At 40.1% G+C, this 277,553-nt stretch overlaps 6 protein-coding genes and 1 long non-coding RNA gene across 17 annotated transcripts; 4 read left to right on the top strand and 3 right to left on the bottom strand.

Moving 5' to 3' along the window:
• The first annotated feature begins 231 nt into the window (after window positions 1–231).
• On the top strand, window positions 232–38,289 carry RNF182 (ring finger protein 182). Of its 3 annotated transcripts, XM_039549842.1 has the most exons (5): window positions 232–407; window positions 16,659–17,473; window positions 21,052–21,217; window positions 23,252–23,332; window positions 28,798–38,289. In XM_039549842.1, exon 5 carries the CDS (start codon window positions 29,011–29,013, stop codon window positions 29,746–29,748), a length of 738 nt encoding a protein of 245 aa, XP_039405776.1. In that variant the 5' UTR covers window positions 232–407; window positions 16,659–17,473; window positions 21,052–21,217; window positions 23,252–23,332; window positions 28,798–29,010; the 3' UTR covers window positions 29,749–38,289. The 3 variants fall into 3 exon arrangements, with proteins under 3 accessions (XP_039405776.1, XP_039405777.1, XP_039405775.1); XM_039549843.1 differs by lacking the exon at window positions 16,659–17,473; XM_039549841.1 differs by lacking the exons at window positions 16,659–17,473; window positions 21,052–21,217.
• Window positions 38,290–63,618: 25,329 nt separating this feature from the next.
• MCUR1 (mitochondrial calcium uniporter regulator 1) lies at window positions 63,619–80,025 on the top strand. 2 transcript variants are annotated; one of them, XM_039549362.1, is made up of 9 exons: window positions 63,619–63,979; window positions 65,044–65,157; window positions 66,611–66,714; window positions 68,821–68,922; window positions 70,602–70,643; window positions 72,355–72,426; window positions 75,915–75,968; window positions 77,145–77,259; window positions 78,566–80,025. In XM_039549362.1, exons 1-9 carry the CDS (start codon window positions 63,736–63,738, stop codon window positions 78,619–78,621), a joined length of 903 nt encoding a protein of 300 aa, XP_039405296.1. In that variant the 5' UTR covers window positions 63,619–63,735; the 3' UTR covers window positions 78,622–80,025. The 2 variants fall into 2 exon arrangements, with proteins under 2 accessions (XP_039405296.1, XP_039405297.1); XM_039549363.1 differs by lacking the exon at window positions 75,915–75,968.
• Window positions 80,026–82,168: 2,143 nt separating this feature from the next.
• On the top strand, window positions 82,169–97,264 carry LOC109145059. The gene is made up of 4 exons (XR_002046205.3): window positions 82,169–82,224; window positions 87,524–87,686; window positions 88,500–88,611; window positions 94,025–97,264. It is a non-coding gene; the product is annotated as an uncharacterized LOC109145059 (long non-coding RNA).
• A 19,816-nt stretch (window positions 97,265–117,080) lies between these two features.
• RANBP9 (RAN binding protein 9) lies at window positions 117,081–155,952 on the top strand. The gene is made up of 14 exons (XM_039569444.1): window positions 117,081–117,543; window positions 125,867–125,978; window positions 136,734–136,786; window positions 138,564–138,731; window positions 141,805–141,827; window positions 143,758–143,942; window positions 144,737–144,849; window positions 146,179–146,287; window positions 147,693–147,883; window positions 149,618–149,765; window positions 151,478–151,599; window positions 153,676–153,827; window positions 154,498–154,609; window positions 154,971–155,952. The coding sequence occupies exons 1-14, from the start codon at window positions 117,081–117,083 to the stop codon at window positions 155,099–155,101; spliced, it is 2,082 nt and encodes a 693-aa protein (XP_039425378.1). The 3' UTR covers window positions 155,102–155,952.
• A 383-nt stretch (window positions 155,953–156,335) lies between these two features.
• On the bottom strand, window positions 156,336–160,556 carry NOL7 (nucleolar protein 7). Its single transcript, XM_039550271.1, has 8 exons — window positions 160,333–160,556; window positions 159,770–159,830; window positions 159,624–159,679; window positions 159,412–159,443; window positions 158,377–158,491; window positions 157,620–157,741; window positions 157,462–157,539; window positions 156,336–156,704 (listed from the first exon to the last, which is right to left on the bottom strand). Exons 1-8 carry the CDS (start codon window positions 160,512–160,514, stop codon window positions 156,631–156,633), a joined length of 720 nt encoding a protein of 239 aa, XP_039406205.1. The 5' UTR covers window positions 160,515–160,556; the 3' UTR covers window positions 156,336–156,630.
• A 112-nt stretch (window positions 160,557–160,668) lies between these two features.
• Window positions 160,669–170,196, bottom strand: SIRT5 (sirtuin 5). Of its 4 annotated transcripts, none has more exons than XM_039550058.1 (9): window positions 170,114–170,196; window positions 169,442–169,580; window positions 167,200–167,333; window positions 165,506–165,731; window positions 164,055–164,142; window positions 163,613–163,666; window positions 162,597–162,720; window positions 161,231–161,346; window positions 160,669–160,856 (listed from the first exon to the last, which is right to left on the bottom strand). In XM_039550058.1, exons 2-9 carry the CDS (start codon window positions 169,554–169,556, stop codon window positions 160,781–160,783), a joined length of 933 nt encoding a protein of 310 aa, XP_039405992.1. In that variant the 5' UTR covers window positions 169,557–169,580; window positions 170,114–170,196; the 3' UTR covers window positions 160,669–160,780. The 4 variants fall into 4 exon arrangements, with proteins under 4 accessions (XP_039405992.1, XP_039405993.1, XP_039405991.1 ...); XM_039550059.1 differs by lacking the exon at window positions 170,114–170,196 and adding an exon at window positions 169,823–169,979 and having other exon boundaries at window positions 160,670–160,856; XM_039550057.1 differs by lacking the exons at window positions 160,669–160,856; window positions 161,231–161,346; window positions 170,114–170,196 and adding exons at window positions 162,199–162,323; window positions 169,823–169,907.
• Window positions 170,197–172,050: 1,854 nt separating this feature from the next.
• KIF13A (kinesin family member 13A) lies at window positions 172,051–276,838 on the bottom strand. 5 transcript variants are annotated; one of them, XM_039550051.1, is made up of 40 exons: window positions 276,548–276,838; window positions 276,231–276,321; window positions 236,730–236,742; window positions 230,616–230,676; window positions 223,181–223,273; window positions 222,513–222,693; window positions 221,421–221,508; window positions 219,984–220,118; window positions 219,359–219,471; window positions 214,265–214,376; window positions 213,643–213,855; window positions 211,795–211,905; window positions 210,627–210,761; window positions 209,339–209,469; window positions 207,494–207,580; window positions 207,235–207,401; window positions 201,875–202,085; window positions 197,162–197,324; window positions 196,393–196,533; window positions 194,591–194,740; window positions 194,275–194,439; window positions 193,544–193,717; window positions 192,875–193,026; window positions 192,628–192,760; window positions 192,391–192,537; window positions 191,387–191,425; window positions 189,994–190,093; window positions 189,779–189,905; window positions 188,690–188,745; window positions 187,463–187,587; window positions 186,253–186,429; window positions 185,778–185,870; window positions 184,796–184,948; window positions 184,304–184,381; window positions 183,727–183,774; window positions 183,149–183,260; window positions 182,057–182,208; window positions 181,429–181,512; window positions 174,960–176,067; window positions 172,051–174,101 (listed from the first exon to the last, which is right to left on the bottom strand). In XM_039550051.1, the coding sequence occupies exons 1-40, from the start codon at window positions 276,600–276,602 to the stop codon at window positions 173,815–173,817; spliced, it is 5,961 nt and encodes a 1,986-aa protein (XP_039405985.1). In that variant the 5' UTR covers window positions 276,603–276,838; the 3' UTR covers window positions 172,051–173,814. The 5 variants fall into 5 exon arrangements, with proteins under 5 accessions (XP_039405985.1, XP_039405988.1, XP_039405987.1 ...); XM_039550054.1 differs by having other exon boundaries at window positions 175,068–176,067; XM_039550053.1 differs by lacking the exon at window positions 181,429–181,512.
• Between the last annotated feature and the right edge of the window lie 715 nt (window positions 276,839–277,553).

Raw genomic sequence — 277,553 nt, 5'->3', positions numbered from 1 at the left:
CTCTGTGTGTGTTTTGGGGACAAGTCTCCCTGAGGAGGCGGCCAGTCTGGGACGGGGATGCTCCGAGCCGAGGGACCACATCCTGGCTCGACGATGCAGTCGAGGTGAGGGCGGCGAGGCGCTCTCCCAACCTCCGGCCGGGCTGGGCGGTGCCGGGGGCTGGCTGCAGGCGGAGGAGGAGGAAAAGGCCAGGATATTCCTGAATGAACGGCTCGCTCCTCACCCCACACCTCCGCCCGGCTCCCGCCTCCCTCCCGCCACTCGCCGGTGTCTCTTCGAGGCGCAGCCAGTTTCTATAGCGACGGCGCTGAGCCGCGGCTCTTCCGAGTAGTAACAAAGCCGGCCGCCCGCTGCCGCGCCGGGGCTGCGGGGGGACGCGGCTGCCTCTCCCGAGGACACCGCGACAGGTACGGAGTGAGGAGATGCGCGGCGGCCGCCGCCCGCCCCCGGCCAGGGGGTGCTGCCGCCGGGGGACGGCTGCGGGAGGGACAGGAGCTCCCCGCGGGCCGGGCGGCGGCCGCGGGGAAAGGGGAGCCGTCCGTCCGTCCGTCCGCTGCCTGTGGCAGCCGATAGGCAGCGGGGAGGGGTGCAGGAGGGGTGCCGCAGGTGCGCCCTGGGCGGCCCCTTCGCGACTTCGCCCCGGCGCCGCGGCCGCGGGCACCGGGACGGGGCGGCTGCCCCCGCGTACCCCCCGCCTGCCGGGGCGGCGGCGGCGGGAGGGGACGGCACGGGCGGGCTCCGCGCCCCGGGTGGCCAACCGGTGGGCTTGGCTCGCCCCTCTCCGCCGGGGACAGCGCTGCTCCTCGTCCCTTAAGGTTACCCCTTGATAACAATATTTCGTTGTTGTTGTTGTTATAAAATATATGACCCCCTGGAAATTTTGGGGTTACAAAGTTTCGTTTCTTCAGCTTTATAAAGTACTGATAAATGGGGTGATAGCCGTAAAATGCGCTACTTAGTTTAAAAAAAAAAATCTAAAGGATTGGTGTTGTAGAGTAAACAAGACAATTACTGGTTGTTTTTAGGAGTAAGTGTACCGAAAGGTTTTAGGTAAAATGAGTCTGTAGCTGTCAGTCAGAAAGCTAAGATGGTAGAGAGGTGATAAACGTTTGCTTATCTCGGGCAGCCAAGGTTAGGCAAGAATAAGCCGTCTTCACCTACTGAGATACTGTCAGAGAGTGGATGGGAAGGTCATTAGCAGGTCATTAGCCTGAACAATGCTTTGTGGTGACTGTAATCGATAACATCCGAATGGTGGTGGCTGTGTGAATAGACATGGATTTCTGCAGAAGTTTAAAATTCAAAGCAACTTCCCGATGATAACAGAAGGCTGACCCCGCATGATGAGGTCCTAGGGAGCAGTCATTGTAGTTCATTGCTGAATGATTTCGGAAATAAACGAGATCCTGGGCCAAAGCAAAATTGTGCTGTGGCGTGTATGCAGCCAGCACGTTCAAGATGGGAATCTTCCCAGCTGTGAACAAGAGGAAAAAGGGAAATAGTACGTGAGAAGAGGACACTGTGATTGAGGACATTGTTATTGAGTAGCTGGACAAGAACTGACATTTTAAGTAATACGTAATCTAAATATCAGATTATTTGAGGTTTAAAAAGCTATACATAAGGTAATATCAGGGTATCAGAACTCAAAGGCTAAGCATTGACTGGAAGAAGTTTGAGAAGTACATATGAAGAACATATATATGAAATGTTAAGTTAAAAGTGGAGCTACCAATACCATTAAGCAAATGATGTGAAAACAGTGGAAAGGGAAGATACAGCTCTTCAGCAATTATGAATACAAGTAGGAAAGAAAATGGAGACAGGCTTCTCTTGCAAGAGACATGTAAATAAAACGAAGTTTTAAGTGAGTGTTGATCAAGTTTAACTAATTTAACATTTAAATTAGTAATATAACAATATGTGGAGTGGAATTCAGATCTAGTTTTTTTTAAAAACAGCAGTCACCAAAAAAAAAGTGGAATTTCTTAGATATGTTGATTGCAGTGTTTTTCCCAGTATTTACCAGTGCTTGTCCTTCTCTTCTTTCAAAAGTGTCAAAACAGTTTTGTTGAGTTACAACCTTCTGAATGACCTCTGTTTTTCATGCAACACTGGAAAGCAAACTCTTGGGTTCATAAAATGTGTAAAATGTAGACCTCAGATTAGTTTAGCATGATGGAAAATAGCATTTCAAGACCACACTGTGGGCTATCTGAAATTGAATGCACTAGCAGGAAATAGAAGGTCAGCTGTTCCTAGTAAAGGACACTTCTATCCCCTTAACTGCATGGCAGAGAATAAGAAGCATCAGAACTCACTGTCTTGCCTTAAAAATGAAGGGGATAAGCAAAATATTTATGGTTATGCTGCCTTGTGACATTTCATTCTTGAAATTGTTCCTTGTGGAACAATTGCAACTCCACTGGATGAAGTTTATCAGAGGAAAAAATGTAGTAGTTAAGGCAGTACCAGGAAAGACTGCAATAGTTCAGCAGAGATAATACACCCCATAACATAGCCTGCCATGTATAAGGGCTTCTAGTGGTCATCAGTTCTAGCAATTAGACCACAGTCCCTCAGACTGTCATTTCAGACCTTCGTGGTGCTCCTCAGTCCAGACTAGGTTTATAGGGAGCCTGTTGTCAAATTTTCTTGAAAGCATCATCTAAAGCTGTGCTTTGATATAAGACCACTGCAGGAGCCTGCTTGCCACTAATCCTCTTGCTGTGTTCAGTCCTAACATTTTTTATTTATTTCCTAGTTAGATGACTTGCTGTTAAGTGTTTTTTTCTGGAGATGTACATGTGCTTGCTGTAGCCAGCAACTCTTTCAAGTATGCAGGGACACTTATCACTTGCTGCCTGGAGGCTGTGATTCAGTCCTTCCAGCAAGGTTGCTAAGGAGTACTAGGGATCGTTGGAGAGAAAAGCTCAGGAAATTCTCCTGTGGCCTTTGCACACATTGTGTGCTGAAGCACTCCCTGTCCAATATGAACTACTGTTCTGACAGTAATATAGTATGGCCAGGTGTGCACCTCAGGTTTCACACTGTAACATAAGATAATTGTGACCTTTTAGTAAAAACAAAACGTGCAAGTGTGAAAGTGCTGTGATACGCTGCAAAGAGCTCAGGACTCTTCAAAATGTGCCTTAAGTTTGAAATTCATTTGCAAAGACAAATAAAGAAGTACAAGATGTGCAGCTTTTAACCTACTACAGCGCTACAATTTTTAAAACCAAATCCTGCATATTTCATTCAGATGATTTTTTCCTGCAGAGATGATGCAGCACAGCATTTTAGGCATAATAAATGTCGTAATTCAACATACCTCTCCTTTTCCTATATTATCTTTTTCACCATCAATGAGCGGACACAAACATTCAGTAGAAGTTGAAATAACGCAGCAGGAATTTAAGTTTAGTTTAGATAGCATGAAAACCTGAGGTGTTCCAGCATCACTAAAGCATTGAGCAGAGACTTCAAATCCATTTAGGTTCTGATATCTCTTGCCATTTCCAAGAAATTTAGCCTAAGTGTTACAAAGCTGTAGTTCTCTGAAAGACTCAGGGTCACAAGTGTTTTGTAGATATATATTGCATTTTGAAAGTAGCATCTATAAAGATTAATACCATTGGTGGTAGTTCAGAAATTGGATAAAGGAATGGGGGCAGACTGTCTTATCTCTCAGCTTTCCTACTTCAAGTAGGAATTGCCCAACTTATCTGTGGAAAGGCAGCCTCATAGAAAGAAAGGGGTGTGACAATCTGGATTTGAGAATAACTGTAAGGAAACCTGAAGGTGTATGGGGCTGTAGTGAGGAAGAAGGTGGGGCTGATGTGCAGCCCATGATGCAGACACAGCCCTGGAGTCAACGGGCATGGTGGGAGAGTTACCTGGGACTGGTGTGAGGAGTCAGGTTGAGATGGGACTCGGACAGGCTGGTGGACACCCAGCCCAGAAAATCTGATATTAGACAGTGTGCATCAGTTCCCCCCAGTGGATGGCCCAGCTGAGGGCTGAAGTCTTCTTTTAGACTCCCTTTTGTAAGCCTTCAAGGCTTTGTTGGTAATATCCATGGCTGAAGGTTTGGTCAGGAAACCCAAACCTTCCCATAATAGTTTCAGGGCAGGTGTTGTTCCAGGCAGGGGAACTCGTCTTGGCAGGCAGTACATGGCAAAGAAAGAAAACTCCCATTTCAGATGGATAGCCAGTCTGTAGTCAGGCAGGAGATGTTCTCCTGTGAACAGAAAGAAAATATTCCCCCCTTGGTGACTCACAAGCAGTGACCTGATCAGAGTTTGCCTGAAAAAGCATCTGACCTTGAAGCTTCTGCTGTGGAATAGCTTTATGTGAAAGTATGGCTTGACCGCTGAGGAGCTACACTGCAGGTGTTTACCAAGGACCTGTAGGTGCGATTTGCCTCCCAATACATGATGGGGGACCTGGAGTATTTCCACAGGAGTATTCTCTGTTGAAAACAAACATGCTCAAATCTCAAGATGATACTGGCTTTCCACTCTCAACAATTCCTACAACTCTCAAAAAAGCTTTAAAAGGCTTACCAGTGCTTCTACCACTATTGAAAATATTCAGTTTATTTAGCTAGAATTTTATAAACACTTTAAGCAGAAATTTTGAGTAGTGTTTGAATCACCAGGTGGAATGTTGTATAATGTGTGTGTAATGAGGGCTTTTATCTTCCTGTATCTTTTTCAGTTCACTGAATTACACTTCTATGCTGTTAAAGTGACGGCTAAATGAAAGTCAAAAAAATAAACAGTGCTGTGTTTGGTGCTAGGTTCAAATGGTACAATGAGTGAATTGCAGGGCCACAAATTAGACAATGAGAATAAAACAAAGAATTCACTAAATAACTGCTGACTATACTGCGAATTCAGTGAAGCTTCCTGTGGAAGAAAATGATGAGTTTTTGTATGACTAAAACTGTATTGTAATACATATATTCAGTGGAATGCTGTAGTACTTGGATTTGCTTTCAGTATATTACAGACATTTTACTGTGTCCACTGAATCAAAGAGCACTTTTGTACCTGATGCTTATTCCTATAATCAAGTTGCCTCTCATTCTCTGACAAACCAAACAGATTGAGCTCTTTAAAACCTTTCTCTAAAGGAGATTTATTCAGCTCATGAATATTTTTTTTGGTGACTATCTCACTGTTCCTGTGAGAAACTGTCCAGTTGTTCAAAATTCTGTATAGATTGTGAACATTGTGACTGTGCAAAATACCTTAGTTTGACTCTCACCACAGCCTAAAAGGTAATGGTATCTCAGCCGTGTTTCCCTCCTCACCTATCCCACTTTGCTAAATTCATGTTGCAAATATCTCACACTCAGATCATTTTCTCTGTGACTTCTCTATGTCTCTGCTCATTACAGGAGGGTTTGACTAGATGACCTTTAAAGGTACATTCCAACCAAAACTGTTCCAGTCTATGATTCTGTATTCATAATTAGGTATCCAGCTTACCCGAATAGTCATAGCTTTTTCTACAGTAATCTGATACACTAACAATGAAGCTAGCAAGTACATAAATGTTAAAGAGAAGAGCTTTTTTTTTGTGTTAATTCCTCATTTTATTTGTATCACTTGGGCAAAGTTGTTAGGTGGAAGTGCTCTCTGTGCTTTTAAAGATTCTAGTGTATTTCTCCTTTCTTCTCTGCCATCACCATGGCAGACCAAAAGTTGTGTTTTCCTTCTAATAGGTCTCTGAGATAAGTCCTTGATGTTTGTGCTATTATATTCAAGGTCAACACCTTGAATAACACTTGTTAAGTGAATGGAAATTAAATATTATCTTACTAGTCAGATCAGTCTAAAAAGACCAAAAGGGAGAGCATCTTCTGACAGTATTTATGCTCAAGATGATAGGCATGGGTACCTGCTCATTTAAAGATCAACTAACAATGAAAAATTTCATTTCTGGCCCTCTCTTGTCTTCCAAAAATTAGGAAAAAGTATCTATCCAGCAATATAAAAACTGCCCTCTTTATATTCTAAGTTTTTCTTAGCCTGAAATATCAACCTTAATCTTAAAATGCCATGTCTTCCATAGGACAAAGAGAACAAAAAGCATACCAACGATGAATCATCTGTTTTTGTTATCAGTCATTCAGACCCTTTGGTGATGGATGGGTGAATAGATTGAGCCTAGAGCTGTAAGCCAGCTTGGCAGCTGGCAGGTAAGTCCCTGGAAGCTCACCAAAATGCTTTCTCAAGCATCACACTTCTGTTTTGCTTGTTGTATTTAGCCAAATCATATCCTAGAATATAAAGTATCCTCTTAAGGACAATAGGATCACACTTAAACATAAATCTACTTTCAGTGGAACTTAAACATGTGTGCTCTGGTAGTCATCTGAAGAAGGATGCTTTCTTGGATGGGGAACTAGAGAAACAGCGCTTACAAGACTTGGAAAGAGCAAGTAGGAACTGAAAATGACTGGTGTGCAGGTGATGTAAAAGTGAAGTAATAATATTGCATATTGATAAATCCCACAAAAATCCAAGTGAAGTAAGTTTCCAGTAAATTTAGTTTCATTTGTTTCTTGAGGATTTGTACTAGTTTGAAAACAAACCAGTGGGAGGCACCAAGTCAGAATAACAATTTAATAGGGAAATTAAAATAAAGGCAGAAAACACTGGTTCAAACTGACAGAGTCAGGATACAACCTGACACCCCGTTAGTCAGGGTGGTGGTAGCAGTCCGGTTGAATGGTGGCTGCAGTCCTCCTGAAGCGGTGGATGAGGTTCTGTTGAAGCGGTGATGCTGTAGAAAGGGGCTGCTCTTCATCTGAAAGGCCAGTGGTGGCTATGCAGCTCTTGTCCTCTGGGAATCCTGTGGAAAAGGTGTCTGTGGTGTTCAGAATCTCAGATTCTATCCAGGATGGAATGCTTGGTTCCTCCTTCTGGGTGGAGCATCTCACCATGGGATGATGAGTCATGAGGCAAGGTGTATGGGCTCATTAACAGAAGATAGTCCGGAGGGAGGAGGCAAGGAAACACTGCCCCACCTGGTTTCAACAGCTCATGAGGATGGTAATGGAATACACTGCAACCCAGGACAGGATTAATGAAACATTCTTACATGATGGCTTTGCCCAACTGTCATCTGACAGGCAAGTTAAAAGCATTTTATAACCCTGGAATGGAGAAGCACTGAGTGCAGTGGGATCTCCCTTCCTTCCCCTGGTATACCTCCAAAGACAGCTTGTTCCAAAGTAATGTGCTGTGCTTATGGCAGCATTTGCATTAAGAAAATTCTTTTTATGAATTTATTGTAGCATGGCCAAAACACCTGCTTCATGCTGAAGTGTGGTTTTCAGGGTCTAAGGATAGTTCTCTGTGTGTTCATCAGTGTAAATGTAAGGCTTCAATAATGCATATTGACACAGATTTATTAAAATATGACTTCTCATTGACTTTGGGACAGGGAGGAGGGAGAAATGGCACAAAAACACATAGAAACTTTCTGGGGTGGCTCCTTTAAATGCAGTTTTGATATTCCATTTTGATGGCTATGAATAGATTAAACAGCCTTCTGAACTTTATGCCCTGTTAAAAATTAAGTGGCCTGCCTATGTTCTGTTTCAGTAAAGTAAAATTATTCATGAAGAGAAATGTCAGTTGTGCCAGTCTTATAATTAATTTTCGGTTTTAATAACATTAACAGGATGCTTCACTCACTGTTTGTCATTTATACAGATAGCTCATATAGTGTATGTGTGTGTATTTGAAATTCTGTAGGTATCTTGAGAGGGTAACAGCTTTTCTCTTGTTCTGGAACACACACACCTGCGTGCACACACACGTTTGTACATGCTACCTTCTCAAGAGAGCTAGAGTATTTTAAATTATGCAGATATATGGACATGTATATTTATATTTGCCAGACAGACCAAGGGTATAAACTGACATCTCAGATACATGTGTGGAAATTTTCTGCATTCAGTGATGCAGGTTACTTTACAAACAAGTTCATCCCTGTAACCTTTTGTTTGCCTTTTGCTCAAGGAAGAGAAACAATTTCACACAGTGTGAAAAACGCGGTTCACTCTCCTGTTAGAATTTAAAGAGTTTAATATAAAGACAGTAAGAGACACATAAAATAAAGCAAAGGGATAACGGCCGGGTGCCTTGGCGCTCTGCCAAGAGCACACCTGATGCCCGAGGTGAGTCCTTTTTATACCATTTTTACTGCCTGTTCTCTATTCATATTAAAACTTTTCCTGGAGCTGTTCTGCATGGCCACTCCTTGGTTCCGCCTTTTTAGAGCATGCGTAGTCTTCTGCCTTGTGGTTTTATTTCTTTTAATTCTTGGGGTTGGGCCCGCTAGGTAAGAGTCGATGGTAGGGTGGATCTCTTAATTCTCCAGACAGTCAGGGCTGATTGCAGCTTTGGCCTCTTTGCCCCCCGGGCAGAGCGGTGATAAGGGCTCTCGGACCCTCCTGGCCGCCCGTTCTCCAGCGGAGCAGCCTTTGGGCCCTTTTGTTCCCCGGACAAAGTGTTGATTAGCAGCTCCTTGGGCCTCATCCTCTGCTCGCTTGGAGGTTATCTTACTTGCTCACACTTGCTAACATTCTTGCTAAAACGAGAGAAAACTACCTCCACACAGCAAAAAGCATTTCTAACATTATATAATATCTACCTTAATACTTTGCGAGAAGCCAATACTATAATATATGTTTATAACAGACAGTATGATCAGTAAAGTGCAGCTGTGGACATAATTCTATGCAGGTGTCCAAAACAGAAATATCTATCTACTGACTGTAAAATAGTAACTTGTAATAAACAATCCTGCTGCATATTTGATGCCTGTTCCTTTTTACTGTATCATGCTGCACTTCTTTCATTAGCAGTGTTACATCTTTATGGTTTTTTCCTTTCTTTATTTCACTTCCAGTCTTGTTTGTCTGCTTGCAAGAAAGCCAGTCTCATTGGAACAGAGATTTTTTTTGTTTGTTTCAAAGAGTTGCCCTATATGTTTTATTTTGCTGCTCACACATTAGCAATGTCAACCAAAGCACAGATAAAGAGCAAAAAGAGGCATGAAATAATGCTATGAGAAATAGTAAACCCTGGGAAATAAAAAATATACAGTGATCAGCACATGGCTCTCTGTATTGAAAAGTAAGGAGGAGATAATATTATTTGGCATCAGTTTTGAGTCACAATGGATTGGAGTGGTTTGCTGTGTTTTGCGTGGGTTTTTGTTTGTTTTGGCTTGTGCTTTTTTATGGTGGGGAGGATGGACGATAAGGGTCTTTCAGGAAGAAATATTAATCATGAATGGGATTTCTGCACTGGCATGTGGATGAGAACACATTTCTGACCTGGCAGTATGCCTGCTAAAATACCTAATTTTGCATTACCAGACACACTGCAATGCTTATATCAAAATTTCTAGAGAATACACTGAAGGAGTGCGGAGTGCTCAGGCAATGGGCAAAGCCTGAAAGACTTGTAGAAAAGAAAATCAAACTGAGCCCATATATTGCAAGATCATATTGTTCTGAGAGAAGAAACAAATCTTGGGAAAGCTATTTCATCAGCATTCATAGCACTAAGCAGTGGCCCAGTTCCTGGGCTGCCTGCTCCAGAACTGACGTCATCTGTCCACCATGACATACTGGACCACTCAGACTGGCACACAAATACTGAGCAGCTGCCTCACACAAATCCAGTTGCATATCTCTAGCAAAAGAAAGACTCTAGTCAGAGATATGAATGGTTATTCACCCATCTGCAAAAAGAAATGCAGTGTGCTGGGCAGCAAACAGCAAGCATCATACATTCACTGATGAGCAAAGTGATAATGGGGAAACCACAGGGAATTGTGTTGATAGGAAATGGGTAAATATTGGGGGTCTGTTCAGCTCAACCCACTGGTTCCAGGGAGGACACTTGACAAAGCTCACGGCGTGCATACAGCCCCAGATGCCCATGAAACTTGGGTGGGTTTTTTTTCCCCTGATTTTTCTGTCTTCTGGAGGTCTGAGAGAGAGGAAACTGAAGTCCTTGATCTCTACTCTGCCTATTCAGACTGCCATCTGCCCTGGAAAGACTGAAGTTAAGAGTTGTGGCTTTTGTGTTCCTGCTGCTGGCTTTTAGGCTCTGGGATATGACAGGCAAGATATGCACAGGTCACACGAATTTTAGGGTTTCTTTCAGTTACACGGGGAACCAAAAAGGGCTGCTGTTAAGGAATAGACAGTATAGAAACATCTTTGATCCCCTGCCTAGACTGAGTGAATTAGCTAAATGGTGAATATCTCACATTGCGCAATCATTATTGTTCATCATTGTGACAGGCCGGAAAGAGCAAACATAATAATTAATACTCGGCATTGTGATAATGCCATTATGTCCCAGCTTCCAATTGTTTAAACGAAGCTTCTCTTTTATTTAAGTAGCTCCCTGATAATTCTGTTAAATCTTTCTTCTCTTCAGTCTTGAATCAGTTTTTCAATAGAGACATCTTGTATCCTCTGGTGAGGTGGGCTTACAGGCGGGGAATGTCTGTGTTTGTGTGTGTGTGTGACTCCCTTTCAAGTACTCATTGTAGAACACAGCTATGACTGAATTATTTTCTTCAAATGTCAGATAAAATTATCCAGCTAAACATTATTGTACACATACATATTGTATATATGCTACCTGTAGATTAAAACCTGTAGATTAATCTATTAACGTGTCTCGGTTTTGAAAGACAGGTGTCTGCTAAGGAAGGCAGAGGCCCCCCTTGAAGTGGCAGATATAACCCCTTTTCCCTCCAAGTTATTATATTTTGAAATCAAGAGCCTTTAGGCGAAGATGTGGGAAATAGGAATAACAGTTCTTTACTATATATATATATATGTATATAACCAGTCAAACAAAAACAACAACAACTCTGGCAGTAACAGCAATCACAGACCCAGTGCCAGCCTTCTCGGCTGTCGGGCCCTTTCCCCTCGGGTGCAGTTCCGCTCGCAGCCGGCAGGGGCGCTGGCGGCTCCCGGTGAGCAGGGCAGGTGCGATGGTTCCCCCGCGGCTGCAGGGGGCGCTCCGGAGCGAGCTCGGGGAGCACGCGGCACCGGTGCCCTGGGATCCCGGGAAGGGATGGAACAAAGGCTTCACAAACCCCTGGGCAGCTGATCCCGGGCTCTCAGGAACAGCAGGCTGAAACGGCAGGCTGGAACGGCAGGGACGGACGCAAATCCCGGGTGGCAGGCGAGATGTATCCAGATGGGAGAACCCCACGGAGGCCCAGGCAGGCAGGGCGAGCAGGGCTACAGCGTAGCGAAAGCTCGAAGCAGCAGCGGGGCAGGGCAGCCACAGCCCGGTCTCCAGCAGGGCAGGGAAAGCGGCTTTTGGGGTCCCGGTGTTGTTTCCAGCAGGAAGAAAGAACGGCCAAAAAGAAAGAAGCAGCAGCTCCTTTCTCTGCAGCTTCTCTCTCCGGACGCTCAGAGCGAACTGCCCCCACACCCAGGTGTAGACAAAGGAGTAGCCAGGCCCGCCCCACTCCCCTTTTTGTCTTTCTTAAGTACAGCTATTTGTCCCCTAGCAACATGCATATGGGAGAAAATTCCTTTAACAGGAAAAAAAACTAAGACTAAACTAAAACCCCAACATAACGTAATGTTTAAAGTAATATATTGAGCTACTTTTCATAGAATCATAGAATGCTTTGGTTTGGAGGGGACGTCAGAGATCATCTAGTTCTAACCCTCCTGCCAAGGTCAGGGACATTGTCCACTAGAACAGGTTGTTCAAAGCCCCATCGAACCTGGCCCTAAATTTGCACTTCTTTTTTTCTGCATTTTCAGAAATGCTGTCTTTTATTCCAGTTGAACAACAGTCACTAGCAACAATATTCTAGCTGATGTGGTTTCTTTTATGAAGAGATACTAGTGCTCATTTTCAATGTGAAAATTGCAATTAAAGCTTTTATCTATGCATTTTCCCAAATATATAATAATGGATTTATAAGTATGGAAGCATAGTGTGTGAGAGAACACACTCCCTCCTTTTTAACACTTACTGGAAAATGCACTGTGTGTTAGACCTGCTTTTGAAAATCAGAATAATCAAAGAAGTAATATATTATAAAGAAAAATACCTGAAAATGTGAATGTTCCTGTTAAAATATATACATGTAAGCTTTATCTTTATTTGATAGTGCAGTTCATGGATGGTTGAAATAAAAGTAATCAACTGTCAATTTTGTATGTTTCTTTTATTGTTAATTTACAATGCCAAGAATGTGTGATGACTAGAAGTCCACAGATGAAGACAGGCATATGGAAATTGTATTAAGTGCCCCTGCTAAAACTGAGGATTCTCACTTAAAGGCCAGCCTCGTGTCAGAGGTGGAGAGGAGGCTGCCACCCTCAGGGGTGACTAGACCCCAAGCTATGGCAGTTCCACATAGGTAGGGGGTAAAATGTCATCTGCCGAACAGACTCTGGGAGAATTTAGCAAATCTTATAGCAGTAGCCAACATTTCCAAGTAGGTATTTTTTTAGTTAGGGGTATTCAGCTGGCTTTGTTTCTCCAGAGCAGCCCTGTGATCTGTACTGACCATAGAGGAGGTAGATGTCAATGCCTGTCAGACCTCTCAATACTGTCCCTTATGTGACTATGAGAATCTTTCTCCTGGTCATGTGTTTGCTTTGTACATGGGTAGCAATGTGCTTGGTATGAGAGGTTGTCCTGGGTCTGCATCCAGAATAGGTGAAAGGGCCAAGGGGCACTAGAGTGCATTCTTCACTGTGAGTCACTGCACAAGGGGTTTGGGAGTCCTCCAGTAATGAGGAGGGTTCATAATACTCAGATGGACAAGGCCCTTCAGACCTGTCTCTACTTTTGTTGAGAATTGTAGTGGGCACCTTGACTGGTGAGAGTGGGATTGAATGGGTGTAGAAGCACCAAAGTAACCATGTGAGGTGAGAATGGCGAGGTCATCAGGATAACAGCACACATTTACATGACCTTCCAAGGACACCCAGTTCAGGAGACAGGTCAGTGAGTAAATCCTGGTGACTCACAGAAGTGGGTGGGAAGAATAGATTGATTGTTGTTGCCTAAAGGACAGCAGAAACGCACGTCCAGCAGCAGCACGTGTTTGCCAACCTAAAAAGAAATGAGAATTTAGGATAAGGCATTTCCTGTTCACCATGTCATTGCAAGGATTGTATCTCCATTATGAATGCTGAACAGACTTTTGGTTACCTATGTCTCGGTGCTTGTGAGTGCAGGGATTGGAGTGAGATCAACACCCTCCTATTCTGTAAGATGTCACATTGAGCTCTTCGAAATTCTTGGTACAGAGTGCTGCAATATCATCTTCTAGGCTTTTCAGGATGTGAGGTTTGAACCAGATGATTTCCAGAGGTTCCTTCCAATGTAAATTGTTCTGTAATTCTGTCACTTGAATGCAGGTGAAAGAGCCAAGGGCCACAAGAGTGCATTCCTCACTGTGAGTCACTGCTGGGGGGGCGGCAGTTTGGGAGCCCTCCAGCAACAAGGAGGGTTCATAATACTCAAATGGACAAGGCTCTTCAGAGTTGTCTCTACTTTTGTTGACAATTGTAGTGGGAGTATATTCCATGAACTTCACTGCACAGGTGATAAGATTAGTATAGTATAGTTGTATGCTCATTTCTTAAATCTTACACTTAATTTTGTTTGTTCTATCTACCCATGTTTTCTTTTTAAGAATGGGTTTGAGTCACCTAGGTACAAAAATAAAAAGTAAAAAAAAAAAAGAAAAGGCATTTCTGAGCATAAAAGTTAGTTTTAAATAATCTTGCACTTGAAAAAATTCCATTCAGTGTATCTTTCTGACTGAAGGCTGTAAACCTCTGAACTTCAGGGACCTGGGATTGAAATGTCATCTCAGTTGCTGGCTGAGACAGGATCAATCACAAACAATGAGGATTATGTATCCACCTAAAAAAAAATACAGTGCCCAGACTGAACTGTCCAATTTGCAGACCTCATCTTGTCACGCTCTTTATGGAGCTAAGCTGATTGTATGAGGCTGGAGCCACAAGTAATCTCTCTGATTCAGCTCTGCTGCAATGTTGCTGGACATACAGAATGAAGATATGTTACTCAAAATCATGCACATTGTCAGCTCTAGCATAGCCCAAGAGTTGTGCTTTTGGTTTGCTACTTGTCTGGCAAAATACAGTTTCCTTAAGAACACTGAAGGATCTGCTGTGAACCCCACCAGCCTTTACCCTTAGTAGAATTCTCTGTTAAATGAACTGAGCCATTTGTTATTGGTGGTCTGACAAATCAAGGATTAAATGTACAACTAAATAAAACAGCTTTCTCCTGAACTTTGCTATTTCACTGCAGCTATTTTACTGGTATTTTCAGTATCAAAATGAGTGCTACATTTTGACCCCAAATACTTCTGTGTTCTATCATTCTATTACTATTTATCCCAGTCATTCTCATGTGTGTGGTGGGCAACAGCAGGTATGTTTCATTTTTCCATTTCTTTTCATATTCAGATTACTACCAAGTTTTCATATCATCTATTCTTGTATAGATGATATGAACACAACATTTTCCTCACCTCCCACCTCTGTCTGTGCCTTAATACTTTCTTAATTTGATTCCTGTCACTTGCAACGTACGCCTTGTAACCTACACAAGCTGACTTGACACTTCCATTGCTTCCCTTCCCCTTACCTAACCCCCCTGTACCTTTTTTGGCCATCTTCCTAAAGTGTATAATTCTGCATCCTTGAAATCCCCCACAAATTCACCTCATGTATCAAACTTGGTTTTATTCCACTCAGTCCTTCTCCCCCTGTACATGCTTTCTGCTGTGTTTCCTTAGCATGCCATTTTAGAAGGCTTTTTCCTAAATTTTGTTCACTTGCACTTAGCCCTGTCTGTCCACTCCATACATGAAAGTCTTCCAGATTCATCATACTGCTGTTCTCTTTTCTCTGATTCACTCTCCTCTGTAAGGATCCCAAAACTCTCAGGTAACAATCTTTTAAATTGTGTTCTGTGATCTGTTGCGCTCAGGCAACAGCAGTAACACAATGGAATTGAGCCCAGTGGCTTCGCACAAGTATCAGCAAGAGTAAGACTTACTTTGGAGTGCTTAAAAAAGATAGTGAGCATTTACTTTGAAGGTCCTTTTTTGCTCCATTTAGATCTTGTGCTTAATGACGTGGTTATTAAGGTGTTGCTGTAAGATGCCTTATAGTCTTTAACGACAATTATAGTGTGTAGTGCTTTAGTTTGTTTCTCTTGAGTAGCTAAGCTAAAATCTTACTATGTGAAATGGTTAAGGATTGCTATGGACTGTGAGTGGGATCTCAAGTTCTTTCTTAACCACTGGTGTAATAAGCCAGTGGTTCCACCTGGTATGTTCACAGAAGATGAGACACATCTGAGGCTGCAGTGTCTCATTTGGATGTGATGCTGAGTGTGTGTGAGTGTATCAAATACTTCATTCACATAATGTTCGATCAGTAAGTCCTTCAGACTTGATATCCTGCCAATGGGGCTGCCACAATTCATGTATTCATAAACAGTGTCCTTGAGATCTTGTCTGCTCCTTTCTGCACAACCCAGTGTATTAAAAGAACTTTATCTTTTTGGGGAAGGGAACAGTATCCTGTGGTTTTTATGAATGACTAGATGCCATCATAGTTGTTTACTCATGATGTTCCCTGGTTGGAGTTATATATTATGAAGTACAGTTGTTTCCAAGATTTAATAATGTGACAATTAAATTTATTTTCTTTTTCAGTAGCAGAGCCAAGGAGAAATTAATCATTGTTTGTGTCAGTTTTCTAGTCAATTCAGTATGACTTTTGCCTTAGATGGGATTACAGATTTAGGAATTGAATAAATGAGGCAGTAACAAATGTTAGAAATGTCAAAAAGGTATCTATTCTATGAAACAGCAATCAAGAAAAGCATACAGTAGTAGCTTAATTCTACCAGCTTTCTCCCTGTTACCCAAATAAATAATTTTGCCTGAGAAAGGCCTGCATGTGCATCCTAAGAAAATGTTTGCATCCAAGATTTAATTCCTGCTGTCATTTTACAAGCTAAACTCAGTGACAAGTTTTGACAAACAAATCCCTCAAGTAAAATTTTTATTAACACATCTTTAGAGCTACAGGCTACCAAAAGGAAAGCAACAGGAAGACAACGTTTTTTTCTCAAAGGGATTTTTAAGACAAGCCAATGTGATTTGTTGACATATTTGTAAGCGTTGCCTCTTGTTTGATTGAATCACTCTTGATTTACACAAGAGGATCTTTGTCTAATGAATTATCAATATGCCGTGTTGCCATTTTTCTTATCAAAAGACTTGTGACCACTCTGACCAAAAAGGAGACAATGCTTTTATTGCTCTACTGTACCAAAAAATGCATCTCTGAAAATGCTGTGCAGAGCTTTTGATTGTATGCAATTCAGTGGGAAAGCTAGTGATTTGGGCACAGACAGCATGATACACTATCACCTTTTGCTGTGGACAAGGAATGCTTCACTAATAAGGCAAAGTGGGCACTAGGGCTGTCTAGTGAATCTACTTAACATAAAATTCACCACTGAAGCCGTTGCTTCTCCCTCAATCTGCATCTGTCTTGTGATCTGTTCATATAGCAGTGTTCTGTGGAGCCCGCTCAGAAACAGGAGTGTCTCGGGAGGAAAATCATGAAAATTCAAGTTTCTCAAGCCTTCTACTACAAGTCTTGTCACTTCAAACACACAAGGTGTTTATGGGTATGAAGAATCTTTGGAAGGCATCTGTATGGAGGAACACTGACAGACATTGTGTGAATAGCAACATTTGCATAAAGTTTTTAGTAAGCAGAGTTGAAAGTCTCCATTTTCCATGGTTACTGATCTTCAGATACGCAGTTCAAACAGACATATCTGAGAATGAAAGGTACAACTTTTGCTGTCTTTTAGGGTATCTCCAATCACATTTTGAAATGCAGTCTTCTGTAACTTAACACTCTACAGTGATGACTTAGAGATAGGCAAGATATATTGGCACAGGTTGTAGACAAAGCTCAGCATATTAGCACAGGATGATAGAGTGGGAAATAGTACATAAGGCTGGCTGATTCTCCTACAAGCCAGATTAACTTAGCTCATCTAGAACTACATGTTATTATAGCTAGGTTGGTTCCAGTACAAATCCAGCTCAGTTATATCAACACTGCACTGCAGTTTAAAGTGTAGATGTACTCACTCTTGCAAAATGTATCCACCACAATTACTGAGAAATGCCCCTCGGGGTGCACTTTCTCTGGGCGCACTTTCTGAAAGAATCCTCCAGAAGCAGAGAAGGACAAATATGAGCTCAGAAGCTCTCAAGTAATATTGCAATCATTTGACTCTGGAGCAGAATTGGATTTTAATCAATTTCACGGAACATTCTTTCTGTCAAGAAACCAAGCCCAAGGAAAAAGGTATGTTTTAACTTGCTGCAAATTGTGTGGTTGGTGTTTACAGAGATGTGAAAAAGTCAGATTCACAGTGGATGCTCTCTTTTGCACCGATAATTAGTGCAATAGTTGTTAACTTTCATAAACTTTGGTTTAGTAGGCTAACAAACAGCAGTATGCTATCCTGGTGCTTCAAACGTTGCTTTCCATGAAAAGGTAATAGCATAAATAAAGGCTAATACTTCTTAGCTTTCAAATAGAAAGTAAATCTATATAGGGTTTTTTTCTTAGATCTTCAGTCTTTGCAGATATATGAATTCAGCACACTGGAAGTGAAGAATAGTGAAATATGTGTTATCTCCTAATGTCTAGTTGATCAGTTCACTTCCTAGCTCATCTTTCTATTATAACTTTTTGGAAAAGAGACTTACGCAGTGGAACATTCAGGAGCCTTATATTCTCTTGCTTAAGTGAAAGCAGAGCAGAGGAGATTCATTATTTAAAATAGTATAAAGAAAACTGTCATTTAAAACATCTGGTATTTTGAAGTGTTCCTGGTTATGTTTCTGTTCTAGCAAAAAAATCTTTTCTTAGTTAGTGGAAGACAAGAAATTGTTTTTGATTTCCTACTTTAGTCCATAAGCCTTAGCCAGACTGCTCATTTGTGATATTGTATAGAAAACCTGATATCCTTGGGAATACTCACTGAAGAGCTGCTGTGCTGATGTTGGGATTTTTATTACACTAAATGAAATTCAGGACCTGTTAGTGTTCTATTTTCTAGTTTTTCTAGTCTTGTAGTACATGTTGCAAAACACTTGAACTAAAATCCCCATTGATTATTACCAGTTAACAAAATACCAGTACCTGGTCTCTGTTATTAATTTATACTAAACTAAATTTACAGGTTAATAGGGAGGTGTAATAGCTCTCTATGGACTGTGTTGCTTTTTAAACCTTTAGAATTCCATTTCATGTACTTACTTTCTCTCTGTTTCATGTGTTGGTTGGGGTATTTTTCTTTTTAATTAGTTTAATATACAAGCTGTGTTTCTGAATATGCCTTGATTACTTCCAAAATTTCTGAAGCAATGCTTTCCTCTCATGCATTTTGTATTTTGAATATGCCCAACTAGCAGACTTCAAACATGTTCATTTCATTTAACCTTTCAACCATTGTAGTTGCAAATGACATCAAAATGCTGTAGCTCTGCTCAAAGAAAAGACAGTTTCATACCCTTCATTGAGTTTGTGAGACTTAACCAGTGTAACTCTTTTGAATAATGGAAAATTTTGTAAAGTCCAGGTTGCCCTTGTCCCAGAATAGAATTATGTAGTTCTTTCTGAAACACATTTCCTAAGTGCAGATTTTCTGATTTTTTGCAGGTTCATATTGATCCGATTTAGACCTGATTGGATTATCTGCCACTGTGGCAATATATTTCTATCAGAAACACATGGGAGGGAGATACACTGCATTCTTAACTGGATTCTGATACATCCTATGAATAAATTGCAGCTTCATCTGCTCCTCTTATCCAGTCTGAAGGGCACTGTATATAGTCTCAGCCCATAAGGATTCTGCCCTTTGCTTGAAATATTACATCTAGTAGCACTTCAGCTCTTTCACTGACAGTTCAGAATGGGTAAAAAAATACCACATTTCACTGCTAAATAACATGTTAAAGCTGAGAAATTTCTATCAGTCCCCCCGAAGTTTAAGTGCTTTATAAGCATTAATCTGTGTTAAGCAAGTCCCACCAGCAGAACACTGCAGTGATTCTGACATTGGTGGTGTAGCAATTTATGGAGCTCTCACAGTCCCAGATCATCCCCAGTAGCTACAAAGATACTTCCAGACTAATATTTAAAGCTGCTCTTGTTTCACATGATTCCTGTATTCCTTAAAGGAATGGAATAAAAGCTCTGCATATCATTTGACACAAATTAATTTCACTCCTTCCATCCACTTTTTCAATGCCTGCAATTTTATTTCGCGTACCTGCATCTAAAATGATGGGTGTGCGTGCAGTAACTGTTCTTTCCATGTTGTGTATAAATCAGGCCAAATGGAATTTTTCTACAAATCTTTTTGTAAGAGGACAGTACATGTTGCTGTCAAAGTTAATATCTCCTCATTGACACTGGTCTGTTAGGATTCTTCATTTCCCATGAATGCAGTTGAAGACATACAACTTTACTGCATGTCAACCAGATCTACTAATATTTTATTTTTTATAGCATCTGAGGGATTTGTGTTTGCTCTTTTTAAAATACATCAATAAGATTTTTTAAAAAATTTTCTTAGTTACATTCACATTCTGGTGATGATAATGATGTTATAATAATAAATATAATAATGTTGATTGAGGAGGGATTATATGCCAGTTTTGCTGTATTGCTAAAATAAAAATAATCTTTATCCCAGAAGTAACTAGTTTTAGATGCGTGCTTTAGGGGAACTAAATGAAATATTAAAATTACACTTTACTGAATCCAGGTTAGAGTGTTATTTCCTCAGACCCCTCACTTTCCAAGCTATTGGGACTATATGCAGCATCAGCTAGATCAGACTTTAGTTGCCAGTGTTTCAAAAAGGAGATGATGATGGAAGACTAGGTCTGAAAAAGTTTTTTGTAAGTGGAAATCTGTATTGGATTTGGATTATTTTGATGTAGATTTTTCAAACATTCTGTGACTGAAGCAGCTGCAATTGTTTTTTACCATTTCTTTTCTGTACAGGATAAGATACAAATTCTGAGCAGTAGTTAAAGCAGAAAAACTTGTTACCAAATTCATGTAAAGAATACATAAAACCCAGCATCAGTACTGCCCTGTATAATGCCCACCCTTTTTATTTCCTGTTTGCACTATCAACATAAAATAGGCAGTATAGTAGAATCTTTATATATAGTCATATCCTCAAAAATGTCTGAAACAGAATGTACTAAGTTAAGCATACTAGTATTAGGTGGATTTTCCTTAATAACAGTAGAAAAAGCAAGAAGTACAGCTTAATTTCTAGCCTATTATGGGATTGTTTTCAGCTCCATTAGGACAAAGCTAATGCCACACTTACTTTCTATTAAATCTTATTTTGAAGTTTAATTGGAACTTATTATAATGCATTAAAATGTCTCCCCTGTGTGAAGAGGAATTTCTCTCTGAATGATGTAATCAAGATAAATTTTCTGTAATTTTGTCTCACCTGGTCCCTCCCGAATTATATCATATAGAAAATATGCCCAAAGAGAGAGAATTCTGTTATATTTTGGGGATGTTACATTTTGAGTATGTCACTATATATCTCATATTATGAGTAATTTTTATTTTAAAAGAAGAAGTTATTTTCTTGTATTTCTGGACTTATTTTAATTACTTACATTCAAGCATATAGTAGCAAGCAGAGCAAAGATGTAAAATTCTGTGGTGCTGTCATCATGTGTTCTGAAACCTAATACAAAATCATGTTGGTTTTTAATAGTGTCTAATATAAAGATAAATGCTAGACATATCTGTAGGCCATATGATTAAATATTTATGCCTATATCAAGAAATAGTGGGAAGCTTTTTATTTATTGATAATTTTGTGTCTTTTCAAGTCATATTCTAGAATCAATGTCCTACAGTCTGTTCAACTCTCAGAAGAGCTCCTAAGGAGCACGAGCACTGAAGCAGAGAAGCAGAACTCCATCTTATTTGATAAAGCTGCCGAAAACCACCCCTACTACCAAAGAGGAGAATGTCTAACCTTTCCCTGACATAGTAGTAAGGTCATGAGTTCTATTGTGAAATATATATTAACTGGAGTAGATCGCTTACTGGTTTCAGAGTCATAAAGGAAAAGCCATTGGCAGTAAGAAAACAGTGCAAGAGAAAATGCCTGAACAGCCCAAGTAAGCAGGTTGTGAAAAAATTAAAAATAATTTTAAATGAATTAATTCTGTTTAACTAGCATATTTCCAAAATTAAATGTTACCATTTTAGATACAAATTTCAAGACATCTCTTTTTACTTATCAATTTAATCTAATTAAGCCAGTTTAAATCGAGACAGCTAATAAAAGCTCAGATCCTTTGTCCTTTATTAGTTTTATTCTTAAACATCTACAAAGCAACCCACAACCGTATGTCACATTGAGTAATCACTTGGCATATTACTATATAAATAGCTCATCAATTCTATATGAGGGAAAATTTCTTCTTAAGAAATATTGGAAGAGGTTTTGGTTTTGCCTACAAGCCTAAATAATAAAACATTTTTTTCTACACCACAGTTGCAGGATTCATATCAATACAGTCGTGGCCTGTAGCCAGAAAGTAAGTAATTGAGAATAGTAGGGTTTCAAGAAGGGATTCACTGTTTATTCATACCATTTTCCACTACTACCTGACACATAATGTGAGTTATTGGAATAACAAAAAAGTATTGTAAATGATATTGTTAATAGGAAATTGATGATATTGAATATGCACATGCAAATGATGTAGAAAGTACCCTAAGAGCCAGTGCCACAACACTGAATTGAGTGAACCCTGTGTTCGATGAAAATCTCCTTGCTTACTTAACAGGATGGGGAGGAGGAATAACAAAAATAATAAAAAAAAAATTAATTGGTTTTTTTTTTTTCTTTGGTATGAAATGGCACACTAATGTTACATGACTTCTCATACTAAATAATTAGGGACCCATGAATTCCACTTCAAATATGAAAAACTGTAATTTTCTGTATTTTGCATTTTTGTGACATTATTGTAGAGGATTGAGAGAGATCAAGCAAGGACTCTAAATATCGTAATGATAACTTCCGATAAAATGCTCTTTTATATTAGTCTCAGCAGTCAATAACACACAACTGTTTGCTGTACATGCTGGGGGCGGGGTTCTCTTTCACACATAGTTATTGGAGGAATATAACCTCTTTACCTAATGCTATTGAAAACTAAGTTTTTGTGAAAAGAATGGCAGCATTTTTCATAGCAGTTTACACAGCTGACCATAAACCAAGCATGGATCAGTACATCACATTCTGTAATTCCTGTGCAAAGCCTCGCATTGATTGGAGTTGACAGGGAAATGCCCATTGTTAAAACCCATCCACTGTTTGCAGAAATGTGGCATGAAACAGGTTGAACATGTGATAGCTGCTGGCACTTTGAACGTAGTCTATTCAAATGTCAGATTAGTAAAGCAGTTTGGGGTGGGTTTTTTTTTGCATTGTGCTTAGCACAAGCTGGAAAAATCTAGTGCGATGGTCATTTCCTGCTGAGTCAGAAGGCAGCAAAGCTGCTCCAGCATGAATGCAGTGGCCCACAGGAGATGGTTGCTTTCTGGTCTGTGCTGGAGAAGAGACTGCAGTGTGTTTGGAAAAGTAGAACTGATCAAAGAGCTTCTATGACATTTGTGAAGGAAAGTATTTCAGTATGTTTTTACAACTCTTCTTTCAGAGCATGGTTTATCTCTTTGGATGCTCTGCCTTGAGGTTGAGTTTTTTAGTGAATTACTAACATTCGTGAATATGTGGTTGCTAGAAGAGATAGCACTTCAGAGTGTTTAGCACATAATATTGAAAGAGGCTTAAAATCAACAACAGATCTGTAAAGATAACTGGATTATATTACAGAAATAATTTTAGTAAATGAGATTTACCCAATATATTTCTCTAAACAGAAGTCTCGACATATGGCTATTTCTATCCAAACTGGAGAAGTTGGACTCCTTCCTCTCTTTCAGAGAAAATAGACTGAAAATCTCCCAGCTGTATTCCTGCTCTACTAATTTTTTTTCCCTCCTTTCCACCAGTTTTTGCCCATGTGGAGAAGAATAGGCATTTCTTGTGTTCCCTGCAAGTGAACCTTTGCAAGAAGTTCTTTTTTGTGGAAAGTAAGTTTCTCTGTATTTATTTGTCTATCTATATATTTTTTCCCTTCTCTTATTTCCTAAATATGCTCAGCTTCTATTTAAAGGAAACTTTTTAAACCTTTGAAAATATCACATGTTGGGTAGGTCCGTGGATGATATCTTATGGAAGTTGCTGAGCTCATATATTCATTTTAGGTTATGTCTGAAACGTTGGCAAATTCCCTTCACAGAACAAAAAAAGTGTGGGAGATGAATGATAAAAGATTGGTTTGATGAACTGGGAAAAGATGATCTTCCATTAGGGAAGAGAGGCACAAATTTCCCATCTACTTTGCCCTGTCAGCATGACTGAGCTCCAATACTGAGAGTTTCATCTACAAGTAATTGCTTCTGGCCTCTCATAAGAACACTTCATCTACACAGTATTTGATAGATGAGTGCAAAGAAGGACCATAACATGTTGCACCACCCATTCACCTTTCTTTCCATGCCTGGGAAGAAAGCCTGCAGTTGCAGAACAGTGATTAATTCAAAACTGATCATTGGCCACTGGCCTGTTTGGGCTGATGATCCACTGCACTCTGTCTGGCCATATGTGGGGTCATACATAAGAGCTTGCAACTCATTCTGGTCCTGTGGGTCACCTCCTCTCGCCCTCAAGGGAGGGTATTCCCCCTGATTCTGGGACTGCCCTCCAGCAGTCACATGGAGAGCTGTAGTGACTGCTTGTGCTCTTCTGCCATCCGGAAGATTCCTCTCTGTCTTCAGCTTTTCTTTCTTTTTTAGTAAAAGTTTCAAGTAGAGGAGTTTGTAAGGTACAGGACAGGTGGCACCAGGACAGAAAGAGAAGGAGTCAGAGCTCAAGCAGCAACAGGAATGATGGATTCATTCCTGCAGCACTTAGTCAGGACTCTTACAAAAGACAAGTGCTTGTCGTAGGATAACAGATGTGCTTGTTCTTGAATAAACTGCAGTGGATACTGTAATCATTGGACGTGTCTTGTAGTTTATATTTTGTTCAGAAAGCTGCTGTGTGCTACGTAATAGTCACAGGAATGAAACATTCTGCAATTGCATTGTGTTGATCCCCAGATCACAGATAGATTCTGTGGAAGACAGGATAGCAGAAGGACTCTAGGTTTTGTAAAAATGAATTTGTTTGTTAAATGAAAGAATTATTATCTAGGAGAGTTGTTTAGCTACGTGAACAATTGTCAGCCTGATTCTTTATTCAGTAAGAGATAAAGCTTTTCAAACAGGTCACATAGAGTGAGTTCAGGATACCAAAACATTGAATCATAGAATAATTCGTTTTAGAAAGAATCTCCAGGAAAATCCAGTTCCATTTGCTCAAAGCAGGGCTCAAGTCCAAGGCAGAGTGGCAGGGTTGTATCCAGTCAAGGATATCTGTAAGGTTGCAGATTTCACTTACATCTGTCTTGACATGTATTCAGTGTTTGAATACCTTGTGTACTATTTTTTTTTCTAATCTGTAATTGAAATTTCCGTAGTTACAACTTGTGTCTCTTGATATCAAACAAGCAGGTGAGACAAGTCTAAGTTCAGGTGAAAAACTGGACATGAGAGGCAGCTTAAAGTCATGACAAATATCAGAATTAATAAAAATACACACATAAATAAATAAAATAAAATAGACATGGGACTTCACTTTGATCTCCAGTCACTACAAATTTTTTACTTGAAGTGAAAGAGGTTAGACTCATCATGACTGCCCCTGGATTTCAAGGTCAAAAAGAACATGCAGGTTGCAGCTCAATATTTAAAATAGCCCAAATATTAATGGAGTATTGGAGCACATAATAGGGTTATACCTTCTTGTGGCATCATAAAAAAAAAGTGTCTCAAAGAGGAGGATACAACATGAACACATAGACACAATCTCTTTTTTTTTCCTACATAAAATTGTTTTTAACACTCAACAAGAAGAAGTATGTGAATTGTCACCTTTTCGGTGAGGGAGCAGGATTCAGAGGGGCAGTAGTTAACCTCTTCCTTTGTTTAATTCCTTATCCTGCTGGCTGCCAGTAAATACTCACCTGGGAAGCATGCAAAAGACCAGCTAGGAAGTCTTTGATATAGAGAAGAATTTGCTTGAAGAAGTAGCTGGCCGTATTTCTTGAGAAATGCTTCATTTCTCAAGAAATAGGAATAATTTGAAGCCAAATTTCTTTAAAAGCCTCAGTTTCCATATATTTTTAATAAGTCTCTGATCGGAGAACTTTTTCGTGTATGTGATGTATATAATAGCAGGGCAGCATTAATTATTAATGCAATTAAACCCAAAAATGTGCCAGTTCCCAGGAGAGGAAAAAAATAAGCAGTAAAGTAGATATTGAAAAGGAAAAATTTCCATAAGAAATCAGGAAAGCAAAAAAGACAGAAGAAGCATCGAAAACCACCACAGAGCTGAGAGGGTAAAAAATGCTTGAAAAGCCTTAATAGGAACTAGTGATTAAATTTTAATTTTCAAAGGAAAAGATGTATAAATAACGAATAGGAATAAGCAGTATTCACACTAAAACACGTAAGGAGAAATCCAACATCTAAAGTTAGCCAAAGAAAAAATAATCAATGATGTTTTATTACAGATGGATTTTTTTTTTTGAAAGTCTGTGAAGTGAGAAAGACAATGAAAGTCACTCTTTCTTGTCCAGTACATTATATTAAAAAAAAAGTTTGAAAAAAATATTGTAGAATAGCTCATGACACAAACTACAATAGGAGGATCACTGTGCTCTGGAAATGGAGCTAATGATCTGCATTTAGCAACTGGAACATTGATAGTCCCAGAGACTTGTTATTCCTTGTATTAATGTCAAATTTTGGCACTTAAAGCGGTCAAATCAGGAAAACACATGCAGTTTGAAAACTGATTCAGGGAGAGGTTCTCCATGTCTGAAGAGAATTGGTTGGAAAGTGAGTTGGGTTTTGGGAAAACCTGGAAATACTAATTAGAAAGATAAACACTAAAATATCAAGATTTTTCTAGTTGGAAGTTTTCAGAGAAAGGTCACAATTTTCTATGAGAAACAGACACATATTTTGGGAGATTTTTGGTTATTCAGGAATCTAGTTTTATGTTGTAGGACAATGTTTACCAGCAGTACCTTATTAGTAATCCTAATTCACCTCGGGTACAGAAGATAAATGATACTCAAGATGTAAAAGTCCAAAACCATAACTTTTTTGTTTGGCATCTTAATTTTTCAGCAGTTCTTCACCTTCCCATAGGCTGGCATTTTACTTTTTTTGGTCCATTTTGTTGTTTATTTATCCTTTGGAAAGTTAGCAGCTCATGTCATTTATATCTACCTAAAAGTCATCTAGAAGATTATATTTGGGATGAAATAAAAAGAGTAGCAGAAATTAATAAGGAAGCACACAGTGTAACAAAGGATAAAGGATAAATTTTAAGTTCTGTAAAAGATGTCCTTTTTGTGTCTTAGAAGATGTCCAGCTTGTACACTTTGAAAATTGTGGCTGGTCTTATGTTTGCCTTGCCCGATGCAACATGCCACAAATATATCCACAGTACAAATAACAAAAACAACAGTAAGGCAGAGAACTTTTAGAGCACTAAAGACATAAATTGGAAGTGGCAGGAAAGGAATTACTGAAGTAATTGAATGGAAAGGGGGCCATGTCTGTAACAATTCTTAGAGAAATATGTGGGGTTTTTTCACTATGCTGTCATGTTATTTTCATTACTGCATTGTCTAATGGTTGCATCTTTGTTTTAAAATCCAGGAGGTGAGTTTTACAAATTATGTTGCTTATAGAAGTAATATATCCACCTGTCTCATATCTCTCCATCTTCTGATGGATATGCAGAAATAGAAAATACTTAAAGCACAGTAAGAACAAGAGGCCCATGAAAGTGACTTTACTGTACCTGATGGTTGGCAGATAAAATGTATTGACAGAAGGAGTACATTGCTTAAAAGAGTTGCTTCCTGCCTTGGCCTCAAAAAAAAGAACAAAAACCTGAATGCTAGGAGTGAGTAGAAACTTCCTAATGGAAATGGAAAGAAATCAAATATTTACTAAAACAAATAGTCAAAAAATAAGTTTCTTGAAATAGGCCACTTTTTCATATTCAGTGTGCCTGATACTTACTGATAATGCAAGAGGCAGCTGGACACAAGTGCTGTCTTTGCCCATCATTTGACTGTGGCAAATTCCTTGCTACTCTAGCAGTAAAGGGATGAGTCTGAAAGCCTGCAAAATGCAGTGCTGCCCTCATTTCTGTGAGCAAGCATGTGCCTGAATCTGGAAGAAGTTTTTATCTTCTGGCAGATAAGAGCTGGTTTTGTAAATGCTGGTGATTATTGATCCCCAGAGCACATACTCCTGGTTAATGTTTTGTTTATAATACATGGACTGTTTCTGAAGTCATGTTACAAAATATGACAAGACATTTGTTTAAGTGAGGCAGATGGGTCTAGTGGCAAAACCGCTGCGCAGAGTGGGAGTGCAGCAGTGCATGCATGCCACAGACCTCTCCTTAGCTGAGGTGTGAAACAGCTGTCACAGCCATGACACCCTTGAAAACCAGGGCATCTGGTGAATGCCTTTGAGAGACACATTAGCCTTCATCCCAGCAGCCACATATCGAAGGAGGCATTTGTTCCAAGCTAAAGAACACTCATTTTTGTAATTGTATGTCCAGAAGCTGGGTGGAGAAAAAGAAATTAACTGCTCCACAAACAGAAAAATTAACAAAGCCTAATCCAAATTTGACCTAGGTCCCCACATAACTCTTTGCAACAACCCTAGATCTCTTTCATACCTACTCTACTCCCCCAAACTCTTTATTTCCCCAGAGTATCACTAGCTTCCCTCAGGTTGCCTTCCTCTCTGGCTGAGCTACAGGCAGTATGCTGCCCCTTCAGAGCAGAGGTTGGGGTGTGCCATTGCCCTCCAGGATAAATGGTACTTATTTATTATAAATATCTCTCCTCTACCCAATAGCCAGTGTTCATTTCTTTTAAGAAACTTAGTTCAGTACTGCGACCCTTCTGCTGATCTGTTTGAAATTGGACAGCAGGTTCACAAGTTACCAGGAAAGACCAAAAGCTCCAGGTGTCAGGTCTCATTTCCTTGGGAAACCAGAGTTTAAACAAATGGTCACAGCTCAGTGATTAGATTGCAGCTTCTGCTGAGACATTCATGGGCTGAGCCAGTCAGGGCTTCAACTCCAAGATAAATCTGTGCAGCATGATGCTAAGTTTTATCAGCATGACTGCTATATAGGCCTCATATGCCACAGGAAAAAGCTACCTTAGAGGTAGTTTTAGCAAAGGAAGCTGAGCTTATAAAAAGTAGAACTTGTGTATTTCATTTGCTAAAGCTTTCCCTCTTCCTCTCCATTTTCCTCTCTCCCTTTCCATTTTCTTTTCCCCTTCCCCTCTCCTTTCCTGTTTTTGCCTTTGCCTTCAACAGAAATTCCACTTTGGTTTTTTCAGATGGATGCCTGGCTCAGAGTAAAGGACATGCAGTGCACAATCCCTAGTAGAAGATGAAAATGTCTACTGATGATGTCTACTGATGCTTTTCAATTATGTCATCTCCTCTTTTCCTGTTTGAGATGGGTGATAGGAAAATGTTCTAAAATAAGCCTGAGTGACCTCTTCATCCCTTGACTTCTCTTTCCACAAGTCTAAAAACCATCTGAAGAAATGACCACTCAACTACCAGAGGAGTCCGTGGAGACCCAGAGCTCAGATGAGCTTGAGTGCAAGATCTGTTACAACCGCTATAACCTGCGACAGAGAAAACCAAAAGTGCTGGAGTGTTGTCACAGAGTGTGCGCCAAATGCCTTTGCAAGATCATAGACTTCGGTGATTCCCCGCAAGGAGTCATAGTGTGCCCGTTTTGCAGGTTTGAAACATGCCTGCCAGACGATGAGGTTAGTAGTCTTCCTGATGACAACAACATCCTTCTGAATTTAGCTTGTGGGGGAAAGGGGAAGAAGTGCCTACCAGACAATCCAACAGAACTGTTGCTGACTCCCAAAAGGCTGGCGTCTCTGGTTAGCCCTTCTCACACCTCTTCTAATTGCCTGGTTATAACAATCATGGAAGTACAAAGAGAAAGTCCCCAGACTCTGAACTCAACCCCTGTGGTGGAATTTTACAGGCCTACAAGTTTTGACTCTGTTGCAACTGTGTCCCACAACTGGACAGTGTGGAACTGCACATCTTTGCTCTTCCAGACCTCGATTCGGGTGCTAGTGTGGTTGCTAGGGCTGCTGTACTTTAGCTCCTTGCCTTTAGGGATTTATTTACTGGTATCCAAGAAAGTCACCCTTGGGGTTGTCTTTGTAAGCCTTGTTCCTTCGAGCCTTGTTATCCTCATGATTTATGGCTTTTGCCAGTGTGTTTGCCATGAAGTTCTAGACTGCATGTCATCTTGATAACAAATACAGTAAAATAAGATGTATTACCAGATGTGTAGCATAGTTGATTTATCCCGTTTTTGTATTCTTTGTATTCTTATTTATTCTTATTGTCCATCCCTCTAAATGGAAGCAGTGGCCGTAGCTACATGGTCCCTTTTGTTCCAACTGAATTTGACCCCACTCACCCCAAGCTTTTTTAGATCTAAGAATTGGAAATAAAAATTACCTGTTGATTTTGAAGGGCTGAGTTTTAGAAAGGGATAAAGCAAAACCTCCAAACTTGGTGCCTGCTGCTGCTGCTGCTGCTGCTGCTGCTGCTGCTGCTGCTGCTCCTGCTACCACTGTTCAGATGAGTAGCACTTTGCTTTGTATTGACTTGATCAAGTCAGTTCAGGCTGTAGGATTCACCCAAGAAGAAATTACTATCGCAGACACCTTCTAGATCTAAGTACTGCATCTCTTCACCCAAAGCATCTCATGCTCTGGAATATCTGTTATTTATCATCCATCATCATTTACAGCTAATTAAATCACTCTATTAGTTAATATTTTAAGAAGAATAAAACAAATTACCAAGTTTTTTTAGTTCTTGTTATAGCAAAATACTTGTGGCAGGCAAACTTTTTTTTTGAATGTTAAAAATTTGTCTCCAGAACACTTTCCCCAATGAGAAGCCCATTTTTTCTTGCCATACACTTGCAGCTCGCTGTGAAATATTCCTGCTAATGAGTACTTCTGGGGACCCAGCTACATGTTTGCTGTTCTCCAGATGCACTTATTTCAGTGTACACACCTTAGGCATCTCTTTGAGGGTTCAGAGCTGCAGATTTCTCTAGCTATGTTCTGTTATGCTTACCCTCCCTCCCAGCATTTCTACCACCACTAATGACATTTCCATGCCACCAGCCCTCCTAACAGATTACCAACATCATGCACATGTACTCTGTGGTAGCTGTGCTGGAGAATTTGGCTTATATGACTTTAGCTCTTAAGATAGACTTTTATTCCCAACCATTAGGAAACAGATCTTCAATCACTAATACAAATTTGAGAAAAAAATCTGAAATGGTTAACTGGGGTTTTGTTTGGTTGGTTTTTTTTGGATTTGGGGTTTCATTTGTTTGTTTGTTTGTTTGTGTTCTGAGTTCACAGAGTGAGCACTGTAAGGAGATACTATGACTTTGGAAAGGTTTCTGTTTAAGGCATAGTACTTCAAAATGTTCAGTACTCTGAACTCCCCCTGTCACCACTGTGAGTTGATGGCAATCTAGATGTGGCAATTAGCATGTCTCAATTAGTGGAGCTCAGAGGAATTACTGATACTTTACCATTCCACAAATAGAACCAGGCCCTGTAAGGCTTGCTTGTTTGTTGCATGGTTTAGGCTGCTTTTGAACTACTGGGAGAGCACAAAAATAAGTAATATTTAATGTTTATATGTATAATTAGGTCTAGCAACACCACAGCTGCAAACTGGTTTTCTTGTGCACTGCAGGGTGGACTTGAGCAGTGCAAGCCTGGTTTTTGGGTCTGGCACAAGATTTAGTCATGTCAGGACAGTGTAAAAGGGAGAGGGGTTTGTTGCATGCAAATTGAATGTATGGCCTAACAATATACTCTTAGAGCAAACAGACTTTGGTAAGAATGAAAAATGACAGTGGGAAAAGCAGAGCCTGTCAAGAGGATTTGAAGTCAAGCTGGTTTAATTTTTGTAGATGGCACAGGTGGTATCTGCAGTTTTATTCCTATTGCAAGCAGAGAAAACATAGAAATGTAAAGGTCCTGCTTTTCTTGACACTTATTTTATAATAGTGCGTATATATGTGTGTGTATGTACATATAGACACATATGTAAGAAGAAAACTTACAGTGAAATTATAGTTTTCAAGTGTATGGAGTTATGGAGCTATGTATTGAATGATTAAAGGAAATGTTTCCGAGTTTTCTGTAATGACAATAATTATATCTAAAATATTTTCAGAATTCCTAGAAATTACTATTCCAAAGTAATTGTTTTTAATGTTTGTGGTAAAGCACATGTAGTTAGAAGAGGAATCATCTCCAGTCAAGGTTTGACTCATCTATGAACTCATAAATTTTAAGTAGCAATCATGTCAACAACAATCATGTCAAAAAGAAAGAAAGATAGAAACCTATGTGGTTTTGTAGAACTTCATAACTTTGGGAAAAGATGTATTTGTAGTGTTAGGGGTTTATATGTTTTAGGATTTGTTCAGTTTGTCTGGATATAGTGTCTCTAATAAAGGGCTGACTAACAGAGGAAATAGGTTTTGCAAATGTGTGATATATATGAATTACCTCTGCACAACATGCTCTACAGTGCTACCTGTTGTCTTTTCCTTTTGATTTTCAGCTGATTATCTTAGCTCCAGCACCAGGTATTTTGTACTCTGTGTTAAAACAGAGCCTAATTGTAGCAAAATTACAGTGATATTGGTTACACATCACAGCACAAATTAATACACCTGTTGTTGTACTTCTCTACTTTTCGGACTGCCAGCCCATTAAATTTATGCTGTTATTTCAGACTGTGCTGCAATACAAACCCACTCAAAGATGAAAGCATGCAAAAGCATATTGATTGTACAGCTATCCTGCCACTCAGCCAGAGCATGCTATTGCAGCTTTGGTGTCATAAAATACCTGTATGACTTACAATATGGCCACTGAGAATTGCTGGGAGATAAATCTCAATTATTTGTGGAGAAGAATTTTTGCTGTGTGACTGAGACTAGAAGAACTTCAGATATTACTCTTTCCTTATTTTTATTCTCTACCGTCCTTTAGACTTTGAACAGAAAATTCTTGTGTCCTCTGCAGTAGAATAGCTCTGCTGAAATCAATGTACATGGGGCTAAAATCAAGACTTGCACACTTCTCTGCCTGCTTTTCCTTCCTTTTCTCTGACTTTTTTTCTCTCCTTGGAAAGTAATGGCTCCTGGGGCTGTAAAATATTGCCTGCGCACCAAGACAATTTCCTTTCAGTGGGATTTATTCCTGCTATGCCCAGACATGACTCAACCAAGTAAAAAGTACTAGAAATTCATTTCTACAGGATTAATTTAGTCCAAATGAGATTTTTTTTGTTTTGTTTTTAATTCCTGCTTATCCTATGGATGCAGAGTGTATCCTCACCAGCTGCTCATTTATGGTATGATATCATGGTATCCCCTGAGGGCTGGGGCAGGATAATGCAGAAGCAGCTGCTGGGCACAGCATAGGAAGGATGTGCTGAGCTGGACCATCCTGTGAGCAGGACTCAGTGAGGGATGAAGCTCTGCAGGTGCCTGAGGCCAGAGCCAAAAGGGCAATTGACAAAGAGTGGGTTAACAGAGTCTGTGGGTTCTTACATAGGACGTGGGGCTGGGGTTGGGCTGGCTGAGAGGCTGAGCAAAGCAGAGAGGGGTTTTTGTCTATGCCTGGGACAAAGGAGCTGTGTTTTGAATAAATATTTTGGGGTAGAGCTGCTGCAAACAGTTTAATGTTTTTCATACTGACCCTTCTGGGGTTTAAAATTAATTTGGTAATTAAATTAATTGGCTTCTGTTTTTACAGTTGAGTACATTTACTTTCCAAATGGCAAAGTATTGAACTTCATTCTAATTTAAACAGATCCTTAGATTTGGGCATACTGCCACTGTTACGTTAACTATTTAAAGCTACAGGACTGGCCAAAGTAAGGGCTGTCTTTGATTTAGCTTCATTGTGAGCTTTGGTAGCTCCTACTATATCGACTAAAACTGTATATGCTAGTATAAAACATTCAAAATAGGCAAACTCTTGTCCTGATAACATTATTGGCAAACTTTGCTGTTGCCAGCATTTTACAATGTATCCAAGAATAGACTTTTCCAAACAGACTTGATTACCTGAAGATACAGATAAGTTGGTCAGGGCATGATGCTGATAACACCAAGGTCACAGGTTCGATCCCTGTGTGGACGATTCACTTAAAAGTCGGATTCAATGATCCTTGTGGGTCCCTTCCAACTCAGACAATTCTCTGATTCTGTGGAGTCCAGCAGCCCACAGCCAGATAGACAAGCACAGAACAGGAAAACACAGCTTTCCGCCTAAGTGGCTACACTTCAACCTGAGGAGGTTCACAGGAAGGTGGATGATGTTTCTGAGGGAGTTCCTTGTCACTGAGGTACAGGACCATTGTTTTTCTTAATTTTAGCCAGTTCTAGTGGTAGATTCAACTCACTATTCCCTTACTTTTCTGCCACCTCTGCTGAGACAAGTCTACATGGAGCTGTGGATAAACAGTATATTGAAATGAAGCAATCTTTTCTACTACACTGAGTTTGCAGCCCAGTCCAGCAGAGCAAGACTAATACTGGAAATATGGCAAATTGCAGTCAGGATGCAAGAGTGAACAGGGTGCAGAGGGGAAACAGCAGCATGTTGTTAAAACAGTTTGGATGTCAAAGCAAGGAAAACATGTGGCTATATCCTGCCTTGTCTTGGCTGGTTCAAAATTACCAAGAGTCTGTCCCAAGCCTGAGGGCCACCATGGCTCAACACCCACCCCTGCATTACCTCTGGGACAGTTCACTTCAGCTGAGCACCCTGATTTCTTGTACAGGAATTCTGCATCATGATTTCATCTTCTTGCATGGATGATGGGTGGAGTGAGAGGTCCACAGTGTTACACTCTTAAACGTTTTGACTATCCTAAGGTTTCTCAGGGTTGGAGTTTTTTCGATTTCTTCATATTTCTACAAAGCAAGACAGTGCACTTTATTTTAAATAAAGCAGTGCCTTCATGGATTAAAAAAAAAAAAAATTAAAAATGTGGGGAAGAAGAAGAACAGAGAATTTTAATTTAATTTTAAGATATTCAAAGTGATAGAGACTGTTCTGAGAGTCTATTTTTACTTTCATACTAGCAGACTAGATGTTATCCTTTGAGTGACATCAGTAAATATTTAGTGTTGGAAATTCCCAAGGGAGTTGATAAGTCTGCCAGACCTTAGGCACAAACCCCATACTCCACTGCTTTTCTGTAAAGCACCATTCTTCCTTTTGCATCAGCCACCTTTGTCAAAAGTTGAACCATCACAGTTCACAAAGAGTTCTGGCAGAAAGAATAAATCCCCAGTCTGGGGACAGTAAATCATCTTTTTAGAGACAAGTGTGACAGTAACAAAGCTTTCAGTGCTAGACCTTAAACAAAGAGAAGTCATCTTGCAGTCTGAATTGCTAGCATAAATTTAATTTTAAATCAAGTTCCATTGTGCTGGGCAACACTACAACTAGAAAACGTTTCTTTGTTTTTCTGCCTTTTGCTTGTGCTATACAAATGTGGTTTGCATTTTAAAAAATTTATTAAATCATAGAAATCAGAGATGGGTAGAAAGAAGCCTAATAAGTAATTTTATCCATTTCCTCTGCCCCTGTAGAGATGAATGCTTTGTCTAGTCTGGTTTTAAATATCTGAAGTGATGAGGCCTCCACCTCTTCCCACAAGGGACTTTTCAACCATTTAATAGGCTTCTTCGTTAGGAAATACTTGCCTCATACTGATCCCATTTTTTTCTTCTGCATAATGTAATCCCTTTCTTCTGTGCCCACTATTTTAACTTTTATGAAATCTGGGAAATGTATATTTATCCATTTCATACTGTAGCTGAATAATTCATAATCTGAGTTGTTCAAGTAACAAAAGAGATAAGCAACCAGTAGCTGAACAGCTAATACTTCAGTGAGATGGTGTACCATGTTCCAGTAGATGTATTTCCTGGCAAGTCCTGCCTGACACTGCTTTCTACACTAGGGAGTGAAAAATGTCAAGTGAAATTGAAGGAATGCATCTTCCCAAGTGCATGCATGGCAATATTACTGAAATTTCAAGAGGTGCTGAGGCAAACAGCCTACTTCTTTGGATAGAGCTTTTCTTTCTAAAAGCAGATGATTTTATTAAAAGTACGCTTTCAAAAAGCATTTGAATTTTTCTTTTCATAAGCAAACCTCTAGATGAGAGCCACGCTATGTCAAAACTCTTTAACTTGTTGAGAGACAAGGCTGGATTGATTGCCACTCACTGCTAAGCAGTTTTTGCTGACAGCTTAGCTTGGAAGAAAAAATTAATCCAACGTTATAGAGTTTCAAAAGATGCCTTTGCAACTGTGTCACTGGAATCAGATCTGCGCATGAAAAAATGACTCATGTCTTGACAACAGTAACTGCATTTCTGATTTAATTGCAACCTATTAGATAATCCTCTGTCTCACTCAAAGGACAAGAAGGAGCAGTGTGACTAAGGAAATCCTAGGTGAACAGCTAGATTTTATGTGGTTTTGCATTCAAAAGATACTTACTTTAAAAAAGCGGTGCTATGCTTTGTGCTGACCCTGGGCCAGTGGGAGGTCTGCTGGGTCTCTCTGACCTCAGAGCAGTAGTGGATGCATGTAAAAAACGTATATGAGCAGCCCACATGGATGGTGAGCTCCTCATATACCTCCTAATTTATGGCAATCCGCAGTTTGGAGATCTCTTGAGATGGAGGTTGTGTTTGTATCTGCGGGTTTGATCCTTGCCTATGGATTTCTGTGGATTCCTTTAAACGTTGTGTTTAACCCACTTATAGTCTTATAAACTCCCACAGCATAGAGTCCCACAATTTAATTCTATACTTTGTGGAAAAGGTCTGCTTTGTCTTAAAAACTCCTGGGATACTTGTTACATGTGCCCTACTTGTTCAAATAAGGAAAGGAGTTCTGAGGTATGGTGGCACATTGTTTCCTCTACACCCCTCAGAACTTCATCTATCCTTAGAAACGTTAACATCATGATTTTATCCCTCATACTTCTCCTCAGCTGCCTCTTGTCCAGGCTGAACATCCTAGTCTATTTGATCTCTCCTTAAACAACAGGCTTTCCATGCTCACCACCAGCCACTGCACTTAGCTGAAACTTTTCTACTGCTGCTTCTTTTTTACATTGAGGTGGGATGAAGCACTCAGAAAGAGATTCTAATTAGTGCCATTTGTTAATAAGCCATGTGACCACATAAGACACCTGTACTCCTATGGCCATGGAAATCACTTTGTCATTGATATTGGTCCTGACAGCACATCTGAGGTTACAGTTGATTACTGTTAGTTTATCTATCATGCACTATATGGATGTGCATTGATAAACTTGCTAATATGTATTTATCCTGTGTGTTCTAATATCCCTGTTTAAATTGTCCAGTTCAGTACTGCAGGAGACAGTAGATTCTGGAGAATATTTAATTTATTCTGGGCATAGACTGTACAGATTTTAGCTCTGTTAAGCACATGGCCTGACATTGCTGGACTGAGCAACCAATCATCTCTCTCTGCCATAGTGGTGCACCTACCTCACCCATTGCTGCAGCTATCCCAAACTGCAGCCTAGAGCTTTTTATTGCAAGAATACATTTTTTTTAAAAACACCTTTTACTGAATCTTTTATTTCCTCAAGACCTGTGGCCTTTTTCATGTCCTTCTTCCTTCATTCCAAGAAGAGGACGTGCTCTCAGATAAAATTAATAATAATGATGCTGTTTAGACAGTAAGCCCATTACATTGGGTCCTTCATATTTCCAAGTAGGGCAAAAGTTTGGGTTCTCTGCCTTCAGATGTCCTAGCAGATATAAGCAGAGACCTCAGCATCTTGCTGTTCTGGGCCTCACAGAAGGCTCCTTGCAGCCCCTGGAGGTCTTCATGCTGATGCTCTTTATATCAGTGTCCCAACTTCCAGTTAGAAGAACTGAGTGACTCTAAGGAAACATTATTATTGTATTACGACAGATAGGGCTTATTTCCTCTTAGCAAAGAATGAAATTCTGAGGCTGAAACTTTTTGTGGCACTTCCAGGGTCAGCTGCAAATCTCTAATGACTTTTTTGTTTGTTTTAGTAATTAAATGCAATAATAAAACCAGGTCAGTGAGGCTGCATGAATCATGCAGGTAGTTAATGAAATTTCACAAGTAGGTACTGAAAAAGGGGGGGGTTAAGAAAATGGAGAAGAAGGCTTGATCATACAATAGGGCTTGGGTGGAGAAGGCAAATAGCTGTAGATCTTCTACAAGAGATTGTAGAAATAATGCACAAAGACAGGTAGAATGTGAAGAATGTGTGTGTACGCTCCCATGAATTATGGACACATTTTAGAGTGAAAGTCTCAATCCAACAAACTCAAAATATATGGAAGTTTTAATCATATATTGCTTTACTTTTTACTTTGTCACCAGAAATCCATGGGTTTTAAATTCCAGATGAAGTTGAGGCTTACCAAATATAATATGAGTTTTATGAGAGGAGTTTGGCTGCTGTAACTTTGCCTTCTCTAACTGTCTTTTTTAGAGTTATGAGGAAAAGTCAGTGTGGGAACTTCTTTTTGTTTGTGTTTATTGCATGAGTGGACAAAATCTACCATAATCTTGCAGACAAGAAAACTACGACATGGTAGCAAATGGCAAAAATATAAACATTCCTATCTGAAATAATGAAGTACTAATGTAAAAATTGTTTCACTCAATAAAAATTTAATTTTTCAGCAAAGATTTGTCATGATAAGCATATTTCTTAATGCCTGGGTTTGAAGGTCTTTCAGATTTCATTCCTGTTATTCACTGGAATAGTTTAAAAAATAGACTGAAGGTGAGTATGTGACAGTATTTCACAGTGTTTTAAACAAATAAGACAAAATATTTCTTTTTACTGCACAAGTATGTAAAGTATTCTGTGCAAAGGAAGATTGCAAAAATCCTAAATGAAAGCTAGACCAATTTCTAGATGATCACTCAACCATGTATTTTTAAAATAAAATGACAGCATGTATGAGGGAGCATTCCAGGTAGCAGCCAGAAAGTAGTTTGCAGCATGTATTTTGCATTGGAGTCCTACATCTTCTGGCCTTGCCAACTGACTGTTATTAAAAACACAGGGCTGATTCCTGGTTTAGAGAAGGATGTTCTTGCTTGGAAACCCGTAGTCCAGGCATCTCTAAAGCCTGAGTCCACCAGTGTTTGCTGCTGTTGGAGGCTGTGAGCTGCAGGTTGTCCCTCGCGTAGTCAGAGAGGTGTCGGTGGAGCCTGGTCACAGGGGACATGGATGTGATTTGCACACACGTGCACAGGGAAATAGAGCTGCTGAGCAAACACACACTCCCCTGGCATGAATTATTCCTTCTTTTAGCAGGACTGCAAGGAGTAGGTGTGTTGTGTAACTCTGCTGGCTTCACGTGCAGCTGGACCACAAAGGAGTGCAACTCACAGGGGTGCGGTATGTGATCTTGTAGAATTGGGTAGAATAGGAAGATTTATTCACATTAGCAGTATGTGGCCACTGGTGTAATTTGCATTTTGAATGGTTGAGACTTTGGTTTAGTGATGGCTAGATATAAAACTCGTGCAGTGCTTCTTTATTTTTTAAATTGCAAAACCTTGCCTGCCACACTTTGCTTCCTTTTTCTCTGTTAAGCTGAGGGATGGCCCAGAACTGATAAGCTTTCTGATATCCAAATCTCATGAACCTCTAGAATTGCAGCTATTTGAACCCTGGATTGTGGGCTAAACCCACTCTTAGCTGAAAGTAACCCATTCTTGGAAAAAGGTGGAGATGTACTATCTATCCTTCTTTCTAGTGTAGAAATAAAAGCTCAAATTAAAATGTAGGCATTTGTTTTGTTCCATGGTAAATTAAAACATGAAGCTTCTTTTCGACTTCATTTTTACCACCTCAGAATTTCATATATTTCCCCTGTTTTTTCCTGACAAAACTTGATGCATAGGTTTAGGAAATCAAGTGCAGTACATAAACAAATGAGAGAGAATGTGATCTTCACTTGCAAGTTGTTTCTTTATTGAACAGAACTCATAAAAGCGCCATAAAAAGAAAAAAGGGAAAGTAGGCAGCATTGTTAGATATCCAAACTGCTGAACTTTTATCACTTAGCCAGCATTGCTGGAACCTCCAAAGAGCGAAACAAATGAAGTTTAGACCAATAGTCTTGATATTTTAAGGCTAAAAGTCAGCTCTCTCCCTCCTCAAACACAGAAAATATCAGTAGCTGCTTATGCATCACAAAAGGATGCAAACCTGTTCCTCTTGCCACTGGCACATTATTTGAAAGGTGAATTATTTGATAGTTAGTTTTGCTGGAGGCATTGGTGTTTTGACTAAGCCTCTGGCAGGAGCAGGGGAGTGCACCTCAACGTCACCTGGTTGTACGTCCCTCTGGCACCAAGGGGTGGGGAGCACTGGGAAGACTGTGACTCCCAGACCTTGAACAATGACGACATTTAGAGATGCTTCTTGAAGGATGTTACCTGCCAGCTGCGCCTGCTTGTCTGGAATGTGAATCACAGCCGTCTCCTTGACCAAGGAGATACAGCTGAACATGTGATGTCAGACAGCTCTGGGAAATCCTACAGAGCAAACTGAGTTGGCTTCCAAGGGAGAATTGGGAGGAAGAGCCCTGTGAGTATCACAGCGCTTTTTACACAGCAGCAAGGGAAGCAGCCCTGCATTCTGGTTAACAAGAAGAGAAATGGTGCATTTCACTCCCAGCACTGCGAGTGATTATCTGGTACACATGGCTCATGTTGCATGAAGCATTCTGCCCCTCTGCCGTGCTCTGCACTGGTGCTGTAGCACTGACTCGCATTGCCTGCACAGCTTTATCCTGTGCCGCACTGCACAACCATTAAAGCTGTAGGGCAGTTGCACTTGGGCGTTGGCAAAGCCAGCACCTCCTCCCATCCTGTTCCCATGGTCAGCACACACCTGGCACTGAGCACACACAGCTCCTCCTTTTCCAGATGCCAGCACCATAACTCTCCTTGCCTGTCCTCTCCCAGCTCCCTCTGCCGCCCCTGCCTGCCTTGTTGATGGATGTCTTTAAGGTCGTATAGGATTGGAGCAAATTTATCTGAAATGAGAATGATTATTCTTAGAGGAAAAAAAAAAATCTTTGCAGTTTTGACACATATGGAGGCTTCAGGTCTCTGGACATCATAAAGTGAGAAGAGTTAGGTACATGTCCCATGTCACCCCTGCAGGTGGCTGTCCCAGCAGTCTGTGCCACATATGCTGCTCTTCCTTGTGAGCACACCCTCAGACTACACGAAAAACTCCCTCAAACCTTCTTGCACACTGGTCAGTGGTGGTTTCCAAACTCGGACAGAATAAACAGGGTAACATGGATACCGTTGCTCCAGCACTTCGCTACTTGGAAAGTGTAGGGCAGCATCCATGGGGAAGCACAGGAAAGTGCGGGAGCAGGAGTGGGGCCCCCAGAGGGGACAGTGATGTGCAGTGAATAGGGAAGGCTGTGTGGTGGGGAGGCGAAACCAGGAGGTGGAGGCTAATGAAAACTAAAGAACTGAAAAGAAGACTATGCATCAGTCTTCCTTAAGGAAAATTTGTCTGTGAGCAAATGGCTCGTAAAATTAATACCAGTGACAGGTAAAATTGGGCAGGAAAAAGTGAGACTGTCACTGGTTAGCTTGGAGGCTTTCCAGTCAGGCATGTCAGATGAGTTTTTCCTAGGCTAAAGATCCTGCTAAAGCTGTCTCAGACCTATCAGTGGTCCTCTTCAAAAATTCAGGAAGGATAGAAGAAATACCAGGGAGAAGGGAAAAGACAGGTATGTATGCTTCTGTTTTTCAAAGACAAGTGGGTAAGAGCAGGGAATTAGTGACTGGTCAGCCCTCTGCAGCTCTCTTGTACTTGAAGCCACTCATACTTGAAGGTAGATGCAGGGCTACCCAGTGCTCCCACCATGATTGTGTCTCTGAATGATTGAAAAATTCCATATTTGTTATGGTAAAGGAAAAATCCAAGGTGAAGGTAAAAGCATAAATGGAAAAAATCTACTATAAAAAATACACTGCAGGAGTTGCATGCCTCTGAATCACCTAGGATTCATTTAATAACCAATTGTTTCAGTAAAACTGTAGTAAAAGAAATTTCCTATTGACATGGGTTTTCTTCAACAGCTGCCAAGCACAAATCAAGGAGTGTTTACTTTGGTGCCTTTGTCTGACAGAGAAGGATTGTTTCTGGAAAACACTTTATATTGTATTAAGATATCGGTCAAAACAAACAAGAATGTGAAAATTGCATTTCAAAAGTAATCTAAAGCCACCATGCAGAGTCTCAAACATTAAAGGACACAGTGAGGGTAGGTGTGTGGGTATACTTGTAAGAATGACAATATATTTGCCTCTTTTAAGTTCCTGATGTGAGTGAAACTCTTCTTGATCCTTGGATCTATTCTTTTTGCGCAGAGAATACTCTCAGACTTTACAATGGCAATAAGTGTTTCTCCCTGCACCCGGATATCCCAAGCACCAATATGTTGGTGCAAAAAATTTTGATAGATAATTTGGCTGCAGGCAAGTCACAAGTAATTCCTGTATTTCCACCATCAAATACCAGACAGAAGGGTTAGAGAAAAGGAAAAACAGCAGATCAGAGCAGTGTCATTAATATATTTAAAATCCTTTCCAATTAACAATTTATCTATTGCATATAGCAAAGAGTAAGTTAAAAATACTTCAGGTATGTAATTTCTTCTTTCAGCTTTACATAGTTTTCTTAACACATGACTATTGAAAGAGATTTTCATGAGTGGTTTTTTTCTAGTTGCTTTGCTGTGTGACTTCACCTTTGAATTCTTCAAGCTGACAAATGCTCTGGTAGCTCAGTGGACTAGAAGCTCCTGCTGTTAGTCCCACTACAGCATCTTAATTGCACGTCAGAGATGATAGCTCCTGTTCAGAGAGCACAGACAGAGGTAGGACCAGTGATCTATCTGAGCTCTGTTACAGTGTGAAGTCTTTCTGGGAATGCTGCAGGCTAACATAGAAAGAACAAAAATTAAAAATGGTGTATCAAGAGTTCTCCCCAAACCAAGGGAGGCGTGTGCAGCTTCCTCAGGTGTGAAGAGCTGTACACTCCATCTGTCCTTAGGCATAGCAGCACACCAAGATGTGCCTTCCAGTAGTATGTGAAGTGCCTGATGTTACTGAAGTCACTGATGGGTTTTCTCCTTTCTTTTCTGTGGGTGGGGGAATGAGTGTATAGGATGCCTCCTACATCTAGTGGATTACAATGAAAACCTACCAGCATGCTTTAAAAACATAAACATATAAGATTATCGTTATATTAAAGGTGACGCAATCAAAGAAATGCACCTTGCAGCTGCAGCAGCAAGGGGTGAAGAATGAAGATGGTGGGTGGGAAAGTGTGTTCCCAGAGCAGCTTGTTAGATCCCAGAAGGAGGTGCAAGGGAAGCTCTGCCTGCCACACAGGTGAGCCCTGCTCCTACCTGAAACTTCCATGGTGCTGCAGAAGGAGCCTCAACAAACTGGTCCTGGGTAAACTTCCAGTTACCATAAACCATGAGGTGCATGAATGGTAAACCTAGAATCTAACACCTTAGAGAAGGCAGCAGAGAGGTAATTTAGATTTGCTGAGGGGACCTGCTGTTGTAGCCTGATGACCTAAGGAGGTTTCCCAAGCCTGGAAACCTCTGATGTCTGCCTGCCCACCCGTATCAGGCAGCTACAGCTCAATGGACACAGGTATGATTGGCTGAAGCCACATCATAGCCCGCCAGAATGGGGCAACCTCTGAGCCAGAAGTGGTGGAAAACAGCAAGCACAAAAGCTGCAGCATGATGCAGCAACACACACGTACAAATGCTGCAATGCAAAGTGATCCAGTTTAGGATCAGACACTTGTACTGTACAAGCTGAGGCAGTAAATCAGTGAGGGCAGCTCTATAACAGCATGTTTCTCTCTGAAAGCTTCCCACTGCAGTCTCATGGGATCCATCTGACACAGGTATTCCTCTTTCCTGACCCAATCCCACATATAAGAGCTGGACCTTACTGATAATGGTGATCCTTGAGCCTATGCTGTCCAACCAGCCCACCTTGAAACTGCAAAGAGAAATGGAAAGGAGGTGGAGACAGATTTGGATCTTCATGGAAACAAATTTGAGTCCTGTGAGTCTTCACGGGTGAGTTGTCCTGCAGCAAGGATGGTCTCTGTAAAGCACTGAGGTTTTTTATCTTTCTAAGTTACTTTGCTAAATAGGTCCACAAGCCCTGCCACTTCTCTAAGGCAAATGGTGCCATGCATTGGTCAGCAGTATTGAAGGTCCACAGCAGAATCTAGAAAGGTGACAGGGTTGCTATTTCCCTGTGGAGTATTTGTTTGAATTTGGGGTTTACACAGTCTACCACATTAGGTAATCCTGCCATTGGCCTCCAGCTGTCTTTACTTTGATGAGCTCCTCTTATGCTTCTAATTTGTTGTTCAGCTTATATAATCAGTAACTTCCTGTTAAGACTGGTATCCATTGCCATCTTTCTAAAATACAATTAGAAGGTCCATAAAAGGCAGAGAATTCACAATTTTATAAAACCAGATCAGCCCTGAATCTTCACAGTAGTCTTTCCACAGGGCCTGACTACATGTGAATAAAACTGTCCTCCTTTTATTAGGTCTGTTTTGGAGAGAAGTATGGTTTACATTATAAGATTCCTGTTAGTGAAGTGACTCTGAATTCTTATTTGCCTTGCTCGGAAGGGGTTTAAAATGAGGATTGTATCCTTGTGGCTCTAAGGAAAATATTCATGCGTGTGCTGCTGTAAGAAATGGGGTCTTAGCACATGCTACTGTCAAGCACATGTTTAGGAAATTTATTTTTAAACAGAGGTGAATTTTAACAGCATGTTAAAACCTGTCTTGAACTGGGACATGGTAAATAGCATTAACCTGGCTAGATTCCCCTACCAGCATTAAGTTTACCTAAGCCATTTGAACCATTAGCAGAAGGGAAAAAAATATATGGTATCAAAACTTTGCTAGCAAGGGTGTTTGTGTATACTGTAAATGTGTCATCAGTTGCCTTTTGATAGTGTTTGTAACACTGAACTGTTAATTACAGTCTTGTGTAATCTTGAATTAGTAATTACAGTTTGGTGTAGTCTAACTCTTTGAAATTATTTTTTTATTTGTATTTTTATTTTACTAAATTCGCTGGTGTTGCATAAACTTTTCATTAGTACTGGTCGCAGTTGACATGAAAATAAGTGAGTAAATTTAGCACAATACACTAATGTGCAAATAGAATCCTTCTTAATGAGTCTTTGGGGGATTTTTTAGATGATCCCTTTTTTCCCCCCTTAAGACTACAGCAGCAGTACAAAGCATCTTTACCTTCCACAGGTGCTGACTGCCTTTGTGCATTCTTGCAGCCTTCTGCTGTGTTTCCACAGCAGCAACAATCTTCACAGTTCACACAATGAAATGATTAAGTAAACTGTCATAATATTATGATAAGATAAATCTATCTACCTGGCCACTGTTCATTTGCATTTTACAAATCATCAGCAAGAACATGTGAAAACAAAATGCTTTTGACAAGAGATGGAGGTGATCTTGGAGTCCTTTTTAGTGTGGATGATGGTAACAGAAGAGGTGTAAATCACTGATATACTCCTGCTCATTATGGAGATTTTTAAAGATAGTAATAGACACATTTGTAGCACTTAACGTTATCTAAATCAGCTCAAATAGAAATCAACCCATAGATTTCTGTGACATTCTGTCTTAGGTGTTTAGAATGAAAATGATAGAGAATGAGGAGCTGAACAAAAGGTGGTTACCTAACCTCTCTGAATCCTGAAAGCCTGTAGATTGCAGGTTATTACAGTCCCTAAATGATAGGAATATTTTTGATTAAAACTTTCTTCTACCTCGCTGAAAAGCCACAGATCAAAAAGCAATGCTGGAGCATAGGGGATCAAAGCCAATTTAGGCTGGCTGCTTTGCTTATTTTTATGTCTTTGCATTTTCAAAATGGGTTCTAATTGTTTCTTGAAATGCTCCCGCCTTTAGCATTTCAATATACCTCTGAATTCAGTTTATTTTAAGAATTTGGTCTGGTTCATTTACCAGCAAACTCCCAGATAAAAACAATGCAGGATGCAACAGTAGCTCTTTATATCTAGAACACGTAATCAATACAATTCTTAGAGAAAGGAGAAGAATGTATTTTTCTAATAAAGATGAGAGAATTCTAAACAGGAAAAACACACCAAGCTAAAAGTGAGTAAATTTGGGCTGGGTGTTATTTTGTGTTTGCAGCTCCCTCAGGAGTGAAGAGGAAGAGATTCATGTTACAAAACAGCAGATTCTGGTCCCATTTTAACACAAACTGCTATTTATCATGGTTATCACAAATGTCTACAAGGACTGGTCTTGTCCAGTTCAGTTCAGGGTTCAGTGATAAAATACAGGATTCGAAGGTACAGGATCTACTGAAATAAATCACAGCTTCTTTGAACTACATTTCACATACCATTTTAAATTACTGACTGCAAGATTCCAGTCACTGGCAAGTTTCTGTGCTCTGTGGCATCTTTGGAGTTCCAGTAGTGTAACTGAGGTGAGCTTACAGTTTCTTTTCAGCACTAGGCAGAAAGCCATTGCTATCGCTAACTTCATGTTATTGCATCAGCTTCCATTTTTTTGTGTCACCAATATTCCTGACTCCCTGACCAAATTCTCAGAAGCTGGTCTGATCCTGCCTGCTAGCAGAACACACACATGGGCCTTCAGAACCATCAATTATTCAGTGTGGACTGCCTGATGGAAAAACTTCATCTTGTATTTCAGATTCCCAGCTCTACCTTTATTTTTTGTTTAAATTACTGGTTTTTAAATTCTTACTGAAAAAAATCATATTACAGAGAACCCAAAGTCAACAGCAACTTCTGCAGAAACAGAGATGGGACTTGCAGGAGCACCTACACTGCAGGGAGAGGCAGTATGTGATGAAAGAGCTGGAACAGAAACTGGGGTTGTTACCTTGCATTCCTCTGTAAGAAGATGGAATCAAACTCACATAAACACCTGATGGAAAAACAACAACAAACTGAAAGAAGATGCTAATGATAGGCATGAATTTGAACCATGGTTATCTGCAAAGCTAACAAAAGCCTCATTTCTTAAATGGAAAAGAGGAAATACTTCATATAAAGATCACTGAAAAATCTGTGCAATTAGCTTCTCAGCACAGATGTTACTCAATTGAATTCAAATTAGGGAGTAACGACTCCTAAGCTTGCTAAGATTCATCTGAATTTGAAGTATAAGATTCAAATGTAGATGATCAAACAACAGCATGATTATCTGTTAGATGTATCAAAAGAACTGAGCCTGTTTGAATGCACACATGGCTTTAAGCCACCGTGCAACATGGTATTTCTGCTCTCTGATCATTTCTTCATCTTTCATTTTCATTTTACAAGATTTCTTTTTGTGTCATGAGCAAAGTACACTGCTCATTCATAAGGGGATTGCTCAAATCTCAAGTTCTTCTTTATTTCTGATTTCATTGTGTGAATGTTTTACTCAACTCCTTCCCATTCTGGACTCCAGAATGAGCCAAAGAGGAGCCATGTAGAGACTCCTGCTGTCTACTCCAGCTGGTCCTGGATCAGCCATGATCCAAGCCTTAAACTCTCCCCTCCTGCTCTGCTCTCAACTTGCCAGTCTCAGAAATGGCCAAGCATCTTCCACAAGGATGTGAACCACTTTGATTCCTACCAAACTGACAACACAGCTTCTTCTCCCAAGATTTTGCCTTGACATAATTCTGTGTATAGAGGGCATTAGGAATGCATTATTGTTGCAAAGTGTTCTTCCTGAGACATCTGTGGAAAGTACTTTATAAACGTATAAGGCTGTATTTCTCAATTGTAGAAAAGAAGTATGTTTTCCCCTAAATATTTGATTATCTGTGTAAAATGCTACAGAAGAGAAGCAGCATTTCTTAAGGGACAAATACCTTTCCTCATGATAATTATTTATTATAAACAGAACTTCCCAGAGCATTAGAGAAGATGAGAAAACAAACTTAGACCAGATGTTAGTCACACTATTTAATGCATTATTGGAAGGTACTCAGATCTTGTGGTGATGGCTGTTGTATAAAAAGCTCTGCAGAATAGAAACTAGCAAGCGAGAAGCTTTGGAGCCGAAAGGAAAATAGAATTAAATTGTCCAACTGTGCAGCTCTGGTATTCTATTTTCTTGTATGTAGTCTGATAGGCTTCGCTCTATTCTCCAGAATGCTTCATTGGCCAAATTCATTTGTGTGTAACTCCGTTGACTTTAATACACTCATAGAAGAGTTCAGTTTGTTCTGTTGGATGCTGGATGTTTTATGCATGCAGCATCATTCCTAGGAGAAGACTACTTAAAGATAAAAATGTTACCTACATTTCAAGACTTGGTCCATCTTCCATTTGAGATGCAAGAGAGAAAAATAAAAATATCAACAAATTAAAAGTTGGAAATTGTCCAGGAAAATAAGTTTAAATGCTTTTAAAATTATTTTTCCATAGTTCCTTGATGTTCCACAGTTTCTATGATGTTGGAGAGAAAGCTGTTTTGTGAGAGGGTTTTGTTTATCCTATATTTAATTCATTTCTATCTTCATGATTTAAAACCTTAAGTCAGCTACAGAGACTAATTAGGCAATGCTATAACAAGGATGACTGAACTGTAATTATTATTTATTCAAATGAGTGGAAGAATTACCAGGGCTTATGTTAAAGACAATAGAAGCTAATGGAGGAAGAATCAAAGGAGGCCAGTAGTGATTTTAACTGCATATTGTTATAATTTAACTGCATATTGTCAAGTACCCAGCAGTGCAAAAGTAGCCATCTAATTGACACCCTGAAATAGGGGCCTGCTGATATTGGCTCGTCAGTTATTCATTTCAACCCTAATTTTTAAACATGACCTCTTTTTAAAGAAAAATCATTGGTAAAAAATTCTATATAGGGTATGAACACTAGTATTACTAGCTGGTTGATGAAATAAAGTGCCAGGAAAAAGCTGCAGAGATATATTTGCCTGATATTTTCACTGTATTTAAAATGTGTGGTTTTTTGCTCATTCTGTGAAAGACTCCAGACTGCTTAATTGCTGCAAGTGCCCACGGCTTTTCATCTGCAGTTTTAACCCACCAGTTACTTCCCAGCTGCACTTCTAGCAAAGCCAATTCCTGCTGCATTTTAATTTCACTGAAAAGTTTCAATGCTCCCCAAACAGAATGGTGCCCAGCTGAACTGCCCAAGGGCCCCTTTCCCCTCATTCCCTTGCCTCCGAGTATGTTCCAGCTGATGAATTTGTCAGGGCTGGTGTAGTCTACAGGCACATTATGGTATAGTACCAGGGTTTAATCTAGGCAAAGATCTTGAACTAGAGATAAACTGGCTGATGCAGAACATCAGTATTAGCATGTCAGATATGTTCTCTGATCTAGCATGAAATGCTCTGATTCAGTTGAACAAAAGCATTCTCATTCTGGTCAATCCAAAAATATTTCTACTTTACCCAATCAGGTAAAAATGGAGATTTTGTGTAAACTGTCTTGCATTTAGTTGTACTTTCTGGAAATGGGGCCCAATTCCACTTAGGACTCTAGATGCTAGTAATGAAAAGAGAAGAGGTAGCCATTTAAAGCTGCAATTCCCTTTCTAGTTCTTCCCTACTCTCAAGTTTCCCAGATGCCAGATTCATTTCTCTGCCTGTCTGGTAATGTTACTCCCCTAAAGTCAAAGGAGATGAAGAAAGCAGGACATGTGTGTGTAATTTCAACAATGCATGCTTCTTGCCAAGGGAAAATCAATATGTAAAATCACCTTATAGAGATTATTTTTCAGATTAATAAAGAAGAGATGTGCTTGCTTTCCTCCCATGCAGCCTCAGGTTGTGCATTTCTCTAACTTCATGTGCATACACAAGGAAGGGCACATGGCAGGTGTGCTAGTTTGAAAACAAACCAGTGGGAGGCACCAAGTCAGAATAACAATTTAATGGAAATCAAAGAAAAGGGGAAAAAAAAGGTAAAAGAAAACACTGTCAAACTGACAGAGTCAAGGTACAACCTGACACCCTGTTAGGCAGGGTGGTGGTAGCAGTCTGGTAGAATGGTGGCTGCAGTCCTCTGAAGCGGTGATCCTGTAGTAAAACAGTCTGCTCTTCCTCAGGAAGTCCAGTGGTGGCTGTGTAGCTCCTGTCCTCTGGAAATCCAGTGGGAAGCCGGTGTCTCTGGTGTTCAGCCTCAGATTATATCCACGATGGGATGCTTGGATCCTCCCTCTGGGTGGAGCATCTCACAATGGGGTAATGAGTCATGAGGCAAAGTGTTGATTAGGCTCATTAACAGAAGATAGTCCGGAGGGAGTTATCTCTGAGTCAGGCGGCAGGACAATGATGGGCAATTAACAGAAAGATAGTCTGGGGGGAGGAGGCAAGGAAACACTGCCCCACCTGGTTTCAACAGCTGATGGGGATGGTAATAGAATACACTGCAACCCAGGACAGCAGGGCACAATCACAGCCTGGAAGGGTATCACAAAAGACTTGAGATGCAGACATGGCCAGGGCATGACTGCAAGAAGAAAAGTTCAGCATGTAGGACCCTGAAGTCTCCTGCACCCCTGCAAATTTGGGGACTGTCACTTGCCACAGGGATCCAAGAGCTAAAATCCTTTTCTCTCAATGAAAGCACAGCTGTCACTTTCAGGCTAGTGAGACCTTGGGGCTCCAGCAATGTATCACCACAACTATGAGATTTGAGAGATTAGTCCATTTATCCACAAATATATGTCCTCACTGTCCATTTATTGGAACTGTGCAGTGTCTTCAGTACTAGCCTAATAATTCATAATTATTTCCTTGCTCCTAGTAGTGTGATGCCCTCAGTTCAAACCTGAAGATCCAGGTGATAAAAGTTAATGTCCAGATGGATTATATATATTGAAAACACAATTTTGTATTGTTAGTTTCATATAATGTGTCTGATTTTTTGTGTCTGAGCTCCAAAATGCTGCAACAAAGATGTGGTTTTGCCACATAATCTTCTTATTTGTTTTTTAAATCTTTCATTCAGATTTATGCAGATGTTCAGTCTGCAGCTATGCAAAATTTCAGATGGTTGTAGACATAGAAAACAAGATCACAAGTGTGTACATAAGCAAAATCCCGCAGCAATGCTGACTTGAAAACCTGAGCTGACTGTCCCCACTTCATCTCTGCATAGCTGGCTGATTAGCATTTGGTTTTTTAACCTACCTCTTCAAAGTACAGCAAGTGTACAGCTTGGTTCTTCTGAAGCATTTATGAGTTTGTTCACAGCATCTGAAATGGAACTCCAGATATCATCACACCTACCTACCCCATCTGTCCTTGAGCTGGCATAAAAAGAAACTGCTGATACACACTTCCACCGTCAGAAAAACGTTCCTGGGTCTTACTGACAGACATTGCTCTGTTTCGACCACTGCTGTTATAAAAGCCCCTTGGAACAAAGACCTCCTTTTTATTTTTGTGTGGCATTTAGCATCGTAATGTCCCAGTCTGTGACTAGGGCTCTGAGATGCAATGGGAATAGAAATAATGTTGTAATACAGGCGCTTGGAAAATTCTGCTCAGCTGGCTTTCTCTTGCTAGAATTTGGCTTTGCTCTTGATGAGGTCATGTGAAAGGAGCATTTATTTATTTATTCATTATTTTTGCATATGTACAAAAGGGTTCTGGAAGTGCACCCTCAGCACCTTTTACACAGCTACAAATTATCTTTATAAAAATAACACTAAAGCAAAGTGCAGAGCAGCCACTCAAAAATAAATAGTTAAAAATACACTTGGCAAATGAAAAGCTGGAATCACATTTCTATATCAGTGAGATTCTTCCCCCATCACGGTCCTGTTCAGGGAAAAATGAGGGTCTTTATGCTGAACCCATAGAGCCAACAGATAGGAAGTCTTTCAGAGTTTGAGAACTCACTGAGTTCCAGAGCCTGAAGGACAGATGTAAACTCCATGGAAGGCCTTCAGATTTCAAGTGACTTTCTTGACACAGTAAAGATGGGTGTTATCAGTGTGTTGCAGATTCCCCTGATTTTCTGTGTTCCTATGAATCAATAAATTACATCTATTCTTCCATCTATTCATGTCTTCAATATTATATCAAAATAAGAAGAACAAGACTCGCAGTGGATATAAAATATTGAGATAATTTTCCCATCAACAGCTGTGGGAAAGTAAAGATACAACAAAAAATGCTGGGTCCTTACTAGGTTAGGGTCTCTCCTAAGACAGAAATGATGGCTATCAGCTTCTGTTGCATTTCAAAGTATTTCTTTGGATTAGAGTTATATAAAAAATCTAAATACTTCCTGGAACTAGTTGTGCTGAAAGTTTTAATGTGATGTTCTTTGTGAACAGCACTGTAGTCCAAAAAGTTATAATGATTTAGTTATTTGGGCTGACTAGTTTTGTCAGGCACTGCCAATTGAGTCATCTTCCTTAGGTGGAGTATTTAGGATATCTTTGTTTTAAATATAAATTCTTTTGTTTTAAATATAAAGTAACTTTTTACCTCGTTTTGTTTAAAAAATGCACATACATCATTTGCCATTCCTTCAAGAGAAAAGCATACAAAGCAAAAAATTTCAAGTTTCTTCAGACATTCACAGTAACCTTAACAAAGGTGAGATAACTCAAATGTATAATGAGTTTCTGTTTGTCCTACTGAATTGTAGGGGCTTTTCCTTGTTGATGGAAATATATGCACAAAAGTCACCAACTATAATTTAGGGGCTTTACATCTGCAATGAATGATAATACAGGAATGATAATAATATTGCCATTTCTCACAGCAGTGCCAAAAAGGGTATTCATTAATGTTTAGCAGGTAGAGTATATATCTACATAATACTCTCAATTAAAAGATGTAAAATTAAAATCTTCAGTGCGTATAAACTCATACAAAGCTCTTCCAAAAGCCAGAGTACCTTGCTTCATCAGATGGTCAAGTCATAACTGAAGTAATTTTTTTTTTTTAATCTATTTTTTCATTTTGGCACTCCAGCAGCATTTCACATCAATTAGGTACTCATTTCAGCAGCTGTACCTTACCTAAATGTTTTTCAGTGAACGCAAAGACTACTTTTGTCAGATTTTTACAAAATCAACCAGCTTGAACCTTACAGCAACAACATGGATATTCTGTAGGGTTTCTGCCAGTTCTGGAAAAGGTATTTTCTGCTGACAAGCAATTAGCTTTCTGCTATTATTAAAAATTATTCAATGGCATTTTTGCCATCTGTTACGGTGTGTACTCTTTTTTACTGCAATGAAATTTGACACTTAAGTGCAGGGGAAAAAAATTCTACACAAGCAGGACCTATCTCAAAAAGCCGGGCACCCAGAACTCTTTTCACATATTGCCAAAAATGCAACGTTTCACACACAATTATATCCCCAAATGATCTTACTGATGCAAAATCTTTTATTGGACTGCTTTCTTCTATCTGGAAATGCTACGAAATGTTATAACCTAGACTATTGGTCAGTAACAAAAGGAAACATGTTACTTCTCCCAGCCACAGTATTAACTCATCCTACCTTGAAGTTTGGGGCTGAAGTTGTGTTTTCCGAGTGATTTGCATTTTATTCAAAAAGGAATTGTGGTCTAGTGGAATCCTAAAGAAGTGGAGGCTAACTCTTCGTTGGCAATTTCCTTTCTCTTTCTAAATAGTTAAGCAGTTACCTATCACAATTTAAAGATGTTTTCTTCCAAGTCTTTTGGCCTCACAATATTTATTTTTGGAAAGCTCTAGGTGATGTTGACATTTTAATGTTTTTCCAAATATATGGGCATTTATTTTATGTAATTTCTATGGTTATAAAGGAAATTGTACCTCAGTCCTCTTGTGAGTCACTCCAAGTGCACCCCAGCGGAGATCACTCTTTATGCCAGCTGTAGAGGGGAACATTCCCTATTTTCAGATGAGTCTACAGTGCTTTGTAGAGCAACCCGTCTCAGCCCAGACACACAGTCAGTTTCTGGCATTTATGTCACCTCCCCAGGGAGTCTATGACCAGGTCTCATATTTAAGTGATGATTAGAAGAAACAAAGCATTAGATAACATCTAGGGTGTTTTAAGTAACTTACGCTTACATCTGTCTGGCCTATGCACCATTCCTTGGATGGACTGTCTTCTCTGAGCCCTCACTAAGTCTGTGTGACTTCTACACAGGCAAATGACATTTCAGAAAGTACATCATGGACCTCATCCATGTTTCTCAGAGTTTGTGGAGTCATTGGTCATTCCTAAACAAATAATGCTTTCAGACTCAGAAGGAGCTTGACTCCATGTCCTCAAGGCCACTGGGTTGGCCATCTCTTTATGGGTCTTCAGTGTCAGTTAATAGGCATCTGCCTAGCAGCTAAAGTTCTCTGAATTTAAACATTGCAGTTGTCCAGGAAATATTTCCATAACCAGCTCAGTCTATCTACAGTTCCTATGGAATATTACACAAAAGAGAAACTCTTCATCTCTGGACTGCAGAGTTTGCATTTTTCCATGGAGGCAAAAAGAATCATTTGGATCCAACAAGAGGGTACATTTAACAGTATCCTGCAATATATTAATAATTATCAACCACAGAGCCTTGGGTCCAGAGCCAGCCTGTAGTCTAGATGTACTAAAGACGTCTGCAAATACTGGAGGCTGCTAGGAGGCAGGTCAAAGTTAACATAAGGGAAGCAATTTCCTAAACTGTGACTACAGTCAAAGGTATTGCTTGTTGCCAAGGGGTAAAAAAACCCACTCAGGAGTTACAGGAAAGGAAACAAAGCTGTTTATTCCCCTTTGTCTATGTTTTGGTAAACAAGATTGTGAGTTTTTCTTCTGATTCGTGCTGGCAAATTTCCCTCCCTCTATCCACAGCTTTAAAACTCTTCGAGCACTGATCAGTGTTGCCAAAGAACAACAGTGTTACCTACAGTGTCAGTCATCTCTATAACTCAGACCTTGATGGCAGACATTTAGGGCTTTTGCATCCTTGTCTTGAGGTGTATACATAATTTTTAGTTTTAAGCATACGATAAGAAACTAAGAAGGTTTAACACTAACAGCATTAAACCAATAACATGAGATTAAATTCAGCCAAACAAACTCCATAGCTCTAATGGAAGATAATTCTAGAAGGGAGATGTCTGGAAAGAAAGCAGCAGTGAAAGAAACAAACTAATGGTGTTGAAAGCCTGTTTTGAAAGCAAACACCCAGTTTGAGCCATTTCACACAGAGCATGCCACAGGTTTGCCCTACTGACTAAAACTGAGTTTCTAGCTGACATGAAAATGTGAAAAAGTCTGCAGGAACCTTTAAAAAAACCTAGAGGCCTGATGAAAATGATATATGTAGGTGCAAACACTAACAAAAAGTGTCTGCGTGAATAACTGATTAATACTGATTCCAGTTCTCATACCTTAAAGGAAAAAAAAAGAGGAAATGTTTAGTTGTAACTGGCAGCTTTGCCCCAGCAAAATCCTCCAAAATAAAGAAACAGAAAGCTGCAGAATAATGCAGCTGAAATTGCATCTCTTGCCTTTATAATTTCTGCATATTTTCCACACAGAAATGTGCATTTTCTATTTATGTGTACACTGTACCTGCATAATGCCCAGTTGCATGGCTGGGTGCTTACAAAAGTGCTGCTAACTTCAGCAGCCCTGACCCTCAGAATAAAGCTCTTGCCACATTGCCTCAGAGATAATCCTGTGCAATTAATACCGACTGCATGTGCCAGATCTGATTCTGATGTGCTGTACCAAAATGGTGACAGAAAGCCACAAATAGGAGCAAATACCAAGAGCTGAAGCTAACATTCTCTATTTCAGATGAGAATAGGAGCTTACAGCATTTTTAACATGGCTGAACAGAAATAGGGTGGCATTGTATCCAACCACATCAGTATGCTTCTGCTCCAGCAGATCCCATTTTCCTTTACACTTACTTTCATGTCACATTTTTCTATTTCACGTATTTCTATACTATACTTTTTAACAATATTGGCTAATGTATTAAGAAGTTTCTGTTACTAGTTTCACAACACTTTTGCTAAAAACATAGGAATAGGTCTTACTATGTTTGTATTATTATCATCAGAACATGCCATATAACTTTATCTCTCTAACCAACAAATATGACATTAAACCTTGTTGGAAGAAACAATAACTGGAAAAAATAATAACTGCTGCGCTTGAACCTATATCTTGACTTGTTTGTGTGAAAAACATGTTTTAGACCTGAATATTCTGTGCTTACATTGCAGAATCGGCTTAAGGGGAGGCTATAGGTTTGGTTACAGTTAAGACAGACCCACTATTGCTCTTCTGAGCCGTAGTGAGAAATAGCAACGTTAACCCTGGTGGGGCAGGAAAATGGGAGCAGCAAGAGTGACTTTTTGCCAGCCATCTTAAGAATCCAACTAGATTTGGAACAGATAACAGATGGAAGAATCTAGTTCAGCATTTCTTCTCAGTTGGATCCAGCAGTCAAGCCAATTTATCACAGGATTGGATGGAAGTGTTGTCTAGGTAAAGGGTTTGGGTGTTTAACTGGTAAAACATGTTGTTTTCTCAAAGATGTTACAGACTTCCTTCTCTCTTGCAGGGTTTTTGGGGTTTAGGTTATTTTTTCCTTGAAAGAAAAAATGATACAGCATATTGTGTCCCCTGTATAAATCAGTATATTTCATTGATACCACAGGAATGAAGACTTGGAAATTTGTTTTCCACCACCTTGGGGTCTGTCTTGCATTTTTATCTGCTTAAAGTAAAACAGTTGTCTCTTGAAGCAGAATCCTTGTATTTGATACCATCAGAGAGTGTAGTATCCAAAAGGTCAGTTGTTTCTCATCCAGCTGTAACAGTAGAGATGGCTGACAAAATGGAAACATTTCTCTGCTGAGGGTTGACACCTATTTATTAGAGGTGGAAACCAATGCAAGGCAGAGGAGAACCCAGCTTTCAGTCTCTTTGGTAGAAAGTACATGAAGTTTGACCGTGAGTAATCCAGGGGCCATGAAGAACCCTGAGCCTCCCTGTGCTTCTTAGATGACTCCAGGGACCATGGGCTCCTTCTACATCCCACCTGTCAGAGCCACAAAGTCATCTCTGAACTTCCTATATCTCATGTCCATGTTCCCAGTGAAGAAAGGCTTGGTCAAGAAACAGGCTTTCTCTGCTCTGTTTCTGCAATGGCTTCAGCATCTATTGCAACACAGGTTAGTCTAGCCCAAAGAGACGGATGAGAGGATGTCACAAAGGGTCTGCCAACTGGTGCAGGACTTGTGTCTTCATTAGTTTTGCACCTGTTTTTATGGTTCTGTTTTGAATTTTTTTTCTGTGCATAAAGCTGCCTCAGACATGCCCATTATCACAAAGGAATATTCTGCATAATTAATTCTCAGCATTGGTCCCACTTGATAATTAATTTATTCATTCTCTTGCTGTATAACTGTTTCTCTACTTAACTGACTGACTTTGGTAATAGTTCTCTGCATAATTGATTCATATTGCTGTTGATTCTCCCCATTTTTATTTAATATCAGAAATGATCCGCTGTATAACTGCTTCATTGCTTAACTCATTATCTACACAATTGCTTGGTATCATAATTGATTCACTGCTTAACTGTCTCACAGGATAATGAACAGCTAGTAATCGCCGTCCACTTTTCACCTCCATTTCCCTTCCCTACATCTGCCTCTTCCTTTCTTTACATGACAACCCAAATCTTGCCTGACATCCATTTTACCCCCTCAGCCCAGTACAAAATGTCACTGCAACCACCATCCCCTGGCCCATACTCAGATTCCTCCAGCCCCCTTTAGTGTCTTTCCCCATTGCCCTCCCAGCTACATCACACAGAGTCAGCACAGCTTCAGCTCTGGGTCTGTTGTACATTCACAACATATTCTCAGCCTGTTTTTGAAACCTTTACGCTCTATCTCTTCTGTCCTCCTTTCACTACTTTAAGTTCATGTCCGTTCCCTCTATGGACATTTTTACCTACTACTAACTCTTGTAATCTTTCTTTTGCACATTTACACCTGGAAGACACCTCTGGACTACTCCACAAAACTTCTGTTCTGCCTCCTCCTTAAAATCTTCCCTCAAACCCACACTTTCTGCACTGCAAACAATGCCTGCTACACCAGAGACCACTACAGTATTACTGTCCTCATATGACAGTGGTAAAACTTTAAAACTGCTGGCAACACACCCGGATTGCTCATGCATCCTTGCACACACCACCACACTGCTCCTGATCCTAAGTCGCTTCGCAGCATATCATGTCCTTCTTAAAGAGCACACATAGGCTGCTGACTTTGTCTTGTATGTTTGCACTGCCCTGAGATACCTGGGAAAAACTGTAAATAATAGATGCATTTCCAGAAAGTTAAAAAACCAATGCACCATAATCCTCAGGAAGGAAAGGTTCCACCAATAGAGATGAACCCCACATTCCAATCTACTCCTCCCCTTTTCACTTGCCTGGAATTTTTTTTTTTTTCTCCGAATCTTCTGTCAGTATGAACCAGATCCCTGAGGAGCTATTAAAATGCAGCACAGAAAGTCCTGCCTGGCAATCCCCCTGCAGGACTCCTTTATGGAAGAAGTAAGACCAGGGCTGTGGAGACATGAAATTCTTATTTCCAACTTTTATGATTCCCTGCATGTAAAGATAAAAAATAAGTCCTACTGTCTTCCTGCATACAGCAGTCAGAAGCAGCTGCTGCTGCCCCTCCATGTCATGACAACAATTCCTCCTGCCTTTATTCAGTCAAAGGTGGTGAATACATAAATATTTTGTATACAAGGTAATTCTTGGGTTAGCAGGAAGGGATATTGGTCCAAATTGTCCTCCATTGTAAAGGCACTCAGTCTTGACAGCTTTAAACACAGATGGTATTTATCTGTTCATTCTACAGGAAAAAACACATCCAATGAGAACATAGCAGGATTTAATATTCTAATATAAATACCATTTCTTACTGCTGTCAACCGTAGCACTTTAATAAATATTATACCTCCTTCCTTCAAGGAATCACAGCAGGGTTATTTCTGGCAATTGAACTAGCTTCCAGGGAGATGCACTCTACTGGTGGTTTCTGCAAGGAGTTCGGTGCACGACCCCATTTTAAGATCTCTGGAATGGCTGTTCAGCGACTCAGAGGATCAAGTCAATTGGTTAAAACCCTGTCTGTGTCCCAAGGCTGAATTGGAGCGGCACTGACAAGCAGCATCAGCAGCAGTTACTGCTGCCACCTATGGGTAGGATCATTTTGGCTTTATTCCTCAGCGATCCTTTCTTCCTTCCAAGCCATGAATACCTGTTCGCGTGCGTAAACAAATAGAATGGAAGGAATCACATACTCATCACTGATTTGTCCCCTAAAAAGAAGACAAAATAACAGCGGAAGGACTTCGCCTATGCATCCCCCTGAAAAGAATCGGAGAATATTTTGAGTACTTAAAACTATTATCTGCTGTAGATAAGGAAAACAATTATATCTTTTCGTTTTCTGCCTTCAGTGTTTAGGGTGCTGCCTTCACTTTAAAACCACTGGGGCACGCTCATCCCTGACATAACAGCACTGAAATTACTCGAAATGCACCTTATCATTTGCATATTTATTCGAAAGCTGTTATAGCCCTTTTCTTCCATTCCACGTGGGAAAGCATTCATGCTCTGGTGACTCTCATTCTTTTCCATCCTGGGAGGTTTTTAGCTTTTCCCACTTAGAATTAAGAACAGTTTAGAGCATTCATCACCCCTGACAGCTGTTAATCCCCCTGAACTCTATACAATTACTGGGTTAAAATATTTGAAGTACCAGTACTAGTCAATGCTATTTTGGATTGTACTTGTGGTACTTTTAGCTCATTAGTCTTTCTCTGACAGTGGCTAGTCCCAGATGCTTGAGGTGGAAAGCAAAGAACCTCAATAGCAGAGAATTAATGCAAGGGCACAGGAACCAGGCTCTTGGTATTATAGGGAACTGCATTGTAAAAACCCTTTCACAAGTGAACCACGCTCATCTGAGAACTGATTTCGGTTTTTGATCCCTCCTGACTCCTGTGGAGAAGCTTTTCACAAGCTGTACTGTTGAGCAAAAACCTTTTAATTTCCAATCTACATTTATTTACAGCCACTTTACAACAAATGTTCTTCTACCAGTAATGTTCTTTCACATAAACAGTAGTTCTTTTTTCTTTTCTTTTCTTTTTTCTATTTTTACTCTTCCATTTTGCTTACAGACGGAAACAAGAACCCCTCTCAAGTTTTGTTTTGCTTAGTTAAACAAGCCAGTTTCTTTTTAATCACCTGTGATTGAAAGGATGCTTCGCTCCCCTTTATTATCCTGTTTACACAAGGGTCTCAGTTTGAATATGGATTCATCTTTACTGTACTGAAGTGACCAGAATGGTATTTCATACTTGAAATTACATTATACTCAAGGGTCAATGAAACTTGCCAGGTGAACCACTGAAAATACCCTACTTGATACACCTTGGGGTTACATTTGCTTTCCTTGCAGCCATAGCACATTAGTGGGTCAACTAATATGTCCCAGAGCTCACTTTACCCTCCTTCAGTTTTCACTTAAAAGTACAGAAGATGTTGTAATTAGTCCTTATTTTGCACTTTGCATTACTTTGCCATTTCTGTTACCCTAGTTTTTAAGGTCATTCACCACTTCTTCTTTCTCTGCAGATCTCACTTTTACAACCAAGGGGGTTGTAACTTCATAGATCAGTGAATGCTGTGTGCCTGCAGGGATGAAGTTTTCAGGACACGAAGCATTTGCTTCATTTATAGTCTCTAAGCAGGGTCTATCAACTTTCAAGGGGTAATGGATAGATTAAAGCCAAGCATTAAGCAACTTAGAATCATGAAATAGCAGAAAGTTTTTGTCCTGTCCTCTCCTGGCTTGCAACTGCACTGTTGATGCCTTTTCATGCAGAAACTAGTCCCCAGTGCCCAGTTACTGAAGCTACTGTACCCTACTGAAGATGCCTCCAGAACTCAGTGAATCTAACTGCTGGTTAGTACACAACAATCTTCAACATGGAGAAAACGATCAAAAATGGGATATGGAAGATCATAGAATCATGGAATGGCTTAGGTTGGAATGTCTTGGGGTGACCTTATGATGTGTATCCCATATCGCTGCCCTATGCCCAGAAATTAATTTCTGTGCCTTTCTATGCCTCTAAACTGAGCCTGAGAGGGGGAAGGAAAAAACTGAGCAAAACTTTTTCAAAGCAGTTTGCAGCTTGTTCAAGGTCACACAGATAGCAATTTGTTTCCCAGCTGCGGCAGGGGAGGGAGGAAGCACCCGGCTTGCTGCTCCTGGGACAGTTTTTTTTGGCCAGTGGTTCAGCTGCTTTGTTCTCTGGAGAGAGACTGAGAGCTGAATTTTTCCTTCTCTGGAATTTCGGATTTCCCCCCTTTTCTACTGGACTGCTTGATTGCTTTAACATCAGAGCACATCGGGAGGACTTTCCACCAGGCACAGAGGGCCTGGCCCTGGGCCAAGCCCCAGCTCTGAGAAGACCAAAGGGAGGACTCTAACATTTTCCCAGGTTTTTCCTCCACAGCAAGAGATTTTATTATTTAGCATTATTTTCCTTTTCGTGTGTGTCTGTTAAATAAATAGTTTTATCTCATTCACTTTCCTTCGAGGAAAATTTATTTTTCCCGAACCTGGTGGGCGAGGGATGGTTGTGCCTTCTCTCAGAGGATATATTTCTAAATTTGGCCAAACTAGAACAGGACCTTAAAGAGCATCTAGTTTCAGCTCCCCTGCCATGGGCAGGGACACCTTCCATTAGACCAGGTTGCCCAAAGCTCCATCCAACATGGCCTTGAGTACTTCCAGGGATGGGGCATCCACAGCCTCTCTAAACAACCTGTCCCAGTGCTTCACTACCCTCTCAGTAAAGAATTTCTTACTAATATCTAATCTAAACCAACTGTCTTTCAAGTTTAAAGCCAGTCCCCCCTGTCCTGCCACTACACGCCCTTGTAATTAGAGTCTCCCCATCTTTCTTGTAGGCCCCCTTTAGGTACTGGAAGCTATTACAAGCTCTCCCTGGAGCCCTCTCTTCTTCAGGGTGAACAGTCCCAATTCTTTCAGCCTGTTCTCCTGTAGAAGAGGTTCTCCAGCCCTTTGATTATGTTCGTGACTCTACTCTGGACTCACTCCAGCAGGTGCATGTCCTTCATCTGTTGGGGACCGCTTAGCTGGACACACCACTCCAGGTGGGGTTCCACAAGACCTGACCAGAGGGAGAGAATCACCTCCCTCAACCTGGCAACATGACACTGGAAAGGGAAAAAAAATGAAAATGTTGATCTCTGACACAAAGATAGAAAGTCTTTTGCCCTAGGAGATGTCTGTAGCTCGTGGTAGTGACTTTGTTTTCATTAGAGAAGATGAAAAGGGCCACTGTGTGATAGCCAGCATGTGTGGGTGCATTTGACCCTGAATGGGCTGGCTCGGGTTGCAGTCGGAGCCTCCATCTGTACAGCACTTCTTACACACATTATCTGCCTCATGTCCAGGCACAAAAAACCAACTGCAAAATGCAAACTGGCAGATGATATAAAAGAAGATACTTCAGTAGTCAAAGTTTTTGCCTTTCAATTGCCATAGCAAGTGCAGGGCTTTGAAAGGGATCATTGAAGAAAGTATCAAAGAAAATACACTGCACCCGTTTCTGAATCATCCATAGAATGAAAAGACAACTGCCTGCAGACTCACAAATCTCAGCAATTAGTGCCGTGCTACTGCCAGGCAGTGTGCATGGAACAACCAAGCAGATGCAGTGAACATTAGGCATATTTCTACTTTTACTTACAATGAAAACAAACACGGCTGTGCGAGTCAGCCCACTGATGTCCCTGACCATCAACAGTGCCAGTAGTTTGAGAAATGGCTGTTCATGCAGTCTGCAAGTATAATAATATCTCTCTGGTACACTGAAGTAATATTTATAATTTATTCTGTAAAAGCATCAATGGCTTCCACTGTTCTGCTTTATCACCACAGCAGCTGGAGGCAGGTGCTGCTAAAGACTTGCTGGCCTTGTGCACATGCAGTCTCAGCTGCAGTGACACTGCCATGTGCCACGGTGGGTCACCTACCTTTGCGTTTATATAGATACACCTAAATGATGCCATCTTCATACTGATTTGCTGTAATTCTTGAGTCTAGCAGGAAGAAGAAAACATGCTGCATGCTTTTTTCTGTGAGCTTGTATCTAACAGAAAAAGTATCAACTTGCTCTGAAATAAGTGCTGCCTGGAGAAAATGGCAGCGGGATGTACCGACCTCTTCTCCTATTAATTTCCTACAAATATTGTGTCTTAACAACAGCACCTAAGGAAAAAACCTTGTTTTCCTGTATTTCCCAGAAACCTCCATTTTTGGCAGAACGAAACACACAGCACAGTTGACCCACTCTAGTGCTTAGGGCACCTGTTCAATGGTTAAGGCCCCAGACCCAGCCAGTTGCCCACCCCTGCGCATTACTCGGTTAATAACTTCAAGCCCCGAAATCTCAGTTCCACTGCACAGCGACAAGTTTTGTCTGAAATTGTTTGTCTGGTTTGGTAGTTATGGGGTTACAGTGGCCGTGCTGCACTGACGGTAGAACTAGATGATCTCAAAGGTCTCCTGCAGCCTTGACGATGCTATGACCCCACGATTTTCCGATTCCATGACCGGGGGACTGCCCGTCTCCACCGGATCGAGCCCGCACCGCCCTCGCAAGCACCGCCCCGCAGAAACCCGGGCCCGCCCGCGCCGCTCTTCTCGCCGCGGCTGCCGCGTGAGCCGTAGAATCAATCGCCGTCGCTGGCGGCGTCACGTGCCGTGTTCGGCTGCGTCCCGGAGGCGGAAGCGGGACGGCGCCTGTGGCGGAAGTGAGACGCCGGGGCGGCGTGTGCTCAGCGATGGCATCCCAGTAGTGGCGACGGCGGCAGCGGTTTCCGTCCTTCCCCTCCCCTTTTCCGCCGTCGGGACCGGGTGGCGTAGCCATGTCCGGGGCCCAGGCGGCCGCGAGCGGCGGGGGGCGGGCGCTGCTGCTGCTGCTGTTGCGGCCGCGGCCGCGCGGCTCGGACGGCGCCTCACGTGACGGCCGCGCGCCCGCGTCCCCCGCGCGCCGCTGCCTCGGCGACTGGCGGTGCCCGCCCGCAGCGCAGCCGGGCCCCGGCGGCGGCGCCGTGTGGGGAAGGGGCGGTGGGAGCGGCGGGGGGAGCCGGCGGCGCCGCGGGGAGCGGGGTGAGCCTCTGGGAGTGAAGTGTCCTGAGAGCACAGAGAGCTCGGGCAGTGGGCATGGAGAAGGGTCTGAAGCGCAGGTCCCATGCGGAGCAGCTGAAGGAGTTGGGGCTGTTTAGTCTGGAGGAAAGGAGGCTCAGGGGGGACCTTATCGCTCTCTACAGCTACTCGAAAGGAGAGGGTTGCAAAGGGCAGGTCGGCCTCTTCGAGACAACCAGCGACAGGGTAAAAGAGGACGTAGCCTCAAGCTGCGCCAGGGGAGGTTTAGGTTGGACATTAGGAAGAGTATCTTCACAGAAAAGGTGACTGGACTCTGGAATGGGCTGCCCAGGGAGGTGGTGGAGTCACCGTCCCCAGAGGTGTTTAAGGAAAGACTGGACGTGGCACTCAGTGCCATGGTCTGGTTGACAAGGTGGTGCTCGCTCGTAGGTTGGACTCGATGATCGCAAAGGTATTTTCCAAGCTAATTGATTCTCAGATTCTGCCTCTTGGCGACTCACCTCATGCCCCACCTCACGTTAATTCTGTCAGGGTGCTTTATACACTACATATTCCTGTGGAAACAACGCACTGTCTTAGATCGGCATTCAATGTTGAAAGTTTTTTCTGCAAAAACAATAAATGGCAAATTGTGAGCCATTACTTTTTTTTTCTAAATGGCAAGTGATGAAGGTTCACTTCTTTAACAAAGAAGGGACAGAGTGTGTGGATTTAGCCCTCACAGCTTTGAAGTGCTCACAAGTCCCATCTGCTGAGGTGATTCCAGTAAAGGAACCAGATGCAGGACCCTGTCACTTGGTGGGATTTTTCCCAGAACATTGTATTCATGGAGAGCATCTTGTAAGGACAGCAGTAGTGTAGTGTCCTGTTTTCTAGCTCTTGCACATAGAATTTATTGGTCAAATGTCTTTTGACTTCCAAGCAGGCTGTGTGGTAATCTCAACACAGAGTATTTTGTCATTAAGTGAAAAACATTCTGGGTAGTAGGGAAACTCCTGGAAAGCAAACATGTTGATAAAATAGTCTTAAGAAATAACTTTGATTTTGTTTTGGTTTTTTTTTTCCAGATGTAAGCATCTCTGTGTCGTCATCTCTACAAAGCAAAGAGAATATTTCCTTACTGGGAAATAGGAGGCTTTATTTTGACACTCATGCGCTGGTATGCCTCTTGGAAGCAAATGGTAATTTGTTTGAACAAAGTAACTACTTTTAGTGTCTTTCATGAGTGTTTTTTTAGTTTACAAAGTTTGTTACTTTTCCTTGACATGTGGTGTTATATCTTGTTTCTGATGGATCTTTTGGGGCTTATCTATATACTAGGTAAGGACATACAGGGTTTTCTTTCAAAAAGGAAACAGTGAGCCTATATAACTTTGTTTGGAATTATTTATTACCATATTGGTAGTTACAAATGCTAAGAAAAAAATGAAATTTTAAGAACTGAGAGCAAAAAACTCCAGAGTTTTCAAGATAGTGGTTTAAAATGTATTAATTGGATTCCTTCATATGTAGTATATTGCACCTTGAATATGCATCAGTGTGTTACAATCAGATGGAATACAGGCTACTTTGTACAGTGCAGCTTTTAGGATAGAGCATAGGATTCTCTATAAAACAGTATTATGCTAAAATATAGATAGGGGAATAGATTATTTTGGATTCAATGCTGAGGTGGGAGAGGTACCCTAAAGTGAAGCTCAGTATACTGAAGAGTCTTGTAATAGCTCTCCATTCCTAAAACAGAGAGGTCCTAGTCCCCTTCCCCCTGCCAGGTGGTTTCTTCTTTTTCCATGTGCCAGGAACTTCTTAGGAAACTCTCCAACCCTTTTGCTTGGTTGATATTCTGAGACACTAATTTAATGAGCTGCTGGCTCAATTGAGTGAGCACAGGTCGGAGTGTCAAAAGGAAGGATAAGTGGAGAGGGAGCCTTTTGGTGGTAGTAAACTTTTATATCAGCTCAGCTGTTGAAAGTGACTTGCTCTCAGCTGTGCTCGCTGATGCTGAACTGCTGGTTAGTTTGAAATAATCATGCTTTTGAAAGTGTTTCTTTTCATAATGATTAACTCTTGTTCGTGATATTTTTACTCCTACATTATGAGGGTGGAAAAGATGAAGGTATATTTTAGGGACAGTGTTTTACTATAGTTTCCAGTACATTAAGTTTAAAAATTTTCTGATAAGCACTCAGAAGCTGGCAGACCTAAAATCAGGGCAGTTGGCTTTGTTTTTAGTTGTTGAGTTTTGTACATCTTCAGTGGTACTGAAGTTTTATAGTATAATGAAGTAAGTATCTGCTTTTCAGAGTCAGAATTCTTGCTTGCTCGTGGAGATAACCACATGTGAGAGGTGACATTCCACAGTAACTCTAGAAAACTCCCTGTTTATCCTTCTGATAGTATAACAGTGCTGCACTACAGAAGCAGTCATCCTATGTCACAGACTTAGTTTTGGTGTGGGGAAACTTGGAGGTACTGACTGTGTTCTTTTGTTAGTGCTGGATCAAGAGGTCTGTGTTTTATTATCTTTCATAACTGACATTTGTTGTAATTTGGTGCTGAGTATCAGCAAGTGGTGTTTCTGTAAACTGTCCAGATTTGGATCTCTGTCTGAATGTCGCATTTTGTTTCGCTTAGGGTTCACTACTCAGCAGTCGGAGGTCATTGTATCTGCATTAGTGAAAATCATGAACACCAACCTGGATATGATTTACAAGGACATGGTCACCAAAGTACAGCAGGTTAGATCAGAGGCAGTGGTGGAGTTAAAGTAAATTAAAGCCTTGTATGCCTGCTACTGAAATATGTGTTGCTATTTGTTACCGTTAGACACTGCATTTTAAAAGTTTGAAGGTGAAGAGAAAACATTCCTCTGCATCTATTGACTGGTTCATTTTGTCTTGAGTTTATCAGATAGTTACCAAAGTGTTGTGACGGACCTTGAGATTTTAGTACTGTGGGTTGGTATGCGAACCACAAGTAGTTTTTTAGTTTCAACCTTACAGTATGACACAGAGTTACTGAGAAGGCTTAGGCAGGCATAAGAGGTATTCAATGCATGGATTTTAATTTCTACATGTATTCTTTTGTAGACTTGTAACAAGGAAGTACAGATCCACTCAGTTATTTACCACCCTGTTATGTGGGACTTTTTTATTTATCTCTATGTCTCACAGTGACATTTTGTTGTATTAGAATCGAGCTGAAGTACAACCGCTGGGGCTGCTCTGTGAGCCTGGGGTTTCCAGTCCCAGGTCACCTTCTGAACTCAAGTAGTAACTTGTTTCATAGTAACAAGGCTGCTGTTTTGAGACATGAGAAAACAGCAGCTGCTGTGCCTGTAGTATAATAGTCTTGGCAGAAGGGTATCTCATTAAAAAGTGGAATACTGCAAAGGTGGATTTTGTGCCACTTTCCATCCAGGGAGGTTTCAGGCCATCCTTACTAGCATTTAGATTGTAGGCAGACCAGATGTGGGAGTCCTTCATCCTCTTGTGCTGAATTTGTTCCACAGTCACTCAGAGAATGCCATGTCAAAGGGTCCTTTTCTCCCATGGTTAGCTGTATTTTACAATAAACAGTCTCAGCCTCCTTCTGTGCCTAGCTTTTTTTAATGAATGTTGTTTTGTGTTGAGTTTAATGTTGCTACTGATAGTGGAAGTTTTCTGAGACTGTTAGATTTGACCCTCAGGTGACTTTCTGCCATTAAGATGCAATGTGTAGGTTTGTATGGCAGCTCGGGAAGTGTGTGTGCCATCAACACTGGGCCACATGATAAATCTGTACTTCCTATAGTCTTTGCACAAGGGCTTCTGCAGAAAGAGAACAGAGAATTGGAAGAAAGATACGGAATGTTGTGGATGAGCTATTATCAAAGTATTACCTTGGTTAGATAAAACCTTAGGGTAAAACAGATATGCATGTGTGTGTATGTATAGACATGAAGAGGAGAAAGAATATGGAAGATTCTGGTCTCTGTTTGCTGAGTCCACTGAGGAGAAGAGAGAACAAGAGCAATCTGGAGACACTGAGGAGTAAGAAAAGAGGTGTCCATGCAATACTCTTTCTGTAGACTTTTTGTAATGTGTCCAGACCACTGACCCATTTTTTTTAGTCTTGTGGTCAGGTAGCCTGGAGAGGCAACTTTAGATGCTACTTCAAAATAAAATGCTGCAAGGTAGAATAGCATTTTGTGACAAAACTGAAGCTAGAGTGCTGTGTCAGGTTTGTAGGGTCTTAGTCCAGAACCAAAAGCAAGGGACTACTTACTGGAGGAAGATCTTTAGTAGAGCAGGCAGTTGCTATTTGCACGTGTGGGTAGTGTAGGACCTAGAACAATGTCTACAGACTTTTCCATTCTTGAAAGTTGCAGAGAATTCTTGTTTGTCTTCTGTCAGTTCAGTGTAATGGACCTAGAAGAGCAATTCAAAGCATCAGTGCGTGATTCTGAGTAGTGAGGCAGAGTGACTTCCTTGCCGGGAGAGGCAAAAAAGGAGGTAATTACAGAAGAGTATAGTTGTGCTAAGGAATTTTGGATTGAAGGCCAGCTTTCCTCATTTGGCTCAGAGACAGCTGAGCCAAAAGCAAATGTTTCCTAGGTTAATAATTGAATTATTCTGGTCTGTGTTAGCACTGCCAGTTTTGTCAGACATTACCAACGTTTGAGCCTAACTTGCTTATTTTGTCACTGTCACTCTATCTTGCTTTCTGAAACTTGGATAATCAATCTGAAATTGCTGAATTAAAAATTTCAGGGTACCAAAATAGTCTTTCATATTTGTAGGCACAGATGAGAAAAAGCATGATAGTTGTGATATGTTCTGAGATTCTTCTTCCATCTTTTAAAGGAAATTGCACTTCAGCAAGTAATGTCCCATATTGGTGGTGTGAAAAAGGACATGATTATTTTGGAAAAAAGTGAATTTTCAGCACTTCGCTCAGAAAACGAGGTAAAAGTCACTGTCTTGGAAAGTGCTACTCTAGAACTTGCCTTTGTTTTTTTTTTTCCTAATGATGTAGAAAAGCATCTTGTACCTAAGGAGATGACTGGGGCTGGGATGGTTTGGTGGCCATTCACTAGTGGGGTCCCTCAGGGGTCTGTGCTGGGGCCAGTTCTGTTCAATATTTTTATTGGTTACACGGATGAGGGTACTGAGTCTTTCATTAGTTAATTTGCGGATGACACTAAGCTGGGAGCATGTGTCAATCTGCTGGAAGGTAGGAGAGCTCTGCAGAGGGACCTGGAATGGTTGGATGGGTGGGCAGAGTCCAATAGGATGAAGTTTAGTAAGTCCAAGTGCCGAGTCCTGTGTTTTGGCCACAGTAACCCCCTGCAACATTACAGGCTGGAGGCGGTGTGGCTGGACAGTGCCCAGGTGGAAAGGGACCTGGGGGTATTGGTCAACAGCCGATTAAACATGAGCCAGCAGTGTGCCCTGGTGGCCAAGAAGGCCAAGGGCATTCTGGACTGTGTCAAAAACAGGGTGGCCAGCAGGACCAGGAAAATCATTCTTCCCCTGTACTCGGCACTAGTGAGGCCGCACCTTGAGTGCTGTGTCCAGTTCTGGACCCCTGAGTTCAGGAAGGATGTTGAGATGCTTGAACGCGTCCAGAGGAGGGCAACAAGGCTGGTGAGGGGCTTGGAACACAAGCCCTATGAGGAACGACTGAGGGAGCCGGGGTTGTTTAGCCTGGAGAAAAGGAGACTCAGGGGTGACCTTATCACTCTCTACAACTTCCTGAAAGGTGGTTGTAGTCAGGTGGGGGGTGGTCTCTTTCTCCAGGCAGCAGCTGATAGAACGAGAGGACACAGTCTTAAGCTGTGCCAAGGGAAATAGAGGTTGGATATTAGGAAAAAGTTTTTCATGGAAAGAGTGGTGAAGTACTGGAATTGTCTGCCCGGGGAGGTGGTGGAATCACCATCCCTGGATGTGTTTAAAAAAGATGGGATGTGGCACTCAGTGCCATGGTTTAGTTGAGGTGTTAGGGCATGGGTTGGACTCGATGATCTCAGAGGTCTCTTCCATCCTGGTGATTCTGTGATTTAATGACCTTGTTGACAGTGCAGAGCAGAGGGCACCTTCAGCAAGTCTGCAGATGATCCAAAGCTGGGAGTAGCAGCTGATACATTAGGCAGTTGTGGTGCCATTCATGGGAATATCAACAAGCTAGGAAAATGGAATGACAGCAATCAAATGAAGTTGAATGAATGGAAATGCCGAGTCCTGTCTCTGGGAATACCCTCAGCCACCAGGACAGGCTGGGGGTAACCAAAGGGAAAGCAGCTTGGCAGGAAGGGCCTGGGTGGACAGCAAGTTGACCATGAGCCAGTGATGAGTCCTTGTGGCAAAAGCAGCCAATGGCCTCCTGGGCTATATTAGGAGGGCTGCCAGTGGGACACTGCTAATTTCTGCCTTGTGCTGTTGTTTGGAAGGGCACAGTACTGAGTAAACAGGCATGTGTATTCATCTATATGCATACTGAGGACATAGAATAGTGCTTGGTTTGCCTGCCTTTTCATATTATGGATTATAGTCACTGTTACTGATCATGCAAATTCAGTAGATTTCTAGATTGTGTGGTTTTATATACAGTAATAAAGTCTACAATTTTTTTTGTACTCTCACAGAAAATAAAACTTGAACTCCAACAGATGAAGAAGCAAGTCATGGTAAGATACCGTACCAATACAATTAAGAATTAACACCTGTCTAATTAGCTGGAAAAAATACAAAGTGTTCCTTTCAGAATTTTATTTTCTAAGCTGTGCTTAATTGTTATGATACATGTGATACTGAAATTGCTGTTGACAGTACAGTGTGGGCTGCAGCAAAGGCACTTTCATGCATACTTCATTTATGGGGACAGGAAACTGTGACTAGTACAAGAGGTGAACCAAAATATAACTGATGATATTTTTACTTATATGTCCTTAATTTAGATTCAGAAAGTAGCTGCTGTGTCACAGTTAAGGCTGAGTGAAGTTCTGCATTTAGGGCTGCCTGTACATTAAAGATGCAGCATACATTTAAAATTATAGTACTTACTAATTGTGGGAGTTTGATTGCTCAGTTTGGTGATTTTTTGTTTCTTTTTTCTCTGAAGGCTTACCTGTTACCTGTCCAGAATTTAAAACAGTCAACAAATGTAACAATTTAAAATGGGTTTTTAAGGCCACCAAGTTTGGGACCATTATGTTTGGTCCTGTTTGTTTGGGAGCAAATGACCATTGCACGAAAACAGGCTCTGTGTAGAAAACTTATTTTAAAATACATTTGGCATCTAATTTTTGAATTGTAACTTATTTTATGCCTTCAGTTGCATGTAAATGCGTTAGTGTAATCCACTGGTAGAGAGCATCAAGGATCTGAGTCATCTTTTCTCAAAAGCTAGATGTCTTCATAGTTTACTTTTAACTGTAAATTTAATTCTCACAAGGGCAGGTTGTTCTATGCTTGCTCAAAAAGACACAATGTAAATTTTCAAGGAAAAATAATTCTATTTTTTTCTTTATTAAACTGTAATGTATTCTGTTACAATGACAACTAATGATAAACCAATTAAAAGTTCAAAATTCAAGCATAGAAATTGAGTCTAATTATTGTTAATGCTAACCTAATGAGTTGGCATTGGCCTACTTGAGAAATGCTTACTTGGTTCTAGCAGTAGAATCTCCCAGAGCATCAGCAGTCTTTTGCTTCTCCCACATATTCATCTGATCAGCAGTTTGCTGCATGACAAACTGTCAGCTGGCTGAAATTCCTGCCAGGAGGTTGCATTAAAATGGCAGCTGTCACCGGGAAAAGCAGGAGTAGCTCACAGCTATTGATAAAGTCAAATGCAAGTGTATAACTTAATGGTAGTTTTAAGAAGTTAGGTGTATAAAAATGTAAATAAAAGTTTCCTGACTTTTAAAATGTCTGTAGCTTTTTCTGAAAACCCTAGATGTAGTCTTTGGAAACAGATTTTCTTTTACATTGGAAGGTGAGAAACTGCTTTGAAAGTTATTTTGTGCATCAAGATTGCTTTGTGGAAGAAATCCAACTTACCGGTGTAGCCAGGCATGTGTTTCTAGATATCAGAGAGAGTTACAGGGTATATGAAACATGCTCTGCATTTATAGAAGGATGTGCTCTCAGTTAAGTGCTGTTCTCAGGGTTAAAAGTAATTTCTAGTTTTTGATTTTGAGATCCAATTCATACTATAGAACATCATATTTCCCAGGCGAAGAATAGAAATACTTCTGAAAATTATATACATTAATTGGAGAGAAGCTCAATTCATGAGATACATACATAAAGATACAATATATTTGTCTAATTCTTTCTGCTTATGACTAAACAGAAAACCTTACCTGCTGCTTTATCAATTTTTTCCATTAGGATGAAATTACCAAAGTTCGTGCAGATAACAAGTTAAACCTAAACCTAGAGAAGAGCAGAGTAAAAGAACTGGTAAGTTTTGGTTACTTTCTTTTAGAAACATCTCAATACTGAGTAATCTCCAAATTTGGGTAAAAGCATCTTACCCAAAGAGCATTTTCATACTAACCTATTGCATCACTCAGCTTCAAGATGGTATTGATCCAAGTTAGTCATCCTTATGCTGGTATATGCAAGGTGCCATGTTTGGGTATGTATGTTTTCCTTATTTTAATCTTGTTCTAATATCAGGATTAACATATTACACTTAAATATATTAGATATTTAATCTAATATGCTGACTAGCTGCCTAGAGGGTTTTCTATTTTATTAGTATATCTCTTTCTCTATTTTCACACTTAATAAACATTTTAACTTAATTCAACATTTTGTTGAATCATCATTGAAAATATTTCATTTGCCTGTATCTAGTTTGTCAGGAAATACCTATTGTGGAACTAGTTGTAGTTTTAATTGTAAGTTATCCTCGTTCATACTGGTTTTGAGCTTTGAAATACCTGGCAGATCTGAATTGATGTAATCTTAAATTAGGATAATGTAGATGTAAAATTAGAAGATTAACAAGTTTTTGCATTATACACAGCACTCTAAACAGAGTTCTGTTCTCATAGATGTTTTTTCCAGTAGCTTTTATGATCTCAGTGAAATGGCATCTTCTAAATTGAAGGATCTTTTAATGACTTTTTCTGTATTATTATTATTTCTTACTCAGTCCTTTTTCCCAGGTGCATCATAAAGATGTAATATTTATCTTCAATCCAGGTAGTAAGAACTGTTCATGTAGATATCATTTATCTTCTGTGTGTGCCCCTAGAAGTTTTTCACAGTGATTAGTTTAGGTAACAGCTGTGTTGGTGATTCAGTATAATGACTAACAGTCTGTTAGCCTGTGGTAGATGCTTGAATAAAGTACAATTTGAGCAGGTACACTTCTTGTTTAAAGGTTAATACTTCATGCTAATGTTTTAAAAAAACATCATATGAAATGTAGTCATTGTGTATTTCATAAGATTTGCAATACTTTGGGTTTACAAAACCTATATGAAACCACTGCAGCAGTGATAAATTAGGCAGCAGTGTTTTCTTGTATATTCATGTAGGAATCTGGACTTTTGTCTATTGTGCAGAACACAACTTTATTTTGCCTCCCAGGAAAGGCAAACTGTGCACGTCAACTTTCTCTTTAAAAAGTTGACCAACTTTGTGGTCTGTTGTGCAACTATAATTTCATAGTTTCTATGGAGACTGCTCTTCTTTTTTTTCCTCCCCCCACCCCACCATTTAATTGCCAGCTCTGCAGTGTGTGAACAGAAAAGGAAAAAGGCAGCTGAATGGGGAGCAGGTTGTAGCACATATGCTGAGTTGGGGGAAAGACATAATCCAGTATTTTCTATAGTAGGCACAGCATCATTGTTATATTTACTTCAATTGTAATGTGACTATGGACTGAATACCCAGCTTTCTAAGAATAAAACTCAGGATAATTGAGGGTTACTGTGCATTCTTACTAAGTTACTTTTCAGAAGAGAAATGTCCAAAGTTTTAATTGTTTTAACTTGAAGCAATAAGTAAAATGTTCTTATCCTTCATTTTTACATGGAAAAAGTGCTGAAAGAGAATTTCACTTATGTTGGCAGTCTCATGTTTCAAACTCCAAATGCTTTATCTTTTATTTTTTGTAGTTTATTATCTTACAGCTTTATTTCTCAGAGAATCCTACATTGCTTAGTGCACATCTTTTTATGCTGCGACTTATATCTTCAGTGTACAGATGTGATTTAAAAATGTGAAGTACAGTACAAAAATTTATATATATTCATGTGTTCATGCATCACAGTGCCTCTAAATTTGCTGTTAAAAAACTCAAGATGTATCTGACAAAACTGAATTTTTTCTGCACTGTGAAAAAGCAGACTTCAGGCGAAATCTCCCTGTTGAATTGCAGAGGGGGAGATTTAGCCTTGTCCTTCCTTCTTTTGTTTCTATGCACTGTTTATGTTGTTGTTACAGACATGGTGATGGCTTGCAGTAAAATGTCAATTTCACTGTCTTAAACCTAAGATTAAAATCCTTGGGTCTGACCTAGAGAGTCCTAGACACAAAACAAAACTTTAAGAAACATCCAGAAAGAAGCTCGTAGAATATAAATAATTCAGAAGATGTGTATTTGGCTAACTGCACGTATTTAAATAAAACAGACAAACTATTTCAGTCCATAAAATTATTTTAATTCTCATGGTTCTTTTGGTACTGATCAATTCATTAATGTGAGGTCCAATTCTTGCATTTCTACCCAAACATAATTTTGATTAGATTATTTTATAAATACTCTGGCATCTTGACACTTTCAAAAATGGAGATTTATATAAAATATCTGAATTTCTTTTTTTATCCTTCTCTTCATTTTGCAGAATCTAGTGACTCTTTCATTAATTGTAGACATGCTGTTATTTGTTTTTATGTAGTTTTCTACATTTGTAGCAGCCTGCTGTCTTTTAACTTCAACTTGAGATCAGTCAAAAGTCCAAACAGAGCTCTAGATCTTTAAGGAGTGTTTTTCAGTGCTGAGGCATTTCTGTAGATTAATCTGATTTTAATGTTAAAATGAAATAAGCTTCCAGAGTGACAGAAAAATAAGGTGACTTTCCACATGGGAATGTGAATAGGTAAGGTTATTGCTGTTTAACTCAGGATTCTGAGATGGTTGCCTGATGACCTTAGTACTCTTCACTGGAGACTGGTGCTTTATCCATTGTCTATGAATAATTTAATTGCTCCAGTAGTGGGGCAGGAACCATTATAGGTGTCAAGGTAAATCAAGCCTGTTCATGAGTCAGAAAGGTAACCTGCTTTAAAGGCATGCTTCCTTATTTTGGATTTAACTTTTCCTTGAACCCAAATAGCCATAACTTAAAAATAAGCCACAACTTCTGATGATCCCTAAACAAAAGGCTTCATGTGTGATACAAATGTTCTGTTTTTGACAAATACACCATGAAATGGCAGAGGTCAGAACAATTCGAATTTTGAGTGCATACAGTGCTGGCTAAACATTTCGTTAATAACTGAGTTTGATGTGATTTAAAAGTGTTCTCCCCTTCCTGAAGGCAGCAGATGGTTGTGTCTTGGTTGTGCTTGTATGCTCAATGGATTAGTCAACTGTTCCAGAGTTACTGCTCAGAGTCATAGGTCCTTGTTTTTCAGAAATGCAAATCTGCCAGCCTTTCTTCCAGCTGCTTACTAATATATACAGTCTTTGTGAAAGGTGGGTGTCTGAAGAACTTGTTGCACTTCACATTTCTGAAGTGTGCTTTTCAAAAGGACAGCAGGTACCCTACAATGCTGTCTGCCAAGTGCTGCCAGGCAATAATCTTGTCCAGATTATGTGTTCTACGTAATTTGGAAACAGAGAAACATGTTTTTAAGTGGGGAAAAAAAAAAAAAAAGGAAAAAAAGTTTAAGGACAGTATCATGTTTAACTTTTTTTTCCCCTCTTCTAGTATTCACTTAATGAAAGAAAACTACTTGAAATGAGGACAGAAATAGTGGAATTGGTAAGAACTTAGTAGCTGATTATAACACAGCAAATCTTTTTGTACTTGTGTTCTAGACCTGGTATCCTTTATGGACTTGGTGATGTCCTTATGCACTTTAACTTAAGTGTCTACAGAATAAAAATTCATGTATATTATTAGACCCTCTGCATGTATATATAAGCTGTTCAGTAGTCACTTTATTTTGAAACCACATGCATGTAGTATTTTCTGTAAATGAAATTCCACTCATAGCGTGAAATTAATTCTTTCCGCCACGTTCAGAGAGAAACTCATTGCTAGACCGATTTGCCTTCATTTTAGAGGAGGTTTTTACCAAGCACTGCTACTTCTCTTTGTTTCCTTTCTGTAGTTTAGGGAATTATCCTTATGAAGTCATCTAGCAGTAAATCATTAACTGATTCACAATGTTTCAGTAGTGCTGATCTGAAACTATCAGCAACTCAGCAGCTGTTCTCAGTTTACAAGTTGGATTTTTCAGTCTCTTCTGTAGTAATTCTATCCCATATTTTTTAGCAGAAGTCCTGTCTTCTATCATAATCAAATTCTGAATTTGTAGCTGGTTTTGTGGTAAAACTCATTGCAAGACAAAGACGTGCTTTCCTACAACAGAAGACCAATTCTCAGTTTTTAAATGATCCATAAATCTCTCTGCTCCAGTATGATTTTGTCACGAGAGGCTCTTAGGCTTCTCAATAGCTCTTACAATTGAGCAGTGACTTTAGTCAGTGGGCTGAATGACAGATTGAAGTTAATGTTTATGCTGTTAGATTGAGATAAGAAGGCATCCAGTTCTGCCAGTTTCTGGATTACTTGTTAAGGAACATGTAATCACATACATTTCCTGAGTTCACCAAATTACTCAATTCCTTGGATATAAGCAGCTAAGAAGGAACTTCTTCTCTTTGAATAAGGTCTGTATTATCTCAATTGGTTAGAGCATGATGCTAATGACACCAAGGTTGTGGACTCCATCCCTGTACAGGCCATTCACTTCAGAGCTGGACTTATCTTTGTGGATCCCTTCCAACTCAGAATATTCTGTAACTTCTGTGAGAATCCAAATTAACATGCATTTAAGGAGGAAGCAAAAATACAACTTGAAGGGATGGGTTAAATTTCTAAATAAACTAGGAAGTGTTCAAATTGCATAATTTTGTGGCTTTTGCTTTTTAGCATGCACAACAAGACCGAGCTCTGACCCAAACAGACAGAAAAATAGATACAGAAGTTGCAGATCTGAAAACAATGCTCGAATCACACAAACTTGATAATATTAAATACTTAGCAGGTAAGGAATCTGGGGTTTGTCTCTGATGGTGAAACTGCCAAACACTGTTAAATATTTGGCAAACTCTCAATTGACTCTATTCATAAAGGCCCTGATTAAAAAAAACCCAAACAAACAAAATTGAAATAGTCTTAGGCAAGATTAGCAGCCTTATTTCTGTACTTAACACACAGTTTTCTGTGATACACAACTTTATTTTGCATGGGCTTATTTCAGGTTTTTGCCCTTCTTTATACTGTTAATAATAATATGTGTGAGAAATTTAAATGACTGCCTGTTAACAAGGACCAAAAAGTTCTTCTGTGCCTGACTTAATTTATGTAAGCAGCCTGCTTTGTGCCTTACTTCTTCATCCATCTGATGGAGATCTATGTGCAGAAAGGAACATTTCAGCTTTTCTGACTGTTCAAGGCCACATATTCTTTAAACTTGCATATTTACAGAAGTGCTTGGAGAAAATATTATGTATGTGTGCCTACTATTGCCCTAGGTAACTTTAATATTTTGACATTTTAGTACTGAGCGTGCAGTACTATTAAATGAGGTTTGCGGTAGAAAATTATTATTCTTCTGATTTAGATTTTCTGATTATTTTTTCACGGTGGGTTTTATCAAAAGTACAATCACATAAGCCTATTCATAGTACTATATTTCAGACAAATCTTTTAAAGAGAACCAGTAAAATGGAAAATAAAAGGTGCTTTATTAAAATGAGAGGAAATTCTTTTCCCTGCCATTCCTACTCAAAACCAAGTTGAACTCTAAATGGAAGAAAAAATAATTAAAAATCATTTGCATTGTGTTTGAAGTACTGCTGTTGCAAATAAAGGCAAAATATTTTGTGTGTATATCTTGAAAGAAAAATGTGATTTCATTTAAGTAGAAATTTTAAAATTGGAAAAGCCTTGTTAAAAATGGCTTCCGTTTATTTGTTTGCTAAGTACTTGTCTGTGATTTATTAATCCTGTTACTTATTTCCTCATTTTACATCTGTAACTTTCTATATTGATCTTTTTGGAATGGTAAGCAAGTAAGGGTTTCTTTCAGCCTTTTGATAGTTTTCCAGCATTTTCTTTTGTTTTTTTCTCTCCTTATTTGTCATTTTTATACTCTTCCTACCTGGAAATGGTTTGTTCTAAATGAAAAAACTTGATTTCTCACATGGGGGTGGGGTGGTTGTTGAACATTTAATATTGTAGTAAGAGGTGTACCTAGCTTTCTGAAGAGATGTTTGAGAGTTATTGATTTAATGTTATTTAATGTCAATATTAATGCCATTTTCCTCCCCATCTTTATTTTCTTTCAGGTTCAGTATTTACATGCCTTACTGTAGCACTGGGATTTTACCGTTTATGGATATAACAAAACGTGAATTTAAAGGGACTTCTTCGTCTGAGTTTCTGAAAAAAAGAAGTTTTTAATCATTGCCTGGATTTTAGCCAAATCGTGGCTGTTTTATTTATTATTTTATAAAGCAGACTGTGTTGAGAATGTAACCAAAGACGTGCCTAGAAACAAACTGTGCACATACCTTGCATAGGTTGAACCTTACCTCTGACAGAAGCATTCTGCCTTTTCCCTCTGTTCTGAGCTGCAGGGCACCTGCTGCTGCCAAGTGTCCTGTAGAGGCAAAGACTGGCATTCATGCCAGTCGAGTGGGCCTGCGTGCTGTAGAGAAAACCAATGGAATTATGTTCCTTTGCCTGCTCAGACACGCTGGCCAGACTCAGTTGCATGTATTGGAAGTATTGATGATTAGTGTAAAACTGAAGCTATGCATTCTGTGGCTTGGAGGCACTCTTGTATAAGTGGAGTTCATGCTAATTGAATCATGCTTACTTCTCTCGCTCTAACACTTGTTCATACAGTTACTATGATCAAATATTTGTTTGGCTATTTCTGTAACACAGCTATCAGCTTGTTTTCCAGATGGCTGCCCAATCAGTTGTGTTCATGAACAAGTTCTGTGTAAAGATAGCAGTGTTCACTGCTAGTTTTGTTTGTAAGGTATTTGTAGAGATTTTTGTGACTAACTTGCCTTTGGTACACGTAAGTATCTGATACTCATTCCATATGCTAATTGCTAGACTTACCACTGTAACTGGAAGTTTGAAACACAGTAACATACACTAGTTAATCCAGAGTTAGTTGATACAAACTGTCTCAGGTGCTGCCTTCTTGATGCTTCTAGAAAGGAACGAGATTTTCAATGATGGTTATGAATCAGGCTCTCAGGCAAGAGAACTGCAACAGTCTTCTGGGGGTTTATTGTTTCATTTTTTAAAAAATCATGTTGATTCTTCAAATGTGGAACTCCGATAGTGATTATAATAACTGAAGCAGTAGTGGACACGTGTAAAGATGTTTAATCCAGTTCTGAACAAACTCACGTGAATCAGTGCCACTGAAAGCAGTGAAGAAAGATGTCCAGTGTATCCAGGTATCTGTCATTCTTCCACTGATGAAATGACTGCTTTAGCAGCAGAGCTGCCATCTGTGTTCCTTCAGTTAAGGGAAATTTCCCTTTCCTGCTTGCTCTTAGGAGGGGCGATCAGTTTATGCACTGGTAATAAATGCTGTTAGAGCACAATAATGGCTTTGCTTAATGAGTAAAGCTTTTTGGCTACTTTGTGCCTGTACTGTAATAACTATTTAACATTTTTGTGGTTGGAAGTGCCAACTTTGATCATGTGCAAGTGCAGAGGAAGAAATGGATGCTTGTAACAATACTGGTCTGAAATAAAGAATTTTGAATATTTCATAGAATATGATGAGTTTTCATTTTAAAAGCAACTTTTTGATTTGAAAATGGTCTCTTTGGTTGAAGGTAAGTCACTGCCCATAGCAAGTCTTTTAAGCTAAGAATTCACAAAGTCAACAGCCCTTCTAAGATGCTGAAGAGGAGTAACATAAGGAAAATTATTATTGTAGACTAACTTAACAGCCCCTCTAAATTAATTAATTTATACTCAAGAATTCCACTCTTTTGTTTAAAAATTATTTTCTATACTAAGTTACAGGTTTTGACACCTCAAATTAGATAAGCAATAATTCAGTTTTTAGAATGACTTTGCTATTGGTCTTATCTTCCCAAGGCAGATGGTTCTATATATGTCCATGCAATCAGTACACGTTGGCCTGCAGGCTTGTGCATCTGACAAATAGTTGCTAAAATAACTATTTAAGACTAATTTTAAATATAGGATCTATCCTGCTAAAAACAGATACTGTACAAATAAATTTCTATTTAGGGCAGGTGGAAGGAGGAAGTGAAAGATTATAGAGCACCAGCATCTTGGAATTACTGAGGTGTCAGCAAACCAGTACTTCTTGGTGAGTGTTTAAGCCAGGAATAAAGTAAATGTGTCGTTCAGGAAAAATACACTATAAATAGAACATAATTATTATCTCCTAGCCCATGAAGTCTTCAAGTGTTGTGTAAAAGCTTTTTACTCCGAGTCTGTGTGCACAGACGCAAAATCTCTCATTTCCTCTGTCTTTCTAACACTGTCTCATCATACATACCATGAGTATTTATTGGCATTCCAAAAATAAAGAAAATCCCTCCATATATTTCCAAACACAAATTTGACAGAGATTTAAACTCAAGGAATGAGCATTTTGGTACAGGTGAGAATATGTTATAGAATCACAGAATGGTTTGGGTTGGAAGGGACCATAAAAATCATCTAGTTCCAACCCCCCGCTGTGGACAGGGACGCCTCTCACTAGACCAGGTTACTCCATGCCCCATCCAACCTGGCCTTGAACACTGCCAGGGATGGGGCATCCACAGCTTCTCTGGGCAACCTGTTCTGGTGCCTCACCACCCTCACAGTAAAGAACTTCTTACTAATACCAACTCTAAACTGACCCTTTTTGAGTTTAAAGCCATCACCCTTTGTCCTGTCGCTATGTGCCTTTGTGAAAAGTCCCTCTCCAGCTTTCATTACAGAATATTTGCAGTTGCAAGGGACCCACAAGGATCGTCAAGTCCAACTCTTAGGTGAATGGTCTGGATGGGGATCAAACCCAAAACCTTGGCAGTATTAGCACCATGCTCTGACCAACTGACCTAATCCCATGTATCTGCCCATTTCTTGCCTGGCATAAAAAGAAATAAAAAAGGAATAAAAGAAAAAAAATCCAGAAATGTTAGATCTCTCAGGCTCTCTCCTTAAGTCAATTTGCAAGCTGAAGCTGAGCTCCAGCCCTAACTTGCTTTCAAGAAAAGTCCATTTTTATTGTGAGCATGTAAGAATAAGAGTCTGTCTATACTAGCACTAGTTGTGGGTTTTTCCTGAGAATTTCCCCATTTACATAGCAAAGACGGGATATTCTTTAAGAATTTTTTTTCCAGAGAAGGAAATTGAGAATCATTCCATTTGCTGGAAAACCTAAGTTGCACCAAAACTTCTTTGTGTTTTGCAGAACAAATTGAGATCCAGAGTTCTTACAAAATTGTATTTACTTGTGATACGTTAGTGGGAGTATCCTGAGTTTGTCTATTTTGCTTTCCTTCTTGTTTTCAAGTAAAAATCTGTAAGGGAGCAGTCTCCCTTTCACTGGTATGTATTAGACAAATTGTTTGCTTCAAATATTTTATTACTATTAAATCCCATGCAGTCTAGTCCCTTCTCTATTGGAAGTGTTGCTTGCATCATTCATTTCCCAGAATGTTGTAGAGTTGTACTTAAAACCACAAGCTGACAAATGGAAACATATTTTTAATGTAGATACGAAATCTGCTTCAATTTTACTAACCACAAATGTTTTCGTTTACTAGAATAACACTTCTCCTAGTTGTGAATGTTCACTTAAATGACCTTTCCAAAAATGGTGAAATCCTAGCTCCGAGCAGCTATTAAAAGTACCTTCAAGATGTTTTGAGTCATACTGCTTTAGTGGACTTTTCTCGTCTTACTCTTGCTACCATCTGCAGGCCTTTCCTGCGCAGGAAAGCTGGTGAGGTTTTTCACGTGGTTTGGGTTTTTTGGGTTTTTTCAATCAGCAAAGTTAGGTAAATTCCTGTAACTAGTTCTCTTGAACTACTGCAAGATGCGAACAAGACTTAGTTTTGCATCTCCTCATTGAGTTTTCAGGAATTAGGTAAACTACCTTTATTATGATTTCTAAAAATTATCAAAACTCTGCAGGACAATTTACTATTTAACAAAACTGCTATTTAAATTCTCTTTTCAAGGAGTAAGTACAAATAAAATTACTTTTTAATGGTTTAATATATTTTAAAATTATTTATTAGTTTGACGATGTTTTCTTTTTAATGGTTTTTCCTTTATTTATATGGACATAGAATTTAAAGGGTTTTTTGTTGTTGAGGTTTTTGTTGTTGGGTGTTGTTTATTTTTTTAATTTTAGAATAAAGATTTCTGTATAAACAATACATTTCCTTTAGTCTCTAAACAGAAAGTTCATTTACAATCAAATATGTGCCTGGAGTTTCGGGGTTCGCTTTAATAAGAAACAAATGCATACACCCGTGGAGATAGATGGCCTGCTGTGACTTTGTTAGGAAAGCTTCCTTTGGCTTAGAACATATTTTTTACCCCATTGCCAAACATTTTAAAGCAGTAGTGTTGATTCTTTATTTTACACTTAAGTTCTCTGTCAGAGCAGTTGTCCCTTATCCTCAGCATGCAGTGTTGTAACTACATAAAGATCATAGAGGAAAACAGACAGTGTTTGCATAATGTTCCTTTGAAATCTGCCTGTTCCAAGGAAGAAGATTTTGGTTTCCTTGGGAGGGTGCCCAGCTGGTATCGAAAACAAAATACTGGAAATGAGTAACAAAATATTGCAGCAAATATCAACCTTGGGCCAATGTTTATCCCCGTAGTGAGGCATGTCAGTGTGGTGTAATATTTCAAATACCCCACATCCGATACGCACCCTGTCAAACTCTTAGAAGTTCATTAGGCTCCCCATTGTATTCTGAAGTTATATCAGCTTGATTCGAGTCATGAGTAATACTACTCGTGAACAGTCTCTTCTTGTTGCATGAGTAAAAATGTAGTGAGGGAAAAAAAGAAGGGTGGTATGTTGTTTTGATTGTGGTTTGTTTTTTTTCCCTGCGGGGAAGTGGCACATGTTCTGTGAGAACTTTAAACAGAGCTGTGTGGTACATGAATATAACAGTGGCATATTTATAGCAAGCAACTGAATTTGGTCAAATCAAGCTTGTATACAGGGCTCCAGGGTTTGCATCAGAACCGACAGAGACAGTAATAGTTGTCTTGGCAGGGGTGGGGAAGGGGAGCGGGGCAGGTTTCTCAGCATGAAGGGAAAACTCAGCATTTATACTGCTTACACTTTAATCTCCAGCATACTTTGGTCTTTCTCCGTTGTTAGAAATCCTGTAGTCCCCTTATGCAGGACTGTTGGCAATGCATGTTATTTCATGAATAGGCAGCTATTAAATGTGTCACTTTTGACTGTGATTTTGTGCAGAGTAATTTGTGTCACTCCAAGTCATTCTCTTCTCTTTATCCAGGATCAGTTTTCTTGTGGCAAAGGTATACTATGCTGTATACACTTACAAAGTTCTCCCAGTGATGCAAGAAATGAATAAATACAAAGGCACTTCTGAAGCTCTTTTTAAAGGCTACTTACCACAACCAGGTAGTGGCAGGAGATTTTAGAAATCTTTTATATGGTGGCTTTCAAAGAAGTCAATTCCATTGCCTCATGATTTACATGCAGAGTTGCCTTGTGTTCCTCAACTCTAGCTAAGCCAAGGACCTAACCACCTCTTGTCTGAGCTACCAAGCTCTTCACTGAGCATTTGAGACCAAATAAAGTGACAGGAGTGAGCCTATTCAAAGAGAATGACCTCTGCTGGTTTTCCGAAGAGACTGAGCATGCCTAGTGTGGATCTTGCATGTTTTACGTTTTTGTTCAGTGGGGCTTTTTTAAGTAGTTGGTTACCTTGTTTCGTGTGTTACATTGCGCCACCACTCAGAAGGACTGAGCTCTGGGAAGCTTTTTAAGAACAAGCTCAAATTGTGTGCAAGTTGAGAGGGGGAAGTGCAAAATACAGCTCACACTTCCAAAAGTCCATAGGAAAATTATTGCAGAGATGTTAGGTTTTTTTATACCCTCTAAAAATGAACCATGTTTAAAAATAAACCAAGATGATTTATTTCTTTAATCCTTCTAGCCACCTTCCAGTCTCTGCATTGCAGCATGCTCCTCTATGTGAATTGTTTCATTTTTAATAATCTGGTTGGTCATACCCAAACTACAGGTCTCAAAAAAAACTATGCTAAGATATTACTCTCTTTTTACTACAGTAAGGATGCATTCAAGACTTCAGCACATTTAACAATGTATTGTCTGGTGAGCTGCTTAAGCAGTTAACATGTCTTGTTTGCAACAGGGTCCCAGTTTGCCCTGAGGTATCAGACCACGCCTGACAAGTTATAAATTTGGTGATTCATAAGGTGCAGCTAACTGGGGGGTTGGGAATGTCTAAGGAAGGTAATCCTGTTTGATAAACAGTGGTAGTCATCAGCTAACAAAGCAAAAATATGCTCACTGTGAAACGTAAATGTTTAATAGAAACCTCATCTCCATTTACTTAAAGGCCAGATTTTTTAAAAGTATTTTCTTTCGCTGCTGTTGCCTAGCAGGAAAAAAGAAAAAAAATCCATGGCTCTGTACTTGGGCACTCTTACCTCATTTTCCTTTGCAGTTTCTATCTTCAAATTTTCAATATGTCATTTAATAAATTATTTTGGATTTTTTATATATGCCATTTGTAGTTTCAACACTGTTCTCAAGCTTTCTTGTTCCTGCCAGGTTGTATAGAGATTTGGAGGAGGCAGGGGGTGTTTTTCAGTGTGTTCTTAATGAGGGATTTAATGTATTTCTTAGTAAAACAGTGTTCAATGCATTGAAATATGACCAAAGGCTCCCTTGCAAGCCTTTACTTGTTGACTGAAGTTAAAGGCTTATTTATATGGAGGTTTCATATCAGCCTTCTGATTGATGCTTGTTTAAGTTTTTGTACAAATTGTATTTCAAGTAGCAATTTAAATATTTTTGTACACTGTTAGTACATCACTACATGCAGCAAAACCACAAGACCCTGAGGTACTCAAATATCTTTGAATAAAACAAGCCACTGGATCACATATAAACAGATCCAAATGTGGGGTGGGGGTAAATTGCAAGGTGCTAGAAGTCTGTGTACTGTATAAATATCTAAGATACCAAATAGATAAGACAGTAGCAACAGCGAAAGAAAACATAAGCAAAGCCAGTCTTTTCAGCCCATAAATGAAGATTAAGGCATGCAGCTCCTCTTTGCTCTTGGACAAAACCCAGCAATGGAGACAGGCAGTGGTTTAACAGCTGCCTTTGCAGCAAGTGTAGCTGCCTGTTCCTGTAACTGCTGGTAGCACTGTGTTAACCCAGAAATTTCTTTACTGTGAGGATGGTGAGGCACTGGAACAGGTTGCCCAGAAAAGCTGTGGATGCCCCATCCCTGGAAGTGCTCAAGGCCAGGTGGATGGGGCTCTGAGTAACCTGGTCTACTGAAAGGCGTCCCCATCCATGGCAGGTGTGTTGGCAACAGATGATCTTTAAGGTACCTTCCAACCCAACCACTCTGTGATTCTATTAAAATGGAGGATTATTTTGTGTACTTTCCTGCTGTCCTGGGATGAAGCACTTTATTACAAATAAGCGAAGGTTTATATAAACTGCATTAGACTTGGTGTGAAAATCGTAACTTTAACATGTGCTGGAGGTTGGCTGGTTTTTAGATCTTTTACCTATGTTGCTTTAGCATACTGTGTTTGGGTCCTGATTGCTAATGTCCAAAGGATGATTGTTCCTTGTTAGTTACCCCTTACTGAAGTAACAGCTGGGCTAAGGGATGTGGTGATTGTCTAAGTCAGAATGAGCTATAGCCGTGCTGGTGAGATTTCTGTAGAAAGATTAGAGATAGCCTATAAAAGGCCAAAACTAAGAAAAGTGAGTTGCTTCTTGAAGCACTGCCTCAGGGGGAGGAATACTTGAAATATATACAGAAAATGGAAGGGAAAAGCTCAAGAAATGGTAACATTAAAGAAGGCCTAGGACCAATAGCAGGAGCAAGTTAGTTGCTAAGTTACGAGGCCATTTTGGACAGCAGCTAAGGAGGCAAGGATTGTTTAACAGGTCTGTGGCGAATTTCCCATGTTCAGAGGTTATATGGAAGCATTAGCTCAGCATCAAATCATCACACACAGAGTACAGCAATTCTGTTACTGGGAAAGATACCTGCACTGCCAGGGAAAAGACTGCCTTGCTTTCCACGCCACATAGGGCTGGGAGAGCTGGGCAGCACCAGCCTTTATGCCTCACTCAGTCCCACACTCAGATGAGTCCCTCAAATTCCAGCTCCTCCTGGGATAATTATACAGGAAAATCCAGCTTTTGGGAGCAGGGAGGTAGTTCCTGACTGCTTTTCATAGCACTTCCTACCAGGTCTGCGTACACTTCAAACTTCTGCCTTCTCAGAAGAGATCCCAGCCTGCCTGAGGACAAGAAACAATGGCCCTTGGCATAATCTTTTCTGCAGTGGGGATGAAATAGAGCCATTAAATGATAAAAAGAGACTCTACTCTTTTGCTGGGATCCCAAGGGCTGAAGGGCTTTTCTCCCAGAATGGATTCTAGCATTTCCAAATACAAAGGATGGTGAATTCAGTAATGAGTCCCTACCTAGCCAGCATAATAGATTCACTCTATTTAAACCTTGTCCCAAGAGACCTGTATGTGGGTTGCTTTTTTTTTTTTTTTTTATTTGTGGTCTCTGCTACCACAGAGCTCAGATTGATGGAAGTAATCATCAAATATGTAACTGGCACTTGTGATGGAGATTGATAAATATGACTAAGTATAGCTCTGTATTACAGAGACTTTGTTCCTTGCAGTGATGCTGTGGACTGACACAGGCTGTTGCCAGAATCTTGATTTCATTCTTTTTGGTATGTGATAAATGTTAGTCAGCTAGACAGACTTATGAAGCCCCATTTGATCTGTATGACAATTATGATTCTTTGAGTTCTTTCCCTAGTACATCCAATTTAATTTACTGTGGATTGCTACCTCCACGCATTCAGGGAGCTGCTCAAATAATACAAAGGAAAGAATACTTGGAAATGTAAAAGGAAAATTGCACGAAAAGTATAGCTTTATCACGAGTAGATTGTGCCAGACTAATGTGGCAGCTTTCTTTGGTAATAACTGTATAACAGACTTTCTAGGCAAAAGAAACACAATGGATCTAATAGAGCTTGACTACAGACCCCACATAATCTAACTTGAAGAAGGCACAAAGATAATGCTGTTAAGAAGTTACCTCGTGATGGCAAGACAAGAGTTCTGTTCACTGCTGTTCAAGAAAGACCAATTCAAACTGTAAGTGTTCTGAAGAAGGGCTACTGGGCTGTTCAGAAATATGATTCATTTACCCTAACAAATGAAAACTGAAGTCAAGATGACACTGGGAATGCTCTCACAGGTGCTATGTTAATTGTAAACAAAAGAAAAAGGAAAGAATTATTTAAGGTGAAGGGCACAGACTTGCCAGAAGTACACTTAGCGTGGAAATTATATATTCCTGAACATCAGAGAATTCAGGATTTGGAGTCCAGTAGAAGCAGCAAGAAGAGATGTGGTTGGAAAACTTATGTGAACCAACAGTCACATTATACTGTGTCGTTCTTATGTTAGCAAAGACAGGACTCCATAGGGAACTTATCTCTGTTGTAGGTTTATATAAACACTGGAGGGAAAAGCTTTTTATTTTTTCGCTATCTGGAAACTTTTACCAGAGCTGTAATACAACATTATATCCACTGGCTCAAATGTCAGGACTATGTCAGCATTCTTTTACAGTAACTTCAGTAGATCAAAAAACACGTCATGCCCTAGTGTTCAATGAGTACGAAAAATGTGATTTTTAAAGGCTTGGGGTTTTTTTTAGTCTTCTGATCTTCTACCAATGCATCTGAGATAATTTACTATAAAACTCAAGACATCTCTAGTGGGCTATTCCCCTCAGTATAACATGAGTTTGAAAGGGCATATATCTAGATTCTGAATTGTGCTACACCTTATTTTGATCTTGAAATGATCTTCTAAATTTCTTTAGAGATATTTTTTATATATATGTACATCTAATTACAGCTAAAGACAATTTGTCGTTCAATTATCCTCCCTTCCTGCTAGGTTCTCAGCAGCTGAACAAGCCCAAAGAGAGTCTTTAGCCTGGGTGCTCTCTGCCTCACCACAACTTGACAGATCCTCTCTCCTGCTCCCAGAAGTCCAAAAGTGAAAAAGGGTAAATGTGTGTGAAATGTGTGTGTGTGTATGCATGTGTGTATAAATATATATATATATATATATATATATATATATATATATACATGCATGCAGGGAAGGCAGAGAAGGACACATCTGCCCTGTTTTACATTCATTGTGTTCAGCCTTAGTATTTAAACAGAGTTACTTTTGAACACACAGCCCTGATTTGAAAAAAGGACTTTCCCACACTGCTATGAAAGTCATTTCTTGGAGTGTCAGAATCCAAGGCTCACAAGCAATTTGGTTGTTTTACAGTCTTCTTGATCTCCCTCTATGATTTGCACATTCTGTTCCTTTTTCTACCCAAAACTGCAGACACCTCATTTCACCACAGCCTTAGTGCCTTGCCCCACTTCAGTCTGGGCACCTCCAAGGGGAAGACCTCTGCTGCTCCTCACTGCCCTGGTCCTGCGCAGCCTCTTGCTGGAGATCTGGGGTGCAATTCCATCAGCTGGCCTCAGCCCAACTAAGGCTGATGGGAAATTGCAGGCATTTTGAGGAGAACACATGAAATAGAAGCCTTTTCTTGTGTCTTGACGACACACATAACCTCTGCTCCTTTTCCGTTCACCAACTCTAACTGCTGGTCACCATCCAGCTCTTGGATGTTGCAACACTGCATTGCAAGCCTCTGTGTTCTCACCCTTTGTTCTGAAGCCCCGCTCCTGCTGGCAACACCGTGTTTTGCGTCTCGCAAAATGACACTCGTCTGCTGCTCCTCAAGGGCCGCCTATCATTCTGCCCTCCTCCACCAATAAAAGAGTTGCCATAATCGAGATTTTCAGGTGTAATGGGAAGAGGAAATTAAGTGATTTGGAAGGTGCAAGCTTTTAGTTTGCCTGTCCTGTGTTATTTACTTCTTTTTTAGTTTTCCTGAGGAGAAATAGATAAAGTCCTTTAAAGCAGGTTCTTAGTTGGCAGCTTGGTGATGGACCAGTGGGAGTATGTATTAAAGAAACTGGAATAAATAACAAAACCAAAACATAAGGTCACTATTCAAGCAAATAAGCCAGAGGGAACACTAGGAGCAGACAATGTTTATTACCCAATGTAGTCTAAAGTCCAGGCAGTGTGAGAATGCAGTCCAATGGAGCTCTCCTGAAGCTGGGAATGGAGAGGTGCACCGAGAGCAGGCCACAGAGGAGACAGCATGTTTTTCTTTGAAAAGGGTCAATAATGATTGTGCAGTAGGCTGGAAATATTTAGTCATATAAAAGGTGTCAGTGCTAGCAGCAGAATAGAAGCTTTCACACATTTCTTTATTAAAAAAAAATGAATCAGACATTAACCATTAGTGTGAGACAGCAGGTCAGTCACCATTTCTTACACAAACTATTGCAGCTGAAAATGACTGTGGGAAAACTTTCTAATTAGCCCTGTTGGGGTTTTTTGTTTTTTAACAAGAGAAAAGCAGCTGAACTTCTGAATCTAGTTTCCGGTGGAAACAAAGCTTACACAATCAGTGTTTGTCCTGTACCTAATAATTTTTGTAACCCTCTGGCAAATCAAGTTTTGACTAAAGTTGAAAGAGTGATAGTGTTGGACATGATTATGTTTTTTAAACATTTTGTGAAGTCTGGCAGCAGGATAAGGGACAGAGTCAAGTTACTGCCCTGACTGAAGAAAAGGCTCTCAGCCTCATGTGTTGGTCGCAGCCAGCTGGCCAGGCAGCACACACGTGCCGACAGTGAGTATATTTGCAGTTCCAGACCAGCCCCAGCTTGTTGTCTCTTGGTAGTGGCACGGTGATTGGAGGCATGAGGAGAGCTGGGATTATTGCGGTGAAGAGAAAGAGATGTGAGACAAAGGACTCAAATCTGTAGGAAATAAGGCTTCGTTAGCTGCACTGCTCAGGAACAAGTTTGTCTAACAATAGCTTTCTGCCCAAGCACATACGTCAGAGCCAGATTAGATTTCTATTTGCATACCTCCTTACCTTTCTCGGGAATGCCTCCAGCATAAAACTCCTCAATTTCTCTTTCTTCCTTAAGGCATGGGTCTCCTGGAAAGTAACTGCAAAAGCTGCATCTTATTTCTTAATAGATTTATTACTTTGTTTACTTAAAGTCAGATGAACTGGGTTTAATAACCACATCAAATGTTTGCTGCTTTTTTTTAATCCTCTTGGCTCTTCAGAAATAACATAACAGAGAGAGAGAGCAACGGAGCTGGGTGCAATTACATTTTGTGCATGCACACTGAGAGCAGAACCTGAAGACAGCATTGCTGTGCAATGTAAACAAGGCATAAACTTATCCTACTGAAGCCTAGTAGCTAGTGATCTGAGAGGGAAAGAATCCAATGGATTTCTGAAGCATAGGGATGAGCCTGTAGTACTGACAGGAAGAACAGGATTATTTTGTTTTCTTTAGAACTGAATACATTTTATACTTACTTGTTGAAATAATAAGCCTGGAAAAAAACAAACCACAAGAAAACTTCAACAGTCACAGTACAAAAGAATGCTGTAGTATCCAAGGGAGTTTTTAATCTGCAGGGAGAGAGAACAGGAGTTGTGCTCTTCTTTCTGTCTCACGTAGTCTAAGGTCTGTATTATGCTCATTATAATGATATCAGTGTTTCTAAATTAAAGTGGCAATGCCTAGATTCCACAGGGATGTGTGTCACAGAAATACATGTGCTAGTAATTAAAACAGAGTGTTCAAATATTGCTTCATATTCAGACAAGAACCTTTTTCTGCAGTTGTGTAGTAAAAAAAAAAAGGAAGCTAGAGCCAAACTGAGGGCAGCATTAATACTCTGCACAGCCACTGACACAACTTTGAGACTTTGTACACTATTGTCGCCACCAGCCACACTGAAGAAGTGTTTTCAAATACTAGATAGCATTTCAGAAAGTTTTATGGAAGTCCATTCAAAACCCAGCTCTATGTTCCCACTGCTAAGTAACCACTTAGAAAATTCACTCCAAAGAATAACTCAACACCTAGAAAGCAAATGAGATACCACTACAATGAAACAGATACTACTTTAGTAGATCCTACCACTAGGCTACTCAGTACACAGCCATCAGTATTTTACCTTCTCAGGGGCAAGTATTTGGCTCTTCAGGGGAAAAAAAAAGGCACAAAGAGGCAAACTGAGCTGCGCTGCACTTCATGGGGTAGGGGATAGTCCTTCCTGATCCCCCCATGGACAAGGGGTTTGTGAAAAGAAATACAGAGCAATTACCCTAATCACGGTCTTAGCAAATGCGATTAATGATCAAACAGTTTTCCAACGTTTTGGCAAATCCTGTCTTAGTGTTATTTGCCTCGAATTCCTCCCACCGCAATAAGCTGTGTAAGTTGACAAAATGCAAATTCAAAAAGCACTACCTTTTTTGTCCCAGGGGTGTTATAGCTTGATTATACCCAACCTACTCTTTAGTAACTGACCTGATTTCTTCTGTTGTTATAATTTTAGAAGGAAGTTTTTACAGGCTCTTTGTACATTATATGGATTAGTACTCCAAGGTATCTTGGCCAAAACAGAGGATGAAAAATAGTCTTTTGTTCCCACTGCATTGTTGGTTTAATTTAGTCAGGTATGTCTGGTGGAGGAACAGAGGAGTCACATTTTAAGGCTTGCTGATTTTGCAACACTTGCCTTTATGTGTTCTGAGGCTAAAATAAAGCTTGTGTTGCACACATAGTGTGGCTAAAGAATTAGCTCCACTCATCAGCTGAACTGCCAAGGAGTCAAACCTAATGTATAGGCACTTCACAGCCTAGCAGCTCAGATTTGCTTTCTAAACAAAACACCTCAAATGTGTCATTAAAGGGTAAAATACACCCACTGGGCAAGGCCTGCATCCCAATAATGTGGCTATGTGAGTCTTAGGCTCAGCCGAGGGGATCCTGCTAAAAGCAACACTTCGCCCAGAGCAGTAGCGAAGGGGATGGGGTTTGCCTCATACAATTTTTGCAGTAACTTGCTATAGTCTGTTGATGTTTGCTCAGTCATACCTGGTCAAAGAGGTTTACATTGTCTCCTGCCACATCATCTGTTTCTTTTCTTTCTTTCTTTCTTTTTTTTTCCTGTGGTTTGGGTTTTTTTAAACTTTTTTTTAACAGTTGTGCTAGAATTGTTATCAGAAAGTATGAACATGATAAAAATAGAGTGGGCTTCAGAGGCCTGTCCTGAGTTCAGACTTAACTGCCTGAGATCACTTGCTTATGATATATGTTCATTAAGTAATTAATACATATGACTCAGTGCAGAGCAGAGCTTTAGAGTCTTCCCAGGCCTTCCCCGTACAGTTCAAGTAACTACATTTTTCTATCATGGCACGTGCCAAGTGAGAAATCAGAAAGTTGTTTTTGCATGGCATGAGCTGAAAACTTTCCCCTTGCTCTCAAGGGGAGAAAGGCTGACTTGCAGCAATTTTTAATCCAGGAATAAAAACTCTGTGGAGATGAACTCTCTTTAATAGCTGTGACAGCAGTGCTAATTTAGAGTAAAGCGTTTTTGGACCAAATAAATGGCACACCAGGGAGAGTAGGAGGTCTGGAAGGAGGCTGCAGAAAGTGTGGATGAGTAACTTAGGTTATTGTACTAATGAGATTATGTTTTGCTTCGAGATCTACTGTAGAGAGAGCCTGAGTCATTTTGTCTTGGCCTATGTCATGGGGAGGGGGAGGCTGAGATTTAATGACCAAAATAGCTGTATTGCTGCCAGGGCATGCCTTGGTTCCCTGGGCACCCCCTCACAGCTGTCCAGGAGAGTTACAGGGAACTTTTCCTTTTAGACTTCTCTATGCCACCAGCCACTGTTCTCTCACCAAGCCTCTCCAAGACCTCCCTTACCTTCACGCAGTGCCCCGCACACCCTCCAGGCTTTTTTGGTGTCTCCACTGATGCTTGGTGAGATTGTTTTTTCCTGGGATCCAGCCTGGGAAGTGTCTGAAAGCAGGGATCCCCCTGCCTCCCACCCCACTTTCCCTGGGCTGGGACTTCCCTTCCCAAAGCTGGGGCCTCCCCAAGCCCGCTGGTACAGGGGAATCTCTCTGCACTGGTGGGAGCCCCCCTATCCAGGGAGCACAGCTTTCCTCTCCCTGCAGGCATTGGAATGCGATCAGCCCCCGCTGAGCTGGTGTTTGATTTCCCTGTTTTATCTCCAAGCACCAAGTAGAGCATTTCATATCTACAGAAATGTGTATATTATATATCGTGTTACAGTGATATAGCATGGACTAGTGTAAGTCCCTTTTATACAGCTTATCAGACTCCCTCATAGGGAATTAATTTATTGTGCTTTAATTATATTGATGTAGTTGCAGCAATACATAGCTCTCCACGTAAAAATAGGATGAGAAAAATCCCCTAGGTAATGGAAATTTTGCTGATCAGTTTTAGAAAAACCTTCACCGGCCTAACTTCTGTTTCAGGAATCCTGTGATTTTCCATATGCAACTTCCTTCTCCAAGTAATAGAGGAGCCACCAAGGAGAGGTGCTGCGCTGGACCTTGTTCTCATCAACAAGGAGGGTCTGATGTGGAATGTGAAGCTCAAGGGCAGCCAGGGCTGCAGTGACCATTGAATGGTGGAGTTCAAGATCCCTAGGGAAGCATGGAGGGAGCACAAGGAAGCTCACTACCCTGGAATTTGGGAGAGCAGACTTGGGCCTTTTCAGGGATCTGCTTGGCAGAGTATCACGGGATAAATCTCTGGAGGGAAGAGGGGCCCAAGAAAGCTGGTTAATATCCAAGGATCACCTCCTTCAACCTCAGGAGTGACCCATCTCAAGAAAGAGGAAGTCAGCAAAAAATGCCAGGAAGCCTGCCTGAACTGATGAAAAACTTGGTCTACAAGAAGGTGTCCCTGCCCATGGAGTGGAGTTGCAACTCAATATTTAAGGTTTTTTCCAACCCAAACCATTCCGGGATCTAGCTCCATGCATGACTAAAGTAACTGCACAATTATACTCCTGTAACTCCAGCCTTCTCCACTGCTTCCCTTTCCTCGGTTATCTCCAGTCTGCCATCATTCAGACTTTGTGCTCCACTGGCACAAAGCGCAGAGCCCCGGGTGATGTTTGTTACAGATGTGTTCTGTATGGATACATTTTACAGCTCACTTGTTCTGTCAGGATTCAGGTGTGATATTGATTTAAAAATTTGAAGGAGAAGGAACTCATCTTCAAGTATATCCAAGTTTGTGTTTAGCCTTACTCATCGCTTTTAGTATTGGGCAGAACTGTCAGTAGAGTTTTTACAGGACTGGTTATACCCCAAAAATATGAGCATTCTTATGGTTTATAATAGTGGTGCCAGAGCTGCATCTACAGAGTATAAGGATCTGGGGCTCCCAACTTGCAAAATTACTTTGTTTAGTTCCCTTCTAACCCAAACTATTCCATGAGTCTATGGGCATTACCAGAACTAAGCACTGTGCAGAGGATGAAGCCCTAAATTAGAAAGCACTAAGCAGAAATTCAAGCAGACCATGGAATTGCTGGACTGGGCAAAAAAGCTGTTAGCCTTGTAAATTCATCTCATTAATTTTCTTCCTTTCTCAGTGCAGTGAAACCACAATTTCTATCCCCCATGTTATCCTTTAAAATATTTTAATGTTTGAGTCAGTGCACTCCAGGCAGTTAATAGATTCTTTCATATATTTGTGATTGCTTGACTTTCATCAATTTACATTTATTTGTTCATGGGACATTTTAATCCCTCAGTGGGGCGAAGTAAAAAATCAACAACCACTAAAACCACTTCTATCAGTTTTATCAAATTGTTCTTTAATCAATATTGGGCATTTTTTTCTTTCTTTTAGACTGCTAAAAAAAATTCAGTTTCCTAGCTAGTTTCTTCAAGTTTACCTGAAAGAGACAGGGTGGAGAGGGAAGATAGATTGCCCAAATTTCATATTTGTATTATAGCTATTCAAGTGGAATGAAAATAAGTATTTAAAAAGGAGTGGCAACAGATTTTTCAAGGATTAGTGTTTATATCACAGATAAAGCAGAAGAGGACAGACAAGGCATGATAAGAAGTAAAAATGGTCAGAAGTGGGTGTGACTGTGAAGGAGGAAGAAAATTAAAAGCTGAATGATGGTAAAAGAGACAGTCAGGGAAGGGACTTAAATCAAGGAGAAAAATGGGTAAGAATAAGTGTACCAACTTTTGTTTGTGATATAGATGAAGGGCTATTAAGGATGTCTCCCATAAGGATAGAGGGGGGAAGAAAAGGCAGGGAACATACAAGAATGCTGTGAGTTTGAGAGAAAAGATTGCAAAGCTTTGGCATGGTCTGTCTGCCTTGAGGTAGGACTGACTTTTATTAATTCAAACAACAGGGTAGGACAAAAGAAGAACAATGCTTATAAAGAGACTAGAGGAATTGGATTAGCACTTCAGGGGGGTCCTTGGAAGTTCAGCAGCAGCTGTATGAAAGTTGGATTGGCAAAGACACTTCCCCAGGAAGACATGATGGCTAAAATGTAGGACTGGATGGATGGAGAGACCAAGATAAATGCACGTGCCACTGGTGCCAGTGCTACTGGGTACTGATACACCAGGAAAGGCAGAAGAGTGAAAGCCTGCTGAGATTTCCATGGCAAATGGAAATGGAAAAGGAAGTCTCAGCTGTCGAAAGGAAGAAGCAAAGATGGAGTTGTGAAGGCCAAGGAGAGAAAGTGTTGAGAGAAAAAAGAAAGTTGGCAGAGAGATGACAGAAGTTAGAGGCCAGGATAGGTGAAGATATAAAAAAAGACAACATCATTTAAGGAGGCAGAAGTCACGAGAGTGATTTCAATAGTGCAGTGAGAGAAGATAGCAGAATGTCAGAATGCAAGACAGAGTAGAAAAGAAGCTTGGAAGTCCTCTGTGTGTGAGTTGTGGTTTTAGTAAACCTTGGTGAGATTTGAGCCAGGGAAATGAGGGGATGTTGTGGTTATTGAGAATAGCAGTGTGCACACTACAGGAAAGTTAGTGAAGGCTCTGAAGGACAGAGGGAACAAGACGGGGAAGTGTTATGAGCATGCAAAAGAGAGGTGGTGTGAGCATCAGTATCTTCAGGAATTGGTTTATGCAGTCTTGCACTGTGAAGAGAACTCACAGGAAAAAACTTCCTAGCACAGGTAGGGAAGATGTTTTCAGAGATGTGTCCTTCCTCTATCTGAAACCTGATGGATGTACATGGATTCTTTAGCATCAAGGCTGGCTTTCAGACAAACCAGCAAGATGGAAAGGAGTAATTAATCATAAGGAGAGAGAGTTAAGGGAAAGGAGGGAAAGAATTTGGTTCAGAAATATGGAACTATCTAATTAGCCTAACTGGTATCCATCATCTACCATTTCCTACAGCATCAGCACTTCCCAGTATCCACTGTACTGAAAGTCTGTGTAATGACAAGTGGGATTCAGGTCATTGAAAGGCCAGCAGCTGTACCTGCTGACTTCTAAGCTTATCCCCATCTCTCTTTTGTCAAAGATAAGAAGCAGAAAAAGAAAAACCAGTTTTCAAAGTTGGGGTCAGCAGAGATGAGCACACCATTTGCATTTTAGTTTATTAATGTGGGCTACCTCAGCAGGCAGTCTAGAACACTGATAAAAGATTCTGTAACCAAAAAACCAGGGTCAGTGACTGCAAATCATTTTTCCCCCTAAAGCAAATGAGGCACTGTTGGCAGGGGGACTTTGCGGGGTAGGGGGTGTATGGGGGGGGGTGTCATATTTCATTTCAGTCGGGAAATACAGATGTAGGCTGAACACAAAAGGCCATATTTGATATTGATGGCCTTGATATTCCATCAAGGAAAAATTTTGTGAAAAAAGAAGTTCAGCTGGGCCCCATGGTTGTCACATCATCCTGCTCCTCATTGGTGCCTGCTGTATTGGGTCTGTGTGTTCTCCCACTGTTTTTAATCTGGTCAGCTCACAGAGCCGGCTCTATCCCTGGTTCCTGGCACAGAAAACCTCTGTTAGCCCTCTGTAGAAAGTGAGCCCTTTTACAGCTTAGATCATATAATCTCCCAAAACATAACCACTCTTCCCTTTACCCCACACTTCCATTTAGCTCAAGCACAGGTTTTTGTCCCTCCCTTCCCAAAAAGTAGCACAGAGTTAGTGAGTACTGAGCATCTCTTTGTGGCTGTATGGTTGCGGAAGACATTGAGCACATGTGTTTGAGGGGTGCTAGCACCGAACATGCCTTACTGAGGCAGCTCAAGGAATATACAGATCTGTGCAAAATAATCAGCAGCTATGTGTTTTGCCTTGCCTGAGGCTTCTGAGCTTTCCTAGGGCTGGGATCAGAGACTTGGAGGCCTTCTGTTCTCCTCCAAATCATAGGAAACTTACTCTTTAGTTTGAGTTGGATCTCACAGCTAAACCGACGTGCTATGAAAGGAGGGTTGTCTTTTCTGTTCTGCTCAAGCTTTCTGTGCCTCCAAGTGCACCCCCATCCTGTCAGGCCCACAGTGGGATTAGACAGCTCATCTCACCTGACCCAATAATTACTTGCTGTCAAAAGCAGTGATCCCACTCCACCTCCTCCCCAGCCATGTACCCCAGCACTTCCCTTCCTGTGGCACTGAAGCTCATTTGGTATCACAGCAAGGATTTCAAGGGACCTAATCCAGTAGAAAACTAACTTTGACAGAGAGGAGAGCAGTATTTTTGCTGGATTGGCTAGAGGAACCATCTCACCACAGGATGACATGAGCACAACTTGGGGGAGTCAGGACTGCCCCATGTGGTGTCAGAGAGCTGTCAGAGAGGCTTGGGCTGTATCATCACACCATAGCCCACAGCATTGAAGAATCCATGCTTAATGCTGTTTTATGCTCCACATCCAAGAAAATTCTCCCATTCCTCTCTCCTGGACATCAGGTAAACTAGGCAAAACTGATTCATCCTTCAGCCATCCAACTTTCCAGACACAGTCCTGTTTTGAATGGGAGCAATTGACTTTCACTAATCTCTGCTTTCTTATCTCTGGAAGGTGTGTGACATTGATCTGACAGTTCAGCTCCACATCTACCAATCTCATCAATTTCTTACCTTAAATCAGAATACAAAAATTTACACACAGGCACAGTCCCCAGATTGTCACAGACAGACATGATGACGAATCTACATATTGACCCAGAGGATGTGTTTATTTTTTCCTGATTATATTGGCTCTTGTACCAAAACAGGTATAAGCAGGTACTGAACTGAGATGAATTTACGTCTACTTTATATTGAACTGATATATGTTTCAGTTTCCAGCACGATTATAAAAATTAAAATATGTAAAATACCCCATGTGTTGTATTTTGATTTATTGACGTAAAAAAAATCAGGTGTTTTAACCCTTTGAGCAAATTTCCCTTAGAAAAGTTTTGTCACTCTCTACTCTGGCTTGCAATGACCGTACACTGATATATTCTTTTCTGGGTGTCTTCCTTTTTTCTTTTCCTTCATGCTTTATCTGTTGGCACAGAGCTAAACCCAAATTTCATCAATGTGTATCCAGGGCTAAACAGCCAACTTACTGTCTTTTAACTGTTAACTTTTAATTTTGTGGATCTTGGCTCTGTAATCTCAGACAAGAAAAGTAAAAAGTATTGCTCACTCTAGTCTTTTGCAATGTATTGTGCATGAACATAATCATTTTACTTGTATCCAACATAGATCTAAGATAGAAAACCTGGCAGAATATTTGTGAAATGAGAATTCTGTCTTTCGTTATGGTAATTAAAAGCACATTTGTGAAACTAAAGATATTCTGTTGTGTTGGCTTCTATCATAATGCTATAATACCTGTACAATACAACACAACTACTTTTGTAATCCTTTGATTTGTTTTTGTCTAAACTTTACATAGTATAACGAAATCTTCTAGGTAAATAAATGTACATACAGAAACCTTACATCGTTACATAGGCTTTTAGATGTAGCACTGTATGTTCATTTGCAAAGGAAAATAGACAACTGTTCTCTAATCAACACCTTTTAACTCTGTTTATTTTCTTGGAGAGATACTCATATGTCTACAGAAATGAGCCTCCTCCTCTCCAAGGAAGTTATGCTATCACTGTGTCCCAGAGGAAAACATGGGCTATGGGGCCTCGGCAGCATGGCAAAGTGAATTTATTTCAGATCAACACAGAAATTTGCTCAGTGACTAAATGTGTGGGGTTTTTTCATAGGATGACAGGAATGTTTAAATATTGCTCTGCAGAGGCACACCTCGCTGCCTGTGGCCACCTCAGCAGGTGCTAGGTGACTTGGAGTGACTTCTACTCTCTCACTTGCAGTAGCTCAGACAGCTTTGAATGAATCACAGGATTTCAAGAATTAGCAACAAACCTCATCACATGGGCAACCCACAGCACAGGAGCTGTCAGAACAATGTGGTGACTAAAGAAGCTGATGTGATCCCTGGATGTAGAATACCTTCCGTAGGAGTAGAGAGATGATGTTACAGCAACATTAAGGGAATAGTGTGTCTTGTCCTGGTGCCCACGCTTGAGAAAAATTATGTTGACAATTTAGGCTTCACAAAAGAGTAATAAGAGTTACATGATATCTAAGCAAAGCTGATTTATGGCAAAAGACTTACAATCAGTCTCTTTATTTTATTGAAAAGGAGACGAAGAGGAAACCTGGTGATGAACAGCAGGTTGTGCAGGTTCTTACCTACAAGGGGCTCTGTCATCCTACAGACAAAAAATATAGCCACATCCTATGGCAGGTGAAAGCTAGAAATAACATAGATAGAGTAGTTCAGGGTAAAGATCAATTAACTTCATCACAGTATTGTGCTTGGATCATATTCTGGCTTAACAGCCCCAGGAGCCCTTTTAATTATGATGGCAAAGGTGTCAGGAAATGTGTGCATGAATAATTGAGATGATATGCTGTGTAAATAGGGCCAAATGAAACTTACCTCACAGAACTTGAAAGTGCTGACTGGGACATCTGCACTTGAATAGCTCTTCAGGGAGGATTGTGCAAATCAAGGGCTCTTTTGCTGCTATGGGCAGTTCAGGAGACACTGCTTATGGCCTTCTGAAAAGCATGACTGTCTTCTATTCCTTCCTGTGCCATCTCTGCCATGTTAGCCCGTAAAGCAGTAAGGCATTCATCCTAAAATTCCTCCTCAATGGATTCAGGGGTCATTCGTGTATTCAGGGAAAAATACTCCTGTGCTTCTCTCCCATCAAAATAAATGAGTTTTCAGGCTGTCAAAAGAAATACAGAGTTCAGGCTTCTTGAATGCAGTAAGTAGCCTACAGATTGTGTCTAGGTGAAAAGCCAGTGGGGATCTTTCTTTCATTTCTTTGACTTCACACCAGTTTATTTCATGTTGTCTATTTAGATGCTAAGTGCTATAAAGTGCAAATTTGTCATTTCTATGGATGTAGTGTTTAGCACAGCTGAAGCCTGTCTTGATTGGGAGTTCTAGATGCAACCTGAATGCAGATAATAGAAATTTATAACAAGACTTGAATTAATGCTTAGTCTCCCATGCTGTATAGTTTGACATCAGTGCTGCTTTATTACTGCGAGCATTTACAGAAGTTACAGTCTTTCCAAGAGGACTCATCAAATGGCATGGTAGAAGGATTTTTTGCTTTGTCTCATAGAAGATATTTCCCGAAGTGGACTGTTCCTTTTCCATGATTATGTGCTCAAAGAAGAGCAGAAGAAATCAGCATTTGCTAATCAACAACTAATCTGAATGTAGGTAAGGACTGAAATGAAAATTTAAAACAAAAACAACTTTTAGCTTATATGGGCACTCACCAGGTCCTTGAGTGCCTGTCCTCAGCTCTCTGTACATAGCTCTAGTTGCTATCAGGTCCTGGTTGAAATTCAAATCAGTTTCAGCACTATCACTGTTTCTTCTAATTGACTGTGTCCATCCACTTACCTGGTGGGAGAGACAGAGGAGTAAAGCAGGCAGGAAAGACCAAATGTTTTCCAACACATGCTAGGCTATTCAGAAAAATGTTAGGGATGCAGGGGCCTGAAATTGGACAAGCATTGGGATGCCCAGTGTCCTGCCATGGAGCTCTCTGTCAGGAGACAGAGACCTCTTCTTTTGTTAGTGTTAAAAGCATCAGGACCAGAGAGCAGTTGAAAACCACAGTTCAGCTGGCCATCAGTGCTGTGCAGCAGCAGAAGCACGTGGAAAAATTCTGGCTGACTCATCCCTAATTCATCTGGCATCCCAAGGAACGTGCACACTGGAGCAGGATCCCTGGCACTCCTGCAAGGGAGAGGCCTGGTACGTTGGCATGACGTGGGCAGCCACCAACCCTCTTTCAGCCAGGTAACCCCACAGTCCCCATGAGAGGGGCTGGTCTCCCTCCTGCAGCACAGGGCTGGGAGTGGAGCCCTGGGAGACTTGTGCTTCATGAGGATGCTACTGTGGGGAAAGGTCAGTGAGGGAGCTGGCCCCACACCCTGGGATAACATGTGCAATGATTTGAGGAATCCATCCCAGCCAGTTCACTACTCGGACCTACACAGCTCTGTGTGTGTGTGTGTGTGATGTAAACCCTGCTTTGAGAGACTCTGCTCTTGGTGTACAACCTCCTGCCAGGCTGGGTTTCCAAGTGCTTCTGGCAAAGGGCTGGCCAGGTGTTATTAAACCTTAATGATCTGTTCACACAGAACCCAAAAGGTAGGCAGCTGCAACCCAGGGCAAAGTAGTTTTTAAACCTGACCTTCAGCTTGGCAGTGTCTAAGCAACATATTCCATATTGAGGGATTTCAGTCACATGATGAGGTTATTTTGAAAGTATGACTGGCCTGAAGAGACAAGTAGAAAGTCTTGAGGGCTGTTTGAAAGAAAAACAGAAGAAACAAGGTGAATATCAGAGACTGTGATTTGCAGTTGTGTGCAAACTCAGAGAAGTTTGCAAGATAATCTTATAGAAAAGAATGATGATAAGTATGAGGAAAAAATGAAAGACATGAGAGACAAATGAAAGTAGTTGCTAATTACTTTAGCTCCATCCATGCATTCCTTCTACTGCCAGGGGCTGAAGAAGGTAACTCCTCCAGGAGCGACTGCTTCCACTAATTTTCTGAAGGGATGAATGAAGTTGAGAGTACTCAAAATACCAGAGCTACAAAATAAGTTTGTGGGAAATCTTTCAAACATTAGTCCTGGGATCGTGTGGTCATCCACACAGCCTGGGCAGAGCAAAGAGCTGAAGTGTATGTGTACACAGCAGTTCCCAGTACAAGGGCCTCGGGATGTCAGCTGGGTTGTGATGCCCCAAGGCACCCATAGATCAAGAGGACTGCATGCCATAATTCTTGCCACAGTGCTTAACTTCCAGCTGAATGCTCTATCGGCGAGAGCATGGAAAAACTTCCTGAAACAGGATTCAGAAGTCACCAGCTAGTACACACACACATCAGTTACATTCAGAGTCTGCAAATGTATATCTATTTTACTTCCAGAAACTGCATAATTTCAGGCAATTATCTTTCCAGGGCTTTAGCCATTTTTGCCACTCTTGATAATAAAAAAAAAAAAATTAAAAAAAAAATAAATAAAAAAAGACATGAATAGAGACATAATTTAGAAAATGTGGCATGTTCTAATAATAAAAACTTGGCCTGGCCAAAGCAAAGTTCCTTTACTACATGATGCTTAATCTCACACATGCTTCCATGGTTATTTTCTTGTCTTGAATCCAGTTACTTCACAGTATTTCAGTTTGTTATATATATTTTCATCTTGTGTTCTGCCACTGTTCCTGAGAGCACTCTTCGTTGCACAATTGTCTGTATTATTTATTTTGAGGCAGCTTCTAGGATAAAGAATTCATCCTGGGATTTATTCACAGTTTTGACATTGGCCAGCTGGGTGACTTCTGGCCAAGTCACTGCACCTCTTCACCACTGTTTTCCCAGCAGGAAGTGTAGGGTAATAACCCTTTCTGAAATCACATGGAGTTCTACAGATGAAGTGCTGTATAGTTTACAGTCCCTGTTTACAATGATTTCGCTGATGTAGCAGACTTACGTACAGAATTTCCCTTTGTTTTGTTTTGGTTTTAGCAGATAAAAACTTGAAAACCAGCACCTGTCAAAGTGCTTATAAACCTATGACAGAACTGGCAGAAACAGACAATCACTGAATGTTTCTTTTCCTCAGCCTGTTTAAAAAAAGGCACGACAGTAATAGAGACAAGCTTTTAAATTAGATATTTGTGACCTATTTGGAACATGTACAATTAATGCAGACTTTGCTCATTGTTTTGAATGTTTTTCTTAAGGTTTCCTCTGCAGGAACAAATACAACATTTCTTATACTTGTAACTATGTGAACCCTTGGCCTAGCCAGGCAGCGATGCTGCTGGAATTGCAGCAGCCCCAGGACATGGCAGGGAAGAGCTGCCTGAATTTGAAAGCCTCACTGTGACACTTACTTTTTGGTCCAGCCTGAGAGTTCTCTTAACTCTGTGTGGAGTTAAGGAGAGAAGATCTGTCAAATTAGGAAAGTTTCCTGTAGTGTTTCTGCCTCTTCAAAAAAGTGCCCAACAGCCAGATTAAATTTGTCTTCCAGTGACTTTCACATCCTCAGATAGAGGAGTCTCTAAAGAGATGCAAGTGCAACAGCCAAGTAATTTGGCTAGAGATGCATCAGTTAATTTAAAAAGATGTTTCCTCTTTCACTCTTCTGCATAATCTCTTTTAAAAAAAGTAAATTAGTACTAAATACATTTTCTTACAGAGCATCAACTACCTTTATAACATACACAGTCATGATCCCGTAATAGCCTTGCACAGTAATCAGAGTATCTTATCTCTGGAGTTCACTTTTGGAGTTCAACTATGTATCAAAAAAACCCCCCCAAAGGGGGATATTAGTCAGATTACTACTGGCCTGCCTTTTCTTGGTTATCTCATCTTTATTTCCTCATTTACACACGGCATAGTTCAAACACTGTGTGCCCCTTCATAGCAAAGCTCTCCATTCCTGCTTGGAGACAGAGACCTGGCTTTGATACCTGATATGTTACACACCAATGTGAAGCTTGATTTACCAGTGAGAATCCAAGGGAGTTCAAAATCCTATTAGTACAAGTGAGACTGGATGATCAGGGACTAGGACTGCTGTTTTGGAGCTGCTGGTCAGAGATTTTTACAGTATTAGAGTCGATTATTTGTCTATCATCTGAGCCCTAGTAAACAAAGGCAAAACTGTGCAGTATTATTTTGATGTTTATTTTAAGTGTATCATCTTGCAGTGCCAAAGTCAAGTCAGGCATCTGTTGATTCTGTAACTAAAGTACTGTTGGTTAAATTGTCCTCCTTACTACTTCATAATTGTGGGAGGAAAACATGTTAGTGGAAGAGAATTGTGCACCACAACAATGAATGTAAGTGTCATCTAAGACATAGGACATGAGAGAGAGGAATCAAACTGGAGTCAGCTGAGGACACCTCTTCTACCAGGCACTCAAGTTCCTCTAGGAGGATGTTATCCAACCCTTGAAACCTGCTTGGGATACTTCTTTCAGTAGAGCTACACCTACAGTGTATGCGGGGTGCAGACATTTTACCACGGTCAAACTGTATCCAGAGTGGTTACACTTTGTTGTGTTCTTGGCAGCACTGAAGGAGAATGATTTAGTGAATTTCTTTCATGTATGTGTTTGTAAGAGGCACAGTACTGGATGTTCGACATCACTAAGGAGCCAAAATAAATATACTGTGGTAATGACATTCAGGATGTGGAAGAGAATGTTCTATCACTTAATGACAAGTAAATAAATAGAATAGCAATTCTGGCCTTGTTAACTTGACAATGCTGTTAACTTCAACACAGTAGTAGACACCTGGCTCCTTCTTACCATGCTTTTAAAGTTCTATGCTAAGCACTGGACCTGTACAGTCCTTTCTTCTCAGTTAAAAATTAAAGTTTGTTCTTACAGGCTCAAAAACTATACAGAATTTTGATAAAATACATGGCTAATTCTAGTGGTACAAAGCCCTTACTACTCTTCCCACCTTCCCCTGATTTTAGGACCTATATTAAAAGGAAGGAGTTATCTTCCAGGTAGTGTTGATGCCCATCTTCAGGACAGTCCTTTAAAAGATGTTGCTGGATATGTAATCATCAGCATTCATTTCTTCGGAAATGCAGAGAACGCTCGGTTTCCAGAGCCAGAAAGCACAAGCTCAGATAACCATCACTTGGCACTTCTCGCTGGCCAATTTTTCACTGCTGCTTTCACACACATTTGTCACTGGCGGTTCATTAATGAGGAATGGCCAGTTTCTTGTTACAGCAGGGGGGTGCCCTAAACTTTTCCTGCCCTGCTCCAACAATGTTTGCTGGGTTTGTTTTCCAGTTCACATTAATCCCACCTGAGCCAATACCAATCTGTCAGCACACACCTGACCAAGGAACATTTAAAAGATTTGTGTGGCTGCATTTACATTCTCTGTAAGTAGACATGGTTATAATACTTCCTTTTCCTGCATTTTTCACTGTGATTCAACATTCCTGTACACAAGACTGTGCCGCTTTATGGATTCTGCTTCCATTCAAGTTGACAGAGAACTTGTATTAAAAGTTTGATAGAGAAGTTTCTGCCTTCTCTGCTATTAATAGTATTGCTGCTTTATATAACTTCATGATTCCCATACAGTGGATAAATTATAACAGACAAATAAGCATCTCTGCCCACAAGGAACTTTTACTTCTGCATAAAAAGAGCTTAAAAGATAGGCAGAAGGAAAGTTCAATGCAGAAAACAGACTGAGGTTTGGAGGGCAGAGAGAAAATGCTGCAAAGAAGCAGCAAGTCTGCAAAAGGTCAAATCTTATTCTAGAGATGAGGCACAGTCAACAGAACTAGGGCCAGCATTAATGTCTCATAATACATACAGAAATTCCTGGATGAGCAGTGAAAATGGAGATGTCAGGAACAGAGAAGAAAAGGCTATTTTTCTTATAAAGTGTTTAATTTTCCAAGTGTATTTCCTCTTGCCCAAGCTTTGCCTCACCTCTTCCTGTGAGCCAATGATGACATGCCACTGAGTCACTTTTCACTTCAGCTGCATTGTATCTTCAGCAGCTTTTGTCCCCACCTCTTCAGCATTTTTGCCAGTGATACCTCCTGTTCTCCTTGCCCAGACACAAAGTTTGGGCAGGGTGGAGGGAGAGCAAGCTTGCCCATACCCACTGCCACTCCTTCTGCTGGGCCACCTGTGTGCCAGGCTGGGCAACACACACAGCTTGGCTTTGTGGTGATCAGGGTGGCACCGAACAGCTCCTATGGGACCCACAGGGGCCAGGTAAGGACCCTTGTGCTGAATTGCATCAAATAAAGGGTTTCATGCTGTAGGCAGAGGATTTGGAGAGTAAAAGCATGGTTTAAATAACATGCTGTCTCTAGAAGCCAAATATGTACTACAAGAAATCACTAAGAGCAAACACCTCCCCCTCTCCCCCAAGTTATACTATTTAAAAGGGCATAGATTAAAATTTACCATACAGTGAGTTTAACGTAAATATCTCACGCCTGTAAAAATATTGTAAGACATTATAAAGGTTTCAAAGTCAAGCATCCATAATAATTAGAAACATGATTATTTGGATGAAGCTTTGCAGCTTTAATTCTTTCTGAGTGCACTTGCATCCTGATAGTCTTAATTTGTATGATCACATATAACTTCTTTAAGAACACAGAATGCTTGATTAAGCTGGAACTGGTTCATATGTTTTTGTCAAATGTGCTGGAATGGGAGGGATGTCCCCAGGCACCTTTCTTTCTCCATTAAATGCTGACACAGCTGAAGTGAGAAGTTAGGTGAGAAGCTCAACGTACTGGTCAGTGAAGTGATTCATGCTTCTGGTACTGACACAGAGCACTCTTACTGGGAGTACTACATTTGTTCCCAGTAAATTTCACCGCCAGATGGTCCATGACTGGTGCAAGCCTTGCACAGAGAAAAACTGCAGTGCTTGAAGGTTCCTGGTGCACTCCCACAGTGTGTCACTCACTGGCTAAGAGGTCTGGGTGGCCCAGAAACCTTATGTCAATCAAAAACTGAAACACATCTCTTTATGCACTAGTTTGTACCTTTCTGCAATATGGCAACAACTTTTGAAAATGTATTTTCAGGTTCTTCATTTTAGCATGGACCCTAAGGTTGTTGCAAACAAGAGAAATCTAACTTAATTAACCAAAGAGTATGATTTTCATATGGGATTTGCCTTGCTCTCACTGATGAGCTGGTTCTCCAATACAGCTTCATGCTATTGGTTAGTGTTGGAGGGGCTGGCCTCCACAGCATCGGGCCTCCTTCAGATTGCACCTTTGGAAGGGTGAGTTCAGAGCAGGGCATGAATGCTATAGGTCATACGAATTTAATATGGCACTCCAGTAAGCTCTCAAGTTGCCACAACTGTGCTGTCATCAAGCCCAGCAGCTGAGTGCAAGGCACTATACAAAAGGAGGTTTTTGCATTCACAGAGTTTGCTCAAAGTTGCTTGGCCCATCAACAAGGTAACATATTCACTAGAAGAAGTAAGGATTCTCTAACACAAGGGCACAATATATTCACTAGAAGAAATAAGGAGTCTCTAACAAGCAAGTTTATCCTAGAACAGACCATTAAAATTAAGTAAGGCACTTGTTTATCAAAAAGTTCCTTTAATTACCAAGAAGAAGCCAAATGTGACAAATCCATGACAACACTGAATTGTTATTTTACTGCAAACTTTATGTTTTAAAATAAATTCCTCTACCATGAGACCTGGGAGTACAGAGAGTATTTGCCTATTAGCAAGCATTATTTTGCATTAATTACCTTAAGAAACAGAAGAGTGAAACTGAAGTTAGCAATATACCATGGAGAGCTTTCTGAGATGGAAAGGATTCACACTCCATGCTTTTCCTCAGCCTTTCTCAAAATATACCAAATATATTAAATGTGAGGGGACCTATATATACAGATTACTGTTTGTTTCTCTACAAAGCTGGAACAGCAAGAACACTGTCAGGTCCAATTAAAGGTTGCTGATTTTTATTATTTAATTGCAAATCCTTCAGCACTTTTTTTGGGGGGGGGTCAAAGTCAAGAGACTGCAGTAAGAATCCTACCTTTTATATTTTTTAAGCAAGTTTTTAATTTTTTTGTACCACAAAGCTTGCAAATATGAAAAGAAAGTATCCTAAAAACTCAGAAAACAGATGGCAAATAACCAACCACCTACCTATCTTCTCTAAATGTCTTATTTTTAAGAAAATGGGCTTTTAAGCCAACTTCATTTGTGGGTGGGCATTGACTCATGAGTTTTGAACCCTCACTGTGGCAATGTAAATCTGGATCAAAACTTAAATTCTACGTTTCAAAAAATAACAGTTGAAAAAGATTTTAAAGCAACAGAAGTGCTTGTACTCCATTTAATTTTCATACAATCCAAATTAAATATGTATTTTCAAATTCCTCAAGCATTGCTGCTAGTCAAAACACAAAAGAAACCTGTTAGTGTCTCAGTCACAGGAGATTTAATGAAGAGTTTAAGCAAGTGCCTGTCAGGAATGCTCATGGCATAGCAGGTCTGGCCATGGAGGGGAGGGGAGGGGAGGTCAGATCATCCCTCAGTTTTTCTCAGCTTTCTGATTCCTAGAAAGGAATTATTAGTGAGACACTTCAAAGGGGGGCAGTGCCATGCAGCTGTGACAAATCAGTGACAATACTGTGGGTTTTATATACTGAAGATCTTTATGTCATATTCTATAATATCCTCACACAGATAAGTTCATAAGGTAAGATAAAAGAAGCTGTCAAGTAGATAAGATTCAGTCATTTTCAAGCTGATTAAACAATACTGTTGATGACAGAGGTTAGCATAGGTCTGGCTTGGCAAACAACAATAATTGCTGATCATCATAATAATAATAATATGTACAAGAACAGGAAGCTACTCTTCCTCCAAGCTTCTGAGCATACACACTGCAATCATGACAGCATACATAATGGCGAGTTAATCTTAAAAACAATCACCTGCAAAATCATGACCTTGTTTGAAATATTTTAATTGCTCTGTCATCCAAGTATTCTCCAAGGTTACTGTGACTGAACAAAGTCAGAAGAATACTTTGCATTTTGTCAGACAGTGTGCTTCATAGACACGTTTTTATACTTCTGAAATAAAAGGATCCTACAGGCTTCTTGTATATTTAACATATTCCATAAATCATAACATAGTGATTGGACACGTACAATAAAATGCTACAATCTAAAAAGGGCAGCAGGTTTTCAGTATTTCAGATTTCAGCAGATATTCAGGATTCAATGCTAACTTGTTTCCCTGGAGCAGATGTGAAAGAAACAAACCACAGATTGGTAGGAGTGGGAGCAGCTACAGTAGCTGAAGATTATTAGAACACTGTGTTTTCACCTGACAATTTCACATCACTAAAGTCCATTTAAAATCTACTTTTGCCACTAAATTAACATGTGGAGCATTTGAATTTGTGTGTGTGACAGATGTAGAGAGGAAGAAGATAGTTTCTCATATGTAAGCATCTCTTTTACTGAAGAGCCAAGTGAGCTAAAGAAAAAAGCAAGACAAAACTCTATCTGTGTGCAATTCCTGAAGCCTTACTCATCTCGCTTCCTGATTCTTCTTTTTGGCCTCCTTTCCCTTAGGGCCCTCCCACCTCTATAAACACCATAACAATAATTATCACGTCAGTGGAGACTTAAACATTCTTGACATCCTAACATCTAACAAGAACAGGACATTTCACAAAGGCCTAGCCTGGCTTTCAAGAAGTGGGTCAGCTTGACACATCCCATGTGTTTCTGAAAGCCTGCAGTCTTTGAGCTTGCTCATCTATGGTAATGGGCACCCTACCAATGCACGGGCTGGAAACAAAACACTGCCTGGTTTGCCACGGGAGCTTTAAATTGTTTACCGAAAGCACATAACTCTTAAATTTCCATCCTAAACAGAGAGGATGTCTTATGGTGCCTGGTCTCACAGCAGTTTCCAAACTCGGCAGCTTTGGGACGCACCTGCCCTGCATTAGCTAAAAGGGTGCTGGAATTCCTCCAGCTGCACGCAGGAGTCAGGCTGCTGATGTGCCCAGCCAGGGTAAGACAAAAGGGAGCGCAGTGTTTCCATCCATTAGTCCAAGAAGGCTGCGTGGTGAGCTCTTCTCTTCTTTCATTTCATCCCCTCCTGTCCTTCAGCCTCACTTCACTTGGTTACATACCACAACAGGATTTTCTAGTCCTGGCTGATCTGGCCAAACAAACTCTTTTCGCATAGAAATTCTGGCCACTGTGGGGTTTTTTTCAGTCACCCTTCAAGAGTTTTTTTTTATCCTTCAACATTTAAATCATGCCAACTTGCTTCCACCCTCAGCAGAAATTCATGATGACTCAGAAATGGATCTTGTCCTGCTAGCTGAGAATCACTTCTCTAATAGTGCTATGGTTTGATATCTGTTTTCACAAAGGGAATAAACCAATGTGTCTCATCATATTTTCTGTCCTGCCCCCACATAAATTTGTGTTGTGAATAAAACACATTCTATTCAGCTTGGAGGGCATTTTATTTTTGTGCACATTTTGACATTTTAGTTAGAATACGATGCTTGTACAGTAGCCCAGGCAGAGGAGAGTATAAAATCTTCTATTTATGATCTATTCCAATGAACAAATTTTCAGTTCTCCTTAAACTGACTTTTAATATTAAGTAAAAACCCCACAACTCTATGCACCAGAAAATGATCCAAAGTAATTGTTTTACAGCGTGGAAAGACGATATGGTAAAGATCTGTGAGTAGTTACTTTGGAAGAAAAGCATGAAGTTAGCTATGAATAAACTCTCTAAACTCATCAACAAAATGAAAAGAAAAAAAAAATTGGACTGCAGAGATTAAATTTGGTGAGATTTTGTATAAAGAGTGAATCATACTACTATAAAACTTGGTGTGCCTGTAGATCACAGTGTTCATGTACAGACCAGAAAAGTAAGAACAGAATAAAGAGAACAAGCCTGATCCCGCTATGTATACATGCTGATGTTCGAGTACCAAAACTAAATGAATATAGATATGTATCTGTATCTCTCCCCATATATTGTGTATATATATATAAATACTACAACTGGAGCACTGGCAAACAAGTGAGATTTCTTGCTCTTGCTCTAAGATAGCACAGGCATGGTTGAGTCATACAATAAAATTATTTCTATTAGAGGATTGCTCAGCTTTATCAAAGCAGGAGCACCGTGTCATGGGTGGGCAGCAATATAGTAATACTGCAAATTGCAACTGGATTACCATTTGATTCAACAAAGTTAATAGGTGATGATGGCCTATAATTCATATGTGATTCATTTTGGCAAGTTTTCCATTTGTCAGTTCATCAAGCCTATTCTATACATAAGCAATTAAATCAGCAGGGGAAAAAACAGTCCAAAGAGAAAAGGTCTCAGCAAAAAAATCCTCCAGGTGATTTGAAGAACTATATCCTTCATACAGTTGAAATATCATTGCCTACTTCTTAGTGGTTTTCTTTTCTTGCTAGGACCAGTAATTCAGCTCAGTAGGCACAATAACAAATAACACACTGTTGATTTCCAAGCAGCTTCTAGAAGCAGGGAAAATTAATTCCAAAACAGTTACAAAGAAACTACGCACTGGAAAAACTTAAATGGGAGGAATACTAAACAAAGAACAGCAAACAGTTACCATCACTACAAACGAGAGATATTAAATTTCGGAGAAGTGGCTGGAAATGTGTCAGGCTGGCAGCCGCAGCACACGCACTGAATTCATGTGCAACTAGGAGGCTTGGTCCTACAGCAGGGACAAAGGACACATACAGAAATAGACTCCCAAGGAGAATCCTGCCTCTGTTTTTTGATGACAGCCAGAATGCTATCAGCATCACTGGCACAGATGGCCATAGCCCACTTACTCATTCTTAATGAAAACACAGAGAGCAGCCAACACAGGATCCAGGAGCTAAATTAACCTCTGCAACATCGAGGCTGTGCACAAAGCTCTGCTGTGAGAAGAAGATGCACTTGTGCCATCGGGACAACTTTATCCTTACTGGTGCTGCCTGAAGGGTGTCAGTCAGGGGTTACTCTCCCCTCTCCTCTGGCTCTGGATTCCCTAAGGAGAGTGACTGGTGTACTGACAGTGAACTGATGCCCATGCAGCATGCCTGCCTGGAGGATATGGCTCCCGGACTGCTGGAGTGATCACCTGCACCCACTTTAAAACCCATGTTCAACACATTGACTCACTGTTGATAGGCTCAACAAGAGGCCAGACAAATACCCTCAGTGCCTGGAATGCTTGGATTGCATTTTCTTTGGTTGAAATGGTCACTTAAAGTAAACATAAATGAAAACCAAGCATACAGAAGAGAATGTTTGCATTTAAATGTCGAAATTAGGCCTAAAAAGGGGGGGGCTTTGCTTTCCACAAAGCTAAATAATCTCTAGTTGATCCATCTACTGAAATAGTTTGAAAGTGTCAAAAAAAACCCCACCCCAAAAAAACCAAAGAGATTTTGGTGGACTAGTCAATGTTTTACAGTGTTTCAAAAGGCCTTTGATCAAATCTCTAAGCCAGAGAGGACTCAAGCAGCTCAACTCAACTCAACTCAAGTAATCACTGGGCAAAAAGAAAAGTACAATCATGGCTCAAAAACTGGAGATGGAAAACAAAGAGCAGAATTGAGCTGCGAGTTTCTGCGATGGCGGAAGGTTAATGCCAGCCAGCTTCAGCGCTCTGCAGCAAGTCTCATACTGCTGCTGTATTTACCACTGATCTAGAAAGAGGGCTGTATTGTGAGATAGCAACATTTGCAGCTGTCATAAGTATTTCAGCTAAGCAAGACAAGAGGAGACTGTGATGATGAGGAAGTGCTAACGAAACAGAATGCACCATGTAATGGTGAATTAAGTTCAATACTGAAAACACAAAACAACACACATTGGGGAGGAACATGAGTACTGCTTCTAAATCTGACAAACTCCCATTCATTTATACTAAACCGGAAAGTAGAAACTGGGCATTTATATAAATATCTATGTGCTATCTCTAATCCTCAAAAAACTGTAGTCAGAAAACAAGTTAGTAGAACACAGGAGGAATAAATAACATACTGGTTAACACCAAGTATTAGAATACCTCTACAAAACCTCTATCTTTAGTCTATCCTTACTCAGAAAAAAAATTATGTGAATATGTTTGTCTAGGGGCATATTTTGGAGAAAAGACTTTTATAAAAAGGAGTTTTGTTACACTTGGATTATTTTTCCTTGGAAGGTGGCAAAAGATGTGATAAAAGCAACCAGAGTAGCGAAGTAGGGAATAATGTCAAGAAGTAAATGCAGAAACACCTGCTTTCCTGTCTTACTGTTCAAGAAGCAGGAACTTGATGGTGGCAGTCTCAAATGGGTGACATGAAGCATTTTGGCACAAATGCTGAAAGTGAGACATTACTGAGGAAGTAGATATGGCAGAAAATTTATTGACAATTACAAAAGAGTTAAGACACATCTACACTTACGAACATAACAAATGTATCTCCTAATGTCGTATTTTTTTAAAAAATGTAAACGACTAAGCTTCATGGTTTACAACAACCTCTAGATATTAGAGAGCAAACTTATATATAGTGGGAGATAGCCTACCAGTGCCAGGGTAATAGACCCTCAGGCATGGTTCAGCATGTGTTTCAACATCCATCCTAGGCACTTCTACTCTGGTACAGTTTGCAGCTCCTCCTGATAGGGTATTTTTAGATAACTGCATTTTATCCAGCCATAAACGCTATTAGACATCACAAAACAGCCACATGTGACAGGATATTTTGGTAACTATAGGTGAGAAATGTTTAGCTTCATACAAGCCTTTGTGAGTGTCACACCTGCATTACCTCACACGCCATTTCACACAGATGAAGCATAATTAACCTCCTCTATTTCCTGCTTCTGTGCCTATGCTCCAATATGCTGGCAGCTGGAAATGGCGTTGCGAAGTGATCCAACATTTCAGGTTCATAGAATCACAGAACTGTTAGGGTTGGAAGAGATCATCCAGTCCAACTTTCTTGCCAAGGCAGGGCCACCTAGAGCAGGTGACACAGGAGCATGTGTGTTTGGAATGTCTTCAGAGAGGGAGACTCCTGAATTTCCCCAGGCAGCCTGTTCCAGTGCTCTGACACCCTCAGTGTAAAGTTCTTCCTCATGTTCAGATGAAACTTCTGTTTTAGTTTATGGCCATTGCTCCTCGTCTTGTTGCTGGGCACCACTGAAAAGAATCTGGCACCATGCTCTTGACACCCACCTTTGAGATATTTACATGCATTAATGAGATCCCCTCTCACTCTTCTCCAGACTAAACAGGCCCAGCTCCCTCAGCTTTTTCTCATAAGAGAGATGCTCCAGACCCCTTATCATCTTTGTGACCTCTGCTGAACCTTATCCAGAAGCTTCTTGTTTTTCTTGTACTGAGGAGCCCACAACTGGACACAGGTTTTAGACTTGCCAGTGACATGCCCTTCTTTTTCTGATGTTTTCCAAGGCAAGCTTGCCAATCTGTAAACCATTTCTCTTTCACTGCTGCCATGTGAATATATTAGTGTGGGCAACCACTGAATAACCAATGACATTAAACACAAATAAAACCACCCTGCCACACACAAACCAAAGAAGGAAAACAGGCTCCGAAGAAAACCCCCTCAGAAAAACTGCACTGCTCCTCCTGTCTTCCTGAGCTGAGGCATTCCCAAGCTTTCCGACCTCTGGGAAATGCTCTCAGTGGCATTTCCCTTTACTAACCGTCGTGCTGGACACACGGTATGGGCAGCAGACCTGCATCGTGCCTGTCAGGAGGCACAGCCTCCCCGGCACCACACACCAGCCTGTCTCCATCTATTTTCCCCACCCACCATCCCCAATCATCCCCAATGGCGGCAGAACCCACTGTGATGCCTCCTTCTCCTTCTTCTCCAACTTAATGTTATGACCCGCACCTGAAGGCAGGGTGACTGAGGTTCTTGTTAATAGATCACTCGGGGTGATCTGTGAGTGAAATGACACTGAATAACTGGTGTTTACATATATATATTTGTATGTACATACATATATGTGTGTAGTTTACATTCTTTTACAAGAATGGTAATTTGATCTGCCACTGCTCGTGGGTCATGCCAACTGTTATGAGCCCAGGTCATACTGGGAGGAAAGGGGTCAGCATTATGGCTGTTTAATTTCCTCAGGACTCTGGATAGTCACCCCATTTGGTCATTAACCCACTGAGGGTTAATGTCTTTCTCCCCATTACCCCTCTGAGGGTCAGCTTGACTTTGTCCCAGAGAACACCTTTCAAGAGCTCCGAGTTACAAGAAAACTTTTCAGCAGGTCTGATGTGCCCAGGTCAACACCGAGAGGAGAATTATCATTACAGTCTCATGACTGAAATGTCAGTGACAGGAGTCGAGGAAACGGCATGAAGCTGAGTCAGAGGAGTTTTCAGGTAGAGATGAGGAAAAGGTTCTTCCCCCAGAGGGTGGCTGGGCACTTGAACAGGCTCCCCAGGGAAGTGGTCACAGCACCAAGCCCGACAGAGTTCAAGAAACATTTGGACAAAACTCTCCAGCGGCATAATCTGATGCCATGATGCATAATCTGATGCCATTTCATAGTGAGGTGGCAGTCACCATGTGACTGGGTGACTGGCCCTCGGCGACAACACCCTTCAGTAACCCACTGAGGGTCAGTGTCCCTTTCCCCACTACCCTCGGGGGGTCGGTCAGACTTCCTGCTGGAGAAAAGCTTGCGACAGTCCGGGTCACGCCAGAGCGCCCTGCAACAGCTTTAGACCGTACCGATCACTCCAGCACCAGATCCAAGGGAACCTGCGGGCGTCGCCAGTTTAATTCCCCTGCAATCCCCCCTCTCCCACCTCGCGCCCCTCCCTCCGCGCCTCGCGCCCGCCGAGGGGCGGAGGCCCCGCCCCGTCGCGCGCGCGGGGAGGAGGCGGGGCCGGGCCGCGGGCTCAGCTGATTCGGGGGCGCGCGGCGGCGGGGGCGCGCCGGGGGCCGGACGGACCGTGTGCGCGCCGGGCGCGCCCCCGACCGGAGGAGGGGCTGGGGGCCGAGCCAGCCCCGCCGCCGCGGCGCCCGCTCCCCGCCCGCCTCCCGCTTCCGCCCGGCGCCGCCGCCGCCGCCGTTCTCCCCGCCTCGCCCCCCGGCCCCGCCGCGCCCCGCGACGCCCCTCGCTCCCATCGGGCACCTCCACCGGCCGCCGTCATCGCCAGCCCTCCCCCACCCCACCCCCCGTTTTCTTCCGAGACGCTCCGGTTGTGGGGGTGACCCGCGCTCCGCACGGCCCCGGGCCTGCCCGTCGCTCCGCCCCCGGGCCCGTCCGGTGACAGTCGCGACCGCCGCGGGAGGTGGCGGCGGAGGAGCAGGAGGAGGCCGGAGCCGGGATGTCCGGGCAACAGCAGCAGCAACAACAGCCGCCGCCGCCGCAGCTCCCCTTGGCGGCCGCCGTTCCCCCGCCGGTGCCGGGGATCCCCTCCGCCGCCGCCAGCCCCGGCCCCGCTCCGGCCGCCGCGCTCCTGCTCCACCCGCCGCCGCCGCCTCCGGCCACCGCGGCGCCGCCGCCACCCGCCACCGCCACGGCCGGCAGCAGCGGGCCCGCGGCCGCGGGGGGCGGCGGTGCGGGCGCCGCGCTGGGCCTGCCGGCGGGGAGCGGCACCAGCGCCCCGGCGCCGTTCCCGCACGGAGACCCGGCCCTGAACGAGCAGGAGAAGGAGCTGAAGCGGCGGCTGAAGAGGCTCTACCCAGCCGTGGACGAGCAGGAGACGCCGCTGCCTCGCTCCTGGAGCCCGAAGGACAAATTCAGTTACATCGGCCTCTCGCAGAACAACCTGCGGGTGCACTACAAAGGTGAGGAGGGGCGGCCCGGACCGCCGCGACACCCCTTGTCCCCCCCCGGGGCCGGGGGCTGCCCGACCCCTCCGTCGGGAGTGGGCACAGGAGTAACAATAACAGGAAATAACAGACGCTCCTCTCCCTCCTTCTTCCCTGTTTTCCGATCCCCTAAATTTCCCCCCGCAGCGTGGAGATAAGGGGCTTGTTTTTCCTTATTTCAGGTTTATTTTTCTCTCCTTTCCCCTCCCCCCCGTTTCTGTCGCCGTGCGGGGAAGGGGGGGGGGACACAAGGGGCCGCCCCCGCCTCCTTATGCTTCTGGAGTGGGCATTATGTAAACTCCGAGACTTCCTCCGTGGATTCAGGTATCGCCAGAACGTTTGGGTCGGAGGCAGGAGAATAAAGGACGCCTGGCGTGACGTGTCCTGTTTATGGTAATGAGCGAGAAAAAGAAGTGGCTGTTGGGTTTTTTTCCCCCTCTCGAGAAGAGCAAGGGTTAAATGGAGTTAAGAGCAGCAAGCGTTAAGCTATTGAACACGGAAATGACGGGAGGGGAAAGCACTGAGAAAAACACGGTTTATTTTTAAACTGTGAAAAAAAATGACTTTAAAGTCACTGGTAATAGTCTTGCCTAACTATTGCACAGTGATTTGAGGGAAGGAACGACAATAGAACTTACATTAATAAAGGTCACTATAACTTTCTGCCTAGACGTTTCACAGTTAAAGTTACAGATTTTCAAAGAAAAAGTAAAAAACAGAGTATGCTTTTGTATTAAAAAAACCCATCAGTGAGAGGCATTAGCAGAAAAACTTGTGTTGATTGTTAAGAAATGTCATAAAACCTGGAAACATAAGCGCACGCTCTGACCTGAAAAAACACAGACACATCTGGTGTTCTAGGCCCAAAGTCCTAAAGTAGAAGTGTTGTGGATTCAAAGCCACTTCTGAGTTGGCTGTGAAGAACTGGATCTTTTGTCAGTCTGTAGTCAAATGAACGTAGTGGGAGGGGAAAAAAACAACCGTGCAATTACCCTTTCTCAGAGTTTGCAGTGGAGAAATTCAAGGGAAATCTTGACAAACATGTTACTGTTTAATCGGAGGAGGAAAACGGCAACACAAACACATGGCAGGATTTGGCTGCCACGAAAGGATTAAATGTACTCTAGAAGACTTTTTTTTAATAGAGAGTTTTTATTATTATACACAAAATACTCTGTTAAAAATGCTAAGTTTAATGCACTGTATAAAAATGATAAAGGAGCTTTATGACTATAGAGGGGGTTTCTGGGAGGCACCAAGTGATTTAAGGATGTGTAATTTAATACTGAACTCTGAATTTCCTGGCTTTTGTTCAGTGTTTTGTGACCTTGTATTTTTAGAAACATTTTGTATTTTCTGGTGCTTAGTGGCAGTGGGTTGTTTGGTTTTGGTTTTGTTTTTTTTCCTTCTAAGATGATCATAGCTTAGTGGCTATCACGTCCTTCTGCTGGTTTGTTTTGCTTTGGCCAGCTTCTTTTCCTCATGAGCTAGAATTTAGAGGTCGAAGCTCTCTGATCTCTCAGTGTTATTGCAGAAGTATATTTTCAAGCTTTCCTTGTGCTTTTTTCCTCACTTAACTCCTTTGCCATGGTGTTAAAAAAAAGAAAATCATTACCTCAAAGAAATTACAGAAGTCATAAAGCACAGTTAGTAGGTTCTAACCTTTACTCTAGCTCTTAAATAATGGTAAGTGCGGAAGGTTGGAGAGTTCATAGGTTAGCCCAGAGGACTCTGGAAAGGAGAGGTGCCAATATAACATGTCTGTGCTTTTCTTTTTCCTAAGTGCAGATGGGAATAAATGACTTCTTAAGTGTCCCCTCTTTTCTTCTGGGTAATTTAATGAAGGTGGCTGTTAGGGCAACTCCATGTTTATGTTACCAGCCTGGCACCTGGAGTTGCTAACTTGGCTAAGCAGTGAATGGTATCAGCATTTCTCCAGGAGAACCAGGGGGAAAGCACGCTAAACATCCCCTGCTTTTTCTGCCTCCTGGATCCTTCAGCCCTAAGAATACAATAAAAAGGAAGAAAATGAGGAGCTTCCATGAGAATAAGGGAAGACAGCAAGTAAGAATGTGCTTAAGCACTGTGGAGTAGTGTTTCTGCAAATCAGTTCTCAAAAGAAAGTGTTCACGGTATCTTCTTTTGTAATATTGGCACTTCAGTGCTTCTGAAGTTACCCAAGTAGTAGTGGAAGAATGGTGGATGTTTTTGTTGAAAGCAAATATGAATCATATATTGAGCAGGGATAAAGAACTGTTGTATTCTTGACCAAAATACTCAAGGAAAAAGATAGGGCTGTCCAAAGAAGCCAGTAACCTAAAGCAATTCTTAACTATTTTCTATTACTGTGCCATGTACACTTAAATTTTCTCTTCTGCCTCTATAGATTTCTGGCTTTAGAACTGTTTTTCTTGAATAATTTGCCCCTGTTCTGTGACTGATAGGAGGCAGAAAGTGTTAACAGCAGTGCTTTGCCTTCACCTTGGATGTGTTGGGGATACTGAAAAAATGTGTGGAGAGGAACAATAAGAGCAAAAGCTTTCAAAGTTATTTTTCATGTAGATAGCTTCATAATTTTAATGTTCTGATGTGTTGTCAGCAGTGATACTTTTGTTTCATTGGTTTGTGAGAGGAATGATGGTCCTCTCGATGCAGTTTCTGAAGATTCCTTTCATTTTCCTGCTTACCAGTGGACAACTTGCATGGAAACATGAACTGCAGTAGATGTCTGTTTCTACGCACTGGAGCTGTGATGTTTTGTGTACTGCATTTCTGGGCCTGAAGATTTTTGCAAGCATCCTACAGAGTGCTTAAAAATGAAAACTGCCACAAAACCAGGCATTGATCAAGTGGTGCAGGTTAAAAAAAAAATAATATAGTCTAGCATCAGGATAAAAGCTCTTTAGATTTTGTTAAGGTCAACAAAACCCAAGAGTCAGTCCTTTTTTGTGTTCTTTCTCAGAATCATAGTGTTACTTGGAAGATTTACACAGGGAGGTGTTTCTGTTTAGCAGAATAGGTGGCTTTGCCAAAATCTAGGTATGAAATACATACAGTGGCATCAGTGATACTGTAAATATATGAAAGATCATACCTAGAGTATTTTTATTTTTCACATGGACAGACATACATTTTTGTGTTGCTGCCAGTTAACTGTGCAAGCTGACAGAAAGCTAACACGGTCTTACTGCCTGTTGTTTGTGGTGTACCTTTGTATGGGAGACATTGAAAAACAGTATCAGGAAGAAAAATGATGTCATTTCACTTAATTATAATATTTACAGCTCTGAGCTGTAGGTAAGTGGTAAAGAAAGCATAAATGCATGCTGCGTGTAAAGCAGTTACTGCACAAAATTACATAGCTAGGAAGGCAAGACATCTTTAAAAATATTCCTACGTATTTCTAAAATATTCAGAATTAACACATGGATCCTGTTGAAAAACAGGGTTTTCATAAATGCTGTGTGTAATATGAAAGGTCCACTAGACAGACAAGTTATGTTTCCAGCAGATAGTGATCTATACTGTGTAGTATGAGGAGATAAAAACACAGACGCGGTGTGGATTTGTAACCATGGAAGAAAATATATAAAGAGTTAGGTAAACAGACCAAATCACTTGTGCTAAAATCATGGAAACTCCTATAGAAATTTTATTTAAATTAGTCTTGTGACAATTGTCCAAAAAAGCTGAAGAAAGTTATGCAATTTTGAGTAAACTGCCATTGCATGAACTTTTTCTAATGTATCACAGGCCAGGAAATCTTAGCCAGACATTTATTTACAGTGCAGTTGCCTTTGAACTATCTGTAGTGCCAAACAAAAAAACCAAAAATAAACTGTTTTTCAGTGCAAACTGTGCGTTCCATTTTCTGTTGGAAAATGAAGAGGATGCTATACTAATAGTTCGGTGTTGTCACTCAGTGGTACAGGGGTGGTGTCAATTTTTTCTGGCAGAAAACACTCAGGTACATTCAGCACATTTTGCCTGTTTTGGACACCCTTGTAGCTCTGAGATGTCTTGCTTTTTTTAAACTGGGGAAAAAGTTACAGTAAAATTAGTAATTTGTGTATTTTGGGTTTTTTTTCTTAGAATTACAGAATCACTTAGTTTGGAAAAGAGCTCTAGGAACACTGAGTCTAACCACAAACTCAGTACTGCTGAGTCCACCACTAAACTGTGTCCCCAAGTGGCACATCTACAGGTTTTGTAAATACCTCCAGGGATGGTGACTCAACCGCTTACCTGGGCAGCCTGTTCCATTCTTGTCTCAGTGAAACTTTCCTAATGAATTCAACAGAAGATTAGGCTTTGATTATTTTATTTTTGGCAGTGTGAGCAAGTCATTGAACCGCCTGTTGGAAATAACTGCAGTTCGGCTTATGTAAACTTCATTTAAGGATTTAAACTGGATAAACACGCTTACTTTTGTCTAGGTAGGTGCTCCCATAGATGTCTCTTGGACTATTTGAGGTATATGCATTATACACTTAGATTTAGGTTCAAAGATTATCTTCTTTGAAAGCACAGATGGCTTCCCTGAACATGTTTTTATCTGAATTAGCTTTTTTTCAAGTAGATGGAATTTAAATTTAGATTAATTTCACTGTAATTTTGTTAAAGAAGTGACGATACTACTTTTACTAAAAATCATCAGTGTGAATTAAAAAATGAAATAAAGCATGGTCAGCTCATGGTTGTCAAGCGCTTCAAATGAAAGCCCAAGTGAAAACAGTTCTGGTAATTGAACTTCTCTATGGTTTACAGTGTAAAGTTCAAGCTTCATAGACCTGTTTTCCCTTCTCTGCCCCAGTGCATCTGTTTTCAGAGTTCTCTTTCTAATGCTGAAAATCTTTAGTGTTAAATAAGACATACTTCAAAAGTGTTCTTTTAAATACTCAACCTATAGCTTGTGACTATGAAAGGGGTCTGTTTTGACAAAACATTGGGCAGTATTTGTGTGATCTACTTCGGGTGTTTGGAACCTCCGATTCAGAAGTTCAGAGTTGGCGGTTGAAATTCTTTTTTATTCAGGAGCAAGGAAGTGAGAATTCAGGTTACCAAAGAATGTGGCAGTAGTATAAGACATCAAGCTAATAGGCCACTCAGCTCGAGTCCCATTGGTGACAGTGGTCATGAGTGCCTATGAAAAAATCTAAAAACATGTTGGGCATAAATGGTGTATGTGTGTTTCCCCTCTTGGTTTCCAGCAGAAGGACATTCTGAACTCAAGGCAGTGTCTCAGTTAACTTTGGTTCTAGAAGCTTGCGCAGTGTCCTCTTAAACACTAACATCTATAGTATCCTTTGGTAAGAAATTTTGCAGTTCAGCTAACTGTTCAGTTAAGAGGCACCTTCTTGTTTCAAAGAGGGCTGATGAACTAGCATCTCTTGAGTCCAGACATAATTCAGTGTAGCTTGGTAGTACTGAAAGACTCAACTGCCACATTAAGACAGTGTAGAGGTATTTGGAATATTGGAAAGTAGTTAACTGCTTGATGATGAGTCTTCTCTTAGACATATTAATTGTGTCTAAGTACAAATAAAAGTAGTATGCTCAACTAGTAAAATTGATTCATAGGAGATTATGTTAAAAGGACAGCAGTTCTAAATTTAGTGTGTCTTCTGTTTTAATGGGATGAAAGTAGTTTTGGGCACTGACTTCCCCAACTGTGTTGCTTCACCACATGAAGTGTTTGGCAATACTGGTAAGGTATCCTGTTACTTCTGCCCCTATGGTGACCTCTTATTTGCAGTGTGACAGCTGTGTGTGGCTGTGTTGTGAACTGGATCAAGGAACTGATCTGCTGCTTAAAAAAATCTGGTAGGTTTCTTAAAGCCCGATCAGCTAATCAATCTGGTTCCTGGTATGTCCTTGCAAATAAATGCCTGGACTGGGGGAGGAGGTGGGAGAAGGGGAGTTTCAAGAGGAGGTGCTAAGAGTACCTTCAATAGGTATTGTTTCCAAACACTTAGATTGTGATTTCACAAAGCTAAGTCTGCTGGGTAATAGATTTACATTTTCAATAATATTTGGCTGGTTCCTACTGCTTTAGTCTTTTCTATGTGGAAGACTTTCCCAAATAAGGAGAATGACTCAGGCTGAAACTACACAGATTGTCAAGTGCATGGAGTAACCAAGGGAACTTCTTTGCAGTCTATTTTAAAGTAAAAACCTAAAGACATTTGAAAAGAAAGTATTTTTCCTTCCCCCCACCTTCCCTCAGCACATTGTTTAATCAGACCTTTTTGAATTGAAGAGATGTCTTAGGAGTTCAATGTTCTGCCCTTTTAGCTGAAGGATTTCTACATACTTAGGCATAATAATCTGTAATAGCTAAATAGTGATCTACCAGCATTTGAAAACCAAGCAAACCCATGGAAGCTCTAACTAAGATTATGTACTTAGTTATTACACTGGTTGTCACAGCCTGAGGAAATAACTTTAAAGTAGTGAACAATAAAACAAACATATTGTGTATGGAGGAGTAAATTACTATTTTTTCCTCATGTGATATATCAGAAATCAACATGTAGAAAGTAGGCAATAAGCTTAACACTGTCAAACCTGTGAGGTGATCAAAGGATCTCTCTACAAAATAATTAGTAGTACTAGTGACATACTGAAGCGAGCAATGGATTTGTACCCAGAAAAGGAAGGTGGTTGGCCACTTGCCTTTAGGTAGTAGCACACTGGGGTGAACTACTGACATCGGAAAAAACTTGGTAGGTTAAACCTAATGTCAGTGGGTGAAGAAGTTGTGGTGTGCTAGTGAAGTTTTGATTGCCGGTGTGGCCATGGTGAGAGTTCTCCCTGGCTGAGCATGTGCCATTTGTTAGGAGCTGGTGGGTGCTGGCTCTGCAGGCTGATAAGCACTGACAGTTCTATGAGCATTTGCACAAGGGAGCACTGTGCTCAGAAGTTCTGTACAGGTCAGTCCCTGACCCTCTGCCCTTAGAGGTTTTGTACTGTGGGCCAGCTGGGCATGATCTTTCTGCCTGCCTACACTGTTATTCTCCTGCAGTTTCTTCTTTGCTGTGTGACCTGACTTGCTACACCTGAGACATGGTTAATCTGAGCCTGAGCAGTAATGCTGGTGTTAATGCCCCTGGAAGGAGTGTGTTTGGATGTGGGATTTTTGCATATGCAGATCAGTTGCTATGCAGGTGCAGTAGGCCTCCCTGTCTGGACTAGAAATGACAGCTGGAGTGCTGCAGCACAAGTGATTGGTACAGCACGCTCAAAATAGGCAGTTTTTCCATCATGCTACAGATCCACATGAAGAGTAGGCATGGGATCTGCGTGAATTTTTCTTATGGCAGTGACAGCCTGTTCCTGGTTGCCATCTTACTGAATTATTTTACCTCTTGCCAGGATCCAATATACTTTTCCATCTTGTTCTTTAAATTTTTTTAAACTATGTCCAATGGCGCCATACATGACCATCACACAGAAGTTGAGGAATTTGGGTGTATCTGGGAGACACTGTGCTTGCTTGAGCAGGTTGTTGCTAAAAGAAGTCATCTGGTCAAAAGCCTGTTTCCAGGTTGCCTTTGGAAAGGGCTGTGAAGAGGATGACACATTCAGCAGGTTAGTCTTAGTGGAGTGCAAGCAGCTCTTGGGTTGAGGTTGAAAATCCTGAGAGTAGACAGGAGCTGACATTGGGCGTTACTGTGGCAGAGCTAATGTATAGTGAGCCTAATAAGAAAAAGGAGTAGGAGCTGCATGAGCTCAGTTGCAGGCTGTAAGGCTTAATGCTGTCCTGAAACAACATTCTGAACATGGAAATTAATTATGAGTAGTATGTTCTGTATAATGACTGATGTTTATTCTGGAGGATGTTAGAAATGAAGTGTCTTCAGTAACTTGTAGATTCAGAAGTACTAAGCATTAGATTAAACTCTCTTATGTCATGTTTCAGTCTATAAAAATAAGTAAGCCCTGTGGGTTTGAGAAATCATACAGTTCTTTCAAACACAGGTGGCCTTTTGTCAGTCGTGTTACTTAGAGTGGTGAAACTTTTTCCTGGTTTCCCTTCAAATAGTTGTAGGACTTTTTTGGAATAGTATATCCAGAACTTCTTATAGCATGCTTAGTTGCAGTGGAGGTGCTTGCAATGCAAATGTAATGTTGAAAGAAAATACTCCAGCATAAAAATCAGGTTGATTAGAACAGTGTATACTGTTTGCTCGTTGCATAAGCCTTTTGTTTTGAGTAGTTGGCGTGCATACCTTTGAGTCACCCTCTGCAATTAACTAAAGTAAGTTTTTTGTCTGTTTTGAATGCTCTTGTTTTTCAGGTCATGGAAAAACTCCGAAAGATGCTGCTTCTGTTCGAGCTACACATCCTATACCTGCAGCCTGTGGCATCTACTATTTTGAAGTTAAGATTGTCAGTAAGGGAAGAGATGGGTAAGCAGAGTCCATTATTAATTAATTATTTATTGAAATAGTGCCTCACATCATCTTTCAGTCAACAGATGTCTTTGGTATCAGAACTTATTTTCATATTTTACCACTTTATATAGCTTGATTCCTTATTCTTGAGAAATTGCGCTCTTGTAGTTGATTCTTTTAAGAGAGTTGATTGAGGTATTTATTGTCCACAAATCAGTGTACACAATAAATACCAAAACATCATCTCATTTTTTTCTTGACAAAAAAGTTAGGGTTTGAATGACCAGTTTGACCCTGCTGTTACCTTTAAAGATGTTGGGTTTTGGCTATATGGATTAACAGGCTTTCATGTAATTTTTAGGGCATGTAGCAAGCCAACATACTTCCTCAGTGTAATTTTTTCATGGATGTCATATCAATTTTGAAACAGAAAGTTATTCTTAAGGCTACTTGTTGATGAACAGTAATAAGGATAAAGGGGAATATTCTGAGTAGGTGCCTGGGAATTTGTCACCTTACGGAAAGAACAAGAATTGACGAGTAAGAAGCTGCTGCTTCCCCTAATCCATCTGAATTATGAATCTGTTGAAGCACAAGTGATACATGCTTTTAAGACTGCTGAGGCAGATAGAATCTCACCTGGGAAAGTCTTGAAGTGCTAATGGGATCTTTGCTAGAGCATTTTAATTCCTTTCCATCCTTCGCTGCTTTTGGTAGAGGATGTGTGTTAATTCTGATACACTGTAGGACTGCTTTCTAATGTGCTGTAGTATGTTGGTTCTACTTCAAGGTTCTAGTCAGGACTGACTGTCCCTGTTCTAGGTACTGTACAAGCATGTTGCAGGTGCTTATGGCCTGTTGTGAAAATAAATCTTGAGAGAAAAAAACCTGTGGATGAAATTCAGTACCTTTGTCTTTTCTTTGTCTGGCTGCAGTTTGTTTCTTTCATTTTCCCAGCATCCTGTAAGCCTTCTGTAAGTCAGAAACAGTATTCAAACTTCTTTGTTTTCCTTATAGTATTGCATAGTGTTATTTTGAAAGAACAGCTTCTCAGTACTGCTGCAGCTTTGTAGGGGCATATATGAGTTTGTTGTTATTTCTGTTCTCAAAAGTTATCCCTGGGAGGAGAGTTCTTTGCTATGAAAAACTTAACATCTGTAGCTACTTTTGTCACACTGTGAAGACCTAATTATTTCTAAATTGCAAGGGTAGAAATTAGTTTTTCAAGTAATGTTCTGCTACTGATTTTAGGAACATCTTTATTTTTTTTTTTTTGGGGGGTGTTTCTTAGTTTTTTGTTTTTGTTTTTTATTTTAGGAATATTTTCTAAAAATTACCTTGCTGCTGTGGGTTAAGGAGAGGGTCGTATTGTGACTTGCTAGTGGTGTGTCTTTTCTTGAAGTAGGTTTCTGCCTACTTAGTTTGGAAGCTAGCTTTTTTGAAGTGATGGTTTTCAAAAAGTGCCACATGGGTGCGTGTGTCATTTTACATAGCTCCTCTAACACTTCACCTTAGATACTTTGTGTTGGATTTTAGTATTTTTTAATTCAGTAGACCACTTAAGGCAATCCTGCAAAAGTGGGAAAACATCAGTGAGTAAAGTTTTTCCAAGGTTTTGTGTTTAAATGGTTACTTGTGAGATGTACATAGCTAGGACTTGTGAAGTTGCCTGCTGAGTTTGCTTAAAAAATGGAGGTGTACTTTTTTCAGTTAATACTGCCTCATCCTTGCTTCGGCCTTGTGAGCTTTATTTAATGTGACTTTATGAAACATTAGCTGCATAATGAGCTGAGATGTTAATTTTTTTCATTATGTAAGATAGTATGGTAGCTGTACACACAGCCAAAGCCAAATGTAGCTTGGCTGATAAAGACCAGGAGTCAACATGTGGAACCTCACTGGATGTTAAATGTGTATCTCTAGACCCTGTTTTCAGGATGATGCAGGATGAATCTCTTTAAGTTCACTGTTACCTTGCATTCAAACTAATAAATTTTTTCATAATAAGTAAACTGGGGAATTTAATGCAGAGAAATAGGACTATAGAAACTAGTTTGTGTCTATTTGGATTTATTAGTTCTTTTTCACCACCTGTTGTGTTTCGCCTGGCTTGCTCCAGGTACATTTTTACTTTTTTTTTTCCTTCTTGTCATCTGGTAATGGCAACAGAGTTCAGGAATACTGTGTCTGTAGAAGACCAGCATGTAATTAATAGGGTCAGCTAGCTAAAATGCCTTACTTGCAAAATCAGTGTTCTCAAGGTCTAAGCCTAGTTGTGGAAGTAGTACAGCTGAATTTTGTAGTAGTGTTTAAAATAAATCCTAGACTACCCAAGGCAACTCAGATACCTATCTGTAGGCTGAAGTACAGCTTCCAACTTTCATAAATGTCAATGGATAATGTAGTGGCGTTTGTTTGGATTTCCCTTTGGTAGTAGCCTTTACTACTTCTATTTATTTTTTTAAATAAACTCAGCTTAAAGTATTTGGTCCATGTACTATATTGTACATATATACGTACATATATAGTATGTCTAACAGCATTCTTACTTGTGTGCTGTACTTAGCATGACTTGCCTGAAATCATCAAAAATCCTTTACTAAAAACCTACTCCAGGAGATTCATTTTTCATGCTACTGTAGCACCTGAAGGTGCTGCTCCTGGAATCTGATCTTGCATATCTGAAAGTAGCAGGGCAAAAATTATTCTTCTCTGAAGAAGCACAGCTGGTTTTTTTGTTTAGGGCATGGATATAGCATGGCTTCTTGTGGCTGTCTGAGTACAGCATTGGTTTTGTCACTCTAATGACCTAGGTCATTAAATTCTTTAATATATCTAGCTGGGTAACTGGCTTGAGTAGAAATTTGAAAGTGTGTAATATGTTAATTTTGCAGAAGTTCATGACCAAGTTTGAGGGCATTATGAACACACTGAAGAAAGTGTGAAAAAAACGATGTTTACTATGAAGGAAGAGCTGGATATGGAAATTGGTGTTGCAGAGCAGATGAAGAGCAAAGTTGCTTTTTGATACCTCCATATGGTGTGATAGGGTCAATAACTGATGGTACTGGATGAGAAAAAGGGAAGTGAGAATTAAGTTCAGTAAAAGTAGTAAGGTCAAAATACCATTCAAACAAAAACTGTCTTGGTATTTGTAGCGTGTTTGGCACAAGGAGTCCTAACGTGCTGCTACAGTACAGACACGTGAAATAATTATCCTTTTTTTTTTTAATTCTTGCTAAAAGTTCTAGCCAGTTGTCATATTGCCTTGTAAATATTTCCTGTTCTTTATTTCTTCAGTTTTCTTTCTTAGTTTCATGTTGTCTTTCATAGTCAAAGAGCCTCTATTTATTTATATTCTCCTTTTATACTCTCTTTTGCTTTGCTTTGTTTGGTTCATGTGGAGCATTGTGGACGGTGATGTGAGCGATTGGAGCCAGTAACAGTAGAAGAGTAACGGGTGTAAGTATAGGAAACAGAACCAAGGTTAGAAAGCATGGTAGGAAGGGGACTATTAACTAATAGTAAGTTATATCTGCATCTCTACTGAAATGTCCAGTTAACTTCAAAATAAATTAAAAAACTGACCATGAGAAGAAGCAGTCTCTAAACACTCATTGAGTTCATGTCCCTTCTCCCAGTTTGTGACTGTGTCAGCTTCATGGTAAACCTGATTGGATAATTCATTTTCTAAAAGTTGACCTCCAGAGTGAGTTAGTTTTCATCCAGGTTTGTTCCCCACTATGGCTGTTTGTATTGCTTCATAAATGGCTATAACAACAGAAGAGTAGGAAACCTGGAGCAGAAAGCAGAATCTGGACCAAGGGGACTGGGAATGCTACTTTTGGTCATGGTACGAGCTTATACCCATTAATTTTAGTTTAAAAAGCTGTTTGGGTTTTTAAATCTTTCACCAGGAGACACCTGTTTCTTTCCCAGGGAAAATGAACTTGTGGGAAGAATACTTTAGTCCTCAGTGTCTTGAATTTCTGTCTGTTCTTTTTCATTGATTTGTAAATACAATTAATAAGAATGGGCAAATGATAGTAATGCCACATACTTCTAGACAGTCGTCAGTGCTTTTAGAACAGCTGAGGAAGATGTATCTCTAGACCCTGTAAAAACAAAATCACAGAAACACAGAATGGTTTGGGTTGGAAGGGACCTTAAAGATCATCCAGTTCCAACCCCACCACCAAGGGCAGGGACGCCTTCCACTAGACCAGGTTGCTCAACACTCCCTCCAACCTGGCCTGGAATGCTTCCTTTTTTTTTTTTTTAAAGAAGAATGAAAACAAGCATTGGTAGTGGTAAGCCATCTAGGAGAAACAGTGAAAACTAAGTTTAGAAAGGCTGTATTCTTTTAGCAGATAGCACTAAGCTTACACTTCTTCGAGCAGGGTTGTTTAGTCTGTGCTGTGGTGGTACTGATGCAGATCTTTATGGCCAGGCTTTATAGTACGTGTGAGTTTTGCTAAATGTTCTGCACTAAAATGAAATGTTAGTACAGCAATTCATGCAGGTAATCAGTATGTTTTTGGTAAAGCAGTGTTAATAAGGCTTTAGACACTTGTTATACTATGGCTGTTTTTTAACACTGGGTATGCAATCAGTCATCTGTTGTTTTGGCAATATCTTGTAGTACGTGTTGTGTATGTGATGAAGTAGGTGGTGAAATAAAAAAGGAAAAACTATCCAAAACAAAAATACCATGAGAATTAAGTCTGAGTGTTCATGACACCTATGCCTGTGGTGGAGCCTGAACTGTTTTAGAGTGTTTGAGTGGTGTTTGTGAAATATAAATGCTTTGTTGTCTTCTAGAGGATGTATGTGTAGTTCTTCAAACACAAACTATACTTTTTTATTACAAGTTGTTTGTGTTGCAGTAAGTTAGCTTTTCCTTCAGCATCCAGTATACCCATTTTCTTGTTCAACAAAAGCATAAACCAATAAACAAAATATATAACATAGTTGCTGGTTGGTGTGTATTTGTTTTGTATGTTACTAACGTACTGTAAAAACTTTATTCAGTCCTAAGACCTATTTTTATAGTTTTAATATGTCTTTGGCAGCTATTTGTTACAAGAACAGGCATTTGTTAAAACAACATGCAAAACTTCACTCAGTCTCTATTTACATATAAGTAGGCCTTGCAGCATTATTAGCAGAGTACTTGTGTATAGAGTAGAATCTGATAAGGTCTGAAATATCTTTCTTTCATTAGTGTCTTCATTTGAATTGTAGCAGCTGCAAGAAGAGATCAGGTCATGAATCAGCAAGTGTATCTTTTCTTAAACTATAGCAGTAATTCATTTTTTACCTGAGTGTATGATACCAGACACTGACAGAAAGAAACATTAACTAAATGTGTAATACAATTGTTTGAGGTTTGTGTTTAACTGGTCAGAAGTATTGGAACTGTGACAAAAGTTTTATTTCTTTGTTGGTGCAAGCTAGAAATTAAAATTGTAATTTAAAAATCTGTTTCTCACAATATTTAATTCCTTGGTCTCAGCTTCTTGCAAAATCTTCTACTTCTTTCTTCTGAAGTTCATTCACATAAATATAGTGTATAGATGATAACTTTACAGTAGCCCGCATTTACATTATATTATTTTCTTTGCAACTATTCTTTTCTGACACTGTGGTCCCCAGAAAGGCTCTAGTGCTTGGGGACAAGTGTCACAAGATGAAATGGTGCAACCTCAAAGTGGAAGTGAGGTCAGTAAATGAGAATCTTTCTAAGAACATTAGAGGAATCACAAGCAAAATGTTACAGGAGTAACAGTTTCAAGCAGTATGCAAAATGACTGCCTGATTTATTTTTGGTCTTTTCCTCTCTTTGCAGAACTGCATTAATCTGAAACCTGGGTTTATCATGTTCAAAGTACTGTTTCCTTGGAAATACTCTATAAAATTAAACTTGTTTTCAATTTGAAATGAAAGACTCAAAGTGTCTATGGCATATTTTGAAACATTTAAATAGATTAACATCTCATTTCTTATTGTGATTGTGCAGACAATAAGGACCTTGAATTGGCACGTTTCTACAAAATTTTAATGCAGAGTAACTATATTAAAGATAAATGTAGGTACCTTTTTACTGTGCCTTATTTCTGGCCTCCTAGTGTCAGCGAAGACAGTGTAGGAAACTATCGGAGAACGTTATTCAAACTTTTTATGTCATTGCAGGTCAGTTGCCATATAGAAATTCATTGAGTCTTCAAGTTCCTGCAGATGATACAGTTTTTTCTATTTGTCCTTTTTCCAAGATACAAACATAATGATAAACTACACCTGTCACATAGCTTAAATTTTTTTTCAGTGTTAATTCTACTTTTCTTAAAAGTCAATGCATTCAAAACAGTAGGGTGTTTTCAGTTGCCTTATTTATGGCTGTACACACCTGGTAGTGCTTTGTCTTAGGTTCCCTACAGATATTATGGTAACTTAGGTTTTAACACTGTATGGTTGAAGTTGCTTTCTTTAAATGTATAGCATGTAGGGAGTAAGACACCATGTTGGTTACTTGCTTTCTGCAGCACCAAAAGAGGTTTTTTTGAAGCATCATGCAGCAGTTCCCCAGGTTATAATGTCTTCAGTGGCATGTGTAGGCACAATGGAAGTCAGAAGGAATCTTTTTGCAGATAGCAGGTGAAATTTCTGTAGTAGGGAGGCTATTAAATAATATGTCAATATCTGCTAAATTATTTTAGTTGTCTTTATAAATACAGTATGGAATATCTGGTGTTTTGTTTCTTTTTTTTTTTTTTTTGCTAGAGAAGTGGTTATTTAGTACTTAAATTTATCTTTAGCCTTTTGGAGGTATCCGTGATTTGGTATAGTTTTTGAGATTCTGTATTCCTTTTTATGGAATGAGCAGGATAGGAGATAATTAACCTGAGTTCCAATTTTTATCAACTTTATATTGAAAGATCTTCTATATACCTTCAACATAGTGGCTAAAAGATCTAATGGAACAGTTACAAGTAAAAATCAGAGTTGTGTCTCTTTCTCGGTTTTTAATTTCTCCATCTTCTAGCATCTGCAATTCTGTGCCATCTCTTACTGCTGTTTTTTCCTGCTGTTTGGCTCTGGCTGTTTTTATTTCTCACAATTAGTCTATTCAGGCATCCAAGTAGAAACTTTAGGCTCCAGCAAAAATGTAAACTTAGCTCTTTGACTAGAAAAATTCTTGAGGAGACAATACTTATTGTGAGCTTTCTCCTTAAACATTTCTCTGCAAAGAAGCCTAGGCTTTTTAGTATGGGATACAGGGAAGAAGTTGGTATTATAGTGCCTTTATTTTTTGAAATTTTCTCTTTTGCTTTTTGGTAAAAAAATTGGTAAAAAGTTTTTAAATTCTGTAGTTTTGTCGTATTCGTCAAGTTTCTATATGTCTTGTGAAATGTAAACTAGAAAATGTGCTGAGATACTTAAATTGTAAGCTATATCTTAATTGAACTGGACTGGAAGAAGAATAAATACCATTTGAAATGAGGAAACTTTGCAAAATGCACTTGCTTTCTTGGTCCTTAATACCAATTTGGCTGGACTTTAAATTGTTTTCCAGCTATAGTTTCTTATTTCAGTCTCTCATGGGTTGATTTCATGCCTTCCATGAGTGGTTGTTGGTTATTTTGTGAGCTCCTATACGAGTTGAGCATATTAATGAGGTGATGAGTAGCAGCCAGTGGGACTGAAATTGCTCAGAAAGAGGGGCTGCTTAATGCAGCAGGCCCCAGGCCACTTTGTTCCATTTGCCTAGATAAATGATCCTCCCTCTGGAGCAGCAAGGGATGTGTGTGGGTACGGAGCTGAGGTGGAGGACAGTCCTCAGGTACTGAGGGAGGCAGCATCAGAACCACACCATTGTTTGCCCTCTCTGGTCTCTCAAACCACTCTGTGTCAGGTCCATTTTTGGAAGGTGCAACAGGATGGACTGAGGGTGCTGCTTCGTGGTGCTGATACCCCTGCTTCCCAAGGACAGAGCTCTTCTGGCCTGACATAGCTACAGACAGGAAGAACAGGCCCACTGAGACTCTCTCCTAGACCAAATCTATTGATATGACAGGACAGCAAGAAGTGCATCGTGAATTGACTTAGAATACTCTGGGCCTGCATTGCACCTGGGCTGCTTGTTGTGCTGCCCATCATTTTTGTCATAAACTAAGGGAGGAAAACTTAAATACATAGCTCTGCCACTCTTCTGATCCTGAGGTGCATGAAATGTGAACTTTCAGCAGTAAGCAGGAGGACAGTTTATGTACTTCCTCCCACTGAAGCAAGTCTTTTTGCAGACCCTGACTCTTGACCTAAACAAGGGTTAAGTGTCTTAAAAAAACAAACAAAAAGGTTGATTTGAGTCTGTGAAGGTTACAGGTGTGAGGAAAAGGTAAGAAAGTTACATGTTGGAGTTTGGCATAAATACAACTCCTGTTAATAAATTTTAGAGCATTTAAAGCCTGTCTGTCTTAGTACAGTTTTACCCCTCAGTTTAGTGCACTAATCTAGTTGAACATGAGATCAGCTATCTATCAACTATAAAAAATAATAAATTAGCTTAATTGATGGGCCTTTAATTTCACTCGGTTCAAACCATAAGTTGAAGATATTCCTTTTGCCTTGTGAAAGATATCTATAGTAAATTTATTAATTATTTGGAATGTTAGTAATCTAACTTTAGTTTCTATTAGTAGCAATTATCCTTCACGAAATAGTGTTAACATTTTGAGTAGGTTTAAATGAATCCCAGGGAAAAATACCTGTTGTTGAACATCCATATTCTTACTGAGATGGTGTCAGTGCCTAGTGCTTTCTAGTCATTGCCAGTGGGTAAAGATTCCTTGTTCCCAGCTGTATTAAGTAGAGTGTGTCTGTTTTTACAGCTGTTACTGAGTTAAAGAGGAGGCTTGGAAGTTAGGATATCTGAGGAAGAAGACAGTGGTGATATGAAAATGTTGCCTAGACAATTATTTTCTATCTAACATTTTACATTTTTGTGTAACCTTAGTCTTGTTACTCTAAAAATACTGCATCAAAACCTTGATTGGGATGAAGAGTTTTTAATATGACTTGCATTCAAAGGCTTTTTGCAGTCAGTGGAGTTCAAATTATCTAAAATGGTTTTTAGAAGTAAACATCCTTTATTTAATGAACAAGAGATTTTCAGTCTTTACATGAGTATCCTTCGTGTGTCACACCCCGGACTATGCTAATAACAAATCTGCTTTTATTATTTAAGACAAAATCAAGGGGTTTCCACTTGTTGCTTTGATTTATAATTGTTTCATTGAATCTGCTGCTGCAGTGGTGCCTAATTTTGCTGCAGCGAAGACTAATCCTTTTGTTTGTTGCCCTTTGCTTCAGCTCTTCAGTATTTTTAAATGTAAAATCTGCTATATATGGTTCTGAGGCTCCATTTCATACTGGTATGTTTGAGGGAGAGGAAGATGGTATTATCATACATTAGAAATTATCAGAGGAGGGCTTTGTAAGAATGAAGTATAGAAGCAGGTAAGATAACTGTTGGAAGTGATCATAGAAAAAGCAGAAAGCCCTGTTACACAGTTAAGCGTATCACTTCTGAGATGTCCTGCTCAGTTTCATTCTATGTCAAAAGCATTTTAAATAGCAGATGAACCTACACTTCCAAGTGGAATAGTTGCTTAAAAATTGCATTTTATTAGATGGAAATACAAAGGTCATGTTTGTTGACTTAAGCTATTTTCAGATTGCCACAGGTGAATATTTTATTTTCATACAGTTTATTTTTTCATAGCAAATTCATGTTAACTAATGTTAACTAGTGTCAAAATATTTTGAATGATTTGATAACTAGGAAGTGTAGGTTTGAGTGATTTTTGGATGCTTGTTTTAGTTGATGGGAGGGTTGCTTTATTTTGGGCAAGGGACAACGGTGAAAGCCTAGCTTTTAATTTTGCTGTTTCTCTTTTTGTATTCCTGTTGTCTCGGTCATGGCATTAGTTTTGCTTAAGAAACAAGCAAAATTGATTTTGCTGACTTCTAATAGTGTTATTTGGGTGTGAGGAAATTCTTCATTTCACCTTTCCAGTATTTGCTATTAAATTGTTAGTAATTGTACTGGACACTGACTTCATTAAAACCACCTTTTGTAAAGCTGGCTTTTGGACTTTATTTCAGGTTACTGGTTGGTATAGTACAAATATTTCCCTCTCCTTAGTTTGCCATCAGATTACCAACAGCTGAGTGCCATTGCTGGTAAATTTCTCAAGTTAACATTCTGCTCTACAATCCAGGCCTTTAATGTTTCAATGTGATCTTTTCGTAAGCGCTGTTCAAGGATGCCTTTTGCTGCTAAAATAATGCAGTGTTGCATGTATTTTATAAAATTACTCATTCCAGTTTGTCTGCAAAACATCATTAGGTATGTTGAAGATGATGAAATTGGTATGTGTGTGGCCGTACCCCTACTTTCAAAATAAGATGTGACCTTTCGCTTTCTTTGTTCATGCTTTAAACATTATAGCTACATTATTCTCCACTGATAACCCAGGATGCCAAAAAGAGAAGTTGTCCTTACCTCCTGCAGAGACAGGATCTGTCCATATTAAACCATATATGCTGGGAATTCCTTTTCAGCTTCCTTGTTCTTATGCCACTATTAAGTGGCCTCTCAGCAGCTTAATTGGTATATGATTAATCAGCATAGTGTTTCTTGGCAATGTTCCACATACATATGTATTTTTGTAAGAGATAGATACATTTCTTTTGTTCTTTCATTTTTAGTTACATGGGAATTGGGCTTTCTGCACAGGGTGTGAACATGAACAGACTACCAGGTAAGTTTCAGTTACTTACATTGATTTTAAAATATGATTCACCTTCAGTAAGCAAGAGAGTGTAGCATGACACCTCTGTGTTGTATCTGTTACTGGAGTTATGTAACACTTGCAGCTGAAAAGTTTAACTTTTACTGTACGTTTGTGCCTGTACTACATCCATCAGCTCTTACTGTTATTTATAACATCATGCAGCTACTTTTTAGAAAACAAATACATTTTAAAATTTTCATCATGGTTCCTGATAAAAATGAAGCTGTAGATTCCTGTGCTCTGTAAACTGGATTTCAATGAGCTACTATGATAAAAACTTCTGTCAAACATGGAAAGAACTCTCCTTCTGTCACTTTCTGTACCTTTACCTTTCCAACCTTAATAGTAAGAGTGTGTAGCCTAGTTTTACATGTTGGCTGTTCTATTGACCTGCATGATCAGGGACGCTGTCTAGTTAACAATTGTCTGATTGTAGTATTGTCTGATTGTAGTATCTCTGAATAGTACTTAAGGAAGTTTTGTGTGTGTATACATAAAATACTGGGTTTTTAACAGATCTTTAAATGTGTAAAAATTATCCACCCAAAACAAACCAGTTGGCTTCCTTGAAATTACCAAAATACAAAACTATGTTGAATTGACCTTTGAGTATCTGCATTCTCTTACTTTTGAATTTTAACTTTCTTAACCAAATGCTCTGGTAGAGATTCATATGATGACTGCAAGTCCCTGTTATACTGTGAGCCCACCTCAGGCTGATGAATTATTAGTGGGTAGCATTAAGTTTATTTTGAATATGATTTAGGATGCTGTAATTGTCAAAGATACTACTAATCAATGTAACTGCAATAATTTGGGGTAGTCTTTAATTTACTGAGAGATGCTTAATGTGGTACTAGCTGAAGCTACTGATGATAAAGATTAAGGGTCTAAATGTGGAAGATACTTTCAAATTAACCTACTAGGCAGCAGCTTGACAGAAGAGGTTCAGTATTAATTTGCAGAGAGTGTAGATAGGTATTTATAAATGAGCACAGACCAAAATTGCTTGCTGTGAATTTCATTGAGTAGTGTAACAGTATGAAGCTTCTTTAAGATTCTACAGCTTCTTCACCTGCAAAATCAGCACCATATTTGCATGCATAATGATTTCCTCTTGGCTGTGATTTTCACCTGTATTGCTAATTTTTTTTCCTTTTATTTAAAATTTATTTTCAGTTTTTGGGGTAGCATAGCTAGTGACACTTTAGTCTGGAGATTCTGTTATTATGCAGAGGCTGCTTGCTGCTGAATAGTCATTGAGAATAATCAGGAGTAGAAATATGTTTCCCCAGAGATGCATGTTTGGTTTTTAGCCAGGAAGAATCTGATTATGACATATGGTAGCAATAGTTTTGCAAAATGAAAGGGAGAACAGGAGAATCTTCACTGCCTTGCTGGGACATGTCAGATCTGTATATAGCTTTTCGAATTTCAGCATTGTAGCTGATTATATTTTTGGTGTTGGTAATTTTGTATGTTTGCTTAAAGAGAAAAATGTGTTTTCTGAATTTGCATTACCTGTTATATACTACAAATGGAATTACTTATGCAGCCATTTTGATAAAAGAAGTTGTCATTTTAAGAATTATACAGGTTTCCTAGATAAGAAATATTAGAAAGCAGAAAGCTGAGCATAGTAATTAACTGTATTAACCTGGTTAGAATATACCAACTTAGTGCAGTCTTTAATTTATTTCATAATAAAGGAAATGAATAAATTGCAAATGCTTTTGTTCTCTAGGTTGGGATAAACATTCATATGGTTACCATGGAGACGATGGACATTCATTCTGTTCCTCTGGAACGGGACAACCTTACGGCCCAACGTTTACTACGGGCGATGTCATTGGTTGTTGTGTCAACCTTATCAATAACACCTGCTTCTACACCAAGAATGGACACAGCCTGGGTATGGAGAAATGCTGCCTTTCACGACAGCATTATGTCTTTTAGTCTGTTGTAAATAGGAGACCCTCTTCACATCGGAAGCAAAGGGCTTGAATAGTTCTTTTGATAGTTTGATAGTCTATGAAGTAATTAAAGAACTAGGAAAAATAACTTCTGTGCCATTTGCACCAACATTCCTTGTGAATTTGGGAGGATTCATCCTATAGCATCTCCTTCCACAGGATCTGCGTTAATGAACTCCACTACTAATTCCGCAAATAATGCTTGAAGTAATAGCTAATAAGAGAACTGAAGATAAGGAGAATGGGTATAGCTAAAATTTATTGCTGCCCTAGGGGAACACCCAGCCTTGACTAAAACCTTACTTTGGATGCATATTACTTTGAACATATGTTGGAGAAGAGTATCTTTTGGATTCCCAGTCTGGAGTCATTCATAGTTGGGCTAAAGCCATAAATTATGCAAGTTGAGCTAAAATTAAGTCCAATAAACTCGTACAGTAAATTGTAGTATTATGCAACATTGCGAGACAATTTCTGAGTTTGGAGATGTCAGGAGTGGGTGGAGTTAAAAATTTTTATGGAATATCTATTTTAGTTACTTAATGCAATTTAATGAGCAAAGATACATAGTGTAAAGAAAGAAGAAAAAAATTACGTCCTGCATTAATGAAGGAGTGGGAGCTTGGGAAGAAATCTTGGAATTGTGATGAGGGGAGCAGGAACTTTGAAGGGATAAAGCTCAAAGAAGAATAAGTTTTTTGTGATGGGTAGAAATGCGATAAGGAAAGGAGAGGGTAGCATGAAATGAAGTAAGATATTGAGATAGGTGTTCTCGAAGTTGCTGTTCTGTTTTCTTACATTGGCAAACACAAAGGAGGTTTGGCAAAATGGGGAAGGATGTTGTTTAAATTCTTTTCCTAGTCTCCCTGAACAAGACTGACATTTTGTTTGCTCAGGCCCTGAGCAAACACATCTGACTTTGGAGTTTTCCTGCCTCTGGTTGCAGCAAGAGTTAGGAGTCTCCTGAGGTCAATTCCAAGTAATCACTTCTGTGATTCTATTCTATGATGATTTAATGTTCCTTCTAAATTGAATGAGTCTGTATATCTGGACTCAATACCTTGAGACCTAGGGCAGTGAGACTCTGGAACCATGCACTGTGTAGTTGTTTCTTTTGGCATCCTGTTGCAGGATAGATCCAAGTGGAAGATACTGGCTTGTGTTTGCCCTAATCTTTAACTGGGTTAAAGCTGAGAAAAGCAATCTTATCTTATTCCCTTTTTGAAACATTCACAATGTGCCTGCAGATAAGTTGGATCATTTGATCAGCTAAAGAGACACGAGTGTTCTCACTACTCTTATGGTCACATGAAAGCAGCAAAGAGCTACGAAGGCAAGAGCAGAACCCTCCTTTTCAGTGGAAAACTTAAAGCAGACTGGATTAGGCCAGCTGTGAAACAACAGTGCAAATGATTAAAATCTTGTTTTAGAGGAGACCAAAATGGCATAGGTGAGGAGAGGCTAAAAAAATGTCATCTGTCGTAGACTGAGTCTGACAAACACTTTATGGATTTCAGAAGGAAACCTGACAGCTGTCCTGCTGTCATGGGCTTTGCTAGCTTGAGTTTCTGACAGAGGAAAATTGATCCTGTGTTCAGTGGAAAAAGAAATCAGAAATTTTGTCTGTCTCACTGAGTTGTTGCTGCTGCTAGTTGTCCAGCATTCTTGTATATTCATGATTTGGAGGACATTTATGTTTCTTCTCTGGGCCACATATATGGTCTAGAATATAGGAAGTCTCTGTCTTAGCCTGGGATTTGATGCTGCAAAAAGGGCTAAGCAATTCTCAAGCGAGTTTGAAATCCTGGGTTGAGAAAAAGCCAAAACAAACCCTCCTAAAACCCCCAGTACCTACATATCACGTAGTCGTCATTGATTTGTTATGCCTACAGCCTCCATTTTGGAAAAGAGCAAGTTGGATGTCAAAATTGCCAAATAGAAAAATTTTATAGCTCAGAAAAAGTTAGGGTAAGAGCAGGGAATAAATAAAATGATAGCTTTGGGTTATGATGGGAGAAAACAAAGGAAACAGATTCACTCAGTATGTCATCCTTCTGTCTCAAAAGACGTGGGTAAGGAATCCAGATGCTCTTGAGGTTTGAAATCCTGGTGAAAAATGGAGATGGAAAACAGGGATGGAATTTAGGACAAAAGGTTAAAAGCTTTGTTTTCATCTTAAATTTGAGAAGGTGGTGATACAAAATAAATTGAAGTTTGAAGGGATAAGTGGATTTGAATAATTCTGCATTTAAAAAAAATGCTTGCAACAATAAAGGAAATTCTGAACTACTGTTATTATTTGGCTGTCAGAATCATCAGAAACGTCAGATTACTGATGTTTATTTTTCAACTGAAAGCTCTCCTATCCCCTGAAATTGCCCAAAGTTCCTGAAGTGTATAGAGGTCATATTTTTCTCTAATCCTGAGACAGCAAAATCATTCCCTTGGTTTTACGGGTAGATGGATGCTTGTAATTATGTAACAAGATATTAAGCTGTTCTGTTTGAAAACCAAAGCATGTTGGCGTGGATTAGAGTGAAACATTTGCAGGCTGGTTTGGAGTATTATAGACATGTGCTGCTTGTGTAAAGATTGTGAGTATTTACAAAGAAAAGTAATAGCAAACACCATTAAATCTTGATGTTGCAGCATTGTGACATGCAAGTGAAAAAGTATTTTCAGATATCCTTACTTTTCTTTTTAAATTTAATATGTAGCTAGAACTTTCATACTTTTTAATCTGCATATCTGTATGGTTTGCTAAATCTTATGACCTATTTTGAAAAAATTAAGGGCAATTTAAGTATTTTTGAATGACAATTACTTTTTGCCAAATACTGCAGTTTATTATTTAAAAACATGAATTGTGCTTAAGCATCGTGGATTTCACCATACTTAACTCATTTCTGAGATTGATTGGGTGAGTTTTCTGAACATACAATGATACATTTAAGAAAATAAGGCTAGAATCCAGACACATGGAAATTAATCTTAATTTTCTCTTTATTACAGGCATCGCTTTCACAGATTTACCGGTAAGATAAGTGCATTTTCAGAGTTTCCCTTTGTGTCATAAACAGATGTTTCAGATCAAACTAGCATTTTCCTTATGCTTGTTGGAATTACAGTGATAATCTTTGTAGCCAATTTAATATCAGATATTCTCATTGTCATTTCAGTGGTGATCTGTTAATTGAAGGAGAAAGTGTTTTGGTTTTACACCAATCCTTACAAGAGGTTTTCCTTTTCAGGTTTTTAACAGGCAGTTCTAGTGAAAGTTTCAGCAGAAAGTAATACATGCAAATAGTTATTACATACTTGGCACATTCAAGCCTTACATACAATGTCAGAGCTGTATTAAACACCAGCATGGTAGATGGCTGCTTGAGACATGATTGCTGTAACTCGTTCTTGATGCCTGATTTTCACAATCTTTGCTTCATAAAATCAAATGTATCAAATTACTTTTTTTTTTTTAAAGCTGCACATATCTGAAGTCTTGCAGCTTTTGAGTCAATTAAACTGTGCTTTCCTTAAAACTGGCGTCTGTTCCCTATACTGCTGATACAGGCGTGATACTGCACTCCAGTTCATTTCTGATTTAATCTGTTTAAAGTGCGGTGTGTGATGCACATCCATCTGGCCAGCCACTCCCTTTCTGTGGCCTTAAGAGGCAAGGACAGATATTAAGGAAAAATGAAGTCAGTAACCCAAGGAGTCTCTTAGTCCTACCACAGGGTTGAGTGTTTTGTGTAGGAAACCACTGCCCATGTCCTGGATTTTTGGGATGCTAGCAGGGCTCCTTGCTAGCACATGGTGCCAGCTCAGGAAAACTGACACTATAATCTGAAGTGTGAAGCTAAACCCCTTGTTGGAATCAATGGTTTTCATCTCATTAAAAGATTTGAGACTTGCAGTTTATTGATTATTTTAGACTAGATAACAGTATGAGCATGTTTCTTTGGAAAAGCAAACAGTGTATATGTGAAAATAGAGGCAAGATTGGTTTGGGCATGGTTTGAGCAACCAGAGTATTTTTCATTTCACTGGCTTTGCTGGGCTTCAGAGTTCCTACTGACCTGCATGTTGATAACTTCTTACTGATAGCTTTAATTTATTTAGCATATGGTTCTGTAGATGAACATACCATTTTACCATACCACCATTGTCTGCAGTGTAATTATGATGTAGGCATATTTATTAAATTAATGTTAAAAAAATTTTTATACTAGCTCCCCCCACCCCCCCAAATGACCCCAGCAACAAAACCCCATTCATGCAACTGATTGCCTTGCCATGGCTGAGGTGTTCATTGAACTTAAGAAAATTACTTTTATCCCAACAGGCAGATTTTACCTTTCTCATATTTGGCATATTTCAAATATGCATGGAGAAAATAAAATAAAACTGAGACAACAATAAGTGCTATAATGTATTTTCCTAGATACAAGTCCAGGAATTCATGAGAACTTCAATGCACTGTTACAGTTCTTGTTAGGCACTATACTTGGATTTTGAGGATATTGAGTTTTCTGTCCTGTCAGTTCTTACCACTAAAAGTCAGTGACATTTTAAGTATTTCACCCCAAAAGGAAAATGGCCCACTTTGTAAGTTTAATTTCTGTTCCGTTTTTAAAAGAAAAAACCAGGCCTTTAAAAACCATCGAAAATTGTTACTTAGTATTTTGTGAAATTGAACGCAAATGTTGTAATGTTTAGCACAGTTTAAAAAGCGTATTTTCTGACTAGAACGTCAGTAAGATTTTCTTCTTTCAAACTAAGAAAACATTTTGACCACTGGGAATAAAATTAGTCAGTCATTGCATTGTTGTATTGGCAGAAGCTGCTTTTACTGCTGGAGCACACTACTAGAAGCAGTGGGGATATTACTAGAGATTTAAAAATCCCCACAACAGTGGGGATTTTAGGATAAGTGTCAAAAACTAATTAAAATATTTTTTGCAGCCAAACTTGTACCCTACAGTAGGGCTTCAAACACCCGGAGAGGTTGTGGATGCTAATTTTGGACAACACCCATTTGTATTTGATATTGAAGACTATATGCGAGAGTGGAGAACCAAAATTCAAGCACAGATTGACAGATTTCCAATAGGAGATCGGGAAGGAGAGTGGCAAACAATGATTCAGAAGTAAGACTTGTAATATTAATTTTTTTAGAAGTTGTTAATTGCATGTTTTCAGAGATCTTTAAAACATTCTTTCTATTGTCTCACGCAAAAAGTGATAGATACTATTAAAAAATAGTACAAGTAATTTTGTTACCAGGTTTGATAACTGTGCAAATGGGAACATGAATGCATTTTGTGGCAGAGTTGTCTGTGTCATTAATAATTTGGACTTTATAATGATGAGTGTAAGACTTCTGTTCTGATTTGATATGGACTGGGGAGTTTTTAGGAAAGTTGCCGTGGTTGTAATGGGCAGTTTGAATACTCTGGGCTGTGGAAATTTCCCTTTGTGTTCTCAGCCTTCAACATGCCAGGTTAAGTTGTGTCCCATTAGTGTTTCTTGGAAAAATGGTGGTTGTGACTTTGCATTTTTTATTTTTTCAGTGAAAACAAAACTTTACTGTGCAGCAAATTCACTTCAGTGTGGGTAATGAGAAAAAAAACCCCAACTTAATTAGCAGTTGATACTTGAACTGACCCTGCCTTTGGGTGATGAATAATTGTTACTAAAATTCATCACAATAAAGTTACACGTTTATTATTTTTTTAATGGTTATTTTGTACAGTGTTTTAAAGAATATTCTGGTTCTTAGCTGAATTACTTTTGTCTGACTTGTACAGAAATCTCTGCATTTCAAGTACAATTTTTCAATTCAGTCACCTCTTTTTAGCAAAGGGTTTTTGCATTCAGGAGTTCTTGGTTTCTTACCTGTATTTAATGAGTATTTCTGAGTTTTGTTATTGTTTATTTTTAGAATGGTATCATCTTACTTAGTTCACCATGGATACTGTGCAACAGCAGAGGCATTCGCCAGATCCACAGACCAGACTGTGCTAGAAGAATTAGCTTCCATTAAGAACAGACAAAGTAAGGCCGGAAAGCACATTGCATCCCTTTTTTCCTCCCTTAAACAAATATTACATGAAGCCTTCTCTTGAGCAGCACTGTAGAATTTGCTTGCAGCACTACTCCATAGCACAGTTCTTTGCTGTCATCTAATGTTACACATGTATGAGCAGCTGGGTACAAAAAAATCTGTGTAGTAATACTTTGTAACTTGTTTGATGTAGCCGATGTGCTAAATTACCTGTTGTCTTTTCTCTTGAATGGAAAGTTGCGATATGTCTGAAACAAATGTGTGTAATGTCTCTGAGTGTTTGTGAGAGCTAATGGTCAGTCACAAACAGGAATATAAAACTTAGTCTTGACAAACATTTATATTTTTATCTGAACTGTGAAAAGGGATTGAGTTTAGAGAATGTTTTATAAGTTAAATGAAACTTGAGTTTTCCTGCTTACAGATGTGATGGGGAAGAGGACATGGAGAAGTAACAGCAGTTCAGTTCTAACTTGCCATGCATGCCAGTGCTGTTTGGCAGCCTGATTGAACAGTGCCTTCCCCTTCCATTTAAATCCCTGACCATAAGCATTTGTGTTACTATATGACATACAACATGGGGAAACTGCTCTGGTTGTAAAACAACACATTTGTTGGGCTATTTTTCATTTGGATCAGTTTCTCTGCTGGTGGAGAGAGCTGGGAGGCTGTTTGCAGCTTGAGCCAAGTTACAGCCACAGAAGCATCAACTAAAGCAGGGACAGTTGTGAAAGGTTTTACTCAACTGTAACCTGATTGGAAGTATGTGTTGTAGGTGAGAGAGACTAAATTTTTGTTTTTCTTAGTCAAAATTGAACCTGTAGGAGTGGGATGTAATTTGGATGCTCTTGAGTGACAGCAGTTTGGTATGTGCTTATTCATAAAGTTGTGAAAACGAGAAATAAATCACAGAAGAGTGTGTGCAATCTTATTCTAGCTCTAAATGCACAATCTGACTACAAAGCCGTTGGATGCTGGCAGTAAATAAAAATACTGAGTTCTCATTTAGATACATGTAGGTGGAGTGCAGTTCTTAAATTTTCCTGTTGAACATTTTAAGGAAGCATGATCTTTCTTTACAATAACTATTTTTAAGAGGAAAAAAAATCTTGTTGACTGATGGTTGCAGTGTCTTTTAATCGTTAATGTACGTATATTAATCCATAAGCTGTCCGTTTACCTGATGTTGGTTTTGCTGAACAGAAATTCAGAAATTGGTTTTGGCAGGATGAATGGAGAACCCATTGAAACAACATAACAGCTGTATCCAAGTTTACTAGAAAAAAATCCTAATCTCTTATTTGTTTTTTGGTGAACAGGAATTCAGAAATTGGTTTTAGCAGGAAGAATGGGAGAAGCCATTGAAACAACACAACAGTTGTATCCAAGTTTACTAGAAAGAAATCCTAATCTCTTATTTGCATTAAAGTGAGTCTTCAAATTATACAGATGTGTGTTTATAGATGGCACAGTACCTTCTGAGACAAGACAGTTACTCATTTAAAGCTTTCACAAAAGTTTATACAAAGTTAAGCAGCGCTTTTTAGAAAATGTGTATATTTCACTTTTTTATGCTCTTCTTATTTGCTACATGTTTAACTAGGTTTTGTCATCAAGGTCCTGGTTTGCAGCATAATTCACATCTCCCTGTAGACTTGTTCTCTAGAACTAAGTTCTGTAGTTTTTTAAAATGAATTTTAATCCATTTGGGTGTCAAGTAAAACTTAAAATGGAAACTGATACTGTACCACATTCAAGAAGGTTAAGAATTCTGTTGGCATAAGTTAGTCTGTTCCTCCAAAGGGGTGACTGACTTTAAAGATCAGTTTAAATGACCTGTTTCATTCCATGCCACTTTACTAGAAACCTCTGGCTAAAACTGTGGAAATTCCATAATCCCAAAGAGTTCTCTTGGCTTCCCAGGCACACAATAGTCACCTTCATTCTGGAAATTTTACTTGCCAACTGCGCTGTTCTCCAGAATTTTGTATCACATTGCAGTGTTTGAATGTGGAAAAATGTGTTATCTCCTCTAAGAACAAAGCACTTTAATTTTATGTTCAGTTAAGTAACTTGGAATGTGTTTGAAGTCTGTCATGCTCAAGTGCTGAACAGAATTCACGTGATAGTACTCCAGACTTAGCACAGAATTCACAAAATGCGAACATTTTGATGAAAGACTTCACTCAATAGCGTCAATTGTATGTTATCTTTCTCTCAATCTGTCTTTCTAAATTTTGCCTGTTCTATTGAGGCTACTGAAGCCTAAAGCATAAAGCAGGAGTTCTGAGCTTCCTTAAAGTCCATAGTAAAACCTCCTTATCTAAAATGAAATTGACAAAGAGCAACAGCCTCTAAAGGGAAGGTTTGTATGGGAGTTTGCTTTTCAAGTTGTTTTCTAGTGCAGATGTTTAATGTTAAGAGTTACCCTTTAATGCTTAGTTTTGCAGACAGTCAAACTCTGTTCTCATTTACTTTGAGAGAAATGACAGACATGATAACATAACAACATATCTTTCTCAAGAAATAACCTTGCCCCTGCCAATATAACAGTTAGAACAAGGAAATATGGTTTAAATCTCTAAACTTTGAGGACTTAGTGACAAAGGCTGTCCTCCAAGGATAATATTCCTGTTCTCCTCCCTCACAAATTTGTAATTGTGTATTTTTGGTGGAATGCTCCAGAGCTTATTGACGATTGGGTTACTGACATCCAGCATTTTGTTGAGTCAGACTTGCTCTGTATTTAACACTAAAATAAAATCATTGCTATCGTTGGTAATTTGAAATGTGTAAATGGTTTTATTAGCTTAACTTTTTGCCTTTTGTTTAGGGTGCGCCAGTTCATAGAGATGGTGAATGGTACAGACAGTGAAGTGCGGTGTTTGGGAGGCCACAGTCCAAAATCTCAAGATAGTTACCCTGTTAGCCCACGGTCATTCAGTAGTCCTAGCATGAGTCCCAGCCATGGAATGAATATTCACAATTTGGCAACAGGCAAAGGGAGCAGCACACACTTTACTGGTAAGTTCACGTGGAGGATCGACCACATAGGTTGGGGCATACCACACCATGTGGATTTTTTTTGGTTGGTTTGTGGGGTTTTTTTGGGGGTTTTTTTTGGTGGTGGTTTTTTTGTTTTTGTTTTTTGGGTTTTTTTTTTTTTTTTTTGGGTTGTTTTTTTTTTAACTTAAGATTTTATGGTGGATGCTTTGTGTAACAGTATAATTTTAATGATTAAAATACGTGATTTCCAGTCACTGGGCAGACCAAAAGTTTCATCACATAATTTTTGCACGTGCTTTACTTCTTGCAAAATAGATTGCTACCAGTTTCTAAGAAGTGCTTCCCTCTGGGAGATGGAAGGTTGTGACATAAATTTCTGTTGTCCTTTTGATGATAATTTATGACTTGGGCAAGATGGTTTAAATCCGTTAAGTAGTGTATATGATCCATTTCCTGTGGTGTCGATGGAGAAGTCAGAATACCTGTGGTTGAGCAGGAAACACCAGAAGCTGGGTGTATGGTTGGGTAAAAGACATCCTGCTGGCAGCCACATTTCAGTCTGCTCAGTTGAAACATTTCTTAGAGCATTTAGATAATGGGAAATCTTCCCTGGGAAGCCATGAATGTTCAGAGCTGCCCCAAGCTTATGGGAAGGTGCCTTCCAAAGCGCCCCTGCTGAGAGGAAGCTGAGCACGTTAAAATGGTAAGACTCTTAAGGTAGCAGAGACCATCAGCTTTCACTTCTGTTTAATTTCCAAATCCAAACTAGAGCTGATTGGGGGTGCTTCATTTATTTTTTTTTTCCTCTGGAATGGAGTGGAAAGCCAGTGTAGCCTGGCCATCGTAATTCCTGCTGCCCGTGGAAGGACAACAGCAGCTTCGCGTTTCTTTCTGCTGTGTCAAGAGAGTGCCATCACATGTGCCAGTGGAGAGCCACTCACATTTTCTGGTTGTTCTTCAGGTGGTTATTGGGATGTATTGTAGAAAGTACCTGTAACTCTTCTAATTTTGAAAATAGAGGCAGGTTGATGAATGTATTATTAGAATTGATGTTTGGGATTTTGTAAATGGCAGCAGCTGTTTTCTTTATAATAAGCCCTTCCTGTGACCTGTTTTATTTTAGAACATACTAGGGAGCTCTTGGTTTGATGGAACTGGCAATTACATGTTTGCTTCAAATAGTAGTTTTCCTATTATATTTTAGAAGGGTCAGAAGAGATTTTAGCTAGGCATTGTAATTTCACAATATGGTATAATTTTATTTAGCAAAGCACAGTATTAACAATTAAAATAATTACATGGTGAAGGAGGGAGGTTGTGTGTAAGTATAGCAACATGCAAAGTATTCAGCACTGAATTCTACTGCACATTTATCACAAGAATTCCATGATCAGGAATTAGTAATGTTTGCTTCCATTCATAATGATTACAGTGGCCTAGAAAAGATTTTGAATGCATCCATTCTAAAAAGCTCTTCTACATTGGTGCAGTTTTCTGTGTTACCAGTGTATTAGTACAGCTGGAAAAACCTTCTCGTGTCTGTGTTCATACCTGGTAAATAATGCTTAACTTCTGTACTCCAGAAGCCTTAAAGGTTCAAATACCTGAAACATGGAGGTAAAGTACTTGAGTTTGTGTGACAAATTCAGCATACTTGTTCCTGGTCAGTAAACACTATACTTACATCATTTTTCCTACAAACTTACCTGTAAGTACTGCTTCATGGCTACAGTGGTTAAAACTTTCTTTCAGGGTTTGAAAGTAGTTGCAGTAATGGAGTAATATCAAATAAAGCGCATCAGTCTTACTGTCACAGTAAACACACAACCACCAGCTTGAATGTACCAGAGCTCAACAACATAAATGTATCAAGATCACAGCAGGTTAACAGCTATTCCAGGTAAATAAACTTTAGATGCCTCTAAATTACATTAAGGCTTGTGTTGTCCACATGTTTGCATTGCAGGGAAGAGTTTTCAGTGGGATTTGATGTGGTTGATTTTTTTTCTCCGAAGGGCATTGAAACACGGTGTAAGGGGCCAACAGCTTGTGATAACTCTGGTTGTTTTGACAGTTCAGGCTCAATAGACCTTTTTCTCCTTTTGGGTTAAAGAAATGAAATGGACAAAAGTAAATTATGTTGCTTATAGCTATGGTCAGTTTTGAAGTTGCATAGTGAAGGTTAATTAGCTCTTTGGCACTTAGGATTTTAATTTGAGCCACTGACACTGATTTGAGTGTGTTGCACGTAGGTAATGAAAAGTTTTCCAGATACTGTCCATTTGTGGCAGTATCTGCAAAGTAAACACAATTGAGATGCATGTGAAGTGTGCATTCTCTTTCACTGTATACACCAGGATTGTTTGCCTATGCCAGTCACTGTCACAAGTGCAAACACGTTCAATTCAGTGAATGAAAATAAATCTATTAATCAGGGTTAATATGGTTATTCATAACCAGTAAATATCAGATAGCTCTAGGTTGTGTGGATGCAGCAGAACCTAACTTGATGTGAAATGCAACAGCACTGAGCTGCATTGTCCAAAATGGATTCCCAAAACTACCGCATAGGATGTGATGATGTGGTGGTGATGACCAAAACTATTTTAGTTGGATGGTGATAATTGGGGTAAAAAGGTAAGAGTAACAATTTACCTTTTAGCTTTTCAGAGTTTCTGTTTGCATCAGCAATTGCCTCTGCCAAAAGGCTGGCAGTGTCCAGGCAACTTGGAGATTTTTCACGGAGCAAGGCAATTCCTTGGCTGTGCTGTTGTCCAGTCAGAGAGGCCTTTTGGTTTCCTTCCTCAAAGGAAGCTGAGTATTTTTGGTTGCTTAGAAGCAAGATATGAAACTTCCAAATTGAATCTATTTGGTCTTGACAGAGGTTTAAGGTTGCTGTTCTCCATGACGGAATAGAACAAGCTAGGATGCAACTGTCAGCAAAGCTCAGTCCCCAAAGCTGTGCTGGCATTTTCTAAAAGCACTTCTGTGAGCTGCTGCAAGCAAAGGGTGGTGAGGAGTTGAATGCTCTGCATTTGCCACTGAGTGTCTCTTCAGTGTTCTGGTTTACTCAGCATTTGCTTTGGGGTTTTCTTTTTTTGCTTTTCCTCTGTCGTTCCACAGAGTAAATAGGAGAAGGCATTTTTTGAAATAATTAGGTACCTAAATATGGTCTTTTCAAAGTAGGATGTATATTGATTTAACTATATTTTTAATTTATAAATATTAATTATATATTTTTTTAAAAGTGAGAGTAGTATATTTTCTCAATGCATTTTCTTCAGCTCTGTGTACATACAGTTATATAAATAAGGTAAGAACTTTTTGGTGTGTATTTAGAAAGTGTTATATTCCTTACTCCTGAATAATGGGGGACATCTTTAGTTTTTCAGTATCTGAAAATACTATTTTACTGACTACTAATGTTGAGACAGCCTTAAAAATTTCCATGGTGCTCTGGTATCACCAGTTACTATCGAAAAAAAGTGTGGTCTAGCTCGGTAGTATTTAACAGCACCTTTTCAGTAGCTGAGGAAGTACTGTGATGAAGTTGTAAAGATAACCTAAGTACTTAAATATGAGTAAAACATGTATTTATTACTTTCTTTTCAGCAATGATGTAGACATGGAAACAGATCACTACTCCAATGGGGTTGCTGAGACTTCATCCAATGGCTTCCTAAATGGTAGTTCTAAACATGATCACGAAATGGAAGAATGTGACACAGAAATGGGTCTGCAGTGATATTTCTTACATTTTTATTAAGTGATGGCAACAAGGTTATGTTTTTACTTGCAATGCTTCCCAACTTGAAAATTAGGGTTATTAGCTCAAATGTTAATTTTTTTGTTTTGTTATTACTAGATGTAAATTTTAAAACCACTGATTTAGGTGGTCCAATATCAGTGTGAGAACAGGGGAAATGGGTAACTCGTGGCTACCGAAAATAGCATCAATATCTAAGGAAGTACCTTTGAGAAGAAACACCCTGTTGGGTAGCAGCCTGTGTTTGAGTTGGCAGATTGCCTCTTCCCATTCATGGTTCTCATGGCATCTTTGTGCTTCACAGTAAGCGTAGAAATTCTAAATCTCTTATATTGAAGAATGCAAAGTGCTAATACTTAATGCTTGAGAGCTGTATTTGGGAAATGTAAAAAATGAAAAATTAAGTTTTTTCCCATGTTTTCCACCAAAAACCCCACCAATTTATATAGTTGGGGGCTAAAAATTAACTTTGTTTTACTTAATTTGCTTTACACTCTGTCATGGCTGTTGATGTTGGTAACAAATGAGTATTTAAATCCCCTCTGCTTGCCCTTTGTGCAGCTGCAGAATTGCTATTCAAACAATTGATTTAAGCAGATGTCAGTTAATGTGTAGTTTAAATGAAATGTGAAACTGGAGACCTTCAGAATGCAGCAGTGCGTGCAGAGGTCTGTGAGCGCTTCCCAGTTCCGGGGCATGTGCTGCTGCTGCTGCTGATGCCACAGCTTTGCTGGGAAATACAGGTAACTGTTGAACAGCAAATGTCATTCTCTTAACAGCCCTGCAAGGAGGAATGCAAGTTGCTATTTTCCCTGCATTATGCTCTGAAACTGAGACCTTACTTCTGTGACAGAAAACCCAAAACTGGTCCTTGCTCTCTTGCAGCCTCTTCTGCAGAGACTTGCTATGACAGACATGCAGCAGCTGCACAGGGCACAGAGGTGTTTGTGGTTTTTTAATGTAGTTGTCTGCTGCCTTTGGAAAGGGATGTCCTAGATTAGGCTGAGCTAGGGACAAGTACCACTACCTGAAGACTTGTGGGTGCTTCATCTACACTGTTTACACCCCCCAGTTTCAGTCTGGTGGTTTTTCGCTTCTTGAAATACTTATATATTCTCCTTAGTACTGTGTATGTAAGGTTAATAAGTAGGCAGGTATTTTCCAGAGGTGATACACTTATATCTAAGGGGAAAAAAAGTGGCCAGTTAAAATTCCTTTTTTGAAATAGTGGTCAAAATACATCACTAAATAGCAGTGTTAAAGTCAGAAACAAGAGTGGATTTGTAATTGAACAGTCTATCAAAATGCTCATTTTAATACTTGATTCCATTGATGAAAAAAGACAAGAAATGGATAAATGCCTTTTTTTAATGTGGTGCTTTAGGTGTAAATTTTAAAAGGCAGAATTTTCAAAGAAGCCAAGTGTTTTATTATTCATAAGCTGCATCAATCTCTTTTAAAATCACTAGTATTGGGGAGTATTGTAGGAAACAGTGAAGAAATCAGTTGTAGTGTTCTGCTTGATTACGAAAGGAGCCTGAAATATCCAAATTATTAACATGTGTTCTACAAGAAATATGAACAGTCTAAATGATTGTCTTGTAGCAGAATCCATCATGGCTGTTCAGGAAGTTCAGCATTTTTTACCCTCTATTAGCAGTTCCCGATTCCACGTATCCTTAGAAATGCAGTGCCCAAGCATTAAAAAAGAACTGTATGGACTTTCATTGTTGTTTTTTAAACTCCCTTAAAATTTTAGGGTAAAATCTGGTTTATCTTCTAGTTAGTTTAAAATCACCCCTTGCAAGATGAACAGCATGTGCTGACAGCCTTTGCCATTAGTGAACTGGGTCTCTTAAATGTTTACAAGGAGCACTTCGGCAGTGCTCAGTTCAGGAGTACGTGGGGCCAAGGTCTCTGGCCTGACCTGCTCTGTCTCTGGGCAGGCAGCTGTGTTTGAGTGAAACCAGTGCAGAGTCCCTAGATCCATAGGTTGTTACCCTCGACTCTGTCAGTGGTGATGATGACGCTATCGTTTCTTTAGAAGTAGATTCAAGTCAGTTAAGACGCCAGCTATGTGGTGGCAGCCAAGCAGCCATTGAAAGGATGATCCATTTTGGAAGAGAATTGCAAGCAATGAGTGAGCAGCTAAGAAGAGAATGTGGCAAAAACACAGTGAACAAGAAAATGCTCAAGGTATGTTTAACCTTCTTGTAAGGGTGAATAACTGTGCTGCCCAGAAGGAATGTCCCACAGCATGCTGTGCTGGAATACTGTTCTGCTTTAACTTCTGCCATTTTTTGTGTGTCTCAGAGCAGTATTCTGGTCAGCTGTGGTGTAGCACTGTCTTCTTTCTTGTCTGTGTAGCACATGCACAAGGAAGATAATTTAGTGCTGTTACACAATTAAACACAGAAATTAATTTAGCACTTCCCTTTCTCTCATTTCTGACCACATAACTTGGCCTCTTGAATTGAAGTGCTGTTTTTGTCTCTAATGATAAGTGAACCGCAAGGGGATTGGTAGAGATGCCCAAAATGTGCTGTCATTAGTATTCTGCATGTTAATTAGTTTGCCTTGATTTGAGACTGCTTTGGAAAAGAATTCCCTGGCCAAAGACTGCATGCAGTTTTCAGTCTGTTTTCTCTTACCCTGTCACTTAGTAAAATAATGCTACCTTTTGCCTTGCTCTTGGGAAATAACACTAAATGGAACAAGTCCTGTCACAATTTCTGTTTCTCTTTTTGTATCAATGGACACTGACAGTCACCTTTGTGATTCTGAATCAAAATAGTTGAATAAAATGGTCCTTCTTTCCACTAGTAGCTTATAGCTGTGAGATACAATAAAAGCCATCTTCCCGCAGGATGCATTCAGTTTACTTGCATATTCCGATCCCTGGAGCAGCCCTGTTGGGAACCAGCTTGACCCGATACAAAGAGAACCAGTGTGCTCTGTACTGAATAGTGCAATACTAGGTAAGTGCGGCCTGCTGGCTGCCCAGGGTGCTCGGGGTGCCTCCCCCTTGTCCCACACAGGTGGCCCAGCTGCTCCTCTGTAAGGAAGGATAGCAGTGTAGGGTACATTCTTCTGGGAAGAAAGGGATTGTTTTGGGGGGTACATAAAATAACAGGTACTTTTCTGCTGTTACATTCAGAACAAAAATGGGCCTGTTCAATAATGGTGCTGTGCACAGTCACTTTGTTGCTCCTGCTTTGTGTCTTGCTCTTAGAGCAAACTTCACAAATGAATGATTTAAGTAGGCTTAAATGTCAAGTTTTCAGTGCATTATTGTGAAATGATTCAGGTTTTTTATCTGCCACTGTGATTCTTTTTCAGAGACTCACAATCTGCCAAAGCAACCCCCGCTTGCCCTAGCCATGGGACAGGCGTCACAGTGTCTAGGCTTGATGGCCCGGTCAGGAATTGGATCCTGTGCGTTCGCCACAGTGGAAGACTACCTACACTAGCTATGCATTTTGAAGGTCTGAAAGGTGTTGTGGCATATTCAACATGGAAAGTAGACCAGCTCTGCTGACTGGAATTTGGAATTTTAATTATGTACTAAGGACAAGTCTGTCGCTTTATGTTGCTTCCTAGTTTACAGCATGATGCAAATGATTTCTAACTTAGTGTTAGGAGAAAATTTCCATCTTTAAACCTCTTAGACAACTAAGAGTTGAAAATATCACTGGTAACGTCAGACATCCAAATTGACAAGTACCAATCCTTTGAACGATTGTCCAAAACAAACCAAAAATCCTGCTACCTTGTGGTGGGACGGAAGAATAGAAAACATGGATGTATTAGCATGTGGGTGATGTAAACGTCAAGCAGGATGACTTGCCAACCTCCACCCCCATTGTTACATAGTTCAATCAGTGTAATTTGCAAAATGCAAATGGTTTGGATATATAGTGTTGATGGGAAGAAATGATATTTTTTAATGTGTACTGTAAAACTTGAATTACTCAGGAGCTGAGTGAATATGTTTGTTGCTACTTACAATCCCAACCTGTTGATCTTAGTAGTTTTTTGTTTTAACATGGTCTTTTCAACTTTGTTTCCTTGTTTAACTACAGACAGCTTCTGTTGTGTAGGCTCACCAGTTTAACTGTTGTATTATAACAGTATTACATGTCAACACAGTGTGGTTATGACCTATTTATATAAAAACCAAATATTTAGTCAATTTACAGTCTTAATTTAATCTTTGTACACCTTGCATTTTTAAAAGTGCTTAAATAGTACTATATTGCAATAAAATGTAGTGATATCATAATTAACCAGCCATTAAAAACTTACATCTACATCCACAGTAGCACGGACTTGGATGCTACATTTTCTTGTTCTAGTGTTCCATCCATCCTAGAGCAGCAGCCCTTGCGGCGAGCAGAGTGGCTCATCCCTCAAGTTGGGGTTGCCACTTGCCTGCAGGAACTGGGCTGGTGGAAGTGAAAGGTTTGCCATGTTCTTGCCACACAGTGAGTCTAGTTAACAGTGCAGGAAGCTTACTCAGGACTCCCTGCAGATGGGGAAAAAGCCCTACTGCTTGACAAGTAATCATCAGGCTGGAGCAAAAGTGTCCTGCTGTGGGAGCCGATTTAATGATTCTGCTCTTAGGGCACAGCCTTTCCTTAGAGATGCAAGTCACTGAAGCAGCAGGAAGAATTGCCTGCTGTAAGGAATGCAGCATCCACAACAGTAGGTAAAACATTGCTCATCTTTATTCTCTGCATGGGCATTGCCTCATGGAGGCAGCTCAGCAAGCCTGGTCCTAGCACCAGCTGTTCTACCACACTGGCCGGGCTGCTCTGTAGCTCCCCCAAGAACTTCACGGAGGGGAGAGAACAGGGAAGTCTGATCAGGTACAGCTTGGTACCTTCTGATGGCTGGAGCTCAAAGCAAAGTGACAGTGAAGGGGAGAAAAGACACCTCCGTTGTGTAGAGATCAACTGTCAGTAAAAGTCCTTGGCAGCATCTTCTGAAAAAGCTGTCTTTAGACTCCATTTTTAATCTGTGTTGCCAGCCAACGTTTCTTAAACCTTGCTGCTTTTTCCTTTTTATCTTGCCCTTAAGAAAAAAAAATAGCTGTTAAGTTACCATTTTTCTTAGCCCATGTGCTGGAGAAGCAGCTTGACTGCTGCAGCATTTTGGAACAGAACCACCACCTCAAACACTGATAAACTTCCTAAGGTATTTTGTATGCCCCAGGTCCGTTCCACTGGCCAGGAGTACCAGCTTGCACCAGGCCCCTTCAGGTGGGGGGCACAGTGGTGCTTTCAGTGATGGAGCGCAGATGGAAAGCAGCCCTGCTTGCTAAGGATCAGTAATTTTTGCCTCTGGTCTTCAGGAGTCTCACAGACTGTTGCAGGTGTGAGACTGTCCCCATCCATTATGGAAATTAGGAGAAATGGGTGCTGTTTCCCTGTGCTCACATAGATGTTCTGGGATCTCAGTATCCCTGCTTTTAAGTGTGAGATGCATCTGAAATGCCTTCCAACAGCTCAGAGACTGGAGGCTGAAACAACAGCTACTGCAGTATTTATTTCACTGAGCAGCCCCAGCTCTAGGACAATAGCTGTTTCTTAACATACCAAAAACAAAGTCATTTTTTTTTCAGCTTCTGTCTCATACGCTGTCTCTGGGGGTGTGCTCATGACACCGCTGAGGTTGCAGTTCCCTGCTGCCCTTCCCTTACCTGTCTACGTGCTTGGAGTTAAGAGTATCATGAGCCACGATGCTCTAGCATGGAAACCATGCTTTTATTCAAGGGTACTTTTAACCACATACCCATAAAATAGTACCTACTCCGACTTTCTATACTCACCCCAAGACTTGTCCACAAACTGAACTGCGGCTTTTTTCACTGGATCTTTCTTGTTTGCAAGGGAAAAAAATTCATTTGCTGAAATGGAGACAAGTGTTAATCTTGGAGTTTAAGCCAGACAAGACTCAATACAGACCCAGCCAGGAAGAAGTGCTTACCCTGTACACGGTTGGTGTGTGGCCCATAGAGCTGAGCATTTAGAAAGTCTCTGGCAAGCTGCTGGTGGAGGCCTGTTGCACTGTGGTCTTTTAAGCACACAGCCATGTAGTTTCCTTTTGTCCTAGTCAAAGAGAGATGTACATCCCTGTAGTGTGGTTACAGAACCCAGAACAACACACACTGCTGTCAAGCTTTGCTGCTTGAGCACAGCAGCACCCAGTGCTGGTTTCCAATACTCAGATGAGCTCTGTGGCAGTATTAAAAAAATAAAAAACTGGATCAATACTCTCAAGCTGTTGTCATATGCCTTTGTGTGCCCCAAGTAGTTTCCTGGGAGTCTGGAGCTCATCCTACCAGAAGCTAGGGCAATTCCTCTCTAGGGCCATCAGAGACAAAGCAATAAAGAGGAGAGAGAAAAATAGATTTAAATGCAGGAATTCAGGGCTCAACCACCCCACCTGTACCAGCACACAACACAATGTGTACTGCTGTGCTTACGACTGCCCAGTTATCTCATAGCAGTTATACATACAGCATATATAAAAATTATTTCTGTTATGTATTTTATATATATATGCACACATATGTAAGTATGCTAAACCAGAAGACATTAAAGGTGCTTTTAGCACATAAATACGCTTTCAATCAGAGGAAGGACAGGCGGAACATGAAGTGCAGAAGAGGGTACAGTCATGCAGTGACAGAACAGCTGCTGTAATGCCCCTTCCCACACAAGGCAAAATCATCTCCTCCTACCTGGCGCCCTTGTTCCTCTTGCCTTTCTTCTCCTGCACTTCAGCTTGGCCTTGCCCTTGGGCCTGGCCTTGTGCCAGCTGTGCAGCCCCATCTTCAAGTTCTTCACCTAGAGTAACTTGCAAACAGAATTTCCCAAACATTACAAATCAAAACCAGTCAGTGAAACAGGAACAGGACTTAAGCAGCATTTTTCAGAAGCACTGACTAGGAAGAACAGCTGTAAGAGGGAGGGGAAGAAAAACGCTCAGAGGAGCAACCCAAAGTATTGCTACCCAGGTTTTCTCTTCCTTGGCATCAACAAAATGGGATTGATCACGCAACAAAAATTCAATGCAACACAACAGCTATGGGTAACCCATAGAGGGAAATCCAGCTCTGGCTTTAGTCTTGCTTCATTCTCAGCTCATCTTTTTGTTAAGCCAATACAACAGATCTTTTTTAAATAAAAGCAAGAAAAAGTAGCAGTTACACCAGCAGCATGTGAGGTTTGGATGAGAGAACTGTTTAAATAAAAGATTTTTTTGTGAAGTACTTCGAAGTACAGATGAAGCAAGAACAGCAGTCATAAACACTCTAGACACTTGATTTTGTAATTCTGAGTTTGAAAATACTTAATATTTTACAGATGCTATTAAACTGTAGTTTGATATAGAAAGTATTGAGGCAATTTAACAACTCTACCCAAGAATAGCATGTATAACTTAAACAAGGGCTAAATACTAATCCACCTTTGCTAATCCTTGCTTTTTCTGCCATAGCACCTGTCCATTATTTCCTTGAATACTTCAGGCTATTTAACTGAAATCACCACACAGCAAATTACTTCTGTAAAAGGCGCAAGAATTAGATCAAATGTGACTTTAGATTTTTCCTGAGATATTTCTTATCCTTGGAAAAAGACAGTCTGGCCAGTCTGTTCATGTTTAAGACTTGGAAAAGGTCTCTTTACCAGAGCTCCCACTGCATCTCTGGCACAGGAATGAACTCCTGAAATACCAGATGTGCACGTCGTTAGCAAAGCAAGCTGTAGCATACCTGGGTCATCTGCCGCAGCATGCTCTGCGGGCCTGGGGAGCAAAGAGAACGCAACGGGTTACTCTTCAATTCCCACTCCCTTCGTTTACTAGAGCCATGAAAGCCCCTGTTTCCAGCCCGGCCTCCCAGGCCAGGACCCGAAGGGTCCCCACGGGTGGTAGATGCGGAGACGGGATCCCAACACCCACTGCCGCCTCCGCTGGCCCCCTCACCGTGCGGACGCATCCTGCAGCTCCTGCAGCACCGCCTCGGGCAGCAGCCTGCGCTTCTGCGGAGGAGAGGGGAGTCAGGCGGGCACGGACGCCGCCGGCACACACGCCCCGTGCCCGCCCGCAGCCCGGCGCGGGTAGCGCGATACCTTCTGCTCCGCGAACAGCTCCTGGTGCCGCCGCCGCTTCTCCTTCTGCAGCTCCCGGTGCCTGCGGGGAGGCGGGAACCACTGTCAGCATTCCATGTGGCGAGAGGGGGGATTAGGAGCGGGTAAAGGGGGTGAGCGAGGGCTTGGAAAAGCAAAGGAGGTGGTGAGAGAGGGACACGGTGGTGGGATAAGGGAGAAGGGATAGGAAGGGTGACTGGGATTTAGAGGAGTGAAGGGGGGGGTAAAAGGGGTTAAGGGCGGGATAAGGGGGCAGAAGGGGCCTGGGAGGCGTAAGAAGCGTGGTGGGGTAAGAAGGGAGATAAGGGAGGGGGAAAGGAAGTAACAAGGGGAAATAAGCAGGGATAAGGGTGGGAAGGGGAGGGTAAGACGAGGCAAGAGGCGTGAACGGGGGTAAAAAGGCAGGTAAGACGAGGGTAAGAGGGGTGGAGGGGAGATTAGAGAGGTAAGCGAGGGGATAAGGGGGACAAGAGTGGGGCTAAGAGGAGGGAAGCGCTGGTGTGAGACCCGCGGTTCAGGAGCAGGAGGCCCCGGCGTGTCCGCACCTCCGGGCCGCCTCCCCCACGAGCTGCCGCTCGGCCTCGGCCGCCTCCCTCGCCACGCCGAAGGGCACCTCCTCCGGGGCCTCGTCCGCCTCGTCCTCCGAGGAGGGGGCCGGGCTGGGGAGCGCGCCGGGAGCCCTGCGCTTGCCCGCGGCCGCCGTCTTCGCCTTCTGTCGCCGCGCCATGGCCGCGAGCCCTGCGCCGCCCGCCCCGGAACCGCTCCCGCCTTCCGCCGGGGAATGCCGAGCGCCGGGACACCCCCACCCTTGCGTGTCTCGCCCCGCCCCGCCCCGCCCCGCGGGATGCGCGCACAGACACAGGACATCGGGGGTGGCCCCCGCCGCCGCCCCTTTATTGCCATGGGGACGAGTCCCGCCGCCGCCTCCGGCCCGCCCACCCCGCGCTGGGCCCCGCCGGGCCGCTCCCGGCGATCCAGAGGCGATCCCGGGGCTCAGGAGATGATCTCCGTCTCGTGTCGCGCCAGCGCCGGCGGCAGCGTGGTCCCGCAGGGGCCCGGGAAGTGGAACCTGGAAGGAAGCAGCAGGTTTAGGGCGCGGGCAGCCACCGGCGCATCCCGCTGCTCGCAGCTTTGTTACCTGGCGAGTCTGGCAGGGGGACGGGAGAGAGGGAGGGAAGAAAAGGAGGAGAGAGGGGTTTAGGCCTGGTGGGGCGCAGGGATAGACTTCAGCCTCACCCTTAAAACAGTACGGTTTGTGTCTTCAGTGAGACTTAGTTCCACCATGGAAGAAGAATCATCTTTTCTTACTTACTAACAGAAACTTAATATTTCTGAAGTGCTGGGGAGAAAACTAGACCGTATTGGTCTAACCGCAGCGTTTCAGCAGTTGGACGCAAAAGGCAGGATGGAGGGCACTGACGGCTGGTTCCTGAGCAGCGTTACCTGAACCTGTTCGTGGCAGGAGTGGGCTCCATGTTGAACTCCGCGACTGGGACTCCTCTGGCAGAGACCTGCGGGGCAAACATGGCCGCGGGATACACCACGGACGAGGTCCCGACCTGCAGCCAATGGGACAAAAGTCGCAAGTGTAGCAGGACAGCGCCTAAACAGAGCAAACCAACCCAGCCCCAAGGTGAGGGTCCTTCTCACAAGAGAGAAATGCAGGTGCACTAAAGCCTGGGAGATCCCTAGAGAAACGAAACCAAATCAGTAGCTATTTAACATAGCGTAGCAATCAGGAATTGTTTTGCTGATGCAGCCCAAAAAAAACCAGTTTGTAACTGTAGATGAAAAAAAAATCCCAGAAACAAAAGGGCACACTTTGTCTTCAGGAAAAACAAAAACCCAGTGAAACGTTCCTTCTATTACTTGAGATCATTCTATAAAGGGAACGCAATATTCTGAGCAAGTGTTTTGGTTAGGGATCTGGAACCTACATGGCATGTAAACCACCTCTCAAAAAAGCAGTATATAACTTTTTTTTTAAACTTAAGTATCAAAATAATTGTATTTTTCACTGTTTGAGAAATTAGAACCATAGAATGGTTTGGGTTGCAAGGGACTTTAGAGATCGTCTCCTTCCAACCCCTCTGCCACAAGCAGGAACACCTCCCACTAGACCAGGTTGCTCAGAGCCCCGTCCAACCTGGCCTTAGACACTGCCAGGGATGGGGCATCCACAGCTTCTCTGGGCAACCTGTTCCAGTGCCTCACCACCCTCACGGTAAAGAACTTTTTCCTATATGTAATCTAAACTCAGTCTCTTTCAGTTTAAAGCCATCACCCCTTGTTCCTGATGAAGAGTCCCTCTGGCTTCCTTGCAGGCCTCGTTAGGTACTGGAAGGCTGCTCTAAGGTCTCCCAACAGCCTTCCCTTCTCCAGGGTGAACAGCCCCAACTCTCTCAGGCTCTCTTCATAGGGGAGGTGCTCCAGTCCTCTTACCAACTTCATGACTCTCCTCTGGACTTGCTCCAACAGTTCCATGACATTCTTATGTTGGGGGCACCAGAACTGTACACAGTATTCCAGGTGGGATCTTGCAGGAGCAGAGTAGAGGGGGAGTGAAATTCAACAACTAAACAACATTGTCCAATCCCTAACACCTGTGCACCTGTTAACTTCTGAGCAGTCTGTGTACATTTTCAAACTGCACGGTCTTTTAATGTTTTACACTGGATGCCAGAGAGTCCCTCTGGGCTTTTAGGTCCCCCAGGGAAGCACAGATGCATCTGCGTTACCCAGGAGGTGCCACCTCCTTAGCGTGGCCTCCCTGCCAGCTGAGAGGACAGGTAAGGAAAGCGCCACTCACTACCAAGCAGAGGTCACAAATATCCAGCTCCTTCTCCACCGCTGTGAGCACGCTGGGATCCAGGGCCTCACCAAACCACACGACGTGGGGACGCAGGAGCCCGTTGCAGCCGTCCTCCTCACACCTGTTCAAACACCACAAAGGGACAGCGTCACGCTGCTGACGGAGGCGCTTCAGGCGGCAGAATGGCAACACAGGTTTCATTCCCGCTTGGGCATGGCTTACCTGCCCTCACTCTTTCTCCCTTCTCCTTCATAGCCTTCCCCACACCTTCCTCTACCACATGCTGGACAGAAGGCAGCTCATTCCATGCTACACATGTGCTGGAAGTACACATGTGCCGCCTGGCCACATGGAAGGGGTTGCTGAACAGTTGTTCAGCACAGATACTTAACTGTGTCTTCCCCTTACTGAGCTCCTGAAATGCATGAAAATTAAAACCTCGGCCTCCATCAGCTTTAACAAAGTGGCTAATAGGGTTTTAAGGACGAAATGAACCAAAAGACAGAAGCATCGTGTTAGCCTCTTTCCCTTAGGAGCCAGATGAAAAATGTGGTGGTTTTTTGCATCTGCAGCTAGCTAAGGCAAAGCTTCGGGCAGGGTAAAAAAGCACCGTGAACTTTCAGTGCCTGACGGACCCCAGCACAGTACCCCAGAATAACATTGAGTGGCACCTGCAAAGTAACAAAACATTTACTGCTGCAGCACTCACTTTCACTCACTTTCTTGCTGCAATTCTCCTACTACTTCAATTACTACAAACCCCACAAATTCAGGCACGTTTCATCTTGGTGCTGAAGTACACAAATGTGCAATGCCTTTAGCACCATGGTAACTTCTCCTACACACTCCTTGTCTGATGTCCCTGTAACTTCAGACTCAGTTTTCCGGGGCAAAGTCTCACACATTTCTCTCCTGTGGAATGTCCTTCCAAAATGACATGAACAGTAACATGAAGCTCCGAGATGCACAAAGCATGAAGAGGTAACAGTCCAAACAAAGTCGTTCATACGTACTGAGGAAGGTCTTCAACTGGAATTGCAGCGTCTTCTGTGTCAGGATCTGGAGCTCTGAAGTTACAAAATGGAAATACATATCCAGCTCTACAAAATGCACTTTATATATTAATAAAAACTTAGCATTCTCTAAAAATGTTAGTATTCTCTAATGCACACCCTCCAATCAAGGAATCTGCAACTTGAGCCAACTTCAACACCTACTACAATCCTGAAATACCACACACAAGGCAGGCAGGAATTTGTCCAGAATTATCCTGGAGCTGAGCAACAGTAATAAGCTGTCCAAGACTGTCAAAGGCACAACAATTATTTATGCAACTATCTAAAGCTCTGGTGAAATGCAAAGGGAAAAAAATCCCTAAAAATCTGTTTGCATATGCCTGGTTCATCCCCCTGCCCACTTCCTTTTTTTAGTGGTGAAAGAAAGAGGATGGATTACCCCTTCCCAGCCAACGCGGGGCAGATCGGGCTCTTGTAATTGGCAGCTACATTTCCACAGCTGGTGCACCGAGTTTTAAATAAACTACCTGGAACACACAAAGAGGAAACATTGGGGATGAGGCGATGGCTCTGAGGTGTGGCTGTGCAGGCAAGTGGTTGTGTTTATTCTGGGCAGCCTTCATTTACAGACCTTGAAGGCTGCACTTTGTAGGTAACTCACTACAGGAACGTAACAGCAAAGACAGTCCCACAGTGTCACCTTGTTCTGCCTAAGGACATGAGTAATACACAGTCCTGTAATATACCTTGGAGGAAAATCATAAAGTATCACTGAGGGAGATGATTTCTGTTTATTGCTTTTCCTCTTACAAAAAAATTAAATATGCTGGTTAACACCATTTTGTATCATGCAAAACTCCCCACTCCCAAGAGTTCTGTAGCATTACTAACATGCTGTCAAGATGTGCAATATTACCAACAGTATAAAATTGTGTCCATTTTGCACAGAATACAGGTAACCAAAATTAAACTGTTGCCAAGGCTTCATCATTGGGTCCACAACTGCAAAACAGCTTGTGCAGCTTTCCTGTGTCCAAATCACAAAAGTAGCAGTGGGAAATGCCATTTAAACCTTTAGTGATACTTGAGTTAAAAAGCATCACAGTGCTTGAGGGTCTTTGTCCTGGGAGACTTCCACCCTGCGGCAGGGTCTGAGGAGTGGAGAAATGTGTGGGGCACCTCCGAGGATGGAGAAAAGTTTCCCCACCCTCTTTCTCTCCACACCAGTACATTTCCTCAGATCCAAAAGCCCCGCTGACCCCCAGGTGCCTTGTTCTCCTCTGGCACTTTGTGGGAGTGAGGAATGCCTCTGACTACAGGGAAGAGAGGGGGAGGGCCACTGGGTGCAGGAAAGAAAGGTAAGGGAATTTCAATTGTTTCCAGTCCCTTTGTCCTCCTGTAGCCAAGGACTGCAGAGGTGGGGACAGGACAGAATGGGGCAGAGGGAAGCACCAGGGGTCAGGCCAGGCTTGCCAATACACCCTTTATTGGTGGCAGTCTGACACCACCACTACCACAATGAAGTCCTTAGGGTTTCTTTTCCCCTTTTCTACGTGAAATCAGCCAGGTGTCACAGCCACGTGAATTCGAGTGGATCTGCAGAAAACTCTGCAAGTGAGAAGGGAGAACCAGTTCCTGTGTACTGTCAGAATCCATTAAAAACAGGAAGATGAGATTCTGTGATTCTAAAGATGAAGAATAAAGAGAGGCTACAAAGTACATGAAACAACTTCTGAAAGAGAACAGGGTGTTACTGTAAATAACTTTATGCAAGTTATTGTAATTTTAAAGACAAAGTTCTTTTCTCTCTGTACTTATCCTGCTTTCCCTTCTTCCCACTCCCCACCCCGGGTTTCCTGGCCTGTGGCAGAGAGGTGAGCCAGCTCTTACCGTGAATTTCTAAGAGATGCTTGGTGCCTGCCTTCCTGTGCAGCTCATCGATGTTCTGCGTGATGACCACCACGCTCCTTCCTTGCTTGCTCAGACGCTTCTCGCACTCCGCAATGGCGATGTGTGCGGGATTGGGATGTTTACTCAGCATCACTTCCCGCCGGTAGTGGTAGAATTCCCACACACGGGAAGGGTTTCGTGCAAAAGCCCCCGGAGTAGCCAGCTCCTGCAAAACACTTAACAGGTCATCCTACAACAAAAGAAGAATCCCCTCCCCAGATGAAGCCTGCTGGATCTCTGCCATGTACACTGCTGCCAGCATCACAAAGTTATCAAAAGCAGATTATTTATAACCAGATGCAGTTAATAAGAATATTGCTCCACAGCCCTTACAGGGGTGACAACTCAAAATGTCAGATCAAAAGAGGAAATAACTTACAGCAGTAGTATGGTGCGTGGCTTTACTCTACACTCCAACCATATTCTGTGCTGCCCTGCCAAACTATTAGGAACTTAGCACAAAGCAAGATGAGATATTCCAATACACACAATTTTCTGGCACCCATAACTCTGTTTTCCACAGCAGCCATAAAACTCAGCATCAAGTGAATGTATTTCCTTCGCTAGCAATTTCTGTTCTGCCTTAAGTGTAACACAAGCCAAATTACACCCACTGTCAAAACCAAAGTCTAATGTCTTGCCTTTGGTGTGCAGGTAAAATTGAAGCCGCTTTTCACAGTAACTCTGATTTTGCCTTATCTGTCTCAAAAACAAGGAGCGGCTCAGTCCAGTGCCTCAATGCACAATTCTACTGACACAGAAACACTGAATACAAGTTTCTGATGCAGCAGGACCAGGCATTTATACACACACGTTTTATTTGAATTGATGGGCACTGAAAGAAAAAAACCTCATCTTTAGATCCAAACCAGCTAAAAAACTCATCTCTCTGACCCTTTTTTAACTTCATCAAATCTTTCAGGAATGCTGTAATTAGAAACCACAAAGCAAGCAGGTGTGATTGCAGAATTTGGGGTAGCAGGTACTGACACCGTAACAGCTGCTTGGAACACCTGCAGCCCCAGCAAGAATGAGACTCACAAGGCCCCTGTACAGCTCACACTGTTTGTGATTTCAGCTGCACTCCCAGTGTCTGCTCCCACCTCCTCTCCCACCCCAGTGGCTCTCAGTGCTCACAAGATCATTCCAGCAAGAGAGACAGAGCTTGTGGGAGAGTTAAAGAACCTGCCTGCAAATAAAACAAGTCCTAAAGCCTTTTTACAGAGTGTTATGAGACACCAAGATTAAAAGAAAACAACCAGCCTCTATCATCAGTTCTTACTTTGTTATTTTGATAGAAGGTTCTTAAGAGTTTAAAACAGGAAAGGCCCCACAAGGTAGGAAAACAGTGACGGTGTCAAAAGATGAGCAAACAGCTGAACTGCAGGAAAACAAGGATGGTAGAAAGACCCGGAGCTTCCTGCAAGAATGCTGTTTTTCCCAAGCAACTGATAAACTGAAGGACAGAAGCAGATCCCCAAGTGGATGAGGAAGAGCTGCAGAGGCAGCTGTGGAGAGAGCTTTGTCCCTGCTGCACTGCCATGGGAGAACTTCCACCCTCTTCCCCCAGCTGTTCCTGACCCTCCACACTCACCTAAGTGATGGACAGAGAGGCACAGGCCACCAGTACCTACCTGGGCTTGCCACTTTCTCCAGAAGCCTCCAGCCCCTCTGAAGGTGGGGACACCGCTCTCGGCACTGACCCCAGCTCCGGTGATGATGGCGATGTGCTTGGCTTTGGCAAACACCTCTCGGAAATCAGCCATGTCTGTGCCAGGGCAGGAGAACAAGGAGCTGTTCAGGCACTCACACTGTGACCTAAGAGGCCACATGTACACATCCAGAAACGGATTCTACACACAACTCCCATGACTTTAATTTCAGAACACCAACTGGTTCCTGAGCTTCTCTATGTTGGAATTTAAAGGGCAATTCTTGGAGATCCTCAAAATATGTGTATGAGCAAGCTCAGTAGGGTAACCTGTGCTCAACATGATTATAGTCAATATTTGAAAGGCAGAGCATTTAACTAAAACCCCACACTAGATACTACCCCGATAACAACTGTTGGCACCACCACCCAGGAACAGGTTGCTTCATAATTGTGAGGTAAGATCCTGAGATGAAAAAATATATGTTTGTTTTGTTGTTGTTTTTGGGGTTTTTTTCCACAAAGTATCACCTTCAAAATTAGGGTAATTTGGGAAAACATATTTTCTTTTGAGGCATTTTGCCCGTTTTCTAGTTTTGCAACTGTATTTTATATTTTTTAATGTGTTATTCCCTCCATTTTTCGCTGCATGGTAAAGTAGTTTGGGAAAAAGATGGGAAATTTCCTTTGCCTTTTTATGTGAGTCAAAACAAGATTAAAAAGGAACAGGTTAGCTGCAGAGAGACAAAAAAACATCTCTTGCGGTTTACCTCAGATATGAATTTTAAAGTAACACAGGTTAGAATCACAAAATGGCTGAGGTGAGAAGGGACCTCTGGAGATTGTCTTGTTCAAACCTCCCCCCCCCCATTTAGGAGGGTCATCCAGAGCAGACCGCCCTGGACAATGTCCTGTGGGGTGGGTTTTGATGTCTCCATGGATAGAGGCTCCATAAGCTTCCTGCACAACTCAATCCATTGTCTGACCACCCTCACAGCAGACAAACACCAGGGGGTGGTTTTATGCATTGAGAAGATGCCCTGGAGTCTTCATTGCTACAAGGGCTCATCGCTGGCCTAAGGTAAACCTGGTGCCCAGCGGATCCCCAGGGACATTCCTGCCCAGCGGATGGATCCCCAGCTGCTCACCCCAGCCTGTCCTAGGGCCTGGGGCTATTTCTCCCCTGGGGCAGGACCCTCTGGAGTATCAACCACTCCTCCCGGCTTTGTATTATCTGGAAACTTGCCAAGGATAGGCTCTGGTGCATCATCCAGATCATTAATGAAGGTGTTAAACAATACTGGCCTCAGTACAGACTCCTACAGTACCTCATTAGTGAGCAGCTTCCAGCTGAACTTTGAGCTGCTCACCACAACCCTAATCCTCACAATTTACTAGGTGGTCTTTAAAATAAAAAGCAAAACAACCCCCCCCACACACACAAATAAAGCCCACCCAAAGGCAGGTAAATTCCTGTAAGGAGAAACAGTCAGTGGAGAAGTCCCAAGGCACCTAGCACAGAGCCACAGGACTGGGCAGAGAACGCTGCTATTCTGATACCCCACCTGCTGTTGCAAACCAAACCTCACAAGCCCTGAATGTGTAAAGCTCAGGCCCAAAGCCCTCCCAGCCTGGTCTCTGGCAGCAGCCAAACACTGATGCTCAAGGCAGCAGAAAAAGCAAATTTGCCTCGGCTACCCGACTATTGGGGGGTTGGTGTTGTACCCGTGTGCAGTTTTCAAGTTAAGACACACTCTCAAATCAAAAAACAAAACCAAAATACCCCCCCAAACAAGCAGAAAGAGGACAGCTACAACTGCTAGTCTGAACAGGGCTCCTGGGGTTACCCAGCTCCTGAGCTGTTACAAGTGCTGGAGGCCCATTCTTGTACAAAGAAACAAGGAATTAGTTTTATTACTCATTAGGATTATGAAAGGGAAATGCAATTAACAATTGCATACTTCTGTGCATAAATTATAAACATTAGAAACACGTTTCTGTTGCAGCCATGCTGACTGCAACCATGCAAGTGTTTTTGGAACTATACAGAACACAGACATGGAAAGGTAATTTTACTAGCCGGGGGACAAAAAAGGGAACTCCACAGTGTTTTAAATGTTTTGACTTAAGCCATGGATTTCATCTAGCACACGAAACCTTCTAGCACTTAAAATCCACCTTAAAAACCTGTCCGGGGTGCTAAAGCAAACAAGTACACGTCTTACTTGAACTAGGACGAGCCATTTCCAAGCAAAACTTCTGTTTCTTTGAAGACGAGGCCTTAAGTCCACAATGCGCTTGGGAAACCAACCTTCTAGCGGTAACTTGAAAGAGACACATCAGGATCCCTCGGAAGTGTTTCACCTGGGGAGAAATAAACCAAACATCAGCGGCCCAGCGAGGGTGCGTATTTCTGCCAGCTTCCTGTGAGGGGCTCTCCTCAGAGAACCAGGTGCAGGTGTTCGCCACGGCTTCCTGCACCTGCAGAACAGGGAATCACCCCCACCCCGAGACCCTCGGCCCGGCATCACCGCTTTTGTTCAGAACCGGGGAGAATCAGCCCTGCTCCAAAGGCACCGAGCCATTTCGTCCGACACTCAACTTACGCGACGCTTCCGAATCGCGCTGCTAACCCGAGGCACCTCCCAGGACCCGGCTGCCCGCCGGCATTTTAAGAAGAAGGGGCAAAACCAAGCGACTGAGCCACGGCCCGCAGCGAGCCTACGTGCGGAGGGACAACGCGGGCGGGCGGAGCCCCGACGAGGGGGAGGTGGCGGAGGCGGTGGCCACCGCCTCCGCCACCTCCCCCTCGTCGGGGCTCCGCCCGCCCGCGCGGTTGCCTGGCCCTCACGCAAATCGCGGGGCCGCGAGTTCGCGGCCCGCCCGCCGCCACTCACCCCGTGCGGCCTCGCACGTCCCGCCCCGCGATGCCGGCAAGGGCCGGGCCTCGGCGCCGCCCCGCCCTCCCGCGGAGAAGGAGCCGCGGTGTTAAGGCGGGGTGGATGCGTGGATGAGCTGGAGTGATACGCAAATAGGTCAGGAAGGCTGGATGGCTTTGGAGCGTCATCCCTCTCCGCGGTCCACCCTCAAGGCGTTCGCAGTTTACGCGTTCACGGATGAAAACTGCGCTGGTCTTGGACAGCACACGATTTCCACTTTTTTTTTTTTTTTTTAACGAGAAAAGCTGCTTTTAGCATGTTTTGCTGCAGAAAGAAGGCAGCGCTTGCTTTCATCCAGCCACCTCCTCTGCACCCTTCCCCAACAACCCTAAATCGTTATGGTCCTTTTCAGTCAGAGATTTTGACACTTTTTTTTCTCCCTCCCTCTGGATTCTGTAAATTACCAGCTAGGCAGATGAAGAGGCCCCCAAAACATGTACCCGCAGAGGGGAAAGGCTGAAAGGCAAGTCCCACCGTGCTCTTTCAAGCCCACCAGCAGCCTGTCCAGCCCCGGGGGCAGCTCCCGTCTCCCGCTCCTGATGGCACAGGACGCGTTACCTGAGCGAGTTCACCTGAGGGCAGGAGAGGGAACACCCAGAGGCTGGCAGCCGACGTTTCTCTCATTACACTGCTCCATGGCACTTGTTATTGTTTACAGAGTAGCAGCATTTTGTACTCTGCCTCCAGCTGCAAACTCGAAGGAAGCCTTTGGTGGGGGAACCTTGAGACAGTGAGTGGTGCTGACTAAACGCTTGTGCTGGTGCTTGCTGGGCTGTGCCAGCTGCTCCCTCAGTACTCCGTGCCTCCATAAAGGCTTGCATGCTCGGAAAAACAGCACATTATAAACTCAGAAAACAGGGTGAAGGCCAGCGTGATCTCAGCATTCCTACCACCCTGATGGTCAAAATCCAGTAATTCTGTGAGGACTGAGGAAACAAACAGGATGGCAGGTTTGTTGATTGAGGGATTGGCTTTGCATACTGTTATTCAGTATCATGACTGATGTTTGTTTGGTTTTTTTAAATTGAGATCTTGCTACAGACTGTATACCGTGCTTATTAGGCAGTGTATTTTAGCAGCTAGTTAATATTAAAAACAACAAAAAAAGGAATTCGCAGTTGCACTATCACCATGATTTTCTTCCACTTTGAATCCAAAGTTCAAGACAGCAAATTCCTAGTCTAACCTTGCTAACAGGAAAAAAAGGTTCTGTTTATGTACTAGAGTTTTGAGGAGCACATCAACCAAAGAGCTTTCATTTTCCTATCACATCATTGGACTCATTATATGTGCTCCTTCTAACATTACATCAACCCAGGGAAGGGCATGTTAACATGCAAGGTTTGCAAAAGTAGAGTTTTTTAATAACAAGGGAACTCACGGTAGCACAGGTTATGTGAAACGGGTGCAGAAGGACACGAGGCTGGCTTGCTTTGGTCTCTTTGGCACGTACAGCTTGCCTACTCCAACAGCCCAATTATCACAGTGTTTCTGAAGCAATCAATCATGCATTCTGTATTCTCAGTGGTCTGAAACAATGAAGAGCCCAGCTGATGCTGGCTGATGCTAACCTGGTGTAAATACTGAATGTTTGCCATAAGAAAACGGCCACATTGATTTTCAAAATTGTTTGTAGTGGCCCTGGACAAATATGTTAATGCAAATGTGTAAGTGGATTTGCTAAAAGGTTTATAAAAAGATTAAAATTAAAGTGACGTCTAAACTTAACTTCAAGACAGTGGGGTGTTTGGTGTTGGTATCTGGCAGTGTTCTACAATCATCTGTGCCTGATAAAATAATTCTGTATAATATTTTTTCTGTCACAGTAGTTTCCTCCAGCAGCAGTGTCATTAATGCAGTGAGAGCAACACTAGGTGGACACCAGAAGCATGAACTGTTCTGTAAAGATATGCATTTCACCAAAATCAATTTGCACATAAGAATCCTGTCTTAGAAGAGACAAAAACCATGGCAAGGGCAAGTGCACTGCACTTCACAGCCCCTCCTTTCATTGCCTCCCCCCAGCACATTGCCCTCCCAGCTGCCAACCGTGCTGCAGGCAGCTGAGGCCTTTACATATTTAGCAATGATCCTCTCTTGTCTGTCTTCCAGGAACTTGTCCCATCTCCCCTTGACCCACATGACGCTCTTCTCTGGCAGGCGTTCCCCGGCTCCGCTCCTCCTCCTGGGAGGGACGGGGAAAGGAGAAGGTGAGGAACACGCATCCACAGCAGGGGGCTGCTATTCTCCTCTGAGGCTCAGTGGTAACATGGGTTAATACCATCTGGTCTTCCACTCCAGCCACACTGTCCTTCAGCATTTTTACCAAGTCCTTTGCATCTGAGCAGCACCAGCTAGAAACAGCTCTCTCTTTGAGCGTGAAGCCTAATTGTACCAAACACAAGCAAAACATTTTTTTCTTAAATCCCAAGTAAACAGTCTGTATTCTAACACACAATAGGTCTGCACCAATTAAATACAGTATGGCAGTATATAAATTACAGTTCTTTACAGTAAATAGTAAAATACGAGAGTCCGCTTACTGTACACAACAATCAAAGAAAGAACAGCAGCTTTTCAGTAAGGTCCCAGGTATCTCAATCATTCACTTGCTAAGGAACAAAGAAAAGATACAGCAGGCCATTCACTCCACTCATTTTTTACCATGTTGCTTTACAAATATCCAGAATGCTTGTACAGGCATCTACAGTATCTACATGTGGAACAACCTTCTTAGGAATTCATGAGCACCAGACATAAATCCCTCCATCATTCCCATTATTAAAATAAACTTTACAGATTAAAATTACTTTAGCAGGTTCTATTTCATCTTGATAATAACCAACAAGTAACAAGTGCAAAGTTTGCAGTCATGATCCATTTACTGCTTCTTTATTTCCCATTTCTCTCCCCACCCCCACACCCAAAAAACCCAAAACCCTCTAAAAAACCAAAAATGTTGTCCTCTCACATCCTTGCAGTAATACTGTTTCTGCAGTCAAACTGCCCGGCTGGCTCACGCTAACATGTGAAATGCCAGACTCATAGCTTCAGGCATCGTCAGTCATTCCAATGCCAAGTCAGCACAGTGGCAGGCCTCTAGGAAGACAAAACATACGAAGCAGTTGGATATTTCAGTGTGCTTAAACATGGAACATAAGGCTGCACGGTGCCCAGTGACTGAAAGAAACATGGCACCAAGTTACCAGTTAAAACATTTACAACAGAAAGATATAAACAGCAAATATGTCAGTCTAAAACAAGTTCTTTGGTAATTAAGAACAGCAAACCGTAGCGGTTGGGGTTTTTTTTTCCAAATACGGATTTACATCCTGGTTTTTCCTCAATAAAATATCTTTTGTTGTTTAAAATATATCTCCCAAGTTGTTGCGTAACAAATAGTCCAGTACCTCAGTTATCTACAGATCAGCTTTAACTGTGTTTTAGTGTGCAGCCGTATCTGCCCACTGGCAGACAAACTATAGGTACACATTCATATATATATAATATATATATTATTTATAAAAAATTAGAGAATTAAGTCAAGGACTCTAGAGAATACACATTCTGTATGGACAGGTTAAAATGTACAATAGCTTCAAAAATCCGTAAAGTTTTCTACACAGTGATGCGTGTAGTAAGTGCAAAAATACTGCAGTTTAGTTAATCCAAGATTTCCTGTTTTCCTGTTTCCTAGAAAAAGCAGAAGCCGCTGCATCTCCTGAATGGCAGAGGACATCTCCTCCTGTCTTGGGAGTGACTGATGAGCTTTGAAGCACAGAACTCTTCCGTTTCTCTGAAGTGGAAGATGCCTGAGACCGGGAAGTGCTACTTGATTTCCTTGCGGGAGCTGGTGCTTTGCTGAGGCGCCCTGGACGAACGAAAACACCGTGTCGAGGTTTGCAGTGGAAGTACTCTCTGCCTTTCACAATTCCATCGTGCTTCCCTTCAAGGGAAAGAAATGCACAGGATTAAATGCTGGTACTGCCATGAGCACATACAATTGAGGCCCTGAAGTGTGAATAGCTTTGATTATCTGTCAAATAGTCAAGATTGTTCCTGCTGAGTGAGGAGCCAGATGCTCACCATACACTAGGGAGAACAAAACCTGGAAAGAAGGGCTTGAAATGAGATCGAAAAGATTATTTTCTAAAATATTGCTTTGTTAACTAACAGTTTAAAAAGTCAAGCACGTGTTCATTTTGCAAAATAAACTGTCCTCAAAACAAATTGCTTGCAAAGCTTAAATTTTAGCTGGAGACAAACTTCTGGCATAAGTGATATTATCAAACTACTAAAAACATCTTAGAAACAGCATTTCCATAGAAGTCTCTTAACGCTTGCAGAGCACTGACTTTTTCTGACCCCTCCAAAGTGAAGATAAAGAAAACCTGTGCTCTGGAATTCATCTTTCCCCAGTGGAAAACAATAATAAATCTCTAAAAGCCACGGACAGCAAACCTATCTGGCAAGTGATGCATACTGTTAGCACTGTTCATGAATGTGCGCACACTGATTTTAAAAAAATCTGCCAATTTTAGGCTTTGCTTGTTTCTCTGATCTGTAAAAACATATGGGTACCAATGGGGAACTACCACAACATGCAAAAGCAGGGCTTTCAGACAGTTAAAAAGGAATCAGAGCATCCCTATAACCAAGAAGATGAGAACTGGGTGTACCAGACACCAAGCTTCATGAAGCTGGAGGTACTTCCCAGGACTGAATGGGAAGGAACGATTGTACTGAGACTTTAAAAATTGGTCACACTAGCTGCATAGATAACCCAGAACACATTTAGTCTTACCCAGCTGAACACTGAGTTCAACTCCAACCCAGATTCCAGCTGAAAAATCCACCGTTCCAATGTATCTTACTGTGCCCATCTTATTACTTCCAACACAGACTTGCTCACCCACGGCCACCCAGCTCGGCAAGACATGGCCTTGATCTGCAGGAGCACCTTCTTCACAATCGGAACCATCCAAGTGGTCCTTCGTAATATAATCCTCCACAGAAGCATCGGGGTAAGTCTCAGGGTCTGAAGTGTCTTTCACCAGTCCAGAACCAAAAGGGCTTTCCACAGCATCTGCAAGCCGGTCACCTGCTGCTGCTGCAGAGCTCTGCTGGCCTGTGCACGTGCTCTGCCCCTTGCTCTGTCCCTTGCTAGGGCCTTGGGGTGACTCCAAGGCGCTCACTCCATTAGAGGACAGAAGGGAACACGACTGTGGAGCTGCTGAATGGTCAAAGTCCTTCCCATCTTCAACGCCCATGAACTCAGTAAAGGAGTGATCTTCCAGAACATCCGTCGTGTGCTCAACTGTCACCTCACGTGCTGAAAATTCAATGGTGTTTTTGCCATCCAAGGAACTCAGAGCTGAGAGGGATCCAGCTCTGGGTAACTGCTGAGAGTCTCTGTCAGTGGCACTGAACGACAGTGGTACTTGCTCCGTTAAGGCACTGTTTTCTTTCAGTGGTAACACAGGTAACTTCTCTCTCGCTAACTCCTTCTCTAACTCTCGACATTCCTTGTTCGAAGAAGATCTTAAATCATGTGCAAGGGATGATCCTGAGGGATCACTAGAGTCCAGCTCCTTGGTGTGACTGGCTAGCTGGTCTGTGCTATCACTACAGGGAACAAGCATGTCAGACAGGGTGGCGTTAGAGGCACTGTGGGAAAAGTAGCCACTAGTGATGCTGCTAGTGGTGGGGCTGCGGGATACCTCTTTCTCAAGAACACGTGAGCTCATGAAGTCTGATTTAGAGGAAAACCACTCCCTGTTCTCCAAGCTAGCATTGTAAATACTGAAGTCAGCAAACTCCTCCGGTACATAAGGCCGGAAATTTTGAAAACTTTGTGGACTTATCAGTTTCTTATTAATGGCCTCCAACTCACTGTCTTCCTCCTCAGAGTCCTGCAAATGAAGAGAGGAATTAGGATTAGGAACCTGTGACAGCAAGGTTTTCAAAATAAACTAACCATCCTTGATTTTCTTCCTTTCTGAGCATGGAGAAATATATACCTTTAATATTCTTTAACTGAAGAATGGAAGACACCATGGAAAAGAGTTGCTGGGAACGTATCCTATCTACACTGAGCTATTCAATTTTGAGAAATTCTAAACAGTTCAGAAAATATAAAGCAATAAAAGGAAAGTTGTATGTTTCCATCCACAAACTTTTTTTCTGCCATGATTTAGACTAATTAAACCTACTGAAGGTACTGTATAGAGCTAATTCACCAGCTAACAAGATAAACATAAATTTGAATGGAAAAAGGCCTTACAGAGTCCCTGCTACAATATAGATTATTAAAAACTTTGGGATTGTTAAAAACTTTGCACAATGGGATTTTCTGTTAACCTGATATCAGTGAGGCAAAATAATTTTGCTTACCCCTGGCTATCCCACCTGAACATGTTCAGGATGTTAGAATATACAAGCAAAAAGATCAAGTATTATAGCGAACCTTCAAGGAAGCATTTGTACCCATAAATGTACATGTTTGGAGGGAAATAAGTGATGCTAATCAACCTGGCAGAATTTGGAGGTGCCTCCCTGAATTTCCTCTTGGTGATGAGTGGGGATGCACCATGACCAGACCACAGATGTGGCTTTCACAGAGTCCATCTGAAGCTTAGGACTTCAGTCTGTAAAGGTGCATCTGAGAAAGAATCCAGCAACATGGTAGGGCTGCTCCCCCAAGATAAAATACTGCAGGCAGGACTCCATATGGATGCTTTTTTAAGTACTTCCTTTTTTATATACATATATGTCTTCATTTATACATATATATGTGGGTATAAACATATGTATATGCAGACATATATATTAAGAATGGTTAGTTTACAGCAAATTTCTACTAGAAATAATTGTATTTTAGGAAAAATGAAAACTGCTGAAGTACTTTAAAGAAACTTAAGCACCTATTATTTCTCAGTTCCTTTATCTGCATCACAGATTTCAAATACTAATCAAGGCAGATCTGTGTGGTATCTGAAGTAGCTGGATGCTTTCAGACACCTTAATTCACCAATGTCAAAGGAAAAGCAGAACAGTTAACCAGATGACCATGGAGTGCCAACACATCAGGATAAGCATCCTCTTGAAAGTGTTTCCTACACTTCATAACAGCCAAGACTGCTCAAATAACTGCGTAACAAAACTTCAAATGCCCAGACAGGAAACAGATTTGCTCAGTTTGCCCATGTCAGAATAACCACAGAATTGTTTGGATTGGAAAGCACTCCTTGAGATCAATTAGCCCAATCGCCCTCTGCTCAAGCCAGGTCAGCCAGGGCAGGCTGTCCAAGACAGTGTCCAGTTGGGCGGGTTTTGAGATCTCTGTAACCTTCCTGCACAACTCATTCCAGTGTTTGACTCCCCTCACAGTAGACAAAATGTTTTCTTGTTCCATCTTGTGATTAGATGGAATAATCTCAGGTGTTTTGATTTGCTTCATGTTCTGTCACTGGGCACTGCTGAAAAGTCTGCCTTGGCCCATCAGGTGTTTTTATACATTGGTAAGATGCCCCTGTGACTGGTCTCCTTAAAACCAAACAGGTCCAGATATTCCAGCCTCTCCCCATAGGTCAGACAGCCCTTATCTGTCACAAGGTCTCATTTCCGTTCCTATCATGTTCAAACTCATGAATAAAAACAGAATTCAGTATCACCCACACAGAGTTGCCTCTTAAGATGACTCAAGATTATCAATAATATTAATTTTTTGTTGGCACAGCTATCAGTATCTGAACAGGATGTCTCTACTTGTCTAAGTATATCTGACAAATCCAACCACATTTCAGATTATTAATACTTGCTCAAGTAAAGGCTTGGCATCCTTTGCTGACTAATTTTTACAGCATGGTTTCAGAGTTATTTCTCATACAGAATTTGGATGAAGGCTTTAGTCTGCAATTATTTATTTCTCTGAAGAGGAGCAACAGTGTTAGAAATGTCATTATTGAGTATTATTTATACTACTGAAAATCTTGCTACTTACATCTGAAACCCACAGCTCCTTTAGAAGTGAAGGAAAAAATTAATACCTGCTTTCCTGAGACTAAGAATACCCTTCCAAGCACTAAAGCCTTATGCAAAACATCTTTTTTACATATTGCAGGATACCAGTTGCACATCTCTGAGGGACGTGTTCTTAATCATTCTGCATATTTCTTTCCTTTTGCCCTTTTTACTTATGCAAAACAAAGTTTTATTCTATGCAGAACCCTATAGTTTGGGGTTTTTTTTAAAAATACTAAGATTTTATCAAATATACTTTTTCAAGTTGAAGATTATATATGAACTCCAAACTAATAAACATTTAATGAAGGAAGTATTTCTAGTCGATACTAGCTAAATGTCCCCTTGAGACCAAAAGGTATTTTTATAACAGAGTTTTTTGTGTCTCCTTTGAAACTTGCAGGATTCCTCATTTGACTGAAAAAAACCCAAATTGGTGGTGTCCCTGTTCAGAATCAGACTGGTTAAGAGGCTGTAACTGAGAAACAGCTGTGCAGACACACTGACATTGGTGACTTGATTAGGAAAGGTCAAACAAGTAACCACAGTGTTGGTCATGTGCCATTTCAGGGTTATCTGTCATCACAAGTACAAAAGCTAAGGTACAGAGAACCAATCTTCTTACTAGGACATGGGCTATGAAGAATGCTGCGAATAGGTTCTGAGACACCACCTTGTGACAGACAAAAGATGCCCCTGGTGGGGACAAGACATACTTCTTTTCAGAGCTCCTCTTAAGTTTCCTGATTGGGAAATTCCAGAAACAAAGCAATTTCAGAGTTCTTCAAATTTCTGTGGATGTGAGATGTTGGGGAAAAAAAGAAAGAAGGTGCCTTTGTACAGCTCAGGCTACTGGTATAAATAAAGATAAAATCTTTGCAAAACTGCTCAAGAAACTTCAGCAACTTCCCTGGGATGTAACAGAATGACTATAATGAAAAGCAGATTTAAGAACTGGTAACAGAAAGGCCATGACAGCAAGAACTAAGGAGACAAGACTATACATCAAGTCCTAGCAGTAAAGAAGCAAAATAAGCAAGAGCACAGAGCAGCTTCCCTACACCTGCTTTGTAACAGAGATACTGTGTCATTAGAAGTTAAAGCATCCGAGCTTTCAAATCCCTAAATTACACCTCTCAAGTAACCATAACAACTTAGTTCCCATTTTACTAATTTAAAAATCAGTAATACTTACCTAGTGGTTGCATCACTGGTGCCTCAATTTTTATTGCATGCTAGGAGGCTTTCCTCTTAGCCAACCCCACCTTGGACATGTTAATTACTGGCAGTATTTAAATACACTTAATATGAAAACATTCCATCTGACCTTAACATAAGCCACTGCATTCCTGTATTATATAGAACAGGCCCCTATATCATGCTGTTTTGATATAGCTGCATTATCAAGCATGTGTAAGTACTCTCTGAAATTTCAGGTTGAATGCTCTATTTCAGGCCAACTGAATAAAAATATTTTTTGTTAACTGCTTTTTTTTTTCCCCCCCCTTCCTTTGACAGATGTGTTTTGAATATTGGAATACTCCAGCCTAGTTAAAACATAAGACTCACTGCAGCTCTGAAAAATGGGGTAGTCTGGGAAGCCTACATCCTACAAAGGCTTCTTTCCTAAAGTGATAAAACACTCCAGAAGCACCATTTGCTAAACACACCACCACAGGCTGGCAGGACTCTGCAAAGTAGGCACGTCAACCTCCTCCCCACTAGCGGCTGCTACTTCTTGCCTGTCTCCCCAGGACCCACTCAATGGTCTAAAAGGTCATCAGAGAGAGGAGTAGATCCAAATGAACTATAACTCCATGGTAGTCAAGCCATTAACTGGGTGGATCAGTTCCCTTGATCTGACTTCCTATGCAACCAAACAAAAAGTTGTGTTGATACAAGGGAGAAGCCAGCAGGAGCAAGCAGCGGAGAACTGAAAGAACTGCTCTTTCCATGGTTGGCTACAGCAGGTTTACAGTGTTCAGTGAATTAGCTCCTTTCTAGTTGGAAAGCTTGGTGGCAGGATATTGCCTTTCTCTAGCTCTGAAAGCTTCTGCATATCTGTGGAAAGCAGCACAGGCAAGTGCCTGGGTTAATTCAGGGCATGCATGGGGTGGGACTTTGTTTTCACTCAAGGGATTTAAACTGCCCTCAAGTTGCTACGGAAAGTTTTGTAACAACTTACTTTCCAAGGGATGTTTTTTCAACCCACTAGATTTTTTCTTCCAAATACCTTCATGCTATTTGTATCAGTGACTCAGTGCGAGTCAGCACGTCAGCTACCTTACGGAAAATTAACATGATCAAGAGTAAAACAGCTGCCACCCAAACCCAGGAGCCAAGCTTCAAATATACACAGCACTCGGGATACCTTGGTCTAACAACCTACAAAATAGCATTAGAAATCCGGAACAGTTTTTTAATGGCTTGGCTATATGGTAGGAGTGAAAATAACTTTTGAATAGGAAGAATCCATCACTGGCATTTTGTGGAAAGGTGGCCTATAACACTTACAGGAAATAATTTGAAGGTTCTGAATTTTAAATCTATAGCTCTGATTAAAGCAAGTATTTGCAGCCATGTTCCACAGCCCCAAAACCAAAACCATCATACAGCAGAAATGATGATACACTTTTGTTGAAGCAGCAGTGAGAAAAGGATTTAGCAGATGAAGATTAAAACAAAATCCCTCCACCTCAATTTCCACCTGAATTATGATGAAGACAGGCTGCAGGTTAATTAAGAGCGGCAGTCTTATTTTAGTCATATTACTTCCACGCCAGGCAATTATAAGCTTTTTAAAGTGTACCCACACCTAAATGCACAGTTACTTACACCAAATGGGATCATTCCATTTACTCTGGGGTATAGTCACAAAATCTAGGTAACATACAAGGTATATTAGAGTGACAACAGCATGGCTCACTAACCAATCCTTTACTTGATCATTTGTGCCCTGTGAACACTACAGCCTCCCCTCTCCCCCCACCCCACAAGACGAATGACATATAAACATTAAAACCCAAAACAAAACAAAACACAAAACCCAGTGGAGTTAGTTCCAATGACAGAGTGCATTTGCAAGCCAGACAAGCCACTGTTTTAACCATAACCTACAATCACTCACAAGTGGTTATATCCACATCATGACTTCTTTTTCCTGCTGCAGTAGCATGAGTGCCTCAAGCCCACCACCAAATGGCTCTGAGCCCACCACCAGGCCTCAAGACAGACACTGGTACAAAACTTACAATCTTCTCCTCAGGCATGCTGCTGGCACTGCTTCCTGCAGGCACAGAACAGCCAGCACAGTGCACCTGAGATGGAGGCATGCTCTGCAAAGGTTGAGACACACAACACATCACACAAACCACAGCTCTGACCACAGTGCTAAATGGGTGCCAAGTTAGAAAGGTGTGAGACGAGATGAAGGTGAAACACCCATGCTGGCCACATAGGCATCAAAATTCAAGTTAATGGGTAGGGAAACTCATGCGCTCCTCCCAGAGTTTGAGGGTGAGGAATAAAGGCCAGAATTATAACCACCCCAGAATAGTTTCACAGAATTATGTTTGATCTATGAAAAAAACCACACCAACATCTTACTGAAGAATTAAAAAAAAAGGTAGGTTACTGCTACTTTAGAACAGAAGTATCCTGTAGAGGAGAATACTTACCAAGAAGTAAAAAAAACCCCAAAACCCACAAACCCAGTATTCAGGTAAAAAGCAAACAGCAAAACTCCACCACATATAAAGAGTGGCCTGAATAATTTTACCAGAGAATTACAAAATTCTGTTGCAACAGATGCAAATGATTTGCCAAGTACACAAAATCACTCCATCGCCTTTAAAAAAGCAGGTGGTTTTCAAAGATTACCTCTTGACTAAGCAGAGGTCGGCTTTCAAGTGGGGTCTTCCTTTTATGTTCCTCTTTCACTGGCATTAAGGGCTTGAAAAACTTTGGTGGCTGGGGAGAAAATGCTTTAAAAGGGCTGGCCATTAAAGCATGGGAATTCTCTGCTACAACACCTAGGTAAAAAAGCAAAAATAGTGTATTTCAGTTCTTCATATCCTGACTGCAAAAGCATATTTCAAAATAACTTGCTGGCTACAGAGAAATGTCCATGTTTTAGTATTTAACCACTGGCCTAGGCATGAAATAATGCAGAGTTCAGTGAGATCCTCAGAGAAATCTGGAAATAGAAGGAAAGCAGAAAACAGCAGTATCTGCCCCCTCCATTCTGAGGCTCCAACATTTCTCCTTTTCATCTTGGTCATAAAAACAGTGGGAAGTATCCTTGAAACTCTTTTTTTCCTGTGCCTCACCTGACCTCTGCCCACGACACTGCAAATCTGCCCTGTAACCAAGCCAGCCATCCTGCACAGCCAGGATGATCAAAAAGGAAATTATAAGCAAGGAAGTGATGAATAAGCCCTCAGTCCCACTTTACTGCAGTGGTATTTCTACCTGCACCACCTGGTCAAAAAGAGCATGCTGCAATGTGACCTAAAGGAAATAAGGCACCTGTGACACACCGACACAGAGGCACTGCCAATATCCACATATCATGTAAAGAACCTGTCTAAGGACACTTCCCACTTTAAAAAAAGCACCTTTATTTTAAAATTCATAAAACAACAGCAGCTGCCATTTGTTCTTTTGTGTGACTGTCATTTTTTGTTTTGTTTTGGGTGGGTTTTTTTCTTTTTTTTTCCTCTACAGTTTTGATTTATATTTAGCACATTCTTCTGCCCTCCTCTTGGTTTTTTGGATACCCTCAACTTTACACCCTTTCCTGGATGTCTTATGCATTTCTCCCTTTCTCCCCTACTTCCGGATTACATTTAGCTCCTGAAGTAGAAGCTGGATAACGGATTTTGTAGGAAAAGAGCATTGGGAACTTAATTTTCAATTTAATGCAGTAAATAAAAATCCACCAGCACTGTCATTACATATATGAAGTCTCACCACTGCCATCTTTGCTCTTGCGAGGTGACTCCCTGGGTAAAGTACCATAGCATGATACGTCTTGATAACTGGAACAACAGTCAGATATATCTAGGTGACTTTCAGACCAACCCTAAAAAACCAAAAATACATACATCTGCGTGATGATGCAGGCAAATGTGGAAAAAATAATAGCTAAACTTAGGTGTTTGTTTTTTTTAAAAGTCAACCAAACCCCACAAACCAAAGGTATGTCAATTACTGACTTCAGACAATTTTCCTGTTGCACAAAAATGGATTGTTTAAAAGCTAATTAGCTGGTAAGTAAGTATTTAAAGTTTTGCTCTCTTTCTTAAATATCAGTTTATATAATTCCAATATGAAAAGCAGAGAAGGACAATAAGGTTTAATGCAAAATTTTATGTAATTGGTGCAGAACTTTGAAGATATATTATGTAAATCAACTGCTTTAAATACTATTAAAGGGAAAAATATTTCTATTTTCCTTTTTTTCCCCCCCTCAATTCTCAAACACATCTTGCTTCTGGTGGGGGTGGGAAATCTGGGAATGTGAGCTGTTTGCTGCTATGTTTCCATACCTTGTCATCTTCATCGCAGGCAGAAAGATCCAGCCGGCTACAGGACACCTACGGAACACCAACAGATAGAATGACAAAATGCCTGCCTTTTATTTATGAAATACAATACCTTGAGGAAACACTGTGATCATTTAGTCCTAATAACTCTTTTGTTCCCTCTTTTCAGACCAGACTATGTAAAAAGACATCTACATTTCTGCTGTATGAGTGGGTGAGAGGAGATCACATAAAATGCACACAAAATGGAAACTACCCCTTTACACTGTGAAAAAAGTTAAAAGGGACTTGAAGATAATAGTCATCTGAATCAGGGCAGTTGTCATTGTGAACTACTTCCTAAATGGATATCCTTATAAAAGGAGAAGAGTTTCAACCAACCCTCCCATTTCCCTGTTAATTTTGTTATCTCCTAGGACGGTGGGGAGGGGTTTCACTTCATGACCGCTTTCCATAGGCTGGTTAGTCCCAGCACAGAGTAATCATCACCGTATCTCATTGTGCAAGCATTACATCAGCACACAGAGAGCAGCCCCCTGCCCCATCAGGGCTAATGCATTGGATGATGAAGGGTCCTTACGTTGTGCACATTCGGAGTGCTGATGCTCCTGCGGATGTTCCTGGCTTTGGTGGAGAGAGCCTCTTTGACGGTGACTGCCTGTGTAAAGAGAACAAAACACTAACAGCAATGCCATGGTCTCCTCAGGAGAACTGAGCTAGCAGGATAGGGACTTTTTTTCAGTGGAGCTAACAGCAGCAATCAGGGCCTGCATTCACAAATCTTAACTTGCACACACAACCACCAAAGCTTCTGTCTGCAATTCATTCTTTGCCCTTTGCCTGTTCAGGTTCTGAGTACTACAGCATTGCCAGCTTTAGTTACTACATCCACCGCCACTGGGAATTTCCATTTCACAGAAGTAACTTAGTCTTACTTTTATCTGTCCAACGATCTCAAAAAAAAACCCCCAACTAAAAAAGAAAAGTAACACAGTATTTTTAAAAGGTCAATCATCTCTTCTTGAATTCTCATAATCTAGCACAAAGGCTGCAAGAAATGCTTTTTCCTTGCCTGTCTTAGTCGTTCAAGGCTCAGAATGTTCTCCACTTGCAGCACACCACGTGTGTATTTCTCAATGTAGGTTTCGCCATCGGATGTGCCCTCGTTCTCACTCCTTGCAGCCATCAGTGCTAAGGTCTCACGATCCTCAATTTCTTCTGTAGCCTAAAGTAGAAGTTACACCATTGAAGGTTTCAAAAAGTAAAGCCAATTGTGTTAGTTCACTTTTTCAGACCAGTTCAATCCAGAAATTAACTTGAATTGGGCATCTCAAACTTAGCAGCAAACCTAATTACAATGATGCAGGGCTTTTCAATAGAGATGCAAATGATGCTGAAGAGATCAAGCTTAGGAGAAGTTCTGAGCATTTGCTGTAGTAAATGCACTTCCAGAAATAATGCATATATAACCTGAAACTGTGTATGTTAAGGCTCAACTAATGACAACTTCCTAGGCAAGGAAATATAATTTCCTTCCCAAATCTTAAAATATTCTGTGATTTCCCTAGAGTTTAAAATTTAAGTAGTACTGCAACAAGGTGACAATTACATGGTGACAAGACTATTTATGTTTTCATTTGTCCAGTTTGTTTACCTTTAAAATAAATCTTATAGTACATTTACAACTTGTATGAGTTTTTTCTATAAAAAGTAATTTATATTCCTGTGAACTCAGCTTCCCAGCTATTCTGTTTCACAGACCTGAACATTCCTCGGAGTACCCCCTATATTTTCCCTGTAGACACTAATGGGCTTTCAAAAATAACTCTGCTACAAAAACTCAGTTAAACACAGTGGAAGAGAAAATAAATCCCCACAGTTTTCAACTGTTTAAAGATAAACATGATCTCACACTGAACTTCAGTATATCCACTTTGGCAAGCTGCCTCATATCAGCAAAGCACGACATTTACTTTCTAATCAGTATCACCCACTGCAGTAGGTCAATTCCATTGGTTTCTGTGAATTTGCCAGAGAAACACAGTATAATTTACCTTTGGTATATTGGATACTATTTCATATGTCACTCCACAGGCATAATATATATTTTTCAAGGATATTCTCCTTTTCAGGCTCTGGGTAAAACTCTAGAAACAAAGTAATTTTCAGTTACTGTTTTGATAATTATTATTTATGACATCCTAAGAAATAAAAAGGTGCAATGCCAAATCTGATTACAAAGGCAATCAGAATCATAATTTATTAAGTTACTTTTTCTAGCATTTATGACATTTTAAGCACTCTTTACAGCACTGTGCTTGGTATACAACACTACTAAGTTCAATCAGTTGAAAAATGGACAGCTCAAAGAAATATACCAGTACACAGCTTCACTGCAACCTATAAAAACCTAGTTTTCATTTACCTCTTGTAAGACTCATAAAATTAAGCAAGCAGCTAAGAAAGCACATTCATTAAATTAAGAATATGAAACAAAACAAGGAATAAAAGAATATATGGACTTTCTACCTGCTTGTTATAAATGTTGGCTGCAATCCTTTTGCGTAATACCAGTTCCATTGCAGCAGGGTGACTGAGCTGCACAGTAGTCTTCACTATTAAGTAAATTCTCTCGTTTTGAGGAGTTACCCTATTCAGGTGCACTGAATCATGGACAGAAGAGTCCCAGGCAGCAGTGGCTGAAACCTATGCAGACAAATTAAGTGGAGGAAGGAAAGGGAAATCAAAGATTTTATTAGTCTAACAACAGGTATCATTTGCAATGATTTAACCTGAAGTAAAACAATTCCTTAATGAGAGAAAAATCAGCATCATTGAACAAAGTGGAGTCAAACCTCCTTTTCATAACAAGAAATTTATCAGAAGAAGCAAAAAAGAGGTGTTAAGATAGTGGGGCAAACAATCATGACCACAATCCCTGCACTGTGCAAACCCTGCCCCCCAAAAAAAAGTCTTCACACAGCTGGAGACAGAAAGGAAAGCAGAAGCAAGACTGGATAAAGCAATACAAATCCTACTGCTACTATAGTAAAAGTATATTAATTTCAATGTAAAATCTTCCATCTATGTTGGATTAGGTTATAACAGCTCCCAACAGAATAAACCTGCATCTGTTCTGGAGAATGGGGTTTTTTTCCTTCCGTTTCCCTTCTCCCCAACTCTGCTGTCCCACTTATTCTGGAAACGTCTCAAACAATGGCCTGAGTAGGCACATAGACACAGAACATGGAAGGAGTCAGTAAAGAAATTCCAAAATGGATTCAGAACCATTAATTTCCAACAATTCCCAAGCCATATATTTAAAAAACAGTAATTTTGTGCTACAAATGAAAAAAGTTTTATTTAAGTATTAAGCTTTGCCTAGTGTGCACAATAAATCAAGTAGTTTTTTCTGAAGAACTAAGAGTCTGCAAGAGGAATGATGAAGGTGTGAGGAAAGTAGGAAAAGGGATTTTTAGTCAGACAGTTGAATTATTCTTTTGCCAAGAGCTAAGACTTGTTATCTCTGAATTAAGGCAAAAGAGCTAACAAGTTATATTCTCTTCAATTCTAAATAAATAGGCCAGAAAATAAAGGCAGCACTAGATACAGATGGTACTTCTAAGACAAAAGGGTAGTAATAATAATAATTAAATACATAGAAGTAGGAAATAAAACATAAGAAGAAAGCATTAACACAAGCTGCAGTTGTCAAGAAGGAGGCTTGCTAAAAATTTACCTCATCATCACTGTGTTTTATGATCGGTAGATAAAAGAATGGGCTCCCATGCTCCTTTGGTAGTATTGAGTTAACTCCTGAGGCATGGGGACCTATAAGTTGTTCACTGGCACTGAGGTCATCAGCTAATGAAACAAATGTACAAAGAATGAAATAGTTTTATATCAAAGGGTATGAATATACAGAGGCAAAGTTGTAATGCAAAGTCCTAATAAAGGCCTAGCCATAATTCATAATACATTTAATCCTACTTTATCTTATTACTATGCAGCATTTTGAAGATTATTTCAGCATACAAAAGAAATTGAGAATAGCAGTTCTGGCTGCATAAGGCTTTTAGCTAAACAAAAAAACAAACAAAAGGTGTGCAATGACACAGTCAACCTGTTTAAATATCCTATTTGATTTTTTGCCAGCTAATCTCTACTGATAGTAAAAAAAAAAACCAACCAAGATAAAAACATTCCTTGTGAGCACAGATGAAGGAGGAGGGTATTGCATTTTCCAAAAGCATACACTAAAGCAGGTATTGATGCATTGCCTATATAAATATGTGTAGTAGCTCACTTCACTGCTGGATGTGATACGGACTGTGGATCCTCTTCTGCTCTATGTTCAGGTTTATAATTAGACTTGCTTCCTAAACAGTCCTTAAATGTGGAGCTACCTCTTCTCTTGTTACTTACACTGTGTATCTGTGTCTTAAGAATATATATATCAATATTCTTCTCATATTTACAACTAAATGCCTTCAAAGGGAGAACACTTAGATTCTCTAAAAAATGCTCATTATAGCCCTAATACAGTCTTCATTAAATGAGCTGTTTAAGACTCTAGAGATATGTCAGTGGAAGGAGCTCTGAAAGCACTGGGAGATTCTCCATCAGTGTTTTAATGACATGTGAATTTGTACATCAAAATGCTTACAGGATTTCCTCATCTGCTGTTTGATTCAAACTAAGCTTGCTTTCTTACACTATTTGCTGTTGTACAGCCTATCACCGTACTCTTGTGTTCCCTGACTTTCTAAAATAGTTGTGCTTAATTATGCCAACATACACAACCAGAAGAAAAAGCACTTTACAAGCCATATCAGACAGTGTCATTGCCAGGACTTGTTTATTTCTTACACCTTTCAGGTTCATTCTTCCATTTAACAATTTATTGACCCAAACTAATCCCCCATTTCCCCCTCCCCAAGTTTCTTAATCTGTTTTTACAACATACCATTCAGATCAAGGAAGAGGACAGGTATATGTGTTTCCATTCCCGCAGGTGGAATCCTGAAACAAAACAAACTGCTGGCAACAAAGAAGGCAAATTCATACCTAAGCTTATTTGGGCAAACAGATCATCTTACAATATTCATTAATTGTAACCAATGGCTAAAGCTGGCAGCATTTTGATGGCTCCTCTGAATGCCTGTGTGGCACAGACAGCATTTTGTTTATCTACACGCAGAGCTAAATGTAGAGCTTTGCCAAAACTCAATTCACACCACAGAGCACGTGGCAGTTGCTGTGAGGACCAGAGTTTTAAACATCCTGTTCTGTTCCTTGTGAAGTTAACTGGTTGTAGTCATCTCATATATAAAGGTCAGCAACCCTTCAAACAACTGGATATGTAACTACTGTCAGTCTTTATATCCATAAACACACTTTTAGTTATATGATCACAGCACGCTTCAGGCGGGTAAGGGGAAAAATGGTGAGAAAAGAGTATTGCTACATTATTCCCCAAATACTATTGGAGACATTAGTGTGCACTTAATTAGAGGAGTATTTCTTGTCCATACTTTTCCAAACCCCAACACATTGCATTCCTCATTTTTGCATGTCAGGTCCAAAGATCATAGTTAAAACACAGATTTAAATGAAGCTAAAGAGAAATATATTGCAAATTCAGAAGAAACAGAGAACATCCTTTGAAATCAGAGTTTCTTCCCTCTCCACCCTTTATCAGTGACATTATCACATTTTCTACCATCTATCTTTCAATCACTCCTTTTATGAAAGGAATCAAACTACTGGATAATCTTCTCAGTTGTATAAAGTTGTAAAATACTATATTATATTCAAAGGTGATTTTCAAACCTTGAAAGCTATTTCAAAGCTACTCTATGTAATATCTTTGCTAAGCAAATCTTTCTTACATTCAGAACAGCACCTGACTTTCTAAGCCTTCTCCCAGCTGAAAGCAGTTTGTAGTATTACAGGAAAATACAGAAAAGTCCAAAATATCCTTAGATTTGTACCTTGCAGCATACAAAGTTTATGGACAAAAAGCTGACAACTCCAGTGGCTTTTCTGAACGTACCAATTTGCGGGGGCACCGGGAATTCCACTGCCTGGTGCTGGAACAAACACTGCATTCCTCTCTTCTGTCAGCCCTACCCACTGCTCCACCAGCCGGGCTTCCCGTTCTATATCATCCTCAGATTTTTCTACAGTGGAAGAGATTAGGATTACACACGAGACACACTTTTTGTGGTATAGGGCATAAAGTTCTTATGACAGAGACTTCAAGCAAACCTTGTTTGTTGCTGATCTTTTGGATCTGCTCATCTAAGTATTCTCTGCGTTTTATTAATGCATCAGACCACCTTTCTCGCACACAGTTTAAATCTTCTTCCTAACATGGAAACAGAGAAGAAAGTCACTAGACTATGTGGGTAAGAATAAAGGGCAGTGAATTTTGTGGTAATTTAATCAGAATTTATATTAAATGGCTTGCACGATGCAGAAAACTTTTTTCCCCCAAATGACATGCACACTGATTAAGTGCCTCATCACCCATGAATGGAAGTTTATTTGCTTTCAGGTCTCAGATTCCAACAGGAGAAAAGAAAATGTGACTGCCTCTGCTGCTGAACAGATTACACACCATGAGCTAATTACTCACAGAAGTGGCAATCAAACTTTTGAATAGCATATGGAAGAGGAAAACCCGGTATCATCAGTTGATCATAAGTTCTCCTGAAGATTAGACAGGTCAGTATACCCTCAAACCTGCACAAAATTCCATTGCTAGCAGCTGCTATCAGTGCAATTAAAAGATTTCTCATGCAAACAAAACCCATCATGCAATCATGCTTTGTGGTATCACAGAAAATTTGGTTGGTTCTTCTCTGTGATATGTCAGGAAGCGCATAAACAGCCCGCAAGAAGTTAGTACCTTTAAATTATATTTTTGAGATTGATAGGAAACCTAACACATCATTTTAAGGGATGTCAGCATTCTCACCTAACTGGTTTTACTTCTGTAAGACTGTCTATTAGAAAGAAGTCTTCTATGTAGAAATCTGAAATTTATTTTACTTTGGGGGGGATTTCCTCTTCTGCTCTTTGTCACCTTTTAAAATGAGTCTTCTGTTATACTGCCTAAATTGCGACTTATCACACAGAAAAACAGGGTCAAAGCTGGGTTTTGTGCAAATAAAACAAAATTGCTTCACTGAAGCTTCTGTATCTACCCCCCATTCACATCCTCCACTCTCTCTCACTCAAGCATTTCAGGAAACTGCACAACTTAAAAGGTTATGATATTTTCTTTAGAAAACAAACAAAATATCCTATGCTGCATAATTTGCCTGGAAAGGATGCCTGCAGCTGCTGGCTCTTTCCCCTGTGATATTCATAGGAAACTGCTTTCATTCTAAATTAAAGTTTCAAAGCTTTTATTCCCATAGCAATTCATGTAGCCAGTTAGGAGAGCTGACTGCAGAGTACTAGAGAAGAGAGGACACTGTAAGAGTATGAAGTCACAAGGTAAACTGAAATAGCAGTGTTTTATAGCCCAGGTAGCCTCTAAAATGCACAGCACGTGTGTATTTCAAAGCCGCTTTTGCTTGTTCATTTGAGAGTTGCTGGCCATTAGCATTAGCTGTGCCCCATGCCGCAGGATTGACAGCAACAGCAGCAATACCTGGTAACTATCCATATCACCACCATCATCCTCCTCCTTCTGGTAGGAGAAAATACATTTTGTAAAACACAAAAACCCATGCATTTAGCTCAACAGAAATTCACAAAAATAATCCAAAACATGAATACAAATATTTCTGCCACAAACTTGTAAAATGTTAAAATCACAACACTCAAATAACTAGTCTTATTAATAGGTAGAAAGATTTTTTTTTTCATTACAGACTGTAGCAGCTCAGCCATGATTTGTGTATTAGTGAATATGTTTATTAAAAAAAAAAAGATAATTTAAAACCCCCCCAGAATCCAGTGCCAGAAAAACAACTGAGCAAGCAGATCACTAATCTCAAGTTTTACAGTTTCATCTGTATCCAAGTATAGAATTATTTGTGGAACTGAATGCAAAAATTCTGACAAAAGGCACCTTGCTTCCCTGGGTGGCCCATTCCACTTGTTCTTTGCCATCACTGTTAAAATCATGCTTTATTTCCAATATGAATTTATGTGGTATCAGCTGAAATAATTTATGCTTCTTAAGGACTATATTGGATATGTGGAATACCCCTTTCAAATTCAGTGATGACTGTTTTTGATTCTTATCAAATAACAACTTGGTGGTTTTTGAAAAGCTAAATAGTATCTCACTACATTTTCTCTACTAAATTTCTTTTTTTTCTGTTTTTTCCCTCCTCAACTTTCACCATCCCTAGAAGGTAGAGAAACTAATACACTAGGAATCTAGTATTAATCCCCTCTACACACAAAAGTAAAAACAATTTCCATATTCCTTCTGTCCTGCCGCACTTGGTACTTTATCACTCATCCATTGAGTTATAAGCAAAAAAAGAAGCAGATTTAGCACCACATGCTCACGTTACATGTATTAACCTCAAACACATGTAAAACTGCAAATCACGTACCAGTGTGCTAAGGTCCCTTTTGGAATTATGTCAGGCTGGGTCTAGAACAGCAGAACCACATCAAAATGAGAAATTACTGCCTTACCTGGTAGCTGTCCAAGCCCCTTTGCAGTTTGGTTGATCTGGCAGTCACCCCACCTACAGAGACTGAAAGAATTGCTTCTACCATGAGAGGCAACGTTCCCGAATGCTGCACAGGTTTCACTGTCACCTGAACTCTGCGAGAATGACCCTAAGCAGGAAATTGAGGTAGAGAGAAACTAAGAATAAAATTTAAAAATCAATTTAAGCATGAATAAGATGGCAAGCAAAAGATATGTACCTGCCTAAGCTGGAAAATTCCCCCTGTGTTTACATCTTTTGCCTGATGGAGTTCAACTGCAGTGTATTCACCCATCTCATTCAATTCTTGTATGGAAATCCACATTTCTATTCTTCGAGTTACTTCATTCCATCTAAAAAGACATCCCCATAAAAACTCATGGTTGCCTCAAAGTATTTTGTGCAGCACAGGTATTAAAAAACTTTTAGAAAGTTGATGGATGCGTTCATTTGTAATTTATTTGTACCTGTCTCTCAGTGTCCTAGTTTTTGCATGAAGAGAATCAACTTCCCAAACAGAGTTGCCATTGCCAGTACATCTGTGACCCCACACCTCAATAGCAAGAGCTCCTTCTGAAATGAACTCCAAAAACTCCTCTGTGACATTCACCACGTAGTCCTGGCAATGAGAAAAAACAATCACATTCAACCATATTAAATAAGTGCATCTCCTCAACTTGCTTGTAAGGACACACCAAACAACTAAACTTCCTGCCTGATAAAATCATACAGTATGCATCACAAAGCTCGACTCTGGACAAGAAAGTTGTAAAACCTCATCATCTCAGTAATTCATGCTTCTGCATAAGTGATGTCACAGCTCCAGTGATCTCTTTTAAGCTACTGAGCTTGCCAAACAAGTATATAATCAGTCATTATATAAACAGTATCTTTCTCCACACATTAAAGATGACATCTGAATTTAAAAGACCACTAATTAAAAGATCTTTTCCTTTTGCTACATTTTGAAGAAGTGATGAACTGAAATATTATGGCATTCTTAAGCATAGTCAAAAGTCATTAGTTATATGACTTAACTCTCTCCTTCCCCCAGCAAAATAAGGCTCAGACTCTGAACAGTTTCTCTCAAACGTATGATCCTCCTGGTAACACTATTTCAAAATAAAAATACTTACCTTACAGTGAGAGAAGGTCACTGTAAAACGAGCATCTTTGCTCTGAGGTGAAGGCACATCTGGATCTACCACTGGTGCTGCTACTGTTGACTCGCACTGATCCCAAAATGTGTATTGACAAAAGACAAAGTTGGAGAGATTAGGTGGCAGTCCGGTTGCTTCTTTTATTTTTACCTGAGGAGACAAAACAGATGTTGTCACGAATATGATTGTTTCTTCTTCAACTGAAAATTAAAGACCAACAGCCAAGAAGAAATTTAAAGGGCAGTAAGGACATTCCCATTTAGGAAATCTTATTTTGCATATACATAAATGTAGATGTAAGGACCTCACCCATGTACATGTTCGTTTGACGAAGCTGATAAGCTCGAGTGGAGAATGAAATGCTTTATCACAGAAGAAATTGAATCCATACACCACCCATAGATACTACATTGGGCGATCAAACTACAGGGTATAGTTACAGGGAACTGTTTCCCCTTCTGTGTCTGCAAATAGTCCTTGTAACACCAGTACTTATGATGCAGATGTACATCTACTAGAAACTAATACAAATTAAATCAGCCGCTGACAACCACTGTCTGGCCTACCCTGAGCTGGAACAAGAGAAGTCTCTCCTTTTGGAGATTTTTCAGCAAGCCATAGTCTACATAGCCTAGTACTTTATATCAGGCTGACTACATAGTTACAGAGGCCTGAAACCATAAACTTCATCAGGTGTTCTCACTCACCCTGCAGGAGAGCTTTTTCGCTCTGTGAATAATTTCTCCGTTGTTATCCATGACTTCTAGACTCCCACTCTCACTGGAGTTCTCAGACGAATCATCTCCTTCTACCACACGTTCTGGGACAGAGCCAGTGACACGCATTACTTCAACATGCAGCCGCCCTGCAACCTGAAGGCAATTACAAAGAGAACATACATGGCAGTTTGAAATTCACTGGGAAACAGCAGGCACCATTTGCTTGTTAAACCCCTGGTGCACAGGGATCCTTCCAGCACAAGGAGCCCTGCAGGAGTGCTCAGTGTTCCCAGCCCGGCCCTACCTCGCCCTGCTGGCTGATGATGGGCACGGCGTACTGCAGCTTCACATCGTAGAAAAGGCACTCCAGAAACACATTGGCAACGCCGATCAAGTTGTGGTTCTCCTGTGCTTCATAGAAAGGATCACCTCTCTTGCCAATCAGCTTCCTTATCTGTTTTAGAGATATTGAAAGAGATGTCACAAAACCATCAGCATGGGAACAGGAGATCAAATAACCTCACAGCATTAAAAGATCATGGCACAAAAATGACTTCACTACCCATCTTTTCTGTTCCTTCCTGTTACACAAGCAGAAAGAGACTGGAATCATAGTACAAATTTGAAATAAAATCTTTGAGATGAGACATTATACAATCCTTTCTTTACTAAGGGATATAATAATATGATGACCTGCATATTTCAGCAATGTCAAGGCAAAGCAGACTTTACTGTGAGCAATCACAGGAGCCCTTGATTTCAAGATGTTTCATGTTTTCTGCTCTGTTTATACTTCTTAAACAAGAGGTCAAACCATCCTCAGGTTGTGCTGGTCTGGCTGCTGACTACCACTACAAGGGCAAAGGAAAGGTGCAGGATGACTCCTACTTAAGCCTACACGTGTTCTTATGACTCCCATAGAACTGAGATCGCACCTGCAGCATTCCCCATACAGCCACAAATAATTCATGCAGATTCCTAGCATGATAGGCACTCCTCAGTGAATTTGTCAGTTCCTTCACCACTTCTTCTCTTTTGTCTTCCAACACATGCATTTGACCTACGTGTTTCTATGTAGCACATAGAACACATGCATTATGGACAACATAGGTCATGGAAAGGATGATCCTGGCTCAGGCAGACATAATGTATTCAAATATGTGCTATCAGTTCTTACTAAAGTCAGCAGCAAAATCATCGTTGTCTTCAATGGGCACAGATGAAGTGCTTGACCTCCCCTGTGTTATGATTTTAGAGATTCCCATTGTCCAGTCCAAAGCATGTAACAAAGGTACAAGAGTTGTTCAAACATATTTGAGAATGATTCTGGATACAAGTAATTTAGGTGCTTCCTATCAGCCACAAGACAGTAAGATATACTTCCTATGCACTTCTACCTGGATACTTAGATGGTGTCTTCTGGAACACCAAATGTCACGTCTCTTTCCAGTAAACAAGCAAGTTTTTGACAAATCTCATGCTTATGTGCCAAGGCTAATGTGCTACTTAAATTCTCACAAAACACCACTTGGTTTTGATGGAAATACTGAGGTATTCTAAGTATCTTCAATTGATTTCTTCACTGCTTTAAGGCTAGAGAATATACATACAAATGCAATTAAAGAATATTTCATAGTTTAAAATCAAGTTTTATCCCACTAATATGTTCTGTGCCGTAAGTGTATCTAAGCAGCATCCTGGTTAGCTTTAACACTGACTGCAATTTAATAATTTTATTTCTAATGCAGCTTGCTGCTTCCATTCAGGGCTGGTGGTCATCTGCATGCCAGGTAAACATATGCTCTTAGTGGCACTGTGAGTCACTGTCTCAGCACAATTATATCTGACCTCAGCACACTTAACATCTGAGAACACAAGTGAGATAGGACATACCTGTGTTTTATTATGCATGGACATTTTGAATATTTAGTATTAGTCATACTGGTTTTGTTCTGGGTTTTAGTTTGTTCATTTTGGTTTTTAAAAGTAAAACATAGTACCCTAACCTTTCATATACAAAGTCATTGCACTTGCTCTCTACAATATATTAAAAGGGGTTTAAAGAAAAACTCAATCTTTGATCCATTTTGAAAATATGTAAGATACCTCAGGAACTTTCTCCTTCCATTCTTGATACAGGTCTCTCATGTCAATCAATTTGTTCTCTAGTTTCTCAATAGTCCACACCTGAGTACCTTTTCCTTTTCTTCTCACTTGAATTGCAGGCTCGCTTACTATTGCACCCCTCTAAATCAGAAGAAAAAAACCATCAGTGTAGGAAAGGTGCATTTAAGTGGTTTAACTCTTCACTCAAATTGCATTCCTAGAAAGGAATAAAATACAGAACATGCAGCTTCTCTCTGCATGCCAGTCATGCTGCTTCCGTCCTCAGAAAATGCATGGCCTAAACATCTCTGAGGATCCAGATCCCTTCATCCTTCTCAAACAATGACCATTCCCACAGGAACATTAACACACTCAATCAAAGCCCTTAGGACAAGCATATTATCCTAATTGCTATTATATTTACAGCAGCACTGTAAAACCCTTTAAGACATGAAATTGTAGGAAACTGTAACAAAACCCATTAATTTCTGCACACATAACTAGAACGCAGGTTCTGCAGCAACAGAACAAATGTCTGTTCATAATCTGCACGCACATATGGTGATCATACACTTGAAAACAGCATGAGGCATACTTAATGCTCTGCCATTTTTACTTAATTACTCACTTTCAATATATTAGTCAGGTAGTACTTCTATTTTGCCTATGCATAATCTAACAAAAGTAACATTTTATGGGCTCAAGATGGATGTATGCTACATAGGTTAGTCACAAAGCTACATTTTCCAGCATTCTTTGTTATCATTACCTTTTTGTTGGCACTGAGGTTTTCAGCAGGGATCTGAAGTGTTACTTGATAATCTGTTAGCTTACTCATTTCTTCTGCTAAGAAGTTTGCTTCTCTCACCAGAGTATTTGCCTTTACTATTTGCTCTCGAAGTTTAGCCAGGCTCTGTCGAAACAATTCATCCCTGTGGTGCAGTAGGTAACATGAAAAATACACAGAAACCTATTTCTATTATTGGAAAGCTGCAAATAGAGGTGCTAACAAAGACTTTTCTGAAACAAGTTTAAGAGGAAATGCTGCGTAGCACTGTGTCAAGGAACACAAAACACTCAGACAATTTTATTGAGGAAAAGCAGTGATCACATATTAAACAAACAAATTACTGTTGAGGCACGTCTAGTACGGTGATGTCCAAATAAAAGGACACAGTAATATGGGAGCTGGTACAGTGATGACTTCTTTAAAACCCCGAGGGCATTTCGCATTTTCAAGAAATGAAATAATTGCAGCTGGTTTTGTCTTTAATCTGGAGTCCTGTTCCACAGAATCTACCAGTCCCAACATGTGAGACTTCATCTTGATAAAACCTGCTCTTCCTGCGATCGTGATGTTAGAACCTGCAATCACTGCAGGCCACAGCTTTGTATCACACCAAGGGCTTTGCAGTGTTACAGACCACAGACCACCCTCCACTTACTCAAGCATACACATTAAAAAAATAGAAATAAAAAAACCTTAAATCCTATTTACCCAAGGTATCTTTTAAGTAACAGATGAATGAGCACAGGTTAAAGCCTGTGCACTCAGTTTCTGGACAAATTCCAAAGAAGTTTCTCAGGCCTGTCTGAGCAAATCTACTCTAACGTAACACCTGGCAAACCTGCTATGACACATACTATACATACACCTGTGTACTAGGATATGTCCTCACCTGAGATTCTCATTTTTCAGTTACCTTTTAAAATTATCACGATTATCCTCTGAGCAAAGCTCATTCTGCCTTTCTTTGTAATCTCAACAGAATTTACTGTGTCTCATCACCTTTGTAAAAGTCATCATCAAACTTCGGATATTTCAGTCACCAGCTCTCCCCTGTATGATTTTTTTAGCCTCTCTATGCAAAGTCCTACTGAAATATGGTACATGTTGAGCACATACACTTCTCATTTCTACAAAACACCTTACATTATACACAGTTGTAGGAGGAACAAGGGCTTTCTTATGAATACAGTCAAAGTCTGCCTGCTGCTAACATGCCTCTCAGTCACCAACAGAATTCCGTTTGAGTGGTTATCTTTTTCCAAAAAATCCCAAAGAATGGCTAATTCAAATTGCACTCTGACAGTCCTCTGATACCACGACCACAGTTGTAAACAACCAGCAGTGTTAGCAAGCAGCCCTGAATTTTGGTGCCTTCAACATGCTAAAACATGCAGCTTTCTCCCTCTCTCCCACATCCAGCCTAGGTTTGCAACAGTGGTGGGTTTTATTGGATCTTAAATAGCTGCTACTACCAATGGATTTTTAGTAACTTCCTCCATATCTCCTCCCAGCATTACATGGAAAAATCCTTTCCCTCTGCCTCTTGCTTCTGTTATCCAGGCTATCGAAATTAAATAAGCAATTCCAGACCATGCAAGTGACACATTCCACAGACAGCTATAATTTTGGACTCACACAGAAAATTAAGGTAGTCAAGAATTAATCAAAAGAAAGTATTTGATACTGAGAGTGCACTACACCTACAGCCACTGCAAGACAACTGCCTAACTTGAGAAACAGAAGGCAGCTTTGATCTGCATGTAAGTGCTGTAAGAGCCATTGGATCCAGCTACAGCCAGCCGCTTCCTTAATCTGGGACACCAACATCTGGAATGCTTTTTGGGAGTCTCCCACACCAATCTTAGCTAGATTCTTGAGAAAGGAATGTTTTAAGACTGTAAGAAGAACTTAAAAGCAACTCAACCAATTATTATGGGCAGTTCTTACAACAGTTGTGTTTTTCCAGATACAGCTGTGCCAGAACCTTTCCAGAAAGTTAAACAAAAAAAAAAGTTTCAGATAGTATTTATTAGTTCTTACCACATGAAACATATGACAAGCTCCACTAGGGTATTAACTTGAGCAAATCTCACTGAACATGAAATCCTGAAACAATCATTTAAGCCAGACAAGGAGAAACAACTGACGCTCACAAGGTATCATTGCAAGTCTGTGGGGATCCCAATGCCAGACACAGGATATGCTGGACTGAACCCCTGGTCCAGTACACCACCACCACAACAAATAAAATTTGTTCAAAGTTACAATGGGTTAACTTTATGCCAACAGGATTTAACACCAGGCCAGGTATCATCTGTCCTTCCACAGTCAGCAGAAAGCTGGAATAACCTCTGTGCAATGTGTTCCAGCTGATCTGACAGATACGTGCCCACATCTGATACCTATCAAATTAATTTTGCTGGCTGATCCAGTAGAGCTCAGCTTCATTTGCAATGGCAACAGAGAGACAGCTAAAACTGCACCAATCAAATCCCCTGCAATCCAGACTCTTGGAACTTTTGCACATTTTTCACATCCAGTCTTCCCATTCTTCCCTGGATTTCTTGCCCTCTGGCCAGCTGGCTGGTAAACATCCTCTCAGCAACATGTTGCCATGCTTTTACAGCAGAAACCACTCAAAGATTTTTTTTTTCTGGTTTCTTATTTAAGAAGATTCTTTTTTTTTCCTCTTCTTTCAGCAGCCAAAACCTCTTCTAGAACTATAAATAAATAAAAAGTATACCTAAGAGGATCTTCTGGAGGACAGGAAACTGATAATGAGTTCTTCCAGAAAACTGCTTATTTAATGGCAGTTCCACTAAAACATTATCAGACACCTCACGGATCACTCCAAAGAGAAACCATTCTCCTCTTTTTCACAATGCAGCAAAATACAGGCTTCAAGCAGTTCAACAGTTATATTATACAGAGTAAAGCATTCACCCATGGAATTCAGAGGCAAAACTTCTTGTTCAAAGCACAGGTTCTCCTCAGAAACATCTAAAAATGACTGAGAAGTAAAAGCTGACAGAACACTTAGCCTTGGTATCACTCCAGATTCTCTTTTTTTACGTTATTACATGGTTACGGGGGTTAATTTTAAGCAAATCAATTACCATTTTTTCTTCTCAGCTCTCAAGGACAGGCATGCTTTTGGCTACTTCCTTTTCCCTTCTGCTGCATCTTTTTAGAGGTACTGCCTCCCTTGCCAGTAAGCCCTGTTCTCTTCTCTGCTACTTCAGTGCATTATCAATGATTTCTTGATGGCTTTGCTGTGCTCAAAGCAGTTCTGAATAGAAAGAGCTCCAGCTAACATGTTTCTCACTCTTGCACTTCTTGTGCAGCTCTAAAAGAACCTGCAAATCCCAGCCACGACTCTGCAACATTTTTACATTCAGTTCCAAATGATTCTGTTTTTAGCTTTTACAGGGGCAAACAATTATTTTAATTAATGTTGAATCATAGAACTACTTCTCTCTACACTTGCCATGAAAAACATTCTAGTCATTGCTGGTCAACAGTTAGCTATTTGTTTAGGTTTTTTCCCAGGCTAAACTGGGCAGAAATTACAAAACAAAATCTTGCACAAAAACTAAACCAAGATCTGTTCTGTTCTAACACTCCCAACTTGAAAGCTGCAAAACAATCTTGACTATCTTGGTTTAGATCCCTCTTGTAAACGGATTTGGTTTTTTAATGGTGAAGAATAAAGCAAAAATAATTACATAGAAAAGAGCACTCAAACTCACTACATATAGAAAAGATCACTGAGTGAGTAAGGAAGCTTCTGTTTTAAAGGAAACAGATGAAAGAAATTTACAAGAAACCTGTTAGACCATCTAAGTATTCTTCCTGCTGAATTAGACCCATGACAGAATACTCACTGGTATTCATAAAACTTAAATCATCTTGGTTGCTGCCCCTTAAACTTTTCTCCATGAAGCTGGCATCCTTCTCTCCTCAATGATACCAAGAGCAAGCTTCTCTCATTGTCAAAATGTAAACACACTGCTCACATCTTCCTAGATTTTAACTCTTCCTGCAAACCTCAAGATGGTCTTCCACCAAGGCTGCATTCAGGTGCCATGCTATTCCTTTGCAAAGAGGCCAGTTTACCTCATGTCAAGCCTTTAACTTCCTAAGCAGCTCAGCCAGAGCAATTCTCTTCTAAAGCAGGGCTTACAATTAGAAACACATACATATAATATATACGGATCCCCATTCTCTCTATTTTTTATGGTTTTTTATTGCAAAATGTGATGCTCTCATGGTATACTTGCAAAACACAATAGTCCTTACTGGACTCCTTAGTCTTAGTTGAAAAATTTACCTTTCTGCACTATTCTTTCCTTTTTTCCAAGAACTAAAACAGTAATTGCTAAACCACACATTTCATAAGCAGTTTTCAAATTTAAAAACAAAAAAGAAAAAAATAAAAAACCCCACCAAAACCCGACCTATAATACTGCTCAAAAAAAAAGCTAAATTTTTATGTCTTTTGTGAGTTAAATCTTGCACACGTTACACATCAGAACTCAACCCTAAACAAAATGTTAACACTTTGGTGGAAGCGCAGATCTTGTTCCGCACATCAACTCCACAAAAAGTATTAATGGTTCTGGATGGCAGGTTCAAGCCCCATCTTCCACCCTTTGTAATTCTTACTGTTTGTTTTAACTCCAGTATTCTCACCTCTCCTCTGTCCAGAGATTCACTTTCTGCTGTGCAGCCTGAGCAGTGTAGGAGAGCCTGTCACTGCCGTGCTGGTGCTGCCTTTCTGGGGAGAGCTGCTGCCGCAGCAGCTCCAGCTCGCGTTCGTACATCACCCGCTGCTCCTCCAGAGCGCTCCGCTTCTCCTCCAAGTACTGCTTCTCCAAGATCTGGACCACATTTTGTACTGGGTCTAAAAAGAAGGGGGAAAAAAAAAAATCCAGGAAATGTGAGAAAACACCATTTCAACATTACAGAACACCCGTTATTTAGTTGTTAACAGCAATCAACATACCCCAGAGTCATTGCAAACACAAATTGCACCCCGAAACAAAAGCCAAATTATTAAATATTGCATTAAATAGATAAATCAAAAAAAACAACCAAACCAAAACTCAAATGGCATGCAAAAGGCTAGAACAATGGTTAAGACCCTCGTCCATTGTGTATTTATGTGCTGTATAGTTATAATATATTCCAGAATCCCAGTAGGAAAAAAAGAATAGATGGAAAAGGAAACTAATTAATAAGAAAACAAAGCAAAACACAAGGGAAGATGATGTTAACCAGAGGAGGAAACGACTTAAGGAAGTAAAAAGCAATTTACTTTCTCTGTTTTGGCAGAGAATGAAACATGTTGGAGAGCTGCAGATGAAAACTGAGACAAACAAATGGCCTGACTGGTCACACATCACACTGCACTAATGTGTTGCACACCACTGAGGCAGACAAAATATGTCCTGGGGGGGACTTCTGCATTTAGCTTTACAAACCACTTTTCATCTCGGTATCAACACAGAACAAATATCCGCTTGGATATTCTATCCTGACAAAACTGATTGTGTCAATCAGCTAGGGATAAATCTGAAGTGCATTCAAATTAATGAAACATTACTCTGTCTGTTGCTGGGGTTAGGTCCAATGCCAGCCTGCGCCTCTGAAAGAGCCATTTAAGAGAGTAAGCTCTATGTACTACCACTATATATACCTGCTTCATTAACACATCTCTAAAAGCTCAAATACAGCAAAAAAAGTGGTTTGCAAGAAGACCAATCTAGATGACTGAGTGACAGCACACCACAGCACCAACTGATGATTCTGTACACCACAAGAGGAAGGGAGAGGAGTTCCAAAGTTGGAGTGGTGGACTGTTAGGGGAAGCAGTACTGCAGCTCTAGGACATGCCAGGATTTTCAAATGCAAAAAATGTCAGCTCTAAAATAACTGTTTATGATATCTCGTCCATTTCATTAATATACTAAAAAAAAAAAAAAGTAAAAAGCGCTTGTACAACTTTTACGGATGCCAGTCTGTCACAAAGGAGGGAGAAAAATAAACCTAGATTTAATTACACTGTTCCACTTTGGAACTAGAGGTGTGCCACTCAAAAAAACTCACAAAACCAAAAAACCAAATCTGTGTGATTTAGTTATAAACCATCTTCCCTTGCTTTTTGCAAACACTTCAGCAAGTTGCTTCTGTGGCCCTGGCCTTATTCATGGAAGAAATCACTGGCTTCACACAAAGGCATCATAAATACCATCACAATGGTAATTATAAAGCATAAAGTTAAAAACCAGTCAGTATAAATAGCAACCAAATAGCAAACTAGTGATGCATAAGAGAGTCTTAAAATAACCAGAAATATTACTTTTTAGTACATTACATTCTCAGAAAGAAGTTAGCTATTATTAGCTTTTAAACAGACAGTGCAACAAAAACCCCTGACTGAACCAAATTCTAAAATTCTGGACTGCAAACCAAGTTATTCATCTTCATCTCCACCATCATTATCCTCCTAACTCCTCCAGATAATACCAGAACTACCTTAAAATACATAGGCTTTGCTGCATAATCCCCAAACCGATTTTAGTTATAGATAAGAATGTTTGAGAAAATCAAGTATCATGCAGATGATAGAGAAGAGACATGGAAGAAATTAAAATCCCTCCATTGTGTTTGCAAACACAGGAAATGAATCTAAGGCTGACTCATTAAGATGAGACTTTCCTAAACTGCTCAAAGAACAGCTGTGAGTTCAAGGAGCAGATTTCTTTTAACAAAAGTGATCTTCTCAGCCACCTAGATTTACAGGATCACAACCATCACAGGATCAAATTACACCACAATAAATATTTGGAACAAGATGCAAGAACCTAGTATAAAACTTTCCAATTGCAACATAATCCTGTACTGCTTGGGAAAAAAAAAGAAAAAAAGGTGGGTTATACTTGTATTGTAATGCAAAACGCAAATTCACAGTTTTAAAAAACTTTTTAATTCTGCTTTTGAAAGAGTTTACATAGAAAACCCTAAACCTGTCACAGGAAAAAAGTAAAATACGGTGTGAGTTATAAACTATCTAGGTAGAATTTGAAGAAATAAACAGTCAAGATTTTTTACAATTCAAAAGAACTACAATAGTGTTTAAATTAAAGCACTGTGTTCTAAAATTTTAGCTTCCTCATGCAAAGTCAAATAAATTAAGAAAGATTCTACCCAGTGCCTGCCAAATACACAGCAAATTCCATACAGTGTTAAAAGTTGCAAGTCCCAGTCCTTTACACATTTATGTGACAAGAGTTCAATGACCCTGAAAAAAATATTCATATGCAGTTAATCTCCTGCAAAATCATAGACTATTAACACTGAGCAAAAAGATGTATTTTCTTCATAGGATGAACAGCATTTATTACCTTGCTACAGTGTCACTTAATTCACATCTGGAATCTGTTAATCCAGTCACACTGATGCTGAATAAATTCCCTAATATTTCTTGCGGGTATATTTTTCTAAGCAAGTTGGGAGAGGGTTATGACAGAGGCTGCTTTTGCTAAGTTTTATGAAAATCCTCTCCCTGAGCTGTAACAGTTTTGTTTGCTAAAATGAGGAGCTGCCTGACCTAATCACATTGTTTATTTAACCACTGCACAGTATACAGGAATAAAGTAAACTTCTTTGATGCATTCTGTGTTTGACCAGCATCACAAAAAAGCAGTACAAAGCTGATCTGACAGAATCCCACAAAGAAAGTTAACACACTTTGAAGGAAGGAAAGAATCTGGATGTTTTCTTTACAGCAGTTTTCAAAGTCACACATTTTCCTCAGAGCTTCTTTGGAGCCGGATGGAGTCTGCGACACTCTTGTACTGGTTACACGCCATAAAAACAAATGTGTTTGCACCAGAAGCCAGGCTATTTATTTAAAGAGGATTATGATTCTCAAACAAATCCAGGGGAGGGGGGAACCCAAAAGCCAAAACAAAGGAAAACCAAACCCTCTTGCTTTGGGCTGTATCTATGCAAGCTTATAAAACAATTATCTTATCAAATTTTTTAAATACCTGTTCATTCCCCCCTTAGGGCTTCTCCAGAGAATATGTATAATAGAATTAACAGTCTTCAGTCTTTTAGTTATTTCTTCTTCCTTACTCATATTTATTTTTCACTTTAAGGAAGAATAAATAAATGGTACTGTAACAAAGCTGCTTTACTTCTTACACAACAAACTGGAAGCCTGTCAGAAAAAAGGTACTTTAGCTATACCATTGAGAAAGGGCTGCTAGGTTCTGTTCATCTAACTTCAAATCAAAAGACCAGGCTATGATCCTCACAGTCACTTGTTTTGTCAGCATTTTATTATCACTTACTACTCCAATTTACTTAAGCAACAGCTATGTGGGAGTGAACAGAAGCAGCACAAATTGGGATATGACACTTCTGAAACTGCGTGATGTGTATGACTGCAAACGTTTGTTCTGCAGTAGGGAAGAAAGAGCTTTAAGGAACAGCAAGGTCTAACTGCTCTTCACCAAGACACAGAAAGCAACCAGCCAAAACAAAAACTGGCCTGGACCACAATCAGAAAGGCTTGCTGAACTAGAATGTAAAGACACTGGAATGTTGTGAAGAATTGTTTCAATCAGCTGGATAACAACACATGGAAAACCAAAAAATGTGACCCCCTGTTCAAAGAACACTGACTCATTGTAGACTGATACAGTTCTGTCAAATCTCCAGTTAGTAACAAGCAGATCAAGCATCAATTAATGCTTTCAGACTTTTCCAGCAGCCTCATGCACGAGCCAATTGAGTTCAAAACCTTTGTCCCAGTTTTGGCACAGATATTGGATGGTTTGAGGCCTTAAAATGGGCAACAGAATCTTCACAAGGGATGACAACACTGAAGACCACCAGGATGGCAGATTCATCTGAAATTCATCTCCTGGTATGAATGAGTGAACCATAATGAGAATATTTCTGTTATCAAACAGCAATGTCATACCAATTTAAGTGACCTGACCCTGTAACTCACACAAACAATTTCATTTAAAATAAAACAGTAAAAAATCTGCAAAGCATTGCTGCATTGAACATATGAAACCATCATGCTGTACATTGTACAATGGCAAAACAGACAAAGTAAAAGAATAAGAGGAGATGAAATAAAAAGTAAATGCTGTATTTCAACATGCAAACCACAGCAAACAATGGAAATACTATGAAGATATGAAGAAAGGAGAACAGAAAGCAATGAAACGCCATCTACTGTGTCTTCGTGGTCAGGGACCAAACCCCAAGGTATTTGCCTCTCAGATTTTGTGCATTAAAACACCTGTACAAAGCATTCAGTAGTTTACCAAGTTTTTCAGCATTTCTTCACACGCTACTGTATCATATGAACTATGACCTGCCTTCTGGAAATCATGAAAAAACCATATTGTTTCATATACATCATACCATTATTTTATCTATATTATATCTTACTGTGTTGTTCCAAAAAAGCATCACAATTTGTTTTAACAAAGATGAAATGAAATATTGAGAGTGATCAAATATTGAAAAACAAGCTGGCATTTGCTTTTGGTTTGCTATCATTTCAATGTTTTTCTAATAAGGTTAAAATGGTGTCAGTAATATTTGATACAAAAAGAAGGATGAAGCTAACTGAGCCATACATGGTGCACCCTTTTTTTCTGCAGTAACTTGCAAAACCAAGAACTTAGTAAATGATGATTTGACAGGCTTATGGTTACAATTCAGCTGCACTATAAAGGAGAGCAGACATACCGATAAAATTGTGTGTCAGGGCACAAACCAACTACTAATTGTGTGTGTCTATTTATACTTAGGTGCACATATTTTTTTACATATATATATAGAGTTATATATGTTTCATATCTATATATGCACAACTTAACATTTTTTCTGTAAAATATCTTATCCTGAAAATCCTCCAAAGGCCCCTTGAACAAGTACTGCTCGTTTTACCCAGCCACTGAGCTCCAGGCTGAATTTGTCACACAATCCAAAGGAACATTTTTATCTGGTGGTTGCCTTACCATTACTATTCAGTGTCTTCATAATCACTTCCATTTGTGCAAACTCGTAGTTGTAGTCTGGTTCTGAAGAAGCTTCACTAGCTGCATCCAGATCATGCTCTCCTAAGGAAGTTTCTTTCTCAAGGTCTTTCAGCCAATCTCGACGTTTCCTCTTTGGTAAATTGATTCTGAGTAAAAATGGAAATGCAGTTTATACAAAAAGCTTATAAAAAAAATAGGCTGAATGTAAAGTGGGTGGAATATAAACATCAACTATTACCTAAAGAAGTGGTTGTTTCCCCATAATATTCTATCTCCATGCCATAACTGAGTCACAGAACATACCAGTGCACCATTTACACAGGATCTGAAAGAAGAAAATACAACTCCAGTGAAATCCTGAAAATAGAAGACTGAAGAGCTGCTATTTCTCCCATCTACTGGCAGTCATTTGTATCATATGGTAATAAACTTGCTAGGTTCTCATGAAAGGAACAACGGAAAGTTACTGGTCTGATTTCTATTGTCAGAATTAGCACCTTTCCCCTCTGCTTCTGGCTGGTAAAACTCTTCAGTAAACATACAGACAAGGGTGATTTGGTTGCAAAGTTTTCTTCAAATGCCTGTTTCTCAAACAGGGGTCACTGCTTGTTTCTTATAAACATTCTAAACTTGACTGTATGCAAATCCTACATAGACAGAGCTCTCCAAGACACAACTTAGTCAACACAGTTGTAAAACACGCTGTTAATATATTCAGCATTCAAGTGCAAGAAAAGATTCTTAGATCCAAGTTTTGTTTTTTCAACAAATGAAGTCTCTATTATTAACAAGGGTCTATTTTTGTGAACATCTGGTATACTACTGTATTTCTTTGTAGGTTTCTTTGTATTTAAGTTTCAATCACAAAATGGGAAAAATTGAGCTGTTGAACTTCTGCATGTGTGAGTCACAAAGCAGACCATTTTATTTGAAAGGGGAAAAAACTTCAGTAAAATGAAAAAGGCCTTTTTAGATGCAGTGTTCTCATTTCAGCTGTCTCTCTCACATAAGTCAATACAAACATGTAAGCATTTCATTTTAAATCAGATCTTTATTTAACTTTTTTCAATGAAATTCTGGTAGTTAAATTTCTGTTGATACTATTATCTTAAAAACAGTTACTTAAGCATTGCAGATCAGGCATGAGTAAAACAAAATATGTTTTTTCCACTGACATGTGCCCTTGTTCCTGCCAGTCAAAATGACTGATTTCCAGTACAGTAACACTACCTCCAAAAGCCTGAATCCCATCTGTTTGAAATTTTGTACTGTAGGCTGCAGAAGAAAAATACAAATGCATTTTACTAAAGGAAGAATAGAAGAAATTGGATTTTTTAAGTGTCTCTCAAACTTTAGTTTCTCATTCTGATACTAATTATACTATTTAGATACTCAAGTTTCAGACTAGCAGCATGACTATTAACAAGGACAAAGGTACTGCTTATCACACGCCATTGGAGATCAAGTGACAAAGACATTTACAATTCCACCCAAGGAGCCACAGTGCCCCTGGAATGAAAAATAATTAAAATATGGAAGTAGAAACAAAAGGTGAAGCATGACTTTACACTGCATATTAACTAGACACAACAGTAATCAAGGATTTAGAAAAGAATTCAGATCTTTAAAGCACCTCTTCCTCACAAATTATTGAACTTTACAACAGGAACTACTCACGAGGCACCATTTATTCTCTGCCATCAAGACTCAGGCTACTATCCCATCACACAGGCCAGGACAGCCAGCGGCACCTCAGGGATCTTGTTACTACCCAAGATCCAGACAGGCAATGGCTCCTCACTCCTACCAAACACCTTCTTTAGATGGCTTATTCCAAGCCAAACCACTGACAGCCTGTTGCCCTGCAGAGCGAGTGGGTGGGTGTTCACATGTGCAGGGAAATCTTAGCTTTAAACACTGAATTTCCCTCTAAGTATCTGTTTAAGTCAACTGTATTGAAAATACTCACTGATGAGAACGTAAGAGACTTCTGTCTGTGTAAAATAAAAAGGCATGAAAGTCATCTTCTGTCAAAGAAAAGCAAATTTTCATTTCAATGGAAAGTGCTGCTGATCTTCCTTACCTGGCATTTTCTTTTGGTGTGAGTGTAACTTCTCCATCTAAAGCAATATCAATCTCACAGTGTTCTGGTTGGATTCCTATACCAAAGAGCTGTATATCCTGAGAGGTATCTGCACCAACTCTTGTGTGATCCTAGAAAAGAAGCTGTTACTAAGAGACAAGCAAACTACCACTGTTTATATAACTAAGAAAATATTAGCTGAAGTGCTGAGACTGCACAGTTTGTGTGTCTGTCAAGCAGAAATGGTGCCACAGCAGATCTGAAGACTGCAACAGTCACACACAAACTGTTGTTCTGCCCTGAACTTCATCTTCATAGTTTTAGCTAAAGCAAAATTAAGCAGTTGACACACAAATTCTAATTTAAAAGTATTTATGCCTGCATACAAGCATTAAACACAAAAACCAGAAGAAAACCAGCCATGTCATATAGGCATAATTAAGAGAACAGCATGGATAGTAAAACAAGGTGCAGAGTTCTCTGCTTTTCAGAAAACAGCTATACAGCAGCTCAACTAAATGTACTATTCTCTACATAATTCCAAGTCATATTTTAAGTTCTGCTGAAATAGTTTATTTTGTTAGTGTTTGAGAGGCTGTGTTTTATTTGCTACTGTTCAAATGCAGAAGCCCTCCTTCAGCTACCAAAGCAGAAGAGTAGCTATAAAAATAGACAGAATTGTCTTTCATGTATTATCGACAAGCAGTTCACATTTTCCCGCAAACTTACGAGGTTTGTATTTGACCCGACTTCACTCTGACATGGGAAATGCTAAACAGAATGGTACAAAAGCTAACGACACTGGGAAAATACATTTCTGTAAATTTTTAACAGTGCTTCTCTTAACCTCCTCTCTCATAAGCTTCCTTGTCACTGAAGACTATGTTACTCTTACTGATTACGACTAAACATCATCTCTTTATGATTAACTCTTTGCATATTTAAAGCAATCCCCAGCTCCCTAACAAAAAGAAGCATCTAACATGAAGCTCTTGCTTGAAGTTCAGGCCAGAAGGCAACCCTATGGACATCCTGCCTGGAAAAGCTAGAACTGATCTCAACACTGGTACACACTGAGCATTTCTCCCACTGTTGGCAATCACAAGATCAATTTGGAAAACAGTGAAGCTGAACTGCAAAGGGTGCAAAAGCCTAAACAGTAAGAGGAGGCCTATCCTATTTTGCTGCTGCAAAAAAAATCTTCACCCCCTCTGAGTAACAAATTAGAGCCAGAAATTCAAACCAAGTGTCCTTCTGTTCTGTGTAAATATCCACTTCACAGCCTTACCTTTAAATAGTAAACCAAAAGCTCGTTGAGTGCAGGGTCCGCATTCAGGTTCACCAGGTAACACTTGTCATCCCCAACCTTGATACCTGACGACTCGAGGGAGATTCCCATGCTCTCCAGCTGTCTTTGCCTCTCCTGCAAGCACAAAAATAGGTTAATCCTGCCTGCTGCAATATGTAGGGACAAACACAGAGGAACTACAGCTGAAGATGTACATGCTGAGTACGCATTCTGTGCATCACCACCAGACACTGGTCAGGTACCATAGGGTCAGTAGAATTTAATTTTACACACCAGCCATAAAAGTTAGTAATTCTCAAACACCTGCCTCCCCAAAGTGGAGCCTACTTACGCCATCCTATTAAATTTATTAAACTTACCAACACAGCTCTGTTGAGTTTATTAAACCAACTTGTAAGTAACACAATGTGGCTTTGAGTCTTTATGTTAGCAAAAACTGAATGTCAGTTCCAATTACTTCAAAGATAATCATAGTCATAGTTGATTTAGAAAATAGCAGGCCACAGTTTAGGCTTATTCTTTTGCAGTTTTGTTATTAATTCAGATAAAGCACTTACTTGATCCCGTGTGTCTTTTTTTTGCTACAGTTTGGGTGTTGGGGTTTTTTGTTTGGCTGGTTAGGTTTAGGTTTTCCCCTTGCCTTTTTTTTTTTTTTTTTTTAAGTACAATAATAATAATAATAATAGAACACTAGTGACTAGTGACTACATGTACACATTTTCCTTTTTTGCTTAGAAAACATTAAAATCAAAAGCAAAAAATACCACCCACAATTCTGATTCTTTTGTAATTCTTCACTTTCTTAGTTACTTCAAAGGAAGCATGTTCAAGGTCCCATTGTGGTCTTATAAATAAATGAGCTTTATTTTGATATTTTGATACTTTATTTTAAAATAAAATATTAGCTTTTATCAATGATATCATGACACAGCTAGACTTATGCTAATAAAATTTAGACTTTAAAAAAAACTCCAAGAAACAAACACACAAACCCACCCCAAAACCAGAAACAAGGGGAAAAGACAAAAATTCAGAGACATTTCAAACAGGTGGTAGGGAAAACAGCATAGTTCACTAAAGCTCATGAAGTTCAGCTGACTAGTACTACATGAGTATCTGGCCTTCCTCCTGAAAATTTCTGAAGTACCTGTGCAATTTCTTCTGTTTTCCTTAGCTTTTCTTCCCAGGTGACTGTCAGCTCTTTTATTAGTTTTTCAGATTCTTCCAATTTTTCCTTCAGTTCTGGTGCCTTCATGGCCTAAAAGGTAGAAATTAACAAAAATCCTCAGCTATTCTTACCACGGCTTGCACAAGGAAATTGAACACATCAACATAATATCAAATGCAACAAGTATAGATTTATACTTTATCTCCAGGTTTTTTATGGTAGAAGTTGAAGAAATAGGTTGCTTGCAAAGGAAGAGGAAGAACAACATATAAATGGTCCAGATCTGAAATAGCTGAAGACTGACATAGCTCCAGAGCTAATGGAAAGAAGAAAAACCTCTGGGCCTGGCCACTCAAACTTCACTGTCTGTATAAAAATATGTCAGTATTTTAAAACTTTTAATTCCTATCTGTCTGAAGTTCAAGTGCACATTCTTTTTTCCAACAGTAGTTTCAAACACAGATTCCTCTAGACATTTAAGCTTCCATTCTATCTTGTTCTTGTTCTTCTATTCTATTTTGTAAGTGTTCCTAGAGTTGCATTAAAGCCTTCAGATGGACCCTGTTGATTATATTCAAAGGAAGGCATGTTCTGGAGCTAACACAGGCTTCTCATTTCACAACAGGAAATAAAAGCAAAGGGCTTAAATATGTCCAGCGCCAAGTAACAATTTAATAGGCTGGCCTATAACCCTATATAACTGTTTTTAACAGAAGGTAGAAGAAAAAACACTTAACAAAATAATTAGTAAGACTTTGGACACCTTCCTACTGATTGTGTTCAGCCACAGCCTGCCAACACAATTAACAACATGCTATAATAATATTTTCCGAATTAAAATAAGGGCTTAGAACAGGTTTTTATTTATGAAAGAAGTCAGTGGCTTCTTTTCCTTAAAGAAGATTTTCCCATTTCAGTCTATGAGGAAGTGTTCATATGAGTAACACTGTACCTTAAATGAAGATGAAATTTAAACACCACACAAATTTACCCTCAAACACAGTCCTGTTCCTTTTCTACCAGCATTTTGTGTCTTGCCTGAAAAGATGAAAAATATTTTCCTATTTGTTAAGTGCCTAATTTGTCCAGATATCGTGGATACCAAATAAACTATCCTACCTGAATACTTTATTCTTCAATTAGAAGTATAAATCTAATATAAGCATCAATCACACAGTGACATCTAGTAAGGCAGTGAAGCAAATTGTTGATGGTTTTCAGTGTTGCATTTTTGACAATTTTTAATAGATTTTCTCAAATGTCAGAGAGAAATGTTCCCTAAATTTTGTTGTCCAATAACAGATTTATGACTTCTCACACTTTTCCATTTGACGTTAATATAGTCCATCAATGCAAAAAAAAAAAATTCTGCTAATATTCTAACTAATTCTAACTAATTAGTTATTCTAACTAATAAGTGGGTCTACACAAAGATGATGTAATCTAGCCCTTATCTGTGCTGTATCAATTATTGCTTGGCCTGAAGTTCCTCAAGAATTGACAAGGGTCACCATCAGTACTATGTTGTCCTCATTTAAAAATTGTTAAAGATAAGCATTTGGATTCAGGAAAAAAGGGTAATTTTTTTTTTTTTTTTTTTTTTGAAGGAAGGAAGGAAGGAAGGAAGGAAGGAAGGAAGGAAGGAAGGAAGGAAGGAAGGAAGGGAGGGAGGGAGGGAGGGAGGGAGGGAGGGAGGGGAGGGAGGGAGGGAGGGAGGGAGGGAGGGAGACTCTTCCTTTCCACATTTTGTTAAAAAGCTAGTCTTCCACACAGAACATGGTATTTCCTTGGGAAACTCATTTTACATTGTACTGTGAATAAGGTTACCTCAGCTTGTGAGAGCTGTTCTTTCAGTTTTTCAACTTCTTCACGTAATTCTCTGATGACCCTAGCATTTGGATCTTCATTCACCACAGCATGATTAACTATCCTTTTGGCTCTGTCTGCATATCTCAGAGTTGAGAGTGTTTCTTCGTAGTTGTCTGCTGCTGGGCTAATTGTGGCTATCATGGCGGTTTGGCTGTTTCCTCCCAAGTTGTCCTGTAGTGCAGCCACCGAAAGTTCAAGGGTTAAAAATTGTTCTGAGACTACAGAGTGTCTTCACAAATAGACTTAAAATACTTACTAAAGGCACTGAAAGTACTATTTAGGCACTGAAATGTACTCTGGATATAAACTAATCTGTATATTTCATAAACATTTCTAGCTACCTCTACCACATTTGATTCCACTACAACTGAAAATAGTCAAGCAGGATTTTACAAAGAATTAACACAAGATACACTAAACTGTCCATAGTACTTGGAATACCATAGCTACAAGAGTTCCTTCACTCATCTCTTTAAAGAAAGATGAGACGTCCATGTACACAGAGGCATACTACAGTGATGCTACAAATGACAAAAAAGCTGACATCTTGTGAACATAGTGAATAGAAAATATAAATTACCTTGAGAAGCCAAGTGAGTACAGAGTCTCTGTAAGGCACAAACTTGTTTTTCCCCTTCCCTGCTGCTTGGTCAGCAAGTGATGATATAACCAAGCCCAATGTTGACAGTGATCTATAAATGCAAAACAGCCAAACAGCTTAAACACATATTCCAAATGCAGATTTAGTAAAACATAGAAAAAGAGATTGCTCTGCAGAGCTTCACATCCAATTTTGAAAATATCATAGAATAATTTAAGCTGGAAATGACCGCCAGAGATCAGCTAGCCCATTGCCCTGCTCCAAACAAGGCAGTGTGTTTCTTTAAAGTTACACATTTGGAGGAAAAAAATTGGTATCAACAGTGTTTCATCTCAGTTGGTATTAAGACCATACTTCAGAAAGACTATATTGAAATACTTAGAATAGTTTGAAAAATGTAAAATAGACTGCTTCAGTATATGAAAAATCACTGTCCTTGATTAGACATCTACCTTTTCTCAGAGGATAAAAATCTTCCTGATTTGGACACCATCTCATGACAGTGTTGCAAGTCAGTGTTGGCAGCATGGCAAGAACCCCTGTCTCTGGGAACGATGTTTTAAGAATGCTGACTCAAATGCCAGCTAAAACAGAACAGTTCTCCAGCCATAAGGAGGCATCCTCAGAACAAATCCAGCTATGGCCCAGGAGAATTCATCTGCCTGGTGAACCAGTGACCAGCCAGCCATCACAAAGCCATAGAAGGCTGCTGATCAGAAGAGGCAGATTAGGAGGTCCCTTGACAAATGGGTTGGGTTATAATTGAGGTAGAGCCTCAGCAGCTTCTTCTGGGGGCATAGACCAAACAATCTCCCAGTTACAAAAGTGCTGCCCAAGTATGAAAGAGAAAAGCCCCCGAAGTGCTTAGCAGACACCTGCATCCCAAACAACACTCAAAAACTGTGAAGAAAATAGCCAACTTGTTCATTTTGGTACATGTACAACTTCTACCAACAGGGGTAACTGTGTCAGCAATCCATGCAAAGTATATATGCACTATATTATGCAATTCTTATACAACCCTGTGCAAATTTTAAGTGACATCAGGGCTCTTGGGGTGAGTATGTTTAAGATAACGAACTTGTTGAGGAGCCCGAGAACATTAAACAGATGCCTAAAGGGTTTTAAAACAGACATTGCTGAAGCCCAAGAGAATTCTGGGTCTATCACACTCATGCTCAAATATCCATCTACTCTCTATAAGTACCAAGGAAAAAGCTTCAGCAGCACTGCAATTAGATAGTCAAATAAATCTTTAATTGTACTGTTTCACTCCACCCTCTAGTGTTTTCTTTTCAAAGAAGTAATACTATTGTGGTTTATAGGCAGCATTTGCACAGTATTTATAACAGAGCCTCAGTGCTGCTTGAAACCACCACAGGTTCAGAAATAACACCTAGAAAATGACGAAATGTTGCAGAAGATATCCTAGGATAAGTTAACAAGAACCATTATGTGTGCTGCAAAAGGTGTCCCATATTGCATACAAAGATAGCACAGACCTCGGAGCAAAATTAAAAGAAAGTTAAGGAGAGGATAGGTAACCTGAACTCCCAAGAGAGCACTCTATTTTGTAAATTTGCCTGTAGGACACCTTTCTAATTCACCTCCGAAAAATTCGGAGCAAAAAATAGAAAGTTAACTTTAGTTTTGTGGCCTAAAGAAAAGCCTAATAACTTCTGAATGTTTGTGAGGGGAGGATAGAAAAAGGAGAACTAGTTCTTGCTTCCAGTCTCTGACCTCCACAGGGAGAGATGACAGCACGCTAAACATGCAAGAGCAAACAGTAGGATGCTCCATGCTGCTCTATAGCAACCTCCTCCAGCACAACTGAAAAGCACCACCAGCATACTACCAATGGAGTCCAAGGAGTATAAAGCTAAAAAACTACCCTGGACTACTTTCCTCTGATTCCTCTTTCCCTCTTTAAATGAGGGGAAGTGTAAAAACCAAAGCCAAACCCTGAGGGAGAGGGAAGAAATGGACAGTCAGAAGGAAAGTAGGAAGAACAGGGATTCAAAAAGACCTGTGATTGGAAACTATTTCCCAACTAGGGAATAACCAATTTCAGTTATGGGTACTGCACTTTAATGAAAAGGAAATGATAAGGTACAGTTTATTAACATGGGATTAAAAATGTGATAGTATTACTGCTCCTTATAAATACTGATCTTATTTTAAGAGTAACTGTTAACATCTGCAATAAAAGCCAACTGGAATCATGTATGTAGTTTGCTTGAGATTTCCTAATACAAAGCTGTTTAAAGACTTTAAGGGAAGCAGCAAAAGAAATGGCTGCCCAACAAAATTACAGGACTCATCAGCTGCTTTGCTTTATGCTGAATGACGCATCAGAGATCTGTCATTACTCTGATCCTATCTCACGGTACTTATATAATGAATCAACCAGAAGGCCTAAGCCCGCAGCACACAGCAGACTGAGTCAGTCCAGAAGCAGCAGAGTGGACTTGCTGCAAGATTCCAGAAAAATGCCATTTCTGCATGCTGTCTGCTCCCCTTGTCCCTGTTCCTCAGGCACGACCAGGTTGTCCTTGCTAGTGGGCAGTGGGAAGCTTGCACACTCCCACCCATGGGCCTGAGCCAGCAGCACTTGAAAGGGAATGGCGCTTCCCCATCACACGGGAACAACTCTGTCCCTAAGTGACACTCATTCAAGCCACTTCTGTACAATTTAGAACCAAATTCTTCAGTGAGCAAAGCTCACTTTTCTATTAGTTAACTCTGAATACTAAAACCCTCCTTCAAATCAGCTTGGAGCCAGACCTGTCCCAACTGACTCCTTGCCCCTGCCTACATCTTCTTTTTGCATTCCAAAGTTAAAATGACAACAGCTATGATTTTACTAATCAGGGATAAAATTGCAGACTGCTCATAGAAAGTATTTTTTTTTGTACCCACTAATTGACAGATTGTTTACTCTGCTTCCTCCTACTACTGTGTTCTAGAAGTTCTTTGACTACACCGCAGAGTTGTTAAGCACCTCCTTTTCTACACTAGGTATGGGAACTAGCCCATTCTGGGAAGGAACAAGCACATCCAGTTTTCCTATGAGGTATGGCAAGTCTCCCAAAAACCTCCTTTACCACGGCAAATCTACATCATCTCTGAGAAAAAAAACCCAGAAGCCATCTCCATTACAACGTGAGGAAGATGTTGACACAAAATGACACAACTCTCATTTGCTTCAGTAAGTGGGAGAGCAGCCCCCCACTGCAACATGCTGTCCCCAAAACAATAAAGAATGTTTTCAACAGGAAAAGTTGTGGGACCAAGGTGGCATCTACCACAGCTCTAGCCAGTTTTCATCAGAAATAAATGGTACAGACACGAAACAGGCACATTATTTCCACATTCTTCTCCAAGCAATAAAACATAAAACAAGCAGCAAGTTTACTTGCCAGCAGCTCCATTTTTTATCTCATTAAATGTAACGCATTCTACCAATACATGTTACTGGGGTTTTTTATAAAAGAAATATAACAAGAAAAAGAGAGGACATAGTAAGGTATATGGTTTAAATATACTGTATCACTCCAGAAAAATCATTACCTTTCCCTAAGGAGTCAGTTGCATTGCACCCTAAAAGAAGACTGCACACAGTATTCTCTGAAGAACTAGTCTGATTAAACATGTACCATCAATTTTGAGGCTTAAAAAAGTCAGACTTCATTAAAGCTCCAACAGCAAAACTCTAAGAGAAGACACCAAGCACAGCACTAAGAATTCTCTTTCGCCTATCAGTTCCAAAAGAGATTCCAAATAGAGAATGTTAAATAAATGGACTAAGTAATACAGGGTTATATCATATAAGAATTTAATTGAATGGAAAATGTAGAGCTGTCCAGTTTTCTTTTTAAAATACCTTTTACAGAAATGTTTGGTGTTTTTATTTGAAGTTCTGTATTGTCAAAGAGGTTCAGCATGGACAAAACAACCCTCTCCTACTGCATTGATACCATACCAGTTTAACACTGAATAAATATCCTAAAAGAAAAAAAAAATTGAAGTCTTTCCGTATCTATAGTTACGTTTGCAATTTGTTAATAGCTGTTGGGAGAGTTGGAATTTGAATTCTTTTCCAAAAAACAGAAAGAAACATTTAATTTCACCTTTTTTATGCAAAACACAAATACAGTTTCTAGTAAAACCAATCTGAATTTAACTAGGAACCTGTGGGGTAAAGTTACAGTATCTGCCATTAGGCAAAGACAGCCACATCATTTTGTGTCATAAGAACTATGCCAATGTGGGTACCAATGTGATGCATTAAACACAAAGTAGATTAGAAACTAAGCTAGAAAGAGCAAACATGTTCAAATCACTAAGAGGTAAATTTAAGTCACTGTAAGTATGTATGCTGTTCATACACGTATTGTGCTGTCATTGTTAACTTAAAATACCAAAACATTTTGTAACATTTTAAAATAAATGAGAAAAGCAGTCGCTTTTAATGTAACAGTTAGACTCTTTCTTTCCCAAAAAATTAGTATATTTGAGACAGTAATAGTGTGCTAAATTCTTGCTTTTGGACAACAACACAGTAATTATGGCTAAAAACATGCTTTGAAACTTGTCACTGCTTGAGCACAAATGCCCAAGGCAATGCTAAACCAACACAGTCTCATTCTGAACCGATTTTCTTAAACTGTGCATTATACCCTTACATATTTTAATTCATGTTGGAACAAAGCCATTCAACTCTGCAACTTTGCATTCTTCCTTGAGCAGATGATGAGACAAACACATGAGCCTGGGGACAGGGTGTATACATGAATCACAAAAGGTATATGCTTAATTAAAGAGCACTGCTGTCACTTTTTCCAGATAAAATTCATATAGCCCTCATCTGAGTCAAGTATGAATCAGGATCCCTATCCCAATGTCAGGAAACACATGCTGCTCAGCACAGAGCAGCTGAAAGAGCCGTATTGAACTGCTTCTGATGAAGCTCATTTGAGCTGACTTTTGACAAGCACACCAAGAGGAGGCCAGGGAACCAACAGTGATTCCTTCAAGATTAGGCTTTGCAGCCTGCGTACGCCAATGTCTTACTTGTTTATGTTGCTGCCTTCCTTCAGGCGCTCTCCTGCAGCTCCCGTTTTGGACACTCTCTCGCTCCCAGCCAAATCCACCAGGCTGACCTTGCTGACCTTCTCTCCAGAATTCTGCACAGATGGGACATGGGAGAACAACAGCTAAGGAACACTGGCATGAAGCACCAACATGCCTGACACTGGCAACCACAAAACACTGTTCTTCGTAATAATGTGGGTTAAAGTATCACATTCAAGACATGAGAGAAGAAGGAATTGTCAGAGGTCTTATAGCTCTTTAAAAGTCACCCATCTATTTTCTGGTAAAGGCCTGAAGCACTAAGGAACTAGAATCAGCCACGTGGTAACATCAATCACCTTATGGCAGAGTAGGCCATTAAAACACATTAACTCCAGCAACTGTTAAGACCTAAGAAGGTTTCATGGTGCCAATATAATCTTAAAAAGTGATCCAACTGTTTATCTGGTGTGCTTCCTCACTCTTCCAGGGTTCTCTTAATCTTGATTACTGGACCCCACGGCATCAAAAGTCAAAGCACAGCTAAACAGAGCATGTATGTGGAAGAGGAAGGAAGAAGAAGAATCCACCACGACTTCATAAATTAATCAACAGAAACACATACACCAGAATGCAGGTCATAGAGTGTCTGAGTCACTATAATGTTGAACACAGCATGAGAGCGGCTGCTTTCTTCATTCATGTTGGTTGCAGCAACTGTTCGTGATTTGTTTCCCTCTGACATCAGTGACTCAATATCCTAGAGCAAAAAGAGTAAAAAGTAATGCTAGGATAAAAGTAAAGTATTGTGCTTGCTGAACAAAATCCCTGTCTAGGTGGAAGGGCGTGTACGTGTGGGAGAGAGGAACAAGGGAAGGTAGAAGTAATGGGAAAATTCTTTGCACATTTTGAGATGTATTGGTACAGAGGGCATGTGAGTCCACAGAACAATGTTAAATCATATCTCTGTTTTAAGGGCTGCACTTAAAAGCCCAGCAACTACAGTCAATGCACCTTCTCCTTATCTCTTGCTGAAATATGTTGGTGACATCCACATTACAAATCATTTTGTTTAATGCCAGGAATCCGGCCAGCACAGATTCATTTACACAAGTGAACACAGGGCATCTCCTTACTGAACTGCACTAATGCTATCTTCACTTAACTGGCTCAAAAAGTTACCTCACTTCAACCTCTACCTTCCCACATGTGTAGAACAAAGATGACTATGCAGAGCCTGATATATGTGCTTGCTGAGTCTTCCAAAACAATTTCAGAAGTCATCAGCCAAAGCTTAAGCATGAACAACACTTACCAGAAGTTGCACAAAGGAGTTGTGCTCTCAAAGTAAGCAATTTACCATAAAGGCTGAAAAAGTAGTTTTTATAACTGTATAATATACACAGATGCTGCAGAAAAATAAAAAACCCCATAAAAAAGCAAAACATAACACTAAACAAAGAATTAATATTTTAAAAAAAACCACTTTCAAATCAATTTCCTCATAAAAAGAAGTCCTACATGATTCATAAAACTGCACTGCTTTAATTATTTCCATGGTGCCTGTAGTGGTTCATTGGCTTCCACAATACTAATTTAGTTGAATGTGTTTTGGTAAATCAAGTGGGCTTAGATGCTGTTGTGATTTAAGTTATGAATCACCTATATACACACCTATATAACATAGAATGTAGTATTCAACAACAAAGTCAAATTCATGCTGGAAGACTAATATCCTTATTTTAGAATCCTCATATTTCCTGTGTTAAGCAAACATTGTGTTCATGGCATATAGCACATACAGTGAAAACTGCAAATTAATGAGATACCACTAGTATATTTGTAACTAACATAAAGGCAAAACTAGTGCTTCCACATGAAATAAATATTCCTGAAGAATTAGAGAGGATCCTTGCAAGTGCCAGAGACCATAATCACTCATGAACCAAAATATCTGGATAGACATTAGTTTACCTCTTCTGAGATTCCTACTGCTTGTGTTTTATTTATACATAACACTGCTTGTGTTTTATTTATAAACTTGTCTCTGGTTTAGATTTACCTCAAAGTTTGTAACAGCCAGCTGAGACAGGCCATCGACATATGGACCCAGCACCTTGTGCTCTCGAACCTTGAGGGACTGCCGACTCCTGTGGAATAAAGTACACTGTATGCACAATCTACTAATTAGCACCGAATTCCAAAAATTACTGTAATATGAAATAAGTACCTTTTATATAGCAGAAGTCAATTTATGTATTTTTAAATATTAACAGGAAGAAGAAAGTATTCCAGAATTCGTAACTCAAACCATAAAGACTCAAACCAATTGAACCAGTTTTGATCTATATACATCAATTATTTTTAATGCATCCTCCCACCCCTGTATTTGTGGCTGGAACAAAACCTGAAATGCCTTAACTGGCAGAAAGAATGCTCAGCAAAAATAGGAAACTAAGAATCCTCCCCCCCTGCAATTTGCTAAATCTTCAATTCTTCTCGCATTACACTTTATTGACACATACCCAGTCTCAAATCTACCTTTTTAACTAACTTGCCTACTTAATCACGTTCTGCAGTTATGTTCAAGAATTGAAATATAAGCCACATTTATCAATGCTCAGCTGAAAAAGTCCTATCAAACTATTTCCTGTATACACAACTCCAAGCCAGAGCACCTAACCAGTATTTCTGTGTAGACAAAACAGGAGAAAGAATTCCTAAGTATATTCTAAGGTGTCACCCTTCCACATTCAAAAAGTTCAACATCTAAATCATAAGGACCAAGGTGTGAATAAGCTACAAATTTCTTCTAGCTGATGAAAATTCCTACACAAACACTGCCTGGATCACCTGGCTAAAACACCCCAGAATTTACTTGTATGTGGTCTTGCTTTCTAGTCGTGAAGTACTTCATACAGTATTTGTTTGCATCAGTAGGATGGTATCCTAATGTTTAAATTGATCACACCAGTTACTATTTCATATACAAACTTCATATGAATATTCTCTTTTTTTCTGGTGTTTGATACCTAATTCTCTCTAAGGAAGTAATACAAACACACATTTCGAAAAAACCTTCTCAGGAACTTCCACATTTTTAGAGTTTTAGACAAAAATTCAGAAAGCTGTGAGGGAAAGTGAAGCTACTCACCCTTTTGGGTCAAGTAGATCTCTGACTTTCTCATTGTAGATTTCCATATAGGACACTTCAACTTTAAAAGTATGAGATTCATTTTCTTCTACAGAGATTCTCTGAAATAAAGCACAACAGAGCCGTGGGATCAGACCCAGTTGCTCTGCATTGCCCATCATGGAAAAGGATTTTCCTGAACCTAAAGGAAAAAAAGGAGAAGATGCTTTAGAATATATTTTCTGAATTACTCATTTGTTTAAAAAGCACATTTTAATTCTCTTTTTATTGCTCCAGAAGCATGTATCAGAAAAGCATGACATGCTATTTCAGACAGATGGCTTATTCTTTGGACACAGTAAACAAAAAGAGAAATTATCCAGAAGGTTTCTTTCAGCTGGGACATTACTTGGGACCCCTTGGAACACACTTAAACACTAGAAACTGAATGAGCCTTCTGTAGGAACTACTCCTTTCAGGCTTTGAAAGAGGCCCCAACAGGTAGCAACCACGATCATACTGACAGAGCTCCTTTTAAGAAATTCACTTGTCACTGGCTGTGCTAAATGTATAGGTAATATAATGATATTTCAAAATACAATTTTTAAGTGTTATCTACCTTAATATTTATGTTTTGTTGTTCTTACTTCCCATGTACACAAAGCGTTCTTCCCCTTTAGGGCACTCACCTGTCTGTCCATAAGCAAAAATACAAGCGTTATATCCCTGAAAGGCCTTTTCAAGAATTCCTTCTCCAAGGCACTTGAACACCACTTCTTGACCTAGAAAGTAATTCGTTTTGTTTATTTTGAATTGTATAACATAATAAAACTGACTGAAAACAAGAATAAAAAAGGCTTGCACATTATTTTTTACTAATGAGAGCACTGATGAATGAGCACATTCATCATGTGCAACAGTGTTAAGATTAAAACTATTGCCTGATTGTAGTGTAACAGCTGCCCGTGTTTAAATATATTGCTGACTATCTTGTGAAGGGAGCAGTTCTTCAGAAATTGTCATATAAGTTGAATGCTTAGAAAATAACGTGGATGTCTAAATTTTTTATTATTTCAGTGTAGTTTCTGCAATTAATATGCATTATTTAATCACAACCTATGCCCAAAAGAATTCTGTAACAAAATTGCAGTTAAACCCATTGGTGACTGGGACATTAGGGGCACACAGGAATACAAGTAGTCATTCTCTTGGGAACTGGCCTCAAGTTTCACCATTAGCTATTACAATTTACCCTGTGGCAAGGTGATGTTGGATCCAAGATAAAAGCATTCCAATGACATTCAGGGAGAAAATGCATATTAGGAGGCTGTGAGACTTCAACAGAGCTGTTTGAGGACACATTCTGCCAAATCCATAAAATTTGAAATGTCAGACACAGAATTTGATAGTCTGAAAATTGTCTCCCTGAGCAGGCAGATTTTAGATGCACTTCAATCTTTCAGATGTAGCAGATGAAAATAGTAGTTGATTTTGTTTTGTTTTCAAAATAGGAAAGCCCAGAATTTGTACACCACGAAGAGGGTCAATGTGTTGTATGCTTTGAGTTCTGATCAGACAATTACACCAGCTGTATGTACACCCAAAACAAAAAGAGCTGAGCTAAGGACAGGATTTGTACACCTTGTGTATGGTTTTAAACTTACATTCTCTGCCTGGTGACTTTCTGAACAGCTGTGATCAGCTGCCTCTCTCATCTTGGTATGGGAGTTTCAGCAATTGTCAGTTAGGAGAAATTATTTCTTACACTGGATGCAGCAGTGACTTCTGTAGTCTCAAAATGGCATATACTAGCATCAAAAATATTCTAGCTACACAATTATTTATGAGAACATCTACATTCCGAAGCCCAGAAAACTCCTGCAGAACCACCTCTGGAATGACTGCAGAATGTTTTAGAGGCATGTAAACAGGACAAAAAAGTACATTACTTTTATTTTCCTTTAACTAGAACCTAATTTCTTCTCTCCTGTAAGGAAAAAACAACTGCAGTGATGCACTATCAAATGGTCTTTGTGTATCTTTCTAGCTGAATTTCTAAAATTCCCAAGTGTCACTGGACTTGGATTAACACAGCTCAGAAATGCTAAATATAGGAACTAAAACCAGAGGAAAATCTGCTGTATTCTGGAGTAACTCTATTTCCTTCACCATGCACATTCAGTCACTTCTCATTCAATGAGGGGTCATTTGGCCATTTTATAGTAGCTATGCTGAGAGAGCACCGTTCAACAAGCTGGAAATAGAGAATGTTCAACTACTAATGAATGAAATATATCAGCAGAAGATTTTACCAAGAATCTAGAATAAACAAAAATTTGCTTTCTAACCAGCTCCTGAGGGAGCCACTTACTATCTTGCTTGCTGAGCATGAACGTAAAAACAAGCAAAGACTGAAGATGAGTATAAGTATTATAATATATATACATTACACAGTGATTTTGAGCATAGGATAAAACCATTTGTCAGAAGAGGAAAAAACTTCTATCACCCACTTCTGACCAAGCAATAAACCAGTAACCTCCTCCATGTTTCATAAGGGAAAAAAAGCAAATACCAAAGTGTTTGAGAACTGTGCATGGTCATAATGACCATAGGATGACCTACAGATTCTTTTACTGCTAAATATCAAGGAAGGAATCCACTTTAAATCTCACCAGCAAAGTCGGTTTTATTTTTCAGGAAATACATAATTTTCAAACTGTCATCACAAACAGAAAATCAATCAGACACTGATATATAACTCTAAAATGATATTTTTATTACATACTTTAAGAGCTCAGCAATACCAACATAGACAAATGGGTCATTAAAGAGTGTTGCTTATAGAAATCAGTTAAATGATCATGGGATAAAGTAAGATTTCGTTTTAAGTGCACTCACAGAAAGGAACACAAAATGTTGAACTTCAATAACGGATATTTTATTAATTTGCAAATGCAGGGCACTGAGGGTAGCAGTATATCATCCATGATATTTTTCTATTTTTCATTAAGAAACCTCACTGCTTCCCCCATGAATTTTATTAGTGGGTCTGCAAACTGATTACAAACTCTGTATTATACAGAATTATGTCCATATGCGCTTACAGTCAAAAGAAATAATGCAGATCCAGTGCCTACACTGCTGCATTTCTGTTTTGCTAAATAAATCTGTACTGCCTGCAATTCATACTTTTTCTTTTCTTCCACAGATGGCTGGCATTTAAAGAGGTAAGCAGGGGTTTTAACTTATTACTTAATTTTCATCAAATGGGAGAAATTAAAAAAAAAAAAAAAATTTGCTTAACAGGAGGATTTCCCCTACACTAACCCTTATTGTCATTAAGATTGGAATTCTCAATCTTCCAGCTGGCTAAGACAACACAGCATCTTACAGAGGCAATTAAAGGCCAGAAACATCCATCCTCTCTCCCACCTTCTGCTCAGAACAGGGGCAAGCTGGGGGCAGCATGCCCAAGGCTGCCAGGGTGCCACAGGTAAGTAAATGAGCTGCCAGTTCTCACAGGCCAGGATCTCCCCCTTGCTCATCCTTTTGAGGAAAGGGAAGCAAAGTCTGGTGAATTCTTCTTGCAGACCAGGAACAGCTTCAATGTTAAGTCAAAACTACAAATAGACAAGACACCTGTGTCTGCTCAAAATCCAAAACTCACTATCTCTCATGAGGGTAGAAGGGCAGAGTTCTTTAAGCCAATTGCCTGGTTTGCTTCCTTTTAAAAAAGAAAGTGCTGCAGTCAGCATACATATTTCCTATAAAATTACAGCTTAGCTCAAAGTCAGGTGTATGGCCTTTCAGGACAACATAGGCTGTAGAAACACACAACTGAGATTTCAGGCCAAACATGATACAGGTTAGGGAGTTATGAAAAATCCACGGGCAAGTTGATACAGTCTGGGGTCCCAGGAATGGACCTGCTTAAGTGCTGCAGTAGTTATTTATGCCATCTCTTGAGTCCTTCCAAAACTGAAGGGTTTCTTCTCTTCCTTTTAAAAATCCACTTCAAAAGGCTCTTACTGTTGTCCAGGCTTGTAAAAAGAATTCTTTGTTCTCACCTTTGAGAATTTCTCAATATCCTCCTCTTCACCAAAATGCTGAGCAGTTATTTGTCTCTGTGAGCTTTTCAAGGCAAGCAGGTGTGTCCTTTTTCCATGAACTGACTCTTCACCCATTCAAGTCAAGAAGAGATGGTAATAAGCTGGTTTGCTTATTCTCAAAACACCTCTACTGCAGCCTATAGACAAAGCTCATCCCTCTTTCAGATCAAGGCAAACTCATTCCGTCCTACAACCAAATTCCCCTCACTCCTCAAAAACTACTTCATTGACTTCTCTTCCACCCCTTTCCAATAAGAGATCCATATTTTCACCAAACACTCAACTATGTCTTTCAAAAAAAAAAAAAATCATCAGAAAAAAGGTGCAGAAGTTAGCATGTGATGATCAGCATAAACCATTCCTTGCTTGGAATGACACAGACACAAACTTTTCAGAAATGCACGGCATCAGTATTCAGTGCAAAAAAACAAACAAAAAGCCTCCCACACTGAAAGAGTGTAGGCTTAGATGGGATACATGGAAAAAATTATTTACTATGAGGGTGACGAGGCGCTGGCACAGGTGGCCCAGAGAAGCTGTGGAGACCCCATTCCTGGAAGTGTTCCAGGACAGGTTGGACGGGGTCTCTCTAACACAGGATATCAAGTTGTTAAGAGCCCCCTCATCTTGGGAGACAGAGATCAGAGCACCAGTTCCACAAAGTCTTGTGAAGAGTTTAATTCTCTTCTGTACTCTTTATGAGAGATAGTCTTGCAAGGACAGCTTCAAAGATGCCCTCTAGAAGTTTTTTGTCACACAAAGGTTTCCTTAACTATTTCTGTTGGTGATATCACTGGATCATTTAGAGTTTTAGAATGCAGTTTCCATTTCAACAGAAAAAAAATTGCTAAAAAAGCAATTCTGCTGCCAACAGCAACAGTACACCTAGGTTTTCAAGTCCTGGAAAGATAAGGTAGGTACTTCCTGAACTTGAGCACAGAAAGTAAATTAGTATGAAGAAAATAAGCCTGGATGTTCAGCCAGGTAAGGTGAAGATCTCTCACAACAGAAAGAGATGGCTAAATACCATTTCAGGGTCAGCCCTGCATCCCCAGAGCCTGAGAATTAAGTTTATCCAAACAGGAACCTTGCTCTTCAGTGAGCAGTATTAGTAAGTGATGGTAGTACCATAGATTAATCAATAAAGTGAGAAATAAAGCCAGTCTGACCATGTGTGATAGTTTTAAAGAGCCTGTAACAAATGTGCATTTCCAGGAGTAGACAAACTTTGGGTTTGTGGGCATTTAAAAAAACAACAAGGAAGAGTTATCCACATATGCTGCCTGTGGTGCACACCATTCTGTGTGTTCTCATGTCCCATCCATCAATCAGCAAAATCTTTAATACAGTGTGATATACACATAAATATATTTATTCAACACAATGCCAGATGAGCACATTTTGATTTTGCACAGAGAGCAATGACTGATAGAGTAGCCTAGTACTTGCTAAACCTTTCACTGTATCATCTCCCACTGTATCTCTGTGGTACAGGTAAAAGAGTTTTTCAAGAAACTAAATTTGTCACACATGCCTTTTTAAGAATTTTACTTCCGCTTAAATTTTCGAGCACTCTGGACTTAGCTTTCAAGCTTTACACGTGTTTCCTTTTAATTCTGCAACTAATCCCTGCTCTTGCCAGTGACATTAAACTTACACATCCACAGAGAGCTACTTTGGGCAAGAAGTGTTTAATGCACCTAGCTTCCAGATCAGGATTCCTTCTGTAGTCCAGCATCCACAAGATACCAGTTTAGCTCAAAAGGTCAGGTGGCCAGATGGCTTGTTTGGACTCTAAGATTATACCAAAGACTGTTACAGAATTAACAGTCTCTGGATGTAAGACAAGATGTATATTTGCAAGGTGCCTAGGACAATGGAGGTTTGTTCCATGAGGCAAAGAAGCTATCAGAAATCCCAACCAAATCCAGTTAACATAATTTTTTTTTTTTCTTAACAAAAAAGCACAGTCATTGAGGCCAAGCTGTGAAACAGACTTGAGGAGTCTTAATATTAATAATATATAAAAAATGAAATATTGCCATATCAGCATTTGGTTTGTCAGACCTAAACCAAGAAATGCTACCATTGTATAGGAAGCATCAGCTCATGCACAAGCAGGTGAACAAGCCAACAACCCAGTAACTTAAGCCTGAAACACTTTGGGTTTGGTTTTCAATTACTTTTATTTTGATATTGTATCAAATTCATTATGTTCCAAAACATAAGGGCTGGCAGCCACAGGACAGCTTCAAGACCATACAACAAACACAACAACAAAATCAGTGAAACCATTGTTTTTTGTATGCAACTCTTTAAGCTCACATTCTTAGCATATTTCTGAAAAGAAAAAAAAACCACCACCAAAGCCTCCCACACAGCCTTCCACCAAGAAAAAAAACCCCAGCAAACAACACAACCTTCCCCACCCCCCACCCCCACTCCCCCCGCCCCGCAGCAAAACAACAAAAAAACCCAAAGCCAACATAAAAAACAGTTTTGATTTTCTTTTTTCCCAGGCAGGAATATTAACTGTAACAGGCAAAAAAACACCTCATAACTTTCTGGCCAGTAAGAAAATGGAAGAGATGCAAGGCACAGTTTTCTAGAAACCAATCCAACAAGAGGGTAATCTACATACAGATAATAAAACTTCAGTTCTCAGATAAAACAAATCCAATTACAACTTCAGAAACATGCTAGGGAGATCTAGCTTTGACTCAAATGAAAAATAAATACATCTAGAGCCCCACTGAATTCACCTGGAGGTGGGTACAACTGAGACAAAAACAAGTTTAACAGGTTAGGAGTGTTTCTCAGATCTATCCCTTCTCTGCCAGTGGGCTAATGCCACACTGTACCTAACAGGCGTAACTCCCACGTGCACACTGGAGGCACACAGGGTGAAGATATGGGTGCACACCATCATCTCCTTCCTTTTAAAGGAAACAGGGCTGTGCAGGCACATAACAAGGTGCTGTGGGTTCCAAAGGCTCTCCCAGACTGAACTAAAAATACTGTGCAGCGCATCTGTTCAGTGCAAACACAGCTCTTGAAAGCTCAACCAGTGAAAAACTTTTTTCCTGAAGTAGCCTCTCTTTGCTCAGGCAATTAAGAAATATAGCAGAATCTATAACCAAGTGCAATCCTCAAGGTTTGGCATTTCATACCAGAGGCTACAGTAGTCAGGGATATATTTTAACACATGTATATGGCAATTCATTTATGAGATCACTGATCTCAAACTTTGAGGTAATGAACCCTATTATCCTTCAAGATTTCTTATGGGCCATAAAACTTCATAATATGAATATCTAAACTGAATGCTTGGGGCTTTTTCCTTTCCATGGACCACAGTCATGAAATCCCAGTGTTCAGAGCTCTCTCTACCAAAACAAGTCCTCTTAGAAAATATCAATATACTAATAGACAAATCCAGTTATGAGAAAACTGCTAGGATTACACTCTTGCGTGGATTATCCAGCTTTTGGGAGGAAGGAGTCACAAAGCTGATCGCTCAAAATACATCAGGGATCTGAACAGTCAGACTATGAATCACTTGAAAGACCTGAGATAACCACACCGTCTGAGGAGAACACGCTTTATTCCCCTTTCATGCACAGAGATGCAGAGCACTAAAAACACACATGTTCATCACTAGCATCAGTCAGAAGTAATTGCTGCTGCAGAAATGAAATTTTAAGTGACAGCAACAATCACAAAAGGCTCTTCCAGGTAATAAAAAAAGGAACACTACGGCTTAGATGTAAAAGCATCCCTCCTGAACAGTGCCCCAGGCACCCTAAAACTGCATTCCTTCTCAGCTGAGGGGCTAGCACTCAGATGACTCAATCCCTGTAAAAGTGTAAGTCTGCCTCTGTGAAGAAGTCACTTGAGCATCACAGTGCAAAAAAAAAAAAACCAACCCCAAACCAACTCCACAAAACAAAGGCCCAAACTCCCATAAGTTCTCAAATTATTTATACTGTCCAGTGTATAGAAAATAGTTTACCTGCATATTTTGTGGTGTTTGATTCATCCATGGACCAGAAGCAGTGATCAAAGGCAAACACCTGTAGAAGCACATAAAAAGACAAATTAGGAACTCTAGCTACAAGACATTTCTTTTAAAGCAGTACATACCCATGACAGTGTAATTGCATCTAGGCTCTACTATTTCTGCAGATCCTAAATCAAGACTGTAAAAAGGCTTCATCAGCAGGAACACTTTTGTGTAATCCTGAGAGTTACAAAGCTCAATACTTCTGTTCTATCTGTATGACACACTATACAGATTACTCCTTACTCTATCCCCTAATACAGATTTCAAAACACAGACAAAACCTAATAATTAACTCCACACTTCTCTAGGCACTGACAAATGTTTCTGCCAACAGTAACAAAACAGCACCCCAAGGACTCAGTATACAGAATTGGGTCAGATGACTATTTAGCAGACATCAGCACAAACGCACAGAAAAGTCCATCCACATGGGATGGACTTCTGATACTCAATGAAGAGCATTACTATCTACTGTCCACATTTGCCTTAAGGAGCAAATAAATAGTATCAGACTGCCTGCCTAAACTAAGAGCACAGTACTGCATCTCAGTATAGGAAGCTCGGAAACTACAAATAGAAGACATAGTCCTATTAGAGAAACAAACTATCAGAGCTTGCTCTTAATGAAAAGATTTAATATCACTTCAGTCAAGAGTTCCAGTGAGCTAGAAATTGAACGAGATTCAATATTGTGCTCAGAGGGCTTGCAAACCCGGAACAGTGTCCTGTAAAACCACTTAACACATCGAGATTTGATCCAAGTTTCTTTTCCTGCACATTTGAGATATTTAACATTGGTTTTTTACAGCTTTAGATTGCTACAAACAGCTTAAGCTGCAGTGTATTTTCCACATTTTGCCATAATAAACTGACTCTGGATTAGTTAACAGTATAGATTCTGGTTTTGTTATTTGGTTTGGGTTTTTTGGGGGGAGCACAAGAGGTGGGGAAAATCTCAAACCACCTTTTTAATAAAACTTTGCCTGGGTCAAGATTTTCTTTGCCTGGTCATCCAACAGGTAATCTTTGTGAGACAAAACATGCATGTCAGTGTAGGACAAGAGCCACAGGCTCTGATAGCCAAAACATGTAAATTGCCTAGAGACAAATCCTGAGGTGAGGAAGAAGATGGATCATTTTCTTTTGGCTTTTGGGGATGAAGAACATCTTGAAGTCCCTGCTATTCAGAGTTGCTACACAATGTAATCTACTGATATGTTGTAATCTAACCCTTCCCAAGATGTCTATTGCTGCAAATATTCCAGAAGGTAACATCAGGTTAGGACAGTAACCTTACCTCCTGCCCTTTCCTCCAGCTTAATGCAAAACACATGAAATGGCCTGAGAGAAGACTTAATACAGAGACAACACTTAGTCCGTAAGACTGAGGAGTTCTGGAATTCCCTTCTGAAGAAAAAACAAACTCATAATAATAATTTAACAGGGAGGCCTGAGTCACTGCAGCACAAATAGAATCAGACATTATCATGAATCAGGATGCTCCCTGATGTGACTGAGTCAAAGATGTCGTTTGGCCACTAAACTGCAAGTAAAATGCAGCAGTTACTTCACCTTGTCTTCAGACATTCACACAAGCAGGGAGCATTTTAAGTTACTTTTTGTGCATTTGATCATCAAATATAGGCATAAAACCATGTCATCAGTAAGAACACTAACCCTTTTCCTAACTTCTGTAGTCCAAGAACTACAGTTTCTCTTCTCATATTCCAATTGTATGGAGAGTTTCCTCAGGGGACTTGGTAACAATACCTAGTCTCTCCAATGCTCCAATGGCAAGCAATTAAATCACAAGAAAAACCCCCATACCCTTCTGTAAGGATCCAAAACTGCCCATTCTCCCCCCCATAAAACTAAGTGTTATCTGCAGTGGATCACACAGACCATTTAAAAAGGTTACCCAGCTATACCTGCTCATGCATAGTGACTTAAATGTCAATACAGCAGTACTGTAGGCCAATTTAATCTATTGTCCTACACTTTTACCCCTTGGTTAACACAGAAAATGATGACACGATCATTTAATGACTTCTAATTTAAACACTGATCTTGCAAAGACACTCTTAAAACTAAAATATGTGCTTGCAGCCAAGTGTTTCTCTTAGAAAAGCAGATTTTATTGGGATATTTTTTAAATGGTAAGAATTGGTCAGACTGGTTTTCAAAAGGTCAAAAATGATTATGCAATAGGAAGAGAAAAATTCTGTCTCAAGATAAAACAAATGTAAATATAGCCTTTTAGTTTGTTTTCATACTAAACATAAAAAGCCAGAACATGGACTTGGTCTATTTATAAAATCTCTTCTGGAAAATTGCCAAATCCTTCTAACAGAAGTAACAAGATTACTTTAAAAAGAAAGTGGCAGGCAAAAAGGCAGAAACTGCTGGGGCATGCACTACCTGCAAAACATGCAGAGCAGCTGCAGCAAAACTCCCCTTTCCATTAGAACAGGCAGGTGAACACTTAAACGTTACTTTGATTAGTGATGACAAAACAGCAACCTTGAACACTCCCAGCCACCATACTTTAAGGATTCACCCAAGCAAAACAATTGTATGGACAACTGAGACCTTTGGGAAAACAGATTGCAAACGCAGGAATTAACTGGGTAAAAATAAGGCACACAGGAGCAAGATACACGGTCCCAATCAGCAAGGCTCTTCAACATGTACATCAGGAAGGCATTTTATGGGTAATATCTGTAGGCCAGTATCCTACCGAAAGAGTAACCCTTGTACAGAAAAGATGACAAAAAAGATAACTATTTTATATTTTTCTGATGCCCAGTGCAGGAACGGCAGGACAAGCAATCCCAAATTGAGCATGGAAGTATACTTGGGGTCAAGACACAGAACCTATGCCATGAAGACAAAACTAAGTATTCTAAGTATTATCTAATGTGCTCCCTCTTCTTTCTCCTCTCTTCACTGATTATTATTCCTTAAAATGGAAGTGGTGGGTATTACATTTTTTTCTGATAGAAGTGTGCAGAATAATTATTTTTTCTTATTAATTTTTTCTCCCCAGAATCCATTTTTCTGAAGAAGGTATTAACCCCTGTAAATATGACTATCAAAGCCATGAGAAGTTCTGTTAATGTTCAAGTCTCAAACTCAATGGCCAATATTCAAACTGGGCATTACCAGACACTGAAAATGCCTTTTTAGCAAAAATCTTTACCAACTTGTACCAAAGCTGTATCTACCAACTATATCAAAACTACTGAAACGTATTTGAACAGAGATATCTGTGACACAAACACAACTTTTTAAACTTCAAGCATCCTATGTGACTTAGTTTTTAACTACATTTTGGAAGGTGTGCAATAGTATTCTTTACTCTCATTAATAATGTTCTGGGCTTTTAAACAAGAGAGGGAATTAAACAAGCCTTAAAATTTTCTTATTTTCTGCAAGATTCTGTATCTCATACTCATCCTAGCATCTAAAAGAAAAAGCTAGATAAAAGGAAGCTGCCAGAAACCTGCCACAGTAAGGTAGAAGGTTATAAACCAAAGATTTTGAATGAAGGGATGAACTGGGTACGTTCAGGACAATTACATAAAAATGGAAATTAATGAGAAAGAACTAGCTGGGAACTGTTGGATCCTGGTACTACTGTATCCAGAGTCATTGTAAACGTGCACATTACAAAATGTTAAGTAGGCCATTTCTAGGTTACAGGGAACTATACTTGGGAGTGTTAGCAACTATTAGAAATTGTACAAAATATTTGTTCTGGTAACCACAACATTTAAAAAAAATAAAAGATACTAGGCTTTGATTGCTTCAGCAAACACCTGCAGCAGTTTAGGAGAGCAGCTGGTTATTCTGCTAAGGAGACAACTGGAGGTTATGGCTTCTTCAACAAGGCAAACTGGGATGCAGGCCCATGCATCCATCTCTTATGTCAGTGAAAAATCTGGAGTTTTGTCTCAAATTCATCTGTACCTGTGGCTTTAAAATGAAATTGCAGATTTTAATTAGATTTTAAACTATAGGAGCCATTGTGCCTGCTGCTGCAGTAGTATCTCACAGAATCTGAAAAGACAGCCAAAGGGGTGTTCACATCTTAAAAGGGCAAAACAACATTCTGCAGAACTTGTTTTCATTAAGGTTCCTAATCAGTGGCTTGAAGAATTAATAATTTTAAGGGTTTATGCATTCAAGTTACAGGTAATGAGTACCATATCCAATATTAACTGCTTGCCAGTTCAAGCCAAATTACATAATTAGTTTAAAAAGGAGTTTAATTTCACATTCATTATTCTTTTGAAGTCTAATCCTCAGTATAAGCCAGGCAGGATCTGGGGCTTCCAGCATTTAGCATGCATTACCCAGATTGAACATAATCCCTAAGACATTGTCTGTGCAGCTATAAAATGTTGCAAATGTATGGCCAATGTTTAATAGCCATTTCCATCTGATCAAGAGATGGCCAATTAACCACAATTTGCTTTCATTGAGAAGCAGTCAGTCTGACAGGTTGGGTGAGTTATGGGACTACCTGGTTGCTAAAAAGAAAAGGAAGGGAGAACTGAGGAGGAGAAGCTTTCATTCACCAGGCAGCTGTTCCTACATCCCTCTTACAACTGCTGATGGAGACAAGTAATAAAGGACATACACAAGGAACTGGCAGACAGAGTCTACACCAGTAAGTTTAATGTAAGTGGAAGCAATTAAAGAATTGAAAAAAAAAAAAAAGTTGGTCACTGTATGACAAACACAAGACCTACGACAGGGCTGAAGAAGTGGGGAGAAAAAATCCAAAGGGACCTGGGGACACAGCTCACAGATCTCAGCTCAGAACAACGGTTTTACCTTGTCACAAAATTGCACTTAAATGCTTAAATGTTTGTAGAAATAGCAAAATAGCACCCTAATATCCTTATACAAATCTTCCTATCACAGCTTCTGAGCTACCAAGTTGAACTGGGAAAACAATTTATCCATGACTGATGATAAACTAGCATACTAAAGATAAAGAGACTTCCAATATTTACAAACTTTATTTAAGAATTTTTAATTCGAAAATCAACTGTGTGCAGTACCCTAAAAACCGTGTAAATCAAGAAATGTCGTATCACATCTTTACAAACCCAGCAATGCCTATTTTCCACCGATGGTACTAATCTTCTTCTGTCTCAATCTGATAAACATTTCACATAACATCATAAATTTCAGCACTACAGCTTAAGGATATTAATGACCATCCAACTATACCTAACAATAATGTGACATTTACGCACAAGAGTGCAGCTGTTCTGGTTTTATCAAGGAAATAAAGGCCATACGTAAGCTTTTACATAATGCCCAGAATATCTTTATCTGCCTATAATGGACACAAATGAGGTACTACAGGAAATGAGGGTTCTTGTAAAACCATTTTTTTTTGGTGGAATTACAACAACAGAAAGAAGGAGGGTTTTCTTCCTTTTACAAAAATGTTTAACAACGATCAAACTCTCTTTTATTAAGTATATCAAGTGACAGAAGAACTTCATTAAATGTCCCAATAGGTAGATATCACTTGGTCTCCCACCCTTCCTCTGCACTACAAACAGAGACAGTCTTTACCAAGTGAATTCTGGTGCACTTTGGCAACTATTACACTAATTAGTAATTCCTGGCTATCGTCAAGTGCAAACAAAAATGGTTTATTTATTACTAGGTGTTTTTTGTCGCCTTTTAGAAACAGTGTTTTAGCTTTTAAGCAGAACTGTTGTAATGAAATGTTTTACACACAACACTTATTCAGTCTTCCAAATGGTTTTACGACTGCATTAAAATTTCAGCTTGTCCTGGTCACAGCTTTAACAAGCCATCTGCCTTGCCTGCATGTCAGTTGGATTAAAATACATTCTTCTGAAATTATGAAGCTTTTAACTTGGAAGTCTGAAGAACAGATTTTTTTTTTTTTTTAATATGTTTTCCTTTATCCAAGCTGTTTTGATCACATACTACAATGTGATCAAATGCCCAATACTGCTGCACTGGTCAATATTTTCAAGCAGATAAAAATGTAAAAAGAGACAAAATACTTACCTTAGGTGGTTTTCTGGATGATTGGCAAAAAAACCCAGCAATGGTGATGAGAAGCATGAATACACCATTCACATAAAGAGAAGGGAGCAAATAAAAAAAAAAAAAAGAAACAAAGTCAGTGTATGTCATTACTATAATCTGAACTTCTTTTTAAATTCACAATGTATTTAAGAGTAATCATATCAGAAGATATTTAAATAACACACCACATATTTTTAACCAATAATTATTTAATTACTAATACAGTACCACACGAAAAAGGAAGGATTTTTTACAAAAATCTAACAGAACTGCATTCCAGAAGGAAGACAAGTATCTGTTTTGTCATGAAAGACGAAACACAGCCCATCTCTGGTGGCTAATAAACCAAGCCTGCAAACTGGCAGACCAAGGTGCCAGGATGAAGCCCCATTGACTTCAGCAGTGCTACACAAGCATGTCCAAGGTAAGAGTCAAGCAAATGTTTCTTGCAGAGATTATAGAAGGAAGAAAAAGAACCTGTGTAGGCTGTGTTCTCCCCAGCCACAGAAAGCCCACACAGCACATAAGAAACCAATGCAAAAACACCATCACCCTTCACACCAAACTCCAACAAGTGCTATCAGAAATAGTACAGGGATGACAAACCCCCAGTCTAAAGACACTAGCTCGGAGTACTTCAAATTGTCCTTAAATGCTTGTACGCTTTTGCTGGGAGGCATATGGCCACATTGTAAATTAAACCAACTTGGGTTTTTCTGGTGGGATTGGTTTCAAACGAGATCGCTGCCCTGTCTCACTATGCAGCCCTATGCGCGCTGATGCCAAAGCAAGAGAGGAGGTGAACATACAGTGCAGAACTAGACTGACTTAGGCCATTCCTCAAAGCTACAACCTTAGGCATGTGTTTAAATTATATATTGAAATAAGAAATTTCCACTCACTCTTCACATCAAGGGAAAAAAAGCATGGATGAAGGAAAGAAAGAAAATGTGGATGAAGAGGAAAAACACAACGAGAAATGTCTACAGACAAACAACACAAGCAGAGAATGCAGTACGGTATATAAGATACGGATGAAAAGTTTAGCAATACATGCGCTACACAAAATTCAAAGATATAAAGAGGCTACACTCTCAGAGCAGAAACACCTGGGACCAAGCCATGCTTTCATTCACCAGCGTGTACACACCAACCCCACCAACTTGGGAGAAGGGCAGGGAAGACACAAAACACTTTGAGCAGTTTTCTTAGCAACCCACAATACAAGGGCTCAGCAAAAAATTCTGAAGGGATGCGAATCCACAAACATATCTTATGCAATCTTTTCTGCCTACTCTCAGTTCGGACCTCAGATGACACATCTGCCTGAAACAGAAGTTACAGAGCTGGGACACAGGACTGGTGTAATGCAAACATCATTTGCCTCCCAGCCAAACCACTCACTGCAGCTTTACCCTTTCATTAGTGGTGACTACACAGCTCCGTCCATGGCTAGCTCATGAACAGGTGGTTCTGAACTTGTGCAGAATGCACTTATCTAATTGAAAAATACATTTAGCTCTACCCTAAATATTACCATTTTAATCCATTTTCAGATGCGATGCAATTACAATTATCAGCTTGTCTAGACAGAGTCCCAGCACCACCTCTAAACTTCCAAGAGAAGTTCCTATTGAAAGAAGTCATCCAAGTTTTTTTGGAAAGCTTTTAAATACACTCATACCTTGAAAAATAATTCAGGATTATATCAGCTTTACTAGAGAATTCCTGAGAGACTGCTGTACAGGTTCAGCAGAAGTCCTAAACAGTTTAGATGGAAATAAAGTCCAACAGAAAGCTTATCAACTGCTTTTTCTTCCTGAGATCGTTCTTATAAGCCCTAAATGGAAAAGGTACAGAACACCACTGAAGTAAAAAAATGGTTTGACACATAATTCTTAGGACATTTACTTAAGCAGTGTAAGCCACTACCTTCTGGAAGTCTCCTCTAACTTTACTTTGATGTCTGTTTCAAGAAAAGTGCAATAGTCACTGTTTAAACCCCTGGTGGATGGCAGAGCTTCCCAGCAGCATCACTGATCTCTGGGATGTCAAAGCACAAGGAGCTGCAGCTTCCTATCATATGTCACATCCAACTGCTCCAAACTCTTAATACCAACTTCAGCAACTCCCAGTAACTCCCTGCATCACCAACAGCAATATGATCAAAGGCCTCTGGAATAAGTCAGCTATATTAACTCACAGGATAGATTTTGAAGCTATTTGGATATTCCAGCTAATCAACTCAGTGTAACCATCATTCTGGCAGTGATTCAGATGGAAACACTCCAAAATACTTCAATCAAAGAACTCAAACTAATAACTAAAGAATTGTTTACAGTTTACCAGAAATCACATCTGTGGCAGCTTAAAGATGTGCTATAAAAGCCTGCATTAGCCTAACCAAATTTTACATACTTTTTTTTTTGTTTGCTTTGCTGCCTTTTTTTTAATACGTGCTTTCTTGCTTCTTTGCTTTTCCAGAAACCAGCAGTCTTCAGCTTCATAGATAATTGAAGTTGTCTCAATTTTTAGCAAACAGTGACCATACAGATGTGGTCATTCAGTGTCACAGCTGGGGCTGGAGAGGCAAGGACACACACACACAACACACATATGGACAACAGACCAAAGATACAACATCTAAAATGTTTATTTCCAGGTATTTTTTAATTCCAGGTCGAGTCATGCATGGTGTCAATGACAAGATACAGGTATGCCTTTTGAGTGATAACAAAATCTCCTCTAAAGCAGTCAGCTGGCATACACTTCAGGAAATTATCAAAGTTACCTAACCTTGAAATGCATCTGCACAATAGTGGATTTTGGTTTAACCTGATGGGCATCTTCAATCTGTATAATCAGACAGAAGACTGACTTTTTCTCACATGCCTGGAATTCAAAACCCAAGCACATACCACCAAGAGTCTGAAAAATATTCTCACAGGTCAGAGGAAAAGTATGAATTTCATGACCACAAAGCCCACTGAATTTCTGGATTTCCTCCTGCCTTTGTCCTTAAGCCATCATGACTTTAGTAAAGTATCACTAGAATGATTTTTTAACTTTACTGAACAGTGTGTCTGCTGTGGGTATCTACTCAGGCTTTTTGTTTCACAACAGTACTAAGCCTCTCCTGCCCTGCTTGGCTAACACACATCAAGATCTCAGAGTGCTTAGCTACCTCAAACTTTAAGCTAGATAAAGAAAGATAGGTTACAGAAAGGTTTGTGCTAAGGTCAATTCTTTTTTCTGTTATCTCTTGCTGAAACTGAACTCAATCTTTCCCACATTTGCCCAGAGAAGTGACTCACAAAATGTCAGTTCTCATGCTCTGTGTTAGCACATGAATGAGAAGTCTTCCTGACTGCACTCATATTTTCTCTCTAACACCTCAACCCATTGCCTGTGACAGCACACCATGAGAGGAGTGCATTTTGCTAGTAATTTAACAGCAGCAAAGGTTCTTTCTTCATTTTTTTTAACTACCTACATTCTCTCGTAGGAGTCTCCTTTTGTCACACAAAAAGTTGATACAAGATGACATTGCATATTCTGATTAGAAAACTAGTCCCATGCAACAGGAAGCAACAGAAGACACCCTTGCACTACGAGCATCCAGAAATATGCTATATTGTCACCTTAAAGACTTGGTAACTTTCAAAACAAGACCTTTTTTGTTCCTTAGTGAGTGTTTTCAGCATTCCCAACCAAATGTTGCTCCCACCAGAAGGAAAGACATTTCATACATCAAAAAAACCTTGAAAGAATTATTTTTTTCTCTCCATTTCATATAATGAAGCTTCATCACCCCACCCACCCCCAACCCTCAGTTAAGAAAGTCACCCTCAGTAGGGACAAGGTACATTTTAAAATGAGAAGGTAGGTGTAAAACCAGGTACTCCACATTAAAGGAGACAGAGGAACAAAGTGTCTCTGAGAAATAGGTCTTAGATTCTTTGGAACATCCACACAGCCCAATTTATCTCCAATTCAACTGTTGTAAGCAGCCAAGTAGGTCACAATTATACTATAATTATTTCACTTTTTGGAAAGTATTTGGGGGTTTTTTCTCTTTCTTTTTCTTTTCTTTTTTTCTCACATTAGTTAATCAAGATGAAGCAACCATAACCAGCTATTTTAAATAACCACACATAGTATCTATGAATGAATGAACCAGATGACTCTGCAGCTCTTGTAAGCTGACTACACCAAAAGTCAAGGTCTAAGACACTGAGTTTGAAAAAACTTTTTGCTCTCATCACATGTGCAACCACAGCAAATTCTTGGTACTCACTGACTTCCCAAATATTTAATTGCTTACATTCAGTGGTTACATAGTCATTGATGTACTCTTCAGGGTCACTGGTCAAAAGAATTATTACAAGCAACTATTAATATACAAGAAAATGGAGAAAAGCCTTCAGGTTTTTTTCAACTCATCAGCTAAAACAGTCTTTCCTCTGTAAGCATAAAGATGGTCAAATTGCAAAGATCATCCTGATAAAAATAATATTTCTTAAATTTCACTGCTCCAGCATCTCTGGATTCTAAAGACCAGCTGTTCAAAACAAATATTATAGTATTTTTGAGTGGGTTTAAATTTGGTTTAGTTTTTTAAAATCCAGCTGCCTTACAGCTCAGGCTGAGCATGTCACCAGCAGCATGCACTTGCCTCACTCAAAGGCAGAGCGCAAGGGAGCAAACCTGTGGAAGGACCATCATACGGAGTGTGCCTCGCTATCCAGGACAGAAGTAACTGCACTGTTTGTTTATCCACGTGTGTGCAGCTTCCAGAGTGGCAACAGCAGAGACAGCAAGCACTCAGCACTCCTAACTGCAAACAGCGTAAATTATGTAGAAGCAGAGAGATTGTGTTTCTCCTATCTTTCACAGTAAGGTCATGCAGCTCTAAGACCCTTCCTTGGCTCCTGGTTTATCACTGCAGGCTGTTACCTGCAGGCTTGATACCAAGCACCTTAAAAAGCCTGGCTTTATATTACTGATGAACACTGTACTAAACTACCTAGATAAAGATCACAGTCTGCCACAGCAGCAGTTTCAGGTGATTATACACTGCAAGCTGCTGGTAGTAGACCACTTTCTCTACAAAGAACACAGAAAAAGGACATTTATTTGCCCATTTCTCCCATGAATTTTCTAAACACAGAATAGAGTAAATGGCAGGGACAATGCCCTTAAAGGGAATAACATTCCACCTCTGTGCTTGTCTGGGGTATCTCCTGTACAGCTGATTAATGAAGCTGGCATCATGATTCAATACTGGGATTCTTGGAAGAGTTACTTTACATACTGTGTGAGCACACATACATACCCAAACAGAAATAATTAGTTATTTTATATTCTTGCATAAGGTGAGCAGCACATGCCCTGATTAATCCTCCTACCCAGCAAAAGCCTGTTCTATAGACAAAATAATCCTTTGAAGAACAGCAAAAAACCCCAAACATTTTAACAAGTAAAGCAATTTGAGCAAGTGCCTGCATAATAAGGTGGTAGCTGATCATAATCAGAAGCACCATGAGAAACAGATGCATACTCTAGTAATAAGTTGTTCTCACACGCTTTACGGAAACCTACCACATGCAAAGAGAGAAAAGTCAGACACTGAAATCAGAATGACAAATACTGCAGTGCAAGTTAAACAAAACAGACATTACAGTAGCAGAGTAACTTCCATGGCACTAAAGAAACAAAGACGCCTGGCTATTTCACCATAACAGGGGTCCACTGAAGTTCAGTCACTACAGCAATGAAACCAACCAGGTTATGAAACCAACCCAAGCTCATTAAAGTAAGTGAAAGGCATTCTATTCTGACATTTACAAGATGGAAGACAAAGTGACAGCTGTCCAGGAACATAATGTTGCTAATTTACCTTCACTCCCAAATTCTGAGTATTTTTACTGCCCAAGGCATTATTATTCCAATGCCAACAATTTGTTGATGCGAAGTTCAAGTGCTCCTAATTTTTACACAGAAGCCTTGATGTCATGTAAAAACAACTTCTGTTGACAGCCCGAAAGAGGACTGATACCTGCCCTACATGCAACAGCACTTCACACACAGCAACTGGCTTAGGAGAGCAGTCACCATCCATCAGCAGAAAGGTTAGTTTATTACTCTGCTAGAAAACTCACTAAAAAACTAAAACCTGAATACTCTTCCACATAAAGTAAATTGGGGTTTTTAAAACCCATTTCAGTTAATTTTAGCTTTACTGAAAAGGCAAACACTAGCTAAAATTTCACTTTGCTCTGAGAGTCAAGAGCTTTAATGCAATCCTGCTGAGACCCCATCTAGAACCCAAGTTAAATGATCTGTTTTCCCCAAGTCTTTAATCATACTAATTCAAAACTTATCCAAGACTCTAGTTATCGTAATGAAAACCTGCTACACCAATTACAAGTATAGCATAACTACAATCACAAGGATATCAAGCTTGCTCTTTCTAACATCCAGCTATAGCCTCATGACAAAAATGCAAAGGAATGAAAGTCTACCTAATGTTCCCAGGTGCATTAGCAAGTAGTCCTGTACCTTTTAAAACCAATTCTTTTCCCCTCCTTTTCAAAAAATGGAATGTGCAAGAATCTAAACGAGTAGATTTTTACCACCTAATCAGGTTTAAGTAATCAAGGAAATGAGGGAGGGGGAAAAAATCTGATCTCAGAACCCAAGATCTATTAGCCCTTAAGGGTAGTCTCCAGTGAATGATTCTTAGCCTGAATGTGATGAAACTGCTGTCAGAGCAAACATGCTATAGTTCTGGAAAATATGTGGAAAAACATTCTAGGAGTGTTAATAAAATTGCAGTGGCATTTATTAGGCACCTATTATTCTTATCCTGTTGCATTTATTATCAGTGCCCTTGAGGAGAAAACACCCCAAGTATTAACCAGCATTTCAACTCTGCACAAACCCTATGGGGACTCTAACACCCAGCCCATCACTGGAGTTAGCTACTCACAGCTATTAACTACATCCTAAGTTTCCCACGTCAATGGAAAATGTTCCCTTTCAACACTACTACTCCTTTAACATTACTTCAGAAATGCTGCTTGTAAGAACCATCAAAACACCAGTGAAGATACATACCCCTTGTGGAGGTAGTGCTCAAAGCTTTGGAAAAATATACTACTATTTTATCACTATATACAGTATTTAATCCAAGATAGATCACTTCCAAGGGCATGTGAAGGAAATTTGATAAGCAACACAGCATTTCATAAATTAAATTTAACTTTGTTAGTTTGCTGGTTCAAAACTCAGGCATTACAATTTGCTGAAAGGACATAAACAGAGCCATTAACAGCTTCACTGACAAGGCTGAAGACAGAAGATCTCTTGTCAGTGGAAAGACTGTGTACCAGAAAGAACTAAAGCATAGGTGTAAATCAACTAACTGGATCTGAACTTTGGTTGTAACACCTTACTTTCCTCAACAAATGGAAAAAAAGGAAAAAAGCCCACTCTTTGCTGCAAGATAAGCATATTTTTCATACTCAATCAGGACAAGGATATTTTTCAAAAGTTACTGCATGTGCACCAGTCCTGACCATGTATTCTGACTGGACTACAGACAATAACCCCCAGGTTTCACTGTCACATTCCTTTATCATAACAGGGAAAACTATCATTCAATTGTCATCTACTTTATTTTAATAATGAGATTTCAAGAGAGATGCTAACTGGGTTTGACACTTCATCCTTTCACACAGCTCTGCAAACCTATGTTAGCACTCTTCAAACAACTGCAGTATGAAAAAGTTGTCTGAGATTCAGCAAAACTCACAAATTACTGGTTTTTGTTTCCTCCTACCATGTGTTTTTATTGACATGACTATTAAATGAACTTATCAGATGGAAAATACCATTCATTAATTTGTAATCAAAATTAAAACTTAGGCTTGATGATACACTTTAGCATAGCAAATTCACCAAAACCATTTCACAAAAAAAGTCTATCTCAGCTGGCTGCAACACCAGCTGTTTTGGTAACTTTGAGATGAAATTATTTGCTTTAACAGACAGCATTAACAACTGCTACCATTTATCAGAAAGTGGACATAATGCAGAGAAAGATGATGATGGTGATTCACGGGATAAATAAAGTTTATTGTGTGGAACAATATACCAAGAATGTGAACTCAAATCAACTCTACATAAATAGTGAATAAGATCTCCTGAGCTGTTGCAGGACCGACATCTAAAGTACTGAGGCGATTTTATTCTTATATAGCACTCATGCAAGTGACATCTCTAGAAATCCCTCCACAGAGCTCTGCAAAGCTTAGGAATCAACCCAGCATGTGCCATGAAATGAACCACACAAGTCATCCAAAGGCTAGAAAAATTCTTGATGGTGTGTGCTCCAAGTTTATCAGTTAACAAAACAGGCAGGTAACCAACTCCACAGAGAGGTGACATCAAGCACTAAGTTACTGAATCTATCAAGGAAAGGTAAGAACCTGAAAGCATTTCTACAATCTGAGAATAGATCATTCCCAGCAGAGATGGGTGGCAATTGCTATGGCACTCAGAGGTTTTTTTTTTTCCATCTGAGGACCTCTGACAGAGATTAGATGTCTTTCTAGTATATACCAGAAAGGTAAAAGAGAACATTCTACACGACAAGAGATGTGAGAAAAAAAGTATTTAACAGGCTCCCCTTCTCCAGTGAGCCGTGAATTTGTGACAATTCATATAAATACTACGTTACTTTGAGCCACAAGCATTTCCTTTTTTTACAGCAAAGCTTGCAGGCCAGACCCCTCTACCAGGCATTATGTGATGTATATAACATGTTCTTGGTGGAAATGACAACCACCTCCTTGCCAGGTGCCACATGGCAAATCACAAATTACAGGAGTGACAGACACACCACTACAACGAGCACTGTGGAAAAAAAAGCCAAGACCCCTAAGTCTTCCTAGACTGAAAAATGAAGTACACACTGCTTTTATACAACAAAAAAAGGAAATATTTCAACTTGTAGCAACAATACAAGTCTAATATCTTTGAAGGGCTAAGAAAACAAGGATCGTCTTATGACTGAAATATATTAACAGATAACAAAAGACCCAAATGATATCTGAATCCAATATTAAGCAAATTCTTTTGCTAGATCTAATTGAATTCTAAATGGTTGAATTCATGTTCTTTAAGAAGTCTGGCCTGATATGTTGGAGAATAATCAAATCACAAGAAAAAAATATTTAAATACTAGGAACTGAAGTATTTTTCCTGTGAGGAGAGGCTGAGAAAGCTGGCACTGCTCAGGCTGGAGAAGAGAAGGCTCGAGGGGAATCTCATCAAGGTATATAAATACCTGAGGGAGGGTGCAAAGAGGAGGGAGCCAGGCTCTTTTCAGTGGTGCCCAGAGACAGGACGAGAGGCAATGAGCACACACTGAAACAAAGGAGATTCCATTTTTTCCACAGTGAATGTGACCAAGTGCTGGCACAGGTTGACCACGGAGGTTGTAGACTCCCCTTCTTAGAAATACTCAAAAGCTGTCTGGACACAGTCCTGCTCATATTGCTCTAGGTGGCCCTGCTTGAGCAGGGGGGTTGAACCAGATGGCCTCCAACCTCAACACTCTTGTGAAAAAAGCTAAAATCACTTTTTAAAGACGTTGTGGTACACAGCAGTAGCATGAACATTACGTATATAAATATAAAAAATATATTAACATATAAATGTATAAAATATGATCTGCAAGGCTTGAGACTCAGGAACTTTTAACAATTACTATAATCCCAGACTTGTGTCAATTTTTAAAAAGTCAATTTAAAAAAAAAAAAAAACCTCTAAAAATCCTTGGATCATGCGCTCCCACACCAACCCATATACAGTAGCTTCACAGAAAAAATAAATCCAGCGTAATATAAAATTTGCGGCAGCTCAGCAACCTTCAGTGGGGTTTCATAGCTGGCTTTTATGACCAAATTTTTTCCACATCTCCAAAAAATACAGCCAGTCTTCTGTGAAGACTATTATTCACTGTGCTCATCAATTGAATGATGCCAGGCAAGGCTGGGCATTCAGGTTTCACCTCTTGATTTTCAGGGAACAAGCTGGGACAGTACTACTTTTAACATCACTGCAGCAAATTCTCTAGTTCCAAGCAGATGGTCACAGTCATTTCTAAGAAAGTGATGGTGGCAGCTGCAGTGGAAACGAAATGCCTAAAGACAAACTCTGCAAAAAATACTCAACAAGACTGAGAAGGGATGAGGTACAAATTTGAATAAAACTTAAAAAGATTTGCATGTGCAAGTCAGCAATGTAAACGGGTAAAACAGTCAAAACTGATTTACTGCTGACTTCACATAGAGACTCCACTATAGAGGGAAGACAGTTATAGCTTTGAAGTGCCTCAGCGGAGAATGAGTCCATAGCTCTATGCAAGCATTTGTAGTGCTTAATTCAAAAACAGAAGAGCAGCATAATTTGTTTTGTTACAATAGACTTCATTTTTACAACACGCAAAAGAGTGGGCCTCTGTCCCATAAAAATTTCAATTCATTTGAAAACAAACAGCACTACTACAGCATAGGTCAAGAGTAAAATTCCTGATTAAGTATTACAAGCAGTTTTCAATATAAAAAATAGTGATTTCAAAGAGTAAATGTGAACTCACAGGACCACAAGCACAGCAAGAATGCAGTTTACAAGATAGTGGAAGAGAAACAGAAGCCATCTCAGACCTTACAGACATTGATGGCTTTTAGAAAGTCTAGAAAGAGGTCACAATATAATGGTACACAAGTCATTAATGTGACCAGTTAATTAAGAACAAAAATGGATTTTCAGTATTTCCTGAAAAGACAGAAACCAAAAAATTATTTATGTCTATTCTTACAGTTAAAGAGTGAGTTTACATCTGCCGATACACATTAGCTGGCTGAACAAAGCAATAAAACAGAGAGCAAGAATCTTCAGGTCATACGGTCTGTAATTGTCACAGGCAGCAATGCTGTAAAGTCTTTTGAGATTGAGTTGCTTCTCATGAGGCAGAACAGCATTGACTTTGAATTATTCTGACTCATTCTCCTGCTGTCCAGAAAGCTTTCCCATATTTTGATAGTGAATAAATTTAATCTCATTAATTTTGTTCTTGTACCAACACTGTCCTGTAATTTAACCCTTCTGTCGAACTTGGCTTTCTACATGTGCTCTCATATGTTGCACTTCCCTTGCAGCTCTAAACACATGTCTACATAGGGAGGTTTTGCAGTTCTCGTCCTCTTCAAATCAGTTTGAATTCATATTTCTTAAGCATAGTGAATCTGAAATATAGAGAATACAACAAAAGTCCGAGATATTACCAAGTCCAATACTACCAAGAGTCTCTTAGAAGGGCATAGTTCCTATGTTGCATTCATACTGAGCTGTTTATGAAGGAACAGCTGCATTTTAAAAATTTGGAAAATATGGAAAGAAAAAAATCTTTCTGCACAGAAAGCTTAACTCTTTCCAGCCCCTGCTATATTCCTTCAGTACTCTTGAAGAACTATTGCCTAACTCTCCTGTGAATTGCAAAGGAAGAATCATGACACATTAGAGACCAGAAAGGAGGTGAGAACCATAGAAATTGCTTTATTTTCAAAACCTGAAGAACTACTTTAGCTAGCAAATTCTTTCTGAGAATATCTCAGAAAAAGGAAAACTTTGAAAACAGAGATTGTGTCTTTAATTAGGTTGCAGGTGAGATAGTTTTATCTCTGCAGGAGATGGGGGAGGAGAAAAAACAGGTAAGGTTTTAAGTGTGTATGCTGTTTCAGGTCTGAGGCAGAATGAGTAAGCTTCAGACTAAGACACTGGCAACAGCTGCTCTAAGAATACCTCCCTGTAATTGTAAGAGGCAAAGCCAGTTTAAGAAGGTTCTGCTCTTCCTGAACTCCTTGTTCCTAGCTCCATGCCACAGCCTCTCACATTCAGCTATGCTTCTGCCAGAAAAATGCAAGGCAGTGGGAGGGTTGGGGGGAACATTACTTTGCTTTGATCATTCTTTATTTGAAAAACTATCTATCTTAGTTTTACAGAACCAGAAACCAGCTGTCCCAATGCAGGGAATGTATGCAGCAAACATCAATGTGTAATTGGGAACACAAACCTGGGGAAAGAAGGGTGAAGCTGTACTGACTGCTAGACCACTGCCATATCACAGAAGGGGCAGATCCTGCCTTTGACAGCCATCAGGTCCTTTAATCAAGCCACCTGATGAACACAGCAGAAAACTCAGCAGCAGCCTAGTGCAGCTGCAGAACACAGGTGTTCTAACCAGCCATGGATGGTGAGAAGCTACGGATGGAATTGACTGGTTTAACCTTAATGGCCTTCAGTGGCTGGGTTTTTATATATTAATTTACCTGACAATTTTTTAATCAGAATTTTAAAAGCTGACATCCTGTGGCAAAGTCTCACTTTAATTACAGACTTATCTTTGTACTTGCTCTGAATCCACCTCCTGATAATTTAAATCTCATAGCTCTTGTAAGGCAATGGGCAGTAAATCCTTCCTCCTGCTGTTTATGGATGTACAGATCTCAAAACATATCCCTTCTCCCTCCCCAGCCGTCTTCTTCTAGATTAAAGACTTCTTGCTTTATTACTAGTTCCTCATGTAGAAGTGGTCTGTAAGCTCACCACCCTTACTGCCTTTCTCTCTCTCTTCCTAGTTCCAGCAGACCTTTTTGAGGCAGGAGGGCCAGAATAAAACATAACAGTCAAGAGCACTTTGCAGCTGTACAGAGACATGAAACTTCCTCCCTCATTCCCTGCTCTTTCCTGACATGCTTTCCCAGTAGGTCACGACAGTCTCTTGCCATTTTTCACCCACTTGCTGAGCACTGAGCTGAGGTTTCCCTTGAATGTGCACAACTCCAAAGTGATTCACCTGGCAACAGGGAGCCCAGAAACCATGGCTGGGTACACAAGGTCAGAAGAGCTTTGTGTTTCACAATGAGTTTCATGTACCCTTTTATCATTCAGCCACAACCCACCTGAAGGTCCTCCCACAGCTTTCTGTGGCTGCCACACTCCAGCAGCAGCCGCCGCAACACCATCTTGCCAATATATTCCATCACAGCCATATTCACGCCTTCTCCCGTTCATTTACAAAAGAAGAAATACCAGAGCAAGCAGAGACCACTTCAGGACTCCACACAAGATGTTTGGGGGTGAAAGAAAGGATTTTGGCTGGACAAGTGGCTCATGCCTACTGAGTCTGTTACTTCTATTAAGTGGGAGAAGCTAAAACTCACAAGTCCATGGGTTGTGGCTGGCTTCTTTTCCTCCAAAACACTTGAAGCACGAATATCAGATGCCCTGATAGCTTAAAATAACTCACTGGGACTGTAAAATTATTTTCAGTATTGAAACTTCCAGAAGTCTTTATAAAAACAGGCTAAGGAAACTTGCAGGAAGAGCATGTCCCTTCCAAAGGGAACAAAATCATGTGCAAAACCTTGGCTAAACTATACACCCAATACCATTCATATAGGAATTGCTGAAATGAAATGTACAAAATAAGTCTGAGTCTTAAAAATGTTACAAATATTTTTGCTAGACACTAGTTTTTTGAACTAAGTGTTGATAAGTTAACTATTCTTGGTTAGCTTCTCCCAATTATCTGAAATGATGATGCCATTACTAGCATACCATTTACTGTTGTTTCAGAAGAAAAAGATACAGATTAAAAGAATGCAGCAATTATAAAAGAAAATGACACAAAAGTCCAGAATCAAAATGACAGTACTGAGGTTTGACATATCCTTCAAAAGCAAATTATCCTTCTATCTTAGGTCCTGTATGCACAACCAAATCTAAAGCTTGGGACATGAAGCAATACTCAGCCCTCTTTTTTTTTTTCTTTAAATATATTACAAATAAATTATGTGGCATCATCCAATTCAAAAGCTGCATCCAAGAAACAGTACTCCAGAAAAAAAAAGCAAGGTTAGAGACAGCACATTTAAGGGACTAAAAATATTAGCTTTATTTGCAATTTTCTTCTCAACAGGTTGCAATGGAAAATTATACAAACATCTCAGCTTTTCTACCCCTCACCTTCCAAATACTGAGGATCAAGATAAGCGAAACACACAAAAGCTTCCTTCACATCTGTTATTATAGTATAAACTGAGTGGCTACATTCTGGGATTGCAATTTGGTTTTTATTTAATGTACGTTGTGCTACCTCTGACAAAAACGGATGTTCTTTGCTTGCCCTACTGAACACACGTGTATCTTCTTCTCTGTGCAACACCTGTAGCTAACTAGTCAACAGAAAAGCAGAAATGCAATTATTTCATATTTAGTGTGTCTAAACAACCTCTTTGTAGGCAATGAAACCTACCCTGAACAAACAGAACCAAACCTCAAAGGCTCAATACAACATTTTCTTTAGTTATGCATCAGTTGTATAAAAATTACTGTCAAGCTCAGACAAAAATAAGTTAACTGCACAACATAATGATATATAAAATTGGTAACCTTTTAATAGAAGCCTAGCTTTTCCAAATGGCACTTTTTTAGACTAATCTGCATAAGATATTTATGGTAATTAGTTACTCTGAGAATCTAACTCTTGACTCTTGGGCAGTTACAAATAGATACAATTTCTGGGCAGTGCTGCAGAAAGTATCCACGAGTTTTCTAAATCCTGTCCCACTGAAAAAAAAAAAAAAATCCTCAGGAAAATAACATCGTATACATTAAATCAAATGCAACCCAGCTTGTCAAGAAAAGGCAACATTATCAAGTTTTACCCACGGGGAAAGGAGGGAAGGAAAGAGGGAGTGAAGGCAGGCAAATGGAAGAGAAAGATTCTTTTCCCCTTATAGAAGAAAATTATGATCAGTTTTCGTCAGGTAGAAGAAAGAAATATTCCTTTAGGCAGCTGACAAAAAAACCCCAAACAATTAAAACAAAAAAATTGTTTTTCTCCTTTTCACCTTGACATATTTTATTACAACTACAGATAAGTGGTATTATTTACCTGACAGTTTGACTATTTTCGATTATTTTCTGCTCCTCCTTTTCTACTCTCCTCAAATGAAATTGTTTGGTTGTTTTGGGGTTGTTGTTTTTTTGGTTTTTTTTGGTTGGTTGGTTTTTTTTAAACACTGTGCTAATGAACTGGAGTAAACCTAATAAAACCGAAGAACACTGAAACAAAAAATCTGAAATACTGCCAACATTAATTCTGGCCCATATTCTCAACAGAATCTCACTGAGCTAAAAATCATTAATGCCTTGGACATTTTGGATTAAACTCCACTGTACCAGAGCAAACTCACAAACTGCAGCCTCACAGTTTCAGTTTTCTGTCTATTCTTTGACCATTTTTCCATGGATACTTTTCAGATCTTGTTTTAACTCCCACGTGTTTTAATACTTGTTGTAGCAACATGATAATGAAATGTATACAAGTCACTGTAATCACATAACTCTTCCAAAAATACAAAGACAGGATTTATTCCGTTGCAGAGGAGTCACATCCTCAACCTCCAAGCCAAACTTTGTGTTAGGCACTAGGTATACAGCTTGGAAATAAAATTGTATAATGGAAATACTGAGAAGCTCTTTGCCATAGCATCACTGGCAATAAAAATACCCAAGATTACAAACAATATAATCATGTGAGCATTCCAGGCCAGCCTATAAATAGAATTCAGAAAGAACTGGCCTTCCACAAATATAGTGCCTCAGTTCAATGTGTATCTGCTAAAAATACCAAATATGTTCAGTAACATAAGTCCGTCTGAATTTTGTGAATTAAATACCTATTTACACATCCTATCTCTTTTATTTAATTGATGATAATTCATGATCGACTACTCTGATAGACTTCTGACTGAACAAGTGTACACTTTGTATGTGAGTGTTATCAGCATTTGATTTATCCAGGAATACGCATATATTTTTTGATAAATCAATACTTTCCTTGATAGTACAGAAATACCATGACCAAGAGGCTGTCTTGATCAACAACAAGATTAGAGTTTATGATTCAGTAATTCATTTAGCATTCCAGCCACAAAGCAAAAAGACATGATATTATGCAGAGATTCTTAGGGATAAGATGCTCATCTGCATCTAACCTAAACAGATTACACAAGTATACATTCAGAAAAAATTATTTTTTTGTACAAAAAACATACTATTTTAATATCGTTAATTATTTTTCCAGAAAGAACAAGAGCACAACAGATTCATATTAATGGTTACACCACGCACTTATACAATAGAGGGAGTGGACACATTCCTCAGGTAGCAGATCAGTAGTACGCAGCGTTTCAGAAACAATCAGAACTTCCTGAGAGATAATGGAAAAGATAATTCATGTATTACTCAGGATAGGCTTATTCATTTTGCTTTGCCAAAAAAGGAAGGTGTTGGACACTTAGGGAAGAAAATGACAATTTACCTGAAAGCAATAATGACTTAAAAGTCTATCAATGGCTGTAAATGTCAATTTTAAGAGTTCATATGGATATAGTTGAAGAAAAAATACTAGTCTAGCGTCTCTGCAGCATGTCTCACACCCCCCTTATTCTCTATACCTCACCAGCTTTTGTAACATTAGCTCACACATCAAACACTTCATTCACTGTAACAAACCAGTGACAATAAAGTCGAATGAAGAAGAATGAAAAAAAAATTGGATTTAAACACATCCCAAACTATCTTCGCTTGTTGCAGCACTTATCAAGCTGTCCACGCCAAGCACTTTAAACTTCCGCAGACCTGTTAGTGATCTGGGCTTGGCACAGAAGCAGGCGTAGCAAGGAGTGCTCTGACTGCCAGCCCCCTTCCCTGTAAGGCCCAGAGCAAGGCCTGGCTGGTGGCTCAGAAACCTGCTCTGGAGAGATTCCCAGCAAAACACCAGCACCTGAGCAGCAACACACTGAGCTGCTACAGACTCCAGGGAGTGACCCAGACCCAGAGCTGAGGACCAGAGTTAACCAGCAAGACATCCAACCAGCACTGCACATGCACCACAGTGCCAAGGAGTGTGGGAACTCCTGCAGAGTCTCCTCCTGTTCTTATCTCTCTCGCCTCCAAGCAGCAATCACTGATCTGGCTCCTGACCATTCTATGGTTTTGAATGCAAGCTGCACAGGCAGAAGAGTTTACTGTTTAGAAAACTAGACGCAACCCTCAGCAAACAGCTTCTAGAGCATTAAGGAGAAAAAACGACGGGGGGGCAGGTGTAGGAAACCATAACACTGGTTTCCCATTCTTCAGTCAGAAGTAAGTTTCATTTATTTACCACATAACATTGAAAATTTAAATTTACTAGACAAGTTATTAAGTGTAAACTGAGAAAAAAACTCCAACATAACCACAAAAAACATGGAAATCTCTTTAGATCAGTAACAATGCTGAGACAGTGCCAAAAAATTTTGCAGCATCCTGGCACATTTTTATAATCTTCTGTTTAGTTGCAGTTACAGACCTGCTTCAGAACCCCGAATATTTATACAGATACTAGGAATAAATAGAAAATACTCCCAGATAGAATAGGAAACTACAGCATTCTCAGTGTTAAAGAAAACTAATTAAGTCTCTGTGATGGACAAAGAAATGTAAACACTAAATGGTTCTTTTGTGACAGAACTACGCACAGCTTTTAATAGAGTATAAGCCAGTTATCCTTGTAACTACATCAGCTGATTACTGATTCTAATTAAAGGAAATAAATAATAGGAATTTCAAAGTAGAGATTTTATTCCTGACTAGCAGGACAGATCTGTGCCATTACCAAAAAGTGCTCTGAAATACAGAGAATGTATGTGAGACAGTTTCAGTTTCCAAGTTGCATGTTGAAACAGGAATGTGCTCTTTTGTTCTATTTTTTTCCCCTCATTTAATCATAATGAAATCACTTGCGACATTACAACGGTTTCCAAAGCAACAGTCCAGTCAGATGTGATGAACAGAAGATAAGGGTGTGTGGGGAGAGCTCTGTAACCCACCGGTGATCTTGGTGGGAAACCCAGCATTCTGCAAAATTCATTCTGAAATTCCTATTCTGCAAGAGTATCTTCATATAACAGGATCAACACTAAAGAAATACAAGGTGAGAGAATGGGGTTTTTTCCCAAAATACCTGAAAAGAATGTGTAAATCAGCTGATCTGTTCCATGGGGAAAATACATTATATATAAAAACCAAGCAGAAAAAAGCAGTAGCCCGGCACTTACAGTTGCAATAATGCCAATGATAATCCAATGGCAAGCTAGACTCATCACCCTTCAGTATTTGGCTACAAGATTTCCCAAGAACTTAAAGAAATAATGCTTTATGAATCCAGAGCAGAAAGGGTAAGGTGCAAGTAATAACCTTAGATCAAGTCAGGTGTATATGCCAACGAGACGTTGTCAGAAACATGAGAAACAGAGGATTGTGCCTTGAAAGGCAAGAACTTCAGCATGAGAAATGCAGCATGAATTCATCCAGAGATACACTTAGTCATATTTCTATAGACAAATTACCTTTAGGGGTTTCATGAAGTGTCTGCAATCTTTCAAAACAGAGTGCTTGAAATGCCATGGATTAACCAACTCATGTGTCTGTGTCCCGGGGCATGTTATGTGTATATACTGCATATTAATGCTCAACCCACAGCACAAACAACACCAAAACTGCACACTCAGCATCATTTAAATATGTGAGGCACAGGAGACGAGCTCTTCCTTCTTACACTGTATTAATACTTCGTAGATAATTAATATTTTTCCAAAAGATTCTCATCAGAAAATCAGTGGTAAAAATGTTGTAATATCAAAGCGCGTGCCTTTCTCCTGAAGGAACAGCCTTAAAGAAGCATTTGAAGGGACAATTACCAACAAAAGCAATTGTTTCCTTACTGGTATTTTCTAACTATTGGCATGAAAATTAACCAGGAATCTTGCCTCAAAAGCAACCCAGTCCTTGAACTATCCTTCCAGACCTTTTGTTCCCCTAAGTTTGACACTTCAAGTCAAACATAACACTAAATTACAGTAAAAGGGAAGCTCTGTGGAAATGCAGCAAACCTGTACAAACAAGTGATACAGCTCAAGAATATCTACTATGCTCATCAGAGGCCTGGAAAAAAACAACCCCAGAGACTGTTAATTTCTCTGTTTAAAAGGTAGAGAAATAAACAACAGAGAATTTCAGGAAAAGGTCTAAGTTCTGAATAGTACAATGAGTACAGGTACACGGCATTATTTCTGCTTCTAAAGGTACTTCCAACACAGACACCTATCTATAAAACCACAGGACCACAAATGTGTCTGCATCAGATCCCAAAACAGCAAGAACTTTAATTGAAAGTTGCATTTTATCTATTTCATGCTTTGGGACAAACAACAGCAATGGACAAACAGCACCCCTGGTAAACTGGCTACTAGTTTTCCAAAGGAAAAAATCCATCCAATGTAAACCTGTTGCTACTGCAGTATGAGTAGCTATCTCCTAGTTAAGCTTTCAGAGGGACACATAAGCAAATAACTCCAAGAGAGATTTTGGAAACATGTTTTTTAATTGGGGGAGGCAGTAGCAGGAAAAATAATACAGGAAAATATGGGTGAAGTGGTTGTTTCCAACAAACTCAGCAGCTTAAAGCTAGATTTTGGAAACATTAAAATCTCAATAAGCTTGTCTTGGACCATTTTAAGGATTGTCTCAAAAAAGTTTTTCTTCAGAAAAACTCGTCACTCAATAGCAACTCTTCCAAAAACACACCTCACACATGAAGAAAAGGGGAAAAAGGAAAAAAAAAAGTATACCCTATGCACTATACACTGACTATACTCCAGCAATCCGTGCGTGCCGATTGTACTTTCATAGTCAGACCTGAGCTGTCCGCCACAGTAAAATATACCCCAGATTTTCTTGAATGAAAGATTATTGTCCTTACGCATCTTAATTTGATATCAAAACCTGGCAGTCTGGCACACAAACACAAAACCAAAGTTAAAATTCTATTCCTTGATAGTAACTCTTCTCCAGAAGGGAGGCACATCATGGCAAAATTCAATTGAATGTCTCTGGTGCCCAACAGCAGCAGACACACCTACACCCAGCCTACCTTTACTCTTTTTTCATTGCCAACAGCAACACTAGATTAACAGTGGAAGAAGTGCTAAGAATTCTCAAATACCTCAGCCTTAGAAATATTCTTCCAGTCTATCACACCATTAACCAACTTATGTGAACAACTGTAATTCAAAGCTGTCCCAAAGACACGCTCACTTCATTTTACCTGTAGGATTGTGTGAGATGCTAGAGATTCTGCCTGCTGCCTACAGTAAGGGGAGGCTTGGTGATCCTGGCAGGGAACAATGAAAAAGCCCTCCTCTGCCCTCCAGGTTTGCTCATTTGTTTGCTTTACCCACATCCTGCAAAGAGCTCCACAGTCAAAGCAATTATTTAATGGTTTCTTCTCCTTCATGCCATAACTTAGAGAATAGCTAAGTCTGGAAAAAACTTTAAAAAAAACCCCAAACAACACACAAGCAGATGTATTTCTTCAAAGAACAAGTTTCAAATGTTTTTGCATTCACAGGAAGTCAAAACAGACAAGTTACTTTTGTGACCTTTTTTTTTTTCAAACTAATTCCTGAAGAGCTTTTAGAAGTCATCTATTCTTCATTACTGTAAATTACTTCCATAATCTCAGAAAATTGTGATAAGGGATTTACAGCAATTTTCCCTTTCCAATAGCAAGCAGTGCCTTCTGACCCAATTCCAACTAAATCACTCATCTAAGCTTCAATTTGTATCACAGGATTTTTCTTCCAGTGCTAAACACTGACCATTCTATTTACAACCTCCCGCAGCCTCTATGTGAAACCTTGCTTCTGTTCTGCACCTCTGCCACAAGCTGAGGAAAAAGAAAACATTTCCCAGCAATTCTGTCTCCACCTTTTCCTCCAAATCCAAGACATCGACGATTCTAATTTACTGTAACTGCACATACTCACTATCTGATCCATAAACCTTGTTTCTTTACAAATACATTACCTCCCTTCCTTTTTGAAGTAAGTTTATTATTATTTAAAAAGGTGCTTTTCTTCACAGCAGTTCATAATAATGAAGTTCAGAGAAATTTAACATCACCTCAAGACTTGGTCTTACAGATACTCAATACATCTTAATAAATACTAGCAAATACATTACTTGGGATCTCTATTTAACACTCCATGTTTACAACAGAGCAGCCATTTATCTTTGCACTGTGATGGAAACTTTACTGCCATCTGTGCTGACTCCAGCTGGTATAGGACTAATATAAAATTCTGTTAGTTGCTTTGAGCTGCTTGTTCAGCTGGCAATAATAAAAGTCAAGCTCATTAATAGCAGTCTTGCATAGCAAAGTTTCTGTTTACCTCAGAGAGACAACTAGGCATCTCCATGAACCTTTTCACTATTAAAAAAAGAAGATTACTCTATTTACTTGGCACCTGTTTTTAATAACAATCACAAAAAGCCTCGCAATTACATGCTGGAGTGTTTTTTAAAATATGTCTATCAACTGAGCCAAAATTACTTTAAAAAAAAGAAAAGCTGCTCCATCAAGGCAATATGCTGTTTCCTGTATACAAACTGAAATAAATTTCTGAAGTCAGAGACCTCTCTAATGCTATCAGAGGATGTTGAAGAATGAGCATCTCTGAAGCAAGTGTTCAGGAAACAGTTTTTTTACCACTCAACCATCACTTAATTGCACACTGATTCAGACTTTACATGTCATTTTATAATTTAAACAGACGAGACAAACTACTGGATTGCTCAAGCAATCTGTCATCTTAAATACGCACTGGAGAATTTTACGCTCCTCTGCTTGCAAATTGCAGAATTTTGGAACTACAATCTGGCAGACAGTAAGGATGAAATTTAACAAGTATTTTAGTGGGCTTTCCATTCTCCCTTCTCTTTGAACTCACAGCAATGTTACTGTAGGCATCTGTAAGCACCAACACCAAGGAAACACAACTTGAACAGTTTAATTTATCTTATTAAATGTACAATGCAGTAGAAATTCTCTTGTGAACTGTTACCAGCTTTTGACTCTACCATGCTCATTCCAAACTTTTCTTTCTCATCTACACATTTTTTAAGAAAACCTCTTGACACAGCTCATAATGCATAACATTCTTTTATCCTTTGTCCTCCTACAGCTTCTGTCCAAAGCTGTACTTGTCTCAGTGGTCAACCTTCTGCCTGCAGGTGACTCCAATTTTTCATACTTAGAAGTCATCTCTGATTCGTATCCTTCATTAAACTGCTGAGCCCAAACACACAGGGCAGACAAATACCAAAGGAAAAGCTATTTTTAAAAGAAGGTGGTCCCAGCTGATAGACATGGGCAATGAAAAGAAGTTAATTACCACCTTTGATGGTTAGCAAAATATGTTATCACATAATTTTTCTCAAACCTAGGAAATCCCATACTGTGACTCAGATGAAACTGTTCACTTTTTAAAGATTTTCTTACTATAATTCTCATGATTGACCAATATCCCACACCACCCGCAACCTGAGACACAGTACTAAAGAAAGAAAAATTTGCAGGTGTAGTTCTTAGTGACGGCCTTGAAGACTGAAGATTGTTTTCTGTGATACCAGAAACTCAGAAGATGGTAGCCACCATCCCAGCTTTGTCCAAGCGGCAGGAGGTCAAGGTATTCCACATTTCAGAAAGGAGGCTGAATTGTCTCACCCACCACACAATCCAGAAACAGGAGAAGCACTAGGTGATCAAATGCAAAAGGAAAGACCTATCTTGTTTCCTCAAGTTAGCAGATATATTCCTTCTTTCCTTTAGCAGTTTCTTCCAATAATTAAGTAACTCTGCAATTCTGGCCTGCCCTCCCCCACCCCAAACCCTTCACTGGACTTGAGCTTTCAGCTATTAATCTTTAGTTCATTAAGAAACCTTCTGTTCCTTGTATGATGTATCTATGAAGTTATCCATCTAACATTAGCAATAGTAAAATAGCTATTTTTTAATATTCTTATTTAAAACCTAAGGATCACAGCTGAAAAAAATTAACTGATATCAACAGAAATACAAAGAACCTTATTGTCAAGAGAACTGTGTAACACTGACATTACTTCTCAGGGCACAGTATTAAACAGCTGAAGGGTAGTAACTTCGGACGTCACCTCACCTTATGTGCAAGGCACTACCTGATCACACTCTTGAGTTGAAGGTCAGTTGTTCATCCAGTCCAAGTTAATGGTCTACAGTTCCACTCACTTTTCTGTGGAAAAGCCCTGGAACTTTCAGCAGTAAGTTATGCAGCACTTCATTTCAGAAAGCCACAAGTAAGAAGGTGCATGGGAGAGATTTAACTACTAAGCCAAAGTAATCTGGCCTCTCATAAACTTGTTGAATTTCAGCACTCATTCATATCTTGACCTTTTAAACTCTTAATGTTCAATATGAAAAACCATCCACAATACATTTTTCTTCTTCGGAAACTACTTCAGGTTGGATCTGCCATATGCAGAATTATTAGATTACAACAGACATTTTAATCATTTTACCTCTCAAAAAGAAAACCCACAGATCATAATCTGATTTGACCTGTTAATTACTTGTAATTGATGGTATCTCTACTGAATGAAGACAGCTGGAACACTTTGTTCAGGAAAATTTGGAACATGATGAAAAATAACCTTCTGACAGCAAGAACATGCTCAGAACTGATTAATCCTCACCTGTCTTTGAGCTCCCAGAGAATTAAGTGCTCAGAAAAGGCAATTCTGGCAAAGGGATGGAAAATAGGAGCTATCTGATGTCTACTTTAAAAACATTATATCATTATACCAAATATCATGTAAAAAAAACCTAAACCCAAACTAAAACCAGTAATATACTGTTTTACAATCTTTTAAAACCAAAACTTGTATACAACCTACAGAGATTTACTTACTACTACATTTGCTTACTAAAGTATCTGTATTCTTCTTCTGGTTTTTCACTTGTAAACTTTAAAACTCTGAAAAGAAGTATTCAAGCTTTTGCAGCCCTTGTTACAAAAAAACCCCAAACAAAACAAAACCCAGTTCAAATGTAACTATTAAAAATCTATTTTAATTTTGAATTCAAGCCTGTCCCATTCCCCAAAACCCCAGCATTTCATACAAGCACGCCCAGCCCAACTACTTCTGTAACTCCTGTCACATGGTTCACCAAACTTCTGATCATGAATTTATTCCACATGTTGCTCTCCACATAAACACTGCAATGTTCTTGAAACAAGTCCTAGCGGGTTTTGCTCTGAAAAATGTCTACCTGGGATCAACAACTTCTCTCTCCACAGAACTTGCCCAGTGAATTTGCAGTGGCACACTGACTTGGGTGGCAAAATTACTCTTCCCATATTCAAAGCCACTACAAGAAAGATGGATACATCTACTCCTTTCCAACACAGCAACTGGTGTTAACCTCCAAGAGATACAGTGATGGACAGTACAGACACAATCAACTGACAACAGGAAATAGGAAGGTAAAGAATCTAGCCTCTAAAATTCCACAGGGCTATAATCATTAACAAAAATTTAATTTTGCATCTTTTCAGGTCCTATAATAGTTTAAAGACCATATTGATAAAGTCAACAACTTTGCTACCTAGTTCTTGACATGGTTTACTCAAAGATTGACAGTCATCATAATCACCTTCCCAAACTGATTTCCTACACTATGCAACTCTCACATTCATTGATAGCAGACATCATCACAGGAACTCTGACTGGCAGTCTGCACAGTGTGCTGCTGGCAGAAAATACTTTTTTCCTTAAACAATTTGTTTCTCTCTACACACACTTTGACATTTAAAAACACATATTTAAACAACATGCAGTATTTTCAATGGAATTTTACTCAAATAGCCCAAAGTCTATATACAGCTCAAATATTTTAAAGATATGATAATCCTTCTTTCTTAAAAACTTGCTCATTCTTCTTTAACTCCTACTCATCAGCTTGCAGCTAACAATATCCCATCAAAATGTTTTTCGAGCTGCGATCTCAGACTGCAGAGACAGGTTTATCTTTTTATGAACATTTGTTTACAAACAGTGGAACACTACTGTATTATCATACTGAAAGGTAGAAGTTTTTTGAAATGTCTTCCCACTGCCATTACCTATGAGAATTTTATCCATGTTGAAGATTTATTGTGCAGGAAAAAAACCCCAAACACTGAGTCCAGCCAGGTTTTTTTAACTCAGGGCATAAAACAAAGCAAAAAAGTGGCAAAGAGACAAGTCAACGCCTAAAAATAGAGAAGGTGCACGGACACTTTCATGCAGTGGAGAACACCTGATTAGGTACCAAAAAAAGAGCACAGCCCCAGCATGGATACCATGATCAAAGAAGCACTCCGGGTTAAGAGAAGGAGAGTTTGAGAACATGAGAGTCTGTACCACCCTGCAGAAATTCACTGAGGCCTTTCCATTCAGCAGCAGCATACTAAGCACAGCTGCATTATGAAAAAAGTTATTCCATTATAAGATTTGCCTTACTGCAGCAGAAAAAAACCCAACAAAAACCAAAAAACAACCAAACTCTAAATTAGACGTCTTAAAATCAAATCAAGCTGTCAGCCCTGACATGTTTCAGAACAGGAGAACGATATTTACCAATTAGCACAGAAAAAACATAAATACAAAGCAGTTAATAATAGGATAAAAAAATCCCAATCCCTGTCAGTGAGCACTTACTATAAGGGAAGTTACTGAGAGGACTGGGAGCCAGAAAGCAGACAAAAAAGCTGAGGCATGAACACACACACACACACAACCATAATAACTGCAGACTACTAAATGTAATCAAAGCTCCCAACTTCGAGCAGGCCGCAGAGTGCTTCTGGGAGTTGCTAACAGCATTCAAATTCTCTTCTGAAGCACCATCATTTCTGGAGATAACACTTTACATGGTATCTTTAAAGAGCATGGGAGAATGCAGGTAGAAGGTCAGGAGAATAAGGGGTAGAAGAAGAAGGAAGTTAAACTTAAGAAGAACAGAGAAAGGCATAAACCTTATCTATGGATCTGCTTGCACAGAAATTATGAGGTTTAGTACTCAGATTAGCAATGTATATTTAAAGAGCCTGTAGGGTGCTAAGTCAGGCCTGGCTACTGGGCCCAGCCCCCTGCATGCTGACCCAAAGACTGCAGAGAGTCTGTGGCCTGTGCTGGCATCCACTCAGAGGCAGTCAAGAAGGGAGCTCTGAGATTCTGCACTGGGATATGGAGTGTTCACAAGTGATGCTGTACCACAGTTACACAATGGAAAGTCTCTTTCATAGAAAGAGAGAACAGTGAAAAATGTATTCCTTCCTGATGATTATTTTTTTCCTGGTCCTGCAAATAACTGTGCTTTAAACTTAACATTCATATCAATCAGTAAGGTCAACAGGTATATTTAAATCAATCTATGAGTGTTACCCCACTTTTTGGCAAAGTATTTCAACTACTCAGTTTCTAGTATTCAACAGACTACTTTAAATATTACTTAAGACACAGCTTTATAGTTCCATTTAGTACCATCTGTGTTGCAATGACAATCAGTTCTATTACTCAAGATGGGAGTAGGCTGAACCACTATGGACAACAGAAAATCTCAGATAACAGAGTGTACCCTCAGAAACACGTGACAGGTATTCCCAAACACCGAATCAACCCCATGGTGTCCATTAGTTATCTCTATATAGCCAGTCCTCACACCTGAGTTTTAGGGACCCCCATCAGCTTTGCCTCACTACCTGAACACATGCTCATCCTGCACTGCATGTGAACTAGGAGAGCAGTAGTGGAGGCCTACACCCACCTACCTGTTGCCCTTTCCTGTCCCTGGCACTGCTCTTGACTCCAACACTGCCACAAACACCAGGAACAGCATGGGCAGCACAGGCTAATGAAGCTTTGCTAGACACACAGACTGTGGGAGTCCAGCACTCAGTCTCTCGATCTGACTCTGCACGGGAGAACGTGAGGCCCCACAAAGCTTATCAGCTTCCACGACACCAAGCTGCAATTCTTCTGTTTCAGGAGCTGCAACTCAGCTAATTATCTCTGCCATAAATAACCCACGGCCTAAATGATCTCCCCAGGGATCTGCCTGCATAGTGAATAGCATTACACAAAACAAGAAGAACTAAAGCAGAATTACATGTGGTCTCTCAAAAAGTTGACAAAAATCCTTAGAAGAGAATGAGAAGACATATATTAAGGAACAAGAAAGACTCTGAGCAAGTAGGTTGGCCTGAAACACCCTGAAAAGTCATATGAAAGGGCACACAGGTTCTGAACTGATAAGCATTACATTAATTAGGGAGCAGCATTAATGAGGTCAACAGTTCTGGGTTAATAACACTAAGATAAGAATGTGAAGGAGCAAAGTAGGTGAGGAGCAATACTGCAAACAAAACTCAGGTTTGACAAATACAGCATTAATTCTAAAACTATTTTAAAAGTTTATCACACTGATTCTTCAGTGTAGCTTTCCCATTTCGACCATCACCACTAATATTTTAAGTCAGAGCAACCCTCAGTTCTCAATTTTCAATGTAATAAGGAGTCAGCTGTTTCCTTTTTTTGCCTAAATAGCCATTCTACTCAAAAAAATGGCTAAGACATGTTGTTTGATTATTAATTCCATACCAGCTTAATTTATTGTCATCTACTACACCTGCAAACTGAGATATGAAACTAAAAGAGCATGCTACAAGAGAAGCTGCAGCTAGGGCAGATATCCCATTTCAAATACTATTAGATTAACAGTACTTTAGGAGAAAAAACTACAAAAAAACCCACCCCAACCAAAAACGCCACAGGACACCAACACAAAGCAGCCTTTGCTCCTTCTGTTAAGAGGAAAAGTTCTGCAGGGAATCTATAACTTTTCTTATATTTTGAATGAAAAATAGAACAATAATTGCAAAAGTATTTCAAATACAAAGTATTTCCACCATGACTTGGAAAAAAATGCAAGTTTCCTAGTCAAATCAAACACTTTGAGCTTGCTGAACTCTGACATTGTTCCTTACGTCTACTAGTCAACAGACTGTCAGACTCTTACCACATCCAAATGTTTCTTGAAATTAATGAAGTTAGCTGGTTTTAGTTTTCTTTTCCTACACAACAACTGCTTGTTGTCAGTATTTCTATTTCCATCCCTTGGTACACACTGCTAATGAAAAATTCCTCACTCAAAATTCAGTTCTGCAATTCCATTTTATAACATCCCATTTCAAAGTCCACAAAGACCCAGCGTTTACTTTCCCTTTTCCATCTGAGCAAAGGCAAGCTCACTTGTCTCTCTTTTTTGAGCCATGATGAAGATGCCAATACCTTGAAAAAAACATTTGAACCATGAGATCCTTCAGAAGTCATTCTACAACAACCTTCTTGACAAAGGATGACAGATTAAGATCAATTTGGCTTGGCAAGATTTTAATAAAACTAGTTGTACACCTTGGTCATGAGTGTACAAGAATGTTTTCAAAGTCTGTTTGATCTATCTTGCACAGGAGCCATGGATTTGTTCCTCATTTAGGTAAGAAATTCGGAAATAGTAACCAACAGTACAGGTCAGACCGCACACCAGAAGAACCGTAACTCAGAAAACACACGTGTTGCAAAACACTAAGGGCATTCAGCCCACTCAACATTGCCAAGCTGCATTTCTGGGTTTAAACTAGCCCAAAGTTGCAAGAGGACATCCTGAAAGTCCGAACAGAGGTACAATGCATTCCTTGGAGTACACACAAAACTTTTATCTGTGAGGGTAGATGGTAGCAATGACAGAAAGCTTGCACATCATTAGCATTTCTGACAAAAAGAGTGCCGCTGTCACATTCACGTCTGCAAAGCTGAAACTTCAAAAACTACTTGAGAGGATGCAGCCGGCCCCAAGGAGTAAATAGAGGAGAGATTAGACTGATGTCTATCCAGGTTCAGTACTCGTCCACCACACCCTGCTGAGAACTTGAAAATAGAACTGACAAGAGCTAACTTCTAACTTTCACCATGGGGAAGACAAACATCTCCCTCCTTCAGTACCCAGCAATTCTGACAGTGAAGAGGAATCCAATCATGGAACTGCAATGCTAAGAGACACAGAACATCTACTAGATTTAGTAAAAGATTCAAGTTACTGTTCCACTGAAAGGGACCTTAGGAGAACACTTAAATGCTCCATCTTCAAACACACTTTCATCATCCTTTTGATGGACACACAAGTTGTTTCCCACTAGATTATTTCACAGTCAATTTACAAAGGTTCTCATTCATGACATTTAATGTAATAAACAGTAAAAATTCAGTGTTAAAATATGGGTTACAACCATGCTATAAAACATGCCATGAACTTAGCTACAATGTTATAAACACCTCAAACAATAAACATTCTAAGGACTTGGAAGCTCTCGAGAAGGAAGCTACAGAGCAAGCTGTCCAGTGTTCAATGGTCTGTTTACAGTAACTGATTTTCCTTTTTGTTTTCAACTTGGATCTCAACCAGAACACCCATGAAGACTAGTACCATCCCAGAGAATGCCAGTTTTTCAGGATGAAAAGAAGCTTTTTTTGGGGAGGGGGAGGGGGGGGATGTGGGAGAGGTTGATTTTCTCCAACATATACTTTAAGGAGAGTCATCATGTTGTTGGGTGAACATTTCTTCGCCTCTCTTTTGCCTTTCACTGTCCTGGTTCCCAAGTATCCTTTCCCTATATTCCACCACATCAGCAGCAAATCCATTAACAAGCCATCTCTTGGGTTACCTTATGTGTCAGTTTCTCTGCAGACACTGAAGCAGCATTTCTCAAGGGCACTCCTATCAAAAATGCAGGTACAAGGATTAGATTTAGAACTATTAGAGAACTAAGGAAGAATTAGAACTATTCAAAAGTTCCTTCTTTTTAAATGTAACGGGCACTATGGAAAGTATTAGCTTGCCTTCCAGAGAGCTTGTTTCAGAATAGCATATCTGCTATGACCCAGGAAGAAGCTCCAAAACAGCAAAACATGACTGCTGGGATGCTGTTCCATTACACACTTAGAACAAAACTTCCAGAACCCCATTTTTGTCTCAATGTAATAAAACAGCAAAGTGCAGGAGGTCTGCAAATACATTCTGCTCTTACTCCCTTACATAGCTGCACAGTTCTCTTCAAAGAAAATATATTCAAACTCAACTACTTGTTGCTGAGCATTCAGAGGATACATAAGTAATGTATTAATGTGTTCAGCTACATACAGTGAAAAAATGAACATTTGTCTGTTTTACCAAATGGCCAATTTTATTTCAGTCTGGTTTTGCTAGATAAAATTCTCTGAGAGCATATCTGAAGTCTAAAAGAAATTGAGAACTATCTCAAAATAGGGAATGACAACACAGTATGACAGGAAGGAAAAAAACACCAAAACTCATCAAAATGTTTAGAACTTGCATCATTCAGGGAGGTGGCACTACTGAGCCAAAACAAGTCTGGAGCACTGCAGACTCACATCCCACTGCATATCTAAAAAACTCACACTGACAGATGCTGACAAAGAAACTTTCCAAACCAGACTAGGACACGCCACTCATTCAGGACCATAAAGCAGCTTCACCACAAGAAGACCTCCACCAGCTCTGTGCCTCCACGGGAATGCTCTGTTGATTTACCTTTTGCTAAAGCTTATCAACTGTAAAACAAGCCTGGGTTTTTGAATCAAAAAGTAAAACTGAACTTAAAGTAAATATTCAACAAGAATAAGAACTCTGAAGTGCCAGTAACCATACAAGTCAATTTGGCAGATAAATTACCCCTTCCACCTCACATGATCCTTTTTGCTTCAACTCTGAAAGAATCAAGTTTGTGAAAGGACACCTCAGCTACACTGGACATGATTTTAATCATTAAGTCAGACAGAAAGTGGAAACCACATGAGAAGAAGTATCAAATCCTCCAGTTTCTTATCTAAGATCTGCTGTTCCTTGTCATCATGTAAGAATTATTAAGCAAAACAGACAGCTCCACATACTAGCATTTAACACTAGAAAAATTATTGCAGAAGCTCGACACATTCAGAATTTTGAAGCCTTACACTAGAAGAAAATTTATTCTTGACTAGAGGCTTTTGTACACTATTTACTTGGGATTGACAATTATGTTTAAAAAGAGACTGTGGAATAAATTAAGAAAATGTAAGCTCAATAAATAAAATATGATGTGTATTTTTTTCATTGCATTTGTAAGCCTAAAATATTCTCTAATACAAAAAAATTTCAGAGGAAAATATTCAAGTGTTGACATTTTCAGCAAAGTGTTTTTAAAACAAAGCATCAAGTTACTTTATAGAAAGTTTACAGTTCACAATGCACCCTGGCACTTTTTTAAACATATGGAACAGTACTTCCTAAGTACATGCAGAGATAAGCATGCCATTCCAGCCACAGCAGCTGCTTTGATTCATGTTTATGAAATGCTTAAAATTCTTGGAATATACATACACAGTGCAAAAAGAAGATGCGGTGACACCATGAATCTCCAAGTCAGTCAGTACTAGCCTGCTGTCTATGCTGTTTCTGAACATGAAGAGGCAGCAGCACAGGCTTAGTAGAGACTAGTTTTTAAGAAACAGGTAAGTGCAGGACCTGTTGCTAGTCCACAGTGAGCCTCTCTGCACCCATTTGCAGCATCATCATTAACCATGCTAGTTACCATGCACTAACACAAGCACCCAGAAATGTTTCAGGCACACCTTTCTTCTGCTGTGCTGACTGATGTACCTCAAAACAAGCACTGTACCATTAATAAGCACCAAAACAAATTCATGGCTTAATCTGTCAAAACAGTAGTTGCAGTATAAATTTCTGCCATGAGTTATAACACTTAAATAACAAATATGTCACTACAGGATGATAAGCCATTAGGGACTTCATGAGGGGCTTCATGAGGGGACTACACAGATTTCCCTATAGTGATCCAAGTGAAATGAGACAGAACATTCAAATTACCTCCTCTTGAAAAAGTTTCACCTTACAAGCCACTAGCTTCAGATCATCCAAAGGTGATGTAGGAATATTTGGTAAGCATGTACGTGCTTGAGAATGTCTCTATTTAGGATGTAACAGAATGCCAAATTAAGGGTATGGCTGATTACTAAAGAATATACTAGCTTAGGATATGGTTATGAGTTTATAAATGTTTTGATGGCTGGCAGGTGGGTTTTTAAACCATTATTTTTATATTAGAAGGCAACTATCAAAAATAAAGGCCAGAATTACAGACAATAACACTAACCAAGCACAACAGCATTAGAAAGCCACTTACTCACTTTTCACCCAAAATGAGAAATTACATAAAGGGACACTCTCCTCTGGCATTGAAAACAGCTTGTGTAACTCCTGCTCTTCACCAACATGGATATCTTGAGCTCAAGTCATCGATTTTCAACTCCCGTCAGCAAGGCATTTTTCTGTTTGACCTTCATATTCTAAGATAACTTACTGAGCTCCTCCATCACGCCCCAGCAAACACCCACATCAAGCTTCACACATAAGAACCACAAAGACACATACAATCACCCCAAGCTCCCTCAAACCTTGAACTCTGATGACCAATTTTGGATCAACCTACGAAGTCAGGTACTAGCTAGACGAGCCTATGGACCTTGTACTGTCTCTGGTAACACACAGCAACACTACTTCCAGGCAAGGACACAACTGTTTTAGTTAATTTGGTGCTTTGGGTCATAAGTTAACTCAAGAGTTGAGTCCTGTGTGGTGCACATCATTGCACAGCATGGGCCTTTTCGTTGTCGGCTGTACTCACTGTCTCCAGCCAACACTTTCACACTTCCTTAAAGAGCCTTCTCCACTCTACCATCAGTAACAGACATTCTCCCAAAATACCAAACAACCAGAGAAATTACTCAGTTAAGCAACAGCATCTGCACAGCACTGCTGCAGCAGTTGGCATCTCGCTACAGCGGGCAGTAATTGTTTCCATTAATAGATTCAAACCATGCCCAGGGCGGACCAAATAAGCAAAGGCACTGCACTACTTTCCCATCATTAAGGACAGTCTGTCCATGCAGGGAACACTGGCAGCGCAACCAGAGGCAGCCACCACTACTCAGTCTGCACCAGAGGAACAGAGGAGCTCAAATCTGATAAAGTCTCAAGCAATAGCAACAAGTGCATTCGTCAATTTAAAGATTTAGCTGTAATCTTATTAGTAGAAGTACCACCATGTTGAATGCCTGAACAGCAGCTGCCTGCCTGCATATGCTGCCCTGCAGGCCTGATCAGACCAAGAATGGATTCGCTTGGTCCCTGAAATTTTGTGCCAAGATTCACACCCCAGCTCTGCTCGGCACACAGACCTGCACAGAAGGGCAGCTGGTGTGCACTGCTGCTCCCTGAGCTCAGGTTCTGCAGCACCAGGACTTCTTAAGCACTTCCTGAAGTATCTTCAATCTAACCCACACCTGGGTCACAATATGTTTACAAGCATCATTTAACTCTAAGTTTTTTAACTATTAAAGTAACAGCAAATTAGAAGTCTTACCACGTGCACATTTAATAAACCTACTAGATGCACAACAGAGCAGAGAATCTTGTTTTCAAAACAAGACAGCTGTCTCTACACTAAGGTGATAAGGAGGTGCAAATAAAACTTTTCCTTTAGTCCTGACATCCCCCAAAAATAGGACAAAAAAAAAATCTCCATTTTAAGAGAGCTACAATTTTTTAAAATTCATAATTCATTTCAATAGACAACACATTCAAGGTGTATTGACTAGTAATCCAGAGCTCAAAACCACCCCTGGCTGCAGAAATAAACATGTGCATACGTACCTGTACCTTTTAAACACAGAAACTAAGCATATCTAACGGTCTACTGATCTTTTTACACATATTTTCATATCCCACAACTTAGGTTCTTCCAACATGGCAAAACAGAAAAATTGGACAGGTTTGAAGCTAAATCTCATTTGACTGTGTTCAACTCAGAAATATTTGAACATAACACTCAGTAGTCCAAAAGCAGAGAATGGCTACAAAACAATGATTGCCTAAACATGGTCATTCTAAGAACAGTTTTCCTTCTCCTCAAACACTTTATCTATTTTTGTTCTGAAATTTTGCCAGCTAAGTACTACACGCTACTTACCCAGAATCCCAACAGCCTCCAACAGTAGTTTCCTCTAGCAATCACATTTAAAGACCGAATCACAAGGTCCTAACAGCAGTCTGGATTTTGCAAGCATGGTAAAATAATGGATGTTGCATTTACTCACAGTTCAGGTCACCTCATGAAGAACCAAGAACCATGTCACACAGTATTTTGGACTACAAGTTCGTGTCTTGTGTTCCAAATTACACGGAATTTTAGAACAACAGTTTCAAGGAACTGCATCTAGTGTCACATCTGAGGCATGAATGGATTAGAGCAATGCAAAAGTAGGTCCCAAAATTACATTTTCCAATTACACATTTCATAATTCAAATCCATCTCCTCTGCCAAGGTTCAAAGCTAACAGTTCACATCCTGAACACTGATGTCTAACAGGAAAGTTAGACAGGTCAAAGTCAGATTACTTTTACAACTTCCTGCAAAGATAAAAGTTGCCGCATTCTACTATTTTATGATCCACCTCTGACAGGTGATAATTTGAAGTTCACACATCAAAGACGTGATCTTGTCAGTCATTCCTTCAGATACTGAACCAATTAGCAGCTGTCCTGTTTCAGCTTCCAGAAGTTTCAGTTTGAAAAAATTACCATTATCACAAAGGCCTCCAACCATGCTCTTCTCTCATCTCTGATGCTACTCAAAGCAATGTACCAAAAATGATGAAGTACCGCAACCACCAAGGGAAGGACCGTGTACTAAAGACTATCCAAAACTATGTTTTCTCCAAAGCAGAAGGAGCAACAGCTGTTTTCTGGAAACAAGAGTTTTAGGACAAGCTGCCTAGGGATGAAATCTGTGCTTCAGATATTAATCTTTGAAACTATTATGACCTACAAAAACTAGATAGGCACACACATCTGTTCCCAGCTATTTATTTTATTAAAGAGCTTAAACCTATGCAAAAAAAAAAAACCAAAAAACAAACAACAAAAAAAGCCCCCATATATTCTGGAATCTTTAATAATTTAGCACTATAAGAAGAGGTTTTTTTTAAGTAGAATTGGGATTTGGTGCTACTTGTCTTATCAAAATGAGGATGGAAGAGGACAGAACAAACAAGTCATAACATGCTGGGGTTTTTTTAAAGAGTTAAGACAGGCAAGACAGACACTTTCAGAAAAAAGTGAGATTTTGAGTTCAGCTCTACAATCTGAAGACTTCTTTCTTATTTTCTGCTCTGAGATTTTTATTAAGGCAAAGTTTGCAACAGGCTACTGTGCTCTAATGGAATGAATTGCCCAATAAATGAATTTGTGTTTCAGTTAAAACTACAGATGAAATAGCATTTCAGTTCTAGTGTCTCCATGGTTCCTTGTTTATTTCTGTCAAGACAAATATTTTGCTTACTAAAGAAAAAATCATGTCATGAAGAACTGTTATCAGGGAGCCAAAATAAAACTTGTCAGATCCTATGTGTTAAAAAAGGTAGCTGAAAGGAAAGGAAGGAAGGAAAGAAGGAAAGCATATTTCAACAATCAGAAACAGAGGAGGAACCAATGCAGCAAGACCTCATTTGTCCTACTGAAAAATAACATCCATAATGTAAAGTCAGGTCTTTAGTAGACATAGAGATGTGAAATCTCCATTGTAAAAAATTATTCATTTTGCAAGATTGTCTGTGACTCTATACTCTAATTATCTTATAGTTACATTTTAATATGGCACCTTGTTGCCAACAACCAAATACAAACATTTATAGCAGGACAGAAGGATTCAATTGACTTTGAAACACAATAACCATTTCTGAAAGACTGTAAGTTAGAATAGGGGGGGTTTTTTCTGTGAAGAGAGAGAGTACTTTGAGAAAGGAAATTCAGGTTGAAGACCCAAAAAAAAAAAAAAAAAAATCAGAGTTCCCACAAACTTTCTCCTTGGGAAAAAATGGAAATCTATATTGGTTTGGGAAGGAAATGGCTGAGAGACAGGAGAGGTAACTAAAAGAACACACAAGCACACTTCAACAGATATAAAGGAAACTACTGCTACCAGTATAAGCAAAACAAGGGTTAAAGGTATGAAGTCCAACAATGAACTTCCAGAAACTTTGCCAGCATCAGAGATTATACCTGATAGCAGCTAATGAAAACCGTTCCTTTTTGAACTCTGTCTCCTACTATTTCAGTTGATAAAGATTTTTCTGTGCCTTTCAGACTCAGACTGTTCAGTTTTACTATGTTCTGGTTTTCCTCCTTCATTAGTTTAGAACACTGGAAGTCATGTGCCTGTGGGCAACAGCAGGCCTGCTGCTTATAAAAAGACAGAACACTTGCATTTAATAACAATTACTACTTTGTAGCTGTGTTTGTTACGGTGTGAGTGCTGTGTGGTCTAGCAGTTAGGAGGTGCAGTCAGAATCCTGCTCTAATTTATGGTTGTAACTTTACCTCTAATACAACAATGAAAGTTGGACAAATGACAGCACTGTCTGGGATTTTAGGCCTTTTACATCACTTGTAAAACTAGCATTACTTGCCCATCTAAAATCCTTCAGAACTATACTTAATAATGCCTAGAGACTAATAATGCAACTGAATTTAAATTTAATTCAAAAACTCCTTACAGCATAGGCAAAGCTAGTAAAATCTGATTTTCCTAACCTTGGATGTTCTTCCGAGAGCAAATTTTATAATTTTATAATTATTAAAGAGTTACCTAATTTTACTTCAGAAAATTCTGTCAGTACCTTTTAAACTATAACTGAGAGAACAAAGCAAATAAAGAGCATGGTCCTGAATTCTACTCCCTACACCCTATAGTCTCTTGGCTTCAGCTGAATTTAAAAAAGCAGCCCTGGAAACCAAATTTGCTTTAGAAGGCTACTTATTCCAAAATGCAGCACAAACTTGTACTTCCATTCAGCCAGAAAAAGGGAAATTTCCATATAAAAAGATAAAATGTAAAAAGGGAAAGGTAAGATTAAACAAAATATTAAAATAATGCATAGACTAGAGAAAGACCAATTAATCACCCTAACAAATTAAATCATTTTTGCAATGACATGGTTGCTCTGAAGGAAAAATCCAGTTAAGCTATATAAAAACAAGCTACACAAAGAAAACCAAAAATCCGTTTGACATCTCTAACCCTGCCAAGGCATCAATCCAAGTACAAGCAGCAGCTACTCAGCAGTTCAGAGCCAGTTTATACAGACATTTCATGGTGGGTACACATAGAAGAACAGAATCCATTTCTCATCATGAGAAATTGAACTATTTATATTGAGTAAAATATATAAACCAGCAGTTTAGCACTGAAGGAAATGTAAGGATGTTCATGAGGCGCAAAAAGCCCATTAGGCATCTTGACAGATTACATGCAAGGTCTGCCATTAAGCAGGCACCCCAACTATCTGTTTGCACTAATGAGAGCTACTTCTGATCAGTATTTCTGACAGTTCTTTCCAATAACACATCTGGCAGTTGTTTCAAACACACAAGTTAGCAGCCAGCCAAATTCCAGCCTCACACTGTGCTGCAAGCAGGACAGCTATCCCTTGCCAACACAGCTGCCGACGGTGTGGTCGCACACAAGCGTCACAGCTCACCCATAAGGCTCTTGATGTAGAAACAGAAGCCAGTTACCACCAAGAGAATTTATATATTTTATAGATATTAAAGCCTGATAAACACAAGACACATAAGCTCTCAAAAGACAGTCACTGCACAGTCTCACTGCATACCTGTGGGCAAATCTGCACAAGCAAAATTCCCACATTACGGGCTCATCATTAAACTACCTGGCCCTTAGTCTCTCAAGTCTATTGAAATAGTGATTTTTAAATCTTAATTCTGGTTTTGCTTTATAAACTCTATGTGTATTTTATGTTTCATGCCTGTCAATTCCACTCACTCTGAAGAGTTCGTTATTCTTTTTATAGCACTGTTGTGATAGAAGCTATATATACATTTCAGTAAACTCCTGTTTATTGATAAAAACCCCCATACATTCTAAAACAGAATAGTTTTTTAAAACCCCCAAAATTTCCATTTCACAGATGAGATGCTAAGACCCAGAGATACAGCACAACTTATAGAAGATCACACAAAGATCTACAAAAGAAGCAGGAAACAAGCACAGATCTTTCAAGATGCAGGCCAGCACTTTAGCCACAACAATGGTTCTGAAGACAATGCCAGCTAGATTTAAAATAAATTGGTGTGATTACACCTATATTCTAGTATGTGGCTTAACGTGAGAAGCACCTTCACACCCTAGACATGCAAAAATAGAAAAGGTCTCAACTTTTTTTGCTGGAAAGCAATAAAAGTATGACACTCTGCCTTCGCAAAAAAAAAAAGACTATTCTCACACTGAAGTTTTTTTCATAATTATTAACGAACTGAATCAAAAATATTTTTTAAAAAGACTTAAGTACTAGAAAGGTGCTAGGCTGAAAATCTCCATACCCATTCAAATGATTTCTCAATCCTTGGCATTAAATGCATTTAATAGGTCAACTGAACTTGAGCAGTCAACAGGTAGCCGAGCAGATAAGAATACAACATAACTATTCCACTTGCACCTCCCCATCTTTCCCCACACTCCCTCAAAGGAAAGAAATCTTTTCCTGTTCTGATCTATTTTTACAGTCTAGTGCATTGGTATTTTGGATTATTTCCAAGGGTATTCTTTACTGGGGCATCACAACTAAATGCCAGATTTCAAAATTATTTTAGCATATTCTCATAGGCTACTTCACAGAACAACACTGAATTAATAAAGGATCTAGCAATTACAGCCTTTTCAAATGCAAATAGGTTAAAAACTAGTAAACAAAGTTATATAAAAAAAAACATCCATCACTAGCATAAAAATCAGATTCCGTTTCTTGTTCCCCCACAGGTTACACCAAGTTGTTAACAGCCTACACTCAAGGGAAATTTCTGAAAACAGCACACACGGTCTAAGTCATTACCTACTCCACACTTTATTTTTTGAGCAGTCAATCAAGAATCAACTTCTGAACCTGGGAGACTAACAGAGATCTTCTGTCTCCACATTGGGTACCTCCGACTCCCCCAGGAAGCCAGGTAAAGAACCGATCCTTATTTCCCATGGATGCAAGCCCAACGCAGCAGCCCTGCTCAGCTCTCGCCTCTCGCCCTCTCCCTCCCACCGCAGCCCCGAAAAGCACCGAGCGACACCCTGGGGACCCCAGCGCTGCCCTGACAAAGGCAGGCGAGGCGTCTGCGAGAGCGAGGCGGAGGAACCGGGGCTGGGCTTTCACTCGGGGCACGGCGACTCGGGGTTTTACCTTTCTCCCTGCTTGGCGTTGGAAGGCGGCGGGTGAAGCACAGTCTGGTTCCCTTCCATCTCCACGATGCACTTGGTATTCAGGTCCAGCTCTGCAAGGCGACACGGCGGGGGGCTGTAGCCAAGGCGAGCGAGCGCACCCCCCTTCTCCCGGCCCGCCGGGGCAGCTCGGCCCCCCCCGGCTCCCCCAGGAGCGAGGGGACAGGGCGGCGGGGGGCAGGCGAGGGGGCTCGTCCTCCCGCCAGCCCGGGCAGAACGCGGGGGGACGCCGCGCCCCGGTGCCGCCCCCGCCCCGAGGCGCCCCCAGACCCCGGTTACCTCTCCTGCTCATGGGCCGGACCCTGACGGCAACTTTCACCTTGGTGTCCGACATCTTCCCCGCTCCCGGGAGCGGCGGGCGGGCGGCCCCGCTCAGCGCCGGCGGCGGCAGCGACACGGCGGAGCACCAGCGTCCATGCCGGGCCGGGCGCGAGGGCGGAGGGCCGGGCAGGCGGGGAAGGCGACAGAGGGAGGGAGGGAGGGAGGGAAGGAGAGGAGGAGGAGGAGGAGGAGGAGAGTCCGGCGCCGGGGAGGGCGGTGGTGGCGCAGCCCCAGCCGCCTCCTTGCTCAGCCGCGGTCCGCGCCGGCGCTGGCTGCCGATGGGCTCCTTCGCAGAACCGCTGCCGCCGCCGCCGCCTCCCTGCCAATCCCCACCGCCATCTTCCGCCGCCGCCGCCTCCTCCTCCCGCCGCGCCGCCGGGCGTGCGGGCGCCCAGGCAAGCGGCGAGAGGGCGGGGAAAGGCGGTGGCGGCGCCGCCGGAAAGCGACGGAAACATCCGAGCGCCTTCGGCACCGGGGGCGTGGGGAGGCTCCCTCTCCCCCCGCCCATCCTCGGCCAGCCGCTGCTTCCCAGGGAGCACGCGCGGAGGGATGCGCGTTGCGCGGGAAGGCGACGCTGGCGGGAGCGGGATGCTACGGGAGTGGGCTGCGTCCGGGGGCCCTGCCCGACAGCCACCTGCCTCGTGCAGGTGTACGCCGCCACCACAGAGACACCGGCTTGCCCGACTATACACCATGTTGCCTTGTGGCAAGGAATGGGAAAGCCACAATCTGCCGCGGAAAAAAATGTCTTGGCGCCAGGGGATGTTTTTTGACAAAATATGCCCAACGTTCCATTAGAAAACAACGACCTGCCTTGCGCGGTTCTGGCACAGTATAGATTACCTGGGTGCAACGTGCGTGGAGGCCTGGAAGCGGTGCAGCACCTCGAGGTGATGGAGCAAGGAGCCCGGCCCGGGCTCCAGCCTGCACGTCACCTCCTTGGCTATGAAGGGCTACCTGCGAA

Source organism: Corvus cornix, chromosome 2, assembly GCF_000738735.6.
Source record: "Corvus cornix cornix isolate S_Up_H32 chromosome 2, ASM73873v5, whole genome shotgun sequence".
NCBI lineage: Eukaryota > Metazoa > Chordata > Aves > Passeriformes > Corvidae > Corvus > Corvus cornix.
This window is presented reverse-complemented; position numbering and strand designations above follow the sequence as displayed.

Excerpts from the sequence above, each read along its gene's own strand:
- MCUR1 (XM_039549362.1), top strand. The coding sequence starts at position 63,736 with ATGTCCGGGGCCCAGGCGGCCGCGAGCGGCGGGGGGCGGGCGCTGCTG. Across the intron at positions 65,158-66,610 it reads ATGCCTCTTGGAAGCAAATG|GGTTCACTACTCAGCAGTCG; the intron begins GTAATTTGTTTG and ends TGTTTCGCTTAG. Across the intron at positions 75,969-77,144 it reads GGACAGAAATAGTGGAATTG|CATGCACAACAAGACCGAGC; the intron begins GTAAGAACTTAG and ends TTTGCTTTTTAG.
- RANBP9 (XM_039569444.1), top strand. The coding sequence starts at position 117,081 with ATGTCCGGGCAACAGCAGCAGCAACAACAGCCGCCGCCGCCGCAGCTC. Across the intron at positions 125,979-136,733 it reads GTCAGTAAGGGAAGAGATGG|TTACATGGGAATTGGGCTTT; the intron begins GTAAGCAGAGTC and ends TTTCATTTTTAG. Across the intron at positions 153,828-154,497 it reads TGAACAAGAAAATGCTCAAG|GATGCATTCAGTTTACTTGC; the intron begins GTATGTTTAACC and ends ATCTTCCCGCAG.
- RNF182 (XM_039549841.1), top strand. The coding sequence starts at position 29,011 with ATGACCACTCAACTACCAGAGGAGTCCGTGGAGACCCAGAGCTCAGAT.
- KIF13A (XM_039550051.1), bottom strand. The coding sequence starts at position 276,602 with ATGTCGGACACCAAGGTGAAAGTTGCCGTCAGGGTCCGGCCCATGAGC. Across the intron at positions 223,274-230,615 it reads AAACACCACAAAATATGCAG|GTCAAGAAGTGGTGTTCAAG; the intron begins GTAAACTATTTT and ends ATTACTTTCTAG. Across the intron at positions 207,402-207,493 it reads GGAAACAACCACTTCTTTAG|AATCAATTTACCAAAGAGGA; the intron begins GTAATAGTTGAT and ends ATTTTTACTCAG.
- SIRT5 (XM_039550058.1), bottom strand. The coding sequence starts at position 169,556 with ATGTGTCTCTTTCAAGTTACCGCTAGAAGGTTGGTTTCCCAAGCGCAT. Across the intron at positions 163,667-164,054 it reads CCCGCGTTGGCTGGGAAGGG|AGCTCCAGATCCTGACACAG; the intron begins GTAATCCATCCT and ends TTGTAACTTCAG. Across the intron at positions 162,721-163,612 it reads CCAGTTGAAGACCTTCCTCA|GTGTGAGGAGGACGGCTGCA; the intron begins GTACGTATGAAC and ends GTGTTTGAACAG.
- NOL7 (XM_039550271.1), bottom strand. The coding sequence starts at position 160,514 with ATGGCGCGGCGACAGAAGGCGAAGACGGCGGCCGCGGGCAAGCGCAGG. Across the intron at positions 157,540-157,619 it reads ACACACCAACCGTGTACAGG|CAAATGAATTTTTTTCCCTT; the intron begins GTAAGCACTTCT and ends TCTCCATTTCAG. Across the intron at positions 156,705-157,461 it reads GTTTGTGGACAAGTCTTGGG|GGCAAGATAAAAAGGAAAAA; the intron begins GTGAGTATAGAA and ends TTTTTTCTTAAG.